The following is a 239036-nucleotide window of genomic DNA, read 5'->3' as shown; positions in this document are numbered from 1 at the left end:
GACTTAGGGATGACTCAAGACTGGGGTGTCTGTTTTAGCTACATGCATGCTGATGAGTAAAGAAACAAAAGAATAGTGCACAGAAGTGTGCTTAAGAAGTCATGTGGCTTGAGTAATGGAAAGCCTGGGGACTGGCTCCCTGGACCTTGACTCTCTTCCCACTGCCCACTTGCAGTTCCCCGGAGGGCCTGCTGTGCTTCCTTACCAGGATAGGTTCCTAAAGCCTTTTAGCAACCCATCTGTCTTTATTTGAGCTAACCAGCAAACTGACAAGGAATTCCTGCAACAAAATTTTAAAAAACAAGACAGTCAATAGATTCTCAGCAGAATATGTGTTCATTTCATCTTTGAGAAAGAGTTACAATTTTACCTTTTTAAAAAATTATACTTCGGCTGGTGCCTCTTACCAAACAGAAAGCAGAGAAGTAGTGAAGACTGCTAGAATTTTCATCCAGGAGCAGAGGAAGATTACAACCACCACCCCCTGACGTATCTTAAAGAGATGTTGAGAGGCCAAAACAGAATAGTGTTTTGATTGCATCACTCATTGTTCCTGTTCCGGATATGGGATACATAAGGAAATCTCCAAAATCGGATCTCCAGCCCTGGGAATCATGAGACACATGCTCAATAGCTATGTGATCGTGCCCAAGTTTACTCCCTCTTCTGAGTTCCTACTTCTTCATCTACAAAATGAAGTGGTGGAACTGAACGGTGGTTCTCAAACACAATTGTGCATCTCAATCCCTTAGAAAGTTCATATCAAACATGCATTCACAGAAATTTTAGTTCAATACATTTCAGGTGAAACCAAGAGATGAGTATTTTTTTAACAGGGACGACACCAAGTGATTGATGTAGCTGATCCACGCTCTGGTGTTTGGGCCCCTAAAGTCACTTCTATCTCTACCATCCCATGGTTCTCTTTTCTTCACCAATTGTTGCCATCTGTATGCAGGGCTTAGGTCCTAAATACGGCATGATCAAAATTATCCCCGAGGATCTCTTAAATTGCTCATGCATACTTTTGCATTTCAAACTTCTTCAGTAACTTCCATGCACACTGAAGTTTGAAAGCAACTGAGCAAGGCTAAAAGGAAACAAAGTCATGATTGTTGAATGCTGACTCCCAGAAAATACCAGCAAAATAAGTCATGGAGAAGGCAAAGCTGAGTTTATTGCACACCGTGGTAAGGAGAGTTCTGCCTTGGCAGAGTTTAAGTAGCATCTTGGACCAAGGGAGGGCAAAGCGGGGATATTTATAAGGTTTGGAATCTGGTTTAAGGCAGGTCTTTCAATAAGGTGGTACTTGATAACTTTGGTTAGGGATTGTAATATAATAGCTTAGGATGGGTGGACAAAAGGCAAGTCTTTCAAAAAGTCTCAGAAAAGAATCTTTGTAATGCTATCTATTGAAAAAGTTTAAGGGTTTTATGTTCATTCCAATAAGATTTGGGGGAAAGTCTTAAAAGGAACAACGAAGTTATTTGTAACTTTTATCTGTGTGAGAGGTTTTTGGAATTGCTTAAATTATGCTGCTGATAAAAACGAAGTAATGATAAATTCCTGTTAATGTAAACAGTAATCTGTATGGGTGTGAATGGTTTCCAGGGTCTCAATATTATGCACGTCTTATTTCCAAACCTTTCTGCCTCTAAGGTAGTTAGCAGTGTCTCTTGAAAGGCCAAAGGGAAATGAGTGTGAATTATAAACCAGTGCTACTCAAAAGTGTAGTCTGAAAGCCCATACTGATCTGCAAACTGTTTGTCATTGGTCTTCAGTGATACAAATAGAGATTGATTGTTTAGAAATTTTTGTAGCAGTTTAACATCACAATTTTCTACTTGTTTAATCTAGTAATAAAAATTGGAACTTAGATTTTGAAAGTCTTTTCATTTTATTTTTCTGATAATTCATTTTTTTTAGTATATTTTACAAAAATATTGGGTTAGGATGGATTGGTCCTTTACCATAGAACATCTTAAAAGCACTCTTCTAAATTGTTCCAGTTTGCTAAGAGGTTATATGCTCTCTCCTGATATTATGCTTTTACAGTCCTTACAGATATTAATTGATCTAGCTTTTGTTCAGACGAGTCAATGAGATAATATAGGAGAAAGCACCTTGTACAGGGTCTAGCACTGAAGTAGACTGAATCTAAATCTTGCTTCCTCAGAGACAAACACTTCACACTGGTTTTTGATAAGGTGCAGGGAAGAACCTGTCCCAGCTCCCTCCAACCTAAATTGGTATTTACAGTTAAGGTCCCACTGATCAGCTGCCCTTCTCATGCTTGGTCATTGGTCTCCTCTTACTCAAGGGTTAGACAATAAGGACAGCTCATGAATTCAATGTGTGTTACTGTGAGACTGAATCTTTAGGCCAGTTTCTCCTTGAAATCTAGACCTAGATCTACTGAACTGGGAGAGAATAAACCCAGGTTCCAGTCCTGGCTCGGTTAGCTGGGTGACCTTAAATGAATCTCTGCCCTTTCTGTGCTCTCATTCCCATCATCAATAATGTAAAGCCAAGACAGTACCTGTAAACCTGAACACCACACATACTTCATGATCAATAATTCCAGTCTAGATTATGCCCAACAGAAATAAATATATTTGTGCACTGTGATACATGTTTAGAAAGTTCATGGCAATGCCATTCAAATGCCTATTAAGAGTTGAATCAATAAATATATTGTGATAATCACACAATGGAATATTATGTAAGTAATGAGAATGAACAATGGGAATGTATCTGACAATGTAATGTTGAGTGAAAAAATCAGACACAAAAGAGCTTATACTCTATCGTCTTATTCACGTACAGTTCAAAAACGGAAAACCAGTCTCTTATGTTAGAAGTCAGAGTAATGATTAGCTTTGGAAGGGGTAGAGATTGGAACAGGTGGGAGGGTGGGAAGGTATGAGGGAGGCTACTGGAGCTGGTAATGTTCTGTTTCTTGATCTGGGTGCTGGTTACAGGTGTATTCACTTTGAAAATTCATGGAACATAAACTTAATAATATGAGCAATTTTCTGGGTATATATTGTTCTTCAAGAAAAATTTATAAATGTATCACAAAATGATTAATTTATAAAACAAAGCCATGGGGCTACATGCTCTGTGGGGTCCTTTTATCTATAGGGTCTCCTTCTTCAATGCCCTAGGTGGTCCACTTAACTAAAAAATCCATAGGTCTAAACTAAGTAATTTCTATCCCCAGACCTGCCCTTAGGAGATGAGTTTTTCTAGGTAAACATGCATTGCTCTCAGCCACCCAGCATTGTCCTATCCTAGTCCTCTTATCTTCCCTCAACAATTCTGACAGAAAGGAATTTGTGATTTACAAGGCAGGGTCATGGACTGATGAAGGTCTGGGGTTCAAATCTCTGTTCTGCAGCCAAATGTCTGTATCATCTTCTGTAAGTTTTCCAGCCTCTTTGTGCCTCATCGTAATGAGAACAAATGATCATTTACCTCATAAGGTTGTTGGAAGGAACAGGAGAGTTGGTGTAAACTTTTCAGCTCAGTGCCCTGCACATAACAAGTCTTAGCTCAATAAATGTGGGTTATTAGTATCTCATTTGAGATCCATAAATCATATTACCACCATCTTACAAATGAGTGACTAGAAACTCAGAGAGATTATAACTTGCTTCAGATTATATAGCCAATAACTGAGGGACTAATGTGATAGCTCCTAGAATCTGTGCTCCCACATATCCATAAAACCCACAGTCTTCAGCTAGGATCATGGTCCCTCAGGATAAAGACTGTATTTTCCAACTAGGTACAGTCACATGACTAAAATTTGGCCAATAGGATGTAAGCAAGTGTAATATAACAGCTTCCAGGAATATCCTTAACAAATAGATGGGACAAGGATATTTAGCTTGTCGGACCATCAGGCTGTGTAATACAAGCCAAGCTTCCTACTGAGAACTACTGGAAAAGTGGGACAATAAAGTAAATCTGCTTGAGAGCACTGGAAAGCTAACAAAACTTACAGGGCCAAGACCTTGGAGAAAAAGGAACCCCAGAGAGGTGAGCCCATCACTTGGGACTACTTTCCCCCCACCCCGGGCATTTACCAATTTCAGAAGGGGCAGCTGAGAAGCTGAGAGGTTGAGGAGGGCAGTTGTGTTCACAAGGATGGGTAGACAAAAGTTCAAGTGCCACCAAACAAGGGTCTGCAGGGAGCAGCCCCCTTGTTTTGGTTCAGGACTCCAAAAGAGTCCACTCTAGAAGACAGAGAGAAAATAAAGGCATTTTTATTAAAAAGCACAACTGAGAAAAATTGTTAATAGCAGACCCAAAGAGAAGGAAATACAAAGTGTATGACAGAAGGAAAATTTTCCCAGATGAAGGCTTGAGGACAAATTAAAAAAGAGGAAGAAAGAATAAAATAGTAAATATATGGGTGAATTCAAAAGAGTATCAACTACAGAAGATAAAAACAATAATGTCTGATAGGGTTTAAAAATATATAAATCAAATTAAAATACACAAAGTGTTTCAGTTGGGATGTGCGTAAGTGGAGTTAAATGTTTTAACTCCACTGGGAAGAAGTAAAAGTAACAATTTATACTGGACTTTGATAAATCACGGAATCATGTTGTAACCTCCAGGGTAACCATTAAAAGAAGAGTAAATGAGTAACTACAGCACTAAAATTATGGAGAGAAATTGGAGTCTGTGTGCTCCTGTCAGACACATTTCACCAATTGCATGTATGATCTGTATATGTCATATTTAAGGCAACTTATCTTGCATTGTTTTCTTTTGATTTTGCTGTAGTACTGTTTTTTGTTGTATACGTTAAAGACCAGGAGAGAGGTAAACCAAACATCTCAAATCAAATCAAGGTAAAACTCAGAATGGAAGAGGCTTTTGTTGGGGAAAGTTTCACATTTCCCAAAAGGGAATACCATTTGTTATGGGTTGAAATGTGTCCCCTAAAAAAGATATGTTGAGATCCTAACCGCCAGAACCTCAGAATGTGGCCTTGCTTGGTAATAAGGCCATTGCAGATGTAATTAGTTATGTTAAAATAGTATGCCAGGCACACTGGAGTTGATTGGGCACCTAATCTAGTAGAACCCACATCCTTAGAAGAGAAAAACTAAACACAGACGTGTACAGAGGAAAGATGATGGGGAGACACACAGGAAGAGGATGGCCATGGAGTTTTGCTGCCATAAGCCAAGGAATGCCTGGAAAAACAAGCAAATATTCCCCCCAGAAGCTTGGGAGGAAGCATTGTCCAGCAGACACCTTCAGTTTGGACTTCTAGCCTTCAGAACTGTGAGAGAATAAATCTCTGTTGCTTTTAAGCCACCCAGTTTGTGGTTATGGCTGCCCTATCAAAATACTACACCATCTAAGGGAGAAAAGGGAAGGCCCCTGCACAGCATGAAGAGGGTTTTACAAAGGATCTGGAACCCAATCAATGATAAGAGGTTGTCTGACCACAAAGCAGCACGGGATGGGATGGGGTGGTGGTGGAGAGAGGCCAGCCAGAGCCTCTGGGGGACCTCTTTGGTCACTGAAAGCAACGTGTGCTCTTGAGAAGAATGTGTGCGAGCTAAACGGCTCTGGAGAGAGTCTTAAGTGAGAATTTTCGTTGCACATCCCTCTTGGCAACTCTAGGTATTAGCAGTGGCTGTTGAAGGCCAGGCTGCCGGTGAGCATGTCCTTCAAGGGTCCTATTTGCCTGGACTGAGGCAGCCCAGGTGGCATTGGTGGGGATGGGGAAGCAAGAGCTTCTCTCAGTGGGCAAGCAAGGCATCAGGGGAAGGTGGAAGACCTCAGCCTTGGTTCATGACACAGTGGACTGGGGGTGCAGGTGTATCTGAGGACCACACAGGATGAGGTCATTCAAATGGCCTGTGATCCACCGCTGGGGAGATGTGTCCATAGTTCTTTGAGACAGGTGACCTGCTTATCTATGGAGTCTAGTGATGACCTGTGGACATTAGTAGGGGGATTTCCTCACATGAGCATGATAGGTGAGTGCCAACCACATGTAGAGGTGGAGTTCTAAAAATCAGTACTCCCTGGTCATCCAGCAGAGGACTGGAGAACACTCCAGGGGAGGAGCATCAGGGGCAAAGCTTGGGAAGGGGAAAGGAGCACCTGTCAGTCACTTCAGACCTAGCCAGGCAGAAACCTGGGGTCCCAGTGATTATGCCTGGGTGTGTGCCTGTCACAGGCCTCCCCTACCCCTTCCCAGGCCAGTGTGATGGGAGGAGCAGGTTGTCATGGTTGTAAACTACCTTCCTTCCACATCCATCTCCAGACTTGTGTGGCCTGGAGAGGCAAAAGTCTCTGCTCCCATCTTTGCTGGGAAAGACAGTAAGGCTCTTTGTGCTTTAGATGCTTCCTCCTAGAAAGGAAGTCAGAAATATCACATGGAACCCAATCACCAGGGTCAGGTGGCGTCTTCAGGGTGCACTTGAGGAACCACTGGCCCACAGGCCCACCAGGGCCTGGGCACTGGGTCAGCAGGGGCCATTTCGGAGAGACAGTCCCAAAGGGGCAGTGACAGTGCTCTGCAAAGTGCATTTCCTGGCCCAGTTTACTGTTTCTATCTCCTTTTGTGGAAACTACCCATTCTTACCTGGTCCACTGAGATTTGAAGTGCTGTTTTCTGTTTCTGCTGTTGGGATTTGACCAGTCTGAGAATCCGCATGGCCGTTCTAGCCACAGACTTACTTCCTAGCCATTCCCAATTTACACTTGGAGCCTACATGCAGCAGCCTGACTCTTGAGTGGAACCTGTGAGGGAGGGAGGGAGAGAGAGAGAGGATCAGCCCCATTTCACAGATGAAGACAGTGAGACACAACTGAGTTGTTCAGTGTCATCCAGGGAGCAATGGCAGAGCTGGAGTCAGAGCCCTGAATCAGTGACTCTTAGCTCGGGTTACTGTGTTTACAATGATTATACTTGCTGGCTTTTTCTTGAGTTATTGATTTGTTTTCAAATCCCACACTTATGGTTTAGGGACTATTTACACAAACCCATATGCCCCCAGATTCTTATGGAAACATTTTCTGTTATTTTGGGAATGAAAAAGGAGAATTCATGGGTCACAGGGGTATATTGGACCGGCTGTCCCAGTATCAGGTTAGTTTCGCAGAAAGCCATGAGCGCTATTTCCAGGGACTCCTGTCCCTGCTCCTCCCCCTCTTTGCGCAGTCTCCCGAAGGGCCTGCAAATGCCAGGTTACTCTCAGCTGGTTCCCAAAATGCTCTGTCCCCTTCCTGTTCCTTCCCTTCAGCCCTGTGCTCTTCATTCCCTACCCTGTGGGCTGAGGATTTGATTATGTAGTGCATGCTTCTCAATTTGGAGCAAAAAATTCCTCTGGGGGTCTATGGCAGTGTGTCTTGCCAATGGGTTTCAGCCCTGGGCAAGTTCACTATGGATTCAGTGTGACCAAAGAAAATGACAGCAAAATGTTCTTGGGGTGAAAGGGTTATACCCAACTTTATTTCCAGGTGGCAGGTCACTCACTAAAATCCCATTCACTCAGAGTGAGTCTGCATGCAGCAAGCCCGTCTCTGCCTCTGGGCCCCTCTGTCCTCACAGCCATCCCACACAGCCGTCCTCTGAGCCCTTCTGTCCCCACAGCTGTCCTGCACAGCCATCCTCGGGCCTCTCTGCACAGTCATCCCACACAGCTGTCCTCCGGGCCTCTGTCCTCAGTGCTGCCACCACTCCAGCCTCTGCTCTCCTGCAGCCTTGCAGCCCTGCCATCATGTCATGTGCAGAGCACTGGGCGGAGCTCTTTTTATAGAGTCAACAGCCATGTATTGCCCACAGGTGTGCAGTGAGCTAGTCAACCATGGCCAGGTGAGAATCCTGGCTACAGGAACACTCATTTTATCCACACAGTGTGTCAGGGATATGTGATCACTGAAGATAAACGGAGGCATCTTCCTAGTGTATCATGTATATTTTTGTGAGGGGTGGCAAAGGCTAGGTAATTTAACTGTTCTAAATGATCATGTCCATGTTTGAGTATACATAGATGGAGTACAGAAGGAAACACTTCAAAGTGGCAGCTTTGGCTTCTAGTCCAGATCTTCCCTAGGTGGTAATGGGAACTGATCTAGCAAAGGAAGGAACAGGTACACACTAGGTGCGAGGCTGGGTGGGAACAGAGGGTGGGGATATACAGTGAGGTGGCAGGGGGCCCAGGCCCAAGAGTGGCCATCTGGGCCTGGCCCTTCTCACTATGTACCTGTGCCACCACCAGGTAGGGTCCTGAGCCTCTGCATCTCAGCCTTATCATCTCAGAATAGAAGTGTTTACCTGAAGGGTTTTGCTTTCAGGATGAAAGGGAAGAGTGCGCTTCCAAGGCTCTTTACAACACCTGGCAGGTGAGGCCAGCTGAGTTCACAGTATCCGTCACCATTATCAGGGTCTGAGGGCTCCTCAGGAGAGCCAGACAGCACTGGTTTTGCTTTTTTATTTCTAGAAATGAGCTAGGAGAGGGAATGAGCAAGAAATTACCCAGTGTGACCTGGAGGCTGCGGGATGGTGATGCATCAACTGAAGGCTGAGCGTCTGTGGCTGGGAGGAGGGCAGATGAGCCCCACCACGAGGCCAAGGAAAACGGGGCTGGCCTTCCCCTGGCGCTTTTCCCTCCACAGTAAGCGCTAGCAAAACCAGAGCTCTCGTCTGCAATCACGTTTACTCTTTGTTAATATTCAATGGAAAAACAGATCATTTCAAATATTCCTTCAGCGGACAAAAGCTTTCAAACAATGGGGAACTTAGCGTGAGGCATTGGGGGTGGACCACTTGATGAGCCTGCTGTGGCAATTCTGGTGTATTATGTGCTCACATTTCATAAATTTGTGTGTGCAGGGGGTTCCCAGAAAACAACAAACAAAAAATGCAACAAACAAAACCTTGGTCCTGAAGGAGCATGAGTTGAAGGAAGAAACCAGTTCTGTGAAGACTGGAGCATTCTTGTTGAGTGAATGAAACACAAAACCCAGCTGCACCAGGCAAGCAGGTTGAGAGAAATGGGGAGGTAGAAGTGGAGAAGTGGGATAGACCCCGTCTCTCGCCCTGCCCAGCTCTGAGAATAGCTTTCTTTGTTGAGAGAATACACCTGACCTGAGCCTTCTTGGCTCCTCCCCACCTTTGAATCCAATTTACTGGTCAGGTAAGTCCTTCCAGGTGCCCCAGGGGGAATAAAGCATCCATGTTAATTTACAAACTCCCACACAAAAATCACGAAATCAAAGCTTTGCCCAGGTCCTTTCACTGAAAAGAAAGAAATGAAATAGATGCTGCCCTCAGAGGTGCCAGACCAAGCCCACATGAAAATGTTTTGATCCCTTCAACAGAAACCCATTTATTTTTGGTTCATTTCAGCATTTATAGGAGTGCACATGTAACACATTTCAATCCATGTGAATAGTTCCCAATTGTTGGAGCAAATTAATCTTTTACAAGCTACTCAGCAGTGAGGATAGAAGATAAACAGTAGGTGAAACAGTACACGCTCCCCTGTACGTGAACCTTCTTATTACAATAAACTCCTACATGTGCGCTCTTCACATTCAATGATTCATGGGGCAGCCCCAGCGGCCCCCTGCCACCCCTGCCCTGCTGAGGCAGTTCTCTGATCAGCCACCTGAGTGGGACATGCTGCCATTTCCAGTTTGGTAGGTGAAGTCTGTAAATCTGCTTCCTGGGAAGAAAACATTGCAGAATTGTCATTTGCCTCCAGAATGCAGAAAACATCAATTTCATCGCAGCTCCTCAGAGTTGAGACACCTGCCACTTCGGTTCTCAGCTGCAATTAACATGCTGCATCTCAGCATTGATTGAGTCCTAGCAGCCTACCACTGCCAAAGTCAAGGTATAAATGAAACAGTACAACCTGATATTATTTTTCACAATTTTAGAAACAAGAACTTTTATTGCCAAAGAAACTACAGCAGTTGGGGTTATAAATCTTTTTACTTGAGATAGATAAATGTGAGTAGAATAGGCTGATGCTTATAATAAAAACAGTTATTTATTTTGTATTTATTTGAGAGTGGCACTTGTTTCTCTTTGTATTTATTTGTGGGTGGTGTGGAGGACTACTATTCTTGTTGTATGCCAGCGCCTGTGCAGGGCTGCAAAACCCCACAGGCATTCACAGAATGTTTGTTAAACAAACAGATCAATAAATGAATAGTCTGGGAGCGCAAGCTTAGGACTGTCCTCTCAGTCCAACCTATGTAAAATTCTGAACTTTTAATTCTTATGAACCCTTTGGTTTAACTGAGAAGCTGTGTGAAACTGGCACTGAAATTTCACCCGAGACTGGGGCTCCATGCCTCTTTCAGAGTTCTAAATTGTTCAGCCTTGATCACAAATGTCCCTTATGGACCAGTGGAAGCTCTCCATTTCCATCATACTCCTACTCATATTGCAGGAAAAAACTGTCTTCAAAATGTACAATATTTTACATTGTGAAGGACACAGAACATTCCCTACTGTAAATAAAGAATGGAATCATTCGAAATAGTTTAACAGCTTCAACATTTGTGTCCTTTTGGAAATGTTAATTGACATGGTTTTTATGTCAAAGGAAACTGAAAGCCGGTGTAGGCAGAGGGCTGTTAAATATGAGGTTTATGTTTTAACTTAGCCAGATAATACTCTGTCTTAAACCACAGAACATAGTCTTTGGTCTTTGGAAGAAAATGTGAACAAACTGCTTCTCTCATCTATTAACAGAATAGCAGGGCCAAAAACCACCTTTCTTGGCCCTCTTGGGAAAATATTCCTTTTAGATAAAAATAGAACAAATTAAAATAAGTGGCAATTAATTATTTTACATAATAACAATGCAGACACTACACAGTTGGGCATTATTTGTTAAATGTATGCAAGCATCAAATAGCATACTTTTATGTAACTGACAGGCAAGACTAACTTCTAAATATTCTAGAATGAAAACTGAAGTTATATATCTTTCTTAAAATGAGTTTACATTCTAGTGTATCTGTAATCTTACTTCTAAATGCCTGCTAGCTGAAAATATTATTTTGACTATCTCCATATATATTTAATATTATACAACTTACTGCCCCAAACATCTAGGTTATTTGTATATTAAATAGCTTATATACCAATAATTTAATACTAATAGCTCTTCTCCAAATTATAACATGAGAAAACCAGAATTATAAGGAAATCATATTAGTAATTTCTACCAAATATATAAATAAATACAGATAAGTAGTCACAAGTAACACAGTGTTGATAGATGGCTGCACATATTCCCTAATATTAGAATTCAGGCCCTAGAAGGCTTGCCTGATTCTTAAAAAAATAGCAGAAAGAAAGAGAAGGAAGGAAGGAAGGAAGGAAGGAAGGAAGGAAGGAAGGAAGGAAGGAAGGAAGGAAGGAAGGAAGGAAGGAAGGAAGGAAGGAAGGAAGGAAGGAAAGGGAGGGAGGGAGGGAGGGAGGGAGGGAAGAAGTAAGTTAAAGCAAAAACTAAAACCTTCAGAACTTGGTATTCTATGGAAAGGTTGTGTTTTAAACTACTCAAAATGCTGGCTGACTTGGGAAATCCAGTTACACTTCTGATTTCCGGCTTGTCAGCTGGCCAGATTGGTGTGCACAGACAGCATCTCAAAAGTGGGTCATGGGGCAACTTATATTGAGAAAAGTTTGATCTCCAGTCAGAGTCAACTGCTGCAAAGCACCTTTTGTCCAGCCATACATTTAAACACTTGCAGAAATGAGAGAGGCCAAACTTACACAAAGAGTCCTTCAGTGTGTCTTTTGTCAATGACAGGCTGAATCTTCAAAGAATCCTATTGAGGGAAAGCAATCACATACTTTACGACAACAGATCACCATTTAAAATATGTTCTTTGGTTCCCATATGAACGGTCAAAATATCCCAGGAATCCCTTGTCAGTGCACACACTCCATCTCCTAGCTTTCTTTTCACATTGAAAATGTTATTAAAAAACCCACGACCCAATTTGGGATTTGGAAAATGGGGTCATTGCACTCAGCTCCACCTTGAAGTCCGAAGTGGATCTGGCCTTGTCCCGGGTCATCCTGGGCAAGCCCTGGAGAGAGGGCTGGAGACACTTCTCTGCTTGGTCTCTATGCCACCACTGAGAAGCATTCCTCGTCTTGAATCACTAGTGTTCCTTTCAGTAATGGCACCTACCTCACCAATATTTAATCAACAAATGAAAGACTGTCATTTTTGCCATTACCAACAGTTATTTAAAAAAAAAAAGCTTTAAAATTATTCCTTTCCTAAAAATGTATTCACTATGTTCCCGGGGCAATGAGGAGAGCACTCTGAGAATAAAAAGCTTTCCTAAGCCAACACTATTTGGTGAACACTAACAATCCTGCTGGCATAAAGTTGAAGTTTTCTTTCCTTTTTCCTCTCTTCTTTTTTTTAATAAAATTAAGGCTCAAATGTTCTACTAAACTCTCATTGCTTATGTTTATTATATTAAGGCTTATAAATACACCTGGCAAATTAAATTTGCCCTGGATTGAATTAACACCTGCTATATGAGTTATTTGTTTTAGGTAATCAGTAATCTCAAGGTTTCTCCTCTTACTCTGGAAACACAATTTAAATATTAACCTAATCTTTACACTGCGGCTGCTTCTTTCTGACATTTGGAAACCGGTCTTCCATGCAAAAAAGGCAAATATGGATATATTAATGAAAAGGCAGCTTCTTAAAAATCTTAAGATGTGTAACTCAATGAATTGGGAAGATAATTTATAAAAGCAACAGGGAAGTCCATCTCTGTGTCACTTCCTAGGGGAAACAATGCTGTTATTTGCCAAGGTCACCTCCAGTCTGAGAGAACTGCTGAAGTTGATTGCCAATTTCAAGAGTCTTTGTATTTTTGTTGTTACTGTGTTTTCTTCGTTATAATCTCTGGAGGGATCTTGGGCAGCTGTAGTACATATGAGAGAATTTTAGTTTTTTAAAACCTATATTGCAGTAGGTATAACTTCAGTTCCAGGTACAAGAAATCCTGGAGAAGAAAACATGACTTGAGTGTGTGAGGTGTGCTTGGCCTGGGCCCGTCGTCGACTTGCTTTGAGGGCAAGGGCCCCCGAGCGTGCTCACGTCCTGCTCAGCTGACAGCCCCTGGGGAACATGAAGCTTTCAAAGTGCTGGTCTTCAGCCTGTTCTTTGATGCGCTTCTCCTCCAAGGACTCCACGAGTCTGTCCCTTTGCTCAATCACTTGCATCATCTCAGTGAGTATTTCTCGCTCCTCATTCAGATCGTTCTCATCTTTCTGGCTCTCTAAAGAAAAAAAAAGAAAAACATTGGACCTCAGGTAAGATTTGGCTCCAGGAAAGCTCTTAGCATGGGCATTCTTGATTGTTCTGGACTTGTTCTGCCTTTTAATTTCCATGAAGAAAACAAGGAAATGAATTTAACACCAGGGAACTGCCCTCCAAGGCACAGATAAGAAAGGCGGGTGCTTTGTGTGGTAGTCAGCTCAGTTTTCATCTTGAGAATACACATGAAGACATAGGGGAAAATCTCTTTGTGAGAAGAAGTTAATACCAGCCAAGCCCCACCCAGTCCTCCAACCTTTCCCCTCCCGTCAAAAAAGAAACCAACAGAACAACAAAAAGCCGGACTTCCCTAAGCATGTCCAAGCTATAGCAAAGCCGTCTGTGAGAAAAGTTTCTAAGTAATCGTCGATGACACTGGCTACTAGTTCAATGATGAGAATCCTCCTTCCATTTGTAATTAATGACAAATCGCAGCCCTTTGAATAGACCAGGCAGAAGCAAAATGAGCCTATGGTTGGCCAGTAGGACGATGCTTCCGGGCTGTGGTCATGCCTTTCCCCTTTGCCTTCTGAGAACATGACCTTCTTCCCAATTGGCCTGAGGCATCCGATTGCCTGGGGGAGATTTAAATTGTTATAAAAGGAAGGGAAAGAATAAGAAACAGGTAGTAATGACTTCCTGATGCTCAAAATAGAATTTTAAAGGCAGATGTAAGTCCTGTCAACCAGGTGATTGCCTTGGGAGAGGACTTTGTACATTTGTTTAGCCCCTTCCATTTGCAGGCTGGGGATGAGGCAGTGAGCCCCGTCCTGGAGTAGAGAAGGTGACACAGTTTCTCGTGTCAGGCTTGGTTGTGAGGACAGGGTCAGGAAGGAGGTACAAATGACAAAAGGGAGATCAAGAAGTACATTCCCTTTGTGCCCCATGTTTTATGGGAGGGAGAAGAGAGAGGCAGGAGAAGCAGGGAAGAAGAGCTCCATACTCCAGTCTCTCCATTCTGGGCCTTGGAAGCCCCCCAGGGGAGCAAGAAATGTCACATCACTTGATGGGGACACTAGGGGAGCTGCAGGATTCTTCCCCTTTCCCTTATTCAGAACTCTGGGAGGAAGCAGGCTTGAAGGGGACCCTGTGGACAAACAGGGGACAGTGCTTCATGCTTGGGCAGAGAAGAGTCGTCAGTGTGGTCCCCCAGATTGCTACCTATTGTGTGTGGCAGGGGCAGGGCCTCAAAGTGCCCACCTGCCCCAGAGCTGCCAAAGGTAGCTGGCCAGTGGACCTAGCATGTGGCTCCCTCGGGGTGAGGAGTGAGGTGGCCCCACAGTGGAGACTGGCCCAGCTGAAGGAGGGCTGTGCCGAGGTGAGGCTGAGTGAGACAAAGAATGCCACCAGACTCCAAACGTGCTGAGAGAATGGCTGGGCTGCGGGCACGCCAGCCACACTTAGCTGCAACTTCTAGCAGAGAGAGTGGCACCCTGTGGCTGGAGAAAGCTGTGTGGAGACTCAAGAATCAGCACAACCAGTACAGATTCCTGATGCCTCGAAGCCACACCTACTGGCCTCTCTCTGCCGCCTGGCAGCGGAAGGAAGGGGCGGGCGTCTGCAACATGGAAAATTTTCATCCCAGAGGGACTGAGCATTTCCTACAGGGACTGTTTAAAAGTGTTGCATCAGACTAAGTTAATCAGAGAGGGATAAATAAAGTTCCTTTTTTTTTTCTTGCTAACTAGTGGGATGAAGCTATTGTGGAAGATAAGTTCAGGTACAGACAAAATGAAGATGACAAAATGAAAAAAATATTTTTTGTATACCTGAGAGGAATGAGAAAATGTATGACCATCACTCTTGATAAGATTTTTAAAAAAGATTCAAAGGTGGCCATGGAGTCTTTGGTGATATTTTTTTACCATCCTGAAGCAGAGCAAATTAAGATTTTTATTACATGTGTAAATCAGATATTAGTTATATACTACGGTTTGTTAATTTAGGTATACTCCAGTATTGATGCTTATTCGATTATCATAGAAAAATAAAAAATTCCTCTCTCAATTTTGGTTTATCATCAATGGACTCATCTGAGCCCCTTCCAACAAACACAAGATGATGTACACCACTTTTATTTCTTCTATATAGTGTAGCTCTATAAAGATTTTGTTGGAAATATAATTCTGTTGCTGTAGAGAAACAGTCCACAAATCACTACTATGTGGAAAAGAACAGGAGACCCTAAGTCTGTGGTGGTCTGTTCCTGTATCTGAGCCCCATCGTTTACCTTGAGCATGCTTTTTACGTTCCCAGAAACCCAGTTTTCTAATCTATAAAGTGAGGACAAAATACCTAAGTAAATATGATCATGACAATGACATCGGATATTTGCTAAGGGCTTGCCCTGTGCCAGGCAACCCTATAGGTAGATGCAATGTTCCTTCCATGAGGTATAAAGAAATTACTTAATTTGTTCTTTTAGACCTGGCTCTAAGTGTAGGAAAGCAGGCACATACCTGGTCCCACAAACAGGAACAAAACAGAGTGAATGTGCCTAGTGGGCTGGAGCCAATGAATGCGTAAAACAGTATAATGTGTCAGGTGAGTTTATTTCAACTCCCCCTCCTTCATGGTAAAATCATTTTCTCACACATGATGCCCTGGCCCAGCGCATGCTGAATAGGATGCTTCCCTCACCATCTCCTGTGCCTCGCAGAACTAGGCCCACCCTCCTCTAGCCTCATGGCCCGCACCTCCTTGCACTGTAATTACTGGTCTGCGTTTTGGTCTCCCCATTGAGACCATAGCTCTTCTCCATATGCTGGGCCCCACACTAGAATCTCAATAAATATTTGTTCACTGAATGAATGGCTCAGTAATGAATGACTGTTCTATGAGCACATGGAATGGAGCAAAATGCTGCTCTCATAGCCCAGGTGAACAAAGCTAAAAGGGACTTGTGGTGCCAGTGGTGGGCAGAAAGAAGGCTGGCTCTGTGTTCCCTCCTGACTCCCAGGCAGGTGGCACCAGACAGAAGGGCACTTCCCTTTGAGATCTGCAGTGTGTTCTGCTCAAGCATCTTCTTCCGAAAAAAGCAAGGGCACAGCACATATCACCATACTCACCCTCCTTGAGCATTTTCTCTCTCAGTTTCTGCTCCAGTCGGCTTTGATGATCTTCTAATTCTAGTTCTTGGGCCCTGAGGAGGAGCAGATGTTCAAACTTAGTACTAACACTGGAGATCTGTATAGAAACATTGACTGAGAAGCCCACTGACTATAGCTACTGTATTCTTTTTTCCTTATAAAAACTGGGGTCTTGTACTATCTCTAAATTGAAAGTTTTGCTGTTTCTGGGGTCACTAAAACTTCCTAGAAAAAAGGCTGAGATATGCTGAACTTGAGAGATGCTGGGGAGTGACTGAAAAGTTGTGATGTGATCTCTTGGGAGGCCATCAGACCATCCTTGAGGGATGGGTCATGAAGAAATGACTAGAATAGTCCTGGGAGAAGTAATGAAAATCTGATACTCTTCTCTCTTTGAGGGGCGATGTGACTTCAAGATCACCTCTTGCAACTCCCAAATCTCTGATGGTGGGAAACAAGGAAACATGGAAGACACAGGAGTGAGACATTCCGTCCAGGTGGAGGCAGTAAACGCATCCACCTGTCCATCTGGCTGTAGACGTGGGGAGAAGAGACAGGGATGCTTTGCAGTCAAGTTGAAGAGTTGAGTCAAGTGGAGAGCCCACTGCCAGGACCGGCCAAGTCAGCAAGTGCAGTGAGTTCTCAGTGAAGTTCAGTTTGGACCTTTGTGGCCTTTCAGGGCCTGGGGGCACCCCATTCACACCCCAGAGTGTGTGTAAACTCCCCACCTGCCAGGCCATGTGGTGATATGCAAGTTCCCCACAGCTTTGTGATTGCAAGTCTGGAGTTCTCAGGATGAATGAGGACCATGAACAGATGTGGGAGGGGTCACAGGGGATAGCTGGTTATGTGATCCCTAAAAGGGAGACTATAGAGAAAGACAAGGTTTGAAGACAAGAGCTGGGCAATGTCTACATTTAGAAGCCAAACAAAAGAGGTGGAGTCAGGGAAGAAGAAATCAAGAGGTTGGATGGATAGAACAAGAAATGCAGCATCAGTGAAACCAAGAGAGGAAAGTTTGGAGAGAGGAGCAGCCAACCGTGTTCACTGTTACAGAGCCACTGAGGAGGGTGAGGGCTGAGAATAGGTCCCTGGGTGGGCATGGGCGCCTTCCCTTCTGGCCTCACCTGCAGTCTGCTGTGTACTTTGCTGTGCCCTGTCATTGCCATTATTTTACCACTTCTGCTACTACTTGGGCCAAGGTCCCTGCCTTCTTCAATATTCTGCCTTTTGTTATGGACACAGAACTTCTCTTGGCCCACTCTGGTACCAATGGAAGTGGCCACTTAGAACTTTCTTTAAGAGAGAACTTTCTGGAAGGAGTGCAGTGAGCTGACTGCTGCTGCAGAATCCACTTCAGTGTTGCGCTGAAGCCACGCTGTCCCTGGGGAACTCCTACCCTGAGTGAGCACAGCAGTGATACTGGAGCTGGGCCATCCCTGCCCCACTTTGGACTCCTTTGATGGCCAGTCTTTGCTCTGGTGCCTCCTGTGGCCTGGATGAGATTTCCTTGGGCCTGCACTACAGTCTGCGGCTCCTGCTTCCCATCCCCTCTCCTTTCACAGGTATCAGGGCTGCAGTGGGTCTGAAGGTTTCTCTCCTACTCCCACTCCCTTTGCCCCTTTTCCCAATACAGCTCTTATAATTCTAACTCTGCCCTGCTTTTCTGAAGGACCCAAATCAACACACCGATCTAAGATGTTTCTCCATGTTCAACCAGGTCTTTCTCCAAACTAAAACCTATTCTTTAACAGAGCTCCTGTCTTTGTCTTGCTCCCAGGACTGGGTTCTTCTTTTGGCCTCTCTTGGAGGAGGAGGACCCCTCTGACAGTGTACCAACTAGGGAAGCACAGTCAGGGAGCACAGCGGTGGCCACCAGCACCTGATTCTTGCAGGTAGTCTATGCACTGTCTGCTCCTTCTATGAACCTTTTAGGGGCTCTTGCTGTGTTTTCTTATCACCACTGTGTTATGGGTTTGCATGTCTGAAACCACAAGATCCTGGAAGACAGAAATGCAGCCTTATTCATTCTCTTTTCCATAGTACCCAGCACAGTTCCTGGCAAAGAATATGCTAGATACATTTTTGCTGAAAGAACATTGTAATTCAGGTCTGGTCTTAAGGCAGATGGTATGGTTGTGTAAAAGGGCTTTGTAATCAGGTGGATTTGGACAAATAACTTAATTGCTCTGACTCTCAGCATGTATATCAATTTAAAAAATAGTGGTAGAAAAAATAATCACCACAGATGACCCCTTGTTCCCCTTTCCTGGTCTTTCCTCCCATGCCAGCAGAGCTCAGTGAGTATGACTTCTGGCTTCCTCCCCATCCCACTCTTACTCACTCTCACCCCACGGGAGGTAAATTTGGGAAAAATAGACTAGGCAAACTCAGTTCGTATCCTTTCTCTCCTGGAGTCAGCCTGCCTGATTACTCTGAGTCTTGCCATAGGTCTAGGGCAAGATTTCTCAGTGTTGACACTACTGACATTTTAGGCTGGATAATTCTTTGTTGGTGGGGGTGAGGGTTATCCAGTGCATTATATAGTATTCACTAGCTCCTTTGGCCTCTGTTCACTAGATACCAGTAGCACCTCCTAGTTGTGACAACCCCAAACATTTCCAGACATTGTTGATTATCCCCTGGGGGGCAAAATAGCCCCCAGTTGAGACTCAGACACAAAGAAAAGGCCATGTGAAGTCAGAGGCCGTGACTGGGTGATCTGGCCACAAGCCATGGATGCCTGGGGTCACCGGAAGCTGAAGGAGGCAAGGAAGGATTTCCCCCCTAGCACCTTCGGAGGGAGTACGGCCTTCCTAATGCCTGGATTTCAGACTTCTGTCTACCAGAACTATGAGAGAACACATTTATGTTGTGGAGAGCCACCCAGGGTGTGGTGATTTGTTATTCCAGCCCTAAGAAACTAATACAGTTAGCAAGCCCACCTGTACTCTCATATTTAATCACGCTAGCTACTATTGGTAAGAAAGGCAATATTTTGATGTTGCATCTATTGATTTGGTTGTCTTATTTCTCACCTGATTCAAAACCCAGGCAGGAAGAGGAATTGAATTAGACCCCCTCAAAGACCTCCAGAATTACTTCCCAGAGTTGGGGTGACAATAAACAAGATGGCATAAGTGAAAGCACCCAGTACAACGTGTGCACCCAAATGCTTAGTTGGTTTATATTAAATGTTCCTTTCTTTCCCTCTAGAATGGTGACAGGTATATAATAACCTGCCAATTTTTTTGAGTGTGGTGAGACCCGTCTTTACTTTCTGGTGTCCCATCAGGCTGTAACCTCTCAGTTAGAAAGGACAGAAACATCTCAGTCCTTCAATTCATGAAGCCCCAAGAAGTGGCCAGGCAGCTCTCACCAAGCTTCTCCCAGAGTTCACACGCAGAGGCCAGCCACACGCTTCCCCACCTCTGGTGTGTGACTGCAGGTGGGTCCCCTGTGGTCTGGGGGACAGAAACGGGTGGAAAATACTTTATACAAATGCCCTCCAGCTCCAGGCACATTACTTGAAGTCTATTTCCATCATAGGACTCAGCAGAGAGAACAGACAACAGAAGATTCTCTGCACTAATGCCAGCATGATATGCAAGACACCAAGTATCAATTTGCCTCAATCACAATTCTGTATGCACAGGGCGAAAATTCCTGGGACTTCAACCAGGGGGGTGAGCTACCCCACTTCCGCCCCCTTTGCTGCTTTTTGGACTCACTGTTTTCTGTGTTGCCTTAACTTACGTGATCAGTAGCTCCGACTCATATCGCATTAATTTATTCTTCTCCAGAACGAGCTTAAACCATTCCTGCAAAAGCTGTGCTTCATCCTGTGTGCCTGAATCTGCTTAAGAAATCAACAGCAAATGCGTTAGACTGGCGTTTCTCTCCCTGTGATCAAACTGCATAGGAGCTACGTTAGTGGGCCATGTCTGTATTGAACAGGGCGCAGCAGGTGGCAGCCCCCTGCTGGCCTGTGGATGCCTTGAGGTCGTGGGTATAACAAATAAAACCCACCTGTGTATACTCTGGAGGCAGTCTCTTGGACATGTAGAGCATGAATATTTCAGCTCCAAGGGTCACGTAACCTTGATAGTGTCCTGCCATACATGAAACTTCCCCTGCCTACTGTATGTCCTCTGCAAAATTTCTGTAGTCTGTGTACCACATCCCCCACAGAGAAAACCCTAGTAACTCTGCTGGTTACTATCTCCTCCTTCTCCTTTTCTTCCCCCAAATCAAATGACTACTGAGTGCCTAGATGGGCTGTGGCTCCCTTCGTGGGGAGAGAGGCTCATAGAGCATTTGGTCATAGAGGAATGGTGACTGGCATTTTGATTTTTTGCACAAATAAAGCCAAATGATGGGGGAAAATGTTATTAGCTTTCAGTCTCACAGGGAGAAAGTTACACTCATACATTCTTATAACTTAGATTATGACCCCTATGAAACAGAAGAATAACCATGAGAAAATTGACACTGCTTTTAGATAGTCAATGTTAGAAGCTAAATGTTTAGATAATTAAATGTGAAAATCTGGGCATATCTGAGAAGTAGCAACATGGAGTTAGCTTGCCAGTGTCTCACCCTGAAGTTAGGACACAGGCTGCATCACAAAGCTCACTAGAAGGATTTATCCTGGAGGGCCCCACAGGCAGAGGGGAAAACAGTGCAGACAGAAGACATGCATGATCCTGGGCAAGCTGCTTAACCTCTCAGAGCCTCTGCTTCTTCCTTGATTATACTGAACAATAAGACACAGGGAATATGACAATAATGATGCGCTGTTGTTTATTACACAGTGATTCTGTGCCAAAGGACAATGTGCCTTATATGTGCAGCATTTCATTCAATCCTCTCAACAAACTCTCCCATAGGTTCCCTTATTATCACCACTTAATAGCTGAGGAAACAGAATTTTAAAGATTAAAGTGACTTTGCCAAGCTCACAGTTAGTAAGTGGCAGAGTCAGGGCTTGAACTCAAGTGAGCTTTATCCTAAACCCACACTTTTCACTGTATACCACTGTCTCCTCCTCACTCCTTCCCTCCTTCTCATACTTATGTGGGGTAAATAATGCCCCTAGCACAGTGCCCTGTACATAGCAAGTCATCCATAAAATGAGTTCCCTTTTCTCCTGGGCTTTATGACCACCTTCTTGTTGATAAGTAAACTGGGGTCCAGAGAGATTTATATGCAATGCCCACAATTATAGCAAACTGGTCCTATAATGCAGATCTTTATTGCTGATGAAATTAGTCATCTATCCATCCATCCATCCATCCATCCATCCATCAACACCAGTTTATTGGGTACTGCCTTAGGTCCTGGGGAATGCAGTGATAGATAATGCTACATACAATGAGAAATTTGGAGATAACAAGACATAGTGCCTGCCAAAAAGGGTTTTGTTAGATAATCTTTTGGGTTAGATGGATCTAAAGAGCTAGAATAAAATAGCACATTAGAAAACTGTTGCCACAACAAAGCAGCAGAAATGCACTCTGGGAAAACAGAGAAGGGAGGGTTTTCCTGCTCAGGGTGTGAAGTTGGGCTTCCCCAAGGGAGGTGGCATTTGAACTGGGATGTTGAAGAATGGATAACACTCTGAGAGGAAACAATGAGGCTGAAAGAGGACATTTCTAAGAAGAGGGAGCAATGTGAGTAAAGACAGAGGAGAGGACAGAAGGTGGTGGAGAGAGAGATGGCGAAGGACTCAGGGTGTGGAGAGGTGCATGATGAGGCCTGGGAGTGTGTGAGGATCCCACCATAGTAACCTCTGAATGTCACGTTAAGGCACTTGTATTTTATGCTGTAGAACATAAGTGGTTCATAGGAGAATTATATGTAGAGTTTTATACAGGAAAGATTAAATGTGGGGAGAGGAGGGAGGGAAATAAGCAAGATGTTATTCTCCCTTAGGTTTCTTGCATGAATGACCAAACGAATTAACTTATAAGCATGCAGAGAACCAACACTCGCTAAGCATTACTTATGGCCCCAAGGACAAGGATGTATAAGCATTAGTTCCAGCTCCTCAAGAAACTGGGGAAAACCAACACCACATAGCCAAGCAGAGTACAACGCACCTTTTGCTATGGCAACACAGAAGGGAAGCAATTAATCCTGTGTGCAGTAAGTGGAGAGAGGCCTCAGAGAGAAGACAGCAGGTGACTTCAGTCCAAATGCATGAATAAGAGTTTTCCAGGGAGAGAAGGAGGTGAAGAGCACAGCACCTAGGTGCTAGTTGTTGAATGAAGGCATGAAGTACACAGACTGGAGATCATACATAATATAGGAGTTACAAGCATGTACTTTCAACTCAGATTTGGGATCAAACTCCACTCTTCTACCTACTCCTGGATTGGCCTGAATGCTTATAACCTCCCTGAGCCCCAGTCTTCTTATCTGTTACAAAGATGCAGTGGGATTGTGTACACACAGACCTTAACCCAGCCCCGGCACACAATATAAACTCAATAAATGTTAATGGTCATGATTCAAATCATGCAATATATGAGTTGGAGCAACCCTTAAAGGTCATTTCAGCCACGGGGACTCCCTGTACCTCCCTCCCACTCCAGCCTCTACCATATCTCTCCTTGTGATGGCAGACCTCGCCCACCACAGGGCTGCGTTCTCTAAGTATTGGAAACTTCTTTCTTTTGGCCTTTGTTTGGCTGCTAGCTACTAAGTCCAATTTTGCCCTTTGGAGGAAAATAGAGAACACATGAGTACATATTTTACACAAAAGACATCCACATATTGAAAGACAGATCTCATGATCCACTGAAGTATTCTTTTCCCAGAGTTAGCACCTCCAGGTTATTAATCATTTGTCCCAAGAGGGCTGCCCACCTCGGCTTGCCCTCTAATGTTTCAGGATACTCCTTGAGAGTCCAGAATCACACACAGTATCAACAGTTCAGAGTAGAGATCCTCCTGCACCTTCACCCTGAGCCCAGGGATTACAGAAGTCTTTTTAGCAGCTGTGTCTTTACTGGGTTCTTATTAATGTGTAAATGAATCTGGTCATTCCACACCAGTGGTGGTTAAGTATGGAGACTTAATGTTCTATTTATACAACTGATCCTCTTTTAAACCTAATTCAAGACTTTATATGCATCCTTTTAAATATCATCCTGTTTATTTTCCATGGTGGAGAAATCTTTCGAATATTTCAGCCAGTTGACACATGTCTCCTAGCTTTGGGATTCTGCATAATTAATAAATGGGTATCCTGTACCTTTGTGCAATATTGAAAAACAAAATATCACATGGAACGGACCAAGAACAGAGCCATCTGGTCCATTATTAGGGACATTTCTCAGCCTTTGGGTGAGGTTGTTCTACAGACTAAATGCACCCAGTCATCCAGCCCACATTCCTATATGTTGTCCATGAGGCTGTTACAGGAGACTTTGATACCAAAATAATTTCCTGAAATCAAGCTTCACAAGATCTGCTCTGTCACTGGCACTACAAACCTTGCAACTTCACCCAGAAAAGGAAATGACACTTGTTTTTCAGAGCTTCTCAGTAAACACCAATGGTTCCTAGTAATCTCAATTGCTTTCTAAATATTCACAAGTTCTTTAATCATCCTTTCTAGAATTTTCACAAGATTCAGAATTGAGGTTTCTTTCCCATGTGAAAAATAGAAAATGTACTCATCTTAAGACTTTTGATTGTGGAATTCTCTATGACTTTCCAAAGCCTGAGGTTTTATCTACAAGTTATCAACACCAGGAGATTAATTTGGTCCATTTAACAGTGTCTGACTGATGCCACATGCAAGACACTACTCAATATATTGTCTTTTGTCCCAGCTTGGAAACCTGAATTCATTGCTCTCCCATTTTTCTCACCTCGATTTCTCATCTAGATTCAGTCTCCTCTACTAGATATTTGTTTAACATTTCTAGGTTGAGGACCATTTCCCTTGATAAAGAAAACAGAAAAGCTGAGAGCTGAAAATCCTGCCTTTTCTCATCATGTAACATTACACCATCTGCCTCAGCACTGGGCCTCTCCTTTCCCTTGTTCTCAATCCAAAAGAAACAGCTTTAAAGGCACTATTTTGCTGTCTTTAGAGTATCTTTGTTGTTGTTTTTTCAGTCTGCCGCTTTGCTGCATTATACCCACAGGTTCTAGCCAGACATTTATCCTGCATTACAATTCCCTTTTCCCATCTTTCTTATGTGTCCTAAAATCTGGGCCATGAGAGTTCCTTGCGCAGCCACACTGACTTCTATCGGCCCTAGTCAACTAACACAGGTTGAGCTGAATCATTCCATTCAATTTTCTTTTCTCAATGGAATAATTTGCAATTTTACAGCCTACAGTTAGTTCATCTTTTAAAGTCTTCCTTTCCTCAGTAGTCAAAACCACTTTGGGAGATCTTGAAATATACTACAATTCATCCATTTTCCTGTTGATGAGTATATAGATGTTCATGTTTTCTTATTATGGATGCTCCTGCTATGAACATTCTTGCCTATGTCTTCTGGCCCACTTGGGCAAGAACTTCTCTGGTGTACACTTAAGAATGAAATATTGAGTAGTAGGGGATGCAAATCGTCCACTTTACAGCATAAAGCCAAACTGTTTTCAAAAGAGCTGAGACTGTTTACACTCCCACTAACATCGAATAAGAGCTCCCCTAGTTTTTCAATGTTGCCAAATAGTATTAGATTTTAAAAGTTTTGATAATTTAGTAATTTAAAATACTTTCTCATTTAGTCTTAAGTTGAATTTTCCTTATTACTAATAAGTATTTTTCTGTGAAATGTATATTTATATTATTTACCTATTTTTATATCAAGCTCCTTGTCTATTCTTCTTGATGGTAAGAGTTCTTTACATATTTGGGAATACTGATTCTTTTTGGTTATATTTGTTGCAAATATATTTCTTGAATTAGTGGCTTATCTTTTCCTTTATAGTGTCTATACGCTACCAACTTGAGGTCAAAAAGATTCTTCTTCACATTTCAAGTTTCATTTTTTTCATATTAAAATCTTTAATATTCATGAAATTGATGCTTGTATGGTGTGAGATAGGCTAGGCTCAATTTCATATTTTCCTGTATGACTATCCAGTTGTTCCAGAATCACTTATTTCCTGTGATCTGCAAAGCTATTGCAAGCTAATATCAAGTTTTCATGTGTGAGATTAAGTTTGGGTCTTTGATGGCTTTCAGTGAAGTGTTTAAATTGGTTTCATAAAGGTTGTACACACTTTTTCTTAGATTTACTCCTAGGTACACTATTTTTTAGCTAATATCAGTGATAATTTCTTTGTTATTTCATTTTCTAACTTTTTGATGCTGAGATATAAAAATGTAATTGCTCTGTTTTGATCTTACACCAAATCGCTGCCATAAAGGTTCTTTTTATTTTTAACAATTTATTTGTACATTCTTTTAGGTTTTCCATGTGGATAATTCTATCAGCTGAAAACAGAAATTTGTTTCTTCCTTTCCAAATCTTATGCCATTTTTTCCCTTGTCTTACCATACTGGCTAAGGTCTCCTGTACAATGTTGAACAGAAGAGGTGATGGTAGGTGTCCTTCTCTTATTACTGATTTTTAAAGAGATGCTTCTAATTTTTACCATTCAACAAAGATGTTTGCTGCAGGGTTTTGAAAGACAGCCTTCCAATTAAGAACGTTCTCTCCGGTTCTACTTCTTTTTTGCTACAAGTTTTTATTCCAAGTGAGTGTTGAATTTTGTTAAATGACATTTTCCTCTTCTATTGAAAAGACCATATGATTTTCCTGTTTAATTTGTTAATACGGTGCTTGTTAAATCACCCTCCGGTTGCCAAAATTTAAAATTAATTGAATTAAATGTTCATTATATTCTTTTGTCTTGTTGAATTTTGCTAAATCTGTGGTTATGTCTGCTGTTTTAATTCCTAATTTATTTATTTCTGTCTTCTATTTTATTTTTTAGATCAATTTAAGAAGATTGTCTCTAATCTTTTATTGGTCTTTTCAAAGAACGAACATTTGACTTGTCATCTATTTTATCTTTATTCTCTATTTCATTTACTTCTGCTCATATATTTATTGCATTCTATTTTTAGATTTATTTTATTCTTTTACTAATTTAAGTGGGAAACTTAGTTCATTAATTTTCAGCCTGTCTTCTTCTCTAATAAAAGTATTGAAGGCAATACCTCCAAGCACCACTTTCACTGCACCCCATGAGTTGTGACCTACTGTTTTTTCATATTTAGTGTATTTCAAAAAAAAATCCATTTGATTTTTTCCTTTTGATTAAGTTAATTGCATTGTAATATAGAATTATTCTGTATAATGCAGATTCTATGAGATTTACTTTATGAACCAATATGATCAATTTTTGTAAATCACCACATGAACTTGAGAAGAATATATGGTTCCTATTTTGGGGATACAGGGTTTTATAAATGTCCACTAAATTAGGTTATTAGTTGCACTGTTCAAGTTCATACTAATGTTTTGTCTGCTTGACTATCATTACTTGAGATATATATTAAAATCTCCTGCCATTGAGAGTAGAAATTTCTCCCTACAGCTTTATCTTTTTTTTTGTTTCATGTATATTGAGTCCATTATAGTCAATATATACACATTTAAAACTATCATATCTTCTTGGTGAGTTGATCATTTAAAAATTATGTAGTGACCTGTTTATTCCTAATCATGGTTTTGGTATTAAAGGCTATTTTATCTGCTTTTTAAATATAATTGTATCCTATAACTTTCCTGAATTCAGTTATTAGTTCTAGTAGCTTTGGGGTAGATTCTTTAGGGTTTTTATGTACAATATCATGTCATCTGCAAATAGTGACAGTTTAACTTCTTCCTTTCGGATTGAGATGCCTTTTATTTCTTTGTGTTGACTGATTGCCATGGCTAGGACCTCCAGTATATGTTGAATAAAAGTGGGAAGAGTGGGCATCCTTGTCTTGTTTTCAAATATTGTATCATCCTTGCAACCCTGGAATAAATCCCACTTGGTCATGATGGATGATATTTTTGATGTATTTCTGAATTTTGTTTGCTAATATTTTGTTGAGGAGTTTTGCATCTATATTCATCAGAGATATTGGTCTGTAATTTTCTGTGGTGTCTTTGTCTGGTTTTGGTATTTGAGTGATGCTGGCCTCATAGAATGAGTTTGGAAGTATTCCCTCCTCTTCTACTTTTTGGAATACTTTAAGGAGGATGGATATTTACCCTTCTTTAAATGCTGTTCTAAATGCTTTTCCATCGTATGTCAGCTGTTATCTTTTCAAATAATACCCAACCTTAATTTTCTCTATTCTCTCCTTCAGGGACCCAACTGAACATATACCAGACCTTCTTATTCTATTTTCTATGTCTACAAACTACTTGTTTGTATTTTCCATCTCCTTCTATATCTGCTGCATTATGGTTGATTTCTTCAGCTATATTGTCCAATTCATTAATTCTCTCTTCAGTTGTATCCTGTTCAAGCTACTGTTTAGCACATTCACAGACTTTTTACTTTCAAAAAATATACTTTTCATTTCTGGACTCTCCATGTATTTTATTATTTAAAAAACTCCTTGGTCAATTTTCCCTCAAGTTTTTATTTGAAAAGTTTAAACCTAAAGAATTAAACACTCTATTTAGTTGTGTTTCTTTAGATTCCTTTCATCTAGAATAGTTCTCTAGATTCACTCCCCCCTTTTTTATGACATTGATATTTGTTAGTTATTTTGCAGATTGTCTCTCAATATCGATTTTTCTGATTGTATCTTTATGGTCAAATTCAAGTTAAGCATTTGTGGCTGAGATGCTGCATAAGTGATGATGTCTTTCTTAGTACATCACAGCAGAGAGCTCATTATGCTAATTTTAACTATGGTTATGTAAGGTTATGGTTGAGGAAGATTAAGGTAGTATTTGTTGCCTATTCACTGTTATAGTGTTTTCCTGCTTGTTCATTTTCATATTTCTGTGTTTTACACATAGACATAGTATATTCTATATTTAATAGCTAATATAATTGAAGTTCTTGGCCTTTTAAATTTGTTGTTTTTGCTGACTCTCATACTTAGTGGCTCACTTCCTTCTGTTTTGGCTGATTTATTATTATTGTAGTTGTTGTCAATGTTATAAACTCATAAGTTTATTGAATTTAATCTGTCTGAATCCTGAGAGTCTAAACTGAGGAACGGTTTCTTTCATAGAGGAGCTATACTTGTTTTGGGGGTGCTAAAGGCCTGGCTTACTATGGGAATCTCAAGGCTAGATCTCCTACTTGTTGTTAGTCTCAAGATTTAGAATCTAAAACCACTGATATTTATCCCCAAGGTAATCTAGGAGTTCTGTTTTTGTGCTTTTTTCCTTCCTAGCATACACCTTTCTTCTTCTCTTCCTTCTCCTTCTTGGCCCTGAGAGATTTATTTCATTCGAGAGCCTAGCAATGTTTTTAAAAATATGCTTATTGTAATGAACAGGATTTTATGGTATCTAGTTCACTGTTCTGCTGCTCTATATTTCTAAGGAAATGGATTTTGTACCCTTGGCAGCCATTTGGTTATTTACTTTTAAGTATTTTTCCAGGTAAAACCGCCATGACAGTGTTTTTTAAACAGAAGCATTGCAAAATTAATTTTATAGGTCATAACAAGCATTACAAATAAGACAGAATAGAAAGTGCCAGTCTTTTATATGTAGCAAAATATTCAGTATTATTTCTTGAAACATTTTATTTAATTATATATTTATATATACTAACTTGTGATATAACAAGTATTTCTTGCTGCTGTCATGGTGATTTTTTTTGTGCAAATCAATGACCTAGGGCACATACTTTGAGGCCTCAATGACTCTGGAATCCATTCAAAAGAGACAATTCAAGGCTTCTTCAGGGATGGAATCTTAGTCTTGTCCTCACTAGGCCTATCTCTGTTACAAGGCTACTAACCCACCAAGGAGCCACTGAGGCTGGAAAAAGAGGTGAATATATAAATATCTGTTGAGTGTGGCCACAGACATTGAGCATCTCTGTGCAACTTTGATGAGTGCACCAAACTGCAAAGCCTAACTACCTTCTGAGCCTGAGTCATTCCTCCAACCAGCTAAATAGACAAGCTATGAAGTAGGTCAGGATACCATAGCAGGGCTATTGTATAATTACTTGCTTCCTGGGAAAGGAGACTGGCCTGTTTCCTGCTTGCTATAAAAGCTACTGAGATCCCTGCCCTGAGTTTCTCAGTTGTGGCACAGTCCACTGTGCACAGCTGCCATCGGGGCCTATCAGATCACATTATGGCACTTGGGCACAGGGCAACTTGTACCATGCTGCTGTTCTTGCTGTTTGCTATGGATAAAAATTTCCCTTGCTCTGATACTCTGAATTTTACTGTTTTCTTTCTGCACAGAGCGGTGGCAAACCCCTCCAAGTTCCTTGTTTGCTTAACCATCAGCTTTGGAGTCTTGTTATTCCTGGGCATTCCCTATGAATGGCACTGGGACACAAACGCAGGAGTTTCTGATTGTAGCATCTATGTTCTTTTTAGGACCCCTCTCTGTTACAGGAAAGTATTATTCCTTCTGTTTCTTTGCAGCAGTCAAGATAAAAACCACATAGTATAAGCCAAACTACTTCCCTCTTCCTGTCTAGGTTTTCATTGCACTTTCCTTTTCACAATGTGTGTTCCTGCTGCCACCTGCTGGCAGTTTCAAACATCCTGCTATTTCTTGTAAACCTTTCTATTTTTGTGAAGAGGCCATCTGTCTCTAAAATTAAAAAATCAGGAAGCTCAATGCAGACAACCAGCTGGTAAACCTTCCCCAAAATTTGGCAAATCTGTGAGGGAGGAATAATTCCCATACACCTCCCCCGGGAACAAATCTTTTCTCTCTGGAAGCTGTTCTCCGTTTTCATCAGATTTCATTTGTCTTCAGGTATGAAAGAAAACACAGATGCTGTCATTGATACCATCTGAATTTGAAAGTCCATCTCTTGATAAATTGGAGAATTCCATGGCCCTGGCACATAACACTGACTGCCATATTGACAACCAACAAAGCAGTAGGTAGGAAACTGTACCTTGACCAAGAGGAGTCTAACTGGCTGGCAAAACTCTGGTTGGCCTTCTCATAGAGCGTCAGGCCAAGGGCAATCAGGCCTCTGCTCATCCTGGCCCTTTACTCTGGGCAGCTAGGACCACCAGGGGAATCCATTCCTTTGGTCAAGGGCATCCATCCATAACTGTGCCCCCTCTCCGCCCCCAACAATATAATGACTTGTCATCTGCAGTGGATTGTTGGATTTTCCTTTTTCTGTTTCCCTTTCCTTGACAGAATGGGGAAGAACCCTTACTGGGAGTGGGGGAGCTTATTTCTGACTGTTGGAAAAAAAGAAAGCAGGAATTGTTGTCACGACAATTAGGAGCTCATCAAAGCCTCATTTTGCTCATCAGCCATCATTGCCCTCCGTCCTGCACCCCCGCATGTTCCTCTAATTCAATGCCCGCCTAATGAATAACTCCTAGGAACAAAGGAACCCTTTCAGGCTGGCTCACATAATTATTAGAGGAGACTTGCATAACTGTCGCAGACTACTCATGTTTTCAGGCCTGTCTCTAAATTTGGTTATTCACAACCTTTATAGCTCAATATTATTGCCTAACTGTGATCATTTTCTAATTATCCTAATAATACCTATTAAATAATTCCCATTAAATCACTTGAACCAGAGCAGCACAGGCCAGCTCAAACACAACTTAACCTAATAAGCATTGGTCATTCATTAAGCACCAGGGCAATCTCTTAAAGGGGCTGAATAGAATATTAAACTGCAAAGGAATATTATTATTGCACAAATGTTATTACAAGTTAGAGTGTTTTAATTTTGATGCCTGGCTTGCAAGTCTTCCACTTGCTTTCCTTTGGGGCCAGTCTCCGTAAGTTGACTCTTTCAGTCTCCAGCCCCTTGTTGATCTGCATCTGTCACCCGCCCAAGGACAATCAAAGAAAAAAAGGCACATAAACTTAACAGGGGAATTAAATTACCAAGGATATAAAGGCAATGAATGGAATCCATCTTCTGGCTGGGTTAACACACCTTTGAAAACACCACAAGCTGGGGCTAGGTTTCTTTGGCTGATTTAAAAATAACCTTTTGCATTAGGTGAGGGAGTGAGGGAGATTTTCAGAAGCTTTAAAAATTTAGGTTCTAGAGTTTAAACTTCGAGCAGTAAAGATTAGGCAGTCAGTTCTTTAAAAGTGTATGTGTGTGGATATTTAATAATATTTCATAAAATATATCAGGTAGTATTTATGGAATGCCTACAATGTAGACACTCTGGGAGACACTTTGCCCACCAATATCCATAGTTTTTAGAATTATGTTGTAATGTGAGGATTAGTAGCTCAATTTTTTATATAAGGAATCTGAGGCCAGAGAGGTTTAGTGATTCTTCCAGGACCACACAGCCTAATGGTAATGAAACTTCAACATGGGGCTCTCTGATGCCTATACTTCTCTGCTTACCCCACTCCACTATGCTGCCACCCGAACAATCTGAAACATGCTCTAGCTTTGCTGGTTAATCCCTTTCATTTCTAAAGGCTCTCACTGAAATCAGTGGATTCCTAAAGACAATTATCAGAGCCTTCTTGATTGGGAATGTGACCAAACATCAGACAAGGGCAGTTCATTGCACTGAAAGTCCCAGCAACCACTGTCGAGAGAGTCAGTGAATCTTATTCCAAGTATCAAAAACCAGTTACCATTTCTGTAATGAAGTCTCCTTCTGATGGGTGGATTTGGGTCATCCTCACAAGGAAATGTAGAGTGTATGTTAGTAAGAAAAGGAACAAATATTTGTTAATCATCTATCCTATGCTAAGCAAGGGCTTCTACATAAGTTGTTTTAGCCAGTCCTTATCACAAACCCAAGGAACAGGTATGATTATCACACCCACTTTAAAAACAAGGAAACTGAGGCACAGAGGGATGAAAGTCAGATTCCAACATTTCCCTGATATGCAGCAAGGCCCTGGGAGTGGCCCTCACAGCTTCGTGTGCATGACTTTAAGCTTCAGGCCTTCACACAATCTGGGCTGCTTCTGCTAGTATCATGGCTCTCCAATGACTAAACTTCTGAGAGAATTGAAACCCTACCCTTCACTATGTTGTTTAACAAGTAACATGTTGTTTACATGATTGCACACAAACATGTGTTTTCAGTGTCTGGTTTTTTCACACTTTATACCCAAACTACAGAAGGCTGAAGACATTTCAGAAAACTAAAGGAACAGTACCTCCCCATGTTAGCTCTAAGGGCCGCTCCAATTCACTAGCCACACGACTGCTGGGTGGTTTCCAAAAACTGTCAATTTCTTCATGTCATCCCTTTGCTGGTGCTTCATTCATTAAGGCATTTCACATCGGTTTCACATTTCACCTACACAGGTGCTGTTCCCTCTGCCAGAACAACCTCCCCTCCTTAACTCCTATTCCTGCTCTGGTTCTCATTTTAATAGACCACCTCTTCCCAGGGATTAGCCTAACCTCCCCCTCTCCCAGGACCAGTTAGGAACCTCATGATTCTGTTCCCTTTCCACCCTAATGCTTGTTCCTCTCCTGTATCATGGTTTATTTATTTACATGTGTGTGTCCTCAATGGACCATTAACCTTTCAACTACTCAAAGGCTGTCTCATGTCTAACAAGTGAGAGGTCTTCAGCAGATGAATTCTTTTTGCATGTAAGAATCTAAAGCTATCAGTGGAATAGTGCCATTTATTGCTCTGCCTTGTGCTAAGGCAATGTACTAATTTAATTTCTTTATGTGCATATATATTAAATACATATATTTTTTTCTGCTTTAATCCTCATATCAGCTTTATAAAGTAGGAAACCACTATTGTCCCCATTTTTGAGAAGAAAGTGAAAGCTCATAAAGGTTTTGAATGTGACTGACTCAGGGTCATATAGCTAGTAAAGAGAGAAACCAGGACTTTGACTCCAAGTCCAGGCTTTGAAGCACTACCAATGTTGTCTGAATGCCCAAATATTTTTCCTGAATTTATCTTAACCCCTGAATTGCAAAGAACATTCACAATTGCAGAAGAGACACTGGGTAGACCAGAAACCCTGTGACAAGGCCCACAAGTGACCAATACCCTAGGGATTGCAAACCGGACACCAGTTTGACTCTGAAAGTGTGAAGCAGTTGTTGATTAACACTGCATGTCTGTGTTGACTGTTCCAGGTGGGTGATCCAGTTTTGCCCAGATGGTTAGACCAGAACTATTCCCAGACCACAGACATGGACCCAAGCCTACTGCACCAGATCCAGTGGGATGCCTACCTGCTTCTCCTCTCAGTGCCTTCTCCAGTCTTACGCCCTGGATCTCTGAAGCCCTCTGCTGCTCCTCCACCTCCTGCAGCTGCCTCTGGATGGCCTGAAATGTCAGGATTGTATGTTATGGAGGGACTCTTGATGTGCAGAGTTACACAAGGGGATTATTTCTGCCACTCAGTTTCCAAGAGGAAGGGTCCTGTCCTTCATGGGGTCCCTCCTTGATTAATGGGTAAAGACCTCTGAATTCCCGCTACAATAGATCTGATGTTTTCCTTCTTTAGTGTGAAAACATTAAGTGAGAAGTCTTTGTGTAAGCTCAGTCTGCCCCCCCAGGTAGAAATGAACACAGCTCCCTTGGGCCTGGCCGATCACACAGAGTGCTCTCAGGCAGAGGCTGCTGGGCTAGGTGGCCGGGTCTCATGGTTCCTGGACTCCTTCGAGACTCAGCCTCTGACTGTGGTCATGACATATGCTGGAGCTGCAGCCACTACTCACAGTAGGACAGGCGCTCTGAGGGCAGGCCCAGAGCATGCTCACATTCCATTTTCCCAAGAAGAACCAGCAGATACTTCCTGAGAAGTTGGTCTGGAGCAGGAGACCTGGGCTTGATGTTCCTTTCTCGGTTTGTCCAGCTCCTGTCCTCAGTTACCAACTGTACCTATTCTTTCATTGCACCATGGAGCCAATGTCCAGGGACCCTTTACAGTGGAAGTGTACAGTGGCTTTGCTACTAGATTGTTAAGCTAAGACACAGGGCATTTATGCCACTAAGGGACAATCTCACCCCCTCCTTAGGTTCACCATCAGCACCTTATTAAGGTTTGGCATCATGGCTGGGTTTGCATTTACATGTTTATTTTCCTTACTAGCTATTTCTCCGTTGTATATATTAGGAAGGACAATTAGTGGAAATGTATATAGGAATTTTGATTCCCATTAATTTTCTCTATTTTCAAACATAATGCTGCCAAAAGGCACCTCTCTTGGCAGAACAGACTTGGCACCTGCAGAACAGGGATGTTAAAGGAACCTGCAGCTGTCTGGGCAGGTAGAATGCATGCACTGTTCCTCCTCTACCTTCCTCCAGCTCAGTCACGCTTCCTGCTTAACGCCGCATCTTCTAAGTCTCCCCTGGATTCAGAATACAGTTACTGAAGAACCTCCAACCCTGGGAAGAGATTTGAGCAGCAGTGGGGCCTAAGCAGCCACCTGGCTCTTCTTGTCCCAACTAAGAGTATTTAAGCCCCAGTGCCTAACCTAACACCTGAGATAGATGGGCATTCTATATAAAACTACTGCAATTTCATGCCCTCTTCCTCTCTTTCTCTCTTTCTAAGACAATTACATATTTATGAATAAATCTCTTGATAGGAGAATTGCTAATGGGAGAGAAACATTTAAATGACTTTATTATCAATAGTTGTACAAGTTTGGCTATGTGGTTGTTATGGATGTAATTGTGTCCACTACACATTCATATGTTGGAGCCCCAACCTGCAATGTAACTGTAGGTGGGTACAGGGCCTTTAAGGAAGTAACTAAGGTTAAATGAGGTCATAAGAGCGGGGCCCTTATCCCCTTGGACTGGTATCCTTATAAGAACACCAGAGCTCTCTCTTTCTTTGCCTGCACACAGAAAAAAAATGCATTTTGAGGACACAGCAAGAAAGCAGTTGTCGACAAGCCAGGAAGAGAGGCTATACTAGAAACCATTCCTGAAAGCCTTGATCTTGAACTTCCAGTCTCCAGATTTGTGAGAAAAAAAATTCTTACTGTTTAAGCCATGTAATCTGTGTTATGTTGTTATAGCAGCCTGAGCAGACTAATAAAGACTGGCCATTCTTTAGAAACTAAGGATGAAAATCTTAAAGCTTAAAAATGACTGCTATGAGCACTAGCAGAGTGGGACTCCAAAAGCCACTGTAATTCTTCTCTGATCACACCTACTATCTGGAGAGAAACTATGAGGAGGGGAAATAGCTGAGTTTGCCAATCCATCTCATTAAGATGTATCTTATTCCCAGAAAGAAAGGCTGAAATGTTTCAAGAAAACCTGTTTCCGAAGTTGAGAGTGGATGGGGGGGATTACAGGAATTACTCGGTGAAAGAGGGGGGGCTCCCATATCAATCACTGTGAAAGGTGAGAGTTTGGATTAAATGACTTCCTTCTTGTCAGACACAATTACAGGACCACATGGTCAAAAAAGGCAAAAACTACAGCAGGAGATGCAAGGGGACACTGGATTAGTGTGAGTTAATTCTAAGTCCTTTTGTCCTGAAATCTGGCTGCTTTTCAAGGCTAAGTCTGGGGTCCTTAAGGAGATGGAGAATGCTTTGACTTCCCTCTTCATTTTGCCTGACTGTTACAGGTGGGCAGATCAACATGGGCAGAAATGTTTGGACTTAACAATTAAGCCAGAAAGTCTATATTGAAATGCTGGATACTTATGTCTTCAACTAACCTTGGAATAGAGACAGCCCCTAAAAGTTGTCAGTTTAGCAAAGACACTGTCAGGAAGTCAGGGGAAGGTTGTGTCCAATCAGAGGAAAAACTAAGGCCACTGCTATGTGGCATTTAAGGGCCTGGAATGGCTCCCAAGGCCATGCATTAGTTGTCATTCCAGGATCACTTTGTAGGACACATCTGTGGATGAAAAGGCAGCAAGGGGTGGGCCAGCTCCTGAGCTCTCTAAACCCCAGAGCCACATCAGGCATCGAGTCAGGGCCTTAAAAATGGCCACAAACCTGGCCATTCAGGGAAAAGAGACTGCCTTTCTCTAGCCTGCCTTCCCCAAAATAATATGGACTTCCAAAGGGCATTCAAATACAGATTCCCAAGATTCCAGACCCTAGGACCATGCACCCGAGTTTGTTTTCTGACCTGAGCTTTATGAAGTCTTTTCAGTTCTTCTTGCTTAACCAACTGTTTTGTTGCTTTTTCCAGCTTCCTTCTTCTTCTAAGTGTCTTCCTCTCCTAGAAAACCAATAGAAAAGAAAAAATGTGTCTGAGAAAAATGGGGTTGAAATTTGTAAAATACTGTCACAGGCTTTTGTCCTCTCCAACCAAATCACTGCTTAGCTTCTAGAACAATGACATCCCATAGAACTGTCTGCAATGATGTAAATGTTCTATATCCGTGCTGTCTAAAATATGGAAGCCACTAGCCACATATGGCTATTGGACATCTGAAATGAGACTAGCATGAATAAGAAATTGAATTTTAAATTTTATTTCATTTTAATGAATTTAAATAGCTATATGTGGCTAGTATGTGCCAGATTGGGATACTGGTACACATCTGTGTATGTGTGTGGGTGTATCTGTGTATGGGGAGGCGTACACATCGGTTTGTAGGTAAAAGTGACTTTATAAAGCATTAACTTCGTTCAGTTGAGGGAAAGAATAACACAAGAATTATTCTCTACACAGGTGTTACAATGAGGCCCAGGGATGATGAGCCTGGGACAGACAGACACACACACACACATTATATTACATGAAAGCTAGTTTAAAATTTTAAGTAGTCCTTCAGCTTGGGTCTACATTGCCTGATTAGACCCAGAAATAGAAGAATGTATCTAAATAATTCAAATAAAAGTGTCTCTTGGCTTGAGGCAGGCATAAGATTGCTTCCCATTCTATTTCACTTTGCTTGAACAAATACATTATTTGTGTCACTGGCTTTTGTGTGTGCCTGAGCTTGTAAAATACAGAGCATTCAAAAAGAATGCATTTAAAATAGATGTCTGGATCTTCAAGGTTTTAGATACTTTTAGAAAAAGGAGAAGTAGTGGTGGGACCAGCTCCACATGTCGGAAAGCTTAGGAGACACTTCTGTTTAGAGAAGCAGCAGAGAATAATGGTTGAGCATTGGGTCCCGTGCTCACTTACCAGTCCAAAAATCCTAGAGCCCTTAAGAATTATGCTAAATCTATTCTGCCTGTACTCTAGAAATAGAATAACAAAGCCTGCATGATAGCACATTTGTTTACAACATGGTTACTGAATATTTGAAGCCCACTGTTGAGACCTACTACACAGGAAAAAATATTACTTTCAAAGTATGACTGCTCATTGACAATGCACCTGGTCACCCAAGAGCATTACTGGAGGTGGACAAGGATATGAATGCTGTTTTCCTGTCTGCTAACAAATCATCCATTCTTCAGCCTATGGATCAAGGAGACATTTTGATTTTCAAGTTTTACTATTTAAGATATGTATTTTGTAAGGCTATAGGTGCCCTACATAGTGATTCCTCTGATGGATTTAGGCAAGTCAATTGAAAAACTTCTGGAAAGGATTCACCATTTTAGATCCAGTAAGAACATGCATAATTCATGGAAAGAGGTCAAAATACCAACATTAACAGGAGTTTGGAAGAAGTTGATTCCAACCCTCATGGAAGAGTTTGAGAGGTTTAAGACTTCAGTGGAGGAAATAAGTACAGATGTGGTGGAAATCGTAAGAGAACCAGAATTAGAAGTATAGCCTGATGATATTACTGAATTGTTGAAGTCTCATGGTAAAACTTTAATGGATGAGGAGTTGCTTTTTATGGATGGGGAAAGAAAGTGTGGTTTCTTGAGATAGAATCCATTGCTGGTGAAGATTGTTTAACCGACAACAAAGGATTTACAATATTATATAAATGTAGTTGATAAAGCAGTGGCAGGGATTGGGAAGATTGACTCCAATTTTGAAAGAAGTACTGTATGTAAAATGTCAAATAGCATCACATGCACAAAGAAATTGTTCTTGGAAGGAAGAGTTAATCACTGCAGCAAACTTCATTGTTGTCTTACTTTAAGAAATTGCCACATCCACCCCAAACCTTCAGCAACCACTACCCTGATCAGTCAGCAGCCCTCTACATCAAAGCAAGACCCTCCGTAAGCAAAATGTTTATGACTCATTGAAAGCTCACATGATGGGCAGCATTTTTAGCAATCAAGCATTTTCTAATTAAGGTATGTACCTTAGTTTTTTAGACATAATGCTATTGCACACTTAATACAATATAGCATAAACATAACTTTTATATGCACTAAGGAACCAAAAAAATTATTTGGCCCACTTTATTGCAAGATTTGCTTTATTGTGGTGGTTTGAAATTGAACCCACAATATCTCCAAGGTATGCCTGTATACATAAATGTATGTCCTATGTGTATATACAAAATAAATGTTCAAATTGGGCTGTATTTACTAGGAGTTAGTCTTCTCTGAGCATACATATCAACTTTTTACATATTAGGATAAGGATTAGAATATGCTAGAGATTTCTTTTTAATGGTGGCAGAAACAAATATAGAATTAAAAAATTGTTACAGCTAGCCTGGTTCCTGGGCATTTGATAGCTGTCATTGAACTAAATGTTTGACCATTAAAGGGAACATAAATCTACAACTGGAGACTAGATCTAAGAGGGCTATCCCAGATACTGCCAGAGGGATCCAGATCCATAACTAATGTCAGAGATTGTGTCTGGAAAGTATGTGTGTTTCCAGGGCTTCACGGATCCTGGTCATTCTGTCACAGACTTCATGGGTATGGATGGAGAAACCATTATTTTCCTTAGGAAAGCATCCAATGTTTAGATTTCAGAATGTCTACAGATTATCAGTGAAAACATTTAACCCAATGATAAAATGCCATTTTTCTAGAATTATCCTTAGGATCTAGAATACTACAGATCTTCTTTTATCCTTGGAAGGAAATTTTAGGTTCTCAGAACTCAAACTTATTCCATTATCATATCATCTCTACCTCCAGAGGACAATTTCAGGTTGACAGTCACCACTCTGAAGAGAAGTTCCGGGCCAACTGGATGGGAGTATCCCTCTAGTAGGCAGGCAAGAACTTTCTGGAAAGGCTAGAGGGGAGTGGCCTGATGGAGATCACTGGTAGTTGCTATACAGAGCATGTATAACTTAATCGATATAGAGACTCAGCTCATTTATTTAACAGGTTATTTCTTGAGCTTCCATTATACTAACCTACGTAATAAATCCCAGTGCTTATTATTGAGTGCAATGTGCCAGCCACGGTACTGGTTATTTCACTCATTTATTCCTCAAATTACACTTATTTACAGATAAGGCAATCGAAGCAGGTAAGTTAAATAACTTGCCCAAGATGACTTCGTTAGTAGTTGGTAGAGCCAGAAGTAAACTCAGGGAGCCTGACCCCAGCATCCACATTTCCATCCAGTCTCTACTACCTTTCCTGTGCCAAACACTGTGCAGGCACATCAGGCTGTCTGCCTTACAGAAATGCCAGTTCCCCCTAAATAAAGATCGTTTAATGAAATTTCAAGGGAGGATGCCTCAATAGCATTGCACTGCCTTAGCTCTTCCCAGCAGCAAAGCTACCAAACCCCTCCTGCTTTATTACAAGTCAGCAAAAGAGAACCTGGAAGAGGAAAGAAATTTATTGCCTTTTATTAAAAGATGTTGATGTAGAAAAGAAAGGTGATTTATTAACATGCTCATAGAGCCTTATGATTTGCTAAAAACGGTTCTTATATCCTCAATGATGGTGATGACAACACAGAGAAGAAAGAAAAAAGGGTTAAGGAAGAGAAAGATAAAGGACAAAGAAAGAGAGGAGGCTGGCAGGGCCCCAGACAAGCTGCTGTCCCAGGCTTGCAGGTGCAGGCAGGGGTTTGGGGGGAGAGGGGGAAGGGAGGGCCAAAAGCAAAGGGAAGAGGTGGAGTATGCACAGTCTGTCTCCAGTTCCCTGTGCAAAGGTCATTTGAGCTGACATGGGCTCTGTGCCACATGGCTGTGGACACACCTGTATAGGACAGAAGAGATAAAGAAGCCGGGGGTTAGGGGGAACCTCCCCTTATTCCTGCAGGGTGAGCCCATGGGAAATCTTAAAAATGTAACCCTCTGGCCAGCTTCCCTGCCTGTGAGAGTGGCCACGTCAGAAGCTCAGGAAAGCAGGAAGCCCTCTCCAAACTGCAAGTTTCAGGCATGACTGGGTCTGTCCTGGGCCATCAGGAGGAAGGCAGCTTATTGCAAGGCTTGCCCTAGACATCATGGTCTTGCTATTTCAATGCGTTTGGGGAACTCCATTCTTTTATTCTCTGTGAGTGTTTGAGTGGCTGATGAATGTATGTATTCATTTGGACACATAATTAACTTAGGGTCACTTGAAGAGATGAGAGGGGCTGTAGGGAAACCCCAGAAATCAACATGACACACAACATGAACTCATTTGTGTTGAGTGAACTAATAAAAAATGCACAACAGTTAGAAATTAAGAATCCATACATATTCTTTCTTTCTCTCTCTCTCTCTCTCACATACACACACATACACACACACACATAGAGTCATGCCATGTTCTCAGTCCTCTCCTGACTTGCTCTAAGCTGGGCCCATGGGAAGCTGGAACCCCTAGTGACTTGAGACGCCAAGGCTCCTAATGCCAGATACGGAAAAGTTGAGTTTAAGTAAATAAATGTGGTTCTCTCCCTTACTCTTTAGATCCTCACTGATCCAAGAAATAAACACTGCCAGAGCAGTGAACTGCTTCTCTGTCTTTCCAGGAAGCATTTTCAGTCCAGCCATTCAGCCCCCGGGGCCCAGGAAAAATGCTGCGGCTCAGTGGATAAAGCAAACAATAGCGAGACCTGCTTGTGGGACACATGTCTCTGCGTATGTGACATACAGACACACTTAAAAACATACAACCATGTTTGTGTTTTACAATCTATGGGCATGAGAGTTATTTAAAGTGTTCTCCAGAAATACTAACGTTTGTTAAGCCGAGTAACTGCCCTCTCCGCAGCCAGGACACCGATTGTCCCTTCCACAATAGGGATTCTTGAAGTATCCAGGCCTAGATCCAACTGCACAGTTCATTTAGTATTTCTGATTAGAATAAACATAACATTTTCCATGCAATCTGCCTCTAGTGCTTCTTAAATGAAGCTGTGCTTCCCTCAGGAAAATACTCTTATGCTTGTTGTAATTTTTTCGATGGTTTGCTTGTTGGGCCACATGTGAAATCTACTTTAAGGAACTGCTGTCCCCAAATAAGTTAAAGTAAATATGTCTAGTTTTTCCCCCAACTTGAGATTTTGGTAAAGGCAAGCTTCTAAAAATTAAAAAAAAAAAAAAAAAGAGCGAATTCTTGGGGTGTTCCAGGTAAAGGAACGGTTGCTGTCAGCTGCAGTTGAATGTGATCCCCTAATGAAACCACCACAGCTGGAGCCCATATTGGGTCTAAAATCTGAGTGGTAAACGATCCCCACAAGCCAAGTTTTCTTTGGTTTGTCAAGTCTTGTTACCTTTGACCGCAAGGAAGGCTGGGTATGAAATTCTTCATCTGCAGAGGAGCTGGCCGAAGAGGTGGCAGAGGCAGCCCCTGTCACCTGCGCTCTGATGGGGATGTGCTTAGGACCTGAAAAGAGAACAGAAGAACTCACTGCACTCCTAACTTCTCCTGCTTCATGACCCAAAGCTGCCTCCCCCTCCTCTCCTCTTACCCTCACTGCCCCTCCCCTCAGTGCACCTGCTGGGAGCATGAGGAGGCAGTACCTAAGGGCAACCGAAAATTTGGCCCTCCACGTTAATTACATTTCTGAGTCCCTGCCAAGAGCTTTGCACTTCTCTTTTCATATTAAAAAAAAAAGGTATTATACAGAAATCAATTAATTCTTTAAACACCATTTATATGGTGTGTTGCTTAGAATGCATTCAGAGATGAAATCTGTTATTAAAATGCATGTCTATAGTTAGCTGAGCTACCTAAATGCTTGTGTAAGGTTCCTTCTGCAGAGTAATTGAATGCAAAAAAGTCAGAGCCAGCTCTTAAACAAATCGCCCTTCTGTGGCTCACAGCATCTGGCACCCATTTTTACTACATGACATCTGCTCAGTGTAAAAGAGCTGGCGTCAGAATGTCTGGTCATAGAAAAAAAAAATCCCAAATGTAATCAGAAGCAAAAGGACTCTAAGCCTAAGGTTTTATCACATAGTCTCATGCAACATAAATATTTCATTAATTATGGCTAAACAAATGCCACTTTTATTTTCCCAACTTGAAGATATTATCACATCATCGAAGTGATGATTCAAATGCCAGGAAAGGCAGTTTAAGATAGGGAGGGCTCAGCAATGCAGGGCCCCCAGGAGAGTTGAAGTTGAGGAGATATGCCAACCTCTGAACAAGAGGTAGATGGTTCAAGACAGCCAAGAGCCCATGTTCACTAGAATCTCTTTGTGATCTGGCCAGGGACCATGTGTGATAAAGTCTTCTAGGTGCCACAAGAGGCTTTTATTCTTCTCAGCAAGAACGTCTGCCCTACATATCAACCTGATGCAGAGTTAATGACTAATATCTGGATTAACCCACTCTGGACACTGAACATCAGAACGAGCTAGTACTCCATGACAGAAAATTTACCAGTCTTTCCTCTGCTGTGGCAGCTGATACTGAATAGAAGTATGTGTTGGGAGAGGAGGAAGAAGGAGAAGCAATTCCAAGCTGACTGACATTCTCCCCAGACTGACTTTTCCTCCCCATAATTTTCAACTATTCACCCCAGTGGGAGAGGCCAAGTTTTAAAAAATAAAGGTAATTTTTTCCAGGAGCACATTTACATATACTGTTATTCAAAGCAAAATAATGCAAAACATCTATATAATAACACAGCCTCTCTGGGGAGGGAGTTAACTGTTTTCCACTTTAATTTGCCAGATGGGAAAGTTCAGGTGAAGACAGAATCAGAGCAGTATAATAATGGAAGGAGGCATTGCTAGTGGTGAGATGAGACTGCTTCAAGCCACTAAATTACCATAAGTAATTTAGTCAGTGAGTATTCAATTAGTGTATGACCTTGAGTAACTAACCTTACTCCCTCAGTTTGTGGGGACCAGGACTTCTAACCTGTAGAACTGTGGTGGAAGAGTAAAGATAATCAGTATCAAAAGCTGCTACAGGGCAGAGCCAAGATGGCGGCATGAGTAATTCAGTGGCAATCTCCTCCTAAAACATATGTATTTATGAAAATACAATAAATACAACTACTCCTAAAAGAGACACCAGTGGATACAGTACAACAGCCAGGCTACATCTACATCTGCGAGAACTCTACATCACACGAAGGGGGTAAGATACAAGCTGCGGCCCAGTGGGACCTGAATACCCCACTACCCCAGAACCCGACGGGAAGAAAGGAGTTGGAACAGGGAGGGAGTGAAAGCCCAGGACTGCTAAACAACCAGCTCTAGAAATCTGCACCCAGAGCGCACACACACGGTGCATGTGGTGCTGGATATTAGAGAAATGGAAAAGCAAAACCTGCGGGCAGGTCCCCACAACCGGTGCCCCTAAGGGAAAAGAAAAGGGAATGCTTTATGCAAGTCTTAAAGAGACCCCACAGCTAGACAAAGTCATCCCGGCACACTTAGAAAGGACTTTCTTCTCCCAGCTGACACACCCACAACCTGCCTACAGCCACTGCTATCACCATGAAAAGGCAGAAGAATTTAGTCCAGTCCAAAATAGTCCAGACAACCCTGACAGAGGACCTGCAGAGATAGACCTAACCAGTCTCCCTGAAAAAGAATTCAAAATAAAAATCATAAACATGCTGATGCAAGAGCTAAAGGAGCAAGTACAGAGGGAGACTATAGAAATAAAACAATCTCTGGAAGGACTTAAAAGCAGAATGGACAGGATGCAAGAGGCAATTAATGGAATAGAAACCAGAGAACAGGAATGCATAGAAGCTGATGCAGAGAGAGGTAAAAGGATCTCCAGAAATGAAACAATATTAAGAGAACTGTGTGACCAATCCAAAAGGAACAATATCCACATTATAGGGGTACCAGAAGAAGAAGAGAAAGAAAAAGGGATAGAAAGTGTCTTTGAAGAAATAATTGCTGAAACTTCCCCAAATTGGGGGAGGAAATAGTTCCTCAGACCACGGAAGCACAAAGAACTCCCAAAAGAAGGAACCCATCCTTCCTAATTACAACCCTTAAATAGAATTCGTGCCTCATATCAAATTTACCGAGTATCATAATTCTTCCAAGTGGTAAAGATACCTCAAGACAAATGCTGGGCATAGAAGCCACAGGGCATAAATATGCAAAGAAGTAAAAAGCTAACTTTTTCAAACAATAAGGCTTCTCTCTCACTTACCGACTTCACATTTCCCTGTATGGCCCCGGAAGATGACTGGTTAGCCAGAGACGGGTAAGATTCCTCAAGGGAGGAACAACCTAAGACAGGCACAGTCGCAGGGGGGCCATCAGGTGAGAAATTGGGGATCAACAGAGGTGAGGCTTAGAACCTCACCCCCCCGTTCTGAGAGAAATCTTCTGCATACGTGGATGTTTTATTGCCCTGGTCTAGCTTGGATTAACACATAGTCTACAGGCACACACCTGATCATCTACATGTGCTCTCTTACAACACTAAACTATGTTTTCTACCTTTATCTTGTATCTACCTATCACTTCAACATTTTATTAAAAATAATAATAATAAAGAGAGAAATGTGGTATCCACATATAAATCAAGTATAAAAACCAAATCAGTATTCATATTTGAACTGACTGTTTATAGTTCATAATGCATGAGCAAAACTGAAAGTTTCTGTGATGACTGCCCTTGTACTGTTCACTATGTAACTTATTCATTATGTAAGAATTTGTTCTCCATGTAAGAACTTGTTTGTTATGCCTCAGAAGATTGGAGACTGATGAAGATTAGGCTTGGGGTGGAATAATGATTGTGCATTGAGCATTGACTCCCCTATACAGAATTTTATTGTCGTTAACAACCATTTGATCAATAAATATGAGAGATGCCCTCACAAAAAAAAAAAAAAAAAAGGACAGACTTCCAATGGTAAAATAAATTAGTAACCGGGATGTAATGTATAGCATAAGGAATATAGTCAAGAAATTGTAACAGCCTGGTAGGGTGATAGTTGGAACCTAGAATTATGTATATAAATGTTCTACCACTGTGTTGTACACTTGAAACTCATGTAATGTAATACTGTGTGTCAACTACCCTTCAATAAAAAATAATTATTAAAAAAAAAAAAAAAAAAAAAAAACCCTGACAGCCATTTGTCATCACAGAGAAGGGCAATAAAAATGAAACATTTGTCTATTTAAGAAAAAAAAAAAAAAAAAAAAGAAGGAACCCAAAGAGGACAACACCAAGACACATAATAATTAAAACGGCGAAGATCAAGGACAAGGACAGAGTATTAAAGGCAGCCAGAGAGAGAAAAAAGGTCACCTACAAAGGAAAAACCCATCAGGCTAACGTCAGATTTCTCAACAGAAACCCTACAGGCCAGAAGAGAATGGCATGATATATTTAATACAATGAAACAGAAGGGCCTTGAACCAAGGATACTGTATCCAACACGATTATCATTTAAATATGAAGGAGGGATTAAATAATTCCCAGACAAGCAAAAGTTGAGGGAATTTGCCTCCCACAAACCACCTCTACAGGGTATCTTAGAGGGACAGCTCTAGATGGGAGCACTCCTAAAAAGTGCACAGAACAAAACACCCAACATATGAAGAATAGAGGAGGAGTAATAAGAAGGGAGAGAAATAAAGAATCATCAGACAGTGTTTATAATAGCTCAATAAGTGAGTTAAGTTAGACAATAAGATAGTAAAGAAGCTAACCTTGAACCTTTGGTAACCACAAACTTAAAGCCTGCAATGGCAATAAGTACATATCTTTCAATAATCACTCTAAATGTAAATAGACTGAATGCACCAATCAAAAGACACAGAGTAATAGAATGGATAAAAAAGCAAGACCCATCTACATGCTGCTTACAAGAGACTCACCTCAAACCCAAAGACATGCACAGACTAAAAGTTAAGGGATGGAAAAAGATATTCCATGCAAACAATAGGGAGAAAAAAGCAGGTGTTGCAATACTAGTATCAGACAAAATAGACTTCAAAACAAAGAAAGTAACAAGAGATAAAGAAGGACACTACATAATGATAAAGGGCTCAGTCTAACAAGAGGATATAACCATTATAAACATATAATATATGCACCCAATACAGGAGCACCAACATATGTGAAACAAACACTAACAGAATAAAAGGAGGAAATAGAAAGCAATGCATTCATTATGGGAGACTTTAACACACCACTCACCCCAAAGGACAGATCCACCAGACAGAAAATAAGTAAGGACACAGAGGCACTGAACAACACACTAGAACAGATGGACCTAATAGACATCTATAGAACTCTACATCCAAAATCAACAGGATACACATTCTTCTCAAGTGCACATGGAACATTCTCCAGAATAGACCACATACTAGGCCACAAAAAGAACCTCAGTAAATTCCAAAAGATTGAAATTCTACTAACCAACTTTTCAGACCACAAAGGTATAAAACTAGAAATAAATTGTACAAAGAAAGCAAAAAGGCTCACAAACACATGGAGGCTTAACAACATGCTCCTAAATAATCAATGGATCAACAACCAAATTAAAATGGAGATCCAGCAATATATGGAAACAAATGACAACAACAACACAAAGCCCCAACTTCTGTGGGACGCAGCGAAAGCAGTCTTAAGAGGAAAGTATATAGCAATCCAGGCATTTAAAGAAGGAAGAACAATCCCAAATGAATAGTCTAATGTCACAATTATCAAAATTGGAAAAAGAAGAACAAATGAGGCCTAAGGTCAGCAGGAGGGACATAATAAAGATCAGAGAAGAAATAAATAAAATTGAGAAGAATAAAACAATAGAAAAAAATCAATGAAACCAAGAGCTGGTTCTTCGAGAAAATAAACAAAATAGATAAGCCTCTAGCCAGACTTATTAGGAGAAAAAGAGAATCAACACACATCAACAGAATCAGAAATGAGAAAGGAAAAATCATGATGGACCCCGCAGAAATACAAAGAATTATTAGAGAATACTATGAAAACCTATATGCTAACAAGCTGGAAAACCTAGGAGAAATGGACAACTTCCTAGAAAAACACAACACTCTAAGACTGACCCAGAAAGAAACAGAAAAATCTAAACAGACCAATTACCAGCAACGAAACTGAAGCGGCAATCAAAAAACTATCCAAGAGCAAAACCCCCGGGACAGATGGATTTACCTCGGAATTTTATCAGACATACAGAGAAGATATAATACCCATTCTCCTTACAGTTTTCCAAAAAATAGAAGAGGAGGGAATACTCCCAAACTCATTCTATGAAGCCAACATCACCCTTATACCAAAACCAGGCAAAGACCCCACCAAAAAAGAAAACTACAGACCAATATCCCTGATGAACGTAGATGCAAAAATACTCAACAAAATATTAGCAAACCGAATTCAAAAATACATCAAAAGGATCATATACCATGACCAAGTGGGATTCATCCCAGACATGCAAGGATGGTACAACATTCGAAAATCCATCAACATCATCCACCACATAAACAAAAAGAAGGACAAAAACCACACGATCATCTCCATAGATGCTGAAAAAGCATTCGACAAAATTCAACATCCATTCATGATAAAAACCCTCAACAAAATGGGTATAGAGGGCAAGTACCTCAACATAATAAAGGCCATATATGATAAGCCCACAGCGAACATCATACTGAACAGCGAGAAGCTGAAAGCTTTTCCTCTGAGATCAGAACAAGACAGGGATGCCCACCCTCCCCACTGTTATTCAACATAGTACTGGAGGTCCTAGCCATGGCAATGAGACAAAACAAAGAAATACAAGGAATCCAGATTGGTAAAGAAGAAGTTAAACTGTCACTATTTGCAGATGACATGATATTGTACATAAACAACCCTAAAGACTCCACTCCAAAACTACTAGAACTAATATCGGAATTCAGCAAAGTTGCAGGATACAAAATTAACACAGAGAAATCTGTGGCTTTCCTATACAATAACAATGAACTAATAGAAAGAGAAATCAGGAAAACAATTCCATTCACAATAGCATCAAAAAGAATAAAATACCTAGGAATAAACCTAACCAAGGAAGTGAAAGACCTATACCCTGAAAACTACAAGACACTCTTAAGAGAAATTAAAGAGGACACTAACAAATGGAAACTCATCCCATGCTCCTGGCTAGGGAGAATTAATATCGTCAAAATGGCCATCCTGCCCAAAGTAATATACAGATTCAATGCAATCCCTATCAAATTACCAACAGCATTCTTCAATGAACTGGAACAAATAGTTCAAAAATTCATATGGAACCACCAAAGACCCCGAATAGCCAAAGCAATCCTGAGTAGGAAGAATAAAGTGGGGGGGATCTCACTCCCCAACTTCAAGCTCTACTACAAAGCCATAGTAATCAAAACAATTTGGTACTGGCACAAGAACAGACCCACAGACCAGTGGAACAGAATAGAGACTCCAAACATTAACCCAAACATATATGGTCAATTAATATATGATAAAGGAGCCATGGACATACAATGGGGAAATGACAGTCTCTTCAATAGATGGAGCTGGCAAAACTGGACAGCTACGTATAAGAGAATGAAACTGGATCATTGTCTAACCCATACACAAAAGTAAATTTGAAATGGATCAAAGACTTGAATGTAAGTCATGAAACCATAAAACTCTTAGAAAAAAACATAGGCAAAAATCTCTTGGACATAAACATGAGTGACCTCTTCTTGAACATATCTCCCCGGGAAAGGGAAACAAAAGCAAAAATGAACAAGTGGGACTATATCAAGCTGAAAAGCTTCTGTACAGCAAAGGACACCATCAATAGAACAAAAAAGTATCCTACAGTATGGGAGAATATATTCATAAATGACAGATCCGATAAAGGCTTGACATCCAAAATATATAAAGAGTTCACACACCTCAACAAACAAAAAGCAAATAATCCAATTAAAAAATGGGTAGAGGAGCTGAATAGACAGTTCTCTAAAGAAGAAATTCAGATGGCCAACAGACACATGAAAAGATGCTCCACATCAATTGTCATCAGAGAAATGCAAATTAAAACCACAATGAGATATCACCTCACACCAGTAAGGGTTGCTACCATCCAAAAGACAAACAACAACAAATGTTGGCGAGGTTGTGGAGAAAGGGGAACCCTCCTACACTGTTGGTGGGAATGTAAATTAGTTCAACCATTGTGGAAAGCAGTATGGAGGTTCCTCAAAATGCTCAAAATAGAAATACCATTTGACCCAGGAATTCCACTTCTAGGAATTTACCCTAAGAATGCAGCACTCCAGTTTGAAAAAGACAGATGCACCCCTATGTTTATTGCAGCACTATTTACAATAGCCAAGAAATGGAAGCAACCTAAATGTCCATCAGTTCCATCAGTAGATGAATGGATAAAGAAGATGTGGATACACAATGGAATATTATTCAGCCATAAGAAGAAAACAAATCCTACCATTTGCAACAACATGGATGGAGCTACAGAGTATTATGCTCAGTGAAATAAGCCAGGCAGAGAAAGACAAATACCAAATGATTTCACTCATCTGTGGAGTATAAGAACAAAGAAAAACTGAAGGAACAAAACAGCAGCAGAATCACAGAATCCATGAATGGACTAACAGTTACCAAAGGGAAAGGGACTGGAGAGGATGGGTGGGAATGGAGGGATAAGGGCAGAAAAAAAAAAGCCTGCCACAGTGCCCAGCTCACTGGGGTACTTAAATAAATTTGTCATCACGGTTAGTAGCAGCAGCAACTGCTTAAACATTACCATTGATCCAAATTAACCATGTGCAAGATTCATAAAACTGCCCAAATAACCTTTCTTTTATGGAAGAAATATAATAACCAAAAATTGAGATTTTTTTCTGACTCTCAAAATTAAATGTAACATTTCCATTGAAATTCATTTTGAAATTGAGGAGAAAATGTCCCCAAATATAATGTAGTACTTACATTTCTGGCAATGTTATTATATAATGTTATATAGTGGCTTCTGAATCTTGCCCCTTTACTTTCCTCCATCATAGAACCATCCATGCTAGGAATTAACTTTTCATTTGCAAAGTTTAAAAATCTTGGCTGCATTGTTCCACTCTAGCTATGATGGAGTGACTAATTCTGGGACTGACATCTCATCACAAAACACTGGAAGTCAGGACAAAATACATGAAGCAGCTGTTTTCAGACATGTGACAATAGGCAGTGCAGACTGTTGATGAAAGTGAGACAGAAGAAAAGGTAAAACCTAAAATCACCTAAACAGAGCATAGCAGATTCATTGAATTAAAAAGACAGAGATTAGAGTCTGAGGCAGCTGGAATATGTGGGGGAGAGAACTGGAGAGGAGGGAGCTCTGCAGAAAAAGACCTTCAGAAATAAGCATAGAAGTTCTCTTGAGTCTATTGCTTAATAGTAAACCATAGATGCATAGAAAGTTCATGAAGCTGGGCAAGTAACTGCTGGGAAGTTATAGGCTAAATAATCCCTAAAACCTTTACAGGACTGGGAAGTGTTCAAGTTCCACCCAGTTAGGGCAGAACAAACACTGGGGATATTAGAGGAGAGATCCCAGAAGAGTTATACCTTAGTAATGGGGATCAATTTGCCCAGAGTAAATGTTATTATTGGCTCACCTGAATAAGTTTAATAACAAGCCTTGAAAGAAACAAAGTTGATCTGCAAGTTACTTCACTGCCTGCCAAACATTCTTTCCTGCTTATTTAACTTTTTTTTTTTTAATGAAGGAACAAAAGCTAGACACTCTACAATGTAACAGGTACATCTAACAACCAGTCGGAATTACTGGAAATGCTAAAGAAGCAGGACAGTGAGTCTGATAATCAAGAGAAAAATCAATCAATACAAGCAGACTCAGAAACCACAGAATTAGCAGACAAGGCTTTAGAAAGAAAACATGAACAAAGTGAGGACGTAAAGAATATTTTTAAAAGAACCAAATGGAACCCATGAAGATGAAAAATACAAAATCTGAAATGAAAATTTCACTGGATCAGCTTAGTAGTTGATTAAATACTGCAGAGGAAAATATTCAGTGAAATATTACTGAAATATTCAGTCAACAATAGCAATAGAAACTATCCAAAATTAAACACAGAGAAAAAAAGACTGAAGGAATGAACAGAACCTCAGTGATCTGTGGGATAATATCAAGTGGCCAAATATACATTTGACTGGAATGTCAGAAGGAGCTATAGGGATACAGAAACAGAGAAAGTAGTTGATGATTATCTCAACAGATGTAGAAAATGCGTTTGATTTATCATTATTCATGACAAAAATTCATAGTAAATTAGGAATGGAAGGGAACTTCATTAACCTAATAAAGAGTATCTCCAAAAAATTATAGCGAACAGTATATTCAGTGGTGAAATATAATCCCTCTGATATGAGGGAAAAAGACCATGAAGTTCACTGTTACCACTTCCATTTAGCTTTCATTGTATGGGAGGTCCTAGGCAGCACGATAAGAAAATTAAATGAACTATACCAACTGGAAAAGAAGATGTCAAATTGTCTTTATTTGCAGACAACATGATCATCTATGTAGAAAATCCCACAAAAAAAGCTACCAGAAAAATAAGTGAGTTTAGCAAGGACAATATAAAAAGTCAATTGCGTTCCTATATATTAACAATGAGCAACTGAAAATCAAAATTAAGAAACCCATTCCATTTATAATAGCAACAGGAAAAGGAAATACTTAAGGGAAACATTAATAAAATATGCATAGGACCTATGCACTGGAAACCAAAAAACCTTTCTAAGAGAAATTAAAGAAAAACCTACATAAATTGAGGGAGATTCCATTTTCATGGATTGAAAGACTCAGTAGGTATCAATTCTTCCCAAATTGATTTTAGATCAAAAACAATTCCATTCAAAATTCTAGCAGGCTTATTTGGTAGGAATTGACAAGCCAATTATAAAATTTTTATGGAAATACAAAAGACCTACAATAGACAAAATAATTTTTAATAACAAAATTAGAGGATTCTCACTACCTGTTCTCAATACTTACTTTAAAGCTACAGTCCAGTTGACCTTTTAACTACATGGTCTATTTATATGTGGATTTTTTTCAATAAATATATTGAAAAACTTTCTGGAGATTTGTGGCTATTTGGAAAAACATTTTCTTTTCTTTAGCTTCTCTAGGTTACTTTAAGAAAGCATATAATATACATAACATACAAAATATGTGTTAACCGACTGTTTATGTTATCAATATGGCTTCCGATCAACAGTGGGCTATTAGTAGTTAAATTTTGGGGGAGTCAAAAGTTATTTGTGGATTTTCAACTGTGCAGGGAGTTGGCACCCCTACCCCCCAGCATTGTTCAAGGGTCAAGTGTAATCAAAAGAGCATGCTATTGGTGTCAGGATAAATATACAGATCAAGGGGACAGATTAGACTATACAGGGATAAACTCACACATTTATAGTCAATTGATTACTATAAAGGTGCCAAAATAACTCAGTGGGGGAAGATAGTCTTTTTAACAAGTGATGATGACAATTGTATGTCTTTGGCCAAAAAACTTAACTTTCATTCATCACAAAAATTAATTAGTATTGGATTATAGATCTAAGCCTGAAAACTAAAAACTATAAAACTTCTGGGTGAATCCTTAGAGACTTTCAGTTGAGCAAAGATTTCTTAAATATAACTCAAATTACAAAAGAAAAATATTAATAAATATGACTTCACCAAATTAACAGCTTCTGCTCTTTGGAAGATGCAGTGATGAAAATGAAAAGGCAACCCACCAGCTGGAAGGAAATACTTGCAAAAACCTATCTGGTAAAGGATTTATATCCAGAATTTTTATGAATTCTGGCTAGATAAAGGACTATTTTGTATTCTTAGATGGGAAGACTCAATGTTCTACAGCTATCAAATATCTCTAAAATAATCCTAAAACAATCTCTAAAATAAATTATAAACTGTATAGTTTATAACTGCACCCAAACAATCAAATATTCGTGACTATATCTAATGAAAACTGTGCAAGATCTCTACAAGAGCAAAACAAGGACAGAAATTGAAGGGATGGATCATTTTCATGGATTTGAAGATTCAATACTGCAAAGACGTTAATTCTATCCAAATTTAGATTACATTTATATTCAATTAATCTGAAACAAATGTCCAGAAAATATTTTTCTGTGGAAATTGATGAATTGACTCTGTAAGTCACATGGAAATTTGAAAGGCCAATGATAGCCAAGACATACTGGAAGAAGAACAGATCAGAGGATTTACTCTAGACTATGAAGATTTATTATAAAACCACATAATGAGTAAACAGTGTGACACAAGTGTTAAGCAGACAAACCAACCAGTGGAACTGAAGTTCCAAAAACAGACCTGCTTAACTTATGACAAGAGTGTCACTGCAATGAAGTGGGTGGGGGGAAAGATAGCCTTTTTAATAAATGAAATGATTGGATAACAACATAGAAAAAAAATAAACCTTCACTGTACCTCACAGAATACACTAAAATCTTTCCAGTTTGGTTGAAGATTTATTTGTGAAAGGTAAAATTATGAGGCTTCTATAACAGTGTTGTCCAATAGAAATATAATATGAGCTATAGATGTAATTTAAAATTTTACAGTAGCCACATTAAAAAACATGAAAAGAAATTGATGAAATTAGTCTTAATCACATATGTTATTTAGCCACAAATTTTAAAAACAGTATCATTTCAATATGTAATCAATGTAAGTTATTGAGATATTTTGCATGATTTGATTCATACTAAGTCTTCAGAATCTGGTGCATATTTTATATTTATAGAGTATCTGTACTAATGATAAAATTTTAAGTTAACTAAAATGTAATTCTTCCAAAAACAAAAAGTTGTGTTTAGTAGACAAACATTTTACACTGTTTCAGTTTTTAAGTCTAAATTCATTAACATTGAATGAAATTAATAATTCAGTTCCTCACAATATTAGTCATATCTCGAGTGTAAAATAATGGCTATCATTTTGGACAATGCAGTTCTAGAAGGTTAGCATAGAACATCTTTATGAAGTTTCATAAACAGGATACAAAACTCAACAATAATAAAGGAAAATATTGATGCATTTAGCTTCACTAAAAGAAGTACTCCTGTTTATCAAAAGACACCTTGAGAGTGAAAAAGTGAGCAAAAGAGTGGGAGAAGATATTTACCATCCATACATCTGACAGGAGACATATACTCAGAATCTACAGAGATTACAAATCAATAGGGAAAGGGCTAATAAAAGTATGGGCAAGAGACTTGAATAGAAATTTCATACAAGGGAATTTCTAAATCAGCATGTGGGAAGCAGTGCAACATCATTGTTGGGTAAACTCAAATTGGAACCACAATGAGATACCACTACACTTCCATGAACACGGGGCATCAACAAACGAAAACAAAACTGAGACTATCAACATTGGCAAGGATGTGGGTCAAGAGGAACTCTTATTTCCTGCTGGAATGTATATAAATTGGCAAAACCACTTTGGGAAACTGTTTGACAGTACCTACTAAAGGAAACTATACAGGCCTACCCTATGACTTATCAGTTCCATTCCCAAGTATTGACTGACAAAGATTTCTCTCTTTGAACAAACTCTAGCCACGCTCCTCTGAGCCTCCTTCCTGACAAGGTCTTAGCCTTGGCCCATAAAATCTGTAGGCTCAGTGTAAATGTAATTTAACCCACCTACTTCTTCTCATCTTAAAAGACTTAAACAGTACATAGTTTCTACCAGCTCAAGGTCACAACCCCAGGATGACCCTAGCCCTCCTTAAAGCACCTGCCTGAGAAAATTCAAGACTGACAAAAGAATTTACTGTTTGTTCTAGCCAATAGCTGTGGTTAGGCCCTGACCACTCTGTCTTGGAGCTTTTATTTAAAAAGGCTTACAAATGAGAATCTTCCCTCTGTTCCATCGAGATGTTTATGTATCTACTACCATTCAGGGGTATCCTTCTCAAGGGCTTGAAAGCCAATCCTTTAAAATGTAATCACCAGGACTGAGAAGGTCTCTGTCGCAGAGTCTCTGAAAGGATAGAATCCTAATTTCAATAACTGCCGGCTAACAAACACAGGTGGCCTCATCAGCACTTACACTGACCAACCCTTTGTAATTTTCCACTTCCCTGACTCTAGTGAGGCTCTGCTCCCTCCCTCCTCCCTCAATCTCTCAGTAAAACACCCAGCTACCTCTGTAAAAACAAAAGGTGGGTTCAGTTCATGCTGGACTCTCTTCCCTACTGTAATGTATACTGCTAATTAAAATCTGTCCTTACCACTTCAAATGGCTTTGTTTATCTTTGACAATATCCAATAGAAACAATGTGTAAAGTATGTGTGCTCAAAGCCACATTATTCACAATAAAAATACTGGAAAACACAATCTAAGTGCCCAGCATCAGAATGCATAAGTAAATTGTGGCGTATCATACAAGGGAATAAAATGTAGCAATGGAAAAGAATGAACCCTGCTGCACCCAGCAGTATGGAGAAATGCCCCCTCCAATGTTTAACAAAGAAGCCAGGCATGAAAGTGTGCATACTTGCATTAGTTTTCTATTGTTGTGGAAGCAATGAACACAAATTTAGCAGCTACAGTAACACCCACTTATTATCTCACAGTTGTATAGGTCAGAAGTGCAGGCATGGTTCAACCGGGTCCTGTGCTCAGCATCTCGCAAGGTGTCTGCTGGGCTGGGGTCTCATCTGCAGCTCAGAGTTCTCTTCCAGCTTTTTTAGGTTCTTGGCAGAACTCAGTTCCTAGTGGTTGTAAGATACAGGGCCCATTTTCTCTCTGGTTATCAGCTGGAGGCTGATCTTAGCTCCTAGAGGCCTTGTGTCAGGCCCTCAAACATATGACAGTTTACTTCTTCGAAGCTAGCAGGACATGTATTTCTCATACTTTGAATTTCAGGAAGCCCAGTCCTTAAGGGCTCACCCAAGTACATTAGCCTACCCAGGATAATCTCTCTTTCAATTAACTCAAAGCCAATTAATTTGGAGCTTAACTGCATTTGAGAAATCCCCTAACCTCATCACAGGAGTGAGATCCGTCATATTCATATGCTCACCATACCCCAAACAGGGCAGGCACAAGCAGGGGCAGGAAGGGTGGGGCCCTCTTAGAATCTGCCTACCACAATACTGAATGATTCACTTTTTATAGTCAAAAAATTGCAAACCTGATCAAGATGATAGAAGTCAGATGGTAAGCACTTTCGTTGGGCAAAGTGTATTTGAGAGGAGGCAGGAGGGAAGCTTCTGAGTGCTGATGATGTTCCATATCTTGAACTCAGAGGTGATTACACAAGTGTGTACTTTGCCCAAATTCATCAGCTGTGTACTTAATATTTATGTACGTACTTAATATTTATGTACTTTACTGCATGCATTTTATACTGCAGTAAAAAGTTTTATACAAAAATTAGAAGGAGAGGTGCCCAGGGCACCTTATACACAAGAATAATAATTAGCATCAAAACTGTTTGTATAAATTGGCACTAATAAGTGCTTGAAATTAGTTTATGACCATAAGTAAGTTAAAGACTCTGAGAAGTTTATATATACCATGAAGTTACCAGTAAGTTGTGCTGTAAAAAGAAGAAAAATTTCAACGGGCTCTTATTCAAGTGATATAAATTCAATGTATTTCTATTTGAATACATTTTGAAGGTTTCTTCCTTTCAATACGAATACTGGTTGCAAGTGTGCACCCACAAGCTAAATGAGAGGCAGCAAGATGTATCTGTGTGTGTGTGTGTGTGTGTGTGTGTGTGTGTGTGTGTGTGTGTGTTGTGTGTGTGTGTTTTGTGGGCCAGGCAGAGGCCGGGAAATAAAATAAAATTAAGGGGCCTAATCCGATAGTAGGTAAAATCTTTACATTTTTAGGATACTAACTCAAGAATACCTGAGAGAAACACAAAGCTCTGTGAAATGGGCCCAGGCATATTTCCAGACACGGTCAGCCTTAACGTAATTCCATTCCCTACATGCTCATTCTGTTCCATCCCAAGAAAGTCAACCATTTCCTAATGAATATAAAATGAATGCAGCTCTCCATGGTAAGTAAATCAGGAAAACACATTTACCCCAACTTATTGTAATCAGAACATATAGAAATCATATAAATGTGACATGAATGAACTAAAGGCCAATCTTACCTATGAATCTGATGTAAAAATCTTAAATAAATATTAGCAAACCGAACAGAAAAGTATATTAAAATAACAAGACATCATGACCAAGTGGTATTTGCTTCAGCAATATAAGGATGGTTCGTTATCAGAGACACTATTACATAATTCATAATATTAAACTATGGAGAAAAAATTCATATAGTCATCTCAAAAGATGCTGAAATGACATTTGATAAAATTTAACACCCATTCATAATTTAAAATACTTTGGATAAAACAGGAGTAGATGGCTATTTTCTTAAAATGATTAAATATATCTGGGTTAACCCAGAAGCCAGGATCATGCTTATATGGGAAAACATTCTCATCAATGAGATGCATTCTCATTAAGTTAGGCATATAATAAGGAAAGCATTATTACTACTTTCATTTTATATTGTTCTAGAAATTCTGGAAACAAAGAAACTAAGGAAACAAAATAAACGTATACAACTTAAAAACAAGAGATAAAATTGATCATTATTTGCAGACGTTATGATTATATATTTTGGGAGGACCCTGGAGAAGCCAATGAAAACCTTTACAGGCAAAGAGAATTCAGTAAAATGGATGGGTGCAGTTACTATAGAGAAATCAATACACTACATATATATAAGCAATATCAGGAAGATAAAATGAAAGAGATTTTATTTACAAGAGCCACCAAAACTAACAAATCTGGTAAAAAACTTAAAATATGCAAGATCTATCTGATACAAAGTTTAGAATATTCTGGAGGGTCTCTCACACATAGAATGAACAAATGGAAAGGTAAATCACAAGATGGTAAATTCTTGTCAAGTTATTTGTAAACTGGATACTCACAGGATTTTTTTTACAAAGACAAGCTGATGCTAAGTTCATATAGAATATCAAACAAGCAAGAAGAGCCAGGAAATTTTTAACAGATCAATAATGGAATACTCTTCCTATCTAATATTAAAATATGTCAATTTAAAAAACAGTAAAATTTTAAAGTAAAATAATTAAAACAATATGGTACTGATATGTAACAGACAACTCAATAGAATATGATAGATAGTATGGATATCAGTTCATACAGGTGATATATAATAAAGATATAATAGAGATGTCATCTCACGTGAGAGAAGATGGATCATTTGCTAAATAATTTTAGCATAACTAGGGAGACAGCTTAAAGAAAAGCTCACATTTTTTATCACAAATGATAATTTCTTGATATAAATACTTAAATGTAAAACGATTTAAACCACAACAAAAAAAGGACTGAAAGAAACTGTAAGAAAAATTTCTTATATAAACTTGGAAGAAGCTTTTCCTGAAGTATTATATAAAGCACTGAAGCCATAAAATAAAAAACTGCTTATAATTACTATTTAAAAATAAAATTATATAACAAAACCCACCATAAACAAAGTTAAACACAAACAAGAAACTGGAAAAAGTATTTGTGAGTCACATCACAAAATAGGGCTAAATTTCTCTTTTAATTAAGAGTCCCTATATACCAAGTAAAACCCACCAACCCCACAGAAAACTGAATAAAGGACAAAAACAATAGTTCACAGAAGAGGAAATACAAATGGCTCTTTAACATATGACAAGATACTTGATCACCTGTCAGATTAGTAAAGATTAAAAGAAATAATAAGTTGGGTAACACACTGGTTAGAGCAAATGTAGAAACAACTTTGCTGTCCTTTGAAGAAGGACAATGTTGCAGTATCTATCAAAATTCCAGTTTATATGCCTCTGTCCCAACATTTCCACTTTGCAGAATTTATCCTACAGATAAAAATCACACCTAAGCTCTCAGTTAATTATTGTAGCACTGCTTGCAATACCAAAATATTTGAAATAAACTTTCCATCATAGGGGACTGGCTACATAAATTATGGTACATCTAAACAATGGACTACTGTGCAGCTATAAAACAAAGGAGAAAGCCCTTTATGTGCTAGTACAGAATGATTTCCAAAATAAAATTCAAAGTACAATGAAGAGTGTATACAATATGCTAGCATATTACCTTCGTGTAAAAAAGAAAGAATATAATATGCACATTTGCTCTTGTATGCATAAATTCTGTCTGAAAGATTGCCTAAGAAACTGATAACAATATCTGTCATTAGGGATATGGTCTGGATGGCTTAGGGACAGGGAAGGGAGATAGCACTAATCATTTTGGGCCTTTTATACCCTTTTATTTGAAACCATGTAAATGTATAATCTATCTATATATATATATAAAAAGAACACTTTAAAGTTTACCATGTGATATAAAGGGTAAAGTTACACTCTAGCCTGCCTGTGTTTATCCTGAGCTTGGCTGAAAATAGTCTCTTGTTAAGGTTAAAAAAGAAAAAAGCAAAGGTGAGCAACAATAGGGGTAGTAGTACCAGTTTAAAGCAATCAAACAAATATCAGCAACAGAAAAGAAATCACGTGAGTGTCTCACTAAATTGTCTCTAAGAATATTTCCCAAAACTCTGGTGAGGAGAAAAGGGAGTGGGAGAATAGATGGCATTTTATTTTAGATAGTTCCATATTGTTGGAGTATTCTGAATTCTTTGATACATTAATTTTACAATTTAAAAAATTATGATCAATGGCCAACAGGCACATGAAAAGATGCTCCACATCTGCTAATCATCAGAGAAATGCAAATTAAAACCACAATGAGATATCACCTCACACCAGTAAGGATCACCACCAACCAAAAGACAAACAACAAATGTTGGTGAGGTTGTGGAGAAAGGGGAACCCTCCTACACTGCTGGTGGGAATGCAAATTAGTTCAACCATTGTGGAAAGCAGTATGGAGGTTCCTCAAAAAACTCAGAATAGAAACACCATTTGACCTAGGAATTCCACTTCTAGGAATTTACCCTAAGAATGCAGGAGCCCAGTTTGAAAAAGACATATGCACCCCTATGTTTATCGCAGCACTATTTACAATAGCCAAGATATGGAAGCAACCTAAGTGTCCACCAGTAGATGAATGGAAGAAGATGTGGTACATATACACAATGGAATATTATTCAGTCATAAGAAGAAAACAAATCGTACCATTTGCAACAACATGGATGAAACTAGAGGGTATTATGCTCAGTGAAATAAGCCAGGTGGAGAAAGACAAGTATCAAATGATTTCACTCATCTGTGGAGTATAAGAACAAAGAAAAAACTGAAGGAACAAAACAGCAGCAGAATCACAGAACTCAAGAATAGACTAACAGGTACCAAAGGGAAAGGGACTGGGGAGGATGGGTGGGAAGGGAGGGATAAGGGGGAAAAACGGGCATTACGATTAGTACACATAATGTTGGGGGCGGCTCGGGGAAGGCAGTATAGCACAGAGAAGACAAGTAGTGATTCTATAGTATCTTACTACACTGATGGACAGTGACTGTAATGAGGTATGTGGTGGGGACTTGATAATGGGGGGAATTTAGTAACCACAATGTTGTTCATGTAAGTGTATATTAATGATACCAAAGAAAATTTTTTTCTTTTGCATTTAAATACATAAAATAATAAAATTAAACTTGGAAAAAAATTATGATCATATTTAAATATAAAAAGTCTGAGGTTCAATTGGCAACCAGATATATATAAATGTGTTCAAGCTAATAATAAAAAAATACAAGTTTAATACTTTTTTACAGTAAGATAGCAACATTGAAAAAATATAATACAGGTGATGTGTGTTAAAAAAGATACTCTCATATATTAGCAGTGGAAAATGGGTACCTTTAGCTTGTTTTAATTGAAATTTACAACATGTAGTTGTAAGAATTAATACAAAGAGATTCTATGTCTCCTTTACCCATACTGTTAAAAAATAATTTGTCAGTGTAAATTAGGAAACTTAAAAATATTCACATCTTTAATGCAGTAATCCCATTTCTTGGAACCTATCCTAAAAAAATTATTCAAAGGAAAGAAAAATCTATCTACATAAAAACATTCAATACCATATATAATATAGAAATATATTCATAAATGTAATTTATATATGTATATATATCTATAAGTTAAACAGTAAAAAAACAGTTCATTCAATGATAATATCTCCACTAGATATAATATTCTACAGCCATTAAATCACAGTTATGCAGACTATGTGGTAACTGGCACAATACCTGTAGTACAATGTTGATTTTGAAAAGATCCAAAGTTGTTTGCACAACTTTGTAAAAAAAATGCTCACATATGGGCAGTGAGCGGGAAGGTGGCAAATTATGGTTGTCTCTTTCAAAACCTATAACAGAATTTTAAATTTAATTTTTTCATATTTTTTCAAAATTGTCAAAGTCAAGTTTTCATACTTTTCTCAGAACTTAATCTGAGAAGCAAAACAAAGTGAAAGATATCTGTTTATTAACCTAATAGGGAAAATGAACTGCCCCACCTGAACTGTACATTTGGTAGGAAAGACTCACTTACTCATGTCTCGCTCAAGAGAAGGAGGATGGATCCTCTGCCCGAGGCAGGTGAGACTGAGAGGCTGCACCAGCTTCTCCAGGGCCTGGGCATTGTCCACGGGCAGACCCTTCCCCTCAGGGGTGATGACAAGATCCTGGAGATCTTTTTTTTGTCTAGATTCTTGTAGGAAACTCTCAAAAGACTTGTCTTTGAGTCTCAGGGAAGAAAAGAATGACATTCTTCTTTTGGGAACCCAGGAAGTATCCGAGGTCTCTTGCAAACTCACTTTCTCAAGGAGTGTGGGAACATCTTCGATCTTGTGGCGGGGAGGGGACACAAGGGCAGGAAACATCTTGGATGGCCGGTTAGGCAAACTATAGGTGTGGAGGGCAGGGTCAGGAGGGCTAAGGTCTGAGGGCTGGGAGGCCCTGGCAGTCTGGGGGCCCAGGGAGAAGAAGGCTGAGGCCCTGTTTGCCATGTCTTTCCCTGGGGACCTCTGGTCCCAGTCTTTGATGGAACTGGGCTTCCCAAGGCCGCAAAAGCGAGTGCAAGCTTGTGGCTGGCAGGTGGGCAGAGGCTTTGAATCTGGCTTGGCCCAGGCTTTCTTCCCACCTGGGGAGGTGGGGAGGAGGGGTTCTAGGGACCTTCGGATGGCGTTCGCTATGAGGCGCAGTGGGGACTTGGGCGGGGACTTGGGTGGAGCCATGCTTCGCTCCTCTGGAGCCTGTTCAGCTGCGGTTCCTGTCTTCTCCTGAGCCCTACTCTGGGCCGGCACTGGCTCCTTCATGGACCGAGGGAGCAGCAGAGGGTGTACTGGTTTCAGCACATGGCCTCTTCTACCATTCTCAGCACTTTTTGGGGGAGGTTGCACCCCAGCTTCCAGGCGTAAACTCTCAGGGTTGGAATCATTCCAATTCAGCAACCAGGTCTTCTGCTCCTGTGTGAGGACTACCTTCTTTAAGCCTGACTTCTTCCCCTCGGCCCACTCTGACCCAGCCTCCTCCACCCCCCTGGGCCTGGGACTCCCCTCTCCTGGGTCCCCTCCAGCCCTGGGAGACAGTGCTTGGTCTGGCAAGCACCCGTCCTTCCCTCCCCTGGGGCGTGGGTCTCTGTGGATGCTTCTGTTATCCGCAAGAGGAGACTCTGCTTCCTGACCCCCATCAGAAGCCATCTCTGCAGGGCTGAGTGGCTCAGGGCTGGCAAGGCCATCCTCACTGGGGCTCACGAGGCAGTACTCTGCCCGCTCCAGCACCTGGCTCTGAGGCAGGAACAGAGGGATTTCCCTGGGTGCTCCTTGGGCTCGGGCTCGCCTCAGAAAGATGGGAGTGGCAGGGCTGAAACGGCCCCTGGAGACCTGGGAGGGCAGGTTGTGGGCTGTCACCTAGAGGGAATGAGCAAAACACAGCAGCTGTTTAGAAACCCCCAGCATGTATTCATATGGGGAAGGCAAATGTCCAGAGCCCCTCCCTTCTCTCTCTAGATCTTCGACCCAAAGTCAAAAAGAATTCTGCCTAGGATGATTTCAAAGGGCTGCTCTTCATCCTAAGTGGCTGCCTGGGAATCTGCCTGGAGTCCCTGTATCAACACTGATCAAAGGCTTTTCTGGGTCTTGGATTAGCTGGGTAGGAGGCCAGATGGGAAAGCAAAAGCACTGATAAATCCCAGGGCCAGTGAGGCAGGGCTGGCTTGGCCTCTGTGGGGACAACAGATATCCTGTGGCTGGCTTGGCCACAGTGCCTTCTAAGGGGCACATTCCATCCAGAGGTCTGTTCCTTCAACCAATAAACCAGAGCTTCTTCCTGGGAGACTATTAAGTAAGAAGAGAAGTTACCTTTCTGGTGTGGTGGCAGAAGGATGGCCTTTAGGACCTTTCAATGACCCTTCTAAACCTGACTCATGCCTCACACATTGAGAAAGTATCCATTTCTAGCATGTAGGAACTTGGATGCTGGCAAAGGAAGGACATGGGTAAACTCCAGGAGGAGTGGCTGCGCCCTGGCAAGAGCTCTGGTGCCCAAGAGGCAGGCCATGGGACAGGAGTTTAACAAGGGCATGCACCTTTTTTGCCTTCCTAGATCCCAGAACATGGGCTAGCAGGTAGTAGCGGCTTGATAAGCTCAGATTGAAGGAAGGAGTCCAACCCCTCATATCTCAGCTATGTCATTTTCTATTCATGGGAAATGCAGCTTTCAAGGTTCTCAGGTGCTACCAAAGGCACCGTCACTTCTGGGTCTGCCCGCCTTCAGCTGCAAGGTCCTCAAGGACAGAGCATATGTCCTGGCAGCTCTGCACCCCACAGTCCTGCCCAGAAAGTTTGCTGAGTGCAGGACTGTGCCCTCGAGGCTGGCTGAGAAAGAGCAGGACCAGTAAGGGAGGCCCAGGTAGACTCTTAACAGAGCATTTCTTTGGCCCTGGCTTTGCACTTGGGGTAACCTAACAGTGCTAAGAATCCAGAATTGAGTGTGGAAGTAGACGGAGCATATGAAGCTCACCTTCCTAACTCTTGCACAGGGCCTCAAGGGGTACTTACCTGGGGCTGAGAGGAACCATCCCGAGCATTCCCTGGGACACTAGCTGAAGAAGATGGCAGGGAAGATGAAGGAGAAGACGATGAGGAAGGACAAAGAGGAGAAGGTTCCTTTGGAGGCGACATAGTTCTTTTGTTACTCACTGGCGTCAAATCTACCATGGAAAGAACACACTGTCCATTACAGGGCTGTCATTGCCTTATTTTTTCATGAAAAGAGGAGGTTTTAAATGAAGCTCCAACTCTATAGAGTCAGTGGGAGGAAGATAATCAGAGACTGATTCAGAGGCCCTGGTGCCCACAGCTTGGGACTTAGAGGAAGGGGCGTAGGAGTGGCAGGCTCCTGAGGTGCAGGGGTGAAAAGCCTGAGAGCCACTGTGTCTCACTCGTGAGAATGTTCCTGAGAAGTGGGATGGCGAGTCTCCAGGGTGTTTCTTGGAAAGGGACATGTACCTCTAAAGTTACTCTGAAAGCCATTGTGTTTGGGGGCTGGGGCTGTGTTAAATCACTTAGTCAATAAACCATCTGAGGCCTCTGCCCACATGAAGGTGGGCCATTAGCTGTGGGCACGGACAGAACAGGCAGGCACTGCTAATAAACGGGCTCTCAGATGAGATTGACGGAGGTCATAATGAGAATCAAATCACCAGAAGCATATGGAGTGGGGTCTGTGCCAAGCCCCTGTTGGTCCGGGAACAAACGAGATGCAGTGTACGCGCTCAGAGCGACATGAGAAAGGAGTGTGCCCAGGGCCTGGAGGGCGAGCCTAATTCTGAACTGTGGGAGCTGAAATCAATTAGTTGAGTTTCAGTAGAATTCTGACAGGTGTAGCCTGCAAGAGCAATCTCATTCTCAATCTCTCTCATGAGAGAATACACACACGTGCATCCACACAACTCCTAGTAACCTTAAGCCTAAAATCTCAAGCATTTTATTTCCATGTTGGACCATTTCAGTAATCTGTTTTCAGCGGGATTCAGAAAATGCCATGCTCTCTTTCAGAGTTGTTCACTCTGTGCCCTCCCAGCCTAGAAAGGCTGCTCCCCAGAGACATCTCAGGACCAAAGTCTCTACCTACCCACTCTTGTCAGACTCCCTGCTTCTGCCCACTCAGTTGACCCATTCCAATTTCCCTCCAAGGTATCCAGCCTTCAGATTTTAGCTCACTTCCTAAATCAACATATGCACCCATCCTCAGTTTCCCCAAAGCTTTGAAGGAGAGGCTCCTGCTCTGGGACCCACCCAGACCAGGCCAAACCCCAGTCCCACCCCGAGAAGAGTTTCTTCAAGACCCGTGTGTGCAAAGGGGAATGCTGCAGGTTTTTTTTTTTCATTATTCTGCCCTGCTTTCCTCATATACAAATGCAAACCTGGGAGAGCCCATGTCCTGGACCCAGGCTCTGAAAAGACAACCACCACACGCATGCAGCCAGTAAGCTCCCAAAGCGAAGCCCTCCTGAACGCTTCCCAGGGAAAGGTGACTGGGGAGCAATCTGAGGGTGGCAGGAAGAAGCTGCCAGAAGCTGACGTGGGAGAGGCGACTGGCCCGCCTATCACCCAAACCCCCATCCAGCCCACAATTAGATGGTTCGAACCTAAAAAGGAAAAAGCTGTGAGTCAGTTGTTGCTTTGCTTCCTGTCCTCGGCTTGCCAAATTCCTGCCAGATTCCTTGTCCTCCTCTTCCTTGCCCCCTCATTCTCCTCTGCCCCCTTCTGAGTCAAGCTCCTGAACAGTCCCAAAGTCCCCTCAGCTCCACAGACTGCCTTTTCGTTCCCCCAAGGAGCTCTCTGGAAAGCTCCTGACACGGAGCCAGGGGCACCTTCAGAGCCAAGACCAACAGGAGAGCTTTGGGGTGCAAAAGGCCATGACCGGAGCCGATTCCCCTTCCTCTCCTCTCTAGTCCCACTCCCACCCCAGCTAGTTCCCACACATGTTCTTCACACGCCATTTTCAGGAGAACTTGGTGAAGGCTTGAGGAGAGGGTGAAACGAAACACCCATCGTTCATGCTGTGGCTGGGGAGGGCAAGAGCTGAGAGGTGACAGAAATCTCACCTGCCTGATGTGGGGGATGTCCCTGGGTTCCCTAAGAGGAGGGCAAAACGGAGCCTGGAGACCCGCATCCTTCACATCCACACCCACACCAGCTCCCTGACACTGAGCACGATAGATACTTAAACCCTCAGTTTCCTAAGGGAAGTGTGTCCTGCTCCATGGGAAGTCTGAGGGTTAAAATGAGATAAAGAGGTGCCAGTCAGGGTGCAAAGGAAATGCTACATGCCAGCTAAATATTAGTTCCCTTTCATTCCCTTCCCCCAGGCACACAGAGGTGTCCAGTAAAGACACTGCTGAATTGCTGACCTGTTCCAGGGGCTGCATACCCACCCCGGCCAGGATTTCTTTACCCGTGGACCCAGGAACCCGTCATTCACCAAATCTGCTGGCCCTTTCTTGTTTTCCTTGAAACCTTGGCATGGTCCAGCCAGGGCTTCCCTGCCCTCTCCAGGGGCCTCAGTCGTAGTGCTGCCGGCCCTTCAGTCTTTATGCAAAGGGGGCTTTGGGCAGACCAGGACCTGGATTACAGCCTCCCTGCCCACTCTGACTCGGCTGCCTCTTCTCTGGCCCTCTGGCAATGGTGACCTTTCCCCTTGATCCAAAAGATCATTCTGGTGATTATAGTCAGTTTGGAGCAGGTGATAAGGGCAGCCGCACAGCCCCCAGTGTCCTCCCACCTGGGACTAGAACCACATCCAGACTTGATGGGGCAGCAAGTGCACAGAGATGGTGCACCAAGTGCTGCTCCTGCTACAGGACCAGCCTTGCCCACTGGGGCTTCCTCTTGGGAAAAATGAAGATGGCCAAACAGATGGATCCGGGGATTTTTCACAAAGACTGGGGCTCCAGGGTGCAGCTTCCCGCAGTTTGGAGCTGAGGCAACACGCAAACCTTCCCAAAGTCTCGGAGTGCCCTCTAGGGGCGGCAGCCTGCACAGGCTGAACCTATTTGCTTCAATTGTTCCTGCACTCGAGTCCAGCCTGCTCCTGGTTCATTCGTTTGTTCATTCATTCGTTCCTTCATTCACTCATCAAGGACTGGGTGCTTCTTCTGGGCCAGGCCCAGGCTAGGTAGTAAGTCCATAGAAATGATTTGAACTCAAGACCTATTCTCAAACCAACTTTTAAATGCACTTGAGAATCAACACCTGATTGTCCTAGGATAACGAGACACAGTTGAGGTTCCCAGCCCCACCCCAGAAACCATGCCTCCAGTTAGCAGCCCCCCTCTCTTCTGTGCCTCCTCCAGCATCCTCAATCCTGCTGTGATGGGCCCCCACCAGACCTCCTGCTCTCACCTCAGACTGGGAACTTGTGGAGGCACAGCTGAGCCCCTTGCACTGGGGATACTCAGTAAAGTTGGCTGGAAGCATTGAGTGGAATCTGCACCCAGACAGACCCACCCAGAGAAGCAGAGTTCCTGAGACTTGGGGAGAGGCTGGGCAGGAGAGTTAATGAGGTGATGTGTAGAAAGGCCTGGCCCAGGCCTTCGGTAAATGTTAACTCCCTCCTTCCCCTCCTTCTCACTGCCTGGGACTGCAAGGTGATTCAAGAGTCATTATAGGCTGTCCTCAGGTGAAGTGGCCTGCCCAGGTGTGCAGCCCTCAGCCTTCTCCAGAGGCACCATTGTCCCAACCTGACCCGAGTGAGGGGGGGCGCCTTAAATCTGGGGGAGCTGCCAGGAGAATGACTCACTGGTCAGGAGTCAGCATTGACTCAGAAAGAGGGAGTCAACTAAACCAGCGTTCTCTTCCAACTGCAACAATGGTTTATTTAGAAACCCTTGTCTAACTAACCCAATGCTTTCCTGGGTCCACCTCTTCTAAAGCGAGGTCCAGGGGGGGAATGTGGGGGCAGCGATGGACTTGGAATCGGATGAGTCCCTGTACCTACCTCAGGATCAGGGAGGGAATCCCTGTTCTGTTAACTTTTGCAGCTCCAGCAACACTGCCAACCTTGGGATGCTGTGCAACTGTGCACGTGGTCACTGCGCCCCCTAGTGGGAGCCTGCTGCTCTGGCGTCGGCAGCAGCCCTAGTTATCACCCAGCTCTGCTCCTGGGAGTGGGCTTTCTTTACTGGTGTGTGGGAGTGGGGGGGTGGGCGGGGGTATGGGAGTGGGGCAGGAGGTCATCAGACTGATGTCTTTCGCCCAACTCCAGTGGACAGAGTCAAAACGTATAGAGCCTCAGTTTCATCATCTGTGTTTCTAAAAACTTGGAGCCAGATTGCTGAGGCCCTTTCCAGGTACAGAGCTCCAAGGCTCCATGATTCCACAGTAGGGGGGTGGGGGGGAAGGGAGGGTCCCAAATGCTTTGGAAAATGCTTCCCCCAGTCAGCAGCAGAAACAGTCAACCTTACATTTCTTTCCTTGCCCCTCATATCCAGACGGCCAGGTCAGAGAGGATATGCAAGGAATGAGAACAGCTGCCCCTGAGAATTAACCAGAAAACACTGCCCACTCCCACCCCCACAGAGCTCATGACTCACTCGACTGGAATTTTCTTCTCCAGCTCTGGTATTTGCTGGGAGTTGGAGACTGGAAGCCATTGGCCCGTTGCAGAGCTGTGGTAGAAAAAAGGAAGGGGCAGGGAAGATGGGGAGGGAAGAAGAATCTGTCAAATGTGCAGAATAAATAGGGAATTTTTCTTCTGTTTACCAAAATAAATACATTTTCACCGATTTAACAAAAGTTAATAGACTAATGATTGTAATCGACTGAGCCCCTTTCTTTCCTGAGACCACACCTCCCTGCCCCTACAACACACACCTCCGACTTTCCTTCCTTCCTTCATTAAATCTTTATTGAAACCCTACTAAGGAGACAGGCACTGTCCCTTTAAGATGCCTCAAATTATCCATCAGTTTAACTCACGCCTTATTAATAAGCATATACCTGCATGTATGTATATATATGCACATATGTGTATATACGTGCCTATACATGCATGTATGCACACACACTTGTTTTTAGCAGAGTAGTTCTTCAAAACTGAAGCCTCACATCAATATCCCATACACGTAATAGGTAAACCAGAGCTGCTCTCACTGAAGTCTGGAAGCTATAGAAAGCTCTACGCTCTCTGACCTTTCCCCTCAGAGTCCCCCCAAACCTTTGGGAACTGTGGATTGTGGACTGAAGACCCAGTCCCCAGCTGAGCCCTGAGAATTAGCTGAGCAAAATGAACATCACATGCAGAAGAAAGTGGGTCTTGACCATGTAGGGCATGAGGGTGGGCACTGGGATGCAAATGTACCCCATGCCCACACTAGGCCCTTAGATTCGGCCTCAGGCTCCATGTCCCTGTGGTGGTTCCATCATAGCCCAGAGAAAGGATGGGAGTAATGCATGCCTGAATACCCACACGGAGGAGATGAGGAGGTGTGGGAGGAAAGAAGCCCACAGGGGTGATGTAGGTGTGGGAGAATGGGGGAGGGAAGGCTTGAATGTGGTCCTCAGAAGCCAAGGCCCTGGCGGCCCAGCCCTCTGTCTCTCTGTAGAAAGTCCCAGGTTCCACCCTTGTGGGTGCTCAGAGGTGGATGCCAGCTCATACCAGCTGGGCTGTGGAGTGCAGCTGTCAGCCCCACTTAAGGGCTTGATTTCCTCAGGACAAGATCCTTTGGCTACTTGGACTCTTGGGACCACTCCCTCCCTTACCCCATTTAGGGACGCTCTGAGCATACTCTGTCTGGTAGGTGCCAAGCCCCACAGGCCTGCTGTCATAGCCAGGTCCCTGGGTTTCAGGGGGAGCCTGTGTGGATGGTGCAGGGCACGGTCTCCCCATCTCCCAATTACAGGATGAACCATCCACAGTTTAGGGCCATTTTCTCTCACCAAGTACAGGCTGGGGTTTTCCGGCTGGATGTTCTGCACAAGGAGCAAGCAGGCCTCAAGCACAACTACAACCTCCTCATCATCTAATGGAGAAATTGCTCAGGAAACATGGAAGGTTGTTTAAAGCTGTTATTGCTTCCCCTCTGCTTTTAATTTTGTGGGATGGAACATACTAGAAATAGCTAACATTCATGAGAGATTTTCCCTCATTGGTGTTTATAGGGCACAATTTTTACCCCAATAGGAACAGTAGGGTGGGTAATAATGATTTGATCTAGTAATTTTGAACAGCATAAAACAAGTCTGGTTCTTTTTAGTTTATATTTGATTTATATTTATTTTAAGAGAGCACTTTTGGATACCTTAGTGTATGACCCACTGCAGAAGGAGTAAGAGGCTAAGTATTTTGCCATATGGTGTTGGTATGATTTTATTGTTACAAACTAGTACTGTCCTCCCTAGTCAATGGACCATCCTGCTATCAAATTATTGCCAGGAAAAAAGGATCAATACCAGTTTTTTAAACCAGAATAACTGAAGGGCAGATTGCCCTCCTCACTCTGATAGGTTTATATCCAGGAACCCAATGCACTAGCCTGATTCTTTCAGTTGCTCAGGCGTGCGTTTTACAACTAATTCATCCAGGCACACCCCCTTGGTACTGCTCTTCTACGGTTCCCAAAGTATAGGACATGGCCTTTCTGCACAGAAGCAGTTGGAGCGCTTATATGAAATGCAGATACTTGGCCCCATTCTAGACCCACTGAATCTGAGTCTCTGAACCTAGAAATCTGTCTTTCAAGCAAGATTTTTAAGAACTACGGAACTAGGTGTTTCAGGGGAATATTACTGTTTCCTATTCAGAGATATGTAATATATAATATATAATAATGTTATATACAGTAAAATATACATAACATAAAAATGACCATTTCAACCATTTTTCAGTGTAGAGTGCAGTGGCATTAAGTACATTTACAGTTTCACCACTGTCAGTACCATCCATCTCCAGAACCTTTTCCTTAACCCAAACTGAAACTCTGTGCCCATTAATCGATCACTCCCCATTCTCCCCACCCCTGGGCAACCACTCTTCTGCTTTCTGTCTCTATGACTTTGATTATTCTAGGCACCTCATAGAAGTGGAATCATATAATACTTGTCCTTTTGTGTTTGGCTTATTTCACTGAGCATAATGACTTCAAGGTTCATCCATGTTATAGTGTGTATCATAATTTCATTCCTTGTTAAGGTTGAATAACATTCTGTTGTATGGATATAGCACAATTTGTTTATGCATTCACCTGCTGATGGACCTTTGGACTGTTGCTCCTTTTGATGATTGTGAATAATGCTATGAACAGGAGTGTACAAACCAGGAGTCTTTTTAAAGCAATTCCTGGTCTTGTCCTGCACTCTCTCAGCTCAGCTCTGAATCATTTATCCAGGTAAAAATTATGATTAGTGAAGCACCATAACATGATGTCAACCCTGAGTTAAGGTGATGGACTCACCATAACCAGCAACACAAAACACACAGCTTAGAGTCTGCCAGACATTTTAACCTTATAATGTGGTCCGCCTAGCAAGGATCAAAACCTTGATGGAGGAAAACAGAATCAATAGAAGATTATTGGAAAGCCAGGGGGGTCTATCCACTTCTGTGTCTACTCTGTATTTATTCTGGAATGAAGCTGGACTGTCAGAAATAAAATGCTTTGGCCACACTGCCTTGTTCTCTTGACCCAACCCTATCACCTGGGAGAACTGCTCTTGCTGAGTCATGTTTTGTTGTCACGCCCTCACCTGCCAGCAAGGGATGCTGCCTGAAAAAGCCTCAGGAAAAATGGCTGCATTTTCTGCACAGCCATTGTTAAAGACATGATCTAATAGACCTCTCAGTATCATCTACTTGACAAGAGCTGGAAATTTTCTATAGAGTGAAGCATTAGGAAAAGTGGTACCAGATCCAAAACCTGCTAGAAACCAACATACTTTTTGCTGGTGAACAATGAGAATAATAATTGTCTGTGTTCCTTTTTTAACTCTGGCTGCCAGAAAACTCAGAATCAAATTTATGATTCCTCTGGAGCAAGTGTTTAGGATTATGGTCTGCCTCTCTGGGGGGGTCTATGCCTCCTGAAGTGGTTTGTTAACTCTGATCTGAGGTTTTATCTTTACCTTTCACACACACACACACACACACACACACACACACACACACACACACACACACACAATTTCGTTTTATGTCTTTCTTATAAGTTGGCTAAAATTGCCAGGCAGTTAAGGAGAGAGGAGAAATGCAAGGAAGGGTTAAAACGTAGCAGGCTTTGTATCTATAAATGAGGAGGCTAGAGACCAGGGAGAGGAGGGCCCTGCCTAGACCAAGCGGTAAACAGACAGAGGCAGACCAGCCATCTGTTCACCACATGTGCGAAGCATTTCTGTACGGCAGTACAAATAGCACTTAGCAAACTGTGATTTTATGACAATTTGTCCTTTTTGAAAAAAGGCTCACATGGGAGGGTAGATTCAGAGTTTCCAGGATTCTGGCGCCAGCCCTGGTCTTCAGGGAAACCATTCACTTGGGAGAACAGTCCCAGGTTCCGGCGGAAATTCTACCCTCAACCACCAGAGGGAAGTGCAGGACAAGTTGAACCCCAGCTCTCCCCAAGGCAGCCTAGCCTAGGCTTTTGGTCCTGATGGTGGCAGGTTCCTGTTAGCCTGGTTCTTGCCACCAGGAGGTCACAAGTTGCTGCTGACTGAATTAAAACACTCAACTCAGGGTTACTTTATTAAGACAAGCTGGGCTACTAAAGATGACTGCTTAGGGAGTAAAGGCACCCAGCAGAGGGCCACACTGCTCACTAGCTGTGAGGCCTTAGAAAACACACCAGCCTGTGTGCTTTTCTGTCAAATGGGCTTCATGGAACTCCCAGATTTGTCTTAGGAATGAAAGGGGCCATGTATGGAAAAAGCCCTGGCTATTACAGGTACTCAGTAAAAGTGAATTGATTACTGTGTAGGTACAGTTTTAGCACATTCCACAAGCCCTTGGCAATGGCCCTGTGGGGCTCCCAGGTGGCCCAGGGAAACAGCTGCCCAGGGCTGCCCATGCTCCAACAGCAGCTGAGCCCACCTCCCTTCCCTGTGGGCTGTGGAATGCCAGAGGGGCCCCAGGGGAGATATTCATAGAGAAGACTGCTACAGGCAAGAGGGTCCTTGGACCCCCTTATCTCTGCCTGCCTGTGACACACAGCAGCCGGCCAGACCTCTCTGCCACCTTCCCACTTGAGATTCCAAAGCTGTTCATGGAGAAGGAGGCTGGGCCTGGGTCCAGTGCCCTAATCCCCACTTGTACTTCAGCCTCCAAAGGTCCCAGCCCCATGGCCTCTGAGCCGAAGGGCTCTCCCTACTGTCACCTGGTCCCTCATGAGGAAAAACTGGCTGGAAACACTCTGCTCCCTCCCCATGTCTCCTGCCCAGGCAGGCTTTCTGCTCACCATGCACAGCTCTGGGTTCCTCCAGGCACTGTGGAGAGACCACCCCTGTCAGGGCTCCCCTGAGGGAGCTGTGTGGGGAGACGGGCTTCAGTAGGTGCGGGGGTTCCGGCTGCCAGCGTCTCTCCTCACAGGGCCCTGCACTGCAGGGTTGGCGGCCACCGCCTTCTGACTCTGCATCGGAGCTGGGAGGAGGAAGAAGATGGGGGTGAACGAGGAGCCCTGCGCCACTACTGCCCATCACTGCCCAGCAGACCCTGGGGCTCGGTGCCCACTGCCCAGCCTCAGGCTTTGTTATAGGCTGAACCAGGTCCCCCCAAATTCACACCAAGTCCTAACCTCTGGTATGTCAGAATGTGACTGCATTTAGACAGAGGGTCTTTAAGAGGTAATTAAGTTAAAATGAGACCATTAGGGTGGGCCTTAATCTAACATGACTGTATCCGTAAAAAAAGAGGGAATTTGGACACAGGCACAGAAGGAAAAGCCATGTGAACATGAAGACAGCCGCCTAGCAGCTGAGGAGAGGGACCTGGAATGGATCCTCCCTCACAGCCCTCAGGAGGAAGGAGCCCTGCTGACACCCAGCCGCCAGGACTGCGAGGAAATCGGTCTCTGTTGTCCAAGCCACCCAGTGGGTGGTTCTGTGCGGCAGCCTTAGCAAACAGGCAGGCGGGGATCTGAGCAGGAGAACCAGCTGAAGTGTTTGTGTGAAGGCTGGGCCTCCCACCTCACCCGGCCCTAAGCCTGACTCCTAAACTGTCTGGGGTAAAATGGGCTTTCATTAGGGAGCTGATCCTAAAACTCTGGGCATTTAAATACTGTTTACCTCCTATGGGACTGGATGGGGGAACAGAAAAGACTACCAGGTTGGGGTGGGGGTGGGAGGGTCAGTATTAACCTGGGCTTTAACCCGGCAGGAACTCAAGTGGCAGAGAAGTGGAAGCGGGCTGTCCTAGGCAGTGGGGACAGCGCCCTCCCCGGGGGGCAGGGGAGCGCACACAACCTGCAGGCAGTGACATGTTAGTGAATAGATATGTTTACTCTCCATCAGTCCAGCCCGCCTCTTTCCCCGGGGTCCTGCTGCACCCACACTGTGCTCCCCTGGAGGCTGGGTGTGCACTGTGAGCACTACCAACGGCAGGTCTCCCTGGAGATGGGGATATAAGGACACGGATTTCTGGATGTGAGTTGAGGACCTCATTAGCCAAGAGTCCCACATGTGGGTGGTTATAAATGCCACATGCAGAAGAGCAGCAAGAGCGGCTGCTTGAGTCTCTGGCTCCAACTCAGCCAGAAGAGAGGACCACCTGTGGACAGCGCAGTCAGATGCACAGGTGTGTTTGCCTTCGCTACTTCCGCTAACTTGAGTGGGGCAGGGGGACCCTGCGGCAGCCTGGGGGTACCTGCTGTCGCTGCTGGTGACCAAGACACACACGGCTGTCACATCCTGCCCCACCACGTCCTCCCCAGGGCTGATCCTCACTGAGGTCCACTCGGAGGGCAAGGGAGGGGTTGCTCCACATTCCACATCACCGGGATCTGGTTCTGGGACACTCTTGGGTTTCTTGGGGGAGGTCGGCTCATCTGCTGAGAAAGAGAAGAGGGTCTAGAGAGATGGTGGAATGAATGGGGGAGTGCCCCTCAGCAGGGCACCGTTCCTCCAGCGGCAGGGGGCAGGCTGTTGTGGGGAAGGGCAGCAGGCCTCAGGTCTACTCCCACACTCCAACACTGACCTTCTGGCCCTCTGTGCCGCTGCAGGATTCCCACCGCAGAGCCCACCAGGTGCCCCAGCATTTAGAGCACAGCTCTCATGTGTGGAGAACAAACTCACATGTCATCCCATTTAATTCCAAAGGAGGGTCCTGAATGTTCAGAGGGCCCACCCCGGGCCCACCAGCCTCTAAACGGCTGTTGTCACAATTGCAATTGTCCAACATGCTGATAAACCCAGTGGAAACTGCTCAGTTCTCATCTTGCCACACCAGCGGCATTTGACCCAGCTGCTCATTCCTTCCTTCTAGAAACAGCTCTCCTCCCAGCCTCCAGGACACCACCGCACGGCTCTCTCCTCCTCAGGACTGGCTCCTCTCTGTTGCCTTCTCTGGTTCCGCCTTTTCCCCCAGACTTGATAAGGCTGGAAGGCCTCAGGGCTCAGTCTTTGAACCTCTTCTCATCTATACTCACAGCCTTGATGATCTAAGCCAGTCTCGGGCTTTAAATAACCCAGGAGACATGACTCTCACATTTATAGCTCCATTCTGGACATTTCCCCTAAGGCTAGACTTCTCTACAACACTGCTAACTGGCATTCCACGTGGATATCTGGTGGATACAGCAAACTCGTGTCCAAATGGAACTCCTCACCTTTGTCTCTCCTCAACCCTGGGCACCCACAGCCTCTCCCATTGTGGTGAAGGGCAACTTTGACCCTCCAGTTGTGCAAGCTAAAGCTAAGCAGACCTGAGTAGGTCCTGCCCTGGCCTGAACAAGATCCTCCCCATTACACCTACCCCTGATGCCAGTTGGCAGAACACACCCCCAAACCCTCCTGTTTAAGATGTCAAAAGCCCAACAGGGCTCCCAGGCTACTAACTTGGGTTGGCCCCTGCATACTAAGACCCAAAAGGTGGCCCAGAATTACTTCAAGATTCATTATACACTAACTGTAATGAATTTACATTGCAGCGTTGCCTCCCCGACCTTGGGTTTCCCGTAGGTACTTACAGGCAGGCGGCTGTGCCCTGAGGTTATATAACCTGAAACTGTCAATCAATATGTCAATTAAATGACATAGGACATGGGAGGGACTTACCATCATTTTAAAAGTCACTCCTAACCCTAATAACCCAGCTGCTGCTGGTTTCCAGACTGCCTGCTCTCAGAGTGCACTTATGCTTTGCTTAATACACTCCTGCTGTTTCAAACTGTCCTAAGTCTGTCTCTGGATTGACTTGTTTCCTTCAAGAAGACAAGAATCAGGGAAATACAATACTTTCTGCTGGTAACAGTGGCATCTGTGACTTCTCTTGTTTTCGTTCTTCACCCAAGCTACTAGCATATCCTGCTGGCTCTCCCTTCAGAATGCGTCAGGAGTCCAGGCACCTGTCACCACCTCTTCTGCTACCACCCTGGGCCCAGCCACCATCAGCTCTTGCCTGGATTATATTAACAGCCTCTACTGGTCTCCCAGCTCTCCCTCTTGCCATGCCCCACCCCTCAGTCTATTTTCAGCATAGCTGCCCAAAGGACTCCATTAAAATATAAACCAGATCACTCACTGTCCTCCCACAGCCCCTGTGACCTCATCTCCCACTACTGTCTCCACGCTGACCACGTGACCACCTGGCGGTCCCTCCAGCACTCAGCAGGCCCCATCTCAGCTCCTTGCGCCTCTGCCTCTCTTGCCTCCTCCTAGGAGCGCTTTCCCCAGAGAGCTCCATACTGGGTTCACTCTCTCCCTGCCTTCAAGCCTTTGGTCAAATGTTGCCTTCTCAGTGGCCTACCCTGAACATCCTATTTAAATAGCAAATTATGCCCCCCAGTGCTCGCCATTTCCCTTTATTTTATTCATATGCATCTCACCTTCTAATAAACTATACACTCTTCTCATTTATTTTATCATCTTTCTCCCATGATCAGAATGTAAGCAGTGATTTTTGTCTATTTCTGTTTCTTGCTAAGAATTGTGCCTAGTAAAGAGTAGATGCTCAATAAATACATGTTGGATAAGACAACCAATGAACAAAACAAGCAAACTGAGCCCCAGCTCCATCTTGGCCACTAACCAGCTGGGGACCCCCTCTTCAGTCACAGCAGGGCAGGTGTTCTTTCTCCTTTCTAAGGCTGACAGCTTACACAGTTCCCTACCCTGGCCCAGTCCAAGGGCCATTATCTCTTCTTCCTGTGTCATTGATTTCTTTGTCTATTAGGTCTCTTCCATCAGTATTTGCCTATGTTGAAGCCTTTCCTGGTTTAAGAAAATGGTTTTAATCCCAATTACTACCCTTGGCCCCTAGCCAACCCTTCTTCCCCCTTTGCAGCCAATCCGCTTGGAAGAGTCTGCAACACTCACGTTCTCCATTTCATTATCTTCCATCACTCCTTCCTCAATCCCCTATGATCTTGCCTACGCCTCCTCTACTCCCAAGCTGCCCCCAGCAAAATGCCCAGGGCTTTGGGGTCCTCGTGCAGCCCTTCCTCCCTCACCCCTCCCTGCTCCTGGGACACGTTCTCTCCCTGCCTCTCTGACTGATCCATCTCAGCCAGCCAGTGTTCTACCCAAGCCCTAAGTGCTGAGTTCTTCACACTTCCACCTGGGCCCTCTCCCCTTTTCACCCCACGCTTTTTGGGAGATGTTATCTACTTCCTATCTATATTTACCATCTGTGAAGATGCTCAAGAAATTTGTATTTTTATGTGAAATACTTCATGCTTTAAAATACTATACTGGTCAAACAAAACATTTCTATAGGCAGATGCGGCCAATGGGGGAGAGAGTTTGCAATCCCTGGTGCAGTCATCTGCCTGCTTGTGTTTACAAATATGCATATTCTGTACTGGTGTGGCGGTGGACGGGAGGCATATAGGGAGTAGATGTTATAAGTGGATGCTTAGCTGTGTAATAGTAGCAATGATAATAACAGCAGTGGCTTACTTTTATTGAGCACTTTTACTGAGAATTGTTTAACATACACTGAGTCTATTAAACCTCATACAACCTTCTAAGAAAAGTATTATTTTCCCCATTTTGCTGCTGAGAAAACAGGTGCACAGAGAGCTTAAGACACTGGCACACAGCCATATATTTCATCAGAGGATGTAGATCAGTCTGTATGTTGTGAGTAGGACAGAACCATGAATGGATGCCAGTGTGTGTGGCCTTTATTCTGGGAGTTTGGGCTGGAATCTGTCCCCAGTTTTTGCTCCCTCCCTACGGAGTTGTGCTTTGTCCTATAACCCTATAGTCCTTCCCACTGGTGGAAGTGGGGTATGCTTTCCTACCCAACTGATGTGAGGCTTGGCTGGGAAACTTGTTTTGACCAATGAAAATTAGGGGATGTGACATGAGCAGTGGCCTTAAGTGGTCTTGCTGTTTGGCCAGTGCACTGAAACTTTTGCTAGTTTGCCATGAGAAGAACTTGACCCAGATGGTGACAGCCCCACCAGCCTAGGTCCCTGACTGTGGGTACAAGGAACAGATCTGCAGCCAACCTATGGCCTGGAGCCTGGCCTGACCAATCCCACAGGAGCCCCAGTGATGCTTAGACCTGAGGCCTGAAGCAAAGCCACCCAGCAAACCATGGACCCTAAAACCAGAAAAGCAGATGCTGCAAGCCACTGAAATTGGGAGGCTTATTACCTGGAATTACCCAACTCTATACCTGGCTTATACCTGAGTACAGGTGTATGTACCTGTAAACTGAATGCACAAATACCTATATAGTCAACAGATGCTACTTCACTCTCCTCTGATTCAGGCCTGGGCTGGGGACTTGGAGATGAATCAGCCATGCTCTGCCTTCAAGAACCTCTTTCTGTGCCATGGGAGAGATACAGCATGTTCACAGATGTCTGTGTTATAAAGTAGGCCACCTAAGAGTGAGGCCAAGGTGAGGTAGAAGGGGAGGGAGATCTGAGTTCCAGGCAATACACACTGTTGGGCAAAGGCACCATTTTAATGGGGCTTGGGGCTGAGTAGGATTTGAACAGAGAAGGGAGAGGTCAGTGGCTGGGCCTCTGTGAGCACAAGCAAGGTGGGAAAGCACTGCCAGTTGCGCGGGGCCAGAGAAGAAGTCCATGTGGCTGGAGGGCAGGGGCACTTAGACAGAACCAGTGGGAAATGGCTGCATTGACTTCAAAGCAGAAAGGGTTTTGAATGACAAGGCAAAGAGAGGATTTCACTCCATGAGCAACCACTGGCGAGTTGGAGGCTGGGGACTGGCATTATCCAGTTTGCCTCATAGAAAGATTGCTGTGGCTGCCGAGTGGGAGGCCGACTGGGGGACCCGAGGAGAGGGAAGGGGGCCAGGGGGAAGGCAGCTGGGACCACCCCGAGCAGACCTCACAGCAGAGCATGCGCACCGAGGGAGGAGTGAGGGAGTCGGCAGCAGTCAGGCAGAACGGGGTGGAGGCGAGCTGTGCCAGGCTGTGGTGGCACCAGGTCCATGGCCCCTTCACCTTAGACACCAGCCCAAACCTACAAGGAGCACCCCAGGGGCCTGCTTTTCTCCTCCCTCCTCCCACGGAGTTTTTACTTTGCCATCAGGGCTGAGGGATGGGACAGGGTAAGGGCTCAGGCTGGCCCCCTGGGCTTCTGGACGGGTGGGGCCCCGGCTGACTGATGATCCCTCAGGACGCAAGGTCAGGGCCAGATCTCTCATAGGGGAGCTCAGATGTCAGCGGGGTGGGGCCGGGGGCGTGCTGGGGCGTGGAGACTTTGTGGAAAGAAGCTCATCCTTTCTCTGGTCACCACCTTGCCCAAGGAAAGAGCCCCAAAGGAGGACACCCTGCTCCTTCTGCCCCTGAAGGGTGGGCCACAGGCTACAGCAGGGTCTCTGGGGCTCAGTGCTGCCCCAGGATGAAGTTTCTCCACTCAAGCTCCTCCTTCCAGACACCTCTCTTCACTCCCCTGAGGACTCCTGCCCCCCGATACGGACCAGGAGTGGTAGCGGTAGTGGCGCTAGTACTAGTAAGGGCAGTGACCTAAAGGCCATAGGAGAGGCAGGACCAGCGCCTTAGCGAGCGTCCATGAGCCTGTTCAGCAGTTGGTTCATCATCTCCAGCATCCGACATCCTGAAAGGACAGTATGGTCACGCTCACGGCATACATGGAAGAATACAGAGTCCGGAGAACAACTCAGCCAGAGCCACCCAGTGAGCCGGCTGGATCAGCCGCCGCTGGGGCACAGAACAGCCATGCCTGGCCGGCCCCAGGGGAGGGACTGGGGTGCACTCACCTGTGCACCCTCAGGCCCAGCTGCTCTCTGTCCTGGACTTGGCCTGGAGCCATCTGTGCTCACGGGCGACTCCAGGACTCCAGTGGCATGGGAGGCTGCCAGGGGAGGAAGGCCATGGGGGTGGCAAGAGCGATCCAGCACCTCCCAGGGCAGCTGCCCCTGCCCTCCTGGAGGGAAGCAGGTCTGCTCGGAGCTGGTTATCTCAGTCTCCTCTTGGTGCTCTGGCCAGACATCTGCTCTGGTGAAAGATGAGACTCCAGGGGCAGAGCCAGGCAGTGTTCAGGGATACATCTAGGTTCACACAGCACCCCCAGCAGCCGAGTCCTGAAGCCCTCTCCTGACCACAACAAAGCAATACATTCTCCTAGGTATTGGTATTAAGCCCCTTTTATAGATGACGAAACTGGAATTCAGGAGCATGATCTCCCTTGTCCAAGGTCACACAGCTCCTAACTGCCAGAGACTGTTCTGGCTCTGGCAGTGAAATAAGTCCCTTGCTGTATTGCCTACTTTTCTGTCTGAAGGCAAAGGTTTAAAAAAAGCAAGGAAACTGAGTTTATCAGGATCCAGTCAGGAAAACAGAACCCAAGACAGAGAATTCAACAGGAAAGTTAATACAGGAAACTAATAATGATGGTGTTGGATAAGCTGAAAAGCTAAATGGAGATCGTGCAGCAACCCAGAGACGAACAATGGCAGGAAGCCACTGGCAAGAGGGACAATGGGAGTCCAGAGGCCAAGGCCAACCGTTAGGAGTGGGTACCACCAAGAAGACGGAGCCAATGTCTGCAGTCCAGAGAGATGGGAGGAATACCCATTGCCTTCCTCTGTCCCACAGTGCATCCCAATGGTCTAACCTAACAGGAAACCAGTTGCAAAGGAGCCTGGGAAATCTACCTCAGGTAAAGGGAACACACCTCTGTAATACAGAGCAGAGCAGGGGAAGGGCAGGGAGAGCATCCGAGAGCAAACAGGCAAATGTCCAGGACACTAAGCATAAAGAACTCTCCCCACCCTCTTGGAATGTGACAACTGGGGAACACTGACAAGCCCCCAGTGGGATGGGGAGGGTCCTGGGAAGGCGCCTGTGTCAGGCATTCCCTCCACCTACACCCAGGGGTTGGCCCAACTGGGGGGACGTTTATCTATGCCAGTACCATGGCCTTTTGCAATGCATGTCCCTTTAAAAGATTAGGGTACAGATGCCTAAAGATAGCAGAGCTGCCATCTGGGGGCTCCTGAGAGTGACGCCACAGGGTGTCATACGAGGAAAGCCAGTTTCCAGGGGTCTTCACTGGGTGAGGGAATTGACAGGCAGCCCTGGGCCTCGGAGCCATCCTCTACTATAGGGTGTGGCCACCCCGCCCTGCCACACTCTTTTCAGGCATCCCCAGGCTAGGTGCATGGGCCTGCCTGTGTGCAGATGTGTGGATGCACAGGCCTCTCTCAGCTGCCCTGAAGCAGGGCAGATGGCCTTACTTGCAGAACCCTGCCTGGCCCCAGCAGTAGCCTCAGGGCAGAGACCAACTCCTACTAAGAGCCAACCAGAGGGGGCGCTCAGCCTTGCCCAGTGTGGGCCCCTCCCTCAAGTCTCAGCAGAATCCTCTGCCTGGACAAAGGCCAGACAGCAGGGAAACGCCAGTTGCTGATGGGCCCACAACCTGGCATGAGCTGCTGGAGGGGCAGCCTCTCTTCCATCAGGGCCAGAGGGGTTGGGGTCCGCGGATCTGCCAACAGCTCGGAGGGCCCCCAAGCAGCAAGGAAGCTGGCTTTTTCTCCTTGGGACCTCAGCCCTTGGACCCTGACTCTTTTGTCCCTCCTTCTCCTGCCCACTGTGTTGGGCCAGCTTGGAGCCACCAGCTTTGGCCACAGCCAGGCCCTACACCCAAGTTTCTCTGAATGAGGTTGTGGAGTGCAGAACTCTTTAAGTTTGTGGGAAGGAGACCCAACAGCAACCAGAGAAGCAGGAAGCGAAATAGCCTTGGCCAGTAGCCCCTTCCTCTGCACATGCCGCCTGGCTAGAGAATCAGTGTCCCAGGGCTGTGCTGACCTTTGCTCACTGCTGCCACAAGGCAGAGGAAGTGGTAGGTGTGGCTGCAAGTCCCTGATGTAGGGTGGGGAGGCCCCTCCAGACTTAGTATCCTGGACGTTTGCCCGTTTGCACTTTCCTGTGCACTCCCCAGCAAGGGGACCTACCCCAACCTAGCTGGCCCCGGGGTGGGTTGAGGGTGGGAGGAAAGGAGATCTGATCTTCTAGGCACTTCCAAGTTCCCCAAGATGGAGGAGTCTTCTTCCTTGTCTGGGCAGGGGGTCACACCTGCTCCCTGGTTCCCCAGCTGCCTGGTCTCAGTTATAAGCACTTGCTGGACGTCTAGAGTCAGGAGGTCAAAAGCAAGCGGAGCCAACCACTTGCTACAGGGTGGGGGCCTTAGCTCCACTCCAGCCCAGACTGTGGTGGGTGGGGCATTCCCACCCTACCTCTTGTCTCCAGGCTGCCACCAGGGTGCCTGTGTCAGGACCCCAGGCATGAGCCAGGCTGTGTGTGACCCCATGGCCTGGGCCTTGGTGCCTGAGGGGATCCCCCTGGAACTGCTCTCTACTGCCAACCTCAGGCCCACCTCCTGACAGGGCCCCTCCACAAGTCCCAGGGGCCACTCCGTTCTGTGAGGGATGGTATGTGAAGATCATACCCCTTGGGAAGCAAAATGGAAGCAAAATCAACACTCCGTCCTTCCAATCCATCAGCGGTCTCTGCGGAGGCAGCAGGATACACGCTCCAAAGTCACTCTCTTACGGGTCCTCCCTCCTGAGCCACGAACTGACACCGACAAGACCTTCCCGGCCTGAGACAGCTGCAGGATTCCCCAGCCCGAGGTCCTGACAGGGACGCAGGGCCTTTATTTATCCTACAAATATTTATCAAGGGTCATTGAATGCCAAGCGCTGTTCTTCCCTATGGGGTTATAGGCGTACTCAAAAGAAACAAAGACCCCTGCCCTTGAGAAGCTTATGTTCTAGCGATGGGGAAACACCAACAATACACATAATCAATAAGTGGATTTACATAAGTTGGTTGGAGGCAATAAATGCTGTCTAGTAGAGTAAGGGGGATCAGGAGAGGTGGGGGTGCAGCTTGTAGAATTAAAAGTAGACCCCACTGGGAGGCAGGCATGGGAACAAAGGTTTGAACAAAGGGCAGGGTCAGCCAGAAGGATACTAAGGAAGGGTGTTCTTGGCAGAGGGAATGTCCAGAGCAAAGGTTCTGAGGCAGAGCATGCCTGGTGTTCAAGGAGGCCAGTGAGGCTGAGACACAGTGTGAGAGAGAATGGAAGAGCAGGTCAGAGCAGCAGGCACCAGACCATACGGAGGCATCTGAGCCCAAGGAATGCCTTTGGCTTTTACTCTGAGTGAGCTGGGGAGTCACTGGAGATTCTGAGCAGGGGAGGGATCTGACTTAAGTCCAGAAAGGACGGCTCCAACCGTTGTGTTGAAAATAGGTTGAGTAGAGCAAGGTAGAATCAGGGAGATCTCTTAGGAGGCCACTGCAATAACCCCCAAAGAGAGGACAGTGGCAGAGGCCAGGATATTAGCACAGAGGTGGTAAGAAGTGGACAGAGTCTGGCTGTACTGGGAATTCACCAATGGATTGGATGTGGGGCCAAGAGAAAGAAGAGTCAAGAATGACTCCAAGGCTTGGAGTTGAGCAACAAGAAGTATGGAATTGCCATTTCTAGCAACTAAAAAGGCCAAGGGTAGAGTCCGCTTCAGGGGAAGACCAGGAGTTGGAGGAGGATGTCTAAGTTGGACGCTTTCAGTAGGCGTCTTAATGAATGTGGAGTCCAGCCCCTCTTTGCTGAGACCCAGGCACTCACAAAAGCAGATCTGAAGTCCTGTTGGCAGGTGGCTGGGGAAACGGGGGCTTTATTTCTGAGGCTGGGGTCTGAAGGGAAGTGACCAGATCCCTTTAAGAGGGATAGGGGATCAGAAAGAGAAAAAAATAGATGGCACAAACCCAGCGTGAACTGAGACCTGTGTTTAGCCCCAGCCTAAAGGCCCATCAGGCACTCTGAGCCCCGGCTGACCTAGGGTGCCTAAAGAAAGTTTCCCTTAAGGTGTTCCCTGCAGCACAAAACCAGGAAAGTGCTATCAAGCACTCAGCAAGAACTCTCTGAACGCCATATTGGACATACCAGCTGATTCTAACTTCCCAAAGCCCTGTGCCAGAGGCATCGTCAGCCCAGTTCACAGAAGGGACTTACCAGTGCCACTGAGTCAGTATGAAGTTGCTGGGTCTTGAGCTAAGTATAGGGCCTTCCCATGTGCCAAGGCTCTCCTGAAAGCAGCAGTCTGACTGTTGGCCTGGGCCGTGTGACTCTGTTCCTTTATAGTTGAAGATATTGCTCTAGATCACCTCCCTGCTATCAGAGAACTCCTTTATGGCAGTGCTGAGTTCATGGTTGCCACGAGGATGTGAAAAGCTAATGGGGTACCGTACATAAAGTGCTTGCCCTGTGCCTAGCACAGAGATTGTGCTCAATCTGTAACAGCTGGTCCCGGTCAGCAGTCACTTATTTTACTTATTTAAGGGATTAAAGGAAAAAATGTAAAAGTGAATGAGTTAACAGAAATAAAGAACAGCCCACACACTCTACTTGACCCATTTACTCCACTTAATATTCAGGATGCATGGATATTTGTTTCTTGGGCTGAATTATTTCTTTAGGATCACTTCCCTGGGGTAGGATTTCTGGGCCAAGAGGTCAGAGCCCTTTTATGGGTCTTAATAATGTTGCCATATTGCTTTCCAGAAAAGATTGTCCCTATTTACTTTTACTCAATATTAGTGATTAAGTTAATATTTTTTCTTATAATCTACTTTTTTCTTTACTAAGTCAGCAGGTACAATATAATTTACATTCCTTTGAGAGCCAAGAAAAAATTTTTGTAAATGTTTCCTTTTCCTTTTCAGCGTTTGAGTGTGAACTGTCTGTTCATAGCCTTTGCCCATTTATCATTGGATCTTTAATTAACAAATAATATCTGATCACCTACACTGTGCAAGGTGCTTGGGAACACCTTCTTTGCAAGAACTTTTTAAATGCCTTAGGAATGAACTTCTTTGTTATTGCATTTAATTCAGGTTTTCCTCCAGTCTGCCTGCCTATTGAATATTTTTAATTTTATGGTTGTACATTCAGTTTAAAAAATGTATATAACCAGATTTGTGTCATGTTTTTCCTATGGAAATTTTTCCATCAGAGGTTTTAAAGCTTAGTTACTACCCCATGACCTAATCAATACTTAATTCTATTTAATATTTTAATTCTATTATTTTATTTTAAGGCTTTAATCAAGAGTTTCTGGATTAAGGAATATTCTACCAAATGTATACATAGAATAAAATATACAAAACAAAAAACTCCCCCTAAACAAAAAAAACCCTTCAAATATATATAAGAAAGTCCAACAAAACAAAGTTAATTATGCTTCTTTCCTGGAGGACTCCTCTGAGACTTCAAAATGCTAAGGGATCTTGTGGATCTCCAAGATTTGGGAGGACTAGCATGAGTAGTTTAAAACATCTCTCAAACTTTGTGACTATGGAATCCTTTATTCACAAAGCACCTCTTGGAGCTAGTGTTCCATTGCTACATTTTGGAAAATGTTGCTTTAAACCAACTTCAAATAAAAAAGTCAAAACCAACTACAAGCTCCATAAAAGTGGAGACTTTTGTCTGTTTCATTCCCTGCTATATTCCCAGCATACCACAGATGATCAGTCAATATTAGCTGAGTAAACAAACGAATGCATGAAAAGATAAGCAAGTAAATGCATGCACAAATAAGTAAAACAAATCAAGTGTAGTCCACAACCCTGGGATACATACATTCCAAGATTCGGAGAGGGGCAGGGGCTTTGTGCGGTTCACTGCTACATCCCTAGGATCTAGAATATGCCTAGAGCATGGTGGGCACTCCTGAAGCAAATACTTGAAGAGATGACTGAATAAAAGAATTAGTCACTTGCCCAACCCAGCTTCTGACCTCAGTTCCTAACACTCTTCGTTCCATGGAAGGGAAAGAGTGTCTCGCCTGGTAGAGTACAGACTCTTGGTCATGACCCCAGGTGGCTCTGAAGACAGCTTGAGGCACTAGCAATTGGGTCTAGAGGCCCAGGGCCCCAGAGATGCCCCTTTGGGGGTACAAGGGCCCTCATGAAGTTCACAGATGAATTCATACCAATGTCAGAAGCCCAGCTACAACCAGCCTGGCAGTGGTGGGCATCCCGCCATAGAGAGGCTGAAGACCAGATTTCTTTGGCACTGCCCAGACTAGTCATGTGAAACTCCAAAAGCATTCCTTAAAGCCAGCTTGGAGTTGGGCCAGAGCCTACCTTGGGTGCTACCATTGGAGTGGCCCTATGGGCAGAGCCTTGTAGCATATGATGCTGAGCGACCAACCTTAGGCTGTGGGGGCAAGGGAGGTCTCTTAGGATCACAAATGGCACTCCATCTGGATGAGCAAACTTGCCATGTTCACTGCCAACCTGCAACCAGTGTCCAGGCCTTCCTCCTTACCTTTCACCCATCACTCATATGGACCAGCATAAAATTTGCGAGAGCAACCTTTGTTACATAGGAAGCTGAATTAGTGCAAGTTTTATAGGAAAGCTTTCCTACAGGTGCATGGCTTGGATGTGTGGGGAAAAATGGGTTCAAGTGACTGTTAAGATAGTCTGTTCCTAACACCTGAGCTGACACTGACCCTCACCCAGCTATGCCCAGCATCTAGAGCAGAAAAGTACCATGAGTTTTTCAAGAAAGCAACCACAAAGCCCAGCCCAGGAGCACTGGTAACATTTTCCAAATATTACCCCTGGGTAATATTTCCATTCAGAGTGCCCAGCATAGCCCCATAGAGTCCCAGGTAACCACAAATGCAAGTCCCGCCAGCAGTTTAGGGAAGATGGACCCCCTAAACCAACCCGTTTTTGAGGTTTGAGCAGCTTCCATGGCAAAGAAGAGAGGAAACGATGAGCTTTATAAAGAACCATATTTATTTTCATTTACAGCATCAAATACCATAAATAAAGTTAAACATTGTTTGCTGTGTGCAAAATACAGGGTTCCGTGTGGCACTGTAAATGACTACCAAATGTCACAAACATGCATTATGTTGAGATAGAGGAGGAGGCTTGCTATAAAGGAGGCTGAGAGGGGAGGAGAGCCCTCTTTGGTTGACATTTTATAAAGGGAGGGAGACTCTGCAAGAGAAGATAAGACAAGAGCAATGACTTCATACTGGCTGGGATCTGCACCAGTGCAACGAGCAGTGCAGCATGCAGGGCTGTGCAGGCAGGTGGAGAGGTCAGCAGGGCTCTGGGCCTCATGCAGAACAGGCACCAGCTGCAGCCTTAGACTACAAGGCCGAGCCTCTAGCAGCTCCACCACACTTAGTGTGGTGCTTCTCTTTAAGAGCACTTTGAATGTTCTACTGCTCCAGGTAATAAGTGAGCAGGAAAATGTGTTTTGAGCAGGGGCACTGAAACTGACTAACCCAAGCCTGGGGCTGAAGTGAGTCAGATCTCAAAGCCATCTCCAGCCTATGCTGATGACTACGGTTGCTGAAGCTTCTGCATCACATAGGGCTTTATTAGCCAAGAGAGATAAGAAGAGCCAGAGCAAAAGCCTTGGATCTGAAATACAGGCTGCAGTAGAGGGAGGATTTGTTAGGAAAATTGCGATTATGTGTTCAAAATACAGAACGTGTATATACCCATATGGAGCATGGGTCAAGCTTGTGATGAAGGCTGAGAGCTATTTTTTTTAAATCCCTCTAAAAAGAACCACCTATGGTTTTAACCAATAGCATCAATAATCTTTGTATTAGAACCAATTTAAGAAAAACGTTTGTATTTTGTGTGCTCTTTCAGAGGCTGCTAGACAAGAGTTCTTTTCAAAGGTGACAGAACCCTCTGGATGGTGCTGCCTCACGGTCAGGGTAACCCTCCCAGGAAAGCACGTGGCTTTCTAAGTGCAACTGTAAAAGCATGCATGTAGGCCGCAAGGGAACGGACGGGAGGCGGGGCATGCACCCGGTGTGGACGGGGCGGCCGGCTCAGAGGTAAGTGGAATTGGAAATGGCTTTCAAGCTGAACACTGACCGACGCTGTTACTAGACCATACGACTGACTAAATCCGTTAGTATGCAAGACACGCGCAGTTAGTACAATCAGTATCACGGCGGGGAGCACGGGGTGCAGAAAGCAGGTTAGGGGTCAGTACCACTCTGAAAATTGGCAAGAAAACCAGTCACCTCAGAGCAGGAGTGTGTCAGCCAAGAAGTGGGTGTAGCACTGGAAGGCTGAAATGAACTGATGGCCACAGTGTAAGGTTGGAAAGAGAGAGACAGAAAAGAGAGTTTAGTTGGGGAAAAAAGGAAAATGACTGACAAACCCAGAAGGCACAGGAGTTGAAAATAAGGCAACCATTAAAAAAGGGAAACTTCCCTTCCACAGATCACTGCTGGCTTAGGAGAGCTGAACCTTTCTGGTGGTGACCAGCTCCTCATCTGCATGACCAGGGCAGTTTGCAAGCACCACTCTACTGTTCTCCACCCAGGGCCACCCGCGCCCTCATGACTTCCTGCCCCTCGATATCCTGTCTGCCCTCACTTTACTCTAGTGTCTCGTATTCATTATTGAATATGTTCTGAAGGTTCAGAGGCATCTGTGCCCTGGGATCCACCCATGTGTTTTGGTGCTGCCCACCAGAAAGGTTCAAAGTCTCAGAACATAACAAACATCTCAGGCTTCTGACAGGCACACCCTGTCTCACCAGAGTAATTCAAACCAGTCTCTTATGGCCATTTGTGACATTCTCAGAGGTGCTAATTCTGGCTTCATGGAGCATTCCACAAAGCATCTCAGCCTACCCTGAGCTGATGATAATGACAATGACAAGACTGTGTAAGTGTTCACATCATAACCTTGACAATTTGCTTTCTATGCTCAGACACAAAATGAAGCAAGGGCTCCTCCGACCATGCTGAACATTAAAATCCCAACAAAAATGTGGAAAAACACAATGCAAGTCATCAGACAGAACAGTCCCAACAAGGTAAGAGGCGCCAGCTCCCACAGAATTGCCTACAGCGATGCCCTGGTTTTACCCAAAGACTTCAGGGAAGTGCTTATAAAAACACCTTCCCCCTTCCTCCTGCTCTATAGAAATTTGTCATCTCAAAGCCCTCAAGGGCTCTGGCTCATAACCCACACCAGGCTCCACTCTTACTTAATTCATAGGGGATCTTTAGAGGGACAGGTGCATAGAGCTATCTCCAGGGTGGTGACTCCAGATACGTCGAGCACAGAAGAGTGCTCTCTTATTCTATCAGCCTCTCCTTTGTTCAACCAGACCCAGCAGCTGTGCATGTCCAAGCAAGGTGGAGTGGAGAGAGCTGAGGCCTCCCCCGGTGCCCAGGGGAGGGATACAGGCAGGCCCAGTACCTGCTGTGGCCCTAATAAGGTATATTTCTTTTATATCAGTCAATAAACAGCTTCCATTGCCATCCTCCCCTGCCAATCAAGACACAAAAGAGCTTTTCCCTGAAGGTCAGATACATTCCTTTGCTAGGACAGTGTGAAAATAAATGGTTTCTGACTGTTTTGACCAAATATGCATGGCGGCCGAGTAGCTAAGCAGCCAGAACATCTGCAAGCAATGCTCACTGGGCAGGCCACACTTCCCAGAAATAAATACCCTGAGGGGCTAACAAATGCCCTCCATCCCAAAAGCCATGACGTGGGATGGCAGTTCCCCCTACTGCAAAGGCTGAGCATTATGGACTTTAAACGGTCTTGGTTCAGACTGCAGCCTGGGCAGGGCCCTGATGGGAAGCCCCCAGGTCATAGCTCCTCGTCAGTGCCAGCAGCAGATACAGCTCCTCTGCAGCACTGCCTTAGCTTGGCAGAGCTCTGCATGGTCAGGTGCCAATGGGCTTTCACTGCACTGCTCACTAGTGGGAAGCGAAAGTGTGTGTTTAAAGCAATCTACTTGAAACCTCAGGGTTCCATGTCATTTGGTTGGGATTTGGAATAGGGGAAAAAACCTATAAGCTACTCTTTTATATCAACACAAGGGAGCACAGATAATAGTGAACTACACATTGACCTGTGCATTTGTGGGTTTAATTCTGCTGTTTAAACCTGCCCTTCTCCTCTTTCCTTCTGAAATGATTATGCTTCATGTTGCCATAAATTGCCCCCTGTTGACAAGTAGCATCTGGGTACATAATTCAAAGGCATTGGTCCAAAGATGGCACATTCACTTTTGTTGATAAGAAACCCAGATCATTAACATTGCAGACAGTGACTGTTACAACTGCCTGCAGTGTGGAAGGGCTCTGTAATACCACTTACAAACTTCAACTTGGGTTTAGAAAAATTGACATTCATAGAAAAAAATGCTTTCTCTAATGGCATATTAAAAGTTAAAAAATGAAATGTAAACCTAGAAATATGGCTCGCTTTGGTATAAAAGAAGTACAAAGCTATAAAAAAACATCCTTCATGGTGTCTGGCCTCAGCACCGTGAGCAGATGCTCACCCTGAGGCGGCCAGCCGCAGGCGGCCAATGGGACTCTTTGGTTTTGAGCTAAATGGTTAAAGAATGCTGGGCTCCCTGGCCAGTGCCCGGGCTAACTACAAACACACCGCCTCTGAAGTGGAAATGTTAAGGCACTGTGGGGTGGCCGGCACCTCAACGGAGCTTGACCGGGAAGCACCTGAGCACCCAGTTGCAGAGGCTCTCGAGGGACTCCTGGGACTCCCGGTACATGGAAGCCAGGACCTCGGACAACACCCAGAGGAGGGGCAGTCCGAGGCTCAGGAGCTCGTAAGTGTAGCAGTAGTTGTAAGCATTGTCCCTGATATGCTGGATGGTGGCACGCAGGAGTCCCTGAATCCAGTTAAGCAGGCTCCGGGGAATGTGAAGCAGGGCCCCGGGCAGCCTGAGAGGCCAACTTAGCGCCTTCCTAAAGAAGGAATCGGTGATACCTGGGGGGCTGCCTTCGGGCGTGCTGATGGCTGCGGCTGCACAAGAACTTTCCGCAGGACTGTCTCGCAGAAGGGCTTCTTGCTCCTTCCACATACCCTCCACCTGAGAAAGACATAAAGGTAAGGCATTTACTCCACAACTCTCACTGAGGACCATCAAACAGACGAAGAGAGACAACAGAAGGTGAACGTGGCAGGCCCTGCGCTTTGCCAGTAGCCCTCCCAAATAATCCCAGCCCCATGCACTGCTGAAGGGGGCTGACTATGGGCATGACTTTCCTGGGGTTAGATTGGCCATAGGGTCCACTCGTTTTCAAAACACACATGCCCTTTGACTCAGCAACCCCATTTATAAAATCTATCCCAAGGAAATGATTTGAAATATGGATAAAGATGTGCAGACAATGGTATTTCTTGTAAAAATATTTATAAGATTAAAAAAATTAAACATAAACATCCGGAGGGGCGGAAGATGGCGGCATGAGTAGAGCAGCGGAAATCTCCTCCCAAAACAACATATATCTATGAAAATATAACAAAGACAACCCTTCCTAGAATAAAGACCAGAGGACACAGGACAATATCCAGACCACATCCGCACCTGAGAGAACCCAGCGCCTCGCGAAGGGGGTAAGATACAAGCCCCGGCCCCGCGGGAGCCGAGCGCCCCTCCCCCCAGCTCCCGGCGGGAGAAGAGCAGGCAGAGCGGGAGGGAGACGGAGCCCAGGACTGCCGAACACCCAGCCCCAGCCATCCAGGCCAGAGTGCAGGGTGCTCGATACTAGGTAAACAGGGCAGCAAGAACAGTGAGCGGGCACTGGAGGCTGGGCGACAGAGGACATAAGAAAAGCGCGCGACCATTTTTTTTTTGCTTTTTTGCTGTTTTGTTTTGGCGAGCGCTTTTTGGAAGTCTTAAAGGGATAGGGACCCCAATACGAGGGAAACAGGGCAGAAAGACCGGTGAGCAGAGGCCTGAGGCTGGCACCGGAGAATAAAGAAAAATGAACGACCACCTTTTTTTTTTTTTTAATTAAAAAAAAATTTTTTTTTCTTTTTTTTTTTTGGTGGGCGTTGTTTTGTTTTGGCGGGTGCTTTTTGGAAGTCTTAAAGGGGCAGGGCGGCTCACTTAATCCAGAGGTAGGGAATCCGGGATCTCTGGGCACCCTAACCCCTGGGCTGCAGGGAGCAGGGAGGCCCCTTACCGAGATAAATAGCCTCCCAGCCGCTCCTGCTCCAACGCGACTCCACCATTTTGGAGTAGCTGCCCGAGCCAGGACACGCCCACAGCAACAGCGGAGATTAACTCCATAGCAGCCGGGCAGGAAGCAGGAACCCTGTCTGCGCGCAGCTGCGCAGCACAAGCCACTAGAGGTCGCTGTTCTCCCAGGAGAGGAGGGCCACAAACCAACAAGAAAGGAAGTCCTTCCAGCCGTCACTCGTCCCAGTTCTGCAGACTATTCCTACCACCATGAAAAGGCAAAGCTACAGGCAGACAAAGATCACAGAGACAACACCAGAGAAGGAGACAGACCTAACCAGTCTTCCTGACAAAGAATTCAAAATAAGAATCATAAACATGCTGACAGAGATGCAGAGAAATACGCAAGAGAAATGGGATGAAGTCCGGAAGGAGATCACAGATGCCAGAAAGGAGATCGCAGAAATGAAACAAACTCTGGAAGGGTTTATAAGCAGAATGGATAGAATGCAAGAGGCCATTGATGGAATTGAAATCAGAGAACAGGAACGCATAGAAGCTGACATAGAGAGAGACAAAAGGATCTCCAGGAATGAAACAATATTAAGAGAACTGTGTGACCAATCCAAAAGGAACAATATCCGTATTATAGGGGTCCCAGAAGAAGAAGAGAGAGGAAAAGAGATGGAAAGTATCTTAGAAGAAATAATTGCTGAAAACTTCCCCACACTGGGGGAGGAAGTAATCGAACAGACCACGGAAATACACAGAACCCCCAACAGAAAGGATCCAAGAAGGGCAACACCAAGACACATAATAATTAAAATGGCAAAGATCAAGGACAAGGAAAGAGTGTAAAAGGCAGCTAGAGAGAAAAAGGTCACCTATAAAGGGAAACCCATCAGGCTAACGTCAGATTTCTCAACAGAAACCCTACAGGCCAGAAGAGAATGGCATGATATATTTAATACAATGAAACAGAAGGGCCTTGAACCAAGGATACTGTATCCAGCACGACTATCATTCAAATATGACGGTGGGATTAAACAATTCCCAGACAAACAAAAGCCGAGGGAATTTGCTTTCCACAAACCACCTCTACAGAACATCTTACAGGGACTGCTCTAGATGGGAGCACTCCTAGAAAGAGCACAGCACAAAACACCCAACATATGAAGAATTGAGGAGGAGGAACAAGAAGGGAGAGAAGAAAAGAATCTCCAGACAGTGTATATAACAGCTCAATAAGTGAGCTAAGTTAGGCAGTAAGATACTAAAGAGGCTAACCTTGAACCTTTGGTAACCACGAATTTAAAGCCTGCAATGGCAATAAGTACATATCTTTCAATAGTCACCCTAAATATTAATAGGTTGAATGCACCAATCAAAAGACACAGAGTAACAGAATGGATAAAAAAGCAAGACCCATCTATTCTGCTTACAAGAAACTCACCTCAAACCCAAAGATATGTACAGACTAAAAGTCAAGGGATGGAAAAACATATTTCAAGCAAACAACAGTGAGAAGAAAGCAGGGGTTGCAGTACTAATATCAGACAAAATAGACTTCAAAACAAAGAAAGTAACAAGAGATAAAGAAGGACACTACATAATGATAAAGGGCTCAGTCAAACAAGAGGATATAACCATTCTAAATATATATGCACCCAACACAGGAGCACCAGCATATGTGAAACAAATACTAACAGAACTAAAGGGGGATATAGACTGCAATGCATTCATTCTAGGAGACTTCAACACACCACTCACCCCAAAGGATAGATCCATTGGGCAGAAAATAAGTAAGGACACGGAAGCACTGAACAACACAGTAGAGCAGATGGACCTAATAGACATCTATAGAACTCTACATCCAAAAGCAGCGGGATATACATTCTTCTCAAGTGCACATGGAACATTCTCCAGAATAGACCACATACTAGGCCACAAAAAGAGCCTCAGAAAATTCCAAAAGACTGAAATCCTACCAACCAACTTTTCAGACCACAAAGGCATAAAACTAGAAATAAACTGTACAAAGAAAGCAAAGAGGCTCACAAACACATGGAGGCTTAACAACACGCTCCTAAATAATCAATGGATCAATGACCAAATCAAAATGGAGATCCAGCAATATATGGAAACAAATGACAACAACAACACTAAGCCCCAACTTCTGTGGGACACAGCAAAAGCAGTCTTAAGAGGAAAGTATATAGCAATCCAAGCATATTTTAAAAAGGAAGAGCAATCCCAAATGAATGGTCTAATGTCACAATTATCGAAATTGGAAAAAGAAGAACAGATGAGGCCTAAGGTCAGCAGAAGGAGGGACATAATAAAGATCAGAGAAGAAATAAATAAAATTGAGAAGAATAAAACAATAGCAAAAATCAATGAAACCAAGAGCTGGTTCTTTGAGAAAATAAACAAAATAGATAGGCCTCTAGCCAGACTTATTAAGAAGAAAAAAGAGTCAACACAAATCAACAGTATCAGAAACGAGAAAGGAAAAATCACGACGGACCCCACGGAAATGCAAAGAATTATTGGAGAATACTATGAAAACCTATATGCTAACAAGCTGGGAAACCTAGGAGAAATGGACAACTTCCTAGAAAAATATAACCTTCCAAGATTGACCCAGGAAGAAACAGAAAATCTAAACAGACCAATTACCAGCAACGAAATTGAAGCGGTAATCAAAAAACTACCAAAGAACAAAACCCCTGGACCAGATGGATTTACCTCGGAATTTTATCAGACATACAGGGAAGACATAATACCCATTCTCCTTAAAGTTTTCCAAAAAATAGAGGAGGAGGGGATACTCCCAAACTCATTCTATGAAGCTAACATCACCCTAATACCAAAACCAGGCAAAGACCCCACCAAAAAAGAAAACTACAGACCAATATCCCTGATGAACGTAGATGCAAAAATACTCAACAAAATATTAGCAAACCGAATTCAAAAATACATCAAAAGGATCATACACCATGACCAAGTGGGATTCATCCCAGGGATGCAAGGATGGTACAACATTCGAAAGTCCATCAACATCATCCACCACATCAACAAAAAGAAAGACAAAAACCACATGATCATCTCCATAGATGCTGAAAAACCATTTGACAAAGTTCAACATCCATTCATGTTAAAAACTCTCAGCAAAATGGGAATAGAGGGCAAGTACCTCAACATAATAAAGGCCATCTATGATAAACCCACAGCCAACATTATATTGAACAGCGAGAAGCTGAAAGCATTTCCTCTGAGATCGGGCACTAGACAGGGATGCCCACTCTCTCCACTGTTATTTAACATAGTACTGGAGGTCCTAGCCACGGCAATCAGACAAAACAAAGAAATACAAGGAATCCAGATTGGTAAAGAAGAAGTTAAACTGTCACTATTTGCAGATGACATGATACTGTACATAAAAAACCCTAAAGACTCCACCCCAAAACTACTAGAACTGATATCGGAATACAGCAAAGTTGCAGGATACAAAATCAACACACAGAAATCTGTGGCTTTCCTATACACTAACAATGAACCAACAGAAAGAGAAATCAGGAAAACAACTCCATTCACAATTGCATCAAAAAAAATAAAATACCTAGGAATAAACCTAACCAAAGAAGTGAAAGACTTATACTCTGAAAACTACAAGTCACTCTTAAGAGAAATTAAAGGGGACACTTAACAGATGGAAACTCATTCCATGCTCGTGGCTAGGAAGAATTAATATCATTAAAATGGCCATCCTGCCCAAAGCAATATACAGATTTGATGCAATCCCTATGAAACTACCAGCAACATTCTTCAATGAACTGGAACAAATAATTCAAAAATTCATATGGAAACACCAAAGACCCCGAATAGCCAAAGCAATCCTGAGAAAGAAGAATAAAGTAGGGGGGATCTCACTCCCCAACTTCAAGCTCTACTATAAAGCCATAGTAATCAAGACAATTTGGTACTGGCACAAGAGCAGAGCCACAGACCAATGGAACAGACTAGAGAATCCAGACATTAATCCAGACATATATGGTCAATTAATATTTGATAAAGGAGCCATGGACATACAATGGCGAAATGACAGTCTCTTCAACAGGTGGTGCTGGCAAAACTGGACAGCTACATGTAGGAGAATGAAACTGGACCATTGTCTAACCCCATATACAAAAGTAAACTCAAAATGGATCAAAGACCTGAATGTAAGCCATGAAACCATTAAACTCTTGGAAGAAAACATAGGCAAAAACCTCTTAGACATAAACATGAGTGACCTCTTCTTGAACATATCTCCCCGGGCAAGGAAAACAACAGCAAAAATGAGTAAGTGGGACTATATTAAGCTGAAAAGCTTCTGTACAGCAAAAGACACCATCAATAGAACAAGAAGGATCCCTACAGTATGGGAGAATATATTTGAAAATGACACATCCGATAAAGGCTTGACGTCCAGAATATATAAGGAGCTCACACGCCTCAACAAACAAAAACAAATAACCCAATTAAAAAATGGGCAGAGGAACTGAACAGACAGTTCTCCAAAAAAGAAATACAGATGGCCAACAGACACATGAAAAGATGCTCCACATCGCTAATTATCAGAGAAATGCAAATTAAAACTACAATGAGGTATCACCTCACACCAGTAAGGATGGCTGCCATCCAAAAGACAAACAACAACAAATGTTGGCGAGGCTGTGGAGAAAGGGGAACCCTCCTACACTGCTGGTGGGAATGTAAATTAGTTCAACCATTGTGGAAAGCAGTATGGAGGTACATCAAAATGCTCAAAACAGACTTACCATTTGACCCAGGAATTGCACTCCTAGGAATTTACCCTAAGAATGCAGCAATCCAGTCTGAGAAAGACAGATGCACCCCTATGTTTATTGCAGCACTATTTACAATAGCCAAGAATTGGAAGCAACCTAAATGTCCATCGATAGATGAATGGATAAAGAAGATGTGGTACATATACACAATGGAATACTACTCAGCCATAAGAAAAGGGCAAATCCAACCATTTGCAGCAACATGGATGGAGCTGGAGGGTATTATGCTCAGTGAAACAAGCCAAGCAGAGAAAGAGAAATACCAAATGATTTCACTTATCTGTGGAATATAAGAACAAAGGAAAAACTGAAGGAACAAAACAGCAGCAGAATCACAGAACTCAAGAATGGACTAACAGGTACCAAAGGGAAAGGGACTGGGGAGGATGGGTGAGTAGGGAGGGATAAGGGGGGGGAGAAGTAGGGGGGTATTAAGATTAACATGCATGGGGGGTAGGAGAAAAGGGAGGGCTGTACAACACAGAGAAGGCAAGTAGTGATTCTACAACATTTTGCTATGCTGATGGACAGTGACTGTAAAGGGGTTTATAGGGGAGACCTGGTATAGGGGAGAGCCTAGTAAACATAATATTCGTCATGTAAGTGTAGATTAGTGATACCAAAAACAAAGCAAAAAAAAAAAAAAAAAAGGGCAGTTCCTGTGTGGTAACCTCCAACGAGTTCTACACAAGGGTATAAAGGGCATATAAAAGTGTAGGCAAAGGGTCTGTTTGTGTTTATACAGAGGATCAAAGCCTAATTGGGCTACCCCGAAAATGAACTAAGATACGATATGAAAAAGAACTTCCAACATCAGCACTCTCTGGAAGACTCATGCCAGAAGATGATCATCAAAAAACCCCAACAAAGATCCACGCACTGCTACAGCTATAGATGCACTCATTCCACCAGTTCCTGGACTTGCCATGGGAATGAGGAAGGAGATATCTAAGCTGGCCTGTGCATACAGTAAAACAACAAATTTGACTGGATCTATACTGTTGGAACTCAACCAAGAATTTGGAGAAGTGCAAATTGTAGTGCTCCAAAGTCTTACAACTACAGACTATTTACTGTTAAAAGAACATATGGCATGTGAACAGTCCCCAGGAATGGGTTGTTTTAATTTGTCTGATTTCTCTCAGACTGTTCAAGTTCAGTTGGACGATATCCACCATATTATAGATAAGTTTTCACAAATGCCTAAGGTGCCTAACTGGTTTTCTTGGTTTCACTGGAGATGGCTGGTAATTACAGATATGCTTTGGTTATGTAACTATACTCCTATTATGTTAATGTGTGTGCACAATTTAAGTAGTAGCTTAAAACCTATATATGCTGAAGTTACTCTACAAGAAGATATGTCAAAGAAATAATCAATCTTCCCATGTTTTCTTCCACCTGCTACTTCTATAGCTTTTCTTCTTCCTTCCTAATTACAACCCTTAAATAAAATTCGTGCCTCATATCAAATTTACCGAGTATCATAATTCTTCCAAGTGGTAAAGATACCTCAAGACAAATGCTGGGCATAGAAGCCACAGGGCATAAATATGCAAAGAAGTAAAAAGCTAACCTTTTCAAACAATAAGGCTTCCCTCTCACTTACCAACTTCACATTTCCCTGTATGGCCCCGGAAGATGACTGGTTAGCCAGAGACGGGTAAGATTCCTCAAGGGAGGAACAACCTAAGACGGGCACAGTCGCAGGGGGGCCATCAGGTGAGAAATTGGGGATCAACAGAGGTGAGGCTTAGAACCTCACCCCCCCTGTTCTGAGAGAAATCTTCTGCATACGTGGATGTTTTATTGCCCTGGTCTAGCTTGGATTAACACATAGTCTACAGGCACACACTGATCATCTACATTTGCTCTCTTACAACACTAAACTATGTTTTCTACCTTTATCTTGTATCTACCTACCACTTCAGCATTTTATTAAAAATAATAATAATAAAGAGAGAAATGTGGTATCCACATATAAATCAAGTATAAAAACCAAATGAGTATTCATATTTGAACTGTTTAGAGTTCATAATGCATGAGCAAAACTGAAAGTTTCTGTGATGACTGCCCTTGTACTGTTCACTATGTAACTTATTCATTATGTAAGAATTTGTTCTACATGTAAGAACTTGTTTGTTATGCCTCAGAAGATTGGAGACTGACGAAAATTAGGCTTGGGGTGTATTAATGATTGTGCATTGAGCATTGACTCCCCTATACAGAATTTTATTGTCGTTAACAACCATTTGATCAATAAATATGAGAGATGCCCTCACAAAAAAAAACAAAACATAAACATCCTACAATACGGGATTCATTAAATTATCACCTGTCTTTCACAGGCATCAAAAATTATGCTCCAAAAGAATTTTTAATATCATGGGAAACTGTTCTTGACATACTGTTAGGGAAAAAAGGATATAAAACTGGCAATACGATTCTAGCTGAGTTAAAATACATTCACATATAAAGAAGTCTGGAAGGAAACGCTACAAAATGTTAATTATGGTTTTCTCAGGGTAGAGTGCCAATGGGTTATTTAACATTCCTTCTTTATACAGTTGACCCTTGACAACACAGGTTTGAACTGCACGGGTCCACTAACATGTGGATCCTTTTCAACAAATATACTGGAAAGTTTTTGGAGATTTACAACAATTTGAAAAAAAGCATTTTCTTTTATCTAGCTTGCTTTATTCTAAGAATATAGAATATAAGACATACAACATACAAAATGTGCTAATCGACTGTTTATGTTTTTAGTAAGGCTTCCGGTCAACAGTGGTACTAGAAGCTATTAGTAGTGGTGGTAACAGTAGTAACAGTAGCTATTAGTGGTGTAAGATTTTGGGAGTCAAAAGTTATATGCAGATTTAAAAATGTGCAGGGGTCAGCGTTCCTAACCCCTGGGTTGTTCAGGGTCAACTGTACTTTCATTTACTTACCTGTTTTTCTACATTAAACCTATAATACTTGTGCAACCAGAAAAAAGTCGGTAAGTTGTGAGTGTTTGCTGGTGGTGGGGGCTCAATCAAGCCATAGAAAAGGTATTTGCTAAGAGCGGCCAGAGGGGGCGCTATCACAAGCTGGCCACACATTCAGCAGGCCGGTCACTTTGCTGACATCTAAGAGCCTGGGGAAAGGACTTATAGGCGTTCCTGCAAACAGTGTCCTGTGGGCACATGGAACCCAGGCATGGGGGAGCATGTAGCTTTTGCGTATCTGAGCTGCAGTCCCCTCCCTGGCACATGGAAAGCTCTTCTGGGCTTTTCACTAGAAGTCAGCACAGCCACTCTCCCAGGAGCTGTCTCTAGAATGGAACAAACCCAGAGGCTGGCTCAACAGCCTGAGGCAAACGCCACAGAGTACTGACTCTCTTCTTCATCTGTGAGTCTCAATCCCTCCAGGGCCATAACCTGGAGGGGCCCTTGAAAACCTCCTACCCAGGAGCCTTTGCTGTGGCACCCACCAGCACTGTAAAGATAAAACATACCTCTCTCTGTTGCTTCAACTCTGCCCGTCTCTTCCGTTGCTGACTATTGGTTTTACAGTGAATGAAATGAGATTTGCAGAAAAACTTGCCTAAAAAGAAACACACGCACACACAGGTTTTTCTCCTGTAAACCAGAGCCAGAGCAGACACAAGCCAAGTGCCTGCCACTCTCTAAGTCAGAAAATGCCAACGAGGGGGATAAGCCCAAGATGGCTCAAACTTGGGAAGTGTTTTCTGTCACCTGCCTAAAGAAATGGCAGCAGGATGCCTTGCTGGCCTAGAGGCAGGTTGCAGCAGCAGGCGTGCTCCCAGGGATGGGGATGAAACCCTCAGATAATCCCCAAATCACACCGACGCCAAGTCTCTTCCCAAGGCCAGTTGCCAGGCAGTAAAATGGACAGCTTTGAGGATCAGTACCATTTCTAGTTGCTCTTCCTTTCTGGGACCCCTGGGGGTGGGAAAGGCTCAAAACAGATGGCAGCAGTGAAGGGGAAGAAAGGACCCAGGTGAAGGCCACTAGCCAGGACCATTGGGTGCTTTCCAGAAAAGCCTTCTTTCCTCACTGCTACCATAGTATAACAATAGTGACAATAATAATGATCAGAATAGGTAACACTTATGTAGGATACCAGACACTTTTCTAAGTAGTTCCATGAATTAATTCATGTCAACAAGCTCACAACAACCTTATGAGCTAAGAACTATTAATATTCTCATTTTACAGACAAGGAAATAGAGACCCAGAGGTGAGGTGATGGGACTGAGGTTACTTGGCTGGTAGGGGTACAGCCACGATTTGAGGGTTTGGCAGTATGAACAGCGTGCTACCCTGCCTCACATCGTATGACAGTGTAAGACCAAGTGCTGAAAATAGAAAATAATCGCTCATTCCAATGACTGTGATTCCTTCATTAATGGCCTCTGGTGGGCCACTTATCAGAGGGGATGCTGCTATTATGGTTATTCTTATAAAACACACTTCGTAAATCATAACATTAGTATGCCATCATTTATTGAACCCTTATTACATGCCAGATGTGGTATCCAGCATGTTACTAGGTTAGCAGGTTTAATTTTTTCTCCACCACATGGGGGATTGGGAGGTGGTGAGACTGAATGTGTAGAAAGCTCTCAGCACACTGTCGCTGCTCACCCATGCTGGGGCACCCCAGGTACCCCAGCCTCCTCTTCCCTCAGTGACCCCTGCCCACCACAGGCAGCCTAACAGGCCCTCCTGCTCCCTGAACAGCTTTCTGAAGACACCATATGCCCCAGGAAGTGTTGAGCAGCCCAGAGCCTCTAGCAGGACAGGATCCCCGGCCAGGGCCCAGTGCTGTCCCTGGCCCCTTGGGGTTACCTTCATCAACGTCGAAGGCGTAGGCAGCCAGGCGCAGGGTGCTGGCACAGACGTTGCAGCGGAAGCACTCTCGGTGGAAGAAGTGACCCTCTGCACTCAGACGCTCCATCACATACACACGCTTCTTACAGAAGGAACAGGTGTCGCTGCCACCCAGGTTCAGGGGAAAGGCCTTTCGCAGAGATTCCTGGGGACACAGGGCATTGGGAAAGCACGGCAGTGTGTTAGGGCTGCCATTGACTACCACTAACACCTCAGATGGAGACCTGGGAGTTTAGATTCCAGCCTGAATCATGGAGACCTCGCGGGCTTCTCTCTGCTGCTCATGTCACTGCACGCACTACAGCTAGGAGTGGGGGTGGGAGACTTGCTCCCTGCAGACACCCTCACCCTGCAGGGGCTGCTGTTCACGCCACTCCAGAAGGCCAGCCAGCAACAAGGGGACCGGGGCCGGGGTCCTTCCATGCTGGCTACTCTGGTTTTGCAGTGGGAATGAGGGCTCCTGGTCTGACAGAGTGGGCATCCCTCACAAACAGGCCTGCTCAGTGACTGTCCCAGGACTCGGTACTAGGGGCTAAGTGTTGCCTGGATCTACAGTGAGGTCACTGAAAGAATGTTTTATACATCCTTGTCCCCCTGCAGTGATTTGGATCAGGCAAGTAAAGCGTGTGGCATCAGAGCTGTTCAAGAGAACTGCAGAAAAGGGAGGGGCTACATCCTACTGCCAATCAAATCCTAAACACAGAGTGAAGGGTAAGCGCCAGGGCAGGGGAGAGCGGGTGATTCCAAGGGAAGGTGCAAAAGGAAAACAATTCGAATTGCCAATTCAAATCAGTGATGGCTGTGAGTGGCCTCATTTGGAGAAAGGGAGAATGCAAAGCAAAGGGGTGTGTTCTCCCCTACCGAATTTTCAATCCAGTGAAAAGGGCTACTCAGATTGGGCACTAAACATTGACAATAAGCAACATGTGACTGTATGGATGGCCTCTCATGGCCTTTTCACTGAGTCCGCCAGAGCCCCACACACAGTAGGGAAGATTCTCTGCCTTGTGAAATGACTCACAAGGGAGCCAAGTGAGGTTTGTCTGTAAGGAAATGCAGCTTTCCTCTACCCTCTGCTCTGTTCCACTAGAAGGGGAGCCTTGGGTGGGCCTGGACCTCCTCTCCCATGTGACCTCCCTAGGAGCCGAAGCCAGGGTCTGAGGGTGAAGGCTGAGGGGTGTACATCCTTACCAGGTCTGGAGAGGTGGCCTGGGCCTTATTAGGCCTGTGATCATTCATGTACAGATTGACCAGGACTTCAGCTGCAGCCCCTATTCCACTGGATACCTTCCCTACCGTCAGCTATCCAAGAGCAGAGGCAGAGGAGATGGAGACAAAGGTAGAAGCCAGTTAGCACCAAGAAGGAAAACACAAGCAGGCTGGATGTGGGAGAGGCCCCCACACCCACATGCAAAGAACATCCAGTGTCCCAGGAGAGGCAAAACCAGCCTGGAGCAGGCAGGGGGCACTCTGGAGATGGAGAAAGGGAAAGAAATGGAGCCCTGTGGCCTGGGTGAGTCAGGTGACTTGTAAAACTACATCCTTCGGGGATGTATCAAGTTTCTCAGTTCAGAGATGGCGTAAATTTAGGGATGCATTCAGGAGTTCATCGAGCTTCTCAGTTTACAGATAGGGTAAATGAATCCTGGAGAGAGGATTCATTTAGAAAATAATTATGATTCAGGACTCTATTTAGGTCTCCTGACCCCCAGCCCAGGCACCTTCACACTAAGGAACCAATCTTGACAGCTGAACTGCAGCTGCCCTGCCGCAAGACCGGTCTTCTTGAGAGGGCTGCATGCTTCTCAGCGGGCAGTGGGCTGCACAGACCTGGAGGAAGGGCTAGGAGCCTGCTCCACCGAGAACCAGTTCCAAGACTGGGCACAAAGCTCTCGACTTCAGAGCTCAGGCTCCTCGTTTAGCAAAATGGGGATAAAAGGGTCTGCTGCATGGATTTGCGGTAAGAAGCAAGTGAACGCATGTCAGTGTCCTGCACTTGGCAGGACCTGGCCTAGATGAACTGACTCCTCCCTCCCTGCCTCCTCTGTAATCAGCAGGCCCCACCTTGCCTTGCAGCAGCCATGTCCCCAGAGAGCAATGGCTACATATGAACTGAGTCCCTCTAGGCCAGGACCATAGACCACCTTGTCAGCAAAAGCAGTGACTTGAATGGAGTGAACCAGTCCATACTGGGCAGGAGGAGGGTGCACAATGGGGAGCTCCCCTGTAGGCACCAGGGAGCAGTGCCCAGAAGTCCCCAAGCTGGGCAGGTCAGCTCCACGTTGGCCCTGGTGGGTTGTGGGTACCTGTGCTCCTGAAGACAGGATGGCCCATGCCCACCTATGAGAGAGCCTGGGGCCCCACTGTGCCACGGAGCTGGAGAATGTTGGGAGCTGACAGCCAAGCACACAAGGTGCAATCACACATACACATCCAGTAAACCCAACTTGCTACCCCTTTTCCCAGCAGCACCAAAAGCCCACTAGGAAATATTACAGGCTCCTCTTCAAGGCAGCAAATATGCACAGTATGAGATCCTGTGAACACTTTTCCTGGTCCCAAGACCCGGAGAGAGGTGGGAGGGGGGCTCCTCTCCAGCCACTGAATCCAGCTTCTGGCAGATGTGGCCAGAGAGCAGCAATTTTGGTTGAAGGCACACTTTGACACCCATCACAGTAACAAACAGCAGTGATTTGGGTGTGTGGGAAGAGAAATGCTCTCAAACTAAACCCAACACTACTCTTGGGAGGCCACATCTAATCTGCTGTGAAAGCCTCAAATACAAAGCAGGATGTCCAGGGAACAGCGAAGCAAATGGCAGCAGGCTCCCACCGCTTCCTAACCCTGGGCAGCAGTGCCCATCCTCAGAACCCAAGGCCAACTCACTGGGCTCCAGCAAATACATAGGCACTGCAGGGGAGGAAGAAGGAAAAAAGGGGTGCCAAGCAGACGGGGAGAATGACAAGACCCAAAAGACACTCCCTTCCTCAGGAAGGGAGCTCCAACACTAACAGTGACTTCGGGACAGTCACTGCAGACCATGTGCGGCACTCTTGGTGACTGCAGAGTATGTGGCGGCAGGCCTGCTGGGAACCTGACCCTGTGACCCACACAGGTGGGACCTCCTCAGACTTTACAAAGCCTGCCTGTTCCCAGCAGCAGCAGCAGCCAGACCACTCAGCCCCCAACCCTATTCCACCCTAGCCTCCCAAGCTGGCCCAGTGAGGACTGTGAGAGTGATTAGGATTCTGCTTCCAAGCACGTCCTCTGCTGTTTTCAGGATTTCACAATGCCAAGAAACTTGGTTCCGGCTTCCAAGAAAGGTTCAGGTGCATTGATTCAGGACAATTAGTCCTTATTGGCCTGATGTTCCATCCCCTCCTTGGACTCTCAACATAGGCCCCGTAGATAGGGGTTGTAGAATACCAAGTACTTCCTGGGTTAACATCAAAATAAAGAGGGAGGGAAGGCACAGGAGGTCAGAATTACCGCCTGGCCCATGCTGCCCTCACGTGACATCCTCCACTGGCCCAGTGTGTGAACTGGCTCTTTGGTGCTCTCCCAGAAAGGCACCATGGTGATGCCATGATACCCCCATGCAATTACTACCTCCCTTGAGTTATCAGAGAGCAAGATAGTGCTTTCTGGGTTTTAAATGCAAGTCCCTAATGAGATCTTATTAACTACTTAGCTAGTAAGTAATGGGTGCTGCTGAGCTTCTGTGCAATCCTAACTTAGGCGCAATTACAGAAACAAGCAGAGGGCTATACAATTGCCAGAGCATGTTGCTAAAACACATCTGTGAGGGTGAGGGCTTGCTCAGTTGCGTTACCAGCACAGGGCGCTGAGCAGGTCACCTGGCCAGGGGATCCAGGATGCACAGCACACCTGGTCTTTCATTATAGACCAAAAAGACTCCTTTCTCCCAGTTGCCACAAGATTCTCACCCTGGGACAGCAGCTTTCTTAAGTGTAATGAAGCAAGAGCAGGGCAATACTAAGGAGAGCAGTACTGGGTCTCCCACATGCCCTTTCCAACGTGATGGAAACCATCCCAGAATCACCACTGGCCAGTACCAAGAGGTGGACTGGGATTTCCGGAGAGAAAGTTACAGGGAGACAAGGAGGTGAAGAACTTGTCTGAAGGGATAAGAGGTGGTCTCTGAAGCCCACTCCAAAGATCCTCACGGAGGCAAACATTGCCCTGGAGATCATGGGTGACCTGCTCCCTAGCAACAGGACGCTTTACTGGCTCCAGGGCAGTGAGAATACGACCAACCAGATCTGTGCCAGCTCAGTGCTCCTTGAACTATCAGTGGTGAATGACCACCAGGATTTGCTTTTTCTTATTTCAGTTGCTAATCCACTGTGGTCTGATACTCACAGATACAATACAAATGAATTATTAGGATTATGACCACACACTGGAGATGTGATAATGTCAAATTATTCTACAACTGCCTAATGTTTACCCTCAGCTGCTGTGCTCATTGGGTCACAGTCCAGTACCTGCCCGTGGACCAGACTTTAAGTGGCAATGCACTAGCTGATGGGGGGGAACTACCAGGCTCTTGTAAGAAAGAAAGAGATCTTCAACTCATGGAGAAAATTCCAGAAAACTCATCCTGGTATTGACCTCAGAGTAAGATCCAGAGGTTCTCAGAAAGGAGCTTCATGCCCTGAAAGGTAAGCCATATATGCTCCTTGGGAGGGCTGGTCAAGAGAAGAGCTTACAATCTGGCTGAGAATAGTTGGTCCAAATGCAAAGATTTGACCAAAAATGATCACGTCCCAGTCACTAGTTTTTTTAAGACTTGGTCATTTTAGAGGGTCACAGGATCGCTTTTGCAGCCCTTATGTATCTTTCAATATTTTAATTTTGAAGAACTGGGGCATTTCTCACTACCTTTTTTCCCTTTTGAATTCTAATAATTTTTCAGCTAATTAATTAGAACGAGCTAGAATGGTCAGACATTTCAGGCAGTCCCTCATCTCTTACTATATTAGATTAACCTCACATACACCACTGCCCTTCTGTGAGCCTCATAACTTCCTAATCTGTGAAATGGGGAGACCACCACCATCCTCACAGTGCTGCAAAAAAGAGTCACCGAAGAATCTAGGCCAGACCTCGCAGGGTGCTGGGCTCCCAGGAGCCACCTGGCAGATAGTTAAAAGAGCCCAAAGCATTGCCGTTGTTGGTACAGCTACACATTTCCTGTCCTGGAAATTCTTTTCTCTTTTCTTAGATGGTCTTCAAACTGGTTGGAACTCTTGGTTGTTGGGTTTCCTCCTCAGCTCAAGTAAGAACAATATGGCCCACCCAGGATGGGCACTGGCTTCTCTCCACTGAGTCAACCCAGATTCAAACATGCTGACATAACTGTTGTCACAAGCACCATCACCAGAGGCTGCAGAAGATGGGGCTGGACCTCCAAAGAGGCAGTCCTGTCCCTCTCAGCTCAGAATATGGCAATCTCTGTGTGGACGTTAGTGCCTTTCTCACCCTGCCAGATCTGAGCTGGCTTATCTCGCCTCAGGTTTGCACTCCCTGATGTCCCAACCCTGTCTTACTCATCTCTGCCTTCCTGGCATAGGGCGGATGCTCTCAATGAGGGAGGAAGCAGGCTCCCATGCTCATTTGTGTCCAAACAATGGTAACTCCCCGCCTTGGTCCTGGAATGCAGCCAAGAACACCAGGTGTCCAGAGCGTGTTTCTCCACAGAGCTGGGCCACCTGTGGCCACCTGGCCCGCCATGAGCATCAGGAAGCCCACCCGGGTCAGGCCGGGATGAGAGTAGAGTTTCCCAGCCTTGGAGCTGAGGGCTAATGGGAGGGGGAGGTTTCAACAGGCAGAGCCAGAGGAGGCCTCCTGGGCCACCTGAGCAAAGCCATTCCTCGCTGAGGAGTCCTCAGAGGATGAGAAACGTTCGAGGATAGGCCACGGGCTGAGTCCTCAGCTAAAAGCTCAGGGCAAGGGAAAGGGAGGGTGAAGATCAAACTGCCTTGTTTGAGGGGGCCCAGAAATGACACCCTCAGAGCTGATACACAGGCCGGCCTTTGGGGCTGTGACCTCCCTGTGGGCACCCCTGCTTGTACCTACCTGTGCTGCTGGTCATGGGTGTTCAACCCTTGTGACCTTGTGATATAACCCCCTCGCAGATGGGGCAGCTGAGTTCAGGGAGGCTGTAACTCACCTAAGGCCTCACTACTCCTAAGCAACTGGGATGGCCAATGGAAACCTGAAGGTGACTTTGCCTATAGAAAGAGGGGAATCAACATGTATCTTAGGTAGATGATCTTTCTTCTGGAATTCTCTTCACTGGGGAAGGGGCACATTTACTGGATACTTCAGGCATTTTCACATGACATAGGCCATTGCATTATTCCAGTCACCCTCAGGAGTAGCTGCTGTCATCTCTATGTATATTCTATAGGTTAGGAAACTAAGGTCGAGAGGTCTACTAACTTGCCCAAGGTCACACAGTAATTTGTCCTCTGAACCCAAGTGTGATTCCAAGTCCATATTATTCTCCATATAGCACCCTGCCTCCCTGAGACACACCAGCACTCTGAAAATTAAAATTCTCCAGGTTGGGATGCATGCAGGATACCTCCAAAGGGCTGTCTATCTCTGGCACAGAGAGGGCAATGAGGTTGGAAGTGGTCTTGAGATCTATCCTTGTATAAGATGAAACAAAGGCACATTGCCCAGCTAAGACTCACCCAGCTTCCCTCTAATATGCAAATCTCTAGAGTAAACTCTGCAAATCCAGTTTTAAAACAAACACCCCCAAGGACAGGGAAAGCTCATTTTGCAATGTACATTTGTACTCTTCTGACCCAGGACTAAACCACAGTCTCTCCACCCCTGCCCAGTGAGGCTGTCTCTCTTGCTCAGCTGTACAAACATGCAGCCATCTTGTTCTTGCAAGAGCTCACCAGCATTGGCAAATGGCTAGGAGTCATGCCAGAGGCCAAATCAGCAGTGGCCTCCCTGCTTAAAAAAAAGGCTGACTGATGGTGGCTAAGGGGCTGACACCACCATAGGAGGGCTGGTTTGATGGCATGAATGAGTCACTGGTGCTAGGGGGAGAGAAGACTGGATGTGATCCCATAGTCCCAGGCCTTGAAAGACAAGACTCTGGGAAGAATCTGGGCCCCAAATGAGAGGGTCTTAAGATTCCCTGTACCTGTAGGGAACCCCAGCAGCATCACTGTGATAAACCGTCAATCTGAAAGGGCAGGCAAGTGTGGTCTGAAGGCAGAGCCCTGGCTACATCTCTCATAACTGGGGGCCCAAGCTTGCCTCTCTGTAATGTGTTCCTGGTGACAAGTTTGGCTAGTTCTGTTCTCATGAGGAGGTGATTATGCCTGGATCCTCAGAACTGGGATGTAGGGCTCTACACGGGAAGACAGATATGCTGCCTGCCAGGAGGTGCCCAAGGACGATGCATCAATTCCAAACGCATTTTCCTTCTTCTGGCTCTCCAGACTGAGGCAAACTTGGGTCACAGGGCCATCAGGGCAGCCCATAATCTGCTGGGAAGAAGCTCCAGGGCCCCAGCCTCCCCACAAGGTACAGGCTCCCTGAGCTCCACCAGACTGCCATCTATTTTGAGGGGCAGCCAATTCTCTTCACAGGAGGCTGTCACTCTGCCCAATTCTGAAGTGCAAAACCCAGAGTTGAATCAATGGTGGCGTGGGGTACGGGAGAGGGAGGTAAGTTGGAGGGGGCCTGTGTGGCTGGCAATATTCTTTCCAAGACTGCTTGACACTGGAAATTTACCACTCCATCCCTACTGCCTACATGACTTGAAAGTGAGATCTGTGAGTGTCTAATCCACCCAGAATCCTTTTTACAAATGGAGAAACTAAGGTACAGAGAGGGTGAGTGACTTGCTCGGAGCCCCAGGGTGGACTTTCCCAAGGACTCCCCAGTCATTCCCAGGCAGACTGTGAAAGGCACATCAGCCTGTAATTAATAAGCCAGACGCTGTGAAAATAGCCTGATTACACCATCACCTGATGGCCAAGGCTGGCTCGGGAGATGGGATAAGAGAAAATGGGGTGATTGTTCTGCCACACCCTAGGAAAAACAAAGAACAGAGCTGCAGAGGTGGGGGCCAGTAGACCTGGGATTGGCTGTCCCAAAGCAAACCCCCTTTGCAGTCCTCCTGATGCCTGGGTGTGGTGGGGTTCTACATGGACACAGCCTCTGGGCTGGTAACAGGAGCCCTGAGCACAAGTCTCCTCCCTGCACCTTTGTTTTTCTATCTGTGGCTCTGCTCCTGCTTAATTCTCTGTCCCAGGAAGAATCTCCCTGCCACCCCATATAAAATTGCTACCTTTCCCCAGCATGCCAGGTCCCTGGTCCCCACTCTAAGTATTCCATAGGAAGTATCATCTTATCTTCTCATATAGTATATAATTTACTTATATATCATATTATTGTTGATTGTTTATTTCCCCCTACAAGGATACAAGCCTCATCAGGGCAGCAATGTAACTCCTGATCATGGATGCATATCTCAGGAGCCTGAAATGCCTGACACAGAGCTATCATTCAATAAATATTTGTTGAATGAATGAATATTCAGTCATTGGCTAAATGAGTGATGCTGGTGTAAAGCTGCTTGAAGAGCCCAGTGGAGAAGCAGCCAGGGGCCTCAACGGAGTATGTGATGACGTGACAGGAGATATGCCCACTGACAAGAAGTGTCTGTCAGACTCTGGTGGCCCAGCATGCACCGGGGAAGGTCACCCCTTGCCATCACTAGAGAACTAATACCTCCTGGAAACAAAGTTGGGGAACTTGGGAAGTGTGGTGGCTTTTCTTGCCTGAACTCTGCCCTCAACTCTGAGATGGCAGTGACCAAGCTGGGCCTCCCTGAGGACGAAAGAGAAGCAGAGAAAGAGAGGGCCTTGACCAGCGCTAGCCAAGGATGGGCCAGGAGGCAGAGAAGCAGGTGTGGGCCCGCTGCCCAGCCAAGAGCAGCAGCCCCTGCCTGTCTGTGCCCAGGGGCCCTTGGCCCTCATCGTCCTGTCAAGGGTAATGCCAGTGACCTTTCTCACGATAGCAAGTAACCTCTACCCTGCCTCCCAAATTAACATGCACCAGAATTCTGTCTTTCCATTCATGTCGGTCCTGTCTGCCTTCCTTTGCACGTGCTAGGCCCTTTCTCAAACACTCTTCCCCTACCTCCTCCCACAGAGCCTTCTACTTGGCTCCCATATCACCTCCTCTGTGAATCTTTCCCAGGCTTCTCGCCTCTAGGTTACCATAACCTGGCCCTTTTAACCTCTCACAGAATTAATGGAGAGTATTATATTAGGTGAAACTGCTGTGTTGTTAGGTCAAGAAACAGCCAAATATTGGCAATTTTATATGGTCAAATGTTACTTATTTCTATGCTAATAAGCTGTTTGCCATCTGAACTGTAGTGAGAGGACTGCATGGCCTCCTGTTGGTTTTCTCAGCATCTGGCACAGAGGCTGGCATATGGTGGGTCCTCAGGTAAAGTCTGCCAGATGAACAAGCGCTGTTCAACAGTTTGTGGGTGTTGCTTGCTCCAATACAAAAACAAAACTGAGTCCAAGACTGTTATAAAGTATCTTACAAGTTTCCATCCCAGCCAAGTCAAGCTCCAGATGTTTGTCTGTGTAGGTGAAGCAGAGCATGAGAACATCTCAGAACATGCAGGGAATAGGGGAAGTGGATTATTCAGGACAGCTACCTTTCTGGCAGGAGAAACAGAGTCAACAGTTGATGGAGAGGAATTAGCAGCTGCATCAGGAGATGGAAGGCAGGAAGGAGAAGACGGAGGATGGGTATGAGACAGGCCTTTAGAGGGCAGCTTATTCTGCACAGAACAGAAACAGAGGAACTGTGATTATCCCTGGGGAAACACACAGAGATGCTCGCCTTGGCAATGCAGCCCCATGCCTATGCATTCGAGGAAGGGACAGTCATCCAGCAGCCAGGCCTGCATCTCAGGACAAAAAGAAGCCTCTGTCTTTGGAGTCCAGCAGGGCTGTCCGGCTCCTGGTTAACTATATCCCACTACAACTATTCTGGCTCCCTCATCACACGAAAATAGCTGGAGCGCACCCATCCTATTGCTTCCTATGTCTGCCTCAGACACCAGCACTCACTCTGGAAGCCCTCACTCTGGAGCTTGGTATGAAGTAGCCGCTGCCAGCTTGGGAAAGGAGAACCCTGGGCTACTCTGGGCAGGAGACCACATGAGGGGCCTCTGTAATCGCATGGAATCCCTAAAATGAACAAACTGCAAAGCACCTTTCCTGTGCTAATGACTCCACCAAGTAGCCGGGGATGGAGGTCTGGAGGAGACGGAGTGAAAGCAGCAGAGGACACGTTCCAGAGGCCAGGCTCGCTGCAAGCAAGGGAATACCGCAGAAACACAGGCACAGCGGGGCCTCATCATCAATTCCTTCATCTCCTTGCAAGCACACACTCTCCTTTTCAGCAAGTTTCTAAATAAGTACTTGGCCTGGAGGGGGCTTGCTTCCTATTATAAGGCAAAGCCATCCTTCCTGGCTGATGCTGCCTTTTGGGAAAATAGTGCACCAGGTATGGCATGTGGTTGCTGCCATCATTCAGGGCCCCCTGATCAGGGCCACAGGGAGGTTTCTCCACTGTCCTTAAAATGTCATGATCAGCTGGTTAGCTTTTACCTGGAAGGCACTGGGAGGTGACTCCTGTAACTGACCAGCTTTCCTCTTTGTGTTGACCCTTAGGAAGCTCAGAGCCTATTCAGAAGCTTCCAGGATCTAACAGCATGTGTTTCTGTTCAGTAACATTTTCCTTGGACTTGAGCCTACTTTACTACCTTGGTTTTCTCTTTGTCATGATTTATCTACTTATTTTGAATCTTCTCATTTGGGTCTTTTTTTAGACATCAGCCAGATTGTTTAGTGGCTTGAAAAGTGAATAGTTCTTCATGTCATAAAAGGCAAACAAGGGGGAAAGGAAGCTCCAGACACTCATTTGTGGTCACCTGGCTGGATGTCTAACATCCGGGTTCCTGGGGCTCTGAAAGCCCCTTGTTTACCTGCGGGAAATCCCCGTGTCCAAACATCGAGGCAAGGTGAGCCGCCTTCTCCTTAATGTTCTTTTTGTGAAATTCCCTGTTGGCCAAATTCTCAGCCTTCTTCTGCAGTCAAGGCAAGAAAGGAGAAAGAAAAAAAGAGAGTGACAGAGACTGCAATGGCGACCTCCAGGAGAGGCAGGGAGGCAGTCAGCTGGGCTTGTCTCTCACACCACACAGGGGGGAAGGAAGACAGGGAGGGAACAGCGAGAGAAGGATACCCCCGGGCAGAAGGGGAGAGGAAGGCACCCCAGACACAGGCAGAGGAAGGGCAGAGGGTGAGGCGTCACCTGGAGAATCTTGTCCTCCACTTGCTGCAGCCGCCGCAGCACCCCAGAGAGGGCCAGCGCTCCCTGGCAGGCAGGAGGCATGGCAGCCGGATGGTCCGGCCCCCCCAGCTGCAGGTCAGACTTGGCTCTGGCTCTCCAGGGCCTGCTCGGGCACTCGCTGCCAGCAGACACTTGCTTTAGCTCTCGGAGCACATGCCCCGTCACAACCACCGAGGGGAACTGGGAGAAAAGGAAAATCAAGCCTCCTTCCCAACTGTGGCCCTTTCACAGACCCCCACAAGGACCAGGGACAATGGGCACACTAGTGCCACCTTGAGTCAGATTCCAAACTAACCTCAGGGGGTGACTTTCTACTACCTGCAGCAGAAGCACCTGACCTTCTCATTAACAGCCACAGGTTGTTAATCACCCAGACCCACCTCGTCAAAACCTGTACAACCCTGGTCTCCATCCTAGCTGTACACTGAAGTCACCCAGGTAGTTTAAAAACAACCATCCAAGTCTGGGCCCAACCCCCAAATATTCTGATTTAATTGGTCCAGAGGTGGGCACCAGATATTGATACTTTTAAAAAGCTCTCTAAGTGACTCTTACACAGAGGCATAAAATCACTGGAGTTTATCCACATCAACCTCATTCAATTTCCACCACCCAGGAGCAACACAGGATTCCTAATGCTGACCAGACACATTTTTGAGTGGTATGGTCAGTAACAGTGATTGCGTTCACATTCCAAACCCAGAGGTTCTAGCTGGGAAAAGCCTCAGTCCATGGCCCTGGGCAGGTCCTCATCTACTCGGGCACCAGGGGAGCTCTTCACCAACCCCAGCCTCACCCCTTCAAAGGCGTGCAACCAATCAGTCACCTGAGCCCATTCCACCATCACAGCCACTTTTCCATAGATTTAGAAATCAGCCTACTCAAGTGGTCTGCAAATAAGGCTAAGCGACCCAGGGGTCTCACACCAAATACCCCACATGGTCGGTCCATTTTTCCTCAGGCAAATAAAGCAGCAGGAGCATGGCCGCTGGCCCATTGACAGTCCTGCCTGCATTTGTTCCAAGATGCTGCATATGTGGTTATTCTTACCTATAGGGTGGGCCTCAAGCTGTGTCTGCCTTCCCAGAGAATCTACAGTCAGCCCTACTTGGGGTACAGGGAGGACCACTGAGCCCCCAACCCCCACCCCAGATCAACGTCCCCTCTGGCTCCAAGACAGCATCCACTGGAAAGAGCCCTACCTGCCTTTTCAGAGGTGACAGGCTGGGTGTGGGCCCCTCCAGCTTGGGGCAGCGCCAGTTAACCGGAGGGCTGGAGGAGGAGCACAGGACAGGCTTACTTATCCCTGAGACACAGCGTTCCTGGGAGGTGGTGGGAATCCAAAGAAGCAGCCGCAGGAAACATGAAGGAAGAGGCGAGTTAGACTGAGATGCTCAGGGAGGGGAGAGGCAAAGAGGCAGGGAGAGATTGCAGGAACAGAGAGAGCACTGGGCTGAGCTCCTCCAGGCAGCACCCAGCTAAGAAGCTGGGTCCCTGGCTTGCTGTCCATGGGAACAAAGAGTCCCAGGGTTCCCTCTTGGACAACAGGTGAATCCCAGGGGGGTCTTACTTTGGGCTCAAACCTGGGGCACAGCCAGGGCCCATGCCAGGCAGGGTAGCCAGCCCCAGAGTCCTCCTGCAAATGTGAAAGCTTCCTGCCCACTAGATGATGGGAATTCCACAGTCCTTCTGGTGAAAAAAAATACTCATCAACACTTGGGGACTGCAAGAGGCCAAGCTTCCCGGAGGGGCAAATGAGGGAAAATTCAGAGAATTGTGAATGTCAGGAAAATGGCCCCCTTATGAAATCTAGCTTCCTGGGGAAGGTCAGTTTTTCCAGGAGGGGCATGGTCTGCATCAAGACCAGAAAGACATCTGCAATGGCTTCTAAACCTAATTGAGCAAGGGTCTGTCTTCCTCCTGAGAGGACCCTAATTCTGTCATGTGACAGGTGTTCTCCAAAGAAAAACTAAGCCCTCATCCCGTCTGTACAGTGACCGTGACATCCCAGAGGAATTCAGAGGAGTAAGCTGACCCATGTGGCAGAGGCCCCGAACCTGAGTCTGCGGGAAGTCAGCTCAGTCTGCGGCCTGACCCACAGCCCCACACGGACCCTGGTCACTCCACAGTCCTGCGGCCTGACCGGAGGGAAGCGGGAGAGGGGGAGCCAGAGAACACCTGGCAGCTGGGTCCCCATTACTGTAGGCCCACATGGGGTGAAGACCCGTGACTCAGTTTCCTCTGGTTTGGACGGGTCTCTCACCGGGACTTAGAGTCCCCGGCAGCCAACATCTCTAAATCCCCCTCAAGCTGTACCATGTCAAAGATGACTGCCAACAAAATCACGGTGCAAAGCAAAACCAAATCAGGGAGGGGCTTCCTCTCCGATGCAGAACCAGCATCAGCAAACTACAGCCCCCAGGATAAATCCAGCCTGCTGCCTGTTTTTGTAAATAAAGTTTTCCCGGCACGCAGTCACACACATTTGTTTCTGTATCGTCTATGGCTGCTTTCAGGTGGCAATAGCACAGTTGGGTGGCTGTGACATCCAGTGGCCCCCAAAACCTGAAATATTTTGCTGTCTGGCCCCTATTAGAAAAGTCTTATTCCTGGTCTAGGAGAAACTCCAGTTCACCTGGGCCAGGCCTGGCTGGCATAGCTGAAATCTGTCACTATCCTGAACATTTCTGCTGGCCTGTCAGTGGGTTCTGCTCAGCAGGAAGGCAGGTCCAGTAAGCATTTGACAGGACTCACCTGCTTCAGGACTGACGGGTTCCGAGAGTTCTCCTCAAACTTTGCCAGCAGCTGACTTGCCATCGACTTGACTTTGTTCTGGTTTCTGCCTTCTTTACTGCCACTGCCTTCTTGGTTGGAGCCCACGCTCCGGCTGGGAAAGGCTGCAAGCTGCAGAAAGCCAAATCAGTGCACTGGCTGTGGGATCCTGGAACCCTGATATCAGGAGGTGGCCTGGGTACCCAGGACATGGGGCTAGTTTCCTGAACAGGGATGCCTTCCTTGGCCTGAGAAAGTGAGGCAGAAGAAGCAGGTGATGCCCAGTGGAGATAATGTTCACAGGAAGGACTCGCCTTCCCGGGTGGGCACGTACGTGCACCCAGGCTTGGGTGCTGGACAGAATGTGAATTGTGACTCACATTTCCCAACTTACTTAACCAGTCTTGCTCTGTTGCTGCTTTCTTTTAAACAAGATTTTAATTCTGAAATAATCTTAGATATACAGAAAAGTTAAAAAGATAGTACAGATCATTCCTGTATACCTCTCACCCAGCTGCACCTAATGGTAACATCTGGAATAATCATGGGACTGTTACCAAAACGAAGACATTAATACTGGCACTGTACTATTGACTAAACTATAGACTTGATTGGGATTACACCAGTTTTCCCACTTATGTCCTTGTAGGTGTAATCCAGGACCCCACATTGCATTTAGTCATCACGACTCCTCTGTCACCTCCCATCTGTAACAGCTTCTCCAACTTTCTTTACCTTTTGTGACCTTGACAGTTTTGAAGGGGACTGGTTAGCTATTTTGTACAAAGTCCCTCAACTGGTTGCTCTGATGTTTTCTCATTATTACACCAGGGTTGCAGATTTTGAAGAAGGATGCCACAGAGGTGAAGTGCCTTTATTGCTTTATATCAGGCTGACGTGACAAGCCAGTTGAGATGCTGGCTGAGGTCACTTGGTTATGCTGTTTCATAGAATGGAGTTCTATGTAAGATTTCTTTGGCTCATGTGCTAAAACCAAAACTTAGAAAATTACCAGTGTTCATTGAATGTCTGTTCCCCCTTAGCACAGGATCTGCTCCCATGTGTCTCAGAAGTATAAATGACAGTCATGTCAGGTGGGCAGTGCTTCCCCGAGGAGACAATGAGTCTCCCACATTCTCAAGACAACAAAGGTATCTTCACTTAGAAGAAATTCATGGGAAGAAGCAAGTTAGAGCCAACATTTTTTAAAAGATTCCCTAAGAATAGTAGTCCATGGGAAACTTTGTATAGCTACTCTTAACTGTTGGAAAAACACAAACCAGAGAGTCATTCCCCATTTCAAAGTGGGAAATATAACTCTGAACATCACTGGCTTGAGTGCAAAGGGGGATGAGTTTACAGGGTGTCACTGTTCATACAAGGCCAAAGTCAACTGGGCAGTGGGTCATGCAGATCAGTACTTCTCAGATGTTGGTGTGCACATGAATCCCAGAGGGCCTCCTTCAAAAGCAAATGCAGATTTGGTAGTCAGGGTGGGCCCTGAGACTTTGCATTTCTAACCAGCTGCCAGGCAATGCTGTTGGTTTGGCCCACACTTCAAGGAGCTATAATTTAGACAGAATTACTGCTTGGTTAAATCTGACTTTAAGCAAAATTGCTGGTTCCAACAATGGTCCAGAGCTCTCTCAGAAGGGGCAGGTGCAAACCAGATTTCTTCCCATACTCTAACTCCTGTGCTGCCTTCAACAAAAATAGCACAGACACCTTTCAAATAAGCCATGGGTGAAAGGCAGGAGAAGACCTCTACCTGACACAAAACGTATCAGAGGGAAGCTTCTTGGGAAGAGGCAGGAGCAAATCACCCGCACTTAAGGCGGGAGCCCACACCCCCAGCTGGGGAAATGAAACGTCACCACTGCCCTGGTGATCAGCCTCTGCTTCCTCCTCTCAATTTCTCCCTATTCGCTGGCTTCTTGCTCAAAAAGAGCCAAAGGATGGGGAGGTAATAGCCCTTAAAGGGACCACCCAAAGAAGATCTGGAAAAGGTTCAGACAAGGGTTGCTTGAGCTCATTGGATAATTTGTTTATGCATGCTTTAAGATGTGAACTGAACTCCAGTTACCCTTATCAATGCTTCTTTGGCCCCCCCAGAAGATGAGGGGAGCAATAGGCAGCCCCCCAACTCCCTGAGGTGGGCCTCGTGGCTCTATTTGTTATAAAGTTCACTGTTGTGAGAACCAGCATCCTGACCCTGGCCAAGGTTTCTACATGAAGCAAGTCTAGACAAGGAAAATGATGTCACAAAAATATACAATAATAGCTCTGCAACCATGTAAGATAGAAGTCTTTTCTAAGTCCTATAACTCAGGAATCAATGTGTTATATGAACTCTCTCACGTGCCTCTATGTCATAATTTTGACATCAGCCAGTAAGGAAGGTAAAGCCGGCACCTTACAGCTCCCTGACAGGAATTACGCTTGCTTTTCTGGGATTAGACCAGCTTCTACAAAGGAAGTATATGTCTCAGGTCACTTTAAAGAGCTGCCTGGGGAAGCAGAAAGTGGTACTCTCTTCTTCTGCTTACCAGTTTTTCAGTAGCAGAAGAGAGTCATGATTGTTTGAGAAAGTAGCCTGTAATTTTCTTCCTTCACCAGAAGGTGGTGCTTGTGGCGCTGGGACATTCATTTTAAAGAGGGTGCACAAAACATAAAAGGTAGAAAAAAATTGCGGCTGGGAGAAAAGTGGGGCTGCTGGTGCCTCTTTACTACCTCCTATGAAAAGTGATTAAATACTGATTAACATAGGTGCTCGGCATGTTACATGTCCTGTGAAATCTTCAAAAATCCTGCAGTTTCATACATTTCCAATGTATGGTCTGTACTTTACAGATGTGAGCTGTACCCTGGGAGGTTATGTTTTCCAAGGTTACACAGATACTTAGTAGTAGAGAGAGGACCAGAACCAACTTTTTCCATCAAACCAGGCTTGAACACGAGTGGTTCAGGAAGGAGGAAAGAGGGAAGGGCCAGCACTGCTGTCATCGTCAGGCAGGCCTGTGGCCGCTGGCTGGCAGGCAATGGGCCTTGGTTTAAATTGACACTGCACACACGAACCTCATCCAGGTTGTGGAAGCCTTTCCGTCTCCGTTTGTTCATGTCATTCTCTTCGGTTTGGTTGTCCACCTGCAACAGCCAAGAAAGCATGGTGAGCTCAGGCCATTGAGGGCTGCAGAGCACAAAGAGCCCTGAGCCAGCACTGGGGATACAGCCCTGCCCCCAGGCAGCTGCCAGCCCAGGAGACAGGCAGACGTCAATCACGCTGCACCATGACAAATGCTATCACAGACTTCTGCTCAGCATAGTGGAGGCAGCCAGCGGTTCCATCAGAAGGGGGTGGGAATCACATCCCAAAAGGTCACGTGGAAACATCCCAAAGCACAAAGAATCCCTGTGACGTGGGCAGGGCAGGGACTGTCTCATTGACAATGTGGTCTTGGGCTCAGGGCAGTCACAGGCAAGCCTGCTGATGCCCCTCACCGTGTGGCCACACTGGTCCTACCTCGCACAAGGAGGAGGCACTGCTCACCTGCAGGCAGCGATTCTCAGGGCTTGAATCAGCGGCCCAGGGATTTGATGGAGAATTACATTTGCCATTCAGTCACCCTTGTAGCCACCAGCAAATGATATTTTATTTACTTCAAAGAAGCCTCAGATATGGTCTGGAAACTAAGAGGACCATAGAGCCCAGTTTGTCCAAAACAGTTTGATTTGCTGGGGGTTTTTTTTGCATGATTATTCACTGTGCCTCTTTTCACTCTCAAAAGTATCTTGGTTTAGACAATAATGATATGGTTGCCCTACCAATAACTCTTGCAGTCTACTCTCTGCTGCCTGAATTGGAATATTTAAGTCTGGAGAACCTTGCTCTACCCAAGTCCATTGAACCAACTCTGTTAAGGACCACCAAAGGGCACACCCATTGTTAGGCTTGTCGCCTCAAGGGAAGGCGGGGGACTGCACAGGTGGGGTTGGTGCTGTGCGCTGGGATGGACGTGGTGGGCTGGATTTAATATCTCCTCTGCATCCAGCTAGGTACGCCTATCCTTGACACCAAGGTTAGACCTCCCAACCCACCCATGTCTGGTATTTTCTCTGTAGGCACCTTTGTATAAACATTTTTACTGCAAGTACTTTTTGCTGCAAACATTTTCACTGTATAACTAATTGGCTATAAGGTAATTTTGCCATGAAAGAAAAACATAACTGGTTGAAAGTTTGGTTTTATTTCCCCACTGACATAGTACTCCCATTTTTATATTATATAAATTTAGCTCTCATAATGGTCTGTACAGTGGTACAGAGTTTTGAACCCACATTTCCCATAGAACTTTGCAATGTCTATCAATAGACACATGCCAATATGTCAAGAACAAATGACAGCGTAGAAGGTTTTCACAATGCAACACAAAGCTCAGTTACAAATATGCATCCTAGAATTTGGAAACTGAGACCTCTCTTAATGAAGGAAGAAATTTTAGCAAAAAAAATAAAAGAAAAAGTGCAATAATAAAGAAGGACACAAATGAACAAGCAAAAAAAAAAAGAGTATTATGAATGAAAGACTTTGAAGACAAGTGCTGAGGTATAACCCACAAGACAAAATCGGTTACTTGTATAGCATAGCCATGAATCTACACTATACATTTTGAATGTATTCAAATATTTTGTATTTCATAATAAACTCTTTTTAATTTTGTTATTCATTTTCATGTTTCATTATGTCCTTTCTAATCAAAGTGACTTTTAATTTTTCATGCTTTTATATTTTATGGTAAAATTGCTTTATGGCCAATTAGTTTTGTGGTAAAAATGCTCACAGCAAAGATGCTTAGGGAAACATTACCTAGAGCCCTACCACCAGTTCCAGCCGGGGTCTTCTCCAAATGGCCCGCCCCAGGAGGATTATGGAGCCATCCCCACCATCCAGGTATCCCTCCTGCTGGGAGCCTCCTATACCCTCAGAGGGGCCCTCCACAGCAGGCCCAGGTAAGTCCCAGACTCTTTTCCACCTTGGATGCAGTAGGAAGGGCTGCTGGCCCCTCTCTTCCCTCAAACCCAGAAGTAGAGCCCAACCGCCCCATACAGCTGACCCTTGTCCAGTCACAGGGGGGTTCTTTCACCTCCTGGCTGATCGGTTACAGCAGTAACTACCACAGCCCCAGCACACAGTCTACCATGTACCCACTTGCTTCCAATTGCTTCCCAGCTCTTTCACTTCCCATCACCCCATCTCTTCCCCATATTTACCAGCACCTTTTATATTTTTAAGGACAAGATAAACCACAGTTTAGTCACTGATGTTTGTTCAAAAATTTGACCATTCCCTTACCCAGGCAGCACAAAACAACAGATCAAAGGGCCCCACCTTCCCCTCAACATTTTCTCAGCTTCTAATAAATCATTATTCTGTGAATGGAAATGATTTCAACCCAAATGCTTGGGCAAACACCAAGAGAAACAGATGACCTTATTTGCAACAATGTTGGGTCTCAGAAGCACAGGCTGTCTAGGCCCCAGTTCCACAGCCTATGAAAGCTGCTCTGGCCGGCAGCAGGGAGACTGGAGTCTGAGAGAACAGGATGTCCTACCCAACAAGAACACTTCATGCATAATTTTAGGGTTTTCTGTTGTTGTTTTTTTGCCTGTTTCCACCTTAAAGGAGGACTTGGCTTTTCCCTCAAAGAGCAACGTATCTTACTCTTTTTTGCATTTAACAGCCTGAATTTGACTACTCCAATATCAGAGACTGCACAGGCTTGTCTGTTAGCCACAGGCTCGTAAGGAGCATTCCTGGGGGACATGCCCCACAGCAGCACCTGAGAGGAATCCAATCCTTCGGGGGGAAATACAGGAAGTGGGTGGGACAACTGCAGCTCCTCTGATTCGGCCTGACCTCAGGACAATCAACTGCAGTCTACATGGAAAGGTCAGCAACATACATACTCAGAAGGTCTTTACCATTCCTTATGGATTTGTCTTGGAAGCACTGATTCTCAACTAAGAACTAGGTTAAAACAAAAAGGTGAAGAAAACTCAAACCCACAGATATATCTCATTTTTTCTTATCTATACCTCTCTATTCTGGCAGCTAAAATTGCCTCAGCATACCTATTTCCTTGGACTCTATTTTGTTCTACAAAGAATGGGATACAAGGAGGAAGGAAATACTAATTGTGCCCATGCAGAGAACATGAGAATAAACAAATAACTTACTTTCTTTTCCTATTAATTTTGTTCTGCCTTTCACCCTAAGAACACTTTCTTAGAATGATTTTCCAGTGATTTGAAAGGTTCTATATAACAAAAGACATTTATTAAACTAATTGGTGTCTCCATTAAAAAAAAATCAAAGACAAAATCTGATCACTTATTTGATCAGCACAAAATAACCATGTTCCCATATTTCATGGCTTAATGTGATTTTAGCCCAACACAAACAAACTTTATATTTAATTAGTTAGTGTAGCCTAACCCTGGAGAAATTTAAATCTGGGTCATAGGAAGAGAAATTCGTTATTATAGGCAATGGCCTGGCTGAGTAGGGAGGCAGCCGTGACATTTAGAAAGATGGCAGTTACACTGGCAAGATAGCTCTTTTCTTCAATGGCAGAGCAATAAGAAGTCACGGGTTCAAGTTCCTGTCTGTGTGACCTTAGGAAAATTCACTAAGTTCTGACTTCAGTTTGCTCCCCTATATTATAGCTATAAGAGAACACTTATAAAGCTGTTATAAGAATACTTATATAGCTATTATAGCTGTAAGATACTTCCTAGCTCATAAATTGTAAGGATTAATGAAATCATATATTCAAAACACTTCTTATAACATAAAATGCTAATAAGTGTTAGCCATTGTTACTTAGGTTAATGCTAGTTAACTGAATTAGAAAATATGAATTCTAATTCGGACTTTTATATTCGCTACCTATGTGATATTGCAATTTAATCTCTGCACATCCAAGGTTCAAATCTCTAAAATTGAGATGAGAATACATTCACCACCTTCCTTAATGGGGAAAATGAGGAACACATGAGATACACATGAAACTGCTTTGTGCACTGAAAGCACTACATCAACCATGGTTGCAGTGCAGACCCATGTGTTCAATCCAGCTAGTTTCGTTCATCTTTTCAGAAAATAAACACTTTCATTTAATCAGTATCCCTAAAGGGCAGGAGTGATCATTTATGGAGCCCTTTCCATGTGCCAGAGAAGGTGCTCAGACCTGCAAGGTGCATTTGTTCATGTCTTGACTGCAATGCAATGCAATGTTTTTATTATAATCATTTTTCAGAGAAGCAAAGGAACTTTCTGTGAGGTTCACACATGTGCTGAATCCCCAGCAGCCCTAAATATGTATTTGTGTGCCTGGCTGCAAAGTGTGTTCCCATTCTGCAAATCAGCTCAGAATTCTAGGCTGCAGTTGTACAGAGGACAGGAGAGAGATCAGCCTACAAACCACAGGTGCCAGAGGGGCTGCAGTGGAATCTAGTACTCTTGCCTCTCCTAAACTTTCTTCAAATCTCTGAGTTGAGAAGTAGTAGAAACCTGGCAGGGAGCTTCGGTTGCTGGGTGGGGGTTCTGTGACAGAGGCTGAGTGAGAGGAACTTAGGAGGGTCCATTAGAAAGTCAGCACACTTGGGCAGGGTCCTTGCTTGCCTTGTTCACATACTACCCCAGCACCCAGAGGAGGGCTCAGCACAAAATGGGTACTGGGTGAATACCTAATGCATGAGTGGGTGGGCAGAGGAAGCACTTCTTTACCTAATGCCCCTGGCTCTCAGGACAGTGTTTGTGCAGGGGGGGTCAAGGAGAGAAGAGCTGGGACCCCAACATGAGTCATGCTTCGTGAACTCTACCCCACCAGGGACTGGTACTGGAGGAGGACCTGGGTCCGAATCAGCTGAGTGGGGTAAATATCCTGGCTTCTGGGATGGGCTTTTCACGAACAAGTCATCACTTTGGTGTTGTTTTTGTCCCCTAAGGAGGGGGCTCAGAAGGGGAAAACAAGGGTCAGATACCCTGAGGGTGACTGTCATGTATGAGAACTGCAGTGGCCGTGAATCCAGCCATTGCCCCTGTGTGGCAGGTCTAAGACAGCACACACAAGAAGACAGAGACCACAGGTGTATGTCCACATGTCACCTGTGGTACATGATGACAAGGTCTCTGGATCCCAGGAGTTATCCCAAGCCATGAGGCTTTTAGAAGCTGACCAGGATCAGAGGCAGATCTGCTGAAGCAGAACAAGGGCTTTTTAAGGGGGAAATACAGTCCTCAAGCCCGTCTTCTTTTTCCAGGTGTGGGCCATTCAGTCTTCAGGCTAATAAATCAACCCCAGGGGTTATTACCACTCACAAGAGGGACAACCCTTTGGCAGATGGATGAGAAAGTTATTCTCTCTAAAAGTAAACTAGGTCACTGGTGAAGGACAAGGTTTTTACTTTATTTTGCCTGAAGTTGATGAGTCTTGTAGGGATTGGGATGTTATCAGAATTAGGGATGAGAGAATTTTGTAACATCAACAGTGAAAACCAGGAGGGAGAAAGATTTGTAAGACTGGCTCAGCAAAAAAAAAGTAATGAACCCTCTTTCAGACTGAGATGCTGCAGTGTGAACAAATGTGGGCTGCTCAAGTCCTATGTCAAGATGCTCCTCTGGAGTTAGGGAGGGGGTAGTGAGGGGCAGGGAGGGATCAGGGAAGGGGGAGAGGTCGAATACCAACACACCTGTCTGTACAGACACTGTGTGTGCTATAGTGCAGAATTACCATACCAAGCATGGCCGAGCCTGCATCTCTCATCCACAGGGACACACGAGCTTGGGCACTGAGGGTTGTGTGTCTAATTGCACTGACATCGCCTGGGTGTAACTGTGGTGGAGCCTGTGTGTGTGTGTGTATGTGTGTGCAGTTTTCAGAGTCTCCTGTGCAGACAGGTCCCCCATACCCATCTCAGGGGAAACTGGAATAGACTCAGTGCTCTTTGCTTATAAGAAACATTAAGACCAAAGGGCATTGCAAATGGGTCTCTCAATTCAAAAAGGTACCTAGATACGACAAGAAGACACATGGTCAAGTAGGGAGAAGGACCTTTGTGTGTGGTCTGATCACCATGCTGGCACCGAGAGATGGACAATGTGCTGCAGTACCTCAGTGATGACCAAGGCAGAAGGCGACCCAGGGGCTTACTGACTCACCAAGCCACCCAAAGCAAGTATTCAGTTAGTTTGAGGAAAAAGAGAAGGACAAATAATATCTATGCCAGGCACTTCAATGACCTAATCTCTCTACTTCTCGAGATGGGCTGCCTGGACATGGCTCACAGTGTGGCAGGGCTGGGCAGGCAGAGCCCACCCACTCGCACTGCATTTCCTAGAGGAAAGTGGAGCGAGAACCCAGCAGCCCTGGAGGGCCTGGCTGGCCCCCTGACTGCCGACTTCTGACCATTCCTACCTCCTGACCCAGCTGGCCAGCCTGTTTCAATTCGGTCACTCTGTAAACAGAGGTGTGGTGAGCGAAAAGTTTAAACATTCGTCTCCAGTTTCCTCTGCTGTCCCCAGTGTGGGCTAAGTGGTGGGAAAAGCTGGATGAATGTAGAAAGGTCATAAATTTTTGGCTCAGAGAGCTTCCAGAAAGGCTGCCCTGGCTTGTTTGGGATGGAAAGCCCAAAGCAGGGATCCTTGGTTTCAGAAAAACTGGCGGTGCTGGGGTGGAACAAGCCTATGGCTGGTTTCTGGGAGATGGCTTAGGCTCAGTGGGGCAACCCAAGCCTCAAACAGAACCTCTGAGTGAGGCAGCTTGGTGAGCAGAAGGGGACAGAGGCTGGGTGCAGCTCAGCCATTTAGCTCCCTGCTGAAAACCTGCCCATCTTCGTTTCTAGCCACGGACTCACTACCCTACTCCTTCCTGAAGACAAGGCATGGCAGAGCGTTACATACCCAGCTCCTGGGGTTGGCATGACCGTTGCAACATTCCAGGGAGTACAGACCTCAGTGGGAAAAGTGACCACTCCTCACACAGCCGAGGGAAAGGAGGCCATGCAGACCCACCCTCGTCATGGGCAGAGAGGCTGGCAGGACATAGCATGACTGGCCAGGAGTTAAGAGATTCTTGGCAATCTCAAGAGACCAAGACACATGCAGAAGCCTGCAGCCCTTTGCTGGGTGAGGGGTGAGCTGCCCTGCCGCCCTGGAGGGAAGGCAAGCTCTATGCGAGTAGTTGTGACCTTGCCATCTCTGGGCCTCCATTTTTTAATAGGTAAAAATGAGCACATTAAGCAAGATCATTTGTATTATAACATCCATGGAGATGCCATCATTCAAATAAATTATAATTTCTCATTAAGCCTGTACTTCCCAAAATGCATACCAAGGCACCCTGTGGCACCATAGTGAGGTCACAGAGGAGCAGCAGGGTATTTTTAATTTTTTAGGGAAACATGGTGAAGTCTGTCACATACCTTGCAAAATAGCACTTTATTTGGACTTAACTACTTAATCAACAGAACTGTAAGGTATTTCTTTCAATCAGGAGCATAGAAAAAACTACTGAGACTCTCAGGGTGCCGTAAGTTGGGAAACTCCGGAAACCTATTTTTTAGGGTCTGAGCACCTCAAAGGCAAGGGCTATATATTATTCACCTTGGTGTATTTGCTCCCTTCATCTAAAACAAACAAAAAATTCATCCCTAAACTTGGCTTACAGTAGGGCCCAATAAATATTTGCTGAACGGGTAAAAAAAAATTAATGGGACAATGTGCAAACGCAGCACCGTCATACACCTCTGCCACTAATGGCCATTGTGCTCCTGATCTAAACTGCTTAACAAAGCGAGAAATGGTCTCTTCCTCCCCACTTAGGGGGCAGAGCTAATCTGATTCCCTCCTAAAAATACTCACCAGCATGAACTCTCAGGGGCCTCCCAAGCCTCCTATAACCATTTTTAAGTCACCTAAGCCAGCTACATGGTGCCAGAGGCAACTTCCCAAAATAGTCAGGTACTGAACTGAGTTTTACTCATGTCTTCAGGGAGCACTTGATCTGTGTAATTTCTCAGCATGAACAGATCAAGAGCATGACATTCTCCCTTCCCTTTGCCCCATCCAAGTGCAGAGAGAAATTAAACAAACACCAGGCTGAAACTTACACGTGGAGTCCTTTTCCTTGGAAACGTGAGGTTGAGATAGTTATTGTAAATGGATGATTTGGCCATGCTGAGGTCAGAGCTTTGTCCATAGTTTCTGCCCCAAGAATCTGTTAGGAAGTGAAAGGATGACTGAGACTGGGATTCTGCCAACACTACCCCAGGGCTCAGCAGGTCCTTCCAGAACAGTTCTGTCCCCCCAACTAAAGATGTAAGTGGCCTGGGTAGGGGGCTGATGTAGCTCTATCAGTGACCTCCCAGGGATGGAGTGGGGCAGACCCTCAGCCTCACGTGGCACCTGCCACAGAGACACACTTCTACACATGGTTCTGAGTGGGTGCTCCACCCCTCTTTGGCCTCAAAGTCAAAGGAAAGGCATGGGTCAGGCCCATAACAGACGACAACAGTATGAAGAGAAGCCAGATGCAGGCACCTGGCAGAGATGGCTCTAGGGTAAGCAAGGCCTCACCCAAGGGCAGGTCCTTACCCACAGGCCTCAGCGGGGTGCCCCGGAAGAGCTCGTAGAATCTGGACAGGTACATGGCCATGCTGAGTTTGTCTGGCCCCTGGGCTGATGCCATCTCTTTGCCTGTGATCACTGGGGGGATGCCAAACTCACGCTCGGCCACATCAAATGCCAGCTGGTTGTTCTCCACGGTGTCATCTTCGTTTAAAGAATCAAAGTTGCTATAGAATCAAACAAGGTGAAGTTCAGGGACAGGAGACAGCGCTGTGAAGAGATGAGCAAACTTACCCATTATGGGTGTCACTCCGGCAGGTGACGGTGGGGGTAGGGAGGAGGATGAAGGAGCACTGACCCCAGCCCCTGCTCCCAATCACTCCCAGCCCCTCTCCCAACCCTACACCTGGAAGAAGACGCTAACCCTGTCCTTACTCAAGGTGGGACCAAATCAGGTTTGGGCCATGATAATGTCATGGGGCCTGGGCTGAAACAATCAGGCAATGATTTCTACTTCTTTGGAAAATCCATGAGCTACTTTACTTTTAAGTAGCTCCCTTATGTTCTTTTCCTTTTAATTATACATGTAATATGGGCTTCTTGTAAAAAAAGAATTAAGTTATATATAAAACACACACAGTGACAAGTGAGCCCCCTGTCCCCTTCTCCTGGCAGCCTCACTTCCTAAAGTTATCAAATGATACCCTTTAGGAGGTTTCTTTTCAGTCTTTTGGGTGAACTTGCTCATGGGTGTGAGGTCACACTGCAGTTGATTCAAATACGGTGTCAATACCTGGACTGTGCTTTTGACTTCACAAAGTGTTTCCACAAACATAATCCAATCTTCCTAATGACCCTGTCATTATTCCCAACTTATACATGAAGACACAAACTCCAAAAAGATAAGTGGTTTGTCAAATGGCACACAGCTCATCGATCTGGGTCTGAAATCTAATTCTTTTGGACCTCAGACTGGTCCACAGAATTAGCTCTTTCCCATAATTCCCCTCTTGAGGGTAGAGCTCCAAGGTGTGAATGCTCAAATTTCCCAAGTGTGATGACGGAGGGGGCGTGAGGGACGAGTGACATCACTGGGCCCAAGCCACTTTTGCTCCTCACCTATCAGGAACACAGACTAAACAAGTTGCTGGCAGAGAAATCAGTGCAAAAGGAAAAGAACATAATTAAGAAAAAACAAATTGAAAATATGTAAATAGAAATTTTGAACCAAGGTTCTGCATCTAGCAGAAGAGCCCTGGTTTCCCTTGTCACCAGGGTCCCCGTGGACTGTGAAGGGCTTGGCGGCTCCAGCCTGGGCCTCAGACTCACATTAGTTCAGGCCGGAAGCGATGGATGATGGCACAAAGGGCCAGGCCACTCTGCCAGGATGTGGTCAGGTCAGTGACGTTGACGTGCTGGTAGCCCTCAGTCTGCTGCTGGCACCAAGTCAAGAGCTTGCTAGGCCGAATGTCTGATTCTGAGTAAGGGGAGAGAGTCATTAGTGAAGTGCTCTGGGGATCTCAGCAGCTCCCCTGGGGACCCCCTCCGACTGCTACCATGGCTGGTGACTAGGAGGAACAGCACCAAGGCAAGGGGCCATTGGCACGGACGCAGCTTCTGAGAGGCCCTGTCAAGAGCATGGTGGGGGGCAGGACGCTGGGACCAGAAGCATGCTCCCCTGCAGTAGAGCCTCTAAGGCCCCCTGGCCTGGCCAGTTAGAGGCGAGGAACACAGAGGAGAGAATGGATGCCAACATCTCATGTAGTGGGAGGATGCGCATGGAAGCAGGGGACGATGACATGGTGATGCAATGGTGGAGAAGCAGGGTGCCAGCGAGCATGTGAGTGGCTTGGCCCGAGTCTGCCAGGGCAGGAGTGCTTGCCAAAGACAGAGTCATGGAGGCGTCACATTTGAGCTGCTTCTTGAAGAGTGTCTAGGAATTTATCAGACAGATGCAGGCATTCCAGGAAAACAGAAAGGACTGTGCCATGGCAAAGAATCTAGAAAACTACCACGTTTGTATAAAACGGTTTATTACCACTGGGGCCTGTGCTGTGTGGAGGAAAGTGGGGAGTAGATGATGAAGCTGTGCACCCCACAGCAGGGAGGACACGAGGGCTGGGCGGCAGGGGAAGCCAGAGCGGCTTTGTGCAGGATGGTGACCTCAGCAAAGCCAATGGGTGCTGGGGAATTTCTCATCTAATCGTCCCTTCCCTCCACCAAGAAAAGAGCAGAGCACGTGGAGCTTACATAGCTGGGGAGACAAGACTCCCATACCGGAAACATCAGGAAAAAATAGCAAGTCCAGGCAAAGCAATTCCACAGTTCACCTTATGTGCTAATCACTCAGCTCCTAACTCCTTTACAAGCATTCTATGGTAGGTAGTGGTGTCCTGGTTTTACAGATGAGGAAACTGATGCACAGAGGAGAGGTGCTTGGCACAGGTCACACAGGTCACTGGAGCAGAGCCAGGCAGACTACAGGCCCTGTGCCCCCATGGCCACCCAGCAGGCCCTCCCCGCAGTCTGGCCAGGATCCCAGGGGGGCCACTTACCCCGCCTGGAGAGGCCAACAGATCTGCGCACTGAGCCCAGCCTCTCGAGAGGGCACTGGGGCAGCTCCTTAGTGATGTACAAATGCTTCACCTATGAGCAAGACAGACCACAGAGCTGCCTACCAGTTTTTTCCCCAAACCCCAGCAGGCTGCTGGATGCAATCCACCCTCTCTCCAATGTCAACCACCCTTTTTCTCTATCACTGGAAGGCCTGACCATCAGCAAGGGAGTCCCAGTGAACTGAGACACAGAAGAAAGATCTCAGTTACCCACTCACGTGTCAGGGAACTTCAGTGTGGATACATGTAATCAGCTAATTTTGAAAATTCACAGCATTTTTTGTGCTATTGATTAAAATGGTGGGGGTTGAGTGGTTCTGAGTCAACGAGAAAAAAATAGACTCTAGGATCATGGATGGAAAAGACTTCATATCTGGCTAAGTAGGTTATTTAAGGGAGGTATGCTTATCAACATATATGCATGGTGACAAATAAACATATGTAAATATAGGTACATATGTGATACATACCAATATGTGTTCTATTTCTCTCCTGTGAGCTAGAGAGATGCTGACTCTGTTTCCCTTTTCTGGCTCTCCTAAGGAGAGGAATCGGTCCCACCTTTGGGCTAAGAAGCAGTGGTGGCTGTGGTTCCAGGGATGTGCCAAGATTTTATGTGCCCCTTCCCTGTCCCCACTTGGTGCAGAGTGACCGACATGGGGCCCCAGGGAAGGACTTACCTGATGTGGCCTGACACAGTTTGAGTTGAGATTTGGGTACCGCGTCCCTGGGTCCAGTGTGTACTGCTCAAAGTTCTTGTGGATATTCTCCGGGGTTGTCTGAGGTAACAGCCGGTAGAGACTTTCTCTGGTGGGAGGCAGAGCCCAGGGTCAGAGGGGCTGCACTTGTAGCCTCAGGCCTCTGTCCTCCACCCCCATCCCCTGCTCTCACGGGCGACTTAGACATGTCTGTGTAAGCCTTCCCTGCCGTGCCCGGCCTGGTGGTGCTCAGGGTTGCCAAGTAGGCAAGGGCCCAAGGGGCTGAGAAGAGGAGGGAGGCCGGGCCGAGCAGGGACGCAGAGCTGGCAGCCAGGTAGCCACTCTGCCTCCCGTGGCCTGTCCCCATGACCACAGGCCTCCGCACTCAAGACCAGCAGGGGGCTGTCCCACCTGCCAGCCCTGACTTCTCCCAGTCCATCAGCTGTCACAGCCACGTGGCCAGCAGCAGGGGTCTGGGAGGAAGCCCAGGGTCTTAGGAGCAGAAGAGCCCTGGGAGGTCAGAGAACTCAGCCCCCAACAGGGCAGGGCACTCAGCCCTGCAAAGGGATCTTCTCCTAAACCTCTTCTGGCTCCTGGGTGACTAAGCTACACCAAGAACCCCAATTTCAGGGTCCTCCAGATGAAGATTTATCTTTGGGATCCAGCCTAAGGTCCTGGTCCCCAGAGAAAGCCACTGAGAGGTAGATCATGACGGAGAAAGCTTCCTTGGGGACCTTGATGGCCAAATCAGGTCACATGTGAGAAGGCAGATGAGAGGGAACAAAGGCTCCAGGTTAATCCAGGAGCCAACAGACGGCCAGCCTTGCTCCATCTCCCACCTGAGCTCTTGAACCGGCCCTGCCCGGAGCGAGGAGCCCTGCTGTCAGTACTCACCTTTCAGCCAGCAGTTCCAGGGGAGCAGTGCCCTGGTCCCAGCTCTTCACCATCCATGCCGTGTCAAAGGCCGCCAGGAAGCCGCGGGCACAGCCTGTGCCCATGGGCCAGAATGGCTGCAAAAGGAAACACGCCAAATTGTGGTTGATTCCCATGACTCCCAGCCTGCTATCCAGCACTTGGTGACTGCCCGGCCCCTGGGAAGCACTGGGGGTAACAGCGGTGGCACTAGGGTCCCCACAAACACAAACAGATGCAGCCCAAAGGCATATGTAAAGGGCACTATGACACATGGGCCAGCAAAACTGCTTCGGGTCGAGGCAGATTCCGGTGCTGGGGAAGGAAGATGGAGATCAGGGAATGCCCCATAAAAGAGCTGCATTTATACTGACACTAAAGAATGGATAGGATTCTGAGAGTCATCCATTCTGGAAGAGGGTGGGCAAAGGCATGTTGGTGGGAAATGAAGGAGTCTGATGGGAGATGGAGGGGAGCACTGAGAGAGAAAACAGAGAAGGGCGACCGGGACAGAGTGGGGGTAGGGTTGCAGTCCACACACAGCGCTGAGCCAGAACTGATTCACCGAGTGAAGTTCTGACTCCACTGCTCACGGGCACCCAAGCATGGTTTGGAATTTGACTCTTACCTGGGATAAATATATAAACATTTCTTGAATAGTGCTTATTTCAAGGATAAAAATGAACCCTTTCTGAAAGTACTCTTTTAAACTAAGGATCTTTGCATTTGCAGATTTTCTGGGAAGAAACCGGAGCAGGGAAGCCATGGATTTTGAGGCCCACACACTTCTCTTGTATCTTACATGACCTCCATGGTGAAAGGCCACAGAGAACTATCCACATGAAAAGGAAGAAGCCTCAGCCCAGCTGACAGGCTGTCTACATGCTCCGAGAAAAACGGCCTGTGGAGTCTAGGCCAGAGCTGACTAATTTTTTACTTCAACAAAAAAGTCAGCCCAGAAGAACACAAAAGCAGAAGAGAAAGGTATAGCAGGCTCCTCTGTATGTAGTGGCAGGGAAGGCTCTGAGGCCAGGATACGCACAGCAGAGTGCCAACTGGCTGGGAGCCTGCCTTTCCCCAGCTGCATGACAGCAGACACTGCCAGGCAAACCATCAAAGCGGGGATCTGTCTTCCTGCAGGAGTAAGAGGTTCCAAGGGCAGGCGGTACCTCAAGCAAACTGTCTCCCACCAGGGCCACGAGCAGCTGGTGTGACTGACGCTCGCGCACCAACGCCGCATTCTCTGAGGCGTACATAGAGGTGAAGTCGAACATGGCCACATCAGGCTGCCCGTAATGGTTCATGGCGAAGTCTAAAGCTGGTAGCTGGTAATTGGTGGCAAAATCTGCAGCTTCACGGGCATAGGAAAGCAGGTTTTCCTGGTTCACGTTCTCTGCACACAGCAGCATCTCGGTGTCGATGTAGTCCTGGGGGGATGAACAAGAACACAGTGCAGTGACCTGCCTCTCTAGAAGGCAAGTACTGGTGTTCACTTCTCTGCAAAAGGCCTTGGAATGGGTTTGTACAGTGACGCTAATCAAAACAGAGATAGAACATGAGGGCCAAGGGAGTAAAGAGGAACCAAATCAGCTATCTGTGGGGGTTAACAGAGTGATTAAGCATCAGATTTGGCTTTGAGCTTCCTGGCATCCGAGGCAAAAGGGAAATGTGATATATTACCAAGGCTCTCCTTATCAGAAAGGAGGAAGCATAGAAATTCCTTAAGGGAGGCAATTTTTTCCTGGCAGTAAATTCTAAAAGAACTCTCTCACGTAGGGATTTCGACAGAGAGCATTGTGTTGTAATGAACAGTGTGTTCAGTCATGGACTTTCAGCAAATATAGAAGCATATTTCATATGGCTAGTTCTTGTGATAACTTGCGGTAAAATTAAAAAGACAAAAGAGCAAATGAGTAGGAGTGGTTTTATAACAAACGGACTAAGCAAAGCTGACGTGGTCCAAATATGTTGTGTTTGGTGGTCAAATAAGACCAGAAAAGAAGTGTGTGCTTTGCATAACTGGAATATTCTCTCCAGAATAAGTTACCCCTTTTCTTGACAGACCTGAGGACGGGTCTCTTTCTGCTTGGGGCCCCTGCTTTGCTCTTAAAGTGTTAGTTGTTACATTTCCCTGCTGGGAGTGGAGAGCCCTGAGATTAGAGAACTAGGACACCCATCCTGGAGGGGCACTGGCAGTGAGCTGTAGGACTGTCTCCCAGAGTCAAATCTGCCCATCACGTGGCTAAAGGAACTAATTGGTTATCTTTCCATTGAAGAGCGAAGGGCAGGGACTCGTACATAAGACCAACACAGGCTTGGGGTTTTCAAGAACAAGAGGTCAAATTCCATGTCTGTCTGTTATTTACTGACTGAATAAATTTGAGCAAGTGATTGCTGAGTTCTTATTTGTAAATTGGTAATGATAAAATCTACTTCCCAGAGTAGTGTGAGGACTGAATGAGACCATATATATAAAATCTCCAGCCTAATACCTGCAACGTGGGAGGTACTCAATGAATGGGAATTCCTGTCCCCAGTAATTCATTAGGACACAAAACATGGCACATGGTGAGGTGCATCCTGGACCCACCCAAAGCACCAGCAAGAACATTTACAAATGTTTCAGAAGGCACAGCCCCATCTACAAACAGAGTGACCTACTGTGTCAATTTCCCAGTGGCCATGATTTCAAATACCTTGTTCTAGAAATTTCAATATTTTTACATCCAAGTGACGTCACCCAAATCACACCTAGCTTTGGTCCAAGAGGGCATCCAGGCCTGGAGCTCCTGTTACTTGCTTTCCTTTCTCAGACCTGTTCCTACAGTACATGACCACTTTCTTCCCTTGAGGGGGTGGAGGTGAGACAGGAAGAGTGAATGGGGAGGCCATGAAAAGCACGTGATGAGTACCCCTGACATGGGCCTGGTGACAGGTGAGCGCGGGCAACAGCCCACCTGGCCCAGGGCTGCTGGGAGGAGGTCCTAGGTGCGTAGGTGGATGGCAGAAGCAGAACCATAGGGAAGGGGTGAGAAAAAAGTGAGAACAGGGCTCTAAGTAAAGTGGGCAGGCCTGGGAGGGAGTTCTAAGTTAAGATAAAGGCAGGGAATGAATTTGGGCTCTGTTTCCCACAGGTTTATGGTGTTGAAGAGGGGTGAGGCAGTAGAGAGGAAACGAATGAAGGGTGAAGAATCTGAAAGAAAGAACAGTTACCCCAAGAGCTGAGCTGGAAAGAGGCCATAGATCAAATGAGAGTGTCAGGCAATGCCTGTCTAGTGTCTCAGAGAAGGGGGACCAGCTGTGATGTGCATCCATCTCACATGCCCGGCAACCAAGCTCCCTCCCACTATGGTGAGACCTAGCCTGTTATGTCCAGGAATCCCAGCCTGCAAATGTGTGGGCCAGCAGGGTCCTGGGGATGAGCCCCTCTCCTGGTGGAGGAGATCAAGATGGACATAGCTGGGAGCCCAGGGGCCTACTGTCTTCAGGAGAAACTTTGCTCTTCCTTCAGTAGCTATAGAAAGAAGCCCAGGAGTCAGCAGGAATAGATGGGGAAGCAGGTGAGTCAGTCATTCAACAAACATTTACTCAGCACCTTTTGTGTGCCTCTGGGAATATGCCATACAGGGAGAGAAATAGAGAGAGGACTTTCTATTGCTCTGAGAACAAGAGAAGACTATTAATTTAAGTGGCTCAGGGTAGATGGGTCAGCTCCCAGCTTATGCAAATGCTATAAAACTTGGCTGGGTACCTGGAACCTCAGACCACACCTCCTGAACCAAATGAGTGTCCAGTTTTCTCATGCCCAGCCTGTGGCCTCCACATTTCTAGGCAGGAGTTAATGTCTTATTCATAGAGGCCCCTCAGCATTAGCTCAGAAGATGCTCTTGGAGTCTCTGAGGGAGAAGGTGGCCTTGATAAGGACAACCACGGGCCTGGATCTGCTCCCAGCCCTAACACAGTCATGCTGGGACAGAGCCAGGCATTCTTATCCACCTGTGCCCTGACAGAGAGCCTAAGGGAGTATGGAGGATCTTGGACAACTGCCAAGGAATCCAGTCACCACGAGCACCATGCTGCTGCCTGGACCAATGCTCTGGAATGACCTGACGGAACCTTAGTGTCCCAGAGGCCAGAGTACTCAGCCAGTGACACAGGAAACCCAAGTCAAACTGCCTGACTCCCCAGGGTGGGTGGACAAAGGCTCCCTAGCCCCTCCTCCGCAAAGGCGCCCACTGCACCCGCACCCCGAGGCCCCAGACAGTCCTTTGCTATCTGACACAGGAGCCAACGTCAGGAGGGACACCTGTGGAGCAGAAGGACAAAGGAGACATGGCCTCACCTCCCCAGACCGGGTCAGCAGTGGGGCACCAGATGTGGAAGCCCACTGCTCACACACCTGCTGGCTGTGCTCAGTCAGCTTCATCCAACCCCTGCCCCCACCCCCATTCCCAGCCTCAGCCTCCTGTCTGGCAACTCAGGCTCTCAGCAAAGACCTGAGCCGATGTGGAGGAGGCCCAGGGGAGGGCTGGGTTACTAATGCTGCCCGGCGGGCTGCCAGCGTAGGCTGGCAAGGAGTAGGCACATTCTTCTCTGACAAGTGGCAATGAATGGTCACCGAGCTGCCCGGGTTACAGGCCGAACCCAGAGAGCAGGCTGACCTTGGACTACACAGTCCTTATCTTGAGGCTACAGCAGCAGTGGTGGCATGAACAGGGGCTCTAGGAGAACTGAAAACCCCACCAAAGAAGCTTCCAGCCCAGGACTCACCGCTCTACATGCTTCCCCTTCCAACCCTGCTCTTTGTGTAAGCATGGATATGCAAAGGCAGGAAGCAGAGGCCAGGAAGCCAGCAGGACCAAAAAGCAGGTGTCCAAACCAGGCAAGAAGGTCTGGAGGGAAAATGCAAACCCACTATGCACAGGCACTGTGCGGGGTGCTCTGTATACATTTTCTAATTTACTCCTCTGACAACCCTTTCAGACAGAAATTATTATTCCTGTTTTGTAGACAAGAAGGCTGAGGTTTAGAAAGGCTAAGCAGCTTAGTCACAGCCCTGAGTTAATATGTGGCAAAGCCAAGATTCAACTTGAGTCTTTTCGACTGTGAAAATAGAGCTTTCCCCCCATCAGGACAAGGGGGCCACAGCATGAAATTCACAAGTGAGAGTGGCTCTGTTCCCCACTAGGCCAAGGCGCTCCCATCTGCCCCCAAATGATGTGTACCTCCTGGCAAAGGGGGCAGGGCTGAATAAGACTTGGGGAAGGAAGAGACTCAGCTGATCTCTTGGGGTAAAGACCTACATTGATGCATGGGGGGGTAAGGTCTCAGCCCCCACCCTACCCCTACCCCAGGGCCCTGCAGAACCCTCTGTGTATACTGGTATGGAGTCCTTCATCCAACATTCACCCAACACCCAGGAGAAGGGAAGTGTTGACCAGTATCCCTTCCCTCTTCCCCCCTCGTTCATTCTCTGGCCAGACGACATCTCCTCCCACACACAGCAGCCCAGGTTACAAAGGGAAAGAGGACATCACAACCAAGAGATACGTACGTTAATGATGACACCTTTGTCAAGCAGGCTCTGCTTCTTGGCAGTCATGACAAAATAATGGGTGCAGTCTTTGTAGTAAACAATGTTCTCAAGATCAATCCCTGAAAAGAGAAGCATTCATGGATTTAGTATTACTTCATCAGTACCAGCTGTATGCCAGGAGCTCTAATTTGTCTCATTACAGATTGCATTATTTACTTGAAGAACACTCATGCTAGACAAGTTTTTGAGGCATACAGGCCTGGAAAAGATAAAACCAAGTGCTAGAATTTGCCCAAGTTAACACAGCTAGCTTTTATAGTCTCCCAGAGACACTGTGTTTTCTAAAAATTGAGATATACTTAACATATAACTTTACGGAAGCCTAAAGTGTACAACATGTCTATTTGATACATTTATATAATACAATATGATTGAGGCACTATTTCTCTTAAAACTCAAAGTTCTTAGGGACTACGAACCAATATTTCCAAGTTAAAGCTGAATAAGCACTAAGGAAGGCAAAGTGCTGTCTACACCACAGTGGCTAAGCAATGATAGAGCCAGGATTTGAAGCCCAGCCTGAGTCCAAGTCCCATCCACTGTACCTTCCGCGTAGCCAGAGATGCAACTCCAAAGACTATCCTAAGCGATGTTTCTATCATTCCCTGCTGTGTGTGAAAACCCAGGTGCCCTGGAGGAACAACTCAGGTTAGCGGGCTGGATTGAACCTTTCTCCATTTTCTACCAATTGCAAAAGACTTTATAGGCTAGGTTTCTGCATTTAAAACAATGGTGTGAGGTGGTAGCTTAGCCCAGTGGTTCTCAAAGTGATTCTCAGGTTCTGCCTTGCCAAAAGCATCAGCCACACCTGAGAACTTACTAGAAATACAAAAGTCAGGGCCCCACCCTGCATCTATTAGATTACAAACTCTGGGGGTAGGGCCAGCAATCAGGGCTTTAACAAGCCCTACAGTTGATAATGAGTCATGCTCAAGTTTGACAATCACTGGCTTAGCTTCTTTGAAGAGAAAGGAACAGACACGTGGCAGCTTAGTAGTTAACACAGAGGCATGTTGGGCAACTACAGGAACCCCTTTATTACCATTAAATAGGAAACAGCCATCAACGCAGAGGGCCCCCCAGGGAATCAGAGGAAATTCATTGCTGTCTCTGTGTGAGGACACTGTTGTGAAGCAATGGCTAAAGGTGACAGCCACAGTGAAGTTTAAAGAAAGTTCATTGAAACATTTGGAAAAACACACTCAATATCCTATCATAATTTACATTGGGTGTTTTAGTTAGATATTTATTTTCCTGGGTTTTGAAGGGAAAGGAGGGTTGGAGAATTCTTAAAGCATTCAAAATGATATAATTTGCTGGAAGGAAATTCTTTTTTAAATAAAATAATGCAACCACAGGGACCTCAGAGGGTCATGCAATAGGTACTTAACAGTGTGGCCAGCAAGAGGCAGAGTCTGGCCCAATAACGAATCTCATTCCTAGGAAACTATCTTAAAGACATCATCCAACAGAAGAAGTTTTATCTGTACCAGTAAATAACTGAAAGTCTAAATCTGAGGTCAGCAAACTTTTCCTGTAAAAGGACAGAGAGTAAACAGTTCAGGCTTTGTGGGCCATATGGTGGAACAGCCACAGGCAACTATATAAACAAATGGGCGTGACTATATTCAAGCAACCTACATTTATGGAGACTGAAATTTGAGTTACCTATAACCTTCAATCTGTCACAAAACAGTCTCCTTTTGGTTTTTCTTCAACCATTCACAGATATTAAAACCATTCTTAGCTTGAAGGGAATACAGAAATGTGTGGCCAGCTATAGTTTTGGACAACCCATGGGTTAAATGCTAGGCAGTGATGATATAGCCACTTAATGACTATTCTGCAGCCTACAAAACCGACTGCCAGGAGGAGTAGGCTGCAATATGGGCAATATTTAAAATGCAATGCTGCATGAGGAAAGCATAATATCAAAGACTACTGACACTATGGTGAGAGGTAGAGCCATGGAAAACATGAGAATGCAGGTGGAAAATTACTGAAAAGGAGTGCATGAAAATGAGGACTATTCCTGGGTTAGGTGATGCCAGGTGTGATGATTTATTTTTAGTATAAAGATTTTATTTAGCATTGTTGTTACACTGTGTCTTCAAGGAGAAATATATATAGTTTTAAATCAGTTTAAAAAGAAAGGAAAAAAATCTGGAATTTCCTTAACTGGGAGCAGGCATTTCATCCCTCTTTCCCCTCACCCTGCTGGATTTTTCTGCACCAACCTTACACCCACCTGACATGCTAGTTGTTTACTGGCAGCCTCCCCCCATAAAATATAAGCTCCAAGAGAGGAGTTTTGTTTGTTTTGCTCAATGATCTTCCTCAGGACCTTGAACAACATCTGGCATATATTAGGCATTCCATAAATATTTTTTAGTAAACGAATGAATACCTTCCTTGCCCAAGGCCCACAGCTGGGGGACAACGGATGCCCTTGGGTGAGCTTCATGCTCCCTAGGCATCCCTGGGTATCCCCCATGGGGAAGGGCAGCTGCCACGCTGCACAAAAGCCCCTACACTTCTTTAAAGACTATCCATAGGTTACTAGCTCCCTCCGCAGAGGGTTTCCTAAATCTCATGCTGACCTTAGGCCCAGACCGACAGCCCTGCATTGGGATGGTTTATCCAGGTGTTTCTTACTGGACATGAAGCCATTTCCAGAGGGGACTGTGTCAACCTTAACTGTGTATCCCATGATATTGAGTACTAACACATAATGGGCACTCAGTCAATGTCTACTGAGTAAATAATTTGTTATCCATTTTCATGTACAACATCCAGAACTTTCCCTCAAGAATCCCTCTTGAATCTGAAGGAATCTTGCCCGTTATTATCCTAAGGAGAAATCTGGGCTTCCACTGTATCAGGGTGAGTCTCCCAGTCCCAAGAACAGGAAAAGCCAGCGTTCTCCTCTCCACACCTTAGGTAGCACAGAGAAAGGTGAAGGGCCCACCTGTTTCTTCTTTAAGGTCCTGAAAAAATTTCTGATTGAAGATGAAAGCCACGCCGCTGATCTCTTCCACCTTGGCCTCAGCTGTGCTGTTTCTGTTTATGAAGTTGGCAGTGATCGCAATGGCCAGCTTCCCACGGAATTCTTTCCTTCTGAACCCTGCATGAGGCAAAGGGGAAAAGTAGGTCTTTCTCATGGATTGGTGTGAAAAAAATTACTGAGGTAGCTATTTTCAGCTGCCCCACAGGCCAGTGAAATTAGAATTCTGGATCTTGAGGGAACAGGGGTAGGCGGAAATGCTGAACTCTGTACCTGAGGAGGAAACACCACCAGAGGCCATTCTAAGTCAATGGGACTTTATCCTTTTCTAAAATCTATAGGACCAATTATCCTGGTTAGGCTACTGCAGCCAAAGGGTAAAGTGATCTTCCCAAAGGCAATCACAGAACTTGGCCTTTTAAGGATTTCTTAGGCATTGTTGCTGGGTATATTCAGGAAGGCCCCCCCATACACTTTGATCTTATATGATTAAAACTACTGGGTTAACATTTTTCTTTTTTTTTTTCCTATGGAAAAGTAGCGTTATGAGATTGAATTCCTGTGGGATGGAGATTTTACTCCAGTCTCAGTGATTAGCACATTGTCCACATTCAACGAATGTATAAGGAATAGATGAAATTCTAACTTGCAACTAATTTAGTACAATGATTTCAAGGGATACGCATAGTTTGCAGTAGTTTACATTAAAATTGCTTTATTTATCCAGAGGATCCCAAGCAGGTGGTCACACCTGGCAAGCCCCCTCCCACTCCTGGGCTCCCTTCCTGATCAGCCCCCAAAACAAGAGCCTTCACCTTCCAGTGTGTTCCTGCGGCCATCAGCACCAATGATGACATCGAACTCAAACTCTGATAGAGAGTGGTCTGCAGGGAGAAATTCTGCTCGCCAGCCAACTTCTGCCAGGACAGGAGAATGAGATGAGTTGACAGAGAAAGCTGAAAGGGGAGAGTGATTATACCCAGTCTGTGCTGGCCATGAGAAATGGGCAATGCCAACTCTCTAGGTACAGGCACCCCGGACACAGCCTCCAGAGGAAAGACCCAGATCTGCCCTAAATCACCCTCTGATCTGGAGTCCTTCTGCCTTTCGTATCCATTCAGTCCCGGACACGGTAAACCAGCAGCACCAACTCCATGCCTGGTTTTACTGTTTTCTATAAAGGTTGGGAGTTGATCCTCAATGATTCTCAAATCAGTGTCACTTGCACCTTATTTTTCTCAACATGGTATTCTACCATGTTCTCTTCAAATTGCCCTTTATTCCTCAGTGCACGCCCTTCCACTGCCAAAGGAAGAGCAGAGTATAAAGAAACTAGTTTACAGTATACAGCCTTTAATGAAAACATTTTCAGGTGAAACCTTGCTGGTTACTCATAATTGAGATTTAAGATCCACTGAAAGAATACTGAAATCTCTGAAAGTTAAGTAACAGATACTATCCTGCTACAAAAGCCAGCTAATGCAAATATTCTGGACAGAGAACAAGAGAAAGCAGAGTTGTAACCTGCACATGGAATTATGAAGTCTCCAACAGGTGGCTCCAAACTGAAAGCCCGGCCCAGGCAGTGGGAGATTTTGGTAATAATTAAGATGCAGAGGCATCATGAACAAACTGATCATGGTATGTGGAAAAGATCAGAATTTACATAAACACACTAAAAGGAAAAAGGGAAACATTGCTAAATAAGACATATCCATAATAGGTGAATTTTATGGTTTGTAAATTATACTTCAATAAAGCTTAAACATATTATTTACCCTATAGTATATTGAACATTTATTTCATATTTGCTCTCTAAGCATCACTTTCTTCACTGGATTTTAAAATATCATATGGGTACAAACTATAGTATAGGTATCCACATATCTATGTGTGTTCTTAACACACACCTGAAGAGCATAAATGAACTTCATCAAACAATCAAACCAATGCTTTCTATCCTACTTACTATCATTTGTTGAAGTGTTGTCTCCTACTGACAGGTAAACCAAATTACAGGCTTTATGGCTTTAATAATGAATGCTCTGGGAGCTGAGAGCAAATGTTAAGTGACAGCAATGCTCAAAAAAAGGAAATATCCTCGGATGGAATTATTCCAAACAGCTGTCAATAAGAATGACTCTTACATAACAATGCTCTGAGAGCTGCAAATGTGACTTTCCTTTTGAACTATATGATTTCTAGATATGAAAGGCAATTTACTGTACTTTGATTTTCTTGATCTTCAGGAGGCTCTAGAACCTTCACAAACTCCACATTTACATGGATTTCAACTCCCAATATCAGGGCCACCTTGAATAGGATGAGCTGCAACTGACGAATACCTGTTAGAAAGGAAGGGGAAATGAGATGAGCTGTCATAGCAGTGCCAGAGTGCCTCCTGTATAGGGAGTACTATGTAACCACTGCTCTTTGACCTCTAAGCATAGCAATGTACTAACAAGGATCACTACTGAGCACTAATTATGTGCCAAGCACTCTGTGATTTCTCATTTAACCCTTACAGTGGTCCTGTGGGGTAATTACTTTCATGATAGAGATGAGAAATTGAGGTTCAGTGAGCTAAGTGACTTGCTTAAGGTCACACAGTAGCAAAACTAGAATGTGGACCCAAATCTGTCTGATTCCAAGACTGTGCTCTAGCTATCAGATAATTCTATAAGGATGGAGGCTTTCTCTTTCCTCCCTGCTTCCTGACCTGGGCTGTGGGTTTAATAAGGTAAAGATGGAAAAAGAAGCAGAGAGAGAGAGTGTAGGAATATAAGTCAAGTCAGTGATCACATGGTTCATTTTGGGGGGGGCTAGGACTAAGCTCTTAGCCATTCAGGGTGAGGGGTGGAGTGGGAAATTATCTCCACAAAGCTGGGCTCATGGTTCTCCATTGTGCTAGACACTCACCTAAACTCCCCCATGAATGTTTCTCTATTTTGTTCCCTGCCATTCAGCACAAATGGATATGTCTCCAAATATTGTTCTGCACAGTGAGAAGTTTGAAATTTTCTATAGGTCCCTCTGTATTTAGTGGGTATTGTTTATTTGACATTTATTGAGCATCTACAATATGCCAGATGCTATGTTAGGCATAGGAGATATGGAACTTACCCTTTAATAGAGAAAACACAGAGAAACAGAATGGGGTAGGGCATGGTGGCTGGGGGGCAGCAGAATGGCAGAACAGGGCCTGAGCTACAGTCCTGGAAGCCAGAATACCAAATCCCACAGATAGATTAAGGATTATGAAGACTACAAGAGGCCAAGGCACTGGGAGTTAGGAAGCTTCTGGAGACTGGTGAAAATCTCTTTCTCAGGGTAGTGGGGAATAAATCAGACTGCAATGGAAGGAGGCATGAATGGAAAAGACAGACAAAGTTACATCTCCTCAAAAGGAAAGCCAGGGGGTTAGAGGGGCCGAGTGAGGTAAGAAGCAGGAAAACTAATGCTGGGGGAGGTGGAAAGTAGGGAAGGAAGGAGGGGAACAGGAGCAACTGGAGTGGAGAGGAGGTGGCCAGCTCTGCCTCTGCTGGGGTGGCAGGCAGGAATGCCCTCGGGTGGAGGTGAGTGCAGGAAGAGGAAAGGGGCTGGGACAGGCAGTGCCTGCATGGCCTCTCCTCCCCAGAGCACAGGAGGGAGACCATCTGCTCCGAATGAGGAGGCTGTGGTGGAGGTTTAGAATAGCTGCGGTGGGAACTGCAGGAGGATGCTGACACAGGACAAGGAGAGATGCTGAGCAATGCTGAGGACCAGGACACAGCTGGGGCTGGAGACTGTGGGTGGTCTGAAAGGAAGCCAATCAGCTGGGGCTTACAGAATCCAGTCCACCCCCTGCCTAGAAATAGGCCTTGGTGAAGGCCAGGTCTCTCATGGTTTCTGGGTCCTAGTCCACTTGGTTCCAGCACATAGTAGATGCTCAATAAATTCTCCCTGCTCCCCTCCTCACAGGTGCTGGAACTGCCCTTAACAAGAAACACCGAATCACAGTGAATGCTGAAATCTCAGTTCCCGAGTCCTGCCGGTGTTTCTGCACACTGGGATATTTCCAAGAAGTGGGGGTTAAATGGGAGCCCCTCAATGGTGCAAAGAGGGTCTGGCTTGGAGGGCAGCCCAATAGCTGTCAAAAGGACTGGGGCCCTCAAGAGGACTCCTGGTGCCCTGCTCTGGCTCTCAGGAGGGCTTGATGAGAAGGTGGTGCTTAATGTTGTCATTCTAAATTAGTAACCAATATACAATCTTCTGTAGGTGGTAGGGAATATCCTGAAAATTGACACTACAACTTACAGGGAAAATGCAAATTTTTTCCAATGGACTCCTGGAATTTTCTCATCGCAGAGTGGGAATAAATTCTGTGGTCACTGCTGGTAAATTCTCCTGTATCTGACTAATTACATCCTATGTGGCTGATTATTCCATTCATTCCTACCCCAACCCCACACCCTTTTCTCATCAGTTCTTGTCCTCATGAGAACATGGCTTTCAGGGCTCCCGTCCTACCCTCTGACTGAGAGCCTGCAGATCTAAAGTCTGAAGTCTGGGGACCTGGTGTGCAGAAACATGGGCGGCTTCTTGCTCACAGAACACCACTGCATGCAAAGCATTTCCTGAGTATCTACTATGTCCCAGGCCTGGTGATAAGTGCATTACAAACTTAACCTCATTTAATCCTAAGCAATTTCTGGCAGGCAGGTATTAATCACATCTACTCAAGACAAAGAAGGAAAGGAATTTGACCCAAGTCACAGAGTAAATGGACAAGACAGATTTTGGACCCAAATCTATTCAAACCCTTGAACTCTACCCACAGTATTAACCTCCCTGACTTTTCTGGATCACAATTGCTATATAAAAAATGGCTAAAGACCTCCTCCCTACAAAGCATGCAGAGGGAGGCTGCTGTTCTAAAACATGTCTGCACAGATCCTGTCTCAAGAGACCCAGACTTGAGTAACATCAGAGCAGAAGGGCCTCAGCGCTCACCTCGCCCTACTTAAGCATGCAGGGATGGCCCAGCACCTGAAATCCATTTCTCTATTTCCCCTCCTTCTCTGGATGAACCCCCATCACACTGTCTTTTCTCTTTTTAAAGCTCAGGGAAACTTGGTACAGGACCATTTAACTGGGCTATTCCTCTGTTTTAAAGGAATGACCTCTGTCCTGCCACGGTCTCCAGAATTGGCAAAACAATGTCCAAACTCCTTTGCCTAAGAGGCCCTTGACGATCTGGCTCATTTAATGGTTTTATGTGGCTCCCTCTTCTGAACTCCTCTAGCAAGTCTGACAACTCTATTAAAGCAGTTTGTTGTTGACAAAAATCTCGGTGAGTTCTCTGAGAATGCAGACTATGTTACTTACCTCTGTCTCTGTGTTCCATATTTCATTCATTCATTCAGTAGAAGCTTATTGAACATCTACTATGTGTTAAGCATTCTTTCATGCCCTAGAGATATTCTGGTGAACAAGATGTGCCAGAGTCCCTGACCTCACGGTGCTTACAGCCTAGTGAGGCACAGAACAAGGTCTGGCACAAGAGACAAAACAGGCCCATCTGACTGTGTGGAGCCCTGGGGAACGTGCAGATGGAATACCCTGGGGACTCCTTGATGTGGCCAGATGTGCTCCACCCAGGATCAGATCCCTTCCCGCATGGGGTGCCACCATTGGTTCCACTCACTGATGTGGTCGATGGAGCCAGCACAGAACTTCCCATAGAACTTCTTGGCTCCCAGGCCCCGCAGGTCATGGATAGTGAAAGGCCAGAGGTGCAGCACATTGTTCCGGGAGAAGGTGTCCCTCTTCTCCACTAGGACCACCTTGGCCCCTAGGTAGGCAAGTTCAATAGCAGTGCGCAAACCACATGGTCCACCCCCAATGATGAGACACTGCAGAGGTGAGAGAGGAGAGAGACACTCAGTGACCTCTAGTGGTGTAGACACAAACCCTAGTCAGCAGTGTAACCAAGGAGCAAACCTTCATCCACCCAAATCAACCAGCATGTGCAAACCAAGCCCCTGTTAGAACCTGACATTCATCTATCCAATGTGTATTACTTGTGGGCCTACCACACACCAGGCACTCTGCCAAGCCCTCTGAGGGATGCAGAGGTAAATGGACTTCAGGGGAGGCACAATAAGATACATGTGTGGTTCAGAGTCAGACTGAACTGGGCTTAAGCACCAGCTTTAGCATTTGACCTCTTCATTTCCTTATCTGTGAAATGGGTCTACTACTCTTTCCTTGCAGGGTTATTGAAAATAAGATTGCTTTTAAAAAGCTTGTGGTGCATCTTTGTGATCTTGAATTGGTCAGTGTTTTCTTAGACATGATTTTACAACTCAACATTAAAAAGCAACCCTATTGGAATGGGCAGATGATATGAATAGACATTTCTTCAAAGAAGATATACAAATAGACAATAAACACATGAAAAGATGTTCAACTTCACTGGTCATCAAAGAAATGCAATCAAAGCCACAATGAAAGCACTCATACACTAAGATGACCAGAAGCAAAAAGAGTAGTATTGGTGAGGATGTAGAGAAACTGGACCCCTCATACATTGCTGGTGGGAACGTAAAATGGTGCAGTTGCTTTGGAACATGATGGCAGCTCATCAAAAGCTTAAACAGAGTTACCATATGACCCAGTAATTCCACTCCTAGGTATATATTCAAAAGAAATGAAAGCATATGTCCACACAGAAATGTGTATATGAGTACTCATGACCGCATTATTCACAATATCCAAAAATTAGAAACGACCTAAATGTCTGTCAGTTGAAGAATAAACAAAATGTAGCATGTCCATACAATGGAATATTACCCAGCCATTAAAAGGAATGAAGTACTGATACATGGATGAACCTTGAAGAGATTATGCTAAGCAAAAGAAACCAGACACAAAAGAGCACCTATTTTATGACTCCATTTATATGAAATATCCAGAATAGGTAAGTCCATAGAGACAGAAAGCAGATGAGATATTGCAAGGGAATGGGGGAGAGGAGATTAGGGAGTGACTGTTAATGGGTCCTGGACTTCTTTTTGCGGGGAAAAAATATACTAGAATTAGACAGTGGTGGTTACACAACTTTGTGAATATATTTAAATCACTGAACTGTATACTTTAAAAGTGTGAGTATTACTGTATGTGAATTCCATTTTAATAAAATACTTGTACGGGGAAAAAGTGTATGGTACCAACTTTGGCACACACTAGTACAGACATTGTTATTCTTATTGCAGAGACCTAGTCTCTTCTAGGTCTCTAGGAACTCTGGAACTCTCCTAGAACCCTTCTTCTAGTGGTAAAAGACAACTTGTGAAATAAATAACTAGAACCGTATGTGGTTAGTTCTGTTTGGAGCCAAGAAGAGGAAAAGATAACCCTGCCTGGTAAGCTGGAAAAGACTTCACAGAAAAAGAGAAGGTCTTTTAAAAAAATCATCATCACTACCACCGCCACTACCATCATCACCTACATTTGCTGAGCACTCACTATGTGCCAGGCACTGGTTTAAGTACTTTATGTGTTTTAGTTTGTAAACCTCACGACAAGTCTAAGGGGAAGGAACTAGTAACACTCCACTTTACAGATGGGAAAATCTGAGACACAAAGCAGTTAAGTAATTGGCCCACAGTGTCACAGATTGAATGGGAGAGGACCAGATGGTCTCACTCTGGAGCCTACCATGCTACACTACTTCTGGTTTGCCAGGAATAAAAAGAAGAAAGAACATTTCGGCAGAGGGAATCACCCATTCAAAGAGAAGGAGAAAGAAGTTCAAGGTGGTTGGAGAAAAGTGTACTGGGTGGTGAGGGAAGAGAAGGATAGAAAAAAGATGAGGGTTAGTCTGGAGGCACATGCTGACAGTCTTAAATGCCAAGTGAAGGAGAATGTCCTTAGTCCTGTAGGCACGGGGGCCTGGTGGGCAGAGGTGGCAAAACAGGATTCTGTACAAGTCCCACACTAGGTCTCAAGGGACACTGTGTTTTCGAATAACACAAGGAAGGGTCTTCCCAAGGGAAGCTGTAGCCTGTTAGAAGAGAAGGAAAGACACATAATGACTTAACTAGTTACACTGGGCAAAAGCCCTTCTATCAACAAAATCTTATGAGGCACACCAACACCATCTGAAAACAGTGGGAAAAGTGGCATTCTGGTGGAGAGTGAGAAGCACCCCTGTACGGCCCCCCTACCCTGCTCTCAGGCAGTCCCTGAAGCACCTCCAAGAGACAAGAGACCCCCGGGGGCCCCAAGTAACTGGGGCTACCTCGGTGAGGCGACAGGGAAGGGAATCCATAAGCACACCTCACTGCTCCACAGCAGAGGCATCTGGCAACCTCCCTCGCACACAGGATGAAACCTTATCTTTAAAAAATGCATTCCCCTTCCCCTAGCAAATATTCTGTCATTCAGTTATCACTCATGCGGGCCTCCAGGGTCCCAAAGGGGAAGCGTAAATAAGCATATCAGAAGCTCCCACACCACAATCAGTGTGGCTTACTGGTTGGAATCTTCCAAAGAGTTTGTGGAAACCCCATTGGGGGAAATGAAGTCACCACTGAGATACAAGTCACTCCAGAGATGTCGGGGAACTAGTGCGCAGATGCTTTTGTTTCCTTTCTCGTTGGAGCTGCCTGGAGAAAACCACCATCCCCAAGCCCAGCTCCTCTCTTTATCTCATGCTCCAAACAGTTCCTCCAGCTTGGACATCGCCAGACCGTAACAGGCATCTCAAAGCAAGACTCCAAACCCCAGCACTCCGAGGTTGGCTTGGGGTTAAGCCTGGATTCACTGCATTTCTTTGTAGTTAAGTGCATCTTTTCCTGTTTGCTGAATTCTGTCACTCTAGGGCCAGGGATGGTGCGAGGGTGGGAGGATGTGGAGAGAGGAAGGGCAGAAGCGAAGGAGGGAAGCCCTCCTACATCCTTCCATCCAGCAGGCCTGAGCCAGCGCCACTCGCAGGGCAAGGCCGGAGATCCCTTTCCCATCAGCTAGGGGGCTGCTGTGCGGGTATTGTGAAAACAGTAGCAGACATACTGTTTCTGACCCTCCCAGCTAAACCTGCAATTCTGTCACCAAAAGCTCAGTTTCCCACCACCTTGGGCCCCAGCACATACTTCAGGCCTGAAATTTCAGAGACACCAGTCATACCAAAATTTAAAGTCAAAGCAAATATCAACAGGCCTACTTATATAAAGGGAGAAAATTTGGTGCAGATGTTATCAAGACAGGAGAGAAGGCTCGTTGGCAGGGGCCAGGCCAGTTCCTCTCGGAACGTGCTTGTTATGATTAACATGGGAACTCGGAGTTCTGACGAGAGGCTGAAAACCGTAGCTGCTATGAGACTGGACAGAGAGCAGGAGAGAAGAGGGCTTCCCCAGCATGCCCACAGTCAACACTCTGGATGTTGTCTGTGGTGCAAACAGAGCAGCGACGAAAGGGTCGTGATAACTCAACGCAAAGGAACTCTCCACATTTCTCAGATCCATCCAGGCTCTCACTGCTGAGGACTTACTGCCAAGGAAAGAAAAATTTTCATTAAAACTCAGCTCTAAGGCCTTCCTTGAGCCCCCAGTTAGACTATATATGCCTCCCACAGGCTCTGTCCTTAGTGCTACCCCAGAACTAAGCTCCACATGCTGTAATTATCTCATCTGATTCCCAGGCCAGTGTGAGAGCTCCTTAAAAGCTGTCCCTGTCCTCTGCTCAGTATAGGGCCTGGCACACTGGAGGCCTCAATAAACAGTTGATGGATGAATGAACTTCCTACACCCTCACCGCCCACCCAGTTCTGGCTCTCCCTCCATAACTGGGATGTTAGTTCACATCAGCTGGGGTTTATGTCTGTATTTCCCACCCAGGCTGGGGGAGCTGGGGTCTGCCAAGGCCACCAGCGTCACGTACATCAGCAGATCTGTGTACTCAGGCGACATAAATTTATTACACAGTAGGGAGCGGGGCAGACCCAACACCAGCAGGAAGTCCATTGTATAGACAAACTTGGCAGTGCTTCGGCCTCCGTGTTCATGGACAGAGACAAACACCACAAGAAAAAATCAGTTATTTATCAAGGGGTGGGAAGAGGGGACAAGGGGACTCACAGTCAAGGCACAGGGCTGTGCCATCCTGGAGGAGCCCTCAGGCATGACCCTATTCTTGGTGACTTGGTGCATCTTCCAACCCACAAGTGGGTGGATGTGCTGGGACTGTGCCAAGAATGCAAAAGGGATTCAGGCCCCAGAGAGAGCTGCCAAGAGGACCCGGGGCTAAGCCAGGAGCTGGCAGTCAGGAGACTTGCTTTCCGCTTCCGAATTCTGCCTCCAATTGCTTTGGGAGTCCAGTGTGCAGACACTGCAGTGAGGTGGGGGGCAGAAAGGCAGCTCTTGGAGGCAGCAGGCTGCCCTCACTTTCCAGCCAGGGTTCTGCACCCCACTGAAAAGGATGATCATCATATCCGAACAGTGTGGCACCCAGCATTTTCTACTTGTCAGGCACTGTCCTCATCGTGCTATTTCCCCTTTCCTACTGCCCTGTGAAGAAAGGGCCATCATCATCATCAGCTCTACTTTGTAAATGAGGAAACTGAGGCACAGGAAAGTTAAGGAACTTGCTCCAGCTGCCCTTACTATCCTCATTTTTGAGCTAAGAAATGGAGGCAAAGAGGGAAATTTCTCCAAGGTCGTTACAAGGATGATTTGAGTAAGTCGTCAAGTTTGAAGCCAAACCCAAGCCGTATGGGTTCAAGGTCTGTGCTCTGAACTGCTCTTCTGACAGTAAAGCCTGACCTCGGGGGTATGGTCAGGATGAAGTGAGATTCCCTGCACTGAGCAGTTTAGGTGCATGGAAGGCTGAAGCCCATGTCTGGACGGAGCTTCCTGTGCTTCCCGGGGTGGAAGTTGACAGGCAGGACAGAGCTAAGCCCATGCAAGGCCAAGGAAGCCACTCTGGCAGGTGCCACAGCAGTGGGGCTTGGGCAGGCACAGTGCAAGCCTTTCCTGATACCTCTGCTGAGCGGGCCACAGGAAGCAAGGGCATGTAGGGTGCTATCTCCATGGGAGCAGCAGCCCTCCCGGCGTGTGGACCCGCAGGCCAGCTCCCTGCGGGTAACACTCTGGTTCCAGGGACATGCCACCACACTTCCTGCTGTGGCTTCCCAGCCTCACTGACTCTTAAGACTGAGCCTCTTATCTAACCCCAGGCAGGAAGGCCCTGACTGTTTACTGGGTTACCATGAGTAAAAACAGCTTGCTTCAGAGTCACAGGATGGTGAGCTTTCAAATCCAAGGCGCCACCTCCATGCTCACGTGGGGGACTTGTGCTGGGGGTGTGGCCTCACAGCCCCACCCTGCGTGGCAGCATGAGGGTGCTCAGAAGAGATGCAGCCTCCTAAGGTTCTAGCCACGGAGATGTCTTTGCCGGTGAGTGGCCAGACAGGGGCTCCTCACAGGGACTTCAAGGGACACTCTCATTTGACTTGACATGGCCCAGCCCAGGTCCAGTTCTCCTGTATCTGGGTCACACCCAGTTATTCCTGAGTAACAATTAACACCACTTACTAACCTCAGAAATTCAGAGAAAGGAAATGGAAAAAGATATCCTGTTCTCCCTGCTTGCTCTCAAAAAAATAATAGGAATTCCTTTGAGAAACATTCCATTCCTCCCTGTCTTCCTTCCAGCCTAAGCTAGGGCTCTCCTCCTCCAGGAGCAACTGTAACCAGTGACCCCATGGTCTGGGTTTTTGGGGTCAGTTTCATTTGCACACATTCTGCCCCTTGGCCTTATAAGGGACCCCTGGTTTGGAAGTTGTAAGTACAACCCTCAAGGCTGCCTTTGGGTGCTGTTTGTACTTCATGGTACCTCCCACCTAGGGCAATAGTTCTCTCAAGTCCAGGTGTGTGTGCTGCCCCCAGCCCAGCCCCTCACAAGTGGGAGAAACCAGCAGCTAGTGAGCCCACGACTCTTCTCATTTTAGGTGTCAAAGTGTATAAACCATAGTGCCAACTCCATCCCACCTCTGTTGGTGCCTGCATACCCTGTGTAAGGAAAAGCAATAGTAAAAATAGTACTCATAATAGCAATAAGAAATATGAGAGCTCTCACTGCTTGCCCGCTTATAACATGCTAGAACTGCACTAAGCCCCTTGTAAGAAATGAATCTCATTTTATTCCTACAATAACCCTGAGTTAGGCACATGCATTGCTGTTTGGCAGATGAGAAACGTGTAATTTGGGAAGGTTAAACAACTTGACCATAGTCACAGAACTAGGGTGAGAACCAACCTCTGACCCCAGAGTCTGTGCTTGAAATCACAGTCCTATATTAACTCTTCTAGGTTTCCTTGGGGGTGTCATGTGGCAGGGTATTAGTATGTTCCCTCATCACCTAAGAGCTGTAAGGACTGTTGAGTGCTCTGTGAGGTTGTAGAGGATGCAAAAGAAGGCTCATGTTCCCAAACCTCAAGAGACTCTGGTTGGGGACTAAAGAAGAAAAACAGAGGCCCTGGATGCTAGATTGTTTGGGACTGCCTGCAACTACTGGAGAAATTTGTTGGAGGAACAGATTGGTGACTTCAGTCAAGAATGGGTCCTGCAGGAGATGGTCCTTGAGTGGAGAACTGAGTCTGAGCAACTGCAGACAGAAGAAATGGCAGGCCAGGGTCCAGGCTGAAAAAGAAGGAGGTGGACTGGAGGGAGTGGGGAGGCCAGGCTGAAGTGAAGTGAGTGAGGTGTTAAGGAGGGGAGCAGAGGACACCAGGAGGAGAGGGTATGGGAGTGGGAGCCAGGTCGTGAGGAGGCTGGGATGTCAGACCAAAGGGTCTGGACACCTTTCCCCCTTCTGCTCTCATGGGTTTGGAGTGGAATGAAAATGCTAGTTGGTTCCAGAGTAAAGCAAAGATGGTAAGAAGAGAGAAAAGAAACTGAAAGCAGAGAAACCAGTCTCAGCAACATTTGAAACGGTTGATCCACTCCCAGAATCTTCTCCCTCTGCACTGATCACAGATGCTCAGGCTCCTTTGCTGACTCCCCTCATCTTCCTGACATCTACACTTGGGAGTGACCCAGGTCAGTCTTGGTGCTCTTCCCTTCTTGACCTTTATTTTACTTCCTCTACTTCTGTGGCTTTAAATACCATCTACATGCTGATGATGCTCAAAATTATCCCCAACCCAGAAACCCCCAGATTCAGAATCAACCGCCTGCTGACATCCCCAGATGCTCTAATGAGCAACTCATATGTACTAGAGCCACAGTCAAACTTTTGATCACCTTCCCCAAACCTGCTCCTCTGCCAGTCAATGCCATCTCCGGAAATGCATGTCCATGTGAATGCATGGAAACCTTTCCAGCTATTGGGACCAAATATCTGGAATCAACCTGGATTCTTTCTCTCTAATCTCACAGTCAATCTGCCAATAAATCCTGTTGACTCTGCCTTCAGAATAGATCCAGAATCTGACCAGTTTTCACCTCCAAGCTGCCGCCATCCCCCCCCCCCCGACCTGCGATGAAGGCTCCTGCCTGTTGTCCCTGCTTTCACCTTGTCTGCTTACAGATCCTCCCCCAGCAGCTGAGTGGGCTTCCTAACGTCAGTTCATGTCACTCCCAATCCATAACCTCTGATGTCTTCCTGTGGCACGCAGAACTCAAATTAGGAGCTTGCCATGGTCTTGAGGGCCTACATGACTTGACCCTCCAATTTCCCTGTCTTCAGCTCCCACCACTCTCCCCTCCTTCTCTTCACTCCAGCCATAATGGCCTCACCAAGCACACACAAGGCTTTGTCACTTGCTTTGCCCTCTGCCTAGAATATTCTTCCCCTAAAATAAATAAATATTTATATGTGTATGTATAGTATATATATTTATATGTGTATTATATATGTATATATTTATATTTATTGATATGTAAATATTCCATGTGTGTATGTACATATATATATTGCTATTTTCCAACACAAAAAAAAGGAATCTATTGCAGAAAATATATAGGACTAGCTTTATTTTTCTTAATATTAACATCCAACTTTCAAAATAGCATCTTAAATGTTTGTATTTATTTCCAGTATCTATTTGTATATTTTTCCATTGTGAGCTTTTTTCTTTTTGCAATCTAGTAGCTCTACAATACTTCTTGTGCTATTTTATTATAAAAGTTTCCAAATTTACAGGAAAGTTGAAATAATTTCAGTGAACACCCACATACCCCCCACCTAGATGCTATGATGAGATTTTACTCTCCTTGCTTTACCACATACCTGTGCATCTAGCCATCCCTCCACCCATTCATCAATTCGCCTTGTTTGTGTACCTCAACTAAACTGCAGAATCAGTACATTTCCTCTCAAATCCTTGAGGATGGATGTCATTAACTAGAGTTTAAAATTTGTTCAAGTTCTTTTATTTTTTAGGATAAAATTTACATGCAGTGAAATGCACATATCTTAAACATATCATCTGATGTGACAAGTCACAGTACATTTTGTTTCTTGTACCATCGGTTTTCGCAGCATCAGTGGTCTTTCTTCCAGTCAATCCTGTGAGGCTTTGTCCCCTGGGCCCTGGTTTTGGCACCCTGGCATGTGCTGCTGTCGGCAAGGAGGCTTCTAGCTGGCTGCCTTGGCTCCCTTTCTCCCTCTGGAAAGCAGAAGTCACAGCCCTTCCTAGACCCCAAAAAAGGGTGTGGAGGAATCTCACATTCCTTTAGTAGGAACAGGGGAAGGAGCCTTCTGGGATGGGCTGAGGCCAGATACATTCAAAGCTAAAAACATCTCAGGCCAGTTATAACCCATATGTGGGGAAAAAAGCAGAGCTAAGATACACAAACAATCTAGCATCCAGAAATAGATACACTAATTCATTTTTATTGCTTTCTCCTTTTCTTTTTAGTAACGCTTCTAAAACCTGCAAGTTCATTCTTAGGAGTCCCCACATGTTCATGATAACAGCCAGCTCTCCCAGCACTTTATTCACAACTCATACCCAACACCAGCTTCACGGCTGTACCCGTTGAGAAGTAGAGCCAGGACTCAAAGCCAGGCACCCAGCTCCGAAGGCTTCAGTCCCTGCACCAGAGAGACCCCCTCAGGTAGGCATGGGAGGGAAGCAGGAGACAGGGAATCCATACAGCCCTCTATTGCTCCCTTTCTTGGTGAAGTTTAATTACTTTTGAAGTCTGTCTATCTGACCTCCTGTGACCCAAATACCTAGATATATGGGTACTTTGCATGCCACACAGCTGGCCTGGCACAGGGAAAGTACTCAGTGAGTGTACTCAGCCCGACTCGGGTGGACCAGTGCCCTCTGGGAGCCAAGCTGGTGAGGTGGATGGAAGAGCAGCAGGCACTGGCAGGATCCAGCAGGAAAACTACAGCAATGGCAGGACACCCTTTCCGAGCCAGGACTTTGTGACTTCTGGAGGGGCTGATATCATGGGTAACTTAATCCAGTGAGAAAGGCGGGACACGGGCTAAGCATCTGCCAACCTGCACTTTGCCAGCCCAGAAAAGTCAGCCAGGGCTGCGACCAGCAGCTGTCAATCTGCCCAATGGCAAACATTTCTGCTCAACAGGTGCCATAACTGGGAGCCACCTGAGGTCAAGACAAGCATCCCCTCATTATCTTATATATTCCAGACCTGCAGCAGATGCTTCAAGTATACTAACTTGTTTCCGTTGTGAAACTGACATTACTTTTCAGTTTATAGTTGAAAAAATTGAGCCTCAGAAGTGACATGACTTAATAGAGCTAGCAGTTGTTGAACTCTGTGTCAAGCACCGATCTAAGTGCTTCACATGGATTAACTCATTCAAACTTCACAACAGTCCAAAGATTAGGAACCAAGGCACAGAATGGCTAAGTAGAATGCCCAAGATCATGTCATAGTTAGGAAGAGTTGGCATTCAGACCCAGGCCTCTAGCTCCAAAGCACAAACTCGTATCTACCACACCACACTTGCCTAAGATCACATGACTAATAAATGGCATTGCCACAAGCCACTACCAGGTTCTTATGACTCCAGCATTGGGCTCTTTCTTCAACATCGCCCTTTCTACCACCTTTCCCAAAGTAATAGGGCCCCTATTATATCCCTTCCTGGCCCTTTTCTCTCCCTTGTGGGTACTCTGACTCCTCCACCGGGGCCACCTCATCCCATGACCACCCAGGGTCACAGGCAAGGCTGACTGACCCTCTCAGCAGACAGCAGCCTTGCACTGGGCTGATCTCTACAGAAAGGCCACCGTGGGCCTGGTAATGGATCTACATGAGAAAAGCCCAGGCGTTCCCTCCATGTTCACTGACTTTTATTGCTCTGAAGCCAGCAAGGGAGAGACTATTTACCTGAGCCCAGCAGCTATTCCTACAGCCAGCCCAGATCTGGGCTGAAGGCCCAAGAAGCTCAAGGCCATCCCCACCACTCCACAGCCATATCCAGACCATCTAACCCCTCCACCAAGAGCCCTGGATTCTCCAAGTTCCCCAAGAAGGGCACGGCAGGTAAGAACACACCATAAGAATACACTATTACAAATAGGCTGAAGTTCTTTGCCTTCTCCTCTCATGGGGCCTTTAGCCCCATAAGCAGGTGCTGTGTGAATACAGTTTAGGGGTCTAAGATGAATTAATTCAAGCATGCACACAGGTAAAGACTCACCAGCCCTCAAAGGAAGACCAGCAAGAAAGAGTACATGTGGTGGTGAGGTGAGGGGCCCAGCTTCTGAAGCAGGCAGGCCATTTACCAACTGTGAACTTGAGCACAACAGCTTATTACATTCAAGTTACTTGACCTCAGTTTCCTCCCCAATAAAAGAGGAATAAGGGTAGTTCCTACCAACCAGGGTTGTTATGTGGATAGAGGCAATAAACTGCAGACTTGTTCATAAAAGAGCCTAGTAGAGCATGTGGTGAGCGTTCAATGAATGGTGGTGGCAATGATGGATGCTTCTCTCCTGCCTCCCTTCTTCCTGAACACAAGTCCTAGAAGTGAAAGCAGCATTTCGGCCTCTAAAAGCTGGTGGTCCTGCCCATCCTGGGATATGGAAGCTGTGAATGATTTCACCAGTTCAAAGGTTGGGAATGATTTGCATTCCTTGGGGCACAGGGCATCTTCAGGGGGTGAGGAGCCGCAGCTGGAGCCTGAGCACACAGGAGGCTAACAGGCTGCTGCCCTCAGCAGCTGCCCTGTGCCCCTGTGCTCACAGGTGCTTGGACTGTCTGACCTGGAAGGGACTTTGGATCAGGGGTCAGCACACTTTTTCTGTAAAGGGCCAGATAGTAAATATTTTAGACTTTTTGCCAACTGCTTGCTTAGGTCATCCTGTCTGAGGCCTCCTTCTCCCTCACCCCTCTACCTTAGGGGCCCAAGAAGGTTTCATGAGTGCCCAGAGGCCATGTTCAGTATCTCCTGAAGTCTGATGGATTTCCCTCACCGCTCTTGCTTCCCTGGGACACCCTGCCCCCAGATCTCTGAGCAGTGGCTTCTTCTCACCATCCAGGTCTCAACTGACACATCACATTCCTCAGAGCCACTTTCCTGGCCCCACCCTGTACACTTTATCACATTTCCCTGTTTATTTTCTGCACAGTGCTTATCACAACCCAACTCTCTTTTTTATTGTTAACTAGTTCACCGTGTGTCTCTCCCCCTAGGATATAAGCCCCAGCAAAGCAGGCATCTTGCCCTTCGTATTCATGCTGCATCCCTAGGGGCCAGAAGACTTCCTGACCCACAGGAGGTATGCCACCAAATGAAATTAATGAATAAAATCAAGTCATACCTTTACCCTAAATCAGGTTGCACACAGAGACTAACTGAAATATCATAGCCAATATTTACTGAGACACTGTCCTGGGGGTTTCTACATAGTATCTTATTAAATGAGGCCGAAATGAAGTCATGGGATAGGAACTGTTTTATCTCCCTATTTCTGAGGACAAACTGAAGCTAAGGTCCCCACTGCCCGAAGACGCTTACCTGCTAAGAGGCAGAGCTAGTTTCAAATCCAAACCTGTCCAACCTGGGCCCCAAGCTATTAACCACCAGGCTTGCTTAATTTTGCCTGGGATTATATCAATTTAGAGTGAACACAGATTATCTGCGGCTACAGATTATCTGTAGAAATGCTGATGGGCAGCGATGAGCCTTTGGACTCTTCAAAAACAGAAGGAAGATACATTGTCAAATAAATGCAAGCCTGTTTGTTAAACAATTTGCTTTGCAGCATAAGTTTTGGGGAGAAGGAAAGGAATCAAAGTTGCATAAAGGTGGGAGTTTTCTCATATTTTACCAATGAAATAGTTCGGCTTGGCAGGGGACATAACTTCAGACATCACAAAGTCAATTAGAGGTCAGTTAGCAAATTCTGAAGTTTCCCGAGGGTAAATCCGTTTGATCATTGTACCTTGATCCATATTCTGGGGTTAGGATACACGTCCAGTACCCAACCCACAGAAGATGGATGTACAGGAAGTCCCAAATCCAGTTGAGGATCATCAGCCCACGAAGACAAACCTCAAAGAATTTACATATAGATGCCTTCCCCAGCAGACGAGCTTTTAAAGCCTTGCAGGTAACAGGAGAAAGGAGAGTTTCTTCTAGCATCTCACACAGGCCTCCCAGGCCAGAGAACCCATTCGCACCAGTGCATGTAGCTCTGAATCCACTTGCCTCTGCCACACCACAGGTGAGCAAACTTGCTCAGAAGTTCTTGATAACTTCCAAGTGGGTTACTTTACACTACGAAGTGGCTTGTAATCAAAATAATGTTTTCAAAATTTTGACTAGATCACAGTGTCTAGACATCAGGAGACTCCAATCCTACACCATTCTGCCTGCCCGTGATTATAACCTGCCAAGGAACACCTTTTGTTTTCTCAGAGCATCTTTAAGGGCACATTTCTGGAAAGCTTCTCCTCAAAGCCTGCTGGGAGCTGCTTGAGAACTCTTTCTGCTCACAAGAGGAAGGCATGCCCAGGCACCTAGGGTCTCCTGCACTCTGGCGGTGAGGGAGCCTAGCCCAGAGGAGTGGCTGTGGCGGCTCTCCTCAGTCTGGCTGGGGAAGTCCTCGTCTGGAAGGCAGGCCTTCTGGGATGCAGGTGTATTTGCACCATGGCCTCCACCCTGGAGGGAAGGAACTGCTGTAAGCCCCCGGACAGAACAAACAACTTCCCCAGCTCAAACATGGGGTGGGGGTGGGGTGGAGTGGTAAGGTAGGTGAGGACGTGGCTTAAGTTCTGCTGAACTATTAAAAGAAAAATAAGGCATTTGGAAAACACTATGCTAGCTCCCTGTAGTACCTGATCCTACCCACAAGCCACAGAGAAAAAGATATTTATCATTCATTTGTTCATGCATTAATTACAAAAACACTCAATGAACACCTTTTTTTTCTAGGCATCATACTGGGTGCTAGGGAACTAGACATGGATAGGTCACATTTCCCACCCACACGTACGCCCACTTTAGCAAAAATGAGACACTGAAGGCTCCTGAGCAAACAGAGGAACTGGGAAAGAGAGGAGGCAGGGACCTAGAAGGAAGCCACTAATTGGCAGAGTGCAGAGGTCCCACTAGGTGGGACTAGAAAGGAGGGCTGGATAAAATACGCTTATTGCATTAAGGTTGAGATTAGAAATTTGGAACGAGGAAGTGAAACTGACTCCAATTCTCAAGAGTGGGAGGGTGGTGCCACTGTGAACTCAGATTGAAAGTCAGAAAAAAGAATAAATTTAGGGAGTGGGAAGGGAGAGAAAGAACAAGATTGCAAATTTAGTTTCCAACTTGCTGAGGGTCAGGCACTCACAGAGAATCCAGAAGACATCTAGAAATCCCAACAGTTATCCAGAGAGCCAACTGAGTAACATTAATAGTAATCTCTATTTAGTGGAGGTCGACTACATATCAGGTCTGGGACATGACAATCTCGTTTAATCCTAACTAGAAATCTATAAAGTAGGTATTATTTGGCAATTTTACCCATGAGGAAATTGAGGTTCTGGAATGTTAAGTAACATTGCTTATGGTTGCAGGTATCTGACGCTGGCCATTATGCTCTTTCTCCCAGGCCCTAGGCCCTTTAATCTGAAGTCACTAACCTTAGGAGAAGACTCCATTGCCCAAAGCGAAAATGCCTAGTAGAGCAGTTTCTCAACTTTGGTACTCCGGGTCATTTTTTGTTGGGTAATCCTGCAGATTGCAGGATGTTTAGCTGCGTCCTTGACCTTTACCAACGAGATGTCAGTAGCAGCCCCCTTTCCCCTGAACACTGACGATCTGAAATGTTTCTACTGCCAAATGTCCTTTGGGGGACAAAATTGCCACCAGTTAAGACTGAAATAGAAATATAACATGAACTACATATGTAATTTTTAATTTTCCAGCAGCCACTTTTTTTTGAAAAGCTGAAAAACAAAGGTAAATTTAAATATTTTATTTAATGTAACCAAAACATTATTTCAACGTATCGATATAAAAAGTACCAATGATATAAATACAATCTTCTTCTCACACTTTGTACAATCTTTTTCTTCGTAAGTCTGCTAAATCAGGTGTTTATTTTATATTTATACCACACCTCAGTTTGGATGTACCACATTTCCACTGCCCTGGCCATTGGCTAGTGGCTCCCTTATTGAACAGTGGAGCCCTAGAGGGAGAGAGAAGGGGCTCACCCACCTTTATGACTAGGTGGAGAAGGAGGAGCAAAGGGCAGCACTGAGCATATTGTCAGAGGACATAACAGACAACTGCCATGGATGCTGGTGGTGTAAGTTCTTCCTTTCCCCTCCGAGAACTGCCTCTGCCCTCAACAACCCACCTACCCCACGGGAGGGATGGGACAAGTGGGGAGTGAAGAAATGTACCTGGTAAGGAGAGAGGGAGAGGAAACTAGAGGGAGAAAGCCCATGGGAGGGCATCCCGGAAGCCCACCCAGGCAGACCACAGGGAGTTACTGATGGCTTTCAGAGAGGTAGCCACCAGACTCCAGCAAAGCGAGGCACAGTAGCGAGGACTAAGACAGCCACAGACAACTCGTCTGCAATGGGGATACGCCCGAAGTCACCTGCAGGTGCTGACACAGGGCTGATTCCAGCCCAAGTAACCACTGAAACAGAGCTCTCAAAACTACAGTGTCTGAGTCAGTCTCAAGTCAGATCCAGAACAACGAAGGCCCCTCGCCTGGGACCACCTAGCAACAATCAACACATGTTTGGGGTAACTCAACTGGAAGGGCTGGGGGCTTGCTGCCTCTGGGCTTCACTTATTCCCTCATTGGAAGCTCCTGCCCTGAGAGGAGCATTACTCTCCCTATTGTACAGATGGAGAGGCCAAGGCCAGGTTGCTTCACTCATTATTTAAAGAAGAAAACTTAATGAAATCAGTTAACTAATCAATGTTTTATAAAAGGAACAAGAAACAAAAAAACCTTTACAATTAAAAAGCAAACAGCTCCACAGGCTTGAAGAGAGGAGAGAAGATTCAGGAAAGGCAAATGGGCCAGGAAGACGACAGAGAGCAAACAGAAAGGGACAAGGGGAGGGGCAGACCTGCACAGGGGCAGCGAGCACAGAGGGGCCGGCTGGAGCTGATGCAGGTGGGTGCAGGGCTTGCCTCAGCACAGCAGGGAAGTGCCGCCCACCCTTGCTCTGCGAGACCTGGTGCTGCCTGCATCACAGCTCTCTCAGATCCTCTAGGGAGCAACGCCACTCACGGCTCTGAGACTCCAGCTAATGTGCCTTAGCACAGTGGTAGCCCAGGCACCCATCAGATCTCCTTGAGAGGCAGGCTTAAAGGGCAGCCTGGGTACATAGCCTGGTTGCCCATGTGTCCCTGAACCAGCCTGCCTGGTTCCAGTGTGTGAGTCTTGTGGCCCACCCTCTCAGCTGGTGGCTCCAGAAGTGAGTCTCCCCTTAGCTGACATCTGGGATACCCATCACCTATGCTGGCCCCCCTGAACTGCCTGGTGCTCTTAGAGTCTGCCCAGCTCCCGCTCTCCACATGCCCACGGGCACCTGCACCATGAGACGCACATTCCTTTGCACAGTATTTCCTAATAGGAGCTGTCATCCTCATTTTGCAGGTGGGTGAATTGAGGCCCAGAGACTGAAAGCCAACCTGTGCTCTTTTCACTATATAACAGGTAGAATGAAGAGAGAGAGATGGAGACAGAGACACACACCGAGAGAGATTAATATATTAACTTTAAAGAGGAAGGTTATACACAATACTTACACAGAGTGCATGTGGAAAAGTCTTTATAAATTATAAAGTTTTGTACAAATCATAGTCATTATTACTAAAGTTACTCTTAACACAGAGAGCAATTATACTTTAGACAAGCTTATTGATCTCTTTCAAAGGAACTAAAGCCCACTTACAGAGTTCCTTCTAGTTATTCAACTAAGCCAAAAAAAAAAAAAAAGCATGTCTAACCTCTGCCTCATCCCTGCCTAGGCAAGGTCTTGTTTGTTTTTCACAACCCACTTCTGAAGCACTGAAGAGCTTTCCACAGCTTCCCACAGTTTCTAGCAAAAGTGCAGGCCCCAGTTAATTCCGTAAAAGATAGCTTTCCCCTGCAGCTAGCAAGCGAGCTTCCATCTCCCCACGTGAGGAAGAAAAGCAACCACTATCAGCACCTGGAGCCAGGGAAGTCAGAGCAACTGGACACACCTAGTTTTAGGACTCCTTTGCTAAGCACCTACTATGTGCCTGGAAGGCACAGAATATGCTGAAGCAGGTGTAGAATTTCAAAGCCTTCGCTGGTATTTTGGAAACATGACTGCAGGCGGGATGTGGTTCGATCTGAAGCAGTTTAGAGGAAGCATGCCAGGGTGTAGGGTGTCACCCTGGTTCCCTGCAGGCCTCCAGAGGTCCTAGCACTTCTCCTTTTTCACACCCTGTGTATGAGCTTGGGTGTTCTCGCTGAGTCCCCAGGGAGAGCTGAGCAGTGCAGTGCAGCCAGAGAACACTGCGAACGAGAGCTGACCTGAACTAGGAACGGAAGTGCTCCTGCAGCCTCAGCTTGCTCATCCAGGGAATGGTACCAGAAACATGTACACACAGCAGAGAGCTGCCAGAAGGCTGGGATTCCAGCCCCAGCCCACCCAGCAGGGGATGGCTCAGAGATGACTGTGTCTCATCTGGACTGGAAGGAAGCATGAGGGGCTAGAACAAGAAAGGATGCAGGCAAGGAAGGTTTTCTGTGTGGGAAAGTGCTCTAGAACTGTTAAAGTGTGGAATATTTCTTCACTATTCCCTCTAGCACTAAATAATAGTAGAAGTTTTTATTCTAGCAGCGACCATTTGTTGAGCACTCACTGCTTTTTCTCCAGCATCTAGAACACTGCCAAGACCTGAAAGAGTGTGTGTGTTGAATGAAACCTAATCATTGCCCTGAGCCCTTTATGAGCACCTCACGTAAACAGGAGGAGACTAAGGGGGCTGCAAGTGAGGAACCCTTCCTTTACCCATCAGCCTTTTTAGATCTTTTAGGTCATACGAAGCCTTGCTTCCCCTCCTCCTGCTACACAAGCTCCTAAAGCAGAGATTCAGAGGGACAGCTACCTGGAGAGATTCTCAGCATCTGGATGCTGGGTGATCAGCATAACCTCACCCCCTGAGGCCTGATGGGGAATCCCAGTCTGAGTTAGTTATTGGGTGATATGGGTTAGTTACCACTGTTGCTATTAACAACCAAATTCAACTCCACCCCACCTACCCCAGCAGCTCGAAGTGAGGGAGCCCTGAAGTCATTCCCCCAAGCTCATTCTCACATTAGTAGAACTGCAGGAAGGCCAGGGTAGGCTTGGTTTAACACAACGTGTGAAATCTATTTGTGAAACCTCTCAGCGAGCCTAGACATTTCATCACAAAACCCGAATGTCAGACATCCTCTGGGTCAGACAACAGGGTAGGACACTCAGGAATTACGTGTCGTGTGGAAAGACTGGAAACTGGCCCTTTCCCCAGTTTACCTCTCCTGGGCTGGAACTGCAGAGAAGTGGCTGGGCACCAAGTATGCCCTGACGGTTAGGGCTGCAGTGACGGCCTCCCCGGGGACACAGACATGACCAGGGTGAACAAGGAGCAGCTCACAGCACAGGGAGGCAGCCAACAGATAAAAAGCCCCCCAAGGTCATAACCTTACTGTGTCAACCACTGTCCTAAGTGCTTTCTGCATGCTAGTTTACTCAGGTCTCACAATCACCTATTAGCTGGATACAATTCTCTTCGTCATTTTACAATAGAGGACATTGAAGCACAGAGAGGTTGAATAACATGTTGAAGGTTGCACAGCTCTAAGTGAGATGCAAAACCAGACTGGTATGATCCCAAAACCATGTCTCAGGCACAGTCCCACACCCACACCACTGTCTCACTTGCTGGCATGCACATGTGAGAGCCTTAAGGGTAGTTGATCTCAGTGGATTCCTCAGAGATTTAGGGACATACCTAACTCGCCAAAATCCTGGGGCAAGAAGGTCCCTCTAACCCAGTAACCCCCAGCCAGCCTCCTACCAGTGATACTGATGACACAAAACACACCATCAACCCCTCCTGGCTCAGTTCACTCTCAGAAACATTTGCTCCGTAATGCTCAATCCTCTTGCAGACCCATGTGGAGGACAGGTGGGTAGCATCTAGGCTCTGAGCTGCAGTGGAGGCTCTGTGTCTGGGCTGGGACAGGGAGGAGGCCATGCAGAGTATGGATAATAGTCCTCCCCTCCCGTATCCCAATAGATGCCCATGGTGCTGAACATCATACATTTTCACCTACTCTGAAAATTAAGTTGGAATAGAATACAGTTCCAAGGCCCAGGAGAGTTAAACAACGGAAATACAAAACCACAATCCATGTCATTCGAACCCAGTGACCACAAAGCCTTTTTGGATTCAGAACTTAATTAAGAAAAACAAAAAAGGAGCAGGATTAGGTTTCATGATGGCACATAGCCACTTTGCCTCCATACTCCTAACTTCCTGTACTTTAGCACCTTCTCACTAAGACAACAATGGGCTACATTTTTCCACCTAAGAACAGCTGGCTTGAAACAACAGATGGCGAGGCAGAAAGAGTAGATGTGGGTCCACAGAGCCCCTGAGGACAATGATTAATGAGTTTCCCAGGTCTGCTATCAGCTGTTCCAGACTCTAAGTGTAGGCACTGCTCTCAGAACATGCTACGCCAAAGGCCCTATCACAAGCACCCCAGAGAGCAAGAGAACAGCCTATGCATTCCCAACCCATGAGCTCAGCCTGGAGGTAAGCCAGGAAAAGCCAAGGTGGACAGCGGAAGGGCCAGGAAAGGTCTGAGAGCCTCTGGTTCTCACTGCTGCTCCAGGGAAGGAGTCTGGCAGTCCCATGGAGCCTTGAGACACCAGCTGACTTGAACAATGGACCACCTGGTTTGGTCTTAATTAAAAGGAAGAGGCAGGATCACAACACATTTAAGGGAGAAACCTTAAAGAGGCCACCTACTAACACCTCTCAAATCACATAAGAGGAGACAGAACAGAGTAGGGACGCAGGGAAAGAGGGTTTTACACTTTTGAGGACTTTCTATGTGTTAGAAATTATTTTTTATGAGTGTTAAAGCTGATAAGGTATGTTTTAATGTTGCTGTTTTACAGATGACGAAACTGGACCCAAGCCACTAACGTGATTGGCCCAGGGTCACAAGCTAGTAAGTAGAAGGGCAGAGATTTGACCCATTCCCCCCAGGCTCTACCCAGCAGGCCCCACTGCCACCCACAGGCAGGCCCCACACAGTTCTTGACCCCTGGTTCCCAGCTGGGTTTTATCAGACCAGAGGTCTTTAACCATTTTATGCCATGGGTCAGTCTGGCAACCTGGTGAAACCTGTGGACACTTTCTCAGAATAGTATTTATTTAAATGAATACTACAAAATGTTAACACATTTAATATACCAAATAATATAGTAAATGGTAAGATCTAGCTGCAGGTCTAATACTTTATGTAATTTCCAAATAGTGTAAGTGTAAACCAGAGCTGGAGCTGCAATGGCTCAGAGAATAAATGAAAATAAATATCTGTGATTTCTATTGGTGACAGAGTCACAGACACTCCTAAGGCAGGTTGCTGCCTACATTCAGGCTTGGAGGAAAGGGCTACACTTTAGTTAGAGATTAGTGAAAAACAAAGATTTTTTTCCCCATCTAAGGTCACAGCACCCGAAGATTTAAAAACTTCATGCCACTACAGGAAGCAAATAAACACATGAAAAGATGCTTCTCATATATCAAGGAAATGCAAATTAAAATGAGGAGATACCACTATAGGCCCATTAGAATGGCCAAAATCTGGAACACTGACAACACCAAATGCTGACAAAGATGTGGAGCAACAGGAGTTCTCATTCACTGTGGGTGGAAATGCAAATTCATACAGCCACCTTGGACAACGGTTTAGCAGTCTCTTAAAAAAACTAAACACACTTTTACTATGTGATCCAGCACTCAGGCTCCTTGGTATTTGCCCAAATTAGTTGAAAACTTATGTCTACATAAAAATCTGCACAGGGATATTTATAGCAGTTTTATTCATAATTGACAAAAGTTGGAAGTAACCAAGAGTCAGACCTAAAAAGAAATGGCTACCAAGGCATGAGAAAATAGGAAGCGACCTTAAATGCACATTATTAAGTGAAAGAAGACAATCCGTAAAGGCCACCTACGATATGATTCTAAATACATGACATTCTGAAAAAGAATGTCAGAAAAACTATGGAGAGAGTAAAAAGATCAGCGGTTGCCAGGAGTTGGGGGGAGATAGGGATGGGGTAGGTAGGGAAAGTGATGAACAGGCAGAGCACAGAGGAATTTTAGGGCAGTGAAAATACTCTCTATGATACCATAATGATGGATACATGACCCTATACATTTGTCCAAACCCACAGAATGTACAACAGCAAGACAGAACCCTAAGGTAAACTATGGACTTTGGATAATAATGGTGTGTCAATGTAGGTTCATCAATTGTAGCAAGTGTGCCACTCTGGTGTGGGATGTTGGTAACTAGGGAGGCTACGCATGTGTGGGGCAGTGTATGTAGGAAATGTTGGTACCTTTCCCCCAGTTTTGCCATGAACCTAAAACTGCTCTGAAAAAATAAAGGAAAAAAAAATGCGACTGCCAAAAACTAAAATAAAACAAAAACCCATGCCAGCACTGCTTTGAATCCCCAGCATGGGGAACAATTCTCAACTCTTTCCTTAAACCTATAGATGAAATAATAATAGCTACCATTTACTAAATGTTTACAATGTTACAGGCTCTCTACTAAGCTAACTTATTTCCTACTTACAACCTTTTTAAGTAGGTAATACTACCTTTATTTTATAGATGAGAAATTTTTGGTTTGAATATTAAAGCAAGTAAGACACATCTTTCTACTACATGTTTAAGTTTCTGGATTGTTATAATTATAGAGCTTGCAAAGCAAGCTGTTATAAACTATTTTAGTTGAAACTCCCTATTTTAATTCTGTGTAAACAAAACAAAGTTAAATGTTGAAGCTGATGTAAGGCTGCAAATGCCATACTTAACCCCAAATTTCAAACTACTATATTCATCAAAAGAGCTTCATGGTACCAGGACATTAGCTGAAAACCTCTAATAAGCAAACACTCAGATGTGAAGTTCTAAAATTGTAAATTCACAAATATGAAGTAATGCTGTTGTCCAACTTAAATACTTTCAGACAGGATTTCTTTTAAAACTAAAGGTAAGACTAATGTCTGAGCCCCTCTATGTCCTTAACATCCAAAACTTAGTGTTGAACAATCGTGTGGCAGTACCATGGATTTCATATCGTTCTGACAGTCACTGTTCACACTGAAGTCCTCAAAAAAAGGTCAACCGACTGAATACTAAAGTCTGGTTTTGAAAATTCTCGCACTCTTCCATTTATCCTTCTGACTTTCTAGGTAAGCCATTTAACCCAATTAAGTCTTAGTTTCCTCTTCTATAAAGTGGAGATGATGACGCCCGCCCTTATTACCTCACAGAGCTGTTGTGTGAATCAAATGAGACATGGGATGCAAAACTGCTTTATAAGCAGGAAGCTTTATACCATTGTTATGCATCATTAACTTCTAGGGAACAGCAAGCCATTCAGTATGATCTGGAGCCTCAGAGTAAATTGGAAAGGGAAAAATACAAGAGGCTCCTGCCATACTAGAAGGGATCGTAAATCCATGCCACTCACACCTGTCGCTGAGTTCAGCAGCAGCAGCAAAAACGCCAGTGGGGCGCTCTTAAAGGAAAATTCTCCTGCCAAGAAAATTTGAAAACACTGGTCTTAGACCTGTTAATACTCAGGTTTATAATTCTTTCATAGCCTATACTCTCCCTCCCTCAAGGACCAGGGCTCATGGCTACACCCTAGGCGCCTAAGGAGAAGAGCGTCAAGGAGATGGTGACCTACTTTGAGACCAACCTACCATGTCTCAAAGAGGCCAAGTGGACTTTGAGGCCCCTGGTGCCCCTGAAAAAAAGCATTTCTACTACTGGTGCAGTGGGAATGAAGCCAGTTTGCAGTGGGTTGGGAATAAGAGGGAGGTGAAGCCACGAGAGCAAGGAGTACAGCACTTATCTTCCCCAGGAATTTGGTTGAAAGGGAAAAAGAAACACCACTGAATATCAGGTTTCCTGAGAAGTAGGATGGCTGACTAAAGCGAAGGAGCTGAAGGGTGGAGAGGGAGATAAAGGCTGGGAACAACTTAGAAAACTGGCTAAACATTCTTAAAGGGCTGTCCTGGCAGTGCCAAGGTGCTCCACAGTGAGTTATAACTTGGTACTGAGACCATCCCGTCAGGCCCTGATACTTTCTCCATGACTGCTGGCAGCCCTCGAGGATAGGACAGTTAGTTACGTCTCTTAAGGGGGTGCCAGCCCGAAGTCAGGGCATCAAGAGGCTGCTGAACATGACTGCAAAAACAACACGGGCTCCAGGATGAGCAAGAAAATGAAGGCCAGGGAAGGTTCTGCTGCCGGCTTGGCAGAAAAGGGAGGAGTTGGTTAAGGATGAAAACCTGGGTTGGCACAAGGGTGACACAGAGAGAGAAGTGGCAGCTTAGAGTTGTGGTTAGACAGGCACATTTCAGATGAGAGCTTAAGTGACAGACTCACAGGGGCGGCCCTGGGAACGGGTTGCTGAGGGGGCGGTGGGAGGCAGAAGCTGCTGGAGCTGCAAAGGCAGAGGGCTTCCAAGGAGAGGCTGTTCAGTAGGTTGGGCATTGGGAGCGCTGGAACGCTGGCCAGGGGCCCGATGGGGAAGAGGCCAAGGGCGAGCAGAGCGGTGTGGTTAGGATGGAGCATGTGAGAAGGGAGTTCTGGAATGCAAGGTTGATGAAGTAGGAGGCAGGAGGACCAGACAGGGCACAGGCCAGGCTGGAGGTGGAGCTGCAATGCACAGGCCCCCCGAGCTGCACCTTGGAGCAAAGAGCCAGTCAGAATGTGGCAGGATGACTCTGCGGGGCTCGGTGGCAGGGCCGCAGGGGAGGCAAGGCAGGAAAGAGGCCAGGGACTGGGTGAGAGATCACTGCTTCGACCACTGTCGGGTGCCAGGAGTGGAGAGGAAGGGGCAGATGTGAATAAAACTAGAAAGGAAAGTGTGGCAGCCCCCATAATTGATTAGGTGTGTGGGGTGGGAAGCGGATGGGAACCAAGGTGATTGTAGGGTTTTGAGCTTTCAGGATTTGAAGTAACAGAGTGAAAAAAACATGTTTCAGAAAGAATATGGTGAATGGTTTAAGTCCCCCAGGGGGCCTCCTGAAGATGTCATAAGGTACCTAAGTGGTGTTGTGAGGCTCAGGGAGGTAAGGGCCACAGATACACATGTAGGAGTCTTCTTCAGGCGGTGGTGACAGTTGAGTGTAACTGAGATTTCCCCTGAGAAAGCACAACCAGCAGAAGCCGAAGGAATCAGAGACAAGCCCTTGAAGGACACCCAGTACTTAGTAGGGAAAAGGAGAAAGAGCACAAAGATGACTTTAAATAGTGGGTCAGGAAAAGCTGTGTCAGAAATCAGTAGGATAGTTTCAAGAAGAAGCAGATAATTAGCAGATCCTGTGCATTTCACATGTAGCTTGCACCTCAGCCCAACAAGGTATTAACTATTAATTATCATTATTCCCATTTCATAGATGAAGAAACAGAAGCTCCAAGAGGCAAGGTCACATACTTAGTAAGCAGTGGTGCTGGTAGTCAAAGAAAGTTCCTCGGATAAAACCTAAAGTTGCTACAATGGACTACATGAAAGGCCTATAGTGAGTGGCCTCCCGTCTGGTCTGCCCACGACCAACCTCGTCTCATACCACTGTCCCTTTCTCTGACTTCACTCCAGCACCCTCCTGGCTTTCTGGCTGCTTCTTCCAGCTGGCCAGGAGCTTTCCCATTGAAGGGCCTTTGCACTTGCTGTCCTCTCTGAATAACCAGCTCTTTGCAGGGCTGGCAGCTTCTCACCTGGAGATCTCACTTAAATGTCACCTCCCTGACACCCTGTCTAGAATCAACTCCCCTCCCCCAGCTCTATCACAACACCCACAACACAGGGTCCTGGGGACAGTATGAGAAAACTGTCTTCTGTGTTCCTGTTCTCTGCTGCCTGCACCCTTCTCTCTGGTGCCCAGCATAAGCTGGCATTTAGCAGCCACTAAATGAGTGAGTGAATGAATAAATTAATGAATAGACTCCTTGTGTAGTGTTATGTGGATTTTTTTTCTTTCCAAGATGACTTTAAATGAGAATGGCTAGGTCTGCCCCAACTGGGGCAACAAGGCTGGTTCTGGCCTGTCCCTAATCTGCTGGTCTATGGCGAAAGACCAAACAGCTCCTCTGAGACAATGATGAGCACAGAATACAATAAATTCCTTAGGCCTAAGACAGTTGCTATTCACAGATGGGAGAGACTCCAGTCTATCTTCACTTTCAACATCACTAAGATTTCACAATTTCTTCCATGTGGAAGTCAGATCTTGTGACTCTCACTCAAAAGCCTCCTGTGGCTTTGTATCCCATTCAGAGTAAAAGGCAAAGTCCTTCCAAAGGTTTCAAGTCCCACGTGGCTGGGCTCCCCAATCCCTTCCTGGACCCATCTCTTACCACTCCTGGCCTAGCCCCTTCCAGCCTCATCAATCTTCGTGCTGTTTCAATAACACACTGAGCATATTCGCTTGTCAGCTGTTCTGTACCTGCTGTTGCTCCCTTTGTCTAGAATTCTCTTTTCTCTAAGACCCACATGCTCATGTTCTCACTTCCTTTAGTTCTCTGCCCATCTCAGAGAAGCCTTCCCATCACATCCTATAGAAAACAGCAGCGCATCTCGGCTCAGGGCACCTGCATCTCCCTTCCCTTGCTTTCTTTTCTCTTTATGCTCTCCCTAGCACTTGCCACTACTGCACACCCACGCCCACACACTCAGGCCACACACATTTGCTTATTGTCTGTCCCTCACTGAGAAAAATGTAAACTACAAGAGAGCAGAGTCTTATCTATTCTCTTTATTGCTAACTCCTGTTACCTAGCATGTAGGAGACACTCGACATGATTTCTTGAATGAATTAATAATTGTCAACTCAGGGATAACAGTTTCAAAAATAAAAGTGGAAACACTTTGGTTGTTACTTAAAAAATTGCCATATTATTCAACATATACTCCTAGGTATATCCTCCCAAAGAACTGAAAACAAGAACTCGGACTGATACTTGTACATCAAGGTTCACTGCAGGATTATTCACAATAGCCAAAAGGTGGAAACAACCCAAATGTCCATCAATGAATGAATGGATAGACACAATGTGGCATATATACATACAGTGGGGTATTATTCAGCTTTGACGAAGAAGGAGAGTCCAAAGCACGTTACAGCACAAGAACCTTGTGCGACATGAAATAAGCCAGTCAGTAATGGCCAATACTGTATGATTCCGCTTACATGAGGTACCGGCACAATTAAATTCACAGAGACAGAAAGTAGAGAGGTGGTTGCAGGGGCCACGGGGAGGGAAGAATGGGGAGTTTTTGTCTAATGGGTATAGTTTGGGATGAAGAGAAAAGTTCTAGAAGTGGGTGGTGTGATGGCTGCACAATAGTGTGAATGAACTTAATGCCACTGAAATGGCTAAGATGGTATATGTTGTTAATGCATATTTTACCATAATTTAAAAAACTCATACTCAATTCAGTGATTAGGAAACTTTCAAGTATGATTGGGATAACTTGCATATGTAAATGTACTTTTTCAACTGTAAATTTTATGAGATTTAAATACAGATTAGTATTTCTGATTAAAATGTAGCCTTCAAACTGAGATGTGCTGTCAGAGTAAAATACACACTGGATTTTGAAAGCTTAGTACAAAAATATAAAACTCTTTTTCATAGCTTTCATAGTATTTACATGTTGAAATAATACTTTTGATAAATTGTGTTAATTAAAATTGAGGGGAAAAAAGAGAATGAAGTTCTAAAACCTGCTACCACTTGGGTGAATCTTAAAAACATTACATTAAGTGAAAGCTAGACAAAAGAAGATAAATGTTATTTGATTCCTCTTGTATGATATACCTAGAATTGGAAAATCTGTAGAGGCAGGAAGGGGGATGGGGAGTTATTACGTAACGGGTAGAGGGTTACTATTTGGGGTAATGAAAAATGTTGGAAATAGAAAATGGTGATGGTTATATAACATTGTGAATGTAATCGGTACCACTGAATTATACACTTAAACATGGTTATAATGGCAAAATTTGTGTTACATACATATTTTACCACAATTTTGAAGAACATGAGGAATGCAGGGAAAAAGACTAAACTGAAGATATGGCTTTCTTAGAGCAATCGCCAGCTGCAGAGTAAGCATCAGCGTGCTAGTGCCGTGGGTGCAGGGGTAAAGGAGACTTCTCTGGACTATTTTACAGATTTGGGCATAAAGGAATTTTCTCAGGTATTTTCCTCAGATTTAGATAGCTCTTGCCTGGAGAAAGGATCTAAGAAAAAATATCTTCCCACTGCTGAATTCCCATGGACAAACCTTTGGTGACAGCTTGTTACCCTGTATTTACATCTTTTAAGACAACGGCACATAAGAAGGTGGGGAGTGTGCCAGGTGACAGTACCCAATGTTACAAACAGCTGAAGGTTCTGAAGTTAGGGCATACCTGGGTTTCCTTCCCAAGAAGCTGCACAGAAGTTTAAGATGAATAGTTTTTTATGTAATATAATTTTATTATAATACATACAAGAATATATGTATATACTATTGTATTTACAACTTACTGCCTTTAAGTATACATTTCTGTTACTATATATGTTATAAAGCACAGTATTTGTATTCATATAAAAGTTAAACACATACAGAACTGGTAGATCACAACTGACTGTCTTATAACAACTGAGATCTGTGTGTGGCCTCCCACCCTTGTCTCTTGCAAAACTCATTTGCTGAAAAGCTAAGTAGGAAAAGACTCAGTTGCTTGAATCTGCAGGCATTTGGTTCTCTTGCACACATTTTGACTTTTGCCCAATCCAGCTTCCTCCCCCATTCCTTTCACAGGTGTTGATTGCTAATGAACATTTTGCACTCCAAACACCTTCTAACCATCTGCTTTGAAGAACTCGAACTTCGAAAAATACCTACTATTTGTCAGCTATTATTCTAGAGATTCAGCAAAGAACATACAGACTAAAACTCCTGCCCACCCCATCCTCATGAGCTTATATTATAATGGAGTTTCTATGTACCCTTTTGCCTAGGTGATAGGATAATGTACACAGCTAGAGCAGCCTCTTCTGCCTTCTTCTTATCCTGAAAGCAGATGTGACAACTAGAACTGCAGCAGCCGTCTTGTATTATAAGGTAACAAGTATGAGGGAGAACCTAGAGCTACATTATACAATTTGACAGACACTAGTCACATGTAGCTACTGAACATGGAAATATGACTAGTCTAAACTGAGATGAGCTACAAAGTATACTCAGGATTTCAGGGACTTAATTTTTAAAAAGTAAAATATCTCAATAGTAATTTTTTATATTTACTACCTGTTGAAATTATAATATTATAGACATATTAGATTAAATAAAATATATTAAAATCAATTGTACCATTTCTTTGTATTTTTTTAAATGTTGCTACTAGAAAACTTAAAATTACCTATGTGGCTTGCAATTATATCTCTATTGGACAGCACTGGCCTAAAGAATCACAGAGAATATATCGCTGACCCTCCAGCCTCCTTCTCTCTCTTGATGTGTGGTTAAAAATAAACCCCTATTTGTTTATGTCTCTGCAGTTAGGTTTTCAGTTCCTTGCAGCTGAGTGCACTCCTTTCTCATTCAGGGGGTGAATAACCTGAGTGCAAGGCCAGCAAGTAGTCTGGGACCTGCCCTGTGGCAGGAGGCTGGTACCCTGATACCCCACCCAGCTAAGTAGGAGGTAAACAGATATATTCATACCAAGTGGAAAAGTTCCTTGCCATGGAATATACTCATCTCCAAGATGTTTTTTTCATGAAGAAAAGCAAAGCAGAGCAAGTGTCTTCAATGAGCAGAAAAGAAGAAAGCCAGGGGATTCCTTCCAGTCTGTGAAGCAGAGCATGAAACTGCTTCACAGTTTCCTTTTGCCCTGCTCCGTGTGGCACATTTACTTGGATCATCCTGGACAAAGATTCCCTAAGGCCTTGTACAACCCTGGGTGGCCCAGTAACTACAAGACAGTGCCTATGCAAATACTGGGTGTTCATTACGGTGATTAAATTGTTGTGGCTGGGGCTGGGGCTGGGGCTGTGGCGGAGGCTGTAGCAATCCCTGCCTTATTGCTCCTGGAGGCCTCTTCACTCAGTGCCTCCCCCCCACCAAGGTCACCCAGCCCAGACTCCAGGACTCAGAGGGTTTCCTTCCCAGTGCCCACTCAGCAAGGCCAAGGAAACGAAATTCAAGTAGGCAGCATCCCATCAGGTAGCTCTCTTCCAAAGAAAGGCTCTTCTTGGCAGGCTCCTGCCCCACTGGTTGTCCACTGAAGACCCTCCAGGGGGGAGAGAACATGACAATGCGTACAACACTGTCAACGCAGCACACATACCCATTGACTCAGAAATTCTCACCATCTATCCTCCAGGTATCCTTTCATGTGCACACAAAGTATATATGAGGAAGTGTACTGCAGCACTGATTTTTCCAGCAATAAATGGGAAAAAAATCTAAGCAGTTAAATGAATTGTGAAAAAGCCATAAAGTGGAAGTCATAAAAAGCCATGAAAATAAAGAAGTGTTAAAGACCCATATACTGATGTGTAACAATCTCCAAGATACATATTTTTGAATGAAAACAGCAAGGTGGGCAACAAATATGTAAGATCAATTTGCCATTAAAAAATAAGGGAGGGGACTCTCCACATGCATCTGCATACTCAGTGCGGACTTTCAGGTAGAGCCTCTGGGAAATGGTACAGCGGTTGCCCCTAAAGGAAGGCACGTGGGGGCCTGGGGAAAAGGTGCTCCTTGTCACAGTATATTTTCTGGTCCCGCTTGAATTTTTTTTTTTTTATCATGAGAATACATTCCTTTTTTAATTAAAGAAAATGAAATATTTTTTTCTTAAAAAGACAAAGCAGTCTTTATCAGTGTATTTATAAAAAGGAACCATGGTGATACCAGATTAGCTACTTCCTGTGAAGACAGCCAAAAAAGAGAGCTTTTTCATCTCAGTTTAAAACTGTTGGAAACTGAATTTGCCCCAGCTCATATGTAATGGTCAAAGCACACACTTGTGCTAACCCCATGAACGCCATGTGGAGTCGTGGTGACAGCTATAGTCATGAACACACCCCAACTGGTGATTCCAGGCTTGAAAACTCATCTAACGTGGCAGTGCCAGGGGCCCACCGTCAGTTCAGGAGACAAGTCCAGAGATCATCTAAGCTCTTGTTTCACGAGCACATTATCTCACACCCCAGAGATCCTCCTGTGTTCTGTGGTCATGTCTTCAACTGTCTTAAGCAAAGCAGTACTTGACATGCCTCAGCTTGCTCAGCATAGCCTGGCTCCCAGGGCCCTGGCAGGTGATTTCAGAGGTCTGGAATTTCAGATAGTCTTATCTAGACTAGAAGATAGCAGCCTTCTGCTCCCAGCTTTACCTCCCCGACCCTGCCTCCCTGCCTCCAGCCTCATACTGTGCTCTGCTTATGAGCTTGGGAACCCCTTGATGAGTTGAGTCACAGATATTACCCAAGCCTGGCCTACCCACCACTGGGTAGTCACTGCAGAGGCAAAGATAGGCAAGGTCACATTCAGGAGCAAAAGGTATGGGGTGACCTGGCTTGATGCAATGATCATACAAACATTTCCTTCTCACAGAATAATCCAAGAGTTTTCATTACATAGGCTGGTCCCATTTCTGCTGGTGACAAAAGAGTCTGGAGTCATTTCCTACAGCCTGTTGTATGTTAATGATGTACAAATGGTCTTCTGGTCTGCATTGGTTATCTGTATTTACTGAGCAACCCCACGGAGGGCGGTAGTAAGGACCCTGAACTGGGAATCGGGGGTGCATTCTCAATAGTCCTCCAGGGCCTCTGTTTGACTATGGGATCCTCTATTCACAGCCTGGCCCCAGGAGGCCTTTCTCTCTGGTCTCTCCTGTACCCATCCATTCTGCTCTCTGACTCTCACCTGCTCCCCTCTTTCCACTCCTCACACACATGTTCTTTCCCACCACATAAGCAGCATAACTCTTCCTGGAATATATCTCTCTGCCTTATGTTCCCTTGGTTCGGCAAGGTAAATGCCCACTCATCTGTGAAGCCCCAAATCATACCCCTCTTCCAGGAAACATTCCCAGACTACCGCAGTCATGCTTAGTTGCCTGCCTTTCTATATCCCTGCCGAACAGTGTACATACCTCTCTCATAGCACTTAGGATATTAATGATAATAATGGCTAAACATTTGCTGATCACTTACTATGTACCAGGCATTCTAAACACTTTAGAAAGATTACCTTATTTAATCCTTATAGTAACTCCGTGAAGGAGGTACATTATTATCCTTACTTTATAGAGAACACTACTGAGGATCAGAGATTTAAGTAATTTGCCCCAAATCACAGAACTGTTAAGTGGCTGATTAGGTGCATAGACAAGTGTTCTGTGCACACAGTACCTGTTCAATAATTATTTACTTCATGAATGATTAAATGAGCTAATAAATACAGAAATAATTACATTTCCCCTCTACAGAAAGCTTAAGAGAGTACCACTTACTCATCTTTCAAAGCATCTGCCCTGTCAAATAAGGTGTAGGGTTATGGAAATACCTACCGAATGAACAAAAAAATATTTGTACAGACAAATCAATAAAGTCCAAATCCTGGCAATGCTACCCACTAGCTTCCGATAAGTAGCTTCAGCTTCTTGGGCCCCCGTATACCACCTGTCAAACGCAGAGATTGTACACAACATTCTCTCAAGTTCCTTCTACCATTCAGTACATACAAAATAAAGACCAGACTCCATGATTTTATGATGATGACAGTTCCCAAGCCACACTATGTAGTGCATTTTCTGCTGGGCTGTTTTCCTCAGGAACATTATATAGCTGGATGTGACATCTGATCCAGGCACTATCCTAACGTAGAGCCAATACTGATCCTGAAGGAGTTAATTTGCTTGATTGTTGGTTCACTCTTTACCCAAACAGAACACACCCAGGGAAAGAATTACTAGGTGCCTGACAAACCCCTCATAAATAACAATCAATAATAAACCATGATCCCAATTTAGATTACATAACTAACACCTAAGCCACTGCCCTAGTGACCTTGCAGGTCCATCTCCCTATCCCCTGACACCTCCTCCAGAGGCCTTTCTTCTCTGAACAGATCCAATCTCCCCGCACCGTGACCAACAGCCCACACACTCACTGTCAGCAGGAATAGAGCAGCTCAGCACGGTGCCTCAGGCAGGGCCTGGGAAATGCTCATGAAATGCAAAAACCCAGATCTACTCCAAGTGGTGCTGAGATGTATCCACATCAAAGCAAAGGTGGGAGTCCGGCTGAATTTTCACTTATTCCCACTCTACCTGTGGCTAACCAGGAGCTTGGCTATATGCCTGGAACCTGGAACACCTGTGTTATGTGACTGAGCATTAATGATCAGCCACATGCACACAAATGCTCAGCATTTCTTATTTGGCTAATGCTCAGTGAAAACTACTACACTGAAGGAGAGCTAATCAAGGTAGATGCAAGACAGCATCTGCTCATGTTGGGAAAGTGTATGGACCTGTGTTCTGTGCTTTGCTTAATTCACAACAGGAGTACAAGCCCTAGGCTCTCAGAGCTGGGCATCAACCACCCACATAAATCCAATATGCGGAGGGCCTGTACCATGACCAGAATATGACTGAAGTCACTGGAGAGCACACCTGCTTTTTATCTGTCTTGCACATCCATAGCCTTGGGGACCTGCTCCTCCCTTATATCAATCATGTGCCACTTGGAAGTGCTGCCAATGACAGCAGACAGTCCCCTTGCTTTGGTGGCAATCACTGGCCCAGGGAACGCCAATCGGAATCACTCCCTGAGATTTTTTTCCAATATTGATCAGGAAGAGAAAGATTCTAGCCTTTTGGGCAATGGAAATATAAAGATATGAACTAGAGGCTACCAACATAGAAAAAATTTGTCTGCAGGAGGAAAGAATGAGCTAACAGAGAGCAAAACATCTCCGAGACAGATCGAAGGAGAGAGGATGGAAAAGGCTTCGAGTGGACCTTCTTGTTTATACAAGTTAATGATTTGTGTTTAGGTTAGTTTGAGTTGGGTTTCTGAAATGTGGAGCAAAAGTGGCCTAACACAGTCACACTGTACTTAAAAGTATACTTTCAAAACTATCTTTTACTGTTCTGGATCTAAGTAGTTTTTATGAGACAGGCTACGACACCTTTGAAATGTCTTTGTTCCTCCTTCTAAGAAAGGTATAAAGTTCATGGGCAAGAGACACTCTCCACGAGCATCACTAGGTCGTTAGTTCTTCCCCTCTGTATCTCAGGCACCAGTGATGGCCTGTCCGCCACAGGGACTCTTCTATTTCTAGCTACCAACACTTATAAAATAGGGGCTAGCCAGATGGGCTAGGCCACTGGTGAGTGATTTTTGAAAGAGCATTTTCACGGTAGTCAGCCCTCCATTCTGTGCCCCTGCTAATTCACTCCCTCTGAAGGTCTGTCTTCAGATCACCAAGAGGTTCCCCTAAATAGCTAGGAACTGTTGGGTTTCTGGGGCAATTGCATTTCCTAATAAAATAAGGCCTCTGAAAACCTTTCCTGAGAAAAACTTACTGCTACCCCACCACCCAACTTCTATGCGACCTTTTTAAAAGAAAGCCACCATATGCGATCACCAAAAAGGGTGGTGCTTTGGAAGCTGAAAGCTTCCCTCTCCTCTGCATCTGAAAAGCTGCCCAGTGAACTATGAATCATGGAAGTTACAACTGGAAGGGAGGTACTCAGAGGGGGTGGCACCTCAGATACTGTCCCCATCCCATTCCCTCCCTCTTCTTCTTTCCTACTTCCATCTCCTCTGCCTAAGGCTGAAGCTTGGCAGGTTATGGGAAGGCACTACCTGGATGACTGGTCTGCCCCGGGTTGAAGTTGTCTGTTTTTGCCTGATGGAAATTTCTGCCTACAACAGTACTGTGCTTGGCAGCTGTGTCCCCTGGGGCAAGGGAAGGCAGCTGTATCCCATGGTGGATTCAACAGCTTCTCATCACCAAAACAAAAACACAACAGTCCTGATTGCCATGGAGAGTTCAATCCTCTTGTCTGGTATTGGCACCGACTGGAATTCCAGGGGCTCTGGCTGAGCTACCTCCTGTGAGGTCTAAATACAGTATGTTCAATTTTAACCTAAACAAAACAGCTTGGACAAGTGCCCAGGGCTGAGAGCTCCCATGAGCCGGCCTTGAAGTCTTGACTTCTGGCTGCCCATCTGGTGATGGGCATTGCAGAGATATCAGAGATGTGATGTACCGGTCAGCCCCATGTTCACCAATAGTGCCGGTGGCCAAAGGGGAACTGTGGGGGGTTAACTGCAAATGTGATCCTGAGCAGAGAAATGAGTCCTAAAAGAGAGTAGTGAGGTGGAGAATGAGGAGGTGTGAGAAAGAAGAGACAGAGAGAGGGAGGAGGAAAAGGCAGTAAGGACCAAGGACTTACCTCTTAGCCAATTAAGGCCAAAGGATCATTATAAAATGTTTGCTCCCAGGGGAACACAGCTCTCTAATTCTGCCTCTCCACAGAATTAGGGTTGCAACCCTAGAATCACACAGACCAACGCTGCCTTCTTGTTGTATGACCTTGGGCAAGATAACTGGCTTCTCAGCTTCCATACCTCTTACATGACCCAAAGGCCTACTGTGGGTATGAGAACATGTGCATGAAATGCCCAGCTTCCAGAAGCTGCCTCCAAAATAGCTACTGGAAGTAGTAGTGGCAGTGGTACTAGTAGTAAAAGTAGGATAATGTCATGCGTGCCTTTATTTTCTCTTCCTTGGAGAGGCACAAGAAGAGTAGCTGAGGCCATGATAAGATGGAAACTCCCAATCCCGATAAGCTGTGCACATTTAGACAAAGGAAACCTTCAGCTGAGCAAAACAATAAAACATACTCATGCCTATTAAGAACCTTAGACATAATGGCAACAGCGTTCTAACCTCCCAACAGGTCCACGCACACCCCTCAGGGTAAGAGACACCTACACAGGGCTCCCCTTACCTTGGTGTTCACACAAGACTTCCCTCGTTTGTATTCCTTGTGGGACCCACGCTTGTCCAGTTTGTACCACAGGGCTTTGGCCTTCCAGGTGGTCACCTTGGACTTGAGCTTGGAATAAAAGTTTCTGTGGTCCAAAGGGTCGAGGCCCAGGTGTCGTGTGAGGATGCTGAAGGCCTGGAGGGTACCTTTGCACGTGGAAGCCTGGACAAAATTCTCAAAAACCTGCCCGGCCTGGGTCTGCTTTTCATCCTCATTTTCTCCCATGTTTTAGGAGCTGTGTGAAGCAGCAGTGTGGAAGGGATGGAGAAGAACACCATGAAGTACCCCCAGAAATGTCACATCTGCAAAGGGAGATAGAGGCAGAGATCAGCTCTGTGACAATGAGGGCGGGGGGGGGGGGGGCGCTGAGAGGTAAAAATAAAATTCCTTTAAGATACTAAACACAATTCTTAATACTGAATATAAATAAAGTATAGAAAATGTACAACCATACCTTCTAATCTGGCAATGCTGCCTGCTGGCAGCCTCCTTCTCTTCTCAATACCCCACTCCTCTCGCTAGCTGAAAAGCACTGCAGATTGCCCCAGATATACCCTGGCTCATGTCAACATTACCTGGTCAATTTTGCTATGAACCAGACAGTTCTGGAAATAATAGTTAAACGGGAAAAAAGAAAACCAAAAAAAGCACACTAGATTTAGCACCATTGAAAAGCTATAATTCTTGGTGCTGCAAGTTGGTTGACTAATATTAATGTAACCTAGCCACCTGACATCATGCACAGGTGAAATTTCAAAGTGCATACCACACTCGACTTCATGACTATCCCATCTACCCTTAGACATCAAGCTTTAGTCTCCCTTCCTTGGTCTCAGAGGGCAGCTCTTTCCCCTGCAGAGATGACAAACAGCAACTTCTCCAGACTGCTCTCTATCCCTGGTGTTTGCTAGAAGCACAACATCGACCTGAGTCAGACATACAGCACAGCAGAGAGACACATGGCTCTCCTCCTGATGTGCAAAAGGAGTCTGAGCTTTGTAAGCCCAAGCTGAGCACTCTTTGGAACAAGTGCTCAAGTTGATGGAAGGAAAAATGTGATGGGTGTTCATTTACATCACAAAAAGCTTGCTTGGGTTTTGGCCATCCTCCTTTCTCTCTGCACCACTCTAACCTCAGGCATTTCTTATAAGAGTCATTTCAGTTTCATAGGAACAAAAATAAATGAGAGCTCATTTTCCAAAGCACTCACTATTTTTCCAGAATCCACCTCTTGTGCACACAAGCATGGAAGAGCTGGGGCAAGCCCAGCCATCAGGAGGGCTTGACAGGGTCTCTAAACAAGAGGATATAGCATACCAAGCTCCCCGAGACAGGCCTGGCAAGGTCAGCAAACACAGAGATAAAGCCCTCAGGCTGGGAGGCTTCCCACTCTGCAGATGGAAATGCTATTGTGGGTGCACTTGAACTGCAGGCTGGCCTTATAATAATAAAAGCAGAGAATGGTGTTTATCTTCTTCCTTAATCCTTTACTCATTCATTTAGCAACAATTACTGGTGCCTTAACAAAAGTGATGCATGACCCTAGGTGCTGGGGATACAGAGATGGGGCCTTATGAGGAAGATGGGTCCATAAGGAAGACAGCAGGCAAGCTCTTATAGAATATGAACACAATGCCTGGAAGCTCAGTGCAGGGGGTATCCAACAGAGCCTAGAAGAGTCCTGAGGAACCAGGAGAGAGAAATGCCAAAATGCTGCAATTTCAGGGACAAAGTGGATTTCATTAGAAGACTGGGAAGTGAACCTTCCAGGCAAAGGAAACCCCATACAAAGGCATGAGTCGAGAAAGAGCCAATACAGCTGCAGAATGTCAGCAAGTTCAAGGTTGGGAGTTCAGGACTCATGACTAGGTGTGGTGGAGGCATCCAAGGCAGATAGTGGAGGGCATCTGGCTTCTCCAGTAAGCCATGGGGTATATAGGAGACAGAGCAGCAGTTCTTTGGGAAAATGGCAGGGGTGGACTGGAGAAAGAGGCAGCTAAGGGGCTGCCCAGGTGACAAAGAGGAAAGCAGCTAGGAGAGCAAGGGAAGAAGAAAAGCACATATAAATGCCACATGGCAGCCTGGCTGGGCGCCCACTGTAAGGGGCAGACACACTCTCCATACACCAGACACCCAGATACTGATGGGCGAGGGTACACTGGCAACAGTACAGGACCCTTTCCTCTCCCTTCCCGGAGAGCTTCCAACATGCCTGGCACCATGCTTAGTTGAAGAGAGACTAGCACATTCCCTGCTCCAGGCCTAGCAAAGTTCCACTCTTCAGTAGGCTTCTGTCCTCCAAAAGAACTTACCTGGCTGCTCTGGTCCCTGCATCTCAACAAATTCAACAAACCTGGAAAGCTGGCTCTGTGTTTTGTCTGGTGCTAGTAAGAGATGCATTCCCTCACAGATGCTCTCTCGGCTCCTTTAATGCCCACAGTGTCCCTTTGGCATCACTCAAATAAACACTGCCTCCTGCTGTGCTTCAACCTTCTCCCATGGGGAAGACTTGCCACCCAGAAAGCATAAACAGAGAGCAAGGTTCGTTTGCTTTTCAGAGTGTATTAATATCCTCAGTCTTTCCCTATCTTGGAACCACTTCTGTGCCCTGCATTGAACAAAGGATGCAGTAGCTGACTGACACTTACTTGAACTGACTGGTATCCTGCAGTCGTTTCTGAGCATGAGCTGGTGCTGGTGATGCAGAGAAAACCACAGGCTGTGGGGCTATTGGAGCCTGAGTCCAAAGCTCAGCTTGGCCCCTGGTTGCCCACATGCTTCACATAAGCCACATAAGCTCTGAGCCTCAGTGTCTTCTTTTGTAAGAGACAGATGATAACCTGCACCTTGCAGGGTTGCAGTGAAGGGCAAGATACATGTGTGGGAGAGTGGCCAAGTCTGGCCCTGGGAGGCACTTGGTAGACAGGGAAACATGTGCTGCTGCATCTGTCACATAGGGCAGATCTGTATCTGGGGAATGCACCAGTTTGGAAAACAGTTTGGTAAATCAGTTCTCCAAGTTGCCAACTCTAAATGGTGAGTTGAGGTATCAGGCCAGACCTGACTCCCAGGAATAATTTACAAACTGGATGAACCGGTCTCCTCCCAAACCCAGCTGCCTCTCCTCCTCCCCAAAAAGAAAAATGAACTTAATCTTAGAGTTCCAGTGGAAAGAGCCAAAAGTGGTGCTGAGGGCACTGGGTGGGTGTGGGCTCTCCGGGAACTAGCTCTTATCAGGAGTGAGATAAGGGAGGTGGAGGGAGATGGCTAGACAGGAGGAGATAAGCACTGCCAGCTCTGGGCCAGACCCCAGCAGCCTGTACCAGGCTCAGACCTGCCTCCCTGGATCTAAAGCGTGTAGTCTCGACCTTTAAAATCAACTTTCCAATTGAAGTCAAAGACTTTAAAAATGACTAACACCCATGCAGGGTAGGTCTCATCACAGAAGAACATCAGAATATTTAGAGTCTGGCAAAACTGGATGTGAATCTGGTCTCACACACTTGCTAGTTGTATGATCCTACACATGTTATCTCTCTCAACCTGTAACATGGGAATAGCACCACTCACATCCTAGGGTTGTAAGGTATCAATCTGATCGTGTATGTGACATATTCAGCACCTGGCAGCCACGTGACAGTCAGCACTCATCATTCTTCTTCAAATAGCCCAAGTGTCACGAAAACAAAAGGAAGAGAAAAAGGTACATTACTGAAGACCACTGAGACTAGCTTCCCAGGTCATGGCATTATATACACTTGAAACTAGAGGTCATGAGCTTTCAATTCAGAAGATCTGGGTTCAAATCCACTTCCTAGCTGTGTAGCCTTGGACAACTCAGCTTCTGAATTTTAAGTTCTTCTTATAGGAAGTGGGAAACCTCATATAAGGAAGCTTAGCTAATGAGCTGAGAACATACATGGAGGAAGGTAGTTTCACTAATGAACGAGAAAGGCTAACTCAGAAGAACTCTGTGAGTCTGAGTCCCAGCTTCAAGCCTTTTCTTGCAGAACCTGGAATATGATACTTTTGGGGGACTCCATTCTCCTTCCCCCAAAAAAGGTTAAAGATTAGTTAAATCAGAGGATCCCAGGTAATGACTCTTGTTGAAGTCTTCCTTGACAGCTGCCTCCCAGCTATTGCTTTTTTGGAGTTTGATATGAAATATAAATAAACCAACTACCCAGAAATATGAAAGGTTTCTGCTTTTCTGGGAAGAAACAAGATGTGATGCTTTAGTTTCCAAGAATAGCCTTGAAGCAATTTGGTTTTTGCCAACTAGAGTCCCTTATTTGTGGTTCTGCCTATGCAACTTTATGAGTCACAAAGCAATTCCTCTCCGTGCCTCTGGCTTCTGCAAATTAAAACACAGGGCCTCAGATTGACGGCAGCAGCATTAGTAATGGGCTCAGCCCATGGAGTCTGGGAGACAAGCCCAAGGTTTAAAGCAGAGCCCCTGAATAACTCTCAGAATGAGAGAAGGAGCCTGGCCCGAGCTGCCGGTGCACTCACATTTAGGACTGCCCCACCTTCTGCCTTCCCTGGGCCTCATCACCTGCCAGATGGCATCAAACAGTGTTATAAGGCAGGGGGTAAGTGATGGAGTTCTACAGAAATTTAAGGAGGGCTGGAGGCACACTGGGCAGAACCTTCCTACAAAGCAGCAGTTTGGCCCAGGAGAAAAGCTCAGCCTTCAGTCCACCTCAAGATTCACAAACAAGATATGTTTCAAGGTAAATGCGATCTAAAACTATAGCCTCTTGCCACTGACACTGCCAAGGTCCTCATTCAAACTTCCTGTCTCCCAGATTTACCTCACCAAGGGGCTGCCAGATAAGGCCAGTTTCCTCAGTCATGAAATGAGGGTGTCCATGCCCGTGCACTCATAGGGTGGGCAGAAGGACGAAACGCCCCAGCTCCACACCTCACGCATAGGAGACCTGCAGTCGTGGCCACCTGGACCCAACGCCAGAGATGAGCCAAGAGCCAGTCAGGGCCTCAGCAGTGGGAAGTGCCTGCTGCACGCACTGCATCTCTGCAGAGCTCAGCGCCAGCAGCGCACCTCTTCACAGGTGATGCCGACAGACATCATCTTCTCACCTGGCCCAGGAAGGCCTGGCTTTCCATCTACAATGCAACAAGCTTGAACCAAAAGGGCAACTCCCAGGGTCGGGAAGGGACTGAAACGGGTTCCTTGTCCTCCTTGCAATCTCCTTCCGGCCAGGGGTCCCAGCCCTTCTTTGTCACCTCCCCACAAGGAGAGCACAGAGACTCCTGGGCAGCCTGCTCCACCCTCGCCTCCTCTGGCTGGAGAGAGCCTCAGGGAGACCAAGTCTTCTCAGTTGTTCCCCAGGAAGGTCAATCCTGTCTCTCCAAGTTTCTCTCTGTTCCTGGTTTCAGCCCTTGAGCTCACCCACAGGAAGTCAAAGCCCTTCCCATGCAGACAGAAGCCATGCCATCTGGAGCCCTATTAGGAAAAGCTAATGAAAACACAGCCAAGAGACATACTGTGGAAGCCCAAATGAATTTGCAGCCTACAGGAAGGGCCTCGATATTGCCCCTTGTCTACACTGCCCCAGGGCAGGGAGCTCAGGAAAAGAGGCTCCAGGTCCACTGGCCTTCTATGCTGCGCCTCTATTACAGCCCAAGGTCCTTTGGCTCTTGCCCTTCTGGCCCCCACCCTCTCTTCACTCTTTCAAAGTGAACTCACACATTCCCACTTGCTCACCTCCATCCCTTTCCTTTGGAACCACTCACAGTAATAGATCCACAGTGACCCCCACCCGCAGTGAGTCAGAGGTGTGCTGACCATTCAGTGCCAGGAAGGAGGCCAACATCAGCAGAAGCCCACAATAGGCAAGGCTTTCCTCTGCTCTATGCCATGAAGTCCTCACAACAAGTCTCTGGGGTGGGGTGATTTTCTTTCTCTGTTTCTACTGTGTAAGAAGGGCCTTGGGAAAAAGAAAAAGAGGTCATCCCAGAACTTGCCCCTCTCACTGTTCCATAATGCAAGTGTAAGTTTGCCATATGTGGTTCCTATTGTGTGTGTGTGTGTGTTGTGTATTTGAATGCATGTATGTATGAGTGTGTATCTGTATGTGTGCACTGTATATATGCATGTGTGTACACACATACACACACATATATTATATATTTTTGCAAAGGGTTTCTACCCTGTGTTCCACACCTCTGCTTATATTAGTAAGCCTCTCTTCAAGGATCTTCTAGGATATGCAAAGCCTTTGAGGTGGATAGAACTCTGGACCTGAGGAGACTCCCTCTCACTGTCTATGTGAGGACACTGATAGCCATGCTGCTCAACTGCTCACAGTGTGCCAGACCCTGCCCCAGGCCCTCTACATCCATGAGCTCATTTTAACCATTCTTGTTTGGCAAAAGAAAAGACACATTCATAAAGGTAGTGAGTGGGGATGCTGTGAAATGCGCCCAGTTACATCTCACTTCAAAATCCACACCCGGAGTCACTGATCAGTAAGAATCATGTAGACAGAAATAATATGGCCTGCCTTTTCTGAAGTCACTGTGTACATTAAATGGGTCCAATTCTATAGTCTCAAGTTATTTCAGGTTCCAAGAGTCTATGAATGTGAACAGGGCATGATTTCATAAGTTATGGTGCAACCAACAATAAAGTATTAGGCAGTCCTTTAAAAACAATATTTACAAAAACATTTAACCCATGGGGAAATACTTACACCCTCATGCAGAGTGAGAAGAGCAGACTATGATCAAGTAGTCAATAAGATCAACTCCATAAAGTAACAATCTGTAGGAGAAGGGAAACAAGCCAAACGTGGCCGGTGGGTATGTCTGTGTGACGCTATTTCAGATGGTTTTTATTTTTAGCTTTGTCTTTGTCTGTGTTCCCCCAAGTTCCTACCAGGAGCATGCACAGCCTTTATAACTCCACCCTGTATACACATTCCGAGCTCAGGAGTCGCCTCTTCCTGACTAGACAGTCAGTCTTGGCAATAGGAAGTGAACTTCAGTATCTTATCTTCCTCAGGCCAGCAGGTGCTCAGCCCTGTGGGCTCCACCAAATGAGTAGTGCTTTTTTTCTCCAGAAAAGTAAGGGCCACCCTGCAGAAGCCCTGATACGGTGCTAACTTGATGAACCGGCTTACGTCCTAGCAGGCGATGGACAGGCCCTCAAGGTGCATTCCTCTCGCCCCTCTGCTCTCTGGGCCCCAGGCCCCCTGCCCCTCCCCCCCAAGTCCAGGGTGGCAGGCCCCTTGCCAAGGAGCTGTGCTGGGGAATGGGGAAGATAATGCCTTTGACCCCACCTCTGCTGAGCTCGCAGGACCCCTTGCCAGTGAACTCACAAGGAGGGAACCTGCATACCCAGTCATGGGCCAGTAGGTGACAAAATAACATACATCTCAACATTTACACGGAACCCATCTTACCGGTAAAAGCTGGGCAGGCTATTCTACATATGTCCTAAACCATTATGATCACATGTTGAGTGCCCAGGAAAACTATGAACTCTAAATTCCAATTTCTAGGAGGCTAGCCTATCTCAAAATTAATAGTGGGAGGTATCTAGAATAAGCAAATTCATAGAGACAGGGAGCAGAAGGATGTTTACCAGGGACTGGAGGAAGAGGGGAATGGGAAATTATTTTGTAAAGTGTACAAACTTTTAGTTTGGGATGACAAACAACTTCCAGAAATAGATGATGGTGAAAAGGAAGGCTCTTAATGCCACTGACTCCATACTTAAAAATGATTGAAATGCTAAATTTTATGTTATGCACATTTTCCCACAATAAAAAACAAAAAAATAAAATGCATACCAAAAAACCCACCCACCAGCCATCACAACCCAACAGTAGCAGCTGTGCAAGGCCAGAGTAAGAATTTGTGACCTAGTAAACAGTGAAGTTAATTTTCTAAAATACCTTTGAATTAAATCATTAGGCTAACGAAAGAATTTAATTCTGTTCTATTTGGCTCAATGAAATATTTTTTAACCTTTTTTTTTTTTTTTTAAGTTATCTAGGTTTCTCTTCTTCCAAATCTGATTTGACCTCAGGAAGCTCATGGAAGCTCGGTGCTGCCAAGTTCCTAATTTTATCTCTTGTTCTGCCTTCCCCAGGCAACCACTACTGATCCCTTTTCCCTTCTTGGCACCTGTGGAGTCCCTTTCAACACTCCAGGGATGGCTGTGCACCAGTGTGGTGTCTGAGCTCCCAGGGCCTACTGTACATCGCCCGGGGAGGACACTCCTATGTTCCCACGGTTCCCGTGCAGTGGTGCCAGCAGACTGCGGTTCCTTGAAAGCTGGGAGGATTCCTCCCTGCAACGTACAGATTCCCTAAAAGCTCCCTGAGAACAGGTCCAGACCAGCTCAGATCAGTTGGACATGCTATCAGGCTCAAATGAATATAAACAATGGCTGGGCAATTAGATGAGACCTGTCTATCACAGCCAGGGCTTGGCATATTTTCCATTGGCTAACATCAGTTGCAGCAACACTGGGTATGAATCCTTTTGATATTGGAGAATTCTGTTGTAAGGCAAAGAATCTTCTCCATTTAAAAAAAAAAACAAGTCTGATATTTGTATACCATATGTACTGCTGTTAAGCAGGGCATGTGGATGTAAGCAAATCCTTGCTCCACTAACTCTTAGTTATCCTTCAAGGCCCCTCTCCCCTAGACACTCTCCACCTCCCTAACCCTGACCCCTTCCCAAAATGGATTGGATCCCTCCCATAGTATCTTGTACTTACCTCAACTACAATAAGTTATTCTGTGCTGAAATTAATTTTTTACTCCCCTACTTCCAGATCCTAGCAGAAGACCTTCTCTATATAGTATGTGCTAGAGGAATGAATGGATGTTCCATTCTTGGGAACATAATTGTTGGCATTTAATGAGCATCTATGAAGTCTTGGGCAATGTGTTAAAAGCTTTATATGTATTAAAGAAGTTAATCATTGTAACAAACCAAGGCATTGTTAGATACTATTATATTCCCACTTTTCAAAAAATTAGACACGCTAGCAAGTTGCCCTAGAACACATGGCCAGAGGTCATGAACCTGTGACTTGAAGCTCCATAACCACAGTTCAGAGCCCACATCCTTAACCTCCACACTATATCCCTCCCCCACAAAGTGGATGGAGCCAAAAGTATACAAGTGCTGCCTTACACACCACATCAGGGATATGGGCTCTGGTCTAGACCCTTTAATTCTTGATACTCAAAAATGCTAGGGTCTGTAGGAATGAGACCTCAAATGCGGTATCAGATAAAGGCAGGGCTAATATGGCAATAAACATTCAGCTGAGATGTGGCTATCAAGCCTTGGTGAGTATGTCAGAGGTTAGCTGTTCGTCAGAAACATCACTCCTTCCTCCTGGGACTTTCTTGTAGCCGTGTGAGCCCACATGACCAGTTCTAGGTAATGGATTGTGAGCAGCAGTGATGCAGACAACTTCTACCACTGACCCCTAAGAACCTCCCACGGTGATGTCTGTGCTCCTTCTGCTTCTGCCAGATCACAGCAGCCTTAGAGACCACATGTGGAAGGTGGTGAAGCCATGAGAAGGAAGGAGCCAGGCCCCCTGGGTGCCCACTTGGGGGAAAGCCCTCTGTGAACAGAAACATTTGGACTTCACATATGTGAGAAGAAAACTTGAAGAACGTGTAGGCAATTACGGCTCTATCTATTAGGCGGGAAGCAACAGTAGGTAAACCACAGAGTGGTGGGTATGCCCAATTTGGCCCGTGTCAACAAGCATTCCCTCCCAGTAAGAAGGTTGATCACATGGGAATTAACATCCCTTTCACTATGACCAGTGTGGGAGGCTGACTTCCAAAACAACCAGTCTGTCATTTTATACCTTCCATTAAGACCTCCTTCTGGGAAAGTTGCTTGACCCCCAGAAATGAGCCTGTCTACCCCTCTATATAAGCACTCACACACTTATACATATATACCCTAAGTTGAAAATCTATATCCCTTCCTTGTTTGAAAATGGAAAAAGACAGGAGAACAGGACAGCTCAGCTAGTCATTTCCTTGGTTTCAATAACTGCCCTGAGCCCTCAGCTCCCGAGTCCCTAGAAGCAGATGTGGTGTGGTGGGAACGACACGGACTCTGAGTCACTGAGCACTCCCTTGAGCAAGTCATAAAAAACACAGAGTCCCCATGAGAATTAAATGAAGGCGCCTCTCATGGCGTGGGCTCACCAATGTGCTCATTAAGTGTCTTCTGCCGTACTCCCACCACCTCGAGCTCAAGGCGACCCCAGCCAGATCAAGGCAGAAATTGGTATATTGTCACATAGGTGGGGAGGGCAGCTCCTCTTCCCTTAGTCTACCTTATGCTGAGATGGGGCAGCTGAAAGCATATTTTCCACTGCGTCTTTGCCCAGCACACCCTTAAAGTCATTCCCCAGATGATCCTTTGTGTCCGGATGGCACTACATCTCCTGACTTGCTGGAATTAGGCCTCAGGGACTTGACTCCTAATTAGTCTAGAGGACAGAGAGGGATGCTGGGAAGAAAGCACAGAAGTCACGACAAAGTGAACTTGAAAAGGATTTCTGGCAATGTCTGCTCCTTCTGCGCACAGCACCTCGCCCAGGAACCAGGGCTGACCCCAGAGCGGTCCCTGCCCCAAGAGGCACGCAGACCAGACCAGCTGCGTCTCACAGAGTCTTTGGAAGACTTTTGGAAGACTCGTGCCATGTGACCACATTTTTCAACCACCATCCCCCCCAAAAATTCATTGCCCAACAGAAGTTTCTTGTTTTATTCTGACGTGTGAACTTATCAACAGGGAGTCAGCCTGAAAAATGTGCACAAATTCAGCCATAGTTAAATCTCTATTTGCTTTACCAGAGAAAACAAAATGGGCACTTTTCCCCCTTCCCTTCACCACCTAGGTTTCCGGGCAGTGTTCCCTGCCGCACCTACACTCACCCTTCAGTCCACCACAGTCTCATTCCCACTCAGGCATGTAGCCCACCCCATGCATCACTAAGGTCATCACTAAATCCAGTCACCCTGATCAGATCTTATCCTGCTCACAGTCTCTCTCATTTTCAGTCTTCACAGACTTGTCTCTCTCTAAATGCTCTGAAACTTTGCTCTCCCAAGGTTCACCCTCCTTTCCTTCTCAAGGACTTGAGCACTCCTGTAGTTCAGCCAATATCTGTGTCCTGATGACTTCCAAGCTACCCCTCTCACGTGGACCTCCCTACTACACTCCAGGCCCGTGTGTCAAGGCCAATTACTCATTTCCCCAGACTCTCTTACAGAGATCCCACATGTGGTCAGTTTACCTCCCCCAGCAACCTGTTCCTCCCCCACTTCCCAACCTCCGTGAACAGCGCCATCCGCATGCAGGCCGTGGAGCCAAAACCTTGGGGTCCCCTCCTCTGCTCCCTTTCCCTCACCTCTCGGAGCGGCCAGTCACCAAGTCCTGCCTCCTCAATAGCCCCATCCACTGCCCCGTCTGTCCTCCCTGCTCTCACCTGAACTCTCAAAATCTCACAAATGGATTCCTGCTTCCAGGTCACCTCCCTCCAATACACCAGCCTATTTCTCAAGCTGCTGTCAGAGATATTTACATCAGAAGTGCACGTCGGTCGGGCTCCGTTCCTGTTTCAAAGCCTTCAGCAGCATCCCAACAGTCCTGAGGGTGAAGACCAAACCTCTTAGTGAAGTAACAGAAAAACACCTCCATGCCTCACCCATGCCTGCTCTCCAACCCGCCCGACTGTGGCCCCTGACCCTTTGTACTCTAGACTCACTGAGCCATCTGCAGTTCCCCGATAAACCATACTCTTCCATGCCTCCCTCCTGTGCCTTTGCTTACTTTGGTCCTTCCATCTAGAATACCCCTCTAGACCCTGTTCACTTGGTGAAATCCCAGCAGCTTTGAAGCTAAACCATCAAAAACAGCAGAGTATCAGGGGGCCCAGTTTGGACTCTGGAGTCAGGCAGACTGGTTACAAACCTGACCCACCACTTACTAGTTTTGTGAGCCTGGGTAAGTTACCTAATCTCTTTGAACCTCAGTTTACTCATCCACGGAGTGGGGATAATAACAGTCCTGACCCCACTGGGCTACATGAGAATGAGACGCAATGACTCCGGGCTGAGCAGTGCTCTTGGATGCACTGTCCTTCTTTGAAGTCTTACCTGGCCTCCCCTCACCCCCTCTTCCCACACTGTACCCTGTGGGCTCCCAACGATGGTTTCATACATCCTATTGCACTGGTCTACTTGGGGGTCTGCCCACCTCCCTGCCGCTGGGCTCCCTCGTGCCCCAGGCCTGGCACCTGTGACTCTGAAAATGGAGATACTTAGTAATCACTGCTTGTTGGTAAGATGTAATCAAGAGCAGCCACACAACTCAGGGGCCCTGTGGTAGCTTGAGTTGTGTTTGCTCTGTCTCTAACCACCAGCAGAATCACACAGGAGCCTCCTGACTAGTCTCCTCCTCCTGTCTTCCCCTTCCCACCTTGCCCCCACCACCTCTGCCCCATTCATAACATCCTCAGGGTGCCCTACACTCCACTGGGTAAGTTCCAGCTCCCCGGATGGGCTCATCAGCATCCCCCATGCAACCCCCATTTCCTTGTTAGGCTCAGTTCCCATGGCATTAGGGCTCCCCTGTGGCTGTGTCTCTGTCTTCCCCCTCCCACCCCTGCTCAAGTCTTACCCATCCTCTGAAGCACAGTCAGGCCCATAGGACTAACTGAAAACCTACATGCACTGTCTCCCATAGGAGCATCACAGTCTATTCATGGAGTCACATTTAAATAACAGTTGTTGGTATTTTTTTATTTGTTTTGTTTTTTAAATTCATATGTAAGTGAAATCATGTAGTATTTGTCTTTCTCTGTCTTATTTCACATAGCATAATGCCCTCAGGTCCATCTAGGTTCTCACAAATGGCATATATATATACCACATCATCTTTATCCATTCATCTATTGGTGGATAATTAGGTTGCTTCTATAACTTGGCTGTTGTAAATAATGCTGCAATAAACATAGAAAAACAAAGCCAGAAACAGACTTATTAACACAGAGAACAAACTGGTGGTTGCCAGAGGGGAGGTAGGTGGGGAGATAGGCAAAACAGGTGAAGGAGATGAAGAGGTACAAAGTTCCAGTTATAAAATAAGTAAGTCACAGGGATGAAAGGTACAACATAGGGAATATACTCAATAATACTGTAATAACTTTGTATGGTGAGAGATGGTAACTACACTTAGCCTGGTGAGCATTTAGTAATGTATATAAATAGTGAATCACTACGGTCTTAATCACGATGGTTGAATCACCTGAAACTAATATAATATTGTGTCATTGATACTTCAATTAGAAACTTTTTTGGAATAAATAACAATTATTGGCAAAAGCCACAGTAGAGGCCAGTACCAAGACATGTGGATACAGAGACAGGAGGTGGAGTGACCAACAGCCTGGAGGGGAATTCACTGAAGAAATGGCACCAAGCTGGATCTTAAGGGATGAGCTGGGTTTTCAGGTACAAAGCTTCCCCACCCCTCACCGACTTTTCTTTCCCGTGCATTCTTCTAACTCCTGTGGTCCCTGCCAAAGGCCACCAAACCTGGCTCTATGGGAGATTCACCAGGATGTGTCCAAAAATACAGCTTCCAGAGCCTACCAGAATTTCTGCAGCCTGAGGTCCAAGGAGAAAAATGTTTCAATTCCTCAGGGAATTCTGTGGACCAGCCAGATTTGGGAATCACTAACCCCATTCAATTCCATTCATTCCACTTACTGAGAACCTCCCTGTACCAGGACCTCACTAGGCACTCTGTGTCCTGGCTTCTGAGAAGGTACCATCTGGTGGGGGACAGACAGTGGTAACACAGGAGTCACATAGGGCATAGCCAGACTATTTGGCACTTCATTTAGCCTTGACCCCTACTCCTTTTTTGGACATCAATTTTGTCTGGACAACTAATGTATAACTTCTTAAGGAAAAGGCCAGTGTCTTTTGTTTCTTTTCTCTTTCCCAGAGTACTCAGCTGAGGCCTTAGTACCATTGGCATTCAATCACTATTTAAAGATGTGAATAATTCAACTTTTTGTATTATTTCCCTTTTTGACTATTGAGTTTTATCTTAGTAATTCCAGTGCCAGTGTGGTGTGTACTCCCAAAGGCAGGCAGTATGAGTTTGTTGAATGAATGGATGTTTACCAGCAAAAATCTGTTTCAGGAGGAATGGAGTAGCACACATGGTACTACTTTTAAAGTTTACTTAAAAGATTTCCCAAAATTTTTATTTGAATTATAGACCTTTAATTTCAGGATCAATTTTTAGATATGCAATTACATGTTGTATTGTTTATATTGTCATTAATGATATTAGCAATATAATTAATACCTCACTAGATCACAGCAGTTGGCTGGCCTCTGTGTGGGTGTGCCCGTGGCAGGGGAAGGGGAGATTGCTTGCTCACTCCTTCCATTAAGCCAGCCAGCCAGCCAGCAGTCCAGCAGCCATGCCCACACCCCAATCTCTACACAAGGGCCTGTAAACTGCATTCAGTCTTTATGAGCAGGTGTGTGCACCTGCAATGGGCAGGTGAGCCCTGCCTGAGTCAGAAAAGCCCAGTGGGCTGTTCAAAGCCTACTGACATGCCAACCTACTTGGGAAGCTGGGGCTGTGATTTAAGGGTGAAGTCCCCTGCGCAGAAGGGAAGCAGCATGACAAAACAAGGACACCCATCAGGAGGTTCATGGGAGACATGTCCAAGCCCAGGACATTCAGCCAAGTAGTGGGGGGCTGGGCAAGCTGGGGTAGCCAGCAGAATGGACTCTACCCTGCTTCCGCTGAGACCAGCATTTTATTGTTTTAGGTTGTTTAAGTCTGAAAATGGGACTTACAGTCTTGAGTGAGGGAACTTCTGGATGTGGATCAGAGATCATCTGGCCCTCCCTCCAGGCCCCGCCTTGGAGATGGGAGACCTGTAACTCCCTTTGTGCCAAGGACTGAAGGGATCCTTCCTGGAAGGTGCTGGATCACAGACAGCTCTCAGGCCCCTCAGGCCCAGACGCTTTGTTCTGTCGGAAAATTTACCTCCTGGTTGTTTATTTATTCATATATTCATCCCACAGGTATTGATTACCATGTGCTAGGCAATGTGAATGAACACAGCTTAACAGTTCTCAGATGCCACCTAGGGACAGAGAGCAGGCCAGAGACTGACTATGTGAGACAGCACTGAGAAAGAATGTCTTCACTTCAGGAGGACCCGCCTGAGGGCATCTCTGCCGTGTCAAATCTGCTAACAGGAGGCAGTTCAAATATCTGAGAAGAAGTGAGAAAGGCAGTTTAAGCCACTTCCTTATTGTGCAACCTCCTGGGAACTATATTCCCAAAGCTCTATAAAACCAGTTAAGGTCTCCCAGCAGAAATTCGGAAAGGTCTCTGTGATAAGTCAGGGAATAACCAGTCCCTAAGGTACACTCAACTGCTGAGCTGACTTTTGAGGTCATTATTGGCTTGACAGGTTGTACTTCACCATTGATTAAGGCCATGAAGCTGACAGTAAGGGCCATGCGGACGTGTGTGGGAGGCAGAGAGCTCTGGGAAGGATGCCTGACTCTCCAGGTGTCCCTCAAAGGCTGTGCTCCTGTGAGCTCAGAGTTGCTGGGATAAGCACCCCACAACCAGTGACTGCCTTGACCACTCCCCATTTAGTGGTCAAAATGCCCTTCAGTGAGCCACCCCCCTACCCTCGGACAGCAGCTCCAGAGGAGAGTCCATGGAAGGTGTGACTGAGCTGGAGAATTTTCTGTGGTGGTTAGACAGGGAGCCAGCCTCCACCATCCCAACCTAACAATTTCGGGTCGGCTGAATCAAGATGCTGGACTCCTCTCTTGGTGTTCGGGCTGATGTTCCAAAAAACACATCCACTAAAATAAGCAGCAATTGTCCCAGAAAGGATTTTCTCTTTTGTCATTAAGAAATGACACCCAGGGCTTGCAAAAGATGGGGGATATGAAACCAAGAAGACTGCCTCCAATTACTCTCTGGTTCTTTGCTCCCCTCCTCTCCACAAAGGACGAGTCAGGCTCACAGCTGTTTCCCAAAGGCTTTGCTGGGGCAAACCTCAGCAAGGAACTCATCAACGAGGAGAGATGAGTTCCTGGAGAACAAGCTCTCTTTACCATTGCTCCTTCCACTCTAAAGAGTTGATACTTGTAAAGATTCTGGCTTATCCTGATGGCAAATGATTCACTTCCCAGATACTTTCTGCCTTGTAAATATCATCCTTAAATACAGCTATGTATTTGCATTGGCCTTCATTTTTAAGTAGCCTTCTCACCCTACACCCCCGGCTCCTATAGAACTATTATGTGGCCCTGTCTGGAATGCACACCAGTCCCTGGAGGGACAGGCTGCACATGAACTCACAAGGGTGTTAGCTATCAGCTTATTTGGCAAGAGGAATCTAAGACATTTTAAATATGAACTGTCAGCTTGGCCCGTCCCACCCCAAAGCCTTGGCACCATCAATAAATACCTCCACTGGTGAATGAGACACAAAATGTAGAAAATGGACACAAACTGTCCAAAAATGAACCCCTTGTACATTTCAGGGAAAGTCCTTCCAATGCCTGGAGAATTCATATCTGGGGAATATTTGCTGGTCCCTACTGATGTTTCTTTCAACAATACTCACAAAATTAGGGCTTTACAAAGCTCTTAACAGTTTGGTTCCAAGGCCCCTCCCTCTCCTCCAGCTTCTCTCTCAACAGAAAGTTCCATTCCTTTTCCCTTGGCTAAGAAGAAAACATGCACATAATTCCTCCTTACAAAAAAGTTGCATTTGGTTCTTGGAAGTATCACTACATCTTTTACTTGGAAAACCCTCTGCCTCCTGGCTCGGCTTGGCAATCTATTCATCCTTCAATACTGAGTCCCACAGTACCTGGTGGTGCTGTGTTCCCTGTTTGATACTCTCTTCCTGGTGCTTCCAGAGCATTTGGTGTGTCTCTCTATGATGATGATGTTTAGAATGGTGGCTGTGACTCTGTAATACATGTGTCCTGCCCCCAGGCCTGGTCACGAGCTCCTGGGAATAAAGGGACAGGTCTTCCTCACCTTTGCATACCCACAACCAGGCCCAGGGCTTGGCCATTGGAAGTCCCATAATAAATGCTTGATGTCTCGGTCAATGCCTGGCCCAAGTAGTCCCAGCTAACCAATCTCTGTGCAACGAGAAGCCATGTGGAATAAGAACAAGAAAAGCCTTCGGAGTCAGATACCCTGCGTCTGAGCTCTGGCCCTTGTGGGAATGGGCAAGTTATCTAACCTGTGTTGTCTGCCTCAGTTGTCTCCTCAATATGACAAATGGCCATGCCCACCTCTCAGAGGGCTGCTGCAAGGAACAAACAAGGCAATATATATAAACTCAGTGCCTGCCCAGTAGAAAGATCTTAAGGTACGTTTCCTTGAGCTCAGTAGGAAATTTCGAGCCAAACAGAGTCCTATGGGAAAAGTGAATGGCTTCTGTTCTGGTTCACGTGCCATCAGTATAGTGATGGGGTGGCTAGCCTCTAACCCAAACCCACTTCTCTCTCAGAACAAGAGATGGTGCAGGCTGCACTCAATCCATGGCCTTAGTTTGAGATTCTCAGAACAAGGCCTGCTTAGCAACAAAGGTGATTTTTATCTCAATGACAAAACCATAAGAGGTTCCTGCTGCTGGGGCTGGGCTCTCACAGCTTTCATTTCCTGTCCTGAATTAATCTTTCACCCCAAGACACACCATAAAACAGAATGATGCTGACTCAACAGTGTTGTGACTAAATCCAGGTCAAACAGCCCACACATGAGAAGGACCCTCTACCTCTCCAGGACATTGCGCCCAGGTTTTATCAGTCCTTGACAACCAGTGAGGAGGCAGCAGTGGGGCTCTGCTAATACCTTAGGCAGTGAAGCTCAGGGTCAAAGAGAGAAGTAGAAAGTGTGCTGGCTGAGTCCAGACAAGGGCACAGCATGGCTCTAGGGAGTGAGCCGCTTCATATGATGTTTATGACCCCCAGCGCTGGGGAATCCTAGTTCTACCACTAGCTTGCTTTATGGATCTGGTTAATTCATGTTTCTGGCCTCAGTTTCTTTACCAATAAAATAGAAGGATTAGATCTGTAAATTCTTCCCAGCTTTAATGCTCTAAGATCATAAATCTTAGAGATAAATCCACCTTCCCCAGCCCTCCCCCTTCTTGTGTTGGTTGTCTGTCTGCGATGTCTCTTAGCTGCCACTGAGAAGCCTTCTACCAACACTCTGAGCTTTACTGCTCCAGTGTGTCTGGTCACTGCTGACCACAGAGCCTGGCTGGAGAAGAGGAAAAACCTGGGGACATATTCTTAAGAATACATCTACTACCTGTGGGCAAACAGCTCTATGGAGTCCAGGAACCTTATGCCCCCAAGAGCTTGGATGTCCCCAAGGTCCCTCCCTAATCATCTGGGCCGGCTTCTTTCACCCAGGGATTTCCCCCTCCCCTCCTCTACCAACCTATACTCCCTAGGTCCCTAGGGCTCTTTCAAACCATTAGACTTTCCCCATCCTGCTTGGCAGGAGACCTGGGCAGCAACAGACAAGTGTTACCTACTCAGGCATATCGCAGGGTGGGGCAGGGGAAGGCGACAAAGCTACAAAGGCCAGGAGGAAAGTGCCTACAGAGGCGAGCTCCAGCCACGTAGGGAAGTGACCTGGGGGAGGCCACGGCGCTCATGTGGGAGCCCGGCAAAGCACTGGGAACCACGGAGGTCTGGGAGGCTCCTTCAAGATGCTGCCCAACCCTGTACACCTCCCTTATTTCCTTAATAAGATACCTGGGGACCAGGAAAGTTGATTTCTTATTTTCCTACAAAGAAATCTGGGGGCAGGCCTCGCAGCTAAGCTGTGAACAACCAGCACTAGAATGTCGGCCTTGTCTGAGACCACTCTTTTCATCCACTCTGTTGATGTCAAGACCTAGTTAGGTCACTGGATCCCCTGCAAACTCTAGGAAAAATGACCCAAGTGTCACTAAGGGAAAGAGCAGGCCCCACAGATATTTTGATAACTGACCCCCAACCCCTGTATTTCTTCCCAACCCAACACAATCTGCTGCTTCCTCCAGCCAATCTTGGGAAGTTCAGAAGTCAGTAAGAAGGGAAAGGTGAACCTTCCTGTCCCTATAGAAAGCTAAATATCTAACATAACCCACAGTGATCCCTCTTTCTTGCCCTAGAGGAGGTTGGTGAGGAAGAGGAGCAGCTCGAGTTAACCTGCTGGTAGTCTGACCTGATTAGGCCAAGAGTACTCCTCGTGGGCAGTTGGATGGGCCATTTGAAGGTTTATGACAACAAATAATAGGATCTGCCCCTGCCAGGACCTTTCGAAGATCGATGTTGGACAGATCAACTTGGCATCAGGAGGAGGAAGCTCTCAGTGAGAGATTCAAGGAATTATTTATTCAGTTTGTGTGACCCAGTTCCCGGAGGTGAGGCCGGGTAAGAAGGGAACTCAGCAGTTCCTTATCGTGGTGAGAAATTCAAGTACTTCACAGAGTAGTGTTTCCTTTGCTGCCAAAGAGGATCCATTTACAGTTAAGAGTCCCTCTCCCCTCCCCCCCAGAAAAAACAGCCAAAGTTCACTCATTCAACAAATATTTATCCAGTTCTTTTGATGTCCTAGGCCTTCTGGGAATTTGCATATGGTTGGAGCTTAGTAAAGTAGAAAGATCATGGAATTCATAAACACGAAGCTTGGGCTGTGTCCCCAGTTCAGCCCTTGAGCAGGGTAAAAATTTCTCATCTGTAAAATGGGAGTAAATTCTCCTGTTTTCATTATGATGATGAAATAATCTTTATAAAATGTAAAGTGCAATGTAAACTTAATATGTAAATAATAATGATATAACTCTGCATACTTCCCCAGCTCTAGAGAAGCTTATTACCTGGTCATATTTTGGGAACTAATCCCAGGTACCTTTCTGGCAAACATCATATTCCCTGTAATTTGGGCCAAGTGTATATTTTAACCTTCCAGGGGAGATGGAGCCTGTGATCAATCCCAATCTCCCAGTCTGTAGGTCCAAGAAGTTGCAAGAAGGAGCAGAATAAAAAATGGAAAAAGTAACCAAGACCTACCTATCCTGTATCAAACCTGGACTGAGTGAGAGACCCAGTAAAGCCCAAAGATTGAGAGGAGGAGAAAAGGACCAGCTGGAAGTGTGGTCAGTCAGAAACAAAACAAAAATTCATTGGAGCGCCATAGCAATGAGCAAGCCAGAAATGCCCACACTTCCTTCCCCATACACATTTCAGACAATGGCAGAATTCACTGTCCATTGCCCAACCCTCCTCTGTGGACTCACTCTACATTCTGTGTTTCTCCAGGAAAGAGAGGGATTCTCAGGCCACAGCAGACTGGCTGATCAGGACCTCTTTGCCCAGACACTGCAAATCAGAATGAGTGCACCAGCTTCCTCTTGGTCCAGTCAACCCCTTCTCATCCTGCTGGTCAGGATCTCAACATGGGCTCTTCAGCCCAGAGGTCCTCGGTGAGTACCAGGCCAGCCTCTAAGTGCCCAGACATGCCCACCTGCTGCCCCTCCTCTGGGCCTGCACCCCTGTTCCAGCCTTGGGCTGGGCCCTGATGCTCTCCTCTCTCCCTCTCCCTCCTTCCTCCCTCCACCAGGCCATCCTGGCTCATACTCCGGGAAGCTCCTGGAGGCAGAGCCAGTTTTTATTTATCTTTATGTTCCCTCTAACTCAGGGCATTCTGGAAGTTCTCCACCCTCCTATAAATGCAGAATGGTGGCATTTATGAATGCCGGTGAATGCAAAGAGGAGCGGGGTGCGGGGAGTGGAAGAATGCTAGACTGGAAGTCCAGTGCCCACATCCTGATTCTCCATTTGGCACCAGTTAGTTAGGCAACCTTGGGAAAGTATCTTCAGGCCAAGCCTCAGTTTCCTTATCTGGTAACAAGGGGTTTGTGCTAAATAATCTCTCGGGCTCTAATTATAAAATTTGGTATTTACAGGAACCGGACTGGCCCAGGACGCATTTGTCCTGGTTCTTACTAGCTACAGCCTGGGGCCAGTTAGCTGACTGCTCAGCCCTCAATCTCCATGTCTGCAGAGTAAGTGAGGATGATATGACCACCCCGCCCAGGGAGCGAGTCTCCCATGAGACACTGTGACAGAGCATCATGACCCACAAACCCTGAAGAAACCTCAGGGTTTGAACTCCTTAGGTCAATGAACAGCTGCGGAGCCCCTGCCACATGCCCAGAACTGTGCCTCTTGAGATGGTGCTCAAACAGGAAGGTTGGAGGCCAGGTCCTCCCCCTCAAGGCTGGTGGGTGAGACAGATGAGTGAACAGACCAAAACTCAGCCAGTGACGTATCTGAGGTCTGAACAAAGTGCAATGGGAGTGTAGAGGAGGGGGAGGCACCAGCTTCGCCTGGGGATGTGGGGGAAGCTTCTTAAGGGAACAGCATGTCCCAGATGTGGAAATCTGTTCCAGGAGTTGTGGGACTGGAGCCAGGCCAGAGAGCAGAGGCAGAAAACAAGGCTGAGGTCTGACAGGAGCAGGCACTGAAGGTCAACAGGAGAGTGGTAGTCAGACGCGTCCTGGAAGAAGGTCTGGTGGCATTGCAGAGGACAGAGCTGGGGACACAGAGGGGGGCCAGGAGAGCAGTGAGAAGGCTCCTACAATAGTTCGTGAGGGTGACTATGTCAAAACAGGTCATGCTGATTTCTGCCTACCCCAAGCCTTCCAGACCCTACAACTTCATGCAGCTGCTGATCTATAGAAAGATGGAAACTGGTCTGTTCTCCGCAGAATGGGACCCAAGCAGAAGAAGATGCTGCAATCACATTTCCAAATCTTGGATGAATTGTCTCCAGTGCTTAGAAGTCACTGCCTACAGAGCTGCCTAGCCAGATTCCTGCCTTGACACAAATCTGGGCTAGCAAGAGACTGAAACATCATCAGAGCTGGACTGCTGTCAGGACAGCCGAGCTGCTGGTCTTACCAAGGGGAAGAAGCTGCAGAGATTCCATCCATCAAAGGCCACTGAGTTAAGCAGGACTTTCATGTCCCCAAACAAATGTCCATCTCAATCCCTGCCTCCCTCCCTCCCTCCTCTGAGAGCATGGCAGGGCTGGGCAACATTGGAAGTTGTAGGCAAAGACAAAGGGCTGAAGGGGGAAATGCAGGCTTTCCCCAACAATTGTTTCTTCAAAGAAGGTCACATTCACTTGGGCTTAAAGAAAGAGTACAAACGCCCCGACACCTTCCAAGCCTGAAGCCGGCCCCCCCAAGATCAATTCAGTGGCATAAAAGAGATCCATCACTGTGACCTACCTGATTCTTAGGCACTGCAGTGACAGAAGTCATCTCCTTCTAGGACGAACCATGCACGGGTTGCCATGTTCCTTTAAACAAGAGCCCGACAATGAATGTCAGTTACGTTATCTTAAATTACAGCCTCGTATCTCCCTGCCAAGAGGCCCCATGTGTTTGTGCCCTTTGCCCCATAGTAACACTTTACCTAACAAGAGGAAATGGACGGAGAAATTCTGTGTGCTCCACATTTTGCATGAGAAGAAAGGAACTGCGAGATGAAGCCCTACTGCCTGGGCACCCTCAGGGCTCCTCACACTGCTCTGCAAAATGCAGAGAAAGTAAGACAGCTCCAAAAAATTATGCTTTACTATTTGCTTTAGTAGAAACAGAAAATGCCAGAATTTCTAAGCTTAGGATATGATGAAAGTAAATCAAGCTGGTGCAAAAACCAGGAAACAAGTCACCAATGTGAAACGTGATGTATTTCTTAAGCTGGAAAAGTCCAGAAGACTAAATAAACCAGGCAGCTAAAAAGTGGACCACCGGATCATGGCTGAGTTTCCTAAATGAATTAATATTTTGGCTTCCAGTGACCACCCAAATAATTTGTTTACTACTGCTCTTGTAGAAAATGCCTCTATACCTGTTTGAAAAACAGCCCAAAGTGTCAAAACTACTAAGGATTTACTTTCACTGTTCCAATTTTTAAGGTGTAGCCTCAAGGGGGGCAAAAATTAACAGATGGGAAATTTGAGATCTATGAGGAGCAATACCTATTCTTCGTGTTGTATGCTCACTTTGCTCAGCACGGCAGTGGGTCTTCTCGTCCACCATAAACACAGGTATTCTCTCTAGTATACAAAGAGCTGCATTTAGAGCCAGTGAATTGGGACTCATTGTTCAGAATTCTCAGGAGAGAAACTACTATTTTCTGAGCACTGGCCACGCATGGAACAAGCACTGTTAGAGAGCAGAAAGGCTTTGTCTCAGTGACCCCACACTGACAGAACAGAGACTTGAGTGTAGATGGCACTTGCCAGGGCCCCATGGCATGGCAGGATTCATGTCCAGGCCCGGCTGACCCAGCACTCGAGGGCTTTCCCACCATGGTGAGGTGAGAGGTGTCCTGGCATAGTTGTGATGGGCCCACACACCCTGAGCAGCCTGGCAAGGTCTGAGGGCAGCCACCTGGCAGAGGCTGCAATTACCCCTGTCATCATCATCATTACCAAGCCCCACCTCTCCAGCCCCTGACGGCTGACAAACAGGCTGGCCCGCATCACCCACATTCTATCAGCCTGACTTTAGGCTCAGAGAGGCTGGAGGTTCCTACTTATCTGCCCCCTGCTTCTCAAGGGAAGCCCCTGGGTACAGTGTTTATATATGTACGTGCGGTGGGGGGTATGGAGGGAAGCTGAGCATCCTGGTGCAGAATTCCACCATTAGTCTAAACAGGTTTGAGAACCAAGGACCTTCCCATGCTTCCCAGACCTGAGGAGCAGAATCCCCTACACAGCTTGGGATGTGGCCAAGGCCAACAGCAGGAAACGGGGGGCTCTCTGATGTCCTGCTTCGGTCATCTGCATGGTACGATGCAGGTGGGTATTTCTGGACCAGTCTACAAGGGCTGCCCACTGGTCTGATTCCCACACAGGTCTGGGCACACAGTGATCCAGCCACTCCCCAACCAGCTTGGACCCTGTCTGAACAATAGCCAAACAGGCTTTGAGCTCCCCTTAACTCTGCTATACCAGAAGGTCCTAGGGCTCAGCACCTCCCCTCATTCTGTGTGGCTTCAGGTTTCTCATCTCTAGAATAAGAAGCTTGGCCTAAGTGGTGATTTCCTCACCAAGGATCCCATCTATCTGTCCCCTCCAAGGGCCTAAACTTTTAGATGCACCTATGAAGCTAATCAGTTGTTAAAAGGAAGACGAGGGATTAGCTGATGTGTAGGGACTGCAACAGGGGTTAGCAGAGCTGTCTCAGAGAATCCTCCCAGTACCCCCATGAGGCAGGTAGTGCAGCCCCACCACAGAAGGTGAAACTGAGGCAAGGCATAGCCAAGGGCCTCACCTGGGGACTCGTTAGCACGGACCACAGCCTCCCAGACTCGGGGTCGAGCTGGTCTGGGTCCCTGCCCATGTTTGCTCCCTGACACTATGTTTCCCTTTTTAATCAATCAGAATGAGAAAACAATGTTTCCTCTTGGACTTGCCACCATGTCAGTCCTAAGCAAAGATGTATGAAGTCTCCAGGCACCTGTGGACCTGACTTGGGTGGTACAAGACATGTTCCCTGTGAGCTAGAGCGGCCTCATGGGTCCCAAGGGACATGAGAGGAACTCAGGGGACCTTCCTCTCTACTGTTCTCTGAGCCTAGCTCCATAGGATCAGGGTCTTCAGTGAGGGACCCCAAGCACTTGGGACAGGGCATGGCACCCCCTAGGCACTCCAGCAATATTTGCTGAATGGAGAGGTGAAGAAATGCAAAGCTTAGGGGCACTAAAGGTTTCTTCAGGAGCCCTTTGGTGTGAGTTAGTGTGACACACATGCAGACCAGTTCAGAGCCACAAGGCTGGCCCCTCAGCAGCATGAGCCAAGCAGAGGCCGCCACACCCAAGCGCCTGCACAAAGGATGAAGGCTCAGATGCTGACCCAGATCTGCTCGTCATCCGATTGCCAGGCAAGCATCTGATAGAGCAAGAGAAGCCTCTGAATTGCAATGGCTGCCCAGCAAAGTGGGCACGAGCTCAAGCCCTAGAATCAGGAAAACCTGGATTCCTACTGCAGCTCTGTCACTTTAGTTAGGTGGCCCTGTGCAAGTCACATTATCTTTGTGAGCCTCAGTTTCTTATCTAAAAATGGGAATAATGTTAGTACCTACTCCATGGGGCTGTTCTGAAGATGAAATGAGATAATGCTGTAAAAGACAAAGTCCAGTGTGTAGTTCAAAGAGCTTGGAGTTGACATCTGTTATTACCGTCGGCATTAGAGTGGGTGGTTAAGAGCACATCTGGAGTCCTCTGCTTGGGTTCAATCCCAGCTCTCCTCTTGGCTAGTTAAGTAACCTTGCTTAACCTTTCTGTGCCTGAGCTTCTTGAAGGCATGTAAGATGGGATTGAGTGTGAAGATGAAATGAGTTATGTAGGCAAAAGCCTTAGAATAATGTCTGGTACAAAAGAAGCACTCTATAAAAGTGGGTTGGTATTTTTCTTAATTATTAGTATTACTAGCATCCTTTTCTTTTTGTTCTCATACAAAATACACCCCATCCTCCACTCTGCAGCCACAAAAGTGGGCATAGAACTCAATAGGCTCATCAGGGTATCTTCCCTCCTTGGCCACATTCTTGGGTACAAAGGGTATCCATGTGCTCCAAGTTGGGCCAAGTTCCTATCTGGATAACCTGGAGAAGGCCTGGTCCTCTTGGGATGGATGGAAGGCTATGTGGAGTCAGCTGGGAGTTGCCTGCAGCCACAGCCCACCAAGTAGTGGATGATGGTCTGGGGATGCTAGAGGTCATCTATTCTCTTCTTGGAGCTGAATTCTGCAGCACCTCTTTTGAGACTTGAGCCTCCCCTAGAACCTTCCATGGTATTCCATTTTGGGTTAAGCCCATTCAAGTTGGGGTCCTATCACTTGAAACCAAAAGAGGTCTAAGTAACAACAGCATTCAACAACTGGCTGCTTTATAATCACAGAATCCCACCCAGGAAGAAAAGCCAGCTGCATGCTCTTAGTGAGACCCAGGCAGCCAGGGAAAAGCAAACATGTGCAGCAAGGTGTGTCTACAAACTCAAAGGAGAGGAGGCTGCTGCAAGCCCCTGGACCAATGCCCTTCCTGGGAGAGGGACATGCTGGAACCACAAAAGTGAACAGCCCAGTCCCATGGTCCCTGGCTGGGAACCCAGGCTCTGATGTGGGTGCCCCCTGCCATGAACATTAGGAAAGGGAAGAAGAGAAAGAAGGAGACTGAAGCCAATTTTGCACTGACTTCACAGAGGTGCAGAAAAAAACACAGGCAGCTACTTGAAATAATTATTTGTGGAAGAGGAAGGAGGGTGAGTCAGAAAAGAGAAATGACCTGTCTGAGCCCTTAAAATTATGTCAGGCTCTTTCACTGGTATAATCCTTCAGCACAGCCCTAGGAGGTGGATGCTCACCCAACCCATTTTCCAGCTGAGGAATCTGAGGCTCAGAGAGCACAAGGCCTAATTTTCCATGGTCACGCTGTGACAGCCTGATGCCTCGTCCACCTTTCGTGCTGCCTCGTCCGCACACTCTGACCCCTGAGCCTGGGGCCTCATCCTCACACAGGCACTTCTGATGCCACACACCTGTGCTCAGACCCACCCAAAGGAGATGGAAATGTGCCACTGCCCCCTCATCTACAATTGGCCCTCCACCCCCACCCAGACACAGCCACCCAGGGGAAGGGGCTGCCTTCAGGTGTTGACAGGATAAGCGGCATCTTGAATACCCACACTGTGTCGTTGGACAAGTGTCCTTCTCTGGACATTAGTTATTTTAATCTCTAAGAGCTTAAATGTTTATGAGACGACATGTATTTGTTGGTTTTGGCCAGAATATGTGTATCAGAATCCCATGGAGAGATTTTTAGGTTTTGTGTTTTGTTTTTCTTTTTCTTTTTTTGTTACCTTTCCCAAGATCTTCTGCCTAACATACAACTCCAGTGCCTGAAACATAGCACTGCGCTAAGCAATGTCTCATTTTCTCGCCACCTTCTAGGCCTGCACCCAAAGATGGTCTATTTCTGTACATTCAGGCCTTACAGCATCCTCTCAATTCCCTCCAGGAAAAGAAGCTCCACCTTCAGATGTGTTTTAAAGAATTTTAGAGAAACAGAAACAAAAATCAAAATTGCACCCCGGCAGCAAAAACAAAGAACCCAAACACACTGATCGCCTCCCCATCTTCTACAGCATTAGCTGTGGAGTGGACACACAAATTGGCACACATAGCTGCCTCCTTCCACAGGTCCCCAAGAGCCCAACACCAGGGTCTGCACAGGCAGAGCCTAAACAACCAGTGTGGTGAGGACTATGCAGGTACCAACATCAGCTGATACAACAGAAGACCGCGGAGAAGAAAGAGGTAGCTTCCTATGTTTGCTGGAGAAAAACTGGAAACCACAATATGAAATAATGTGAAAATCATCCAGACAGCAATAATGTCAAGAAAACCAGCCCTTGGCAGGGCACGGGCTGAACCTATGCATGTGAAGAGGTTCAATAAGTCATTCCCAAGAGGCCTCACCTGCTGACGCACACAGGACGCACACTTCTCAACACCACACACCACCCAGAGCCCACTTGCCAGCTAACTGCTTTTCTCTTGGCTTTGTAGCAGCTGGGTTCAGGCAGTGGCTGCCCCAGGCACAGAGGATTATCCAGGCAGGTATTTACCTTACTTTTCTTTTTTCATAGTTTTATGGTCTGCTACTTAAAAATAAATAAAGAGGAACTTGCTGACTTCCCTGTGGGTATGGTCAGGTTTCACACTCTCTGGCTGGGTGTGAAGAGGTGCATGCTGCGTGGCACTGCCTGGTGTTGGAGTGGTATGCAGTACACTGGCAGGGATCCATGGGCAAGCTGGATCAGCTAGAAACATGGAAGGGTAGGGAATGCTCAAAGGGTCCCACTGCCTGCCCACACTAACGTGGTTCCCTATAAGCCAGCCAGGAATGATCATTCAATAAGCATTTGCTGAATGTCCTGGTGTGGAATATGAAGAATACCAAAAAGCATAGGAAATAAAGGCCTGAACTTGGGAAGCAGTACTTCCTGAGGCCAGCCAGCACTTGAGCTTGAATGCTAGCCTCACTGCCTACATATCCTGAGACCTTGGGCAGGTCATTTCAGCACCGAGGTTCATTTGCTCCGATTTGGAGGACGATGTCTACCTTATAAAGCTAGGGTGTAGATTACATAAGATAACATGTCAAAGAATAATAAAGGCTGCCACATGTTAACCATTTACCATGAGCCAGGCACTGTGTGCTAAGTGCTTTGAGTAGATGATTTCACCAGATCCTTATCTGGGCACTATATCTTCAAGCTAAGGTGAGGAAACTGAGACTCAGAGATATCAAAGCACCTACCCAGAGTCACGCAGCTCAGAAGAATCGGAGCTAGAACATACACCCAAGCCAGCCAGACTCCTAAGTCCTAGTCTCTGCTCTGCTGCATGCTGTCTAGTAGGTGCTCCAAACACATTACATAACATGTAACTGCTGAGCCGGGGGCTGCTGGCTCTCCTGCAGGTGGCATATGGAGGAAGAAGGGGGAGTTTTGGCTGAGAGAGTTTAGCAAGGCTTTCAGAAGTAGGTGGGCCTAAATCTAGGCCTTTGAGAGTGAGGATGGAGAAAGGCAAAGGAAAAGAAGAGAAACACTCTGAAGCAAAGAGCTGGAAGCAAGGATGACCCAGGCAGGTGGCTGGAGAAGGGCAGCAGAGACTGCCAGGCTGGGTGAAGACAGAAACGGGGTCTGGCCTGAGTGAGGGATGGGCTGCCTGAGCCATTATCTTGGGGCCATTCTACCCCGATCTTTCTCGCCCACACCCCAGCGTGTACCTGTGTCTACTCCTTTGGTCACACAACAATCATGAAGGGAACCAAGAGCCACAACTGTGGAGGCCCAACCACCCCCTCTCCCCACAGCAGGCCTAGAACCCAATACGATGGGCAGATGTGTTCTGCCAGTCCAGGTGTGCATTGCTCTGCCTAAGCTCTGGGACGTCAGGAGCTAAATGCTGCCATAGGCACATAAGTGTCACCACTGCCACCCTGGCACTCAAGGTTCCCAGGAGGGAGAACAGGTAAAAAGGAGGCCATGGGACATGAGCTCCTCATGGCAGTTCCCTATCTCACTGGTCTTTGTATTCCCCATACCTGCTGGGACATTGTAGGTACTTTCGTAATGACCCAATATTGAGTTTAGCAAAACAAGATTCTTCCATTTAAGGAACAGCTCTGAAGTGTGATAAGTGTAGATTAAAGTCAGTCCTGGAGCCCTAGGTTTAGTCCCACATTTGCTGGAAGGATCATTTGCCTGTTTGCCTCCTAGTAAGGAAGTGCCCCCACCCCCACAACAGTCTCTGCTTGAGCCCCCCAGCAGTGCCTCTCCTCCCTGGACATGTTCTAGGCCCTGTACCTTGAGCCGACCCCTCCTTGTTGGGAGAAGCCTGATACCAGCCTCCTGGCCTCCAACTGCAGGCTCCCCCAGGGCATGTGTGTGCTCAGACACTGCTCCAAATGTTTAAAGCTGCAGTGCCCTCCCCATTGTCTCCACTCCCCACCAAGCCCAGGGCACAGCTCCAGCCCAGGCTTGGACACCTGGAGAAGGGAACATGGGAGTGGAGATAATTTAAGCATCTTTGATCAGTGGCTCAGCTCAGGCCCACCATCATGTGCTTTTTTGGAAGTAACAGGACCTAGAGCGGGGAGGAAGATAAAGGCAGAACTGTATAAAGGCCTTTTGGTCTCCTCCCAACCCTCTTCAGGAGAAGGGCACAAGGGAGTGATGGAGGCTGGGGGGATGGTTGGTGTGAGCCTCCAGGCCAAGGCTTCCTGGGATGTTTCATTACTTTCCACAAATGAGTCTGTGGGTAAATTACTGAACTTGTTCAATGCAATCCCTATCAAAATACCAACAGCATTCTTCAAAGAACTGGAACAAATAGTTCTAAAATTCATATGGAACCGCAAAAGACCCCAAATAGCCAAAGTAATACTGAGAAGGAAGAATAAAGCCAGGGGGATCTCGCTTCCCAACTTCAAGCTCTACTACAAAGCCACAGTAATCAAGACAATTTGGTACTGGCACAAGAACAGACCCACAGACCAGTGGAATAGAATAGAGAGTCCAGATATTAACCTAAATATATATGGTCAATTAATATTTGATAAAGGAGCCATGGACATACAATGGGGAAATGACACCCTCTTCAACAGCTGCTGTTGGCAAAACTGGACAGCTAAATGCAAGAGTATGAAACTGGATTATTGTCTGACTCCATACACAAAAGTAAATTCAAAATGGATCAAAGACCTGAATGTAAGTTATGAAACCATAAAACTCTTAGAAAAAAACATAGGCAAAAATCTCTTGGACATAAACATGAGCAACTTCTTCATGAACATATCTCCCTGGGCAAGGGAAACAAAAGCAAAAATGAACAAGTGGGACTATATCAAGCTGAAAAGCTTCTGTACAGCAAAGGACATCATCAATAGAACAAAAAGACATCCTAGAGTATGGGAGAATATATTCATAAATGACATATCGGATAAGGGGTTGACATCCAAAATATATAAAGAGCTCATGCACCTCAACAAACAAAAAGTAAATAAGCCAATTAAAAAATGGGCAGAGGATCTGAACAGACACTTCTCCAAAGAAGAAATTCAGATGGCCAACAGGCACATGAAAAGATGCTCCACATCCACTAATCATCAGAGAAATGCAAATTAAAATCACAATGAGATATCACCTCACACTAGTAAGGACGGCCACCATCGAAAAGACAAACAACAACAAATGTTGGCGAGGATGTGGAGAAAGGGGAACCCTCCTACACTGCTGGTGGGAATGTAAATTATTTCAACCATTGTGGAAAGCAGTATGGAGGTTCCTCAAAAAACTAAAAATAGAAATATCATTTGACCAAGGAATTACACTCCTAGGAATTTACCCTAAGAATGCAGGAGCCCAGTTTGAAAAAGGCATATGCACCCCTATGTTTATCGCAGCACTATTTACAATAGCCAAGAAATGGAAGCAACCTAAGTGTCCATCAGTAGATGAATGGATAAAGAAGATGTGGCACATATACACAATGGAATATTATTCAGCCATAAGAAGAAAACAAATCCTACCATTTGCAACAACATGGATGGAGCTAGAGGGTATTATGCTCAGTGAAATAAGCCAGGCAGAAAAAGACAAGTATCAGATGATTTCACTCATATGTGGAGTATAAGAACAAAGAAAAAAACTGAAGAACAAAACAGCAGCAGAATCACAGAACCCAAGAATGGACTAACAGTTACCAAAGGGAAAGAGGCTGGGGAGGATGGGAGGGAAGGGAGGAACAAGGGGGGAAAGGGGCATTACGATTAGCACACATAATATAGGGGGAGAGCACGGGGAGGGCTGTACAATGCAGAGAAGACAAGTAGTGATTCTATAGCATCTTACTATGCTGATGGACAGTGACTGTAATGGGGTATGTTGGGGGGACTTGATGATGGGGGGAGTCTAGTAACCATAGTGTTGCTCATGTAATTGTAGATTAATGATACCAAAATAAAAAATAATAAAAAAATAAAAATTACTGAACTCGGTGGAGCCTCAGTCTCCTTAGCTATTAAGTGGGGAAAATAACCAGTGATCACACAAGACAACTGTGAAGACTGAGTGAAACATGAATGTGAACATGCATGGAAAACCCTTAGAAATATCAGACATCTTCCATAATCCTGGCAGGAGGGGTCTTCGGGTCAGAACATGTGGCTGCAAGGGAAACAGAGTACTAGGAATTCATTTTATTTGGCAAATGTCTTTCAACCCCTTCCAGGACAAGGCACAAGTCTCCAAGGATTTAAAGAAAACATAGAGACCTATTCCCTGTTCTTAAGCACTCCCAGTCTGGTGAGGGAGAGAGCTACACCCACATTTATATCAGGCAAAACAAAATGTGCTACTGGAGGGACTGTGCACATAGGATGGGACATTTCATTCTGGCCTCAAAGGTCAGGGGAGGCTTCTATAATACTACTACTATGTATAATAATTCTTAGCATAGTATTCACTCTCTCTGAGTGCTTGCTATAGGCCAGGCAGTTCTAAGTATTTACATGGCCCATCTCATTTAATTCTCCTAAAAGCCCTATGTATGAATGAGTTCACAGATGACAAAACTGAGGCATGAAGAAATTCACTCCTGTTTGGCCTTATGAGGCTGGTAAGTGGTAGAGCCTGGATTTGAACCCACCAGGCTCTTTTATTCCAGTACACCAGAAGCTGGGTCAACCAAGACAGGTCTCAGACAGACTTTGTGTGGCTGAAAGGCAGAGATGAGTCACTGAGGGTGAGCACTGACTCACTCACCTCCTCTCCTACCCAGGGGAAGCTCTGACTGTGGCTCAAGGTTCCCCTCTGACACTGCCCTGGTCTGTCCTAGAAGCTGGCTATATACCTCTGCACTCACCAGGCTTCATGTGAACACCAAATTCTAAGGAAGATTGATATTAGAAATGATATGCCAGTGTATATTTGCATAACATGACAGTTAAGGAATAATTGTTTTTATTATGAAAGGTAGTTCAATGTCAGAGGGAAAAACTTTCAAACCCTGGTTCTGCTATGGAGATGGCTGTGTGACCTTGGGCAAATCTTAGCCTCTCTGAGCCCAGCTTCCTCATCTATAAGATGTGGTTAATAGTACTTTTCTTGGGCAATCATTACAAAGATGAAATGAGATAATATATGTATTGCAGCACCTGGCATACTGTAGGCTCAATAAATAATGGTTGAATCAGATGACTTTACAAAGGATTTCCATTAGAAAATCATTTTCTTCATGATAATATTTGGTGGTACTAGTAATTTTAAACTAGTATTCATCTGCCACTAAGCTAAATCCATTACATGTATTATCTCACTTAATCCTTAAAAGTAACATTTTCTTCATTTCACTTAGTTTTAGGACAACAGGAAGAATATGTTCAACACATCATTTTTACTAACACAATATGGAGAGAGAGAGACAGATAGTCAACAAGCTAATATTAGGTACTTACTATATGCCAGGTACTGTTCTAAGCATTTGACATTTAGTAACCTACTTCCTCTAAAAAAAAAAAAGTCCATAAGGTAAGTACTATTTTATCCCCATTTTACAGATGCAGAGCTTGAGGCACAGCAGGTTAAGTAACTGCCCAAGGTCAGTCAGTCAGGATTCAAACCCAGAGCCCACATTCTTAAGCTATACTATACCAAAATAATGAAAGAAAAGTCACAGCAAGAATGTTTAACCAACCCCCAAGCCCCACTAAGACCTTTAGTCCATGGCTTGTCTACACTCCCCAACCTAAGCTCTGCCATCATTCCCCTCCTGCCAGTATCCACTCTCACCCTCACCCCTGCACACTGCTCCTGCTCCCTAGCTCTGCCCCACTGTATCTTGGTAGAAAGTGTCAACCTCATGGACTGTTCAGGCCTTGGCCATCTCCTTCTGCGGCTCAGGTGTCCACCAGCCTCTGCCTTAGCCCCCTATATTCCACCTTCTACAAAGCTACTAGGGACATCTTTCCATACATGGTATTCCTCTGCTCAAGAACACTCACAGGCTCCCTGCTGCCTAGAGCTGCAAACCCCAACAGGTTGAAGAAGATCAACTGGGGACTTGAGATTCATACAGCATCTGGCCTGGCCTCCTTCCCTTTGGCCCAGACCTCTCACTTGCTGGCTTACAAGTCTGAGCACCAGGGCGAGTCAGTGAGGCCTTTCCTGACCACCCTATTTAAAATTACAGTCCTCCTGACTGTGAAGGGGTATGTGGGGGGGACTTGGTGAAGGGCGGAACCTAGTAAACATAATGTTCTTTCTGTAATTGTAGATTAATGATACCAAAATAAAAAAAAAAAAGAATAAAGTCTAAAAAAAAAAAAATTACAGCCCCCCCTCCAACCATTCCCACACCTCTGCCCAGCTTCTCAGCTTTGTGTCCATCACCCACCTCTCATCACCCAGCCTCACACATTCAACTTAATTATTTATTGTTTGTCTTTCCTCCTAGAATACAAACTCCATGTGGCAAGAGATTTTACCCTTTTTATTTTTTTCCCTGCTGTAACCACAGCACCCAGAGCAGTTTCTGGCACAGTGTAAAAACTCGCAAATACCTGCTAAATGTACGAATGAATAGACATTTAAATGCCTAAGAAGAAAATGTCCAAACAGAATAACAGTGGGGGAAAGGCAAGCATGAGTCTGTCCTCCCTCTCTGGTCCTGAGGACATTCCCGGAGGACAAGCTAGATGCCCAGATTAAAATGCCTGGAGGACAACCTTTCTTGCCCTTCTCCCTAGGATTTACAACAGCATTGCCCATGAGAGCCTGGGTTCTCATCCTCCATCCCTGTTGGGAACTTATGCACACACACAATCTTTCTCTCTGCCATAGTGAAAGCTGTCTGCATCTTTCCCAAATTCATCTGCACAGCCTCATCTTCCGCTACCCACCTTCAAAACCAGGCCATCTCTCATTCCTTCTGGCCTTAGACGCCCACTAGAGATGCTGTCTTCTTCCTCCCACTTAACCATCTGCACTTCACCTATCCTTCAAGATCCAGATCAAATGCAGCCTCCTCCTCCTCTTCCTCCCCACCTCATCCAGGAAGCTTTCCAGGCCCTCTCCAGCCCCTAAAAAACACCCCCCACACCCACTGATGTCTCCACAAGTCATACAGAAATTAGTCATGAGCTACCTTGTGACTTGCCTTCTGTGACTGAGTTGAACTGTTACCAAAATCTCCCGTTATTTAATTTTTTTTAAAGCATATGTCTTCTTTTCCCAAGTATACTGTGACTGCTTTGGAAAGAGATGCTGGGCCATAACCTTAATGTCATCTCCACTGCACAGGGCCTAGGGTACACAGTTAGTGCTCAATGTATGTTTCTCCATTAACTTCCCCAGGCAAACAAGTCCATTTCCCATTCAGGTCACTTCCTCAATTACAGGTACTGGGACTGGCTTCTCCTAATGTCCTGAATTTTTTCTTTGGGGCTGCTCCGGCCTTGGTTATCTGCAAACCCAGCCATAGCTCAAAGGGCATCAGACTCCATTCTAATCATGCTCCTCTGGGCTGGGCAGATGTGTATGATGGGAAAAGAAATGATCTGTAAAATCCTGCAGGTCTGGAAAAGGAAAGTACACAGTTCTTGAAGGCAAACCCAGATATTCCAAGTGTTTCAATTTTCCTCAAATACTGGAAGCTCAACAGGGGGAGAAAGCCATGGTGTATGTTTTAGGTGATTCATAGCAGAAAACCAACACTTGAGGCCCAGGTGCACCTGTTGAGCACTGGCTCTAAGTAAACTGAGATTACAACAAAGGGTGGCAAAATCTCAAATTACTGCTGGGCTTCGGAGAGATGGGTGCCAGGGAGGAGGGAGGGGATCCTCTTTGTGCTGTGCCCTGCCAGGCTGCAGAGGAGGGTCTCCTTGTGTCCCCACCACAAGGCAAGTGGGCAGTGACTGGCCCAGCTGACTAGCCCATGTGGTAGGGGGAGGCAGAATGCTGACTCAAGTAGGGGAGTCACCATCTTCCCATAGTCCACCCATCAGGATTCCCATATTATTTAAGGTTTTAAAAAATTGTGAATAGGAAACACATTCACAGGGTACAAAAATCAGAAAGCACAACAGTCTATGGCAAACGTGTCCCTCCCACTTACCTACCTAGGCTGACCCCCCTCTGAACCAGGTAACCACTGGTATTAGTTGCCTGTGTCTCATCCCTGAGGATGTTTATGTTCATACATGCAAACACAAACATGTTTCCTTTTCTTTGCACAACTGATAGCAGACTCTACACACTTCTCTGTGCCCAGCTTTTACCTTTTAAAGAAATGAGATTGGAATAGGGCTGGGAGATAGAGCAGCTAACTCTACATGACAAAAGAGCTGTGCATCTGTGTGAAATGCCTGTGAAACAGAGAGAGGGAAATATTTTGGAGAACATACGTGTGACAAGAGAAGAACTGGGGTACGAAGCTAACGTCACTGTGAACTCCACTGGGCAGGTCACTGATCCGGATCTCAGGGAAGCCAGAGAAGAGCTCTGATGGTTGGTGGTGAAGAAAAGGGGACCCCACTGGCCAGAAGCTCTGACTGGCCTCCAGGTCATTTCGCCTTCCAGAAGAAAGAGGAAGTGTCCATAGCAACAGGACTAACCTAATATCCACGACAGTGGCAGAGTGGGTTAGTGGCCAGGAGGACACAGGAACTGTAGAGGAAAAGCAATCATTTCCTCTGAAATTTGTGAGAGACCCAGAAGGGGAAGTTGGTGCCCAATACTCAAGAACACAGACTTCAGATGGCTGGGAGAGCAGAAGGGCTCTAAGACCTAAGACTGAGGAAGTTAATGATTCAGACTCTGAAATGCAATTCTGTCTGTGCAGCTGTGGGGGAGGGAAGGGAGAGAGAGCGGGAGAGAGGGGAGAAGGAGGGGGAGCAGGGGGACGGGAGCGAGGGGACTTTTAGGAAGCATGCAGCTCACCATAATAGTTGAGAGCTGGCCCCTGGGGGCAGATTGACTCGATTCTAGATGCCCCCCTTCCCCTTGTGAGCTATGACATCTTGAGCAAGTCAGTTAACCCCGTTGCACCTTGACTTTCTCATTGGTCAGTGGAGATAATGACAACATCACAGTCATGGGGTTGACACAGAATTAAATGAGTTAATATTTACAAAGCCCTAACACCGAGCTTGGTACATGGTAACTGCTATGTAAGTGTTACAGAACAGAAGCCATGCAGTTGCACAGGGAACCCTTAACAAGGTCAGTTGTTAAAAAACCCACGTCCCATTACCGGAAGAAGGATGCATAACCCAGAAAACCCTGAGACAGTGACGCAGAGCCTATCCCAGAGTGTCAGCTGAAGGAGGCTGCACAACAGAGGGTGGAGGGCAGGAAGGTTTGGGGGTGTGAGGGGGGGGTTGCCTTAAGCCAAGAGATCCAGAAGCATAAAGGGGCACAAGGAAACTGGACCTCAGCTTCCACTCTGGGCACATCATGGCCCCCTCTCAGAAAGGCTAGCTTCAGACTGCAAAGTAAAGATCTATCGCTGAGATGAGGATGGAGCTGAGGGGGGCTAGGGGAGGTACTTTTTTTTATAAAAGGATATTTAGATACTTTCAGTGACTTTGAGTCCCCTGGCCCGAGCACTGGGAACTCTAGCAGATGCGACTGCTGAACTGCGCACTGCATCTCTGCGGGGCAGCCTGGGACACCTGGAAGCGGGCTTGGAGAACACTCTGGAAGCAGAACATGTGACGTCAAGGAGGGTTCACTTCTGTCTGCGACAGGCAACTTGATGATAGCTGCAGAACCGCAACAGACTTAGCATATCTAGACTCAAGAAAGCACCTGGCCAGAGGTCAGGAAAGTGAAAGCAGAGACTTAGGCACGGGCCAGCTTGGGCTACCATTCTCTAAGTAGGCTGATGAAGGATTTGATGTCCCTGGAGGAGACGTCTGTCACACGGTGCCAGAAGGCTTTCTCCTGGTGAGCATTTGATCAGTGGCTTGGGTGATGCTATGGAACATATACTTAAATAGGATCCTGAAAGAGCTCAAGGGAACAGGGTCGTCCTGAATTTAACAAGTTGAAATTTAATAGGAATGGTTATTCTGAGTCAGATAGGAACAGAGTAGTAGGCTCTGCTTTTAAATTCTAAAGTCACACATGTTTCGGACAGGGAGATGATGCAGCTTAGCAACACCACATGTTAAGAAGATCTGCTCAGTGGTGATGTCAGTGAGTCACTGGTATGATGCAGCCACCAGAAGAGCTGATGCAATCTTGGGCTGCATGAAGAGGAGAATGGCCTGAACTGGGGAGGTGATAGTTCCTTCCTCTGCTGTGGCCACACCATACCATGATTACCAGATATGGTCTGGGCACCACCCTCAGTGCTGGAATATGGACGAACTAGAATTTTTCAGAAGAGAACTACAGGGAAGGCAAAAAGACCTGAACCCACATCATGAGTTGTTAATCTGGAAGACGATTCAGGAGAGAACAGGGAGGCTGTTTTTAAATATGATATTTCACGAATTAAAAGACACACTTTTTTTTTTCAACAATAAATTGTCTGAAAGCAGAATCTATCTTAGAATCCCCAAACACCTAACAGCCTCTCCAGGCCAGGGTACAGCTGCTGCATGGTTACCACTGCCTCATTTTCACTGTCATGTGGAAATCTGTTATTCCCGGTGACATATCTGGACAACTGCAACCTTCAGCACTGCAGGAGCCCAAGCATTTAAGGACCACTGGGGGAAGGAAGGTGAGTCCTGGTTGTTGATGAAAACCCTCCATCGCCACATTCCGATAAGCTCAAAGGAACAGCATCATCAAAACTTACAGAAAGGGTATCTGCAGCAGAAAATAAGTTCCAGAGACAATAGAGACTAAGAACTACATCACCACTTACCCAGAACCTAATAACAGGTCAAAAAACTTAAAACCCCACAGTGATGACTCGGAGGCAAAAAATGATTTGGAGGAGTTTTCTGACAGTGAATAAGTTTGAGAAATGCCCTAACCAATTTACTTTCCTTTTTATTTACATGCAGCTGACATGGAATATAAATTTATGGCTAAAGTCTAAAAGAATGATAGCTGGAGAACCTTAAGTGATAGGAAAGCACTGTTCCAGTTTACTTGGAAGCAGTTTTTCTCTCTTGAAGGTACGTGAAATAATGGTACATCTTCTGATCAGTGGTATCATAGATTTAAAAAATGTGAAGAGCTGTGATATGGAAAAGACATTAGACTCTGTGGCTTTAAGGTGGAAGAACTTGGCCCAAAGGGCAGGTGCTATAGGAAGTCAAAGGAACTGTCCAGAAAGGGGACTGGTCACCTCCAGTGTGTGAGCCCGGGATGAACCACCACCCGGGAGAAATCAAGCACCATTGGGAAAGCCCTACTGTTCCTGTGGGATTTTTCATTATTATTGTACCTATCACAATTCACATGCTTTGAAAAATAGAAAATGACCAATTTAAGTAAAAATGACTCCCACCTGCTTCCTCTCATTTACTGTCAGCTCTCACCTATTTCAACCATGAGTACAATCATATTCAAAAAGATGAGAAAGATGAAATTTGTGAAGAGAGTTCCTGTTTTCTCTTAAGGAAACAGAGGGCAGTTTTTTCTGATTTGTGCTGATGAAATAATAAGGGCAAGAACAGAACTAGTGGGACTGAGAAGAAAATGGAGTTTGGAAAGGGAAAAATAAGTCATAAGCAGATGGGGAGAAGGATTGAGAAGACCTCACCAAAAAGAGAAAGGCGTCCCTCCTTCCTTCATCGCATACCTCAGCGCTCTGACTGAGCCATTTTCTTAAAGAGTCACCACTACTTAAGGGTAAAAGCCACTTAGGGAAAAGTACAGAATGGGAGGCCTGAGGCAAAGAGGAATCCTGCCCACGTCTGTACTCTGTGACTCCTGTGGGCCAATTTGGGAACAGGTGCAGAGTAGAAAGGCCACCAAAGTGCCTACTATGTGCCAGGCACCAAAACAGATGTGCTATGCACCCCATTTATCCTCATAGCCATCCTGGGAGATAAGTATTATCATTCCCATCTCACAGAAGAGATAACTGAGGCTCAGAGAAAATAAGTGGCTTGCCCAAGGTTTTACAGAAACTCTGCAAACCACTGATCAGTCTGTGACAATATGCTTCAGATAGAGGAAACTCCAGAAGTCTTGGTTGGCTGAATGAATGAACTGAGCAATCAATTGATCAATCAGTGAACTAAATGGGTCTCACATTGGCAGCACTGATGCTGGGAGAACAAAGAAAGGCAGAAGCTGTTTCAGGACCACACCCCACCTCCATCAATAGCTTCCACGGGCACAAACTCATGCCATTTTCTGCACACAGAAACAATTTATTCCATCACATACAGCAAGGGCGTTTCTGAGACATCTAAGGCAGAGAGCAGGTGCGAGCAGCCCTGCTCAAATGTCAAAGCCGCAAGCACACCGGGTTGCCATGCCTCCCACCTGCCAGTTAACTCTGAAGCTAGCAGAAGCTGAGCCCGGCTTCTGTCCCCACCCCATGGCCAGGATGTCTCCCGGCTTCAGGCCCAGCCCCCAGCCCTGCTAGCATTCCCAAGCTTCCTCCTCCACTGGGGAAGTAAACTCAGAGTGTTCACCAGAAACCCAGGAACTCATGCCTGCAGGGGATATTCAGGCATTTCTGAAACCACAAAATGAGGAGAATCAGTTATTTCAGATGATGGTCTAAATGCTCTGTGAGCTTCTGACACCTGCAGAAATGATTCTAACAAAAGCCCAGCCCCCACCCCCAGCACGCTGAACTGGCCTGACTCCAGCCTTGCTTCCACAGCTTCCCTGGGCAGCCTCTACATTGCCATCACGTGGCACCCAAACATGCCCTCACTTTTGCACATCTCTTTGTGCTATACCTCTGCCCATCTCTGCCTATGGAAATCCTATTTGCCAAGAATTATCTCAACCACCAAGTGCCACCTCCTCCAGGGAGCCTTCCCCAGTTCCCTCATAATGTGTGCCTCTCCAAAGCACATTCCATACTCTACTGAGGTGCAGGCATGCAAAGCTTGCCTAACCTGCCTCCCTCCTTGTGTTCGATGAGGGCTGCACTCTGAGCTAAGGAGCCTTGGCCATGGAGCTCCATGCCTGCCCTGATGGTACTCTATTTATGGTCCTATCTGAAGCCCTCCTCCACCTCTTCCCAGCTGATTCATCCCCCGTTTTTTCAAGGTTCAGGGCTCAGCTAACAGCTAAACAGAGATAACTAATCTTTGTCAGCATGCTGTCATACCTAGTTAAATTCTGTATTTTTAACAAAGTCCCTCTGGAGACAAGAGCTAAAAACAAAGATGGGAATTTTAGGACCCAAGGCTCCAGGGAAGATGTTTTTGATAAGGAAAGATGTTGCACCAAGCGATCAAGCAAGCCACTGCACAAGTGTATATATCCTAAATGTAAACAATGCCGGAGCTGTTGGTAAGGTGGAGGGGCACTGAGGCTCTGTCCTTCAAAAGGGAAGGCCACCTGCAAGTTAAGCTGCCCAGGACTGACCACCGAGATCAAGCCTGGCAGGCATGGTGATTGGAGAACAGACTTAACCCTGACCTGGCTTGGTGACTTTGAGCAAGGAACTGAACCTTCCTGGCCTCTGCTCAGTATCAAGAATCCTCTGAGCCTCAGTTTCCCTATAGGTAAAAACAAGGTGGCAAGAGTGAGAACTGGTTGGCCCTTGAGGGTCCTTCCAACCTGACATCCCAAGGTTCTATGACTCACGGCCTTTGGCTCTCCCTCCTTCCCAGGAGGTCAGTATTATTTGAAACTACACTAGTTCCACTCCCTTCTCACCATGAGCCCCACCCGAATGCAAAGAGAAAGGAAACCCTAAAGGTCTCCCAGCCAATCAGCAGGCAGCATGCAGGGGGCAGGCCTCTCCCACCACAGGTAGATGTAAATGGGGGAAGGTACTGATTCCCACAGACACAGAAATGCTATTCTCATTCATGCCATCTGTCCCAGCCCAGAAAAAGACAGCCGGTTGCCTTTGCTTCCCTGACCTACCTTTTTAAGACTACAACTGTAGGCTCAATTAATTGCTGCTCTAAAATCAGGTCATATAATGTCTCTTAGCCTGGATCTCAAGGGTTTCAAAATGGGTGGAGAGCAGGAGTGAGGAAGAATGGAACTTGGAGGCAATCTAGGCTGTATTGTGCAGACATGCCAGTTGAAGATCTTTAAAAATAGCCTCTCTCTGCTTCCATGCTGAAGATAAAGATGAAGTTTCAGCAATAAACAGACATCTGCTAGGAGCTTTGGAAGAGATTACAACATAAACACCCCAGAGCCCTGTCCAGGTGGCCAGCAGCACTCTGCTCACCAATGGGGGCAGGAATGGGAGGAAGGGGTGGGGGAGGAACAGAGGAGGTGGTGCTGAGAGGCTGGGAAGGATGGCAACTCTGCTCTCCACGAACAGAAAGAGGTGGGGGGGGGGGAGCTCAACTCAGTAGAAAGTGGGGAACTAGCTGCCTTCTATAGCGAAATAAAAGCTCAGGAACCCATTAAGAGGATTTCCAGGAAGCTATCCAGAAGATTCCATGCCAGTGTCATCCATCATCTCTAAAAAATGGGTCACTCCTTAGAAGTGGAAAAAAACCTGACATTTTTGAGTGCCTACCTAGGCAGGTCACTTCACAAATATTTTTAAATCATCTCTACATCAATCCATTGAGACAGGTGTAATTACCTCCCTTTTAAAGACTAAAATATTAGGGTTCATTGATGTGCCAAAGCCACATGGCTAGGATTCGAACCCATGTCTTAGCATGTTTGTTTGTTAATGCCTATACCATCTGCATCCAGAACATGCCCCTGAGGTTTATTCTCAGTGCCTAGACCCTCTACACCCACTCATCGAACACATGAATGTTCCTCAAGGAGAGAGGAGGCAAAGTAGGATGTGAGGAGCAATGGTTAAGCTTGGCCAATTCAAAATAACTGCTGTGTCTTTGCACCCCTGTGGGTCCTGTCACTTCATATCCTGGTTGTTTCCCAGAAGGTCTGAAGAAGAGTAAGGGGGAAAACAGGTACAAATACATGCCTAGACTCCATCTAGAAAGATCCATAGGAGACTGAGGATAGCAGATGCCACTGAGGAAAAGAACTGAGGACTGGAGGATGCAAAGAGGAGAGACTGTTCATTGGATTCCCTTTGTACTCAGCGAATGTGTTACCATGCATCCATGTATCTGTGGCAGAGAGTGATAATCATTATCCATGTGTGTGGGTGGGGTGAGTACCGTCATTGACGCATGTGTTCGAGGGTGAGTACCCTCCCCCATGTGGTGGAGGTGGAAGGTGAGTATCATCATCTCGGCATGTGTGTGCGGGTGGGTACCATCATCTCTGCATGTGAGGGGTGAGTACCATCACTGATGCATGTGTTTGAGGGTGAGTACCCCTCACATGTGGTGGAGGTGGAGGGTGAGTACCATCATCTCTGCATGCATGTGGTCGGGGGGAGTGAGTACCATTATCTCGTATGTGTTGCCGTGGGTGAGTCATTTTTAAGTGTCTAAGATATCAGGTACAAGACACACCCAAGCTGGAGATGGAAACCAAGACCAAGCAGGAAGCCCTGGGTTCCCTAGTTGCAGCAAGCCTGGACTTCATCAGGAGCCTAATCCTCCCTTTACAGCACTACGGTGCTCAAGCAGGCAGATGGCTGAGAACCTCTCCTAGCATGGACTCCATACTCCCCAGGGCCTCAACCAGTTGCACAAGCCGGACACAACATTCCCTAAGGAAAGAGATGGACTGAATCCTCTCCCTGAAGTCTAGAAAGAGGTTTCCTGGATCCCCTGTTAATTCCTCTATTTTCCCTTTTAGCGACTATCAGACTCCTCCCTCCTCCAAGCAAGGAACTCTTGACTCTTATCACCTTTGCCCCAGGTTATGAAAAGCTCTGCTGTTCTGATACATGGAGCCATCAGTGCCCTGACTTTATAGCAATCCAATCGTGAACTCTATGCACAGTACCTTGAACCTCCACACACCCTGTTCTGCTCCCTGGGTTGAACAGCTGTGGCAGGCCCCCAGCACCCACTCGGCTCCAGGGAGTAACTCTCTTTAGTGACCAAAAGGTCCAAGTGACTGTTTTCCAGGCACTTCATCGTCCCCTACATCTTATTCTCCTGGCTCCTGGCTCCAATTAAACCCTGAGATTCTGCAAAGAAGTAGTTTCCATATCTTAACACATTGATACTACAGTGGCAAGGCCAGAACAGGATGTTCCTAGACTCCCACTCCTGTCTCTGGCATAGCTGGGCTTCTGTTCTGGGTGTGTCAGAAGCTCAAGCCTGCAGACGTCCCATAAACCTGCTGTTGTGGCAGCTCAGGGACCACAGGCTACCATCCAACTCCCTGCCACCCTCCTCTTGCTGTCAGCAGGAAAGACATTTGCCTGTGCATCCCTCGCTGCCAGGAAGCAGAAAAACCTGAGCCCCAAACCAGCGGGGAACAAGTCTCTATCCTTAGATCTGCCTTTACCCCTGTATTTCCCCAAGAGAAATCTAACCAAGTCTTGGAAGGAACGCAATGCTGCAGTATATCTAGACAGCCAGTGGGAGGTGGGATTTAGGGTTTGGAGGAGGCAGGGAGATGAGCCTGACCCCTGGAGTTGGGGGATGCAGAGGCAGGTGGACACTAGAGCAACGAAGGAGCTCACCAAAACTCCCAACCTATAAACCCCAGCACTATCCACACACACAGCTCCCTGCCCGCCACCGTGGAGACAGGGCAGATTTTCCCATGATGAACTGTAGTAAATACGTAGATGCATGGATGGGTATAGAGCAACTGCATTTAAGATATACCGTGCCTGGCATTCACAAAAACGTCTTCACCTGGGACATGGGGATGGACTCTCCTCAACAACTGACAGAGGAGGAAAGCATCCCAAAAATCAGACTCCATGGTGACCCTACCCTGCAATGAAGGTTTGTTTGTGACCAGCGGGCCCACGTCTCCTATCACCCCTGTCAGCTCTGAATTTCTGAGACCAGATGATCAGTGGTTTAGAAAGGAGGGGCCTTATCAGCACAGACCAGCCATGTTTTCTACCTCTGGGGAGGATGTAGAGAGGAAAATGGAAAATGGTGGAGGGAGGGGTCAGGGTCCTCCAAGGTGAGACAGGCAGGCTGTTTATCAGGTACTTTCCCAAGAGGACACACAGAACATCAGAGCCTGAAACTCTGCCCTGCCTGCCCTGCCTCATCACACTCCATCATTCCGTTTTCCTCTGATATCTCAACTTCCCTGCATAAAAAAATCCATATCAAGAGCCAAACATTAGAAGGGAAAGGAGAGTAGAATGGGAAAGAAGTAGAATCGGAAACTGCATGGGTTTCATAGCATCCCTTCTCCTAAGTCCCGGCTTTATTTTCTACTGTCAGAAAGTCCAGGTATGTTCTTCAAAATAATGTCATAAAAAAAAAATAATAATAATAATAATAGTCATAAAATAAATGAAATAAGTATCAAAATCCCAATGGCTGAATGACCTTATCCATACATAAAGCTGTACCAAATGCATGTATATTTTTGTCTAGCCTTCCAAATCAGTTGAAGGAAGTTGTCTTTTTTAAGAGAAAAAAAAACAAATATTTGAGCTTTCCATGAGAATAATAAAATATTTTTACTGTAACAATTTTAGGAAAATACTGAGAAAATTACTAAAGGGCAAAAAGGAAAAAATACCAACTCTAGGCTGCCAGAGAGAAAGACTTGATGTCAGACAAAAACACCAGTAGGGGGTTAAGCTAAAATGTCTCAGTAATACCCCGCAAAAAAAAAAAAAGAGAGAGAGAGAGAGACTTAAAATTTTGTTATAGTCTGCCTTGTAGAAAAGGTTGTCTGTGTGGAGATGAGGAGGAGCAGGAGTTGGAGAAGAAGAAAAACACTTCATTTTGAAGGCTGTTTGCTGGGTGGGTCAGACCTTGATACGCAAGGAGGAATCCAGGCGTGAAGTGCATTGCCAAGGGGAGTGAACACAGCTTTTCCTTCCCTCCGGAGTCTCTGTCTTCTCCACCAGGAAACCCACAAAGGTTCCAGTAGTGACACTATCTCTTCCCCACAAATTTAGACAAGACACCGAAAGATCATAAGTGTTCGTTTTCTGTCACAAACCACCAGCTGCAGATGAACAAGGATCTGAGAAAGGCTCCACAACTCGGCCGGGGCATGAGACAGATTAGAGGCCTGTCTCCTGAAGGCTTCTGAAGGCCCAGGGGAGAAGGTGCTGCCCTAGAGAGGTGTGTGCAGCTCTTCTCTATGCAGCCCAAATGCCAAGTGTCTGGGTCATAGAGTGGTAATCCCTGTGGCTGAATAAGATGGAATTCAAAGCTCAGTCAAAAATGACCTCAGACCGTGTCAGCCCCACATGTGATCTGAGAAGACCAGTTGCTGATCAGGGCACAAAGGTGCCTATCTGGGTTCCCTATCACAAACCAGAGTCCCTGGGGTGAGAACAGCAAATAGTTCTCCAATTATTTCAGGATGTTTACAGACTGACTCTCACTGAGGAAACCTCCAAATGCGAGCAAGTCATCTTTTTTTTAAAAACCTCTTATCTAAACACAGGCACGGGCAGTCACATGAACCCACAGACTGGGTTCATTCATTCAAAATGCACTTCCTGAGTGGCTACAACACAATCGGACAGACTCAGCAAGCCTCTGGCCCATCCCAGACACAGCACTGGGGACAGAGCATGACACAGAAGCAGGCTGCAGTCTCAAAGGGCTTGCTACCCAGTGGGGGAGGTAATGCCTGGTTTAAAAAGGGAGGCAGATCAAAACAGGCATAAAAGGACTAACAACCAAATGCAGACTGTAGATTCTGATTTGGACAAACCTATGAAGGTTATTTCTGGGATAATCATGGAGATCTGAATATGGGCAGATGAGACCAAAGAATTACTGCTGATTCTGGTTCATGCGATTATGGCAGTGCAGTTATGAAAGAGAACGCTCCTTTTGAAATAGTGTTTTCCTGGGTTATAGAGGGGCAAAACAACATAATGTCAGAGATTTGCTTTAAAATACATCAGAAAGAAAGAAGGGAAGAAAAAAGAGATGAAACCAGCCTGGCATAATCTTGATGACTTGTTAAAGCTGGATGATGAGTATATGGGGCTCACTATACTATTCTATTTTTGTGTTTGAAAATGTTCATGATATTTTTCAATACAGGATTGTAATACATCCTGATAAGATATCCTAATGAAAACTGGTATAAAAGGCTAAGGAAATATAGAGCAAAGCACAAGGAGGATTTGTGAGAGCCAGAAAATAAATTCAAGTTTTATGAGTGTGTTAAATGACATTTCAGAGCAAGGTGGGAAGACATGTTCACAAATAATCACAAGCAAGGTGGGGTAAAGTAAGAACGGCAGGGGAGCTGCATACATCAGGCCTCCAGAGTTCAGAGAATGGCCACAAGGTTTCCTGCTTCTCTCGGTATTTAGTTCACCACATAGGCCTCACCCATACAAACTGAGGCCAGAATCCTAGCTTGGTTATTTACTAGCTGCGTGATGCGGGCAAGTTTTAGCCTTTCTGAGTCACAGGGTCCTCATCTGTAAAATGCGGATAATCCCACCTACTTCTTGAGATGGCTAATGTGGGAATCTAATGATATAGAGAATGAAAAGTCCCAGCATGATGAACAGTATTCTCTTTCCTGGCTTTTTAAACAACAGAGACTCTTAGCCCTAGAAGGGCCTCTGAGATTAGCAATGTTCAGCCCAAATGTTATTGCACCCATACCCCACTCCTCCCACCAGAGTCAAGGCTCTCCATCAAGAAGGCAGGACCTCTACCCTTCAGTAGTGGGGAGTGACAGGGGCAGGTCCATAACTGGGAGGCACACCCAGATGGGGATAGGGACACAGGCAGAAAGAACAGAGACACGCTCCAATCACAGGCAGAAGGGAATTACCTAGCTTCTCCTCTGCTCCTTGCAGCTCCTGTGAATGAGACTCCAGTGACCACAGCTAACACCAGCCTTGGTCCTGAAGCTGATTTATAACTGAAGTGTAACTGGTTGGTATTAGGCTAATCATTATTTTCCTTTAGAAGAAAAGGATGAGCAGTAAGCCAGAGCCTTGGTTAGGAAGGAAAGAGGCAAGGATAAAAGCAATAAAATGTTTTATAAAAATGCACTCACACGGTGGATCTCAATCACCTTACAACCATAACTAGTACAGCTCAACACCTCGCCCCACCCCCAGAAAAAAAAACCAACCTAGAATCAGATCTAAGGTAGGGGGTTATTTCTGCTAACAGTCTTCCTAGACCATCTCAGAAGCCAACTCTTAAGAGATGAGACCAAGTCAATGGCAGAGGCAGGCTCCCCTCCCCCCACCCCAAAAAGCAGCGGAAACACCAGCAGTCATTCCCTCCCATCACAGCATGACCAGCACCAGCCATCATCTTTGGCTGGAGGACAGGGTGGGCCAGCCATCTGCAGGTTAAACAACCCGGGCTAATCTGCGTCGGTTCAAGTGTTTTGCCAAAGAAGCATCCCCTGAATCTTTGGACAGGATCTTTTCAAAGGCCAGGAGTCAGCACACAGTAGAGCCATGGTTCTGCAGTACAGCACACCACTTTGCACAGCGAGAGCCGCAGAAAAAGCACTGGGCCTAGTATGGCAGAACCTGGCTCAAATCCTGGCTCAGCCACTTCTGTGTGACCTTGGGCACTTACCGTACCTGAGCATTTCCCCGGCTCTAAAATGAGGAGGGCAAAACCCTCTGAATTTTTGGAAAGTAACTGTGAAATCAGACACAGAAGTGCCACACAGCAGGATCTGTTCCCAGTAGGCACTTAATAAATCTACCTTCTCTCTGCCTGAAGGCTCATTCTTACTGCAATTAGTCTCCAGAACATAGGGTGGGGCTACTCTGGAGACTTGAGGCCCACTTGTTGGGTCCGCTTCCCCTGGGAAGGGGACAGAACAGAGCTGGCCCAGGTGCCAGGGCACCCAGGCACACAAACGTTGGAGGGTCAACCCCGGCTGGCTTTCTTCCTGTGGGGCCTGCCCAGAAGGGGGATGGTTAGTGACTTCAGCCTTCATGGAAACCACAGAAGACTGTAGTGAGCAGGTAAGACTGACAGCAAGAGGGTCCTCGGACAGCCACAGGCCTCTCAGGGCCCCATTTGCTTCCAAATAAAAGCTCTTTAGTCATTAGAACCCAGGCTTCAGAATATACAATATGGAAGGAGACACGTTTACTCTGGTTTCAACACGCCTCTTCCCCATCCAGCAAAAGCTCTTCCTAGCTCTGCCGCGAGGCTGGCCTAGGATAAAGTTAACCCCACCTGTTCTGGCCTGGAAGCTAAGGTCAGGGGCAGCACAGGCTGTGGGCAAGATCCCACTTCTCCCCAGGGCCAGTTGGGCAAGATGGGCGCCGGGGACACCCTGACCATGGTGCTCCTGGGCCTGGGGTGAGAGCGGGCTGCTGGGGGTCGCGCGACATTGAGAGAACAGCGCGGCGACCCCACCGGCCCCGCCACGTCCCCAGACCCTGTCCCAGCCCTCTGGCGGCCAGGCCACTGAGATTTGGCCCGACTTAACTTCCTGTTATTAAGGAGGGAGAGGAACCGGGACGGGGTGGGGAAGCGCCCAGTGAAGAGCCGGGAAAGAACGTGAGCGGTGAAGAGCCCAAATCCTGGGAAGCAAAGTTTGGGGATGATCTGCGCCGGTGGCGGGCGGTACTGCGGGCGCGCAGCGCCCACTCTTTGTTGACGCATTGAAGATTTTCTAGGCTTAGAATTGCAGGTTTTGGGTGCTGGGGGAGTCGGAATATGAAGTAGTTCGGGGTACCGTTTGGAGGCTTTCATTGCGTTCTAATCGATTTAGAGACCGATACGGGCAGCCCCATACTCCCCAGAAAGCTCCACCTGCTTGCCCCGCGGCCGGCAGGTGAGTTTGAGGCGGAAGATGCTGTAGCCGCACCTGACCCTCCCCGGCGCGAGCCAAACCCAGAGTCCAGGCTCAGCTGCCACGGTCTCCGTCCGCCCTCCCCGGAGCGCCTCCTTCCCCCATACGCCTTACCAAGAGCCGCGCCGGCCGCGGAGCCTTGGTCAGCTCCTGCCTTCGCCTGAGGCCGCGGGCTTAGCAGTCGGGACCCGCGGGCAGCCTGCGGTTGCCGGGAGCGAGCTAGGCAGCCCAGCGCTGGCTTAGCCCAGCGTTCTTCTGCAGTTCTGCTCGGCGCGGCCCGCGGGACCGGGATCCGCCCCCAGCGGCACCGCGACCAATGACAGTGAAGCTGGGGGCGCGGCCCCGCCCCCGGCGCGAGACCGGGGGCCAATGGCAGCGCTGCGCGGAGCCCACCTCCGCTCCCGGCCCGCCCCGCCCCTCTGGGGCCAGCTGTCAGCGCGGCTGCCGCGGGCGCACGTGGGCTGTAGCCAGGCCCCGAGCACAGGGAGCTGCTGGGCGCTTCTACCTAGACCAGCGCACGTCTGAGACCAGCGGAGGGCCAATGGGGCGGGGCGGGGCGGTGCTGCTGGTGAAAACCCCGGAGCTGGTATCCTGGTGTCAACAGAGATGCAAAGGCTGGGCCTCAAGCTCTTTGGCCCAGGCAGCTAGAAAGCAAGCCTCAGCGTCCCCTTTTGGACATGAGGGAGCAGCATTGCACTTCCTGTCCTGACCGCAGACCTCCCTCCTTCCTTAGCTCCTTGATCACTCTGGGCTTCAGCAAATGACCTGCTAGCTACATAGGTTCTTCTTCTCACCTAGATTGGCCTTGCTTCGAATAAAGCTGGTGGGAAGAGCGGTGATGACGCAGACCACCCCACCTATGTTACCTTAGTCAAATCACCTGCACATCCCTTCTCTTCGCTGTTAAACAGCTACCTTAATACCCGCTCTGCCTACCCTATCAGGTTGCCCATTTCCCACTGGCTCCAGAGAGCACCACTGACAGAAAATGCAGTGTGAACAGTGTGTGGCCTAGTAACGAATGAGAAGCAGCTTTGTAAAGTGTAAATCCTGCAAACACCTTGTGCAGACTGTCCTGGCAGCAGAGACCATGAAACAGGGATCCCATGGCAGGAGCCATGTCTTACTTATCTCTGGAGCCCAGGGCCTATCACAGGCTTGGCCCAATTTAGGCACCAATAAATGTTCTTGGAACTGAGCCAACCCAGGCAGAGGAGAATAGGCAGGCTTGGGTAATGCGAAAACAGTACTGTGGTTCTGGGCTGCTGGAATTTCCACAGCACCAGACCACCCTCTAGAGACTATGCTCCCAGGCCAGGCAAATACAAACAGAGCCATTTACCCCTATCAAACTGGGATTTATTTTGTAATTTCTGTTCCTTACCACGTGATCCTACTCTAGGCCTTTTGGGTTTTCCCAAATATTGTCTTACCTGACCACTGTCTTAGCATCTTCAGAGTTCACTCAGCTTCCTGCAGATGAACGTTCAGCCCTCCCTGTTCAGTGTGCAAATTCACCAGTGACTCTCAGAGGGGCAAATCTCTGCTGTGGTGGAACTCTGCCTGTGATACCAGTTGATGGAGTATTCAGTGCACATTATCACATCTAATCCTAACAATAGCCCTGTAAGATACACATTTTTATTACCATCCCCTTGTACAGATGTAGAAACTGAGATTCAGTGAGGTAAAGTAACTTGTCGAGGATATATGGTTACTTAGTATCAGTCTGGATTTGAGCCCTGAACTCAGATTCTAGAATCTGCATGCCTAACCACTGTGAACTGGGGCCTTTACAGCCCTGCCAATATCTCTAGTGCTCTGGACAGGCCAGGTCTGTCCCTGAAGGAACTGCTCTGGGGCCGGACCTGCCCAAATATTCTGCTGAGCTGGGCACTGTCAGGGACAGGAGATGAGACTGGCATGGCCTTACCTTATTTACAGAGAAATATGGGAAACCTGTGACAGAGAGGAGATTCAGGAAACAGCATTACCTCTACCCCCAGCACAAGACCTCACAGGACACAAGGCCTCTTGCTTCTGACCTGAGCCTGAGATACTCATGTTGAGGATGGAGATGGAAACAGAATTATTCATTCATTTCACAAATGCAACTGTGAGCTAGATGAAGTCCTAGGTTCATGTAGCTTATAGTGGAACCGCTAAATAATCAGAAGTACATGGTGCTATGAGAGCTGTATTCTCTATTATTTTTATTTTTTATGATTCCTATCACCTTATCCATAGCACAATTTGTTAATTCTCCAAATTAAACAATCTTAACACTACTTCAGGAACACTGTGGGCCAGTCAAGTTTTACAGAGCTAGCACTGCTCAGCATGGAAGTTCTAATAGCTCAAAATCTAAAACTTACCAATGTGTTCCTAGGATCCATGCCTCTTCTCCTCCATCCAACCTTTTTAACTCAGGGGGCTCAGGTAAGAAAGATCCTTGCCAGGTGGGCCTGAGGGATGAGAGGTCAGCTTTTCCTTGGAAGTAGGACAATCCAAGCAGGGGAACGATGGGGGCTAATTGCATGGAAGGAGATAGGCCTTGGGACCCCTCTCCACCACCACACTAGCCACCTTGCTGGCCAGCTCCCTTGGGGGAGGAGAGGAATGAGGAGAGGAGATCACAAATCCCCCTCCTCTGGACCAAGCAGTAACTATGGGATATCCCACTGGCCTCTGTGTCCAAGAGTTTACACAACTAAGCTCCTCAAAGAAAATCATGCAATATTAGAGCAGACCTTAGAGAAAATATTATCTAAGATTAAAGAATTAAAAAATAAGTGGAGACCCAGAGAAGGGAAGGCACTTGTGTCACAGAGCATGGGAGTGGGTTCCAGATCTCCAACACCCTTGCTTCACTCTCTGCATGCCAGGCAAACTCAACCTCCTTATGCCATGGCTCTGTATTCTATATTTAATAACAATCTCTTCCTCAGCCCACTTTTCTAGGATGGTGAATGTGTGCTTGTGAAGGTTGTCTGGGAGATGCAGATGGCCACATTAGCATTAGAAGGAGGGAGAGAAGGAAGGCCCAGATTCATCTCTAAAAATATCTCCATCTTGTACTGGAAGCAGTGGGTCTCAACGGCACCATGCACGCCTCCCCAGGAAAGAGTCCAGCTGGCGATCTCCATCATCATTGGTTATCCACCTGATGGTGTTCTAAGAGGGCTGTGGGGGTGTTAGGTTGGCTTCTTTTTATTTCCAGCCTAGCAATTTGCTTCAAGAAAGGTTAGAGTTGAACTGTGTGGATTCTCAATTTGGAGATTTTCTGTAGAGAAGCCAAGGGGATTCTCACAGGATTTGAATGGCAGGGAAAAGAACTACAATCTGTGCCTCCCCATCCAAATAAAAAAGGGTCCATGCCCTCAGACCTCTTCTCATGTGCATAGGTTCCAGAAAGAAGCAAAACAGTGAGTGTGGGTCTCACCAGCATCCTCCCCAACTTGCTAAGAAGGGGCTTTGGGCTTTCAAAAGGAAGAGGAAGGCTAATATCTATACAGAGTTGAGAATCCTTGTTAAATGATGAGAAAGGCTGACTGGGCCCAGGCCACCTTGGGAGCTCTCTCCGGAGAAAGACTTTGTAAGCCAGAAAGTGGAAACATTTGTACCTCCCCCAAACAGACTCGGGAGTATATGAGAAGCAAGACCGCTGGAGCATTGTTCTAGCCTGTAATCATCCTGATAGGCCTCAGAATGTACTATTTTTTGCATAAATAAAACATATAAAAGTTTTCAAGGTCACTAGGAACTCATCAGGCCTTTCAGTGGATTTTCCCGAGACAGTAGTTTAGCCTCAGCCCCAAATAGCCCGGGGAGTATGTATTTCTATATACTCAAAGCCGACTGTGAAATCCAAGGACATAATTCTGATTCCTAGAGACACAAGAAACTAAACAATGTCGCCAAACCCATTGCTCTCTCGTGGTGGGCTGGGCCACACCTGAGCCCAGGCAGACTCCTGTTCATGCACACCTGGAGCCCATTCTAGGACACACTGCTGTAATTGAATGGAGCTGGGGAGGCAGCCACACACACACACACACACACACACGCACGCACGCACGCACACATACACGCACGCACACATACACAGAGCAGCTGGATAGAAACAAGGACGGGGATACACTTCTCTATTCTAGCCCATGGAGGGCGCTCACTCATCTTCATATCCATCATTCATCATATAGCCACCCCACAAATATGTGCAGTGCAGTATAGCCAGGTAGTAGCACAGCCTGTGAAGTCAGGATCAGGATGCCTGAGTTAGAATCCCAGCTCTGCTGGATTTAACGTTTATTAACTATATGACCTTGGGCAAGTGACTTAACTCTCCAGGCAGCAAGTTCCTCACCTGTAATAGGGAATCATATAGGCATAGAAATAGGGAAATAGGTGCATAGAACAATGCCCAGTACATAGTAAATAATATACACAGGTTTTGAATATAATAAATTGGGGACTGATATTATAAGGATATAGAGAACTAGAGTCTATAAGAGACATTATTGTGAGTGACTCTAGGACAGGGACATAGCCACTCTCAGCACTAAACCTGTGTATCTCTCAGCCACGGTTTGAAGCGGATATAATGATAAATCTACACCTTATAGATGGGAAAATGGAGTCTTGGAGAAGTGAAGTCACTTGCCCAAGGTCTCCCAGGAACCCTTATCTGGGAGGGTGAATCTGACTGGCTGACTCCTGAGCCTGTGTTCTTTATGCCCTCCTGGCTACAAGATGGAGCACAGACCCCAGGCCTAGCCAAGCACAAAGCCCCAGTGGTGATCGGTCACCATATGGTCCAAGCAGATTTCTTCCTCAGGACCAGTGTGCAGATAGGAGAGAAGCTCTCCTTTCCATGGAAGTCAGAGCTACCAATAAATGTGCTCCATGTGCAAAGGAGGAGAACTGACTACAAGAGGAGAGAAAGAGACTCCTGTGACTGAAGAGTCCAAAGGAGAAGCTCCAGCTACCTTTCTCTGCAGTTCCCTAGGCCCTGCCTGCCTCTGTGTTAGCTGAGTCTTCAGGCTGGTTTTCCTCAATGTACAGTGCCGACAGCACTTGTTGCCATAAGCTACCTTATCCCAGAGAGAACATTGCTGACCAAGCATTCCAAGCAGGAGTCCTGAGATCCACTCTGATTGGATTGGGTCATATGCCCACTTGAACCCATGCCATCCATAGTCAGAGGACTGGAACGTGCTGATTGGCCATGCCAGGCAGGGGCCTCTCCTAGAGCTGCAGTGGGCTCAGCTTTCCCTGAGACACATGGGCTGCATGATGGAGAGCTGGACATTTGAATGAAAGTTGAGTATGATTAGGAAGCAAGAAGGGGGCTCCATGGCTGTAGGCTGAATAAGTATGGCAGATGCTGCTGGTTTCCACAGATGCCAGTGGCTTCCTGTTACGAGCCCCTCTCTGCCTGCAGTCCTCTCCAGCCTCAGCAGCAAGCTCAGCTAATGCCCAGAGCAGGCCTGTGGTGTTGGAGATTTAACACCACTGGAGCAACCTGCAAACAAAAGTGGGAAAGAGTTGGTGGATCCAAACCCGAGATGCCCCATGCCTCAGGTGGGGTATCTTGGAGATCTGTGGTTTACCTCTGTCTCTGACCCAGAGATCCCCAGCAGGATTGAGCCCCAGATGCCATAGCAGCAACCTGCTCAATAACACACCCTTTACCTGCTTCCCTCCTGTCACTTCCCTGTCACACTCCATCCCACCAGATTACTTCTCAAATAAATTGCTCGCACTCAAATTCGTATCCCAAGGTCTGCCTCTGGGGAAACCTATCCTAAGACACTAGGGTCAGCCCATCTGAGACCCCAACCTTCAACTCCTTGAGATGAGCAATAGTGTGGTGTTCAATGTTGTACCCTCAGTGTGTGTTGCTTAAACAGAACCCAGCACATGGGAAGTGTCAGTAAATGTTTGTGAGAGAAATAGAAGAGAAAACTATTTAAAAACAAATAATCTAAAAAGCAAGGTGTTTATACTACCCACCCACTGTTTTTCTAATGGGCCTGGACCGTGGCCACAGACCCGGAACCATATGAACTTGAAGAAGGAATTTATGCTTTTTAACCTCTCGAAAGTCATGTCATCCTGACCTCCTTCCCTATTGTTCCCTTCTATATGCCACCCAGACACCACCCCCCAGTAAGTTTTTCTCTAAATTCCATGCATTTTGTAGTGGATAAATACATTTTAATTAAAACTAAATTCCTGGCCAACCACTTCTCTCTTCAAATGTTTCTCCCAGATGCAGCTGAGATGGAAGGGCCTGCGTGGTGCAGCCAAGCCTCTCATCAGTTCAGAAAGGGCCGTTCCTCCCCTTGTCAGATGGATGGGGTCACAAGGGTATTCCCAGAGTATCACCATGATGGGCCTGGAGGCCCTGAATAGGACAGCACAAACCAGGCTCACAGGTCTGGATCTGGTGGAAAGTGATGGCTCCAACAACCCGGGTCCCAGCCTCTGCTCCTCCTAGCAGTGTGAGCAAGCCTGTCAGCAGAAATAAC

General features: G+C 45.7%; 1 protein-coding gene across 16 annotated transcripts; it reads right to left on the bottom strand.

Moving 5' to 3' along the window:
• Nucleotides 1-11871: 11871 nt before the first annotated feature.
• MICAL2 (microtubule associated monooxygenase, calponin and LIM domain containing 2) lies at nt 11872-232813 on the bottom strand. Of its 16 annotated transcripts, XM_057507380.1 has the most exons (39): nt 232618-232812; nt 205197-205267; nt 194406-194470; nt 189517-189587; nt 188529-188751; nt 182762-183102; nt 147639-147846; nt 144181-144297; nt 142768-142869; nt 141917-142072; nt 138907-139007; nt 134522-134779; nt 133335-133450; nt 132423-132549; nt 131683-131773; nt 130457-130604; nt 129155-129354; nt 128671-128777; nt 120577-120645; nt 117484-117633; nt 115932-116051; nt 114691-114909; nt 114365-114466; nt 113027-113152; nt 104482-104592; nt 103249-103435; nt 101892-101980; nt 92342-92444; nt 75733-75916; nt 74330-74511; nt 69479-69553; nt 64941-65092; nt 62432-63791; nt 42096-42208; nt 36675-36767; nt 33800-33893; nt 20198-20300; nt 16421-16494; nt 11872-13314 (listed from the first exon to the last, which is right to left on the bottom strand). In XM_057507380.1, the coding sequence occupies exons 6-39, from the start codon at nt 183023-183025 to the stop codon at nt 13130-13132; spliced, it is 5886 nt and encodes a 1961-aa protein (XP_057363363.1). In that variant the 5' UTR covers nt 183026-183102; nt 188529-188751; nt 189517-189587; nt 194406-194470; nt 205197-205267; nt 232618-232812; the 3' UTR covers nt 11872-13129. The 16 variants fall into 16 exon arrangements, 15 of the variants coding, with proteins under 15 accessions (XP_057363363.1, XP_057363364.1, XP_057363365.1 ...); XM_057507381.1 differs by lacking the exon at nt 188529-188751; XM_057507382.1 differs by lacking the exons at nt 188529-188751; nt 189517-189587.
• Nucleotides 232814-239036: the final 6223 nt, after the last annotated feature.

The sequence above is a fragment of the Manis pentadactyla genome, chromosome 9, assembly GCF_030020395.1.
Source record: "Manis pentadactyla isolate mManPen7 chromosome 9, mManPen7.hap1, whole genome shotgun sequence".
NCBI lineage: Eukaryota > Metazoa > Chordata > Mammalia > Pholidota > Manidae > Manis > Manis pentadactyla.
The sequence above is the reverse complement of the archived record's forward strand: the minus strand, read 5'-3'. Positions and strand labels throughout refer to the sequence as shown.

Coding starts and splice junctions, on each gene's coding strand:
- MICAL2 (XM_057507380.1), bottom strand. CDS start 183,025: ATGGGAGAAAATGAGGATGAAAAGCAGACCCAGGCCGGGCAGGTTTTT. Junction 117,634..120,576: donor GCTTCCACAACCTGGATGAG/GTTCGTGTGTGC, acceptor GGCTTTCTGCAG/CTTGCAGCCTTTCCCAGCCG. Junction 20,301..33,799: donor GGCACTGAGAGGAGAAGCAG/GTAGGCATCCCA, acceptor TGATTTCTTAAG/CAGATTCAGGCACACAGGAT.